The 248,573-nt window shown below is 45.3% G+C and overlaps 5 protein-coding genes across 25 annotated transcripts; 2 read left to right on the top strand and 3 right to left on the bottom strand.

The window, feature by feature from the left end:
• Nucleotides 1–1,127: 1,127 nt before the first annotated feature.
• Nucleotides 1,128–19,325, bottom strand: PATZ1 (POZ/BTB and AT hook containing zinc finger 1). Of its 4 annotated transcripts, none has more exons than XM_060028369.1 (5): nucleotides 18,045–19,325; nucleotides 16,600–16,663; nucleotides 10,047–10,218; nucleotides 4,046–4,183; nucleotides 1,128–2,617 (listed from the first exon to the last, which is right to left on the bottom strand). In XM_060028369.1, exons 1-5 carry the CDS (start codon nucleotides 19,313–19,315, stop codon nucleotides 2,199–2,201), a joined length of 2,064 nt encoding a protein of 687 aa, XP_059884352.1. In that variant the 5' UTR covers nucleotides 19,316–19,325; the 3' UTR covers nucleotides 1,128–2,198. The 4 variants fall into 4 exon arrangements, with proteins under 4 accessions (XP_059884352.1, XP_059884353.1, XP_059884354.1 ...); XM_060028371.1 differs by having other exon boundaries at nucleotides 2,444–2,617; nucleotides 4,046–4,118; XM_060028370.1 differs by lacking the exon at nucleotides 4,046–4,183.
• DRG1 (developmentally regulated GTP binding protein 1) lies at nucleotides 19,177–70,780 on the top strand. 3 transcript variants are annotated; one of them, XM_069541320.1, is made up of 9 exons: nucleotides 19,177–19,264; nucleotides 51,135–51,258; nucleotides 52,578–52,753; nucleotides 58,512–58,581; nucleotides 61,244–61,413; nucleotides 63,726–63,856; nucleotides 65,254–65,421; nucleotides 65,687–65,809; nucleotides 69,891–70,780. In XM_069541320.1, exons 1-9 carry the CDS (start codon nucleotides 19,250–19,252, stop codon nucleotides 69,988–69,990), a joined length of 1,077 nt encoding a protein of 358 aa, XP_069397421.1. In that variant the 5' UTR covers nucleotides 19,177–19,249; the 3' UTR covers nucleotides 69,991–70,780. The 3 variants fall into 3 exon arrangements, with proteins under 3 accessions (XP_069397421.1, XP_059884362.1, XP_059884361.1); XM_060028379.1 differs by lacking the exon at nucleotides 19,177–19,264 and adding an exon at nucleotides 49,652–50,168 and having other exon boundaries at nucleotides 69,891–70,778; XM_060028378.1 differs by lacking the exon at nucleotides 19,177–19,264 and adding an exon at nucleotides 50,236–50,359 and having other exon boundaries at nucleotides 69,891–70,778.
• Nucleotides 70,781–73,299: 2,519 nt separating this feature from the next.
• EIF4ENIF1 (eukaryotic translation initiation factor 4E nuclear import factor 1) lies at nucleotides 73,300–116,462 on the bottom strand. 3 transcript variants are annotated; one of them, XM_060028399.1, is made up of 19 exons: nucleotides 116,331–116,462; nucleotides 115,558–115,677; nucleotides 103,204–103,277; nucleotides 100,825–100,952; nucleotides 97,534–97,820; nucleotides 97,079–97,277; nucleotides 93,340–93,515; nucleotides 88,174–88,309; nucleotides 87,789–87,968; nucleotides 86,919–87,151; nucleotides 83,783–83,854; nucleotides 83,160–83,343; nucleotides 82,145–82,224; nucleotides 81,666–81,805; nucleotides 79,069–79,153; nucleotides 77,668–77,800; nucleotides 76,169–76,504; nucleotides 75,751–75,915; nucleotides 73,300–75,168 (listed from the first exon to the last, which is right to left on the bottom strand). In XM_060028399.1, exons 1-19 carry the CDS (start codon nucleotides 116,415–116,417, stop codon nucleotides 74,927–74,929), a joined length of 3,057 nt encoding a protein of 1,018 aa, XP_059884382.1. In that variant the 5' UTR covers nucleotides 116,418–116,462; the 3' UTR covers nucleotides 73,300–74,926. The 3 variants fall into 3 exon arrangements, with proteins under 3 accessions (XP_059884382.1, XP_059884383.1, XP_059884381.1); XM_060028400.1 differs by having other exon boundaries at nucleotides 73,300–75,153; nucleotides 81,666–81,808; XM_060028398.1 differs by having other exon boundaries at nucleotides 81,666–81,808.
• A 371-nt stretch (nucleotides 116,463–116,833) lies between these two features.
• Nucleotides 116,834–201,357, top strand: SFI1 (SFI1 centrin binding protein). 10 transcript variants are annotated; one of them, XM_060028389.2, is made up of 32 exons: nucleotides 116,834–116,920; nucleotides 129,506–129,635; nucleotides 137,689–137,862; nucleotides 139,339–139,410; nucleotides 147,308–147,418; nucleotides 152,082–152,176; nucleotides 155,650–155,767; nucleotides 156,791–156,893; nucleotides 165,634–165,790; nucleotides 167,516–167,677; nucleotides 169,437–169,507; nucleotides 170,572–170,664; nucleotides 172,329–172,426; nucleotides 173,867–173,933; nucleotides 177,187–177,317; nucleotides 188,948–189,029; nucleotides 189,347–189,525; nucleotides 190,214–190,289; nucleotides 190,793–190,888; nucleotides 191,301–191,377; nucleotides 192,209–192,311; nucleotides 193,531–193,627; nucleotides 196,089–196,249; nucleotides 196,680–196,754; nucleotides 197,310–197,384; nucleotides 197,476–197,652; nucleotides 197,726–197,988; nucleotides 198,610–198,714; nucleotides 198,816–199,029; nucleotides 200,172–200,509; nucleotides 200,982–201,093; nucleotides 201,167–201,357. In XM_060028389.2, the coding sequence occupies exons 2-32, from the start codon at nucleotides 129,538–129,540 to the stop codon at nucleotides 201,269–201,271; spliced, it is 3,885 nt and encodes a 1,294-aa protein (XP_059884372.1). In that variant the 5' UTR covers nucleotides 116,834–116,920; nucleotides 129,506–129,537; the 3' UTR covers nucleotides 201,272–201,357. The 10 variants fall into 10 exon arrangements, with proteins under 10 accessions (XP_059884372.1, XP_059884373.1, XP_059884371.1 ...); XM_060028390.2 differs by lacking the exon at nucleotides 116,834–116,920 and adding an exon at nucleotides 120,914–120,955; XM_060028388.2 differs by lacking the exon at nucleotides 116,834–116,920 and adding an exon at nucleotides 120,976–121,272.
• A 102-nt stretch (nucleotides 201,358–201,459) lies between these two features.
• On the bottom strand, nucleotides 201,460–238,418 carry PISD (phosphatidylserine decarboxylase). 5 transcript variants are annotated; one of them, XM_060028401.2, is made up of 8 exons: nucleotides 238,327–238,418; nucleotides 231,959–232,038; nucleotides 228,056–228,231; nucleotides 204,294–204,530; nucleotides 203,982–204,120; nucleotides 203,603–203,749; nucleotides 203,177–203,337; nucleotides 201,460–202,590 (listed from the first exon to the last, which is right to left on the bottom strand). In XM_060028401.2, exons 1-8 carry the CDS (start codon nucleotides 238,389–238,391, stop codon nucleotides 202,366–202,368), a joined length of 1,230 nt encoding a protein of 409 aa, XP_059884384.1. In that variant the 5' UTR covers nucleotides 238,392–238,418; the 3' UTR covers nucleotides 201,460–202,365. The 5 variants fall into 5 exon arrangements, with proteins under 5 accessions (XP_059884384.1, XP_059884388.1, XP_059884385.1 ...); XM_060028405.2 differs by lacking the exon at nucleotides 228,056–228,231 and adding an exon at nucleotides 205,998–206,163 and having other exon boundaries at nucleotides 238,327–238,377; XM_060028402.2 differs by lacking the exons at nucleotides 228,056–228,231; nucleotides 231,959–232,038; nucleotides 238,327–238,418 and adding exons at nucleotides 205,998–206,163; nucleotides 207,765–207,970; nucleotides 211,549–211,983.
• Between the last annotated feature and the right edge of the window lie 10,155 nt (nucleotides 238,419–248,573).

Here is a 248,573-nt window from a genome sequence, read left to right on the forward strand (position 1 = left end):
CTCAGCAGTTGTGGCTTGCGGGTTCTAGAGCGCAGGCTCAGTAGTTGTGGTGCATGGGCTTAGTTGCTCCGCGGCATATGGGATCTTCCTGGACCAGGGCTTGAACCCACATCCCCTGCATTGGCAGGCGGATTCTTAACCACTGTACCACCAGGGAAGCCCTGGTGATGGTTTCTTAATGTAGGCAAAGCTCAAATTATGCAGTACACCTGAAACTGACATAATGTATGTCAACTATATTTCAATTAAAAAAAAGACATCCAGCTCAGTCTTTGCCTTTAAGCCAGAACAATGTTATTACTAGTATTAATGTGGGTCTAAATCATTTTGTGCTTTGTTTGCTCCTCCCGGTCTGTTTATTTTTCTCCCCTTTGTCACTCTTTTCTTTTCTACCTGTTTGGAGCTTAAATGCTATCTGTTAGTTCGGGATTTCCCTCGACACCCAGGCTGCCAACAGTCTGCCTGTGCCCTCGTGCTCTGACTCTTGCTCCCATTAGTTCTCCATTGTGCTCACTTCTTGTCTGTTTGCTGTTCTCTTTCCCCTCCTCCTCATACATTCACACTAAGGGTACAGCAGCCTTTTACTTAACCTCTGGGTAGCACAGGGTTAGGGGGGACTCAAGTTGCTGAGCTTCTTAGAGCCGCCCTGAGAGTTTTCTCCCTGCCCACATCCCCCCTTAGGTCCTAGCTTCTTTGGTCCTCTCTGGCTCCAGGTCTCCCTCCAGAGTCCCACCCCCACCTCTCACCAGCCTGGACCACCTACCTGCTCTCCCGCCATCACTATCCCTCCCTTGCCCGTTTCTCTCCTTGGATGTCTCCCTATCTGAACTCTGTGGTTAAATCTGCTTACTGGTTCCCTCTCTCCCTTTAAGCTCCACAAGGGTGTCCCATGCACCACTGTACCCCAGGGTCTGGGGCACAGAGCAGTGAAGACCAGGAGAGAGCGGGTGGGTGGATGGTGGCAGCTGAGTCTGCAGGGGAAGCACCCACCTGTCAATCCCAGTGGGACTGGTACAGTGAAGAGGAAGAGAGGTCTCCTGGGATCCCACCCCACCCAGGTGCAGGGGCACAGACTGCCCACCCTCTGGGTCCCAGAGAAAAAACCAGACTCAGGGGAGCAAGCAGAGTAACGTACTAACATTTTTAATACAGTCTGATCAGATCAACTCACATCACAGGGTCAACCTTGGCTTGCTCACGTGTGATACAACTGAGGTGTATGATGTCCCCACCTGCCAGCTCTCCTGCCTTCCAACAGCACTGAAACCCCCTCCCTCCCTGACCAGACTGGCATTTTTAAAATTTTGCATAAAACTATTTCTTCCATAGACTCCAAACAATCAACTAGCCAAGTTAATTATGGTACATCTAAACAAAGTTTAATCCTAAACCCTAACGTGTGACTGCGGTTTACAAAGAGCTCTGTATCACCTGGGATAGCTTTCAGTAGCAATTCACTACAACTGGTCCTAAAAAATAATAACAATAATAATAATAATTAGAGAATTAAAACCCAACAGCAAGTTGAATGGTTAAAATCACCTAAGAACTGAAATTTGGGGTAGGAGTGTCCTCGATTGCTAAGCTTGTCCTAGTGGCAAAATGCTAGCCTTCAAGCAGGGCTCAGAAAGGTCTGGGGCCCTCCGGGTCAAAGGTCAAGCTCAGGGGGCTCTCAGAGGACACTCACCCCATGGTCCACGGGATGCTGTAGGCTTCCAGCTTCCTTAAAAACAGTTGGGCATCAGCATTGTGTAAGTGGGCGGAGACCCTACTGTGGTATCTTTTGAGGGAGATGAGAAGGGGGAATGAGGGATTAGAGAAGGGGCAGGGGACCAAAATCACCGAGGTCCCAGAATGCTGTCAGGTGCAGGTGTGGAATTGGGGTCACTAAGCCTGAGCACCAGGAGCTCCAGCTTCCGCCTGTTAGAGAAACCAGCCCTGGTGTTGCCTTGGAGGCCTGTGTAGTGTTTTCTGCCCTCATCCCATACCGGGTCTCACAGATATTTCTGCCGAGTATCAGATGAGAATCTATTTCTAAAGACCATTGGGGGTTAGGGGTGGGTGACAGGGCTGGAGGGGGAGTTAAAAACGAATAAAAATCTCTCAGCTACAGAACCCAAAGACACCACTTCCCTCCGCATTCACAGCATTTCTCAGCGGTCCCCGGTGGCCGTTTCTGCGGGGACGCAGCATCTGCCTCACTTGCCCTCAGGCCCCATGGGCTGCTGGTCGACCTCAGGATCTACCAGAGATGATGCAAACGCCGACTGAACAATCTGAAACCCAAAGGACTCAAGGAGAGACATGTTCTGCTGGGGAGAGAAAGGCGAGCCAAGGGCAGGGCCCAGGTCCCCCAGAGGGCCCCCGAGGGCCCGGACATGCACCTTCTGGATGTGTTTGTTCAAGTAGGACTTGGAGCGGAAGAAGCTCCCGCACTCGGGGCAGGGGTACTTCTTCTCCCCGTCAGACTCCATTTTGTTTTTGGGGACCGCCATGTCACAGGAGAAGGATCCATTGGTGCTCTGTTTCTCGGGCGTCTTCAGGTCGCTGGCATCCGAGAGGTCACCGTAAGAGTCGGAGCTCTCAATCGGATCCTGATGTGAGCATTTCTGGCCTTCTAGGAGGAAACAGAACACAGAGGAGCGGTGAGGCCAGGCTATGGGGATGCCCCCTCGGAGGGGTCGCCAGGGGCCAGCTCACAGGCTCGTGGAGGGCAGCCGATGGCCAGCCACCGCCCAGCAGAACCCACAGAGGTTCAGCTGGTCAGTCAGGGAGCCTGGTGTGCCTACAGGGGTGAGACAGCAGGGCCTGGGGCTGCCAGCCTCCCTCGCCGCGGACTCTTCATGCAGGCGCACGTGTACTGCTCACCACCATCTCGGCCTGCTTCAAGGAAGGGTATGGAGAGGGGACCGCCTCTGTCTCCACCCAGGACAACCCAAGACCCCCAGCTCCTAGGTGCTCTCTTGGGTGCCTCTGAGGGTAAAACAGCTGTTGTGATGATGCTGAGCAGGTACGCCAGTGGCCTCACCTCTGCACCAGACTGGCTGCACCCTAGCAAGCCAGAACCAGAGCCGCGGGCTCCTCAACCCAGGCAGACCCTATCGACGGCTGAGTCAGAGCCAGTCCTTTTCCCAACGCTGCAAACACAAGCCCTGCCCTCACTGCCTCTGCCTGCCAGAAGCCTTCCAGGCCAAGTTGCCAAAGCACACAGCTTAGAAGGAACTAAACAACTCAATCGGCCAGCTGTCCCTACGCAGGGCCCAGAACAAGGTGGTCCTCGAGACAGCCCTCACTGATCTGCCTTGCCCGGCCCACACGTGAAGCCTCCACAATGAGCTCCTTCCTGCCTGGGTTCAGAGCGCCATGCCGGGAAGGGAAGTCTGTGATGGGAGCGTGGAGCATGCCATCTTTGCCATCTGCCAAGCCCCTGGCGTCATCCCCAAGGCAACAACGACTTGAAAAACCACAGAACAACCCGAATCAACAAGTGGAGGTGGGGCCTAGGGAGCTCTACGCAAACCAACTCGGAGTCGGCACCATGCATCTCACAAACGCGGCCAGAGGCTCTCCGGAAAGGGCTGGTCACAGCAACCAACTGCCCCTACCGAGGGGGAAGCCAGACCTTGGCTCCCTCTGCCCACAGGGTCAAAGGAGAAGAAAGCATTCAGCCACAGCTCCACGCCATCCTTAAAGGGCCACAGGCAATGGACAGGCCCAGAGGCTCATCATGCAGGGCTCCTCTTCCTGCCCTGGGCCCGGGGCGTCCCTGCAGGGCTCTGGACGTGGGGGCTGGCCAGGAGCGAGGAGGGTGCTGGGGAAGAGGAGGCGGGGGCTGGATCTCGGCAGGGCCCTAAAGCCTCACTCACCGCCCTGGAGTGAGATTCCCCACTGTGACTTTTGTCCTGGAGGCCACTGCCACTCAGATCTCAAGCCTCCTTGAGGCGGCCAGCAAGCCGGCAGCCTTCACGCCTCCCCACGCCCGGCCCAGCGCCCCCACAACACAGCCTGCGCAGAGAAGCAAAGTGCAGAGCAAGGGGTCGCTTGCCTTTGTTGCCATAGGTCCTGGCGCAGTGGAACGCTGCTCCCCCATTCGGGATGGGCTCCTGGTGCCTGGAGACCTGGGGAAGGGGAACACCGTGGTGGGTTTTAACATGGACCTTTAAGTAGGAGGCAGAGGAGAAACCTAAACAAGACAAAAGGAGATGAGATCCCGCAGCCGGCACACAGACACCTCTCTGCTTCCCCCATGCCTCTCCTCTGGCCGCACTGGCTAGCACTCCTAGAAGGGGCCCCTCCTTGGCTCAAAGGCGCTGCAACCACAGGAGCCACCTGGCTCAGGAGGGAGGGTGGCACTGTCCTTGAGTCGGCTTCTCTGCAGAGCCCGCTCTGCAAGGCTGTGGAGGCTGCCTGGAGGGATGGCCTGAGATCCCACTCTGGCCAGGGCCAGAGGCCAACTACCTCGGCTCGCTTGGCACCTCAGTAACAAGTGGTCTGAACGGATGGTCCACAGTCCCAGACCAGCTACAGGGACCACGGCTAGAAATGCTGTCGGGAAAGTACATGGGGCTCCAGGGCAGCCACGGGACTCCAGCCGGCAGAACACGGCTGAACACGTGTGAAGGCAAACCAGCTGCGCAAGAAGCCAGACGGAGGCAAGATGAAATCCCAAAGAAATGCCTCCAGGAGTCCCCCTTCTTCTACCTGTTAAGACATGTTCTATTTTGCAAACTTTCTCACCTTCAGAATAACTGGGTTTAGTAACTGTTTAGACCTTTTGAAGAACAATGAAAATAGGAAGTTATGTTAAAGGGGGTGTGCAGTCATCTCTTATTCACAGTGGTCTTCTTGGTTCGGTTTTGGAGGATCCAACAGGTTCACTTAAGGAAGAAGAAATAGGCACAATCCTTGTCTTTATTTGGGGGGAGGGGCAATCCAACCTTCTGGGATCTGCTCCAGACCCACCCAGATGCTCCAGTCAGTTTGAGCCTCGAGATGCCTCGGGCTGGGAAGAGTGATCTCGGGCCAATTTCCACAGCAGCCACGAGTCTGAGGAGATGGAACCAGGTGGGCCAGTCAAAGGATTTCCACTTGGGTTTCCGCAGGAAGGAGCTGGGACATCAAATCCTCCCACAGTCAAGGATCCAAAAGTGCCTTCGGCAGGAACCAAAACTTTTCGGCAAAAGGCCCACTTGGGGCGCTATGCCTAGATGGTGTCCCTTTAGTCCACTCCAGATGCAGCTGACACATCCTCGGGTCCTTTCTTTTTTTTTTTTTTTTTTTTCTTTTTTTTTTCTCGGGTCCTTTCATTCCCTCGTTAAATTACAGTCACGGGGTAGCAGTGGGATCCACTACTAATGGGCCAGAGGCTGGAGAGTACTGTGTAATGTCTGCACAAGACTTCTTCGAAAAAAGTCTGAATTGGCCTGGGCTTTCAAATGCTACTGGAACTACAATAAAGGTCACCTTCAGGGAGTGACAGAGGTGTGCAGGCCCAGCGCACCGCATGCATCGCTCTGTGCTTTGCAGCCATATGTACAGCTGCTAAATGGCAGAGCCTGGACTCTAACCCCAGGACCACGTGCCACGACGTGGTCCTTCACCACTGGGCAGACTCTCTAATAGTCTCTGTGTCTTGGTCCCGGCCCTAGAAACATCCCTTCAACTTTTGCAGTAGGCTCCATTATCACCATTTACATTCCCGTATTTCTCTGCCATGTTGGTGGATTAGAATGAAAGCTGCGGGTAGACAGGCTGCCATGTGGGAATCTTATTCAACAAACATCCCCCCGATGGTAGCAGCTGGTGGTTCTGGAGGGAAATGGGGGGCTGGGTGAATCTTCCTTCCTTTCCTGACAAAGAAGACCCTCCTGGACCAGATGCTGCTGTCCTGCCCTGCCTAGTAGAGCACGATGTCCTGCGCTGTGACCAAGTGGTCTGCCTGGGGCCAAGCAGGGGACAGACTGACTTACGAGGGTCCCATATAAACACTCCTCGGAGGGAGGCTGTGGTCAGGAAGGAGCAGATGAGACTCACAGGACAGAGGATCTCAGCCCTGCCCCATGGATGGCGCTGCAGCCCTGGCAACCAACAGAAATATCAGGACTTTCCAACTGATGCGATGATACCACTTTAGAAGGGAATTTTTTTCTTTGTTTTTTAATCCCTTGCGGGGCCCTCTGAACTGGTTTGAAGCTCTCTCCACAGGGCAGGGCCACTGCAATCAAGAGGGACGGTAAAGGAGGGAAGGAGCACCAGGAACTATTATGTTTACTCCTTGTGGGAAGAGCTGTGCTGGGGAACACAGCAGATGCTCAATGAAAACTCACTGTTTTCTCCCGAAAAATGGTCTGGGGACCACGTGGCAGGGTCCCCTTGACGCTGCCCCAGCTGCAGACTACTTACTATCTATAGCAAAACCACATGGCGGGTGGTAGGCGTGGATCCACAGTTGCCACCTAAAGCCCAGAATTTAAACACAGAGCAGCTCAGCAGCCAAGTTTTGGGGTAAAACAGAAGCCGAGTTTCTGTGAACGTATCTCTGAAGCCAGACACATTTGGCCAGAATTCTAAACTCACCTGCCTGTTCACCACTGATTAACCAAGAACCAAAGAGGAAGCTTTCTACAAGCATCAGAGTGATGGGGACACTGAGCACACACGTGACTCCACCACCACCGACGGGCCACCCTCTCTCACGCTCCAGATACGGAGAATATGCTACCACGAGGCTACTGCTTCTCCACTGCATTTTCTTGCCTGGTGTGCTGTAATTCGCACTCTGGAAGCAAACCCTCCTTGGCAGCTTCCACATCTGTGCAGGGGTCAGGGACGGCCTTCTTCTTGTCCACACCTTGGTGGGGCTGTGCCCAACTGAGCCGTGCTGGAGGGGGGGCACCAAGTAGGCTTGGGTCAGCTCAGTCCAGGGGACGGCAGGCTGTCTGCGTCTACCACTGGCGCTTGCCTCTGGCTGGAGAGAAGGCTTTCTCTACCCTTTAAGCAGATATTTGAGTGCAAGTGTTGTCTCGGTCAAAGACCGATTTCCAATACGCTTCCCCGCTTCCTCCCTCACACCAGTACATACACATCTACATAAAGACCCTGCTACAGAAACTTAAAAAGAAGGGAAATCGTGGCAATCTACCAAGTCCTTCCCACTGTTCAACTCAACTGATTTCCTCAACTTGAACGTCGGAAACAGGCTTTTGTAACCATCATACTCCTCCCACTGCAAGTTATCTTCTCTGCAGATGGGATGGTCTACGTCCTGATATGTCTCCAGGACAAAGACAAGGTCATCTGTCTCCAGTGTGAGGCTGGACCACCGGCTGCATCTCCTCTCTCCCGTTCTTCACAGGCAAGAGTTGTTTGTGTGGCTGAAAGTAGGCAGATGGATGGGTGGTTAAGCTGATTGCTTAAGAACTGCTGGGACTGGAGGATCTCAGGGCACCTGGAAATTCATCTGATCCTGCCTCACCCGCTAACCGGCTGGCTGAACGTTAGCCTTTGCTTGAACCCTTGTAGAGAGAACATCCATTTATTCCTGCAGCTCCTCCTGTAGTCACAGCCTTGAAAGGACGGCCCAGAGCGTCCTGCATTCTGATTCCAGTGTCTCAGTGTCTTTGGCGATCTATCCTCTTCCTGGAAAAACTGCCTTCCCCTTCCTCTTCTTTTTTGGAGGGGAAGGGAGGCGTCTTTTCCCATTTCTGCAGAAGAAATGAGTCCAGAGGTAGAATCCTGCTCCCTCTCTTCTGATGAAGAGCGAAATTGTTTTCTCTTCCTTCTGAGGATCCAGGGTGGTTTAGACTAGAGCCCTCTTCTGTCTTCTTGGAGGAATGGGACTTTCTGCTCCGACTCTGGGACCCAAAGCTGGATTTTTCTGTTTTAGCTTTTGGGGTTTTCTTTTTTTTTTTTTTTTGGCCACGCGGCTTGTGGGATCCTATTTCCCTGAGCAGGGACTGAACCCAGGCCCTAGGCAGCGAGAGCGCAGAGTCCTAACCACTGGGCTGACAGGGAATTCCCCCAAAGCTGTTTTGCTTACGACCCAGATCTCGCGTTGGCTTTTCTGAGGAAAGGTGGGCTCTGGTTCTACTCTCCAGGCACCCCCACCCTGGCCACATGGCCTGTGGCTGCTGCCCAAGTCCTCTTCACCAGCCCAGGGAAAACAAATCCTGATGTACAATAGTTGTGGGCTTTGCCACATCAGCTGTCTCCTAACTGGGTCGACGTTCCCTGCTATTCCCGGCTGCTCGCAGCTTTTCTTTCCTCCTGAGTGGGGCCCACAGGGGCTGTGGCCCTGGGTCCCCCACTCAGCTCCCTGCCACTTTGTAATCCAGGCTTTATCTCTGTTTCCTCATTGGCGTCCTCCTCCGCCCTAACTGGTTTACCGCCTCTGGTCTCTGACCCCAACTCTCAGGCTGAGAACTTCAACCCTGAAACCCCGACAGTACGCCCGCTGACAGCACCGTCGCAGCAGGTCTCGAGTTAGTTGGGGACGCGGTCAGGAAGCCACGGGATGAAGCAAGACAAGGAACCATCTCTTCCTAGAGCTGGGCAGCCACAGCCTGATAGCTCTTTCCACACACAGCCCCACTGCCAGCTCCCCGGAGGAAGCTCCTGCCAGAAAGGGCTCTATTGACATATCAGAAAATAGGACAGATGCTTAAGCAGCTTTTCTGACCACCTCCCTGCTTCCACAGCAGGTTTCCTGGTGGTACAAACGTTGACATCGAATGGCCTTCAAGGCAAACCCCAGGTGTGCAGTCCCCGGGAGGAACCCAGCTCAGGGCACCAAGAGAACACCCAGCCACTCAGCAGGCTCCCTCCACCAGCAACCTCAGGGCATGTGGAGATAGCACAGGACGCAAAGTTTCCAGCCAAGGACTGCAGGAGGGCTGCACCTGGTCCAAAGCAGAGTGTCAGCGAGCTGTGTCTTTCCTGACAGTTACAAAGTGTAAGGAGGGCCTCCCAAGTGTGCTGCTGCTTGCAGGGTTCAGAGAACTTTCACCTACCTTGTCTCCTGGGATCCTCACAGCAGCCCTGTGAGGTGGGCAAGGGGGATGTTCTCAACCCCGTTTAGAGGTGAAGAGACTGAGCCTTCGAGAGGGGAAGGGAGAGTTCAAGGTCACACAGGAGGGTGAGGTGGGAGGGGCCAGCTAAACCCTGGGTCCCCTGCCTCCTGGCTTAGTGTTCAATCCACTAAGCCACACTCAAGACTTCCAGAAGTGTTGCGACAAGAGTGTCCCAGGAGACAGGACTCTCCAGCCACGTCCCCACCTGGCCAAAGCAAGCGCACCATGCAGAAGCATCCTCACGCTCACCAGACAGCTGCCCCAACTCCTTCAGCAGATAAGGCGCAGCCTCCTCCACTGACGCTGCTTGCAAAACACGAACCTCAGCCCTTCTAGCAGCCAACGAGCCCTGGCAGAAGCTCAGGGACAGGACAGACTTCATCCAACACAACACCAGGGCCACAGATGCCACCTAGGCCAACCTCAGCCGCAAGCATGCTGCCCTGCTCAGAGCACCTGCCACTTTCCGCTCTCGTCAAGGCCACAATCTACCTGGGCCTGGGCTCTTCCGACCATTTGTGCTAGAGAGTTTCGGCCCTTGTCCATCTCCAGACTCGACGTCCTTACCTGGCTGCTGACTTTCACGTGCCAGTGGATCAGCCAGCAAAGCTCTTGAGCAGGACCCCTCATTCTCCCACCTCTTGGGGCCTAATGACTCCCACCAACCTCAGTAGTTCAGCGCATCCATCCTGCCCCCTGGGCAGCAGATGTGTCATGGGCCCAAGCCTGGGAACAACACTCTCTGCTGTTCTCACTTGCTGAGCTCCTGGCAACTCCTGTTCCAAGCACCCCAGGTTTCTTGGAAAGGAAAGGGTGACAAACAGCTGGCTGGGGGATAAGGTGTTTATCGCTCAGTGGGAAGGGAGGGAGGGCTGGCCGTGCAGAGTGGAGCCTGAAGCAGGGTGGTCAGACACCCCCCGGCCTCCCACATGGGCTCAGGCCCATCCCCTGGACATGAGGGAGTAGCAGGGAGATTACCTCGGTTACAGATACTGCAGAAGTTGCTGGGCCCCTCGCTGTGCTTCTTCAGGTGGTCTGCCATGTACGCTGCCCTCAAGTACTTCCCGCATACCTGGCAGGGCACCTTGTCTTCGTGACAGGCCAGGTGGGAGCGCAGACGGTCTCGGGTGGCAAAAGAAGCATTGCAGGTCTGAGGGCAGAAAGGAAAACGGGGTGAGGTAAAAGCTGGCGTCCACACCCGACTCCCTACCGAGCACACTGTGGCACAAAGCCATTTCCGGCCAACACAGGGACTCGCTGTGTAAGAGAACTTCAGAATGCGGCCAGGCTTCCTCCCCAGATGCCAAGTAAGCCGCTCCTACTCCCCATGGTCTTCCCCACAGGACCCCTGAGCTAGGATGACTGGTTCCCACTGGCCCCCAACATGCACATTACATGGCAGGCTGAGTTCTGCAAAACAAAAGAGCTAGGGGCTTTTCATTCTTAAACATTTAAGAACTGATGTTTGTTGCATTGGCTGTAAGTGAATTTACAGAAGAGCTATTGGCATATAAACGGAACAGTCTTCACCTTCTCCACCCTGGGTTTCCCCTGGTTACTTTATACAAAGAATCCAATTTACTCACTTTATTCAAAAGCGACATTAATCGTGGCCACAGGGAAATGGAAAGGAAAGGCAGGACAGAACACAGAGATTACTCTTCATAATATCCGTGTGCGTTTGTATTGAGAAAGCAGCCCATAAAGTGACAGTGTCAATTTTGCGAATGTGAAAATTAGCAGAGAGTGAGGGCCGGAGGCTCCGGGGGCATCTGTGGAACCCCAGTGCTGGTGCCAACAAGGATGGCACCACCCTGCACTGACCAGTGCCCCCCACTGTGCCAGGCAGGCCCCAGACTTCACCTTCAGAGCCCTTCGTCGCATGCAGTGCATCCTCACGGTGGCCCTCGAGGCAGGCCATGCTCTCACCCCACCGGCCAGGAGCTGCAGTCAGTACCACACCCTGGGAAGGCAGCCCCGGGTCCCCTGACTCGGTCTCAGCCCTGGGTCTACCCCCAACATCTCTCCCCCAGCCCGGGCCTGCATGGCTGCCCAGCCTTGGAGGTCACGGAATGTCGGGAAAGCCCTCAGGAGAGTTGAATCTGGTGACCTTCACTATTTTGGATCCACGGACATGTCTCAGAAGTTCTAGTCAAGGTTGACTCATTTCTTTTCTCTGTACCTGTGTTTACCATTTTAGAGCCACAAGAGAAAGCAACATTCACCTTTAATTGCATCACAGACCAAACGTTAACCCACTGAAGACCCGCCACCCCGTTAACTGGCTAGAATGGGGGTGTTCCTGCGGCTCCACTGAACAGAAACAGATCCTGAGACCTTAAGGTAAGTGTCTGAACACTGTCACCATGTACAACGTCTATCTATTGCTTTACTGTACAATCAGAGCAAGAAACAAATGCATTCGATGCTGTGGAGGTAGAAGACACCGTGGTTGCTACCCCAACCCCAAATGTCTGCATCAGGACCAGCTGAGCTCTTCTTAGTCGTTATCTTTTGAATAAATGTTATGCATTCGAATAGAACAATTTATGCTAACAAAATACAGTTGACCCTTGAACAGTTTTCCAGGGTTTGAACTGAATGAGTCCACTTATATGCGAATCTTTTTCAACAGTAAATACTATGGTAGGTGGTACACCATCTGCAGTTTGCTGAACCCACAGATGTGGAACCGCGGACGTGGAAGAATCACATACACAGAGGGCCGACACTAAGTTGTATGTGTATTTTTGACTGCTCGGAGGGTCGACGCCCCTAACCTCCGTGTTGTTCAAGGGTCAAGTGTACTGCTTTCATGTTTTATATATTGAGTTTATTCATCTGACAAATGAGGGAGCTAAGTTTAGAGAGTAATTTGCACAAAGCACAGTGCTCAGCTACTAGAGAAAGCAACACCCTGCCACTGCCGGGCCAGTGCCCTCCCGATCCTCCTGGCCACCCTGGGGTATTCCCCTCCTCCCCGATTTACAGCCGGGCAGACAGAGGTCCTGAGAGGACTCGGGGCAGCTGGACTGAGAACCAGCCCCTGAGCATGTGTTCTTACCACCTCCAGCCTCAGCAGAGGTTAGCTTCTGGTAAAAGGTGTGGGTAGTTTTTATCAGTGTACTTGGTAGCCAGGGCTGTCCTGATAGAGGTGACAGGTTCTGTGCAGGGAAACTTGAGCACTTAGGTGACTCAGAAAGTACCATGGGTGCTTGGTCTCATGGCCACAGGTGGGCCCCCCGGCAGGGACCTTGTGACCCAATCATAGGCCACAGTGGGTGGAAAACTGAATCTTTCCCCAGCCCCACCAGACTGTAAACCAGAGTAAGGGGTGCCGTGAACACCTGCGGGAGATAGGGGTGCACCTGTCGATTTATCTGGGGACGGGAGCCGGCTTGGCCAGACAGCGACTTGAGGACCACCGCCACAATGGCGAGAGGCAGTGTGGTCTACACCGCAGAACTCAAAGGAGCCAACCATGGACCAGGTGTTACGAAAATGCAGCTGAAAGCACACATTCAGGATCCCACCTTCTGTGGCCCCTGGGAGAGGGTGCCACTAGAGGGATGTGAAAGAGATGCCTTGTTTCTCTTGCCAACTTTCTTTTGGGATGTGTCCCTTAAAGCACTGCCTGTCATACTTTGCTAACGAAAGATAATGGACAGCCAGACTTCAATTATCCACAAGTGGATTATCCATTTGGGGGATTAGCTAAGCAAAATTAAAGCTGCAGACCAGGCTGAGTTCTCCCACCCTGTCCTCCATTGATTATCTCTCAAGGAATGAAAGCAAACTTTAGCCTGAGCAAACATAATTAGGAATGTAAATCTGCTGCTGGGAAAACAAAACAAAACGAAACACAAACGCAACAAAAACTATCACTGTGTTACAAAGCCAAGCTGAAATGGTGGTTGGCTTCTCTGTGCCAGGATTGACCCTTTGTGGCTGGAGTACCCAAGGCTTTCTGAACTGTGAAAGTGCCCAAGTCCGAGTCTAGGCCTGCCAGAAGTTCAGACAACACCAAACATAAAAGGCCTGGTCACTTAACCCAGGAGAGAAAGGAGAGAAAGGCTGAGGAGAGAGATGGATCTCAAAGAAGGGGGTGCCCGGAACCTCCATGCTGGGGCCACTCAAGAGAAAAACACTTCCTGTCCTGGAGGCAGGGAGAAGGCAGAGGGACCCTGACAGGATCAGCACCCCAATCGATCGCCGGTGGTGCTGGGAACGGCCGCCTCGCCCCCAGCCCTGCGCACAGGCAGCCTGCTATTGCTGGAGGCGCACCTGCCGGGTCCTGGCCCAGCCCCCAGAGAGGTTCATCACCACTCAACACTGAGCCCCAGCCAGGCTCCCTTCCCTCCCTGCCAGTTTCTCCCCGTCCCAGACTTCCGAATGCTTTTCTTCCCAAGGGTTGAACAGCTCAGGAATGGGGCCTCAGTGGTACCAGGGGCACCGGTGCACACCTACTCTTGGTGGCCTTTGAGCCTGGCAGCCTCAGGGGGTATCTTAAGTAGTCTTTTCCATAGCCTTGGAAAAGTCTGAGGGCAATGCATGTGGGCTTAGCACCATGGGCCTTGCTGGCCCCCTTCTTCTCAAGGGTGTCAGCTCCCTTATTCCCATCTCAATTCCTAATGAGTTATCCCTCCAGCCCAAACCCCCCAACCAGCCCCCAAGAAGTGGGGCCACTGGGAGCAATGGGAGAGGTCTGAGCTGTTCTAGCCTCTCGGCTTCAGGCTGAACTCCATCTGGGGTCAATGTCCCAGCCCACAGCACTCACAGATCGAGCAGCATTGGGACATCTGGGCCATTTAAGCACACTGAGGCCAAACCCCGAGGAGACTTGCGTGTCACTGCCAAGCCTGAGCCCCCATGCGCCCACGTTCGGAGGGCCTTTCCCCTCAAGCTGTGGCACCCGTCTCTGTAACTGGCCCCTACTGTCTCCTCTGTGGCATCAGGAGGGACCGAGAGGTATGGCCCATGCCCAGCTCTGCCAGGGGCTAAAGGAATCAACTCCCAGAGAGCTGTCTCTTCACCTCTGATACTTTCAGCAGACACACCATGCAAAACAGATGGCCCGGCTGTTTAACAAAGCCCAGGCACACCTGGCCAGCCAGCTCAGAGCCTGAGAGGCAGCACGTCTTCACCTGCACCTGCCAGGTCACTGTTAGGGGAGTTCTGGCTGTGGGGCTGGAGGCAGGGCCAGCAGGCTTGTGAGAGTGTGTGTCGGAGGGGCAGGGCAGGAGCAGGCTCATACACCAAGGGACAGTGATGTCAGTGTTATGACACAGACCAAGGACAAAACACACAAAGCCTCAAACGTTAGAATGAAAACTTTTATCATCACTCCTATTATCCCCGCAGAGCCCGCGGGGACTGAAGGGCACACCACTGGGATCCGACGGAGGTCTACATCTGCTTTATCAGCACCCAAAGCCATATATTGGGATGACCCAATGTAAAGCTACTGGTTAATCTAGTTCCTGAGCAGACCTGCTAATAAACCTCAAAACCACAAAAGTCTAATTCACAAGCCAGAAATGAAAGCGGACCTGTGTGAGTGGGAAGGGACGAGGGCAGCACGGTTGGCCCAGTTGGAGTTGCGCCGGAGTCTCCTCTCCTCTGGAGGAGGATTCACTCCCAGGGTGGGGGGAGGGGTGGCCAGGCCCCATTCTAGAAACCCCTTAGGGGAGGTGATGCCAGGGGAGGGGAAGCATGTAAGCCAGTGGCTTAGTTCCTAGGAAAGCATCAACCTCCAGGCAAGGTCAGACACCCAGGGGTACCATCTGCTAAAGAGGGAAAACAAGGCAAGAGAGCCCAGAAAGAAACGTGGAGACCATGGGGAGGCCCCAGGAAGGAGCCCTTTGCTACCCCTATTTGGGGTCCTTGAGCTGGGAAAGAGTCCAAGTCACCCAGGGAGGAGCTGGGCATGGTGGGCAGGGACCACTCTGCTGGCCTCTCCCAAAAGCAGGGGGCTCAGACCACTGCCACTGCCGTTCCCCTCCACAGAAAACCCTCTCGGGAGGCCCCGGCTAGCCCACAGGCCACTGGGTAAAGGCCCGGCTGCCCTCTGGGGCAGTCCAACCCTGCCTCAGATAGCCCGGCGGGGCTGGGCAGAAGAGAGCGTTGCTGGAGGGTGCCGGGCCCAGGTTTTCGAGGGCTGGGAAGGATTTTTTTAGAGAAAGGGAAAAGGCGGTGTCAGGAACCGAATGGGACGACCTCCACAAAGCAGGCTGGGCAAAGTCCCATGATGGCAGGTCGCTAGGAAGAGATTCCAGGGGCGGCAGGCCGCTGCTGCTCCCAACCCACACCTGGAAAAAGGGCAGAGAGTGCAGGTTACCCCCCCAGGCCACCGGGCATGCCCCCACTGCCCTCTGGGCTCCTCCTACTCTGCTGGGCTGCTCAGCACACTACCTGGGAGAGTCAGAATGTGCTCCGTGATGAGAGACAGAGGGAGAGGAGGCAGCGAGGCACAGGCGCATCCCAGCAGGCCCACCCCCGGTCTCCTGGCCGTCTGGGAACACCACCGCACCTGGCCCCTGGGGGCTCTCTGCCCCACCTACAGCACGTCCGTCCATCCCTCCCTATTATCGGTCTCCCCAGACCCTCCTCCTTGCCACCAACAGGATAAAGAGAAGCAGGTCACCCCATCAGACGTTGCAGTAAACACCCCACAACTCTGTTTCCCACTCAGATGGTAGGAACTTGGCCCAGGAAAGGGGGTACGACCAAGGAGAAGATAGAAGTGTGTTTTCCACCCACACAGGAATGCTCAGTGGCCAGGAGAGGAAGCTCAATTTTCTGGGCATCACAGAGCCCCCAGATACTGTTCAAGCAGACAAACCAAGGGTGAGAATCTTGCCCAGCCTCCCCTACCTACTGCTACACAAAGAGCTCTCAAGGACAGGAAACCACCTCGCTTTCCAGTTCTCAGAAGCCCTTGGCTGTGTGCACACGTGGCTCAGGATGGGTTAAGCAGGTGCCAGTGATCGCACCACTCCCTGCCTCCTTCACCCCCACCCCTGCGGCCTGGTGCTCTGAGCTGAGGGGACCCAGAAGCAGCTCCAACTCAGGTCAGGCTGCTGGGCATACAAGGGGAAGAGTTGTTGGCTGGACCACCAGGAGCCCTTAAGAAGCCATTCCCACCCCACGGTGGCCCCTGCAAACTGCTGGGAACCAGAAGCCGGACCCAGTGGGGTGCCAGTGCCCCCAGGACGACACTTGTCCAATGTGGCCCACCATCCAAGGAGCTGGCAAACGCCAGGAGAGGAAAGCCAAGCAACAGAGCAAAGACAGAGACGGGTTGGGAACCAGGACCCAGCGACCAGGAAGGAGGGGACATCAGCGGTGGGAGGGAGGGGGCTGGGGGAGAACAAAGGAGAAGAGCAGACAGACGGTGGGGGGACAGAGGGGGAGGTGTGCACAGCGGTGGTCAGTCAGCCAGCCCAGCACGCACAGCAGCTGGCTCATGGCCGTAGCTGCGAGGACAGCAGCATTCTCTTTCAGCCCATCTCTGCCCCGGCCCAGCCCCTACCTGACACTTGTGAGGCCGCTCAGAAGTGTGCACCTGCTTGATATGTCCGTTCAAGTGATCAGGCCTAGAAAAGAGAACCAAAAGAGACTTTAAAACAAGACCTTAAGAAAGGGGGCTACAAGCTTGGCCAGACCCCTGCCCCGACAAGGCTGGAGAGGACTCCCTCACCCCACCCCAGCATGACAAAGAAAAGTCACCACCCAGCTCTGGCTCCTGAGGCCCAGGCCTCTCTGCCCTGGATTTCTCTAGAGGGGGAAGGGGAGTGAGCATTTGTCTCTGACCTTGCCTACCCGCCTCCCCCCACCAGAAACTCAATGATTTCTAGGACCCAAGGAGGGGACTTTAGAATGAGACTGGGCTGCCTTGCTGCAGCCTTTCCGGGAGGGGGTATGTGTGATTCATTGTCCAGACTAAAGCCCCGTAGAAACTCAGCATTCCCCTCCCCCAGCCTCTCCCACCACAGCAGCCAATGAATGCCACCCGGATGGAATTCAGTCCCCAGAGGCCAAGGGATGAAGCCTTAAGCCCCCAGCTGGGCTGGTAAACCAGATGCCCGACAGAGCAGGTGGGCAGGGGCTGCCTGACCGGTAAGACTGGTTCCTGCTTGGGGCCCCTCTGAGGGAGTTTTCCATCCCTACGTTCATACACACAAGGCCCTCAGTACCCAGGCAAGTTAAAACGAGCCTTTTATTCTGAATATTCTCTTAAGAGGAAAAACAACCCTCTGCTTGCAGATAAGTCTTCAGTTCCTTATCAGGCTCACTAAAAAGTCAATCTAAAACGACATCCTGCCCTCCTTCCTCTCTGTCCAGTGAACGTAAAGGGGATCTGTGGGTTCAGGTGGGCTCTGGAGCCACCAGGTCAGAGCAGATCAAAGGCTTTGCTGTTCAGAAGAGACTCTGGGTGCCCAGCTCTGTGCCCCGTGATCCCGGGGCTGTGAGAGGCAAGGTCGGAGTCTACTGACCCAGGATTGCCAGTGCTGTGCGGGGGGACATGGAGGCATGGGAGCGTAAGGAGTCCCAGATGCACTTGTTTCGGTCCCTCCCCCGGCGGCCATTCAAGCGGGGAAAGTCGCTGGAGGAGCCTGGCCTCCCGCCCCCAGAGGGGGCCCCTCGTCTGGTGCCGGAAACACAAAGGGAGCCCAGGGAGAAGAATGGTGAGGCCCGGTGGCTGCGGCCTGAGGAATCCGGCCCCTTCCCACAGGCCCCAAGGAAGAGAGATGGTAGGGCACGCCTAGTGCCAGAGAACTTCCCTGAGGGAAGAGAAAGCAGTTCTTGGCCACATCATCTCAAAATCAGTGCCGTTAAAACACTCTCCCCAAACCTGACATGGCCCTGCAAGGTCAAGTGAGCCCCCTGCAAGTCTCACACCCCCAGCTCTTGGAGAGGAGCTAGTCCATGAGTTACGAATAGGACAAGTCATGGGGGATGGGCACCATTCCTCACCTGGAGAAGCCTTTCCCACAGCTCTGGCAGATGTAGGGCTTGCCCACGGACCCATCGTGGGACCGCACGTGGTAGGACATGCGATCTTTCCTCTTGAACCGCAGCCCACACACGGGGCAGGAATAGGGCTTCTCCCCCGAGTGGGACAGCTTGTGCCGATTGAGATGGTACACATCACGAAAGATCTTGCCGCAGATCTCGCAGGCCACCTGCTTCCTGGTCCGGCTCCTCTTTCGGGGGCCGTCGGGGTCCTCAGAGATGGGTAGCCCATTCTCACCCAGCCTCGGAGGAGGAAGGTCGATGTAGCCCAGCTGGAGGCTGGTGACACCATGCTGGGCCTCGTGCTGCCGGAGCCGGTTGGCATCAGTGAACACCTTCCCACACAGGCCACATGGAAGGATGCCTGCCTCCCTCAGGCCCCCTGGGGACCCGAACATTGAGTCCAGCAGGTTGGCCTTCCTTGGGCGGCCCCGGCCTCGCTTGCCAGTCAGGGGAGGGGCACTGGATGCCACATTGGGGAATGGGGAAGTCAGCAGTTGGGGGGACAGGGGTCCGGCCACCATGGGCAAGCGGTCCACCCCAGGTAACACAGGCAGGGAGGCTTGGCTCGCAATGGCTGCACCAGCCGCCCGAGCTGCCTCCTCCTCAGGCTGCATGCTGCCTGCGATGCCATTGCTGTTGGCTGCCAAGGCTGCCCCATTGGTCATGTCCAAAGGGAAACCCAAGTCCGAGGTCCCAGGGGGACGAAACAGCATGATGTCAGCCCGGGCAGGGGGCACCAGGATCTGCACATTGGACTGTTTGATGACTTCCTGGCAGATCTCAATGACCGACCTCATCAGCAGAAACTTGGCGGCCGTCATAAGCTCGGGGAAGCTCTCCAGGCGAACCACAATGCGGGAAGTGTAGGCGAAGTCCAGGATGTCCCCGAACACCTTGGAGCTGATGGTGTGCATCTCCAGCTCCCGGCTGCCCCCGGCCCCGCCGCCCGGGGCCGCCGCTGCGCCCCCCACGTCAGCGGGACCCCCGTCCGCAGCTCCGCCGTCGCCCAACTGGGCACTGAACACCGACTCAAAGTACTCGCTGCAGGCAGCCAGGACCGCGCGGTGCGCTGGGAAGCTCTCGTCGCCCACCCGCAGGAGCACGTCGCAGAAGCGCCCGCCGTTTTTGCGCTGCTGGTTCAGGTTGTGCAGCATCTCCGTGCTATGTCTGCTCACCTGGTAGGTGTAGCAGCCCGACGGGCCGCAGGAAGCGTCGTTCACTCGCTCCATGGCCGCCGCCCCCTCCCCACAAACCGGGCCGCGTCACTTGCCAGCCCCACTCCCTTCCCCTAGGCAGCAAGAAGCGGGGTGCAACGAACGTGTCTACACTCCCCACACGTGCCGGCCCGGGGCTCTGTAGTCTCGCAGGTGCGCGGAGCGCACACACCCCCTGCCCGGATCGGACTGTCTAGACGGCAGGGCACACCACCTCCCACATAGCTGCCCCCACCCCTGCTGGATCGTGCACTCCTCTCTCCTCTCCGCCCGCCCGCCTCCCCTTCTCGGTCTACCTCTGGGGGGTACGCGAGCACAGAGGTGCGCCCCTCCCGCAAACGCGCCTGCCACCTCCCCTCCCGCCCGCCAGGCGGCGCCGGCGCGCAGCCAAGGGGGAGCGCGCGCGCGCGCGCGCAGGGAGGAGGAGGAGGGGTTTGTCGCGCAGGCGCGCGCGCCGCGGTTTTACCCGGGCCCGCTGGGGGCGCGCGCTGCGTCCCCTGCAAAGCGCGAGCCGGGGCGGGGGCGCCGGAGCGGAGGAAACAAAAGGCTAAGGCTAAGGCGGCGGCGGGGCGCGCACCGGGGCGGCAGCGCGGGCCGGGTCCCGGAGCTTGGCGGGCGGAGTCGGTAGCGAAGGCTGGAGCGGGCGGGCGGCGGCAGCGGTAGGGCGGGCCCTTTCCCGGGCCGAGCGAAGGCGGCGGCGGAGCGGCGGCGCTGCGGCCCTGGGCTCCGTGTGTTCGGAGCGGAGGAAAGATGGCAGCGGCTGCACTTCCTCTTGCACTTTCACCCCTGGGGGGAGGAGAAGGAGGGGGCGATACCAACAACACCCCCCCTCCGCTTGCAGAAAAAAAAAGAAACGGCGAGCTCGGCTTGGGGGGCCCCCGGCGCCCCCGGCCCTGCACGTGCGCACCCGAATCCCTGGCCCGGACCGCCCAGCGCTGCAAACTTTCCACTTTCTTTGTCCCGAGCCCCCCCCTCACCCAGCCGAGGATGCACGTCCCCCCTTCCCTATTTATACACCCCCCCCCGCAGCTCCGCTCCCCCCCGCTTCCTGCCCCCCCTCCCCAGTCCCCTGCTCCGCCAATGCTAGCGCAGACTGAGCCCCCGTCCGGCCCCCGCCTCGCCACCCCGCCCGCGGGGCCGGGGGCTGCAGTCTCAGCCCCCCCGGACCAATGCAAACGAAGCGCCTAGCCAGCAAACCAGCTCCCACTGCCCCTCCCTCCCCGCCAAGAGTGGCGGAGAGCGGACGGGGCGGGGGGTGGGGGGAGACCGAGGGGCGCAGATGTGGGCCCCCCAGCCAGCGATGTGCACCCGTAAGTCGAGCGGGCGTTGGTTACCCTTCGGAGCCCCCCTTCGATGCCCGAAATCCCCAGAAGTCGTCTGCAAGCGCCTCCCCGCTACCAACCCCAGAGAGGGCTCGGGGTCCTGGCTGGGGGCAGGCCGAACCTTCGGAGCTGCTTCTGGACCCCGCTCACTGACTGAACCGAAGGGGCTGCGCGCCCGGGAGAGCTGGGGATACGAGGCCATCGTCCACCCTCTCCCCCAAACCGCCACACGCCAAGCTTTGTGCCCCAGGGAGCGGAAAGTAACCAGCTCGGGGAGGCGACAACATAGAGGCAAGGGCGATGGGAAGGGGCAGGGGTCCCCGCGCACCCCAGGGAAATGGGGGTACTGGACCCTCCAGGGAGCACCCTTTGGCCTCCTGAGGTCGGGAGCATCCCCGGCGCCCGCAGCCCAGCGAGTCGCCGAGCGCTCGGGCCATGAGCCCCGCCGGCGGGCCTGGGCGCTTTGTCCCGGCCGTCCGGGAGATGCTGCCGCGCGCGGGTTGGACACAGAGGTTCATCTGCCTGGGAAGAGCTGGCGGCCGCTGCCAGGCAGCCCAACTTGGAGCCCTCGGCTGCAGGCACCGCGTGTGCGGGCGGGAAGTTCCCACAGTTGCAAAGAGGGAGCGAAGTATGTGTTCCAAACTTTCCACGGTTCCAAACTGAGCGCTTCCATTAAGAAAAGCGGTGTGCGGGGGAAAAGCATTCTGGGTATTAGCATGCAAATGAACGGGCCAGGCTTCCAGCTCCGCTCGGGATTCCCACCGCCGCGCTCCCTGCTTGCGCAGAGCCACGCGTGCCCACGGGTTCCGGGGGTGGCGCCGCGGGAGGACCAGAGTTCGAATTCGACACCTGTGCTCTCTGGTTGAGTGTTTTGGTGACGGTCACTTGGCTTCTCTGAGCCTTAGTTAAACACAGTTTCCTAATATGTAAACCGGGGACAGCAACACCTGTCTCTTGAAGTGGTGAGGTCTGCACAGCACATAATTCTGGGCTGGGTGTCTCTCCTTACACAACTCCGCCCTTCCTAGGTCGTAGTAGTTGCCAAATGCCTGTTGGAGAAAATAAATGATGAAGCTTAGAGGGCTGAGGGAAGTTCCCCGGACCCGGAGCCAGGTGATCTGTGTTCTAAGCCCAAACTAGCTGTGCCACCTCAGGCCAGTGCCCTAACCTCTCTGACCCACAGCTCAGATTGTTTGGTGGATTCGGGGAACCGACAATTTTTGTGTTTGAGAGCAGCCACAAAGAAAGAGGGATCTGGGGCTTCCCTGGTGGCGCAGTGGTTGAGAGTCCGCCTGCCGATGCAGGGGACACGGGTTCGTGCCCCGGTCCGGGAAGATCCCACATGCCGCGGAGCGGCTGGGCCCGTGAGCCATGGCCGCTGAGCCTGCGTGTCCAGAGCCTGTGCTCCGCAACGGGAGTGGCCACAGCAGTGAGAGGCCCGCGTGCCGCAAAAAAAAAGAAAGAAAGAAAGAGGGATCTGATTATTGAGAGCCTACAGTATACACACAGACTCTCTCCAAGGTAAATATATTCCCATTCTACCAATGAAGAAACAGGAAAATGAATGACTTGCCCAAGGCCACACAGATAGTGGTGGAGCCAGAAATCCAACCGGTTAACCCGGATGTGCCCCTTCCTTGCCAGTGGCTTCTGAACCCCCTCAGTGTCTCCACATGAACAAGGAATTGGTTCTCAGTCTGCCGTGCTTAGAAAACAGGGTGCTGAGATGTTCCTCCCAGAGGGGTCATGCTGTGAACGTGGGTTCACAGAGTGCTCTCAGATCACTGATCCACAGTGCTCTGAGGAAAACAGGGAAGATGCACCAGCCCCATTTTGCAGAGAGGAAGCCTGAGGCTCAGGGAGCTTGAGTGATTGGCCTAGGATCCCACCATGAGGAAGTGGCCAGACACAGATCCAGATCCCAGTCCTGACCGCAACTGGGAGCTTTTTCCTGCATGTCACCTTGGCGGTGTAATTGTGCAGGAGGCCTGTGATGATCTCCCAATTTCATCTATAACTGAACCTTCAGTCTTGCCTATATCTTAGGCTCTTTCTCTTTCTTTTTTTTGAATTGAGGTGAAATTCACATAGCATAAAATTAACCATTTTAAAGTGTGTAATTCAGCAGCACTTACTACATTCCCAATATTGTGCAAACAAGACCTCTGTCAAGTTCCAAGACATTTACGTTTCTAAAAGAAAATTCTGTCCCCAATCCCCACTTCCTCCAGCCCCTGGCAACCACCAATCTGCATTCTGTTTCTGTGGATTTACCTGTTCTAGATATTTAATATAAATGGAATCATACGATATTTGATCTTTTGAGTCTGGCTCTTTTCACTTAGCATAATGTTTTCGAGGTTCATCCACGTTGCAGCACTGTTATTCCTTGTTATGGCTGAATTCCACCATATGGATATACTACCTTTCCTTTATCTATTCATCTGTTGATGGTCTTATGGTTATTGTGAATAGTACCACTATGAACATTTGAGTGCAAGTATTTGTTTAAGTATCTGTTTTCAGTTCTCTTGGGTATATACCTACCAGTGGAATTGGTATCATATGATAATCTATGATAATTCTGTGTTTAACTGTTTTCCACAGTGGCTGCACCATTTTATATTACTACCACACACATCTTTTTATGAGCAATTGTAGAGCTGATCAAACCTATTTTATGAATAAACATGCTGAAGCCCAGAGAGATTAAGTAACTTGTCCAAGGTCACACAGCAAGATTCAGACTAGAACCAAACTTTCCAGAGTCCCTAGCCTTCCACCCACTAAGAGCCTCCCAACCTCCTTCAAAGACCTGAACTACTTACCTGAGCATTCACTGATTTGACAAACCTGTCCAGTGAACAACTAAGTTAACTGTATTATGAAGCTCCTTCTCTTCCTTCAACATCTGTTGAAAGAGCCCACCGCCATGTTCCCAATTTCCAGGTCGCACCTTGACAAGATGCAGAGCTCACAATCCCTGCGTCTGCCTCCTGCTGCTGGCCTGGCAGGCCCTCTTCTGTTGCCATGGAAACCACGCACCTCCGTTTTGGCAGTGCACCAGCTGGACAGCGAACTGAGAGCATCCTTGTCTCCCAAGCTAAGTGGAGCTTCAAGGTTACTTGCTCACTAGATCCGTATTTATTGAGCACCTACTAAGCACCAGTTCTTCGAATTTTTTTTAAATTTGTTTTAGATGCTAGGGATACAACAGTGAACAAATTAGACCATGGACCGTGCCCTCAAGGAGCCCACAGCCTAGGGGAGGAGACAGACAAAAAAAACAAGGACATGAAAAAGGCTTCTCCTGGCTCTCCTCCCCCATTCTTCAAATTCTCCCATCCTTCCAAGCCCTGCTCAAACCCCACTTCCTCTGGGGTATCCTCTCCACAAGCCCAGATCCAAGTGATAGCTCCTCTCATCTCTCACAATGCTTATTTTTTTTCCCCCGATTGCAAAAGTGATACGTGCATTGCAGGAAAATGTAGACAATGCATGAAAACACAAAGAAAAAAAAAGATTCCTTATAATTTCATCACCAAGAGTTAAGTGCTGCCAACATATCCTTCTGGTCTTTTTCCCCTTCTACATATGTATAATTTTTTTTTGTTTTAAATAATTGGGTCCTGTTTTATATACCGCTTTATAATGTTGCTTCATAACAATATATTTTCTTCCCAACATGTTTCGGTGTTCCTGTTTTGGAACAGGGGGTTAACAATAACAGCGAACATTTATTGAACACTAACTGTCAGGTGTGGTACTGAGAGCATTACTTGGTTTACCCTCTGTGCTTCTTGAAATTCCCCTGTGAGGTACCTACTCTGGGGTTCTCATCTTACTGATAAGGGCACTGGGGAACTGCCAGATGAGGAAGGGACAGGGATGGCCGAGTGTGCATAAGACAAAGTGGCACCTAGACCCCGGCCGCTCCTGGGGCCTTCCCCATGAACCCAGACTGCCAGGCTTTGGTTGAGTGATTGGCCATGAGCCAGGGACCCAACAGGAGGGGGTGATGGAGGGGCACCCTCGTTTCTGCCGGACAAGAAGAAAGCACCCTTCTCACCTTTATCAGGCTTGCTTAGAAGGCCTGTGACGCCAGTGCGCTTCCTTGGCTGACTCTTCAGTGCTGGGCTGTGTTTGGCTTCCTAATAACAGTAGGAAGGTCATTCATTGAGCCATCATGGCACCTCGTGCAGGAGCGGAGCTCAGGGTTTGGAGCCAGACAGACAGTGTAGCTTTGGGTGAACTGTGCCAGAAGTTTAGTGTCCCCAGCCCTCCTCTGAGGATAGGCTTACTGCCTTCTTTTTATAGGTAAGGTAACTGGGAAGTTAGGTGGTTTGTCCAAGCCTGCACTGGTGGAGGGTGGGGTCCAAGTCGAGTACAGCCCTCCCTGAGTCTAACAGCCAGTCTCTTAACACCGAACCCTGGGCCTCTTTTCTTTCTTGACTATTGGGTTTCCTTTGTGACTGGGAAGTGTGCAAATCATCTGCCTGTTCTGGAGGCCTAGCTTTTTGAGCTTCACTGAGGAGCCTGAAAAGAGGCCCAGGAATTCCTGCCTCCCCACCCCCACCCGGCTTATCTCGACCCCTCTGTGCTGTGGTCTCCAGGGCCTGACAGGGACCCTATGGGCCGTGGTTTATCATCAGGCATATTTCCTGCCTCTTTGTCACCAGCAGGACTTTCTTTCACTTAATCGGGAACAAAAAAAAGCAAAACTTTCTTTCTATGTAATTGTTTTATTTTTTCTATATGCAAATCTATGAGGATTTTCTGTTTTGTTCCTAATTAACTGAAGGAGAGTTATGGTGCCACTGGTGACATGGGGACAAGAAACATGGCAGATGATAAACTGTCACACGTGCACACGCGTGCACACACACGTACGTGAAAGACAAGTGGCCAACCAAAGAAAATTGGCTCCAGAAGCCAGAGAAGGAGTTAATATCCTTAACATGGAAAGAGTTCTTAAAGTGCAATTAAAAAGTAAACATCCCCCAAATTAGGGTATTTGTTTTACTGCTTTTTTTTTTTGGCTGCATTGGGTCTTCATTGCTGCGCACGGACTTTCTTTAGTTGTGGTGAGCGGGGCTACTCTTCGTTGCAACATGCGGGCTTTTCATTTTGGTGGCTTCTTTTGTCACGTAGCGGGCTCTAGGCACGCGGGCTTCAGTAGTTGTGGCGCGCAGGCTCAGTAGTTGTGGTGCACGGGTTTAGTTGCTCCGCGGCATGTGGGATCGTCCTGGACCAGGTATCAAACCCGTGTCCCCTGCACTGGCAGGCGGATTCTTAACCACAGCACCACCAGGGAAGTCCCTGTTTTATTGCTTTTTAAGCATTTTGTGAACTTGAAATTTTTCAAAATAAATTAAGTAAAAAAAGAACTCCACACTGCACAATATTGTGAATGTAGTAAATGCCACTGAATTACGTATGTTAAAATGGTGAGTTTGGGGAAGGGTGGGGGAAAGAGATAGGGAGTTTGGGGTCGACATGTACACACTGCTATATTTAAAATGGATAACCAACACGGACCTACTGTATAGCACAGGGAACTCTGCTCAATGTCATGTGGCAGCCTGGATGGGAGGGGAGTTTGAGGGAGAATGGATACATGGATATGTATGGCTGAGTCCCTTTGCTGTGCACCTGAAACTATCACAACATTGTTAATTGGCTATAGTCCAATATAAAATAAAAAGTTTTTTAAAATGGTGTGTTTTTTTTAAAGGAACCATTTAAAAAAAATAAGTTTATTTATTTTTGGCTGTGTTGGGTCTTCGTTGCTGCGTGCAGGCTTTCTCTAGTCACGGTGAGTGGGGGGCTACTCTTCGTTGCGGTGTGGGGGCTTCTCATTGCAGTGGCTTGTCTGTTGCAGAGCACAGGCTCTAGGCGCGCGGGCTTCAGTAGTTGTGGCACGTGGGCTTAGTTCCTCCATGGCATGTGGGATTTTCCCGGACCAGGGCTCGAACCCGTGTCCCATGCATTGGCGGGCAGATTCTTAACCACTGCACCACCAGGGAAGTCCAAAACTGTTGAATTTTATGTTATGTGAATCTTACTTTAATTTAAAAAAAATTTTTTAAAGAAAACCCTAAAGGAAAAAATGTGCAAAGGACGCAAGGAAGCAACGCACAAAAAGAGGAAATGCAAATGGCCTATAAAAACCAAATACTGTTTCCAGTGTACTGATTGGTCTCTGTTTAAATGTGGCTTCCCCAGACACCATAAGTAGTTAACTCCTCCTATGTTTCCAGTAGTGCCCAAAGCTGCTCCTTTCCCCTTTTCACAACACCTCTGACACCACTACTTCTCAAGGTAATAATTACTCCTTAAATTGTCTTCTTTCCCACTAGACAGAGGCTCCCATGGCAGAGACTCCTCCTATCTTGTCCCCACAGTATCTCCACTGACCAGCACAGTGCATGTGACTCATAAATACTTGAATGAATCTATGAAAAAAATCATTTTTGGCTATCAAATTATCAAATATTTTGCTAACTGCCATTATGGCTGCAAGGGCCCAAGAGGACCATTATACCCTGCTGCTGAGAGGGTACATTGGTACAACTTTCTGGAAAGCAGTCAAGGGCAATATGTTTTAAAAGCGTAGGAAATACACTTACTCTTTGATCCAGCAATTTCATTTGTTGGAATGAAATGATGAAATAAGCACAGCTGCGCTCTAAGATGTACGTTCAGGAATAGGCTTCCCTGGTGGCGCGGTGGTTAAGAATCCGCCTGCCAATGCAGGGGACACGGGTTTGATACCTGGTCCAGGAAGATCCCACATGCCACAGAGAAACTAAGCCCGTGCGCCACAGCTACTGAAGCCCGTGTTCCACAACAAGAGAAGCCCACACAATGCAAGGAAGAGTAGCCCCCGCTCACAGCAACTAGAGAAAGCCCACGCGCAGCAACAGAGACCCAATGCGGCCAAAAATAAATAATAAAATAAAATAAATAAATTTATTTAAAAAAAAGATGTAGGTTCAAGAATGTTCACTGGAGCACTGTTTCTAATCATGAAAACTGGAAATCATCAGTTGGTTGCATGAAAGGTGATGGTGCTTGGGTTGAGTTAAGCTTTTAGCTGGAGATTCCATGGTAACATGTGGCCCAACCACCAGCTCCTTTTGAGCACTCTGTGTCAGCACAACCAGACTATAAGGCAGGATGGTCCCTGGGTCACTCTCGTTCCCCAGCCCTTGGCACAGGACACAGATCCTGGCGCACCCTCGGTGCTCAAAACAAAACATGGTTGTTGAACTGAACTGACCTCAATGGAGAGACCACAGGGTGACTTCCCATGGATCTCCATGCTGGGTCTCTATCTCGGGCTCTTCCCACATCACTGACCTCCTCTGAGCCTCAGTTTCCTCACCAACAAGCTGGCTCAAAAAAGGTAACTCATTATTATGGCTCACCATGGTGGTGGTCAACCTGGCTTGGATGCAGCCAAATTCTACACAAACAGAATCTTGAACTAGTACTGATTCTTGGGTGAAGTAAGATGAAGAAAGAGAAAAGATGCAATCTATCATTTTTATTTTTATTGTTAATTTTTCCCAAAAAGGATTATTTGGAAAACGAAGAAAAGCAGAAAGAAAAACAAATTACCCACAGCCCCATCACCCAAACAAAAGTACTAAAATGTTGTTGTATTTTTGTCTAGGCTTTTTTCCCCCATTTTTTTCTTATCATGGTAAAATACACATAACATGAAATTCGCCATCCTAACCATTTTTAAGTGTACGGTTCAGTGGTTTTAAATACATTCATAATGTTGTGCAAGCATCACTGCCATCCATCTCTGTAGCTCTTTTCATCTTGTAAAGCTGAAACTCTGTACTCATTAAACAATAACTCCCCATTCCCTCCTCTTCCCAGCCCCTGGCGACCACCAATCTACTGTCTGTCTCTATGATTTTGACTCCTCTAAGTGCCTCATATAAGTGGAATCATACTGTATTTGTCTTTTTGTGAGTGGCTTCTTTCACTTAGCATAGTGTCCTTAGGGTTCATCCATGTTGTAGCGTATGTCAGAATTTCCTTCCTTTTTGAGGCTGACTCATATTCCATTGTATGGATAGACCATATTTTACTTATCTATTTATCCACTGATGGACACATGGGTTACTTCCACATTTAGCTATTGTGAATAATGCTGCTATGAACATGGGTGTATAAATACGCTTTTTTTCTATTCCAGTGCATAGGTTTTTAAAAAAGTGATACTAATGAATATATACAATTTTATTCTGATTCTTAAAGTACCAGTATATCATGAATGCACTGCATGTTACCACTGGGGCTGGAGGTAGGTATGTTTGTGGGGCAGCTTCACCTCTTACCTTAAATGTTTCGGGAGTGTTTTATTTTATTTTTATAGTGAAAAGGGATTACTTTTGTAATTTGAAAAGCAATGAGGAATCCATAATATCATGAGTACTTTTCAAGTCATTACATAAACATTAAAAAATAAAATAAGTACATATTTTCACTCCCTGCAGAGTTTCCTACTGCGTGGATGTATAGTACCTTGACTCTTTAATCAGTTTCCATGTTGGAAATTTAGGTTGTGTTCTTTTTCTTTGCTGTTAAGAGTCAGCACTCAGATGAACATCTATGCACATCAAACATAGCAGAAGTTTTTAAATGATCAACTGATTTTATACGTTAGGCTGGAAATAGAGGGAGACAGTTTGTCGGGCTAATGTGCTTTCAAAAGGTGTTTTTTATTGGGGGGGAGGGGTGGGATATAAATAGAATTTGGGCAGGGGGCTTACAACAACAGAAATTTATTCAGAAATCCAAAACTTAGATTTTAAAATATTTATTTATTTTGACTGCACCAGGACTTAGTTGCAGCACGTGGGATCTTAGTTGCGGCATGTGAACTCTTAGTTGAAGCATGCATGCAGGATCTAGTTCCCTGACCAGGGATCGAACCCAGGCCTCCTGCATTGGGAGCATGGAGTCCTACCCACTGGACCACGAGGGCAGTCCCCTAGAACTTAGATTTTAAAATAAGAATTATCATGTAAATTACCAGAGTTTAGCTAAATGAGCCTTACCTCCACTCTGGCTCAGAAATTTGGGGTGTCAATCCAAACTGCTTAGTGGTGACTCACCTCAGTCCTGAGCTGGGGTGAGGGGTTGGGGGCGGGGGGGGGCGGTGGACGGGACACACGCAGAAGCTTGCAGTCCGCCGTCCACATTTACAAAACCCCTGCCAAGCCCCTTGCGGTTCCCTCCTAGGGCGACTCCCAAGCTCCCCATCTGTGCAGCCTGACATTGTAAGATTCATGTGCAGAACCCGGAAAGTTGAGCTGGTGGGGTAAACCCACAACCTCAGGGCTTCAGGTCTCCCTTGATTCTGAAAACCCCTTTCTAGCAACTGAGGTACAGAAAATAGGAAGAGCATCAGCTTCTTGTCAGGCAAGGAGGCCTGAATCCCCTTCCAGCTGTGAGGTTTGGGGTCAATTTACTTTACTTCCCAGAGCCTAGGGGGTTCTTACAGAGATGAGTGAGAGTATTGTTATGCACATTGTAAATGTCTAATCAAATGGTATCTATTTTGTTGATGTCTTTGTTGTTGTTGTTGTTACCTGCAATTCAGTGTTAAATGCCCTGATGAGGGAAGCACAAGAATTAAAACTCATATCAGGCATGATGGTACTCAGCCTTGGGGTGCTAGGGCAGGCTTCCTACAGGGAGCCATGGCCAAATGCTGAGCGGTAAAGAAGGAAGGGCCCAGGGTATTTCTCTTCTGACAGCTGGACCTTTCTGAGTGAGAATATAGCAGGGATTCCCAAACCTGTTGGGATGGAGGTGGGGGTGGGGGGTTACTTGAGACTCTGGGGACAGCAGCCCGGCGGGAACTGCTACTTTGTTCTGCGAGAGGCACCTGGCATACAGTACGCCCTCAACCTTCACGACAGGCACAGGGATTGCTGGTTTTCTCGTTCCTGGCTTGCGCTCTAAAAGAAACACAGGATTGGAAGTCGGACCTTGGAAACTAGCTGGAGTCTCCAGTCTCTGTGACCTTAGTTAAATCTCTTCCCCTCTCAAGGATTCAGTTTCTTCACCTATAAAACCAGAGAGTTGACCTAGATCAAGGGTCTCAAACTCACGTGCCTCCAGGGGCCAGGCTGACTTGGTGAGGTGTGTGAGGCGAGTGGGGACTCCAGGGTGAGGCAGGCGCCACCACACAGGGGCAGCCAGGGTCCAGCGGGTCGTGGGAATAAGGGCCCAGTGTTGTCAGGTCTTTCCATTTTTCATGAGAATCTAGAAATCTGGAAATCTCCCATTTTTAAATGTGTGTCAAGTAGTCCAAAGTTTTTAGTGAACATGGTGCTGCTGAAACAGGCCAGAGGGCCCGAGTGGGCCCTCAGTCCCCAGTTTATCATCCCTGGAGTGGGTCCTTTCAGAGGAATACTGTTACTCACAGTTTGCCATTGGATGTGCCTGGAAATGGCTCTTGGAATTCCCTGGTGGGCATTTCTCCTCCAATGGGATGTAATATATGATCTTGGGCCAGGAGGTCAAGTACTTTGAGCCTGCAGGCTGTACTCCCATCTCAAACGCGTTCTGAGATGGGGCCTGGGCCTCGAAACAAGTCCCTGGTTGCCTCTGAGAAACTTAGAGCTTTCTTAGAAATTCCTAGAAACCCTGCAGAATCTCCTATCCTTGAAAGGCTCATCTGATCCACCAGATCCAGGATGGCCGGCAAACAAAATGTGGTCAGTTGGAACTTAGATTCACAGGATGTAAGCCTAGACTGAGCCTTAGGTATCATCTACTTCAATCCTCCTTTAACAGACCCCCAGTGGGAAGCAATCTGCCCCAAATCCGAAGGGACCCAGATCCCTGCAAAAGGGGCAGTGGTCACTCATGAGCACGTAGGAGCCAGACAGGCCCGGGTTTAAATCTTGACTTTGTCACTTGCCAACTCCTTTTCTTTTTTTTTTATTTTAAGTTTTTTTAAAGTAGGACTTTATTTGGATGACCAGTATACCTTAACATTTGGGACTGTTAGTCTAATGCAGATTCGAATTTAGAGATGCCAGCTCCTTTTTCTAGATAAAAAAGTCTGTTCCATAATCCACTTCTGTTTCTTGCCTCTACATCTTTGCTTTTGCTGTCCCTCTATTAGGAATTCCCCTTTCCCTACATTTTTCTCTTCTAGAAAAACATCCTGCTTGTTGTTCAACAGTCAACACAGATTTCAGCTCCGCTGTGAAGACTTTCATGCATCTATTCATTTGCATAGGTAATACATTCAAAGTTCATATGGAATGAAATCTTTTTTCCTTTCTTTTTTTTTTAAAAGATTTTCTTTTTTTTTTTTGATGTGGACCATTTTTAAGGTCTTTACTGAATTTGCTACAACATTGCTTCTGTTTTATATTTGGTGTTTTGGCTGCAAGGTATGTGGGATCTTAGCTCCCCAACCAGGGATCGAACCCGTACCCCTTGAATTGGAAGGCGAAGTCTTAACCACTGGACCGCCAGGGAAGTCCCCATCTGTCTTTCTTTTTTAATTGAAGTGTAGTTAATTTACAATGTTGTGTTAGTTTCAAGTGTACAGCAAAGTGATTTAGTATATGTTCGGTATGCATATATTCTTTTTTCAGAGTTTTTTCCATTATAGATTATTACAAGATATTGAGTGTAGTTCACTGTGCTGTACAGTAAGTCCTTGTTATCTATTTTATACATAGTAGTGTGTATATGTTAAGAATGAAGTCTTTCTTGATCTCTAGCCTTTATTCCAGTATCTTTTTTTTTTTTTTTTGTCCATGTTGGGTGTTTGTTGCTGCCTGCAGGCTTTCTCTAGTTGTGGAGAGCGGGGGCTACTCTTTGTTGCGGTGCGCAGGCTTCTCATTGCGGTGGCTTCTCTTGTTGCAGAGCACGGACGGGCTCTCGGCATGTGGCTCGCAGGGTCTAGAGCACAGGCTCAGTAGTTGTCGCGCAAGGATTTAGTTGCTCTGTGGCATGTGGGATCTTCGGGGACCAGGGCTCGAACCCATGTCCCCTGCCTTGGCAGGCAGATTCTTAACTACTGTGCCACCAGGGAAACCCTATTCTAGTATCTATGAATTCTACTATCATTAAACTACCACAGTTCCCAGTATGGGGTCTTGCAATGAAGGGGGAATGGTTGTGAAAATTAAGATTTCTCTCTGGGATGAAATACTATGCAGCATTTAAAATGAAGTGGAAGGGACTCTGGAAGTGGAAGCTCTTTTGGAAACAAACAGCAAAGACGTATTCAAACTAGCTTAAGTGACGAGAATATGAATTTACCAGAAGGGCACTGTCACATCTCACCGAATCCAAAAGTAATGGGTGCTTCAGGAGGCTTGGCACAAGGCATGGGAGTCCTGAGAATCAGTTAGAACTCTTTTGGTTGCAGGGAACAAAGTCAACTCAAGCTCCTTAAATAAAAAAGGACTTCACGGGGCTTCCCTCGTGGCTCATTGGTTAAAAATCCACCTGCCAGTGCAGGGGACGTGGGTTCAAGCCCTGGTCAGGGAAGATCCCACATGCCACGGAGCTACTAAGCCCGCGAGCCACAACTACTGAGCCCATGTGCCACAACTACTGAAACCCACGCACCACAACTACTGAAGCCCACAGGCCTAGAGCCCATGCTCCTCAACAAGAGAAGCCACCACAGTGAGAAGCCCGTGCAGTGCAACGAAGAGCAGCCTCCACTCGCTGCAACTAGAGAAAACCCATGTGCAGCAACGAAGACCCAATGCAGCCAAAAATAAAATAAATACATTTATAAAAAAAAAAAAAGGAATTCACTTGAAAGACCCCACTGTGTCTCCTGGAACCCACAAGCAGGAATGCCAGCGGGCCCAGAAGGAGGGAGAAGAGCACTCTGGGGACCAACGAAAGCCTTTCTCGCCATCATTTGTCACAGACATGCTTTTCCCAGGCTGCATGCAGACCAGATTCTCTGTTTCTTTGGTCTAGAACATGTCTGCTCCCTAGTTTCCAAATGCCACATGTGTAGTTCCAGCCATGGAGAAATTCCTGGGGGAAGGTCTCACTGGCCAGACTTGGATCTGCTGCCACGTGGGTCCAGTCAGCTGTGGTCAAAGGCAAGATCACATGGTGCAAACATGGCTGCCTGGAGCCAGCCCTCATCTCTTCTTTCTCCCAAGCAATCTTGCCCTCTACAGATTGGTTTTCTCTATCTATACAGGCACATGGCACAAGAGGGCTACAGTATGGATCCCAAATTTTGTTATTTTCCTCATCCCAGTCACACTAGAAACCAAGCAGAACTGCTGAACCCCAATGCTTAGTCCCTTGGAAAGAGAATTGGATGAGCCCAATTCAGGTGTCTTATTCACCCTGGTACCATGCCCTGTGGCCAGGAGAAAGGAAGGGGTCCTGTCCTAACAAATGGCTCCCCACTGTGGGGAGAGGGCAGTTCTCAGAAAATGTGGATTGTTATGAACTGGTCAGATACCTTACAAGATGAAGGGTCTTCCTGGTGCAATTACATCGTGTCATAGCTGCTAAGCTGCTAAGCTTGAAAGCATCTTCACAAATGAGGGACTAGCTTTGCTATGTTGCATTGAAACACCAGAAAAACTGGGGCATCTTTTCCTTTTAAGGACATAAGGATGAGAAACCTTTGTGCACACTGACTAATTCAGTCTGGCCAACATATTGAGTATTTACCTCGAGCTAGACACTCTACTGGGCCCTGACCATCCAAAGACGATCAGATATCATCTCCACTCAGTAGAGCCTGCCCTTGCCCCCAATACTGTGTTTATATTAGTCAAGTTCATTTAGAAATCTGTTATGTCCGACACAGCCTGCTTTGCAACTTCCATCTGACTGCATTAGGAGGCACTAAATTGCATGAATTCATCTGAGAGTTGAGATCACAGGAACTTATAATGTACTTGATCTTCTTACTTGGAATCATAATTTTTTAAAACAAAAATATTATGAAGGCCATTGACGGTGGTGAAATTAATATCCGGTTAGGATTTCCCAGGCAGCCGCGGAGGCCTGTCATTATAGAGCAGAATCTGGGCCAGACACACTCGTGATCCTCTCCAGTGTCTGCCTTGGCTCCTCGTGTTACTAATGGTTCTGCTGAAGGCATGAGGGGAACACACTCAATGCAGGACGCAGACCCATGTGGATACCAGTCCAGATCCTTCCATTTATGAGCTGGGCACTGTGGGTGGCTCATCTCCCCTCTCTGAGCCTCAGAGAAAAGGGCGCAGAACAAGGGACTCACTGCCACAAGTTCTGGGTGGAGCCAGGGATTTCAGTGAGCAGCAAAAGGAAATTTGCACATATTGCTTCGTTAGATAGTTTCTGAATTAACTACGGAGAGCTTATGTATATCTTATGATTTTTAAAACAAATTTTAAAGATTCCGAGTAGAATGGACAAAGACAAATTAAAAAAAAAAATTGATGGGACTTTCCTGGCAGTCCAGTGGTTGAGACTTCGCCTTCCAATGCAGGGGGTATGGGTTCGATCCCTGGTCGGGGAGCTAAGATCCCACATGGCTTGTGGCCAAAAAATCAAAACATAAAAAAACAAAACAAACAAACAAAAAAAACAGAAGCAATGTTGTAACAAATTCAATAAAGACTTTTTAAAAAATGGTCCACATCAAAAAAAAAAAAGTTGAGCATCAGCTTTTAACATATGTAGGTACATGTTGCTGCTAATATCATTTTGAATTAAAGCTAAATAAACTGTGCTGCTGTCTCAGCCAGGTTTTTTTCTCTTCTTTTATCTCATGTGCCTCACTCAGAAGCCGAGATCCCAGGGTTTTTCTCTAGGCTGCCCCCAGGGCCAGCTCTCTAATCTGCAGGAGCCCGTGCAAAATGAAAATTCAGGGCCCCTTGTACAAAAGACAGGAAGAAAAGTGCTGTTGAAAGTAATAGCATGTAAGGCTTTCTCCTTTCTTCTGTGGTCTCTCTATTATCTCAACTTGTCATGGTGTTTTTCATTTGCTACTTAATGTTGTTCTAAGGAAAGAAAAAATAAAATTGTAAATTATCAGCACGAATTTTACCATTTGTGTTCACATTGTGCAATGCCAGTTTTATTTTATTTTATTTTTTTATATAAATTTATTTATTTGTTTTTTTAGCTGCACTGGGTCTTCGTTGCTGCACGCGGGCTTTCTCTAGTTGCGGCGAGTGGGGGTTACTCTTCATTGCGGTGCATGGGCTTCTCATTGCGGTGGCTTCTCTTGTTGCAGAGTTTTAGGTGCACAGGCTTCAGCAGTTGTGGCATGCGGGCTCAGCAGTAGTGACTCACGGGCTCTAGAGCGCAGGCTCAGTAGTTGCGGTGCACAGGCTTAGTTGCTCCGCAGCATGTGGGATCTTCCAGGACCAGAGCTCGAACCCATGTCCCCTGCTTTAGCAGGCAGATTCTTAACCACTGTGCCACCAGGGAAGTCCCTCAATGCCAGTTTTAAATGCAAACATCTATGAGAGTTTAACTCACGTGTGGAATCACTGAATTACACAGTTTGCATTTTGTAACTTGTCCACGCGTTTGTATTTTGTGCTTGCCACAGTAGTGGAAGTGCTGCACAGAATATACTCAACTGTTTTTATTTCACTTCTTGAGACATGCACGTTCCAGCCACAGCTTACTGATGAGTCAGGGAAGACTGGAAGGAAAAGGAACTCTGGGTTGCTCTGTCTTTTCTTTTCCTTCTGCTGTCATCTTCAGCATAAATAGTTGGCTAACACAAAGGCACATGAGTAAGAGAGAATATGATAGGGTTCTTTGGTCATTCATCTTTCTTAGAACATTGGCGCCTTCTTTCTGCATTCAAGCAAGTCCCAACTCAAATGGAAGGCATGGCCTCTCAGGGCTCTGTCCCCACTTATTCTCAGAGTAACCCTTTTACCTTGTGCTTGCCTTGAGTCTCGCTGAATTCCCATGCAGCGTGGGTCCACTGGAATCTGTGCTCACCGGGCATCGAGAATGCTGGGACAATTCTCAACGTTATCAGTATACATCCTTATACATAAGCAAACCCATGCTGTACTTCTCTCCTCTGCTCACTGTCCATGGGCCTTCACTTACAAAACACCAGTTCAAAGATAAATTTTTAAGAATTTCAAGACAGTGACAGCAGAGCATTAAACTCCAAGGGCGAGGCCCTTATGGGGGAGGGCCCCTGGGGCTATATAGGTCGCACATCCGTGATGCCAGTGTGGCTGTTCCCCACCTCAGCACAGTGGAGCCCACACTAGCCACAGCAGTCAAGTGCAGAGAGCTTTGGATGGAGAGCTAGGAGTCGTGTTCTGGCTCCAGTGATGCTGCTAGTTTGCGCAGGACCTCACGAGTTTCCAGATACACCTATAAGATCATTTTCTGCCAGCACCAAAGCCCACCCCAGCTTCCTCTCGGTCTCAGGTCTCAGCTTAAACACCACCTCCTTACAGAGGCCTCCCCTGACCACCCCAACAAATCCCACCCTCAATATTGTTTCTATCACTATATCCTCTGTATTTCCGTCATAACACTTCTTCAAATTGTGATTATATATTGATTCGTGTGTTTGGGTTTTTTCCTGCCTCCGCCACCAGAGTGTCAGCTCTTCCAGGCCAGGCAATATGTTGGTTGTAGCACAGAGCAGGTGCTCGGAAAACACCTGTTTGAAGGAGAGGTGAGCTCCAGGAGTATTTCCCCACAGGGATTCTGATGAACCACGATTGTTAATGAAGAGAAAAGGTGCTCATGATATATATTGAGTTCAAAGAAACAGGGGAAACAAAACTGGATATAAAGAATGATTCCCGGGACTTCTCTGGTGGTGCAGTGGTTAAGAATCTGCCTGCCAATGCAGGGAACACGGGTTCAAGCCCTGGTCCGGGAAGATCCCACATGCCGCGGAGCAACTAAGCCCATGAGCCACAACTACTGAGCCTGCGCTCTAAAGCCCTCGAGCCACAACTACTGAGCCCACGTGCCACAACTACTGAGCCCACGTGCCACAACTACTGAAGCCTGCCCACCTAGAGCCTGTGCTCCGCAGCGAGAGAAGCCACCACAATGAGAAGCCCGCGCACCACAACGAAGAATAGCCCCTGGTCACAGCAACTAGAGAAAGCCCACGCGCAGCAAGACCCAACGCAAAATAAATAAAACAATTTATATATTTTTAAAAATCATTATTTAATTATTAAAAAAAAAAGAAACAGACTCACAGACATAGAAAACAAACTTATGGTTACCAGAGGGGAAAGGGCGGGGAGGGATAACTTAGGAATTTGGGGTTAACAGATACACACTACTATAAATAAAATAGGTAAACAACATAGCACAGGGAACTATATTCAATATCTTATAATAACCTATAATGGAAAAAGATCTGGAAAAGAATATGTATATATATGTATAACTGAAACACATTGTTGTACCGTGAAACATTGTAAATCAACTATACTCCAATTAAAAAAAAAGAATGAGGGCTTCCCTGGTGGCGCAGTGGTTGAGAGTCCGCCTGCCGATGCAGGGGACACGGGTTCTTGCCCCGGTTTGGGAAGATCCCACATGCCGCGGAGTGGCTGGGCCCGTGAGCCATGGCCGCTGAGCCTGCGCGTCATGAGCCTGTGCTCCGCAACGGGAGAGGCCACAACAGTGAGAGGCCCGTGTACCGCAAAAAAAAAAAAAAAAAAAAGGAATGAGTCCCAATTTTGTCTAGAGAAAAGTAAATGCAGAGAAAAATGTCTGCAGGATACATGGATAAATGCTAAGTGGTGGGATTATATGTGATTTTCATTTTCTTCTTTTTGTATATCCGTGTTTTCTGTTTTGAAGATTTGTTTCTGTATTGAATATTTATTATTTTTGTAATGAGAAAAAAATCAAACTACTCCATGTGTGCATTGAAAGAAGCCCTAGAAGGAAATTTAAAAATAATCAAAAAATAATGATAGTGGATACTGGAGCTGTAGGTGTTTGATATTGTTTTCCTTATACATTTTTGTATATTCCAAACTGTCTACAAGAAGACTTTTTTTTTTTTTGACCCTGCCGTACAGCTTGTGGGATCTTAGTTCCCTGACCAGGGATTGAACCCGGGGCCCGGCTGTGAAAGGGCCGAGTCCTAATCACTGGACAACCAGGGAATTCCCAAGAAGACATTTTTAAAAATCATAATTAAAAAAATTAAAATCAATCAATCAATTAATTAAAAAGCAAACAAAGAACTGAAGAATCCTACCTTTTCCAGGGATGCATTCCATTTCATTGGTCTAGGTTCAATGTAGTAGTGTGTTCCTATTGAGATAGATTTGGGAAAGAGAATGGTCAGGCGATGGTCATAGGATTTTACACTTTTGACACAGAAGGGCAACATGGGATCATCCATAGAGGCATAGAGTCAAAATCCCTCATTTCAACTGACTCCTTAAGATGTGTACAATTACACATCCATTGGTATTTCTGTTACTATTTTTAATATATAATTTTAAATTTCAGAAGCAATATTCTGTACATACTTGTTTTAACAGGTGAAACTATCTTTTTAAAAAAATATTTATTTATTTGGCTGTGCCAGGTCTTAGTTGCGGCACTCGGGATCTGCGGCATGCAGGATCTAGTTCCCCAACCAGGGATCGAATCTGGGCCCTCTGCATTGGGAGCAAGGAGCTTTAACCACTGGACCACCAGGGAAGTCCCCAGAGGTGAAATGATCTTAATCATCTCTTCCCACTGGCCTCTCTTTCCACCCCATGAATATAACCAGGTTTTGCAGCCCAGTGTGTGTCCTTCTACCTCTTTCTCCACATCCATACATATATCTGTGGATAAATATAACTACATGTATGTATAGGATTTTTGAAAAACAGACTTTAACTTTTAGGACCGTTTTAGATTTACAGAAAATCTCAGGAGAGAGTATGGAGAGTTCCCATATACCCCACACCCAGTTTCCCCTATTATGAATGTCTTATATTAGTAAGGTACATTTATTACAATGAATGAACGTTATTGATACATTATCCTTAACTAACGTCCATGGTTTAAGATTTCCTTCATTTTTACCTAATGTCCTAGATCCCATCCAGGACACCACATTATATTGAATTGTCATGTCTCCTTAGGCTCCTCTTGGCTGTGACAGCTTCCCAGACTTTCCTTGTTTTTGATGACCTTGACAGTTTTGAGGAGTATCTGCCAGGTATTTTGTAGAATGTCCCTCTACTGGGATTTGTCTGATGTTTTTCTCATAATTAGACTGAGGTTATGGCTTTGGAGGAGGAAGACCACCATTCATCACATCATATCCAGGGTACATACCATCTACATGACTTATCACTGTTGAGGTTGACCTTGATCACCTGGTTGAGACAGTGTTTTCAGGGTTTTCCAGGGTCAAGTTACCACCTCCCTCCATATATGCTATACTCTTTAGAAAGAAGTCACTATGTAGAGCCCACACCTAAGTAGTGGGGACTTCTCATGGACAGAGTACCTACATAAATCATTTGGAATTCTGCACAGATTTGTCACTTCTCCCCATGTATTTATTAACCAATAATTTATACCAGTATGGACTCATGGATATTTATTATTTATACTTTGGCTGTATGCTTCTTTTCTTTTTTTTAATAAATAAATAAATTTATTTATTTTTGGCTGAGTTGGGTCTTTGTTGCTGCACACAGGCTTTCTCTAGTTGTGGCAAGTGGGGGCTACTACTCATTGCAGTGCGTGGGTTTCTCATTGCAGTGGCTTCTCTTGCTGTGGAGCATAGGCTCTAGGCATGCAGACTTCAGTAGTTGTGGCTCGTGGGCTCTAGAACACAGGCTCAGTAGTTGTGGCGCACAGGCTTAGTTGCTCCGTGGCATGTGGTATCATCCTGGGCCAGGGCTCGAACCCGTGTCCCCTGCATTGGCAGGTGGATTCTTAACCACTGCACCATCAGGGAAGCCCTATGCTTCTTTATTTATCTTATTGCTCAAATTGTTCTAGCTTTGGCCATTGGGAGCTTGTATCTGCAGGACTTTATCTGAGGTTTTTTGTTTGTATTTTCATAAAAATTAGGTAAACTGTACCTATTACTCTATAAATTAATTTTCCACCTAAAAATAAAAGTATCATGTATATCCCACCTAGTTAAAAAAAATAAAGATCTTAAAAAAAATAAAGATTTTACTCATTCCTTTTTAGTATCTATGTATAATTCTATATTGTTCATATACAGAATGGATTCTACTGTTTTCTTACTGATGGACTTTGGATTGTTTCAGGTTTTTGTTGTTTTTTGAGGGGGGGAACTGCAAACAATACTGCCATAAACATTCTTGTACTTATTCAGGAATTATATGATAGATTCCCCAAAGTGGGAATACAGGATCAAAGGACATGTATGTTTTAAATTTTAGTAAATACTGTCATCTTATTTCCCAAAAGGATTATAACAATTCACCTTTCTGGTAGCAAGGAATGAGAATGCTCCTTTTTTCCACATTCTCACTAGCACTGGATGTCATTTCTCTATTTTTATCAATATACTGGGGACAAAATGTTATCTCATTGTTTCTTTAATTGGAATTCTCCTAGTCAGTAGACAGGGTAAGCAGTTTTTCCTATATTTACTATTTGGGTTTTCTCTTCTTGGAATTGCATGTTCATATCCTTTGCTCTCTCCTCTGTTGGATTGTTCATCTTTTTTTCACAACAATTTGTAGAGGCTTTTTTTGTATAGTAAGAATGATAAACCTTTGTCTTTCATATGTGTTGTAAATATTTTTTACCAGTTGGTTATTTATATTTGATGTTGTTTTGAGTGTATCCTGCAGTCCAGGAGACATGCAAAAAAATATGTTGTTTTGTAGTTAAATTTGCCAGTCATTTCCTTTAAGGCCCCTGGGTTTGTCTTATTTTAGGAGGCTTCGCTCACCTAAGGTTTTATAAATGTTTTCCTAAAGTTTCTTCGAATACTTTTGATTATAGTCCTTTTAAAAAGATTTAATATTGTACCATTTCGTGTAAAACGTGACACTCTTACAATAATATAATGCCATTTACACCCCCAATATTGTCCTTTATGCTGAGAGTCTTATATTTCATGAGCATATACAAAACTCACAATACAATATTACTGTTTTTGCTTTAAATAGTTGTCTTTTTAAGAAAATGCAAAAGACAAAATTTTCCAGTTTTACTAAGACATAATTAATATGTAATTTAAGACAATTTAAAAAATATTGATCTACATATTTGTTATTTCCAGTGCTCTTCATTCCTTTTTGCTCATCTGAGTCCCATCTGGAGAATTTCCTTGAGCATTTCTTGTGGCTGGCAGTGAACTCTCTTCAACCTTCGTTTATCTGAGCACTTCTTTATTTCACCCTCATTTTCTTAGAATTTTTTTTTTTTTTGGCCTCACCACTTGGCTTGCAAGATCTTAGTTCCCTGACCAGGGATTGAACCCAGGCTCTTGGTAGTGTAAGTGTGGAGTCCTAACCACTGGACAGCCAGGGAATTCACTCCTAGAATATTTTTACTGGATAGAATTCTATTGTGTATTCTAGAGAACACTTTCTCTATTTCAGCACTTTGAAGACCTTGCTCTGGTGTCTTCTTGCATCTGTTTCTGATGAGAAGTGAGTTGTCATTTGTATTGTTTTCCCCCATATGTCTTTTTTCCTCTGGCTGCTGCTTAGACTTTCTCTTTATCCATGGTTTTCAGCCCTTTGGATATTATATTCCTAGGTGTGTGTTTGTATTTATTCTACTTGAGGTTTGCTGAGCTTCTTGGATCTGTAGGATGATGTTTTCTGCCAAATTTGGGAAATTTTGGCCCTTATTTCTTTGCATGGTTTTTCTACCGTATTATCTCCCCTTCCCTTCTGGGCTCCTGATACAGGTATGTTACAGTTTGATATTGTCCCATGGGACACTAAGACTATGTTCATTTTTTTCCCCCAATTTTTTTCTCTTTGTTTTTCAATTTAGATAATTTCTATTGATTCTTCAAGTTTAAAGTTTTCTCTGCACTTTTTAATCTTCTGTTGACTTTATAAGGTGAAATTTTCATTTCAGATATTGTACTTATCTGTTTTATAAATCCCATTTTTAAAATATTTTCCATGTCTCTGCTAAGATGTTCCCTCATTATGTCCACTTCTTCCTTTAAATCCTCAAACATGTTTATAATAGTTGTGTTAAATCCTTTTCTGCTCATTCCAACATCTAGGTCCTCTTGGGGTCTTTTTCTATTGATTTTTTTCTCTAGACTATGTATCTCACTTTCCTTCAACTTTGCACAGGTAATAATTTTTTATTGTATGGAAGACATGAATGATACATTGTAGGCAGTCTGGATTTTCCTGCATTCTTTTCAAGGGTTTTGAGTTTTGGTCTGGCAGGTAGTTAAGTTAGTGATGGAGCCTCTTGTTCCTTTCACGTTTGGTTTTAAGTTGTGTTTGGGAGAGTCTCTTTTGGTTTTGTCTTTGGTCCTTGGGCATGGCCTTTACTCTAGGACTTAGTTCTTACTCCTAAATCATGGCCTTTTGGGAGTCTCAACTGAATGCCCCAAATGTTCAGCACGTCCACTATGCCCGGGCTTGAACTCCATGTTCCAGTATTGAGCAAACTTTGGTATCTCTGTTCAGCTCTCAGCCCTGAGCAGTTGCTCTCTGCTGAGCCTCACAGAGTCTCACTCTGTACACACAGAGCCCACAGCCCAGCCTTCTTTGGCCAAAGAATCAAGAGGAATTCCCATGTAGACTTTTGCCTCCTCCCACCCACTGTTGTGCTGCTCCTGTACCCTGACCTGCAAATTCCTGCTGCTTCAGCAGCCCCAAATACTGATTTCTGCCTTTTCGGCTCAGGGAGACCACTCTTTTGCTTGGGATCCACTGCAGTTGGGAAATTGTCACCAGGCAGAAAGCCAGGACAAACATGGGGCTCATCTTGTCTATTTCCCTTTTCTCAAGGATCACAGTCTGTGTTGCCTGTTTTACAAAGCCTGAAAGCAATCACCTCTGATTTTGTCCAGTCTTACAGTTGTTTAGAATTAAAGGATTAGTTCCTCATCATTGGAAGTGGAAGTCCTACTTTCTCTGTCTTTTCGGAAACATATTTTTGGAGGTATAATTGACATACAGTACATATGTAAAGTGTACAGCTGATGAGTTTTGATTTATGAACATCCCTATGGAACCATCACCATAATAAAGACATGAAGATAATGAACATATCTATAACCCCCAAGTTTCCTCTTGCTTTTTAAAATTGAAGACGTCTCAGCTGTAAAACCATCTGAACCTGGTGCCTTCTAAAATGATTGATTACTTTTCCAAACTCTTTTAGAGTTACATACTAGTCTATTTAGGTCTTCTTTCTCTGCTGGGGGAATTGTAGTATTTTATTTTTTTGCCAGGAATGACAATATTTCCTTAGATTTTCTAATCCTTTGGTATAGAGTTATACAGAATAGCCTTTTGTAATCATTTTAATTGCTATTATTAGTGGTTATATGTCCTTTCTGACTCATGGTTACTGTTTATTATTTTTTTTCTATCCTTTACCCATGTTTCAGGCTTGCCAGGATATTTTTCCTTCCTATTTTATTGGGCCTTTCAAATCCTTTCAACTGTTTTGACAAACTGTTATTTTATTAATTTTCTATTTTAATTTTTTTTAGAATTTTCTTTCTACTTTACATGGTTCTTGTACTAATTTAAAATTTTGAATATGTAACTCATTTATCTTTTTTTTTTTTTTTTTCTTTTTTTTTTGTGGTACGCGGGCCTCTCACTGCTGTGGCCTCTCCCGTTGCGGAGCACAGGCTCCGGACGCGCAGGCTCAGCAGCCATGGCTCATGGGCCCAGCCGCTCCGCGGCATGTGGGATCTTCCCGGACCGGGGCACGAACCCGTGTCCCCTGCATCGGCAGGCGGACCCTCAACCACTGCGCCACCAGGGAAGCCCTATCTTATTAAAAATAATTAAAACCTTTAAGACTACACAATTTCCTCTGAATACAACTTTAGCAGTATTCCTATGGTTTTGTATGAAACGTTTTATTCATAAGATTATAGATAATTTGAAATTTCACTTTTTATTATTTATTTATTTATTTATTTATGTATAGTTGAGTTACAATATTATATTAGTTTCAGGTATACAACATAGTGATTCAATTTTTTAATAGAGTATACTCCATTTATTTATTTGTTTTATTTTTATTTTTTAATTTTTTGGCCACGCTGTGTGGCTTGCAGAATCTTAGTTCCCCGACCAGGGACTGAACCCAGGCCCCCAGCAGTGGAAGCATGAAGTCCTAACCACTGTACCACCACGGAATTCCCAATACCTATTTAAATTTATTACAAAATAATGGCTCTATTTCCCTGTGCTGTACAATATATTTTTGTTGCTTACTTATTTTATACATAGTAGTTTGTATCTCTTAATACTATACCTCTATCTTGCCCCTGAAATTTCACTTTTTAAAATTTATTTAGGAGAGTGTTTTTTAATTTCCAAGTGGTTACATTTTCCTCATATTTTTGTTGCTGATATTTAGTTTAATTGGATTCTGTTCAGAGAAAACAGCCTATATAATCTCTACTATTTGGACTATTTAGAAAATTTAAAAAATACAATTCAATGGTTTTTAGTATATTCACAATGTTGTGCAGCTATCTCCACAATCAAGTTTATAACGTTTTCATCGCCTCTAAAAGAACCCCCTTCCCTTTAGCAGTCATCAACTCACCATTCCCACCCTACCCCCAAGTCCTAGGCAGTCACTAACCTACTTTCTGTCTCCATAGATTTTCCTGTCCTGGACATTTCATATAAAATAAATCTTACAATATATGGTCTTTTGAGACTGGCTTCTTTCACTCAATATAATGTTTTTAAGGTTTTGTGTATTGTAGCATGCATCAGTACTTCATTCCTTTTTATTACTGAATAATATTCCATTTTATTGATATACCACATTTTATTTATCCATCATCAGTTGATAGATATGTGGATTATTTCCACTTTTTACCTATTATGAATAATGCTCTTTTTCTTCTTGTTTGCATTTATCTGGCACATCTTTAACCATCTATGTATCAGTCTATTTTCATTCTTTTATTTTTAACCTTTCTTTGTCAATTGTTTAGGTGTTTTTTTCATATTTAAGAACCAGCTAGATTTTTTAAAAATCCAAATTTCTGTTTTTTTTAATTAAGTAATTAAGTAATTAAGTAATTTTTTGGCTGTGTTGGGTCTTCGTTTCTGTGCGAGGGCTTTCTCTAGTTGCAGCAAGTGGGGGCCAGTCTTCATCGCGGTGCGCGGGCCTCTCACTGTCGCGGCCTCTCTTGTGGAGCCACAGGCTCCAGACGCGCAGGCTCAGTAGTTGTGGCTCACGGGCCTAGTTGCTCTGCAGCATGTGGGATCTTCCCAGACCAGGGCTCGAACCTGTGTCCCCTGCATTGGCAGGCAGATTCTCAACCACTGCGCCACCAGGGAAGCCCCCAAATTTCTGTTTTTGAAAGGGGAATTCGGTCTCTTTATCATATGATAACAGATATATTGGATGTTATTCCTTTCATTCTATTTTATGCTTACTATTATTATTTTATTACTATTATTTATTACTATTACTATTTACTATTTACTATCTACCTTATTATTTTCTCTTTTCTTTTTCCTTACTTTTGCTGCCTTAATCATATTCCTTATCCCTCCCGTTATTTTAGAAGATCTCCTATACTTTTCAATTCTACCACTGTTACCTTCCCATCGCTTGCTAACATCAGAATTGAATGTCTATTTCTTTATTAACATACCACAATTAAATATGAGTAAGCCTTTGGAGGCACAGTTATTTCTCTATTCTACATCCATTTTGCTAAACTAGGTTGACATTTCTTAATAAGATTTCTCATTAGTTCATTTATTCGGTTCTGAGCATACTTAGAACAAACAATACACGTTTTGGGATATTTTTACAATTTTCTCAGAAGAAGGTTAAGGAAAGAAAGTGAATTATCTTTTAGCAAAGTACTGTTTGCTCTTTACCCAAAAAATGACTGCCCATGCTGACCGTATTCACAATCTCAGGTGAGCAGGCCGTCTGTTGATGTTTAGGAATGATTTCCTGTTTCGGGACACCCTTAGCACACATACTCGCTCCAGCCCAGTGGCACTTGTGAAGCACAGATGCTGTGCTTCCCTCTTCCCTGCCTTTGCTCATCTGCCTGGAATGTTCCCTTTTTTTCATCTCCATCTTCCCGGGCACATCTCGTGCGGAGCCATTTTCTGACCCAAACCAGATGTAAGCACTTCCTTCTTTGAACCCCACAAGGTACCTTGTTTATATCTCTTCTGACACTTGCCTCACTCACTGGGCTTTGTATTACTGAGTTTTGGGTATCTTCATACCTTTACTCCTCTCCTGGGGGTTAAAAGGCATCTTACCTTTGTATTCCCAGTGCCTAGCACAGTCCCTCGCACATAACATGTACTGAACTGAAATGACTAGACTATTATATGGGTCAAGGAATCACCCACTTGAATGGCAGAAGAGGCAGACTTTTACTTAGTGAAGACTTTTGTGTATTTTCATTTTTTTGCATCTAAGAGACAAAGTGTTTGTAGAGAATTGTCTTCATCGTGCCCTAGATGTGCACATTCTTGAGAATCCCCCATCTAAAAGCAAAACATACATCACTCACTACCGGTATTAATACCTATCCTTCACGGAGGGCTTCCCACCCTCTACTGTTAGGGTATCTGGGAATTTTGATCTGTTTAGAAGCTAAGCTTAAAAAAGTGGTAACATGGATTTTTCATGTATCATTATCCTGTTATTTCTCCTGCCACCAACCAGACACAGTTGTTTAGCTCTCAATTACTATGCCGTCTGTAATAAGGTATAAATGCTCATTTAGGAAAGAAAAAATCTTTCCTGCTTCTTAAAAATTCTTTTTTCCTGTCCCCTTGTTTTTGTTTCCATTTGTTTAATAAGTATGTTTCAAGGGCTTGCTGTAGCTGCCCCAATGCTGGTGTTGGAGATTTATGCTGCTCCTCCCTCGTGGGCTCAGGGGTTGGTGGGAAGTCAGAGGAGTAACCAAGCAGGGTGACTGTGCTCTGATGGGGTAAGAACCTGGGGCAGCCATCGGTGGGCCTCTACCCAAGCTTGAGTTCCAAGGAAAGCATCTGTGTGGATCAGAAAAGATGTGGGTGGTAGAAGGAAAGGGTGGGAGAAAAGCATACTGAGCAGAACACGCAAGTGCAGAGAACACCTGCCCATTTGAAGAACCAGTTATTTCAGAATGATTGGAGTGTCCTGGCAAGAGACAAAGCTTTTCTGTCTGTCCTTCCTCTGTTTCATTAATTTTTTTTTTTTTTTTAAGAAATACAATGCCAAGGCATTAGTGGTTTAGCCCTATGGCAAACAGGCCCTCTGTTGTGGTTAGTGCCCAGCAGACCTGGGCTGGCTCTGGCTCTTAGGAGCTGAGCTTAAAGGCCTGGCCTTGGCTTCCCAACCTAGATACTTCTTAAGTGCAGGGACAGTATCTGATTCACTCTCTGCTCTGTCCTCAGACCTGGTACGGTGCTAAACAGCAGAAGGAGCTCAGTTAATATATGTTGGATGAATAAGATGGCCACCCATGGGCCAGTGGTTGAGAGTCTGCTTGCCGATGCAGGGGACACGGGTTCGTGCCCCGGTCCGGGAAGATCCCACATGACGCGGAGCGGCTGGGCCCGTGAGCCATGGCCGCTGAGCCTGCGCGTCCGGAGCCTGTGCTCCGCAACAGGAGAGGCCACAACAGTGAGAAGCCCGCGTACCACAAAAAAAAAAAAAAAAAAAAAAAGATGGCCACCCAGTACCCTGGGGGAGGTCAATATTACCCTTTGGCACAATCCTGACAGTTTGGGCCCCTAAGGTGGGTCCTGGGGTGTCTTTGAGCAATGAAGTGGTTAACTTAGCTGCAGGCTTCCTGTGACAGATTTGCTAAGTAGAACCTACTCACAGAGCATCATACCCTTGATATTGTCAGCCAATTAATTCCTTAAGTACTCTAAGTTAGTAAAGTCCTGCTGATTTGATTTTATCTGTCTTTTAAGACTGATCTTTGATCATATCCCATTCCAGCTGGACTTCCTCTCCTCTCCTTCCCTCCTCCATTACTGACAGTGTGGGATCTAATTACCTCATCACCCCTTAATTTATTTATGAAAAGGCTGAGGTTAAAGAAGAGAAAGAAACTCCTGAGCCCTTCGGGACCTTCTGTAAAAGCTTGCCTTTTCCCATTCCCTCCTTTGTGCCGGATATAACCTCCTTTTGCGTCTCTGGCAAGTTGGAATTGGTCTTACTTACAATTTTAGATAAATAAACTTCCCTCCCAGGGCTGAGTGGAGGCCAGCCCTGCAGGTTAAGCCTGGCCTGCGGACTCCCGATGGATCAATCAATCTATCAACAAGAATTCATTGATCCCACAGGAAGCAGCTTTCAAAATCAGCACACAGCTCCTGGGCGTCCTGGCATCCTCTTCACAAGACACTTGGGGAAGAGGCGTCTTTTGAAATTTTAAATTCTATTATAATTATTACACAAATAATACATGGATATGTTAATCTTTTAAAAAAATTGAACGACACAGTAATATATGGAATAACAAGTGAAAGGCTTTCTCTGCCTTTCCTTGCATCCTATCCCACTGTTAACAGTTTGAGATTGTATCCTTTTATTCAGACCATTTAACAATGCGCTTTCCGACATGTACACCTATATAAATAAACATCTAATTTTAAACTAACATAAATGGGATCACAACCTAGTGAAGTTCTGCTACCATTTTTTTTTTTTAAACAATATGTCCTGGACATCCTTCCAGTTAGACCACACAGATCTATGTTTTAACGGCTGAAATAATATTTCACAGCACAGAGGTACCACTATTTATTTATCCTTCACATAGTTTCTAATTTTTCAGTATTTCAAGGACCGGTTCTCTGGGAATTATCCAGTCAATCATGCATTTATTGTGGGCTCACTATGTGCTGCGCACTCTACTCGGGGTTGGGGGTAAACAAAACAAACACCTAAAAATAGTTTTGAGTGATGGAAAGGGGGCATTTTCTTTTCCCAAGAAGACAGGCTGAAAATCGGTCTCTACATCGACCCTGGAGGCCGAGGAGTCCCCCGCCGTGTCTTCCCAGCAGTGAAAGGGGCCCCAGGACCCGTCGGTGCCGGCGAAGACGGGTGGACGCCGCGAGCACGCTTTTCAGGAAGAGGGTCTGAGAGCTGCGGGCCTGCAGCGAAGAGTCACTCATCACACACTACGTGCCTGGGGCTGGGCGCGGAGCAGGACGCGGGGCGCAAGTCCGACGGGGCGTGGCCGAGCGGCGCGCGACCCTCGGCGCGCTCGGGGAGGTAAGGACCGGGGTGGCCTCTCTGGCCCCCATTCCCGCGGGCTCTATGACACCGCGCTGGCTCGCGGGACGGGGCGCGGTTGGCTGAGGAGGAGGAGACCACTTCACGCTGTACCTCTCTCAGTAAGTCTCGCGCGGAACTCTCGCGAGAAATAGGAACTACCGCGCTTGCGCACTGCTGTAGCGCCTGGTGGCTGTGGAAGGTCCGCTGGCGGGTGTCCGAAGGGAGACTGTCCGTGTGGAGGCCACTGCGCCCCCCGCGACTCACCAACATGAGCAGCACTTTAGCTAAGATCGCGGAGATCGAAGCCGAGGTAATGGGCGCTCGAACACTTCGTCCGAGCGTTCCTCTTCGGCGGCGTCTCTCCTGCTTGAACTTCCCTCAGCCTCCTCAGGACCGGGCCCGCGTTCCCCGACTCCCCTCATCCCGGGCCCGCGGTCTACACCTGTGCAACTTAGTCAGTGCCCCCTTCCAGCGTTCTGCTCCTGTCTGAACATTTTTTCTCTCAGTCTTCTCTTCTTTTTATGTGAGCAACACTGAATCCTATCCCCCCACTTCTGCCCTGACCTCGCGTACTTAAGTATCTTTCTTTATCGCCCCTCGAACTGCCCTCCCCTTCCCCAGTCTCTACTTTGATGACCCCCTTTCCCAGAGTATTGCTCCCGGGAATATGATCTGGATGTAAATTGTCATCTGCGGTGGCTGTTGATTCCACCTGGATTGTTGTGTGATTGTATGGTCTGAAGTGCTCAGAGCTCTTTAAAATCGGTTGGGGCACACCAGGTACAAGCAGTTGAAAAGGAATCAGCAGCTGAGTTTTAGTCTAATCTGTGAATGCTGATTGTAATGACCTTGGTCATGTTTCTTCTGTTTGGGCCTCAGCTGTTTGCTCTGTAATGCGGGGAATAGTCTGCGTGATGGAGAGAATGGATTTTTACTCTTTTAAGTCTGAGTTAAAATGGGTGTATTGAAGTTAGTGGGACCTAGATAAAAAACATCATTCTCTCAGAGCTGGGGGCGCATTCATTCTGGATGTTTTAACTTGTAGGAACTGCTTCTGATTTATGGCTGTGATTCCTCCCTTATAGATGGCTCGGACGCAAAAGAACAAGGCCACAGCACATCATCTAGGGCTGCTTAAGGCTCGCCTTGCTAAGCTTCGCAGGGAACTCATTACTCCAAAAGGTGGTGGTGGTGGTGGACCAGGAGAAGGTTTGTGTTTTGCTTCGACTTTCTTTTTCTCGGTATAATTTTTATTAAAGTAATAAAGGCATATGGTTTAAAAATAATTTTAAATTTTATATCAAAGTCGATTTGTGTTTCCTAAGCCTAAATTCTTGAATTGTGTTTATTTTATTCTACTGATTTCTTTCTTTTTCTTTTTTTTTTTTGGCCATGCCATGCGACTTGTGGGATCTTAGTTTCCTGAGCAGGGATCGAACCTGGGCCCTGGCAGCGAAAGCACCGAGTCCTAACCACTGGACTGCCAGGGAATTCCCAATTTTACTGATTTCAAAGGCAAACGAATATTCTCTAAGTGAACTAGGGTTTTATTTATGTATGTCCTGTACTGATCCAAAATAGTTTTACATTGGCTCACTGAAATATGTAAATAAATAGTCAACAAGATAAAGGAAATTAATACAAAGGGAAATGAAGGTAGAAAGAATAAGTTGAAGCCGAGAGATAAAGTTAGGATGAAAAGTAATGTCATAAAGTCTGTACACTTCTTAGAGAAGGGCCACAAATTTGGCTTTGAATTTGTTTGCAATGCACTGTAAGAAAAGAAAACTCTGTCAGTGACACGGTCCCCAGAGTTTATAAGAAAAAAAAAAGAAACCGATTTTTTAGATCAGTGGTTATATAATATTTGGGCCCTAAATACTGTGGGTACTAGAAAGGTATATAACATGTAGAGGTGTAAAGTTTTTACATCAAACACTCCATTTAATTTAAGAAAAAAAAAAATGTCATGAAGAACCTAGGGGTAAAACAGGAATAAAGACACAGACTTACTAGAGAATGGACTTGAGGATATGGGGAGGGGAAGGGTAAGCTGTGACGAAGCGAGAGAGAGGCATGGACATATATACACTACCAAACGTAAGGTAGATAGCTACTGGGAAGCAGCCACATAGCACAGGGAGATCAGCTCAGTGCTTTGCGACTGCCTGGAGGGGTGGGATAGGGAGGGTGGGAGGGAGGGAGACGCAAGAGGGAAGAGATATGGGAATATGTGTGTATATATAACTGATTCATTTTGTTGTGAAGCAGAAACTAACACACCATTGTAAAGCAATTATACGCCAATAAAAAAATAAAATAAAATAAACAAAACCCATTCCATTAAATATTTTGAATTGCTATGGGGGAATTTTGTGTGCTTAAGCTCTACCCTAGAGATAAACTGTAAAAAGTTGGAGAAATAGGTTCTAGAGGGATAGGCAACCAGAATGTAAAAGGAATTACATTAGTCTCAACACTCCCAGGGATAACTTTCCTCCTCCTTTTTATATTTGTTGATGTTTTAGGATTTGACGTTGCCAAGACAGGTGATGCTCGAATTGGGTTTGTGGGTTTTCCATCTGTGGGGAAGTCAACACTGCTCAGTAACCTGGCAGGGGTATATTCCGAGGTGGCAGCCTATGAGTTCACTACTCTGACCACTGTACCTGGTGTCATCAGATACAAAGGTGCCAAGATCCAGGTGAGTCAGGCCTGCAGGCCAAGGAAGGGAAGCAATCAATTCTTTCATTTAAAAAACACTTACTTGGAGCTCTGTATATGCCAGGCCTGATCTTTGATCTACCAGGCCCTCAGTGTCTAGTAGAGGAGATAGCGCAGTACATAAAAACAATAATACAGTGGGATATCGTTTGTGAAAACACAGAGAAAGGAAGGACTACTTTTTCCACCTGAGGATGGAGGTGGGGGAAGGTCTGGTAAGACAGAAAAAGCTGCATGTAGAAAGTGACAATGGGGTGGGTTTTGAAGTTCAAATAGAATTTCACCAACTGGAGAATGTAAAGGACAGTTTTAAGGAGCCATAACAGTGAACAGCCTGCTGTGGTGTGAGCTTAGCTGTGGGACAGTGAGTGGTAGAAACTGAATCTGGAAAGGTAGGTTGGAGCTGAATTATGAAGGATTTTATGTGCCTGCTTAGGAAGTTGAATTTTATCTTGTACATAGCTAGGAGCCGTCAGAAACTTTAATAAATACCATGATCGGACCCTTTTTATTTATTTATTTATTTTTAATTAATTTATTTATTTTTGCGGTACGCGGGCCTCTCACTGTTGTGGCCTCTCCCGTTGCGGAGCACAGGCTCCAGACGCGCAGGCTCAGCGGCCATGGCTCACGGGCCCAGCCGCTCCGCGGCATGTGGGATCTTCCCAGACCGGGGCACGAACCCGTGTCCCCTGCATCGGCAGGTGGACTCTCAACCACTGCGCCACCAGGGAAGCCCGATCAGACCCTTTTTAGAAAATAATTCTTATCTGTGAGACTTAATGAAGTTGTCATCTTCAGAAGTTCTCAGATAGATGATAGATTTAGGGCTCCCAAATGAGGAGTCCACTTGGGTATGAAAGAAGGAATGTGTAAAATGTAATGGAACACATTCTTTTTTGCTCCACAGCTAAGAAGGTAAGGTTCTGAATTTCATGGCATTTGAATCTAGACTAGAGGTTCCCAAACTTTCTAGTTCACAGCATCCTTAGTGTCTCAGCAATTATTTCCTGATAGTTTTCTGGTCCCAGTAATTTTTTATGGTGCTCCAGGCTAAAAGAAATAACCTAATGGTTCTGTTTGTTAAATAGTTAGATCCAAACAATTATTTATGTCCTTACAGCTACAGTTATTTACTAATGGGATATGGGCACTGTTGAGTACCATATAACTTCTCAAATTTTGGAATCAGATTGGATACTGCCACATTTGTTTCCTTTTCGACACCGATTTTTGTGTGGTGCTTATTTTTTACCATAGTAATCGCTGAAAAATCCAACTTCCCAAAGATTCGGATCTGATGTGGTTGAAAGCAGTGTACTAGGATCTAATGGTGAAATTGTGAGCTTCTTGGATTTAGTAGTTCCCTCAGTGCCTGACAGATATTAAGAACTGCTGTTTCTTTTGAAAATTTAGAACGCCCTGAGTGCCTTGGCACATCGTTTGGAAACTCTTGGTGTAGGTATTTGTTTTCCCTCTTGCTGAGCTACACAGTGAGTTGTGAAGTACATTCATGCTTCTTTATTATAGAATCTGAAGTAGTGAGGGACCAGTGTCCTGGTAGTATTTTCAGTGGCTTTTTTTCTTTCTGGTTAGGTATCCATGCAGATACTGTTAGGACATGTACCTTTCTAGGACTCCATGTCCAAATGTATATAGTAACAAGAATGAGGACACTTGGGCATATCTGGACCATTGCTTAATTTCATCTGGTTTCAGAGTCTTTGGCAGCTCAGAGAGTAACCTCTTTCCTGATGAGATGTTATGGCACCTCTCTCAGGGCTTCTGGGTATATCAGAATAAATAGCCACTTAACCCCTCTCTTTCCTTGTCTTTTCCTCAAAACCTTCATTTATTTCAGTCTCTTGATCTTTTCAGGTTTTTTTCTTCCTTTTTTCCATGGTACTTTCTTTTCCGTCTGTGCCCTCTGCCTCTGTTTTTCCTTCTGACTTTCTCCAGAAACCAAGTTAAGTAAGCATACTAGTAGGTGTGTTTAACTGCATTAAAAGGCCCTCAAATGTTCTTTTAAAAGGCTGTTTTGTGGCAGAGGACTCATTATCTGTGACTTGGTGGGGAATGGTGTACAAAATTAGAACCACCTAATAAGAATTATAAAGAGGTAGAGTTCTGTTTTTTTTGTTGTTGTTAGGAAAGAAGATCTTTTTAACAAGAAAGGTGCCTAAAGATGGAATGGTACCTCTTGAGGTAATTAATTACTATGTCTGGAGGTGTTCAAGTAATGGCTGAACCACCACTTAACCAGGGATGTACATATGATACATATATATGTGTATACGTATATGTGTGTGTGTATATATATATATATATATATGTATATATATAGACTTGTACCTGCTTTAATCTCTGAAGGCATTTGAGTTTGAAGTAGGTTAACATTCCAATTCTTAAAATCCTACAGTTACATGATTTGAAGAAATATTTTTTATTTTCTCATCTCTTAGTTGGTTGTAATCTGAAATTCAGAATTGTAAAGCATAGACTGTTTTTATTGGATGAAATATAGTTGCCACATTCAAATAGTTCAATGTAATTTTAAATATTTAAATAGTTTAATGTAATTTTAAATATTTCCCTCTCAAGAAAAGCTAAAGTTAACTTGCTTTTACATTTGTAGGGGCTTCAATAAATTTCTCCGCCATGTTCAGCTGCCATGGCTCTTGCTCTCTTGTCTCAGTATAAAGCCTTTTGCTGATGGAATACCTTTTTTTTTTTTTTTTTTAAAGCAGGCAGGGATTTACAAAGTGGTGGAAGTAGATTACAGAATCTTTGGGAGGGCTGAAGAAATACACTTTAGACTTAACTTCTTAGGAACAACTGATGATAGACGTTTTGTTTTTTCAGACATCTTTATTGAAATGTAATTCACATACAGTTAACTGCACAGGAAGTATACAATTTGATAAGTTTTGACATATCTATAAACTGGTGAAAATATCACCACAATCAAGATTGTGAGCATATCATCCCCAAAGTTTCCTCATGCCCCTTTCATCCTGTAGTTTACATGTTAAGAGTTTTATATAAATAAGACCATGTGTAAATATAAATGAACTCTTTTTTTGGCTGGCTTCTTTCACTTAGCATAATTATTTTGAGGTTCTCTTATATCACCCTGCTTCCCCTAATATTAGCACCTTACATAAACATAGAATAATTATCAGTAATAGATTAACTCTGGTGCAGTACTAGTCACTAAACTATAGAACTTGTTCGAATTTTTACCAGTTTCCCGACCAGTGTTCTTTTTCAAGATTCTATTTGTGATCATCCCATGTTATGTTCGGTTCTTTCTCCTATTCTCCTGCCACCTGTTCCTCAGTCCTGTCCTTCATGATCCTGACACTCTTAAAAGAGTGCTGATTAGTTATTTTGTAGACTGTTCCTCAATTTGGATTTCTCTGATGTTTTCTTACGATTAAACTGAGGTATTATATTTTTTTGGCAAGCATACTACAGAAATGGTGGTATGTCCTTCTCAGTGCATCTTAGGGATTCATGATGTTAGTATATATTATTGGTAATATTGACCCCCATCAGTTGGTTAAAGTGGTGTCTGTGGGGTTTCTCTACTGTAAAGCTATTATCTTTCTTTTTGTAGTTAATAAATATCTTGGGGGAGATACTTTGAGAAGATACAAATCCTGTTTCACAAACTTGCCCACTCATTTTAGCATTCATCTGGATCTCATATGCAACAGTTATTGCTGTGCTTCTTGCTTAATGGTGATTCTCTATTTTTCTCTTTCCTACTACATTTGTTAATTGGAATTCTATTATATGGAGGAGCTATTCCTTCTCTCCCATTTATTTATTGAATTTGTGTCATTGTGGGCTCATGGATATTTATCTTATTTTATGGATTATAATCCAGTACTACCATTATTTTATTACTCACATTGTTCCAGGTGTGACTATTAGGAACTTCTTCAGGTTGGCTCCTTTGTTCTTTCCAGAAGCCCCCATCTTTTTGTGTGTAATGCCTTATTTTTTGGTACCACATGATGTTCCAGGCTAATCTTATATTTTCCCTGCCCCAGCCCTGGAATCTGCCACTTCTGAAGGAGTGCGTGTTCCTTTTATTGGAGACAGATGTTTAGAAATCAAGATCTGGTGTGCTCATTAGCCCCCATGTAGCCTTTTAAATCAGTGTAACTAAAGTTTCCAAGTCAAGGCAGGTGTATTGAATATAAATTACGTTTTTTGAAAGAGAAAGGGTAGCTCAATTTAACTGGTGCCTAGCTCAATTTAACTGGTGCGTTGTATCAGTTTTAGAGGAGGTAATGTTATTTATTATGTAGTGAGGAATAGGAAGGACATTTTGAGCAGGTTCTTGAATGGAAAAGTTGAACTCTCTAAGCACCTCCTGAGTTTGTTCTTTTTCCTTGTGGTTTAATTAATGTGAAGTTTATTTCTGTAATATCAGATATGCTTATAGCAAAGACTAGTTATTGTTGTTGTTGCTGTTTTTTGCCTTGCCGCGAGGCTTGTGGGATCTTAGTTCCCAGACCAGGGATCGAACCCGGGCCCTCGGCAGTGAAAGCGTGGAGTCTTAACCACTGCACCGCCAGGGAATTCCCCAGCAAAAGCTAGTTTTAAATGATGTTTTGATAAGCTGCAGCTATATACCTGTCTGTTCATATGGATAATTCAGTATTGGCCATACAGTAGTATGGCCCTTCATATTTTCAGATTTTACATGTGCTCTTAACAGACTCTCAAGGGCTTATAACTATAGTTTGTGAATTTGAATCATCGGTGCTATGGATTTGGTTTTGATGTTCTCATCATTAAGTACATACACTGTGACTTCTGTGAAGTTTTACTTTATTGCATTTCCTGGGCAATTGAGTGGTCATTTTCAACTGGGGACACCTATCAGAGTCACCCATGGAGCCTTCTGAAATACAGATCAATATCTGAATCCTACTTTGGCCCTTCCAAATCAGAATATACAGGGATGAAGCTCAGATATCTGCTTTTTTTTTTTTTTTTTTTTGGCGATATGCGGGCCTCTCACTGTTGTAGCCTCTCCTGTTGCGGAGCACAGGCTCCGGACGCGCAGGCTCAGCGGCCATGGCTCATGGGCCCAGCCGCTTCGCAGCATGTGGAATCCTCCCGGACCGGGGCATGAACCTGTGTCCCCTGCATCGGCAGGTGGACTCTCAACCACTGCACCACCAGAGAAGCCCCTGCATTTTTAATTGTTTTATGGGTGATTTTTATGTGCTTGCCTGATTAAGAATGGCTGCAGAAATTTTTGTGAACTGGAGGATTCACAAAGGTCTCAGGATTTATTGCTTGTGAATGTTATGATCCACTTATTATCTATAGTAAGGAATTTGTATGGAGGATCAGCCTTCTGAAAAGTGGGGGAATATTGAAAAATATTAGTGTAGAATAATGGATTAAGGCCCCCAAAATGTGGATTATAATCTTGTTTATTAAGACTGTGACTTTGGGCAAACTACTTAACCTCTATGAATCTCAACCAATATCCTTATTCACAGACTTACTAGGCATTTTGAACTAGATAAAGTATGTAAGAATCTTGCAGCTGACATTTAGTAGATGCTTAGTAAAAGTAAGATTTACACATTCACTTATAAGGAAGATTGGATTTGGATCTCCTAAATTTTGACTACTTGAGAAATAAATCATTCTATTTGATCTGTTCAGATTTATAATCAGTTTTTCCTTTTCTCTCCGTAATCTTCCAGCTTCTGGATCTCCCAGGTATCATTGAGGGTGCCAAGGATGGGAAAGGTAGAGGCCGTCAAGTCATTGCAGGTGAGTGTTCCAGGGCCACCATCCCAGGATATCATCCCTTTACTGGGTACTGTTCCTTTAGATGGGACTGTTGGGCTTGGAGTTGGTACCACAATGAAGGGCATAGTTTTAACTGACTTCTCACTGGAGTAGAATGTCGGAACTTAAAGGGACCTCAGAGAGTATCAGTCCAGATCCCCATTTGCAGAGAAACACTAAGGACAGGAGAAGTGAAGTGCGTTGGTGCAGTGTTGCACTGTTGTGGCAGATTCAGAGCTAGAACTCAGGTTTCCTGACTCCCACCCATGCCTTTTCTTCTTCTTTCCTTTTTATTTGAGGTAAAATACTATAAAAGGATAATCATAGGGGAATTCCCTGGCAGTCCAGTGGTTAGGACTCTGCACTCTCACTGCCGAGGGCCCGGGTTCAATCCCTGGTCGGGGAACTAAAATCCCACAGGCTGCAAGGCACGGCCAAAAATAAATAAATAAATAAATAAATAAAGGCTAATCATAAATGGCAATAATCTGCTACCCCAGATAGCAGATAATCTGACACCTTTAGTGTCATTCCCCATTGGCAGGTACTGACAAGTCTTCAACTGTTTCTTCTATTTCATATTTTAAAATGTTATGCTTATATTGCTATTTCATGACTAATTAATTTTAGATACCATCTGTTGGTTTCATGTTATGGTAGGAAATTAGCTCTCTCATACTCCATGTCTCTTTTCCTATTCTTTCAAAGAAGTTGTATCATAATTTTCAGTTAACTCACTAGTCATGGTATATATTATTATGTAATGACTGTCTGACTTTTGTTGTGCTGAGATAAGTAGTGTGTTATGACTTGGTTTCTTTTCTGTTGAGATCTGTTTTTGAAGTTTGTTTTTCATGGAGTTAATAATTGGTTCTTGTTTTATTTTGTTTACTTTTCTGTTTGTTAATATTTTTCAAATGTTCCAATAGATCAAATGCCTATTAATCAGTAGTTTTCTAGATACTTGAATACAGGTCCAAATACAGTCTTACTGATTTCATTATCTCCCCTCAACCCTGACACTACCTTCCTTTACCCTTTGTCTTTATGCCTCAATCTGGATTGATTGCTTTCTAGACCAACACTGTCCAGTAATGGAAATGTTCTACAGTAATGGAAATGTTTTGAATTTGTGCTGTCCAATATGGTAGTTGTAGGTGTCTGTGGCTGTTGATCACTTAAAGTGTGCCTGGTGCAATTGAGTAACTGAATTTTAAATTTTATTGAATTTTAATTAATTTAAATTTGAATAGCCCCAGGTAGCTAGTGGATGCTGTATTGGATAATGCAGCTCTAGGCTTTTTGCATGGCTGTCATCCTGAGATTTTCTTTTGTGTTCTTGTGTGGGATCCCCTATTTCTTAGAGTCAGCGTCTTACCTTTTTTGGGTTATTTTCATGTTTTGCTGAAGCACATTCTTTAGAAACTTACTGAAAAAGAGTGAATGATAGGTACATTGTTCTGGTTTTTCTTTTCATGTTTGAAAGTATTTTTATTTTACCCTTAATTATTAATTTAGCTATTTATGGAATTATAGGTTTGAAGTCATTCATGGATGACTATCAGAAATATGCTAAATTAAAAGAGCCAGGCACAAAAGACTAGATTTTGTATAATTCTATTTATATGCAATTCTAAAACATGCAACTTAATCTATGGTGACAGAAAAGCAGATCAGTGGACTTCCCTGGTGGCACAGTGGTTCAGAATCTGCCTGCCAATGCAGGGGACACAGGTTCGAGCCCTGCTCTGGGAAGATCCCACATGCTGCAGAGCAACTAAGCCCGTGTGCCACAACTACTGAGCCTGTGCTCTAGAGCCCATGAGCCACAACTACTGAGCCCACGTGTTGCAACTACTGAAGCCTGTGCGCCTAGAGCTCGTGCTCTGCAACAAGAGAAGCCACTGCAATGAGAAGCCTGCATACTGCAACAAGAGAAAGCCTGTGCTCAGCAGCAATGAAGACCCAACGCAGCCAAAAATAAATAAATAAAAAAAAAAAAGAAGAAAAGCAGATTAGTGGTTGACTGGGAATTGAGGGGAAGATTCATTGCAAAGGGGTATAAGGGAGCTTTTGGAGGTGATGGAAATCCTCTGAATCTCAGTTGCTGTGGTGGTTATATAGGTATATACATTTGTCATCAAACCATGTGCTTAACACTATTTTTTATAAATTATATCTCAAAAAAGTCGACAAAAAATATGCTAACTGGATAATCTTATTCTTTTAGAATTCTTACTGTTTTAAATCTTTCTGAACTTTTTCAGGAATTCAGGTTATTGCCTGGTTTGTATCTTCATCCCAAATTATTTTTCTACTAGTGTATCTAGAAGTTGACACATCCTCTAGATACACTAATAGAAAACAAAGAATACATTGCAGATTGACTTCTGGCATAAATTTTTGGAAAGCTTAAAAACTTCATGTGTGTCTGTGTATTTATAAAAAAAAAAAATCCTTTGTCTCTTAAGTGTAGGAACTCTAGACCACCCCCTCCCCCTTTTGGAGTATTTGAATTATGTTACCACCCCCTCCCCCTTTTGGAGTATTTGAATTATGTTCCACCCCCTCCCCCTTTTGGAGAATTTGAATTATGCTAAGTCTTTAATGAGCTTTGAAAAAAATTTTATTTTCAATTCTTCAGTGGCCAGAACGTGTAACTTGATCTTGATTGTTCTGGATGTCCTGAAACCCTTGGGACATAAGAAGATAATAGAAAATGAGCTGGAAGGCTTTGGCATTCGCTTGAACAGCAAACCCCCCAACATTGGCTTTAAGAAGAAGGATAAAGGAGGCATTAATCTCACGGCCACTGTAAGTGGAAAAGGTGATATGGGGCAGGTTGCTGAAGGGACTGGGGTGGAGAGTGGATTGTGGTACATAGACATTGACATTTGGAAATTGCCTGGCTTCTCCCAGCACTAATTGAGGTAACACAATGATGTCGTAATGACTGAGAGAGTAGGACAAGAGTTGGTCTCAGACTTACTTAACCTTTGTGACTTTATTTCTTCCTTTGGGTTATTTGGGGTGATATGGGACTAAAGACCAATCTTATGTTTGCATGAAGTAGATGGCTGCTGATATCATCTATTTTCATTCATTCAACACAGATTTATAGAGCACCTACCATGGGCCACACATTGTTTTCGGCTTTCAGGGGGAATGGAAGAGGGAGCAAAATAGACAAAAATTCCGGCCCTTAGATTCTAATGGGGAAAGTAGCAAACAAAATTAATGAGTGATTATAGTATATTAGATAATGATAAACTAAGGACAAAAGTAAACTAGGGAAAGAGGATGGAGAGTGTTGGTGGGAGGGTTGCAGTTTTTTTTTTTTACATCTTTATTGGAGTATAATTGCTTTACAATTGTGTGTTAGTTTCTGCTTTATAACAAAGTGAATCAGTTATACATATGTTCCCATACCTCTTCCTTCTTGCGTCTCCTGGGTTGCAGTTTTAAGTAGGTTGATCAGAGAAATCTTCACTGGGGTGACATGAAGGAGTGAACCAAGTGAATATCTTGAGGAAGAGCGTTTCATGTTGAGGGAACATCCCAAGTGCAAGGCCCTGAGGTAGAGGGTTCCTTTGCACGTTTGAGGAACAGAAGAGTGAGCAGGCAGGAGAGTGGTAAGAAACAAAGTCATAGTATAGGGCCAAACATGCTTTTACTTTGCAGGAGATGGGTAACTTTTGGTTGGGTTCCAGTCTGTGGAGTAAAATTGATTCAGGTTTTAATGGAATCAATCTGGTTGTTGAGAACAGACTGAAATGGGTTAAGTACAGACGCACAGAACCCATTTAAGAGGTTATTGCAATAATCTAGTCAAGAAGTGATGGCTTCTTAGACCAGAGTTGTAACAGTGGAGGAGATGTGGAGTGGTTGATTGTGGAAAGATTTTGGAAATAGTTGGTAGGAATTACAGCTGGACTGGATATGGGTTGTGAGAGAAGGAGGTGATGGTGAGTTTTTGTTCTGAGCTAGAAAAATGGACTCTCATGACTAAAATAGTAGGACTTTGTGTAGAATAGGTTTGGAGAGGAGGGGAAGATCAGATGTTCAGTTTGAGATGCCAGTGACACTCAAATTAGACCTCCAAGTGTTACTGTCAAATAGGCATGTGAGGAATGATCTGGGTTGGAGCTATACATTTAGTGGTTATCAATTTTAAAGCCATGAGCTTAGCTGAGGAAGCAAATATAAATAGAAAAGAGGTTCAAGGATTGAGCTTTGTGACACCACCCTCCGTCCCCCACAACGATTAGACGCTGGGAGATGGGAAGAATCAGCAAATAAGACATCTCAGACAAAGAAGAAGGAAAACTGGAAGAGTTTGGAATCCTGGAAGCCAATTAAAGAAAGTGTTGCAGATTGGTAGAACGATCAATTCTGTCAAATGCTGCTTCTAAGTCATATAATTGAGGAATGAGAATTTCCTACAACATTTAACATTCTGGAGGTCCAGATTATTTGACTGTCATAGGTTTAAGCTGTCCTGCCCAAAAGATCTTTTCTATTATCCTGTCATAATGTTTGAACATTCTTTCTGTATTTTTGCTAAGGCTGCCATAATAAAGTACTATATAGACTGGGTGGCTTGAACAACAGAAATTTAATTCTCTAAATTTTGGAGACTGGATATCTGACATCAAGGTGTGAGCAGGACTGGTTTCTTCTGAGGCCTCTCTCCTTGGCTTGTAGATGGCTGTCTTCTCCTCTGTCTTCATATGACCTTCCCCTCTGTGTCTGTGTCCTAATCTCCTTTTCTTGTAAGGATGTGAGTCACATTGGATTAGGGCCCACCCATATGACCTCATTTTAATTTAATTACCTCTTTAAAGACCCTAGCTCCAGTCACATTCCGAGATACTGGGATTAGTTCTTCAACATATGAATTTGGGTGGGGATGGGGACACAATTCATGCCATAGCACATTCCTTTGAGTTTGGAAAGATTTTTAGTTTTTGAGTATTTCCTACTAAAAGTCAGGTACTCTGATCCAGGATAATGGTCTTTAGAAATAAGTTTGCACCTTATCTAGGATTATCCAGGTACATCGGTAGATACTCTTAGGAGGTTTTTTTTTGCTCTCTGACCAGTCATTGTCTTCTATGCCCATTCAGTGCCCTCAGAGTGAACTGGATGCTGAAACTGTGAAGAGCATTCTGGCTGAATACAAAATCCATAATGCTGATGTGACTCTGCGTAGTGATGCCACAGCAGATGACCTCATTGACGTGGTGGAAGGAAACAGGTACTGACTAAATGTGCCTGAGTTTGAATTTGAAGCCTTGTAATGGCAACAACATTGGATTATGAATCTGGCAGACATTGATTCTAACTCCAGTTGTGCTGTTATCTTAAATAATAGTGGGCCTTGCTTTCTTTAGCTGTAAAATGAAGGGTTGGTCTTGATTGCTGACATCCTTCTTTGCTCTGCAATTTGATCATGATAATCTAATTGCTTGTTTCAGTTACTTGCTGTGAACTAGGCTATCCCCTAAGCTCTGTGTCATATGATGGTTGAAGAGGGTAGGTTCTCAATCTGCTCTCACAGAATTAATCCATCTGAGAAATCCTGTAGGCTGTTCTGAAGAACTGAGAGCAGACTGGCTGTGTCTATTTTCTCTAAGGGAACAGAGCTGAAACCCTATTCCATGAGACATTACTATTACTAGTATTTGAAATTAAATTATAATTGAAACTACTGTTAAAATTATTTCTGGCATTTTAAAATAAACTATTTATTTATTTATTTATTTATAGCTGCATTGGGTCTTCGTTGCTGCACGCAGGCTTTCTCTAGTTGCGGCAAGCGGGGGCTACTCTTTGTTGCGGTGCGTGGGCTTCTCATTGCGGTGGCTTCTCTTGTTGTGGAGCATGTACTCTAGGCGCACAGGCTCAGTAGCTGTGGCTTGCAAGCTCTAGAGCACAGGCTCAGTAGTTGTGGCACCTGGGCTTAGTTGCTCCACGGCATGTGGGATCTTCCTGGACCAGGGTTCGAACCCATGTCCCCTGCATTGGCAGACAGATTCTTAACCACTGCACCACCACGAAAGTCCATTTCTGGCATTTTGAAAACAAATAAAAGCTAGTGCTTTGAGTTACGTGTTTTGGAAGTGAGATAATTGAAGCCTGAGAAGTTGTGGCTTGCCTAATTATTAGTAACTTAGCTGCCCTATTGATTGAACATTAGGATTATGACTTTGCTAGATGTATTAAAAATTTTTTTTTATTCTTTAAAAGTTATATTATTAGAAATATATTTACATTCTTACAGTTCATAAAAGAACTCTGGGAACTGGACTCTGAGACTTGCCCAGGGATACATGTATAGAAAGCGACAGAGCTGGGAATAAATTCATTCTTTGTGACTCCAAAGCTTGTGTTCTTTTCCACTGCAGGATGCTTTCTCAGTAATTAGTTGCATGACTAGGGACTACGGCTTGAGTTTTGTTACTTCTCAACCCATAGTTCACTTTTTGGATGTTCTACCTGATTTTGGTAGGAAGCTTTTTCTTTTTTTTGGCTGACTTTCTTATGACCCCATTTAAGAGTCTCTGATTTGGGGTCCTGGGTGAGAGGGTGCTGATAATCAGACTGACAGTCTTGTCCACAGCTCCAGACTCACGTACTGTTTTTGTTCTACAGAGTCTATATCCCCTGTATCTATGTGTTAAATAAGATTGATCAGATCTCCATTGAGGAATTGGATATCATCTATAAGGTGCCTCACTGTGTACCCATCTCTGCGCATCACCGCTGGAATTTTGATGACCTGTTGGAAAAGATCTGGGACTATCTGAAACTAGTGAGGATGTAAGTCTTAGTGGATAGGGTAATATTACTGTAGGATTTAAACCAGACTGTCCTAAAATGATACCCTCTAGAGCTCATTAACATAATCTATTTTTGGAGATATAAATAAGTTAATTCCTCTCATCTGCGAGGCTATATTGAGGGCACTTTCTTCCTCAAGATAGAGGTTATCTGGGTCTGATCTCCGGGGTGATGGAGGGTTGATTTGCATTCACACATGAAACATTCCAAGAAGTAGGCAACCTCTATTCCCTCTGTGTTCTAGTTACACCAAACCCAAAGGCCAGTTGCCAGATTACACATCCCCAGTGGTGCTGCCTTACTCCAGGACCACGGTGGAGGATTTCTGCATGAAGATTCACAAAAATCTTATCAAAGAATTTAAATAGTAAGTATCGTGGGCCCATGGTGCCTTCTTTTCCCTGTGAGCTACTGGTTCTACTAATAATTCTTAGGATAGTATTATAGAAATTAGGCATCAGGAGATGCTTGCTTGGTTAGAACTTTGCAGTGTCTTCTTAAAACCATGCCAGCTTGGAGCAGGAAGAACCCTAAAAGCCTTTTCAGGTTGGGAGGGCTGACAGTACAAAGTGCTCTGACCTTCTCTTTTTAATTCGTCTTCCTCTTGGCAAACACAAAATGTTAATTCTTCCTGCCAGCATCACACTGGGCTTCACTGGGTACTGAGGGCCTCTCTAAACCTTTTGCATGAGTAAGTCCCCCTGATCTTTCTCATACTCCTCACTGCTGATACAGGTGGAATTTTTTTTTTTTTTTTTTTCCTCAATGTGTGGCACGTGGGATCTTAGTTCCCTGACCAGGGATTGAACCCATGCCCCCTGCATTGGAAGCGCGGAGTCTTAACCACTAGACCACCAGGGAAGTCCCGAAATATACTTCTTCTAACATCTTATTTTGAACTAATTTTAGACTTACAGAATAGTTGCAAAAATAGTAATAGAGTTTCCTTACATCCTTAACCCTACTTTCCCTAACATTATCAGCTCACATAAGCATAATACAATCATCAAGAACAGAGGTTAGTATTGGTACAATATTATTAACTAAACTATAGACCTGATTTGAATTTTAATACCTTTGCTACCAGCATCCTCTTTGTGTTTCAGGAATCTACATGGGATTTTAGCTGTTACTTCTCCCTAGTCTTCCAGTCTGCCAGTAATATTTCCTTAAGTCTTTCAGTGTCTTTGATCTTGGCCTTTTTGAAGAGTACTGATCAGTTATTTTGTAGAATGTCCCTCACTTTGGGTTTGTCTAATGTTCTCTCATGATTGAAGTGGGATTATGCATTTTTGGTAAGAATACCACAAAAATGATGATGTGTCCTCAGTTTGCATCATATCACCGGATTCGTGATGTTGATGTATCTTATTATTATTATTATTTATTTTATTTATTTTTTTTTGCGGTACGCGGGCCTCTCACTGTTGTGGCCTCTCCCGTCGCGGAGCACAGGCTCCGGACGCACAGGCTCAGCAGCCATGGCTCACGGGACCAGCCGCTCCGTGGCATGTGGGATCTTCCCGGACCGGGGCACGAACCCGTGGCCCCTGCATCAGCAGGCGGACTCTCAACCACTGCACCACCAGGGAAGCCCTGATTATTATTATTTTTAAATTTATTTTATTTATTTATTTTTGGCTGTGTTGGGTCTTAGTTGCTGCACGCAGCCTTTCTCTAGTTGCGGGGAGTGGGGGCTACTTTTCATTGCAGTGTGCGGGCTTCTCATTGTGGTGGCTTCTCGTTGTGGAGCACAGGCTCTAGGCATGCAGGCTTCCGTAGTTGTGGCTTGTGGACTCTAGAGCGCAGGCTCAGTAGTTGTGGTGCATGGGCTTAGTTGCTGCGCGGCATGTGGGATCTTTCTGGACCACGGCTCGAACCCATGTCGCCTGCATTGGCAGGCAGATTCTTAACCACTGCGCCACTAGGGAAGCCTGATGTTGATATATCTTATTGATGGTAATATTTACTTTGATAACTTGGTTATGTTGGTGTTGGCTGGGTTTCTCTACTGTAAAGATACTGTTCTCTCTTATTTGATAAATGTCTTGGGGAGGTACTTGGAGACTATGAAGATCTGTTTCTCTTCAGATGTTTACCTGCTGATTTTAACATCTATGGTGGAGCTTGTCTGCAACATTTATTGCTGTGTTGTTTGCTTAATGGTAATTCTTTATTTCCCTCTTTCATTTTACATTTATTTATTGGAATTCTATTGTGAGTTACAGCTAGCTCTTCTCCCCTGTTTATTAAGTTAATTCATAATTTATTTTTATTAGTATGAGCTCTTGGATATTTATTCAATGGTGTTATAATCCAATCCTGTCATTATTTTGTCACTCAAGTTGTTCCAGCTTTTGCCGTTAGGAGCTCCTTCAGGTTGGCTCCTATGTTCTTTTGATAGGCTGCCATCTTTTTTTTTTTTTTTTTTTTAAACATTTCCTTACCTTTTGGCACTACTAGATGTTCCTGATTCATAGTGATATTTCCTACACCAGCCCTGGAATCAGTCACTTATCCAAGAAGCCTGGGTTTACAAGATCTGTGTGCTAGGCATCCTCATTGTTAGTGGACTGTTGTTGCTTGTAAGGCCCTCTTAGCAGACAGAATTAGGAAATGTATATAAGGATACTAACCTGTACTTACAAGTCCATCTGTATTTCTTTATCTCTCTTGTCTTATGTATGTATCTATTTAATTTACCCATCCATCCTTATCTATCTATATTAAGAACCATCAGTTTATTTATTGTTACCTCTGATTCCAGTTCAACAACACAGGGTTCATTTTAGCCTTCTCCTTTTTATTTTAACTTCTCTCTCCAGCAGTGAGAAACGTGGCTGTCATTATCTATAATCTACTTATTTAATTCTAGTATATATAAAAAGTAGTTCAGACCTGCAACCTATAATTCTGTGAGAAATATTTTAACTAACTGAATTACAGTATTTATAAATAATTCTTTTTATCTTTACAGGCTGAAATTTTAAAAATTGTTTTAAAAACAAGAGAAAAAACAAAAATAACAAAAAAATATAAAAACAAGAGAAAATAGAAAGTAATTGTAGAAAATTAGGAAAGCATAGAAATAGTTTTTATTTTATTTAATTAATTAATTAATTTATTTTTGGCTGCGTGGCATGAGGGATCTTAGTTCCCTGACAGAGATCGAACCCATGCCCCCTGTAGTGGAAGCGTGGAGTCTTAGCCACTGGACTGCAGGGGAAGTCCAGAAATAGTTTTTAAAATATTCATACTTGTTTCTGACCCTAAGAATACTGAAAGAGTGAAGTCCTTTATTAAGCTTCACATTCCTTTTATCAAAAGTAACTATCCACACACAGGTGATAATTTCTACTGCCCTCAAATCATTATATTTTGACACATACTTGAATCAGTGAAGGAGAATCTTGGGAGAAGTTAGACATTTTCTTTTTTCAAAATTTATAGATTTCTGGATAGTTCCTGCCTTCCATGGTAACAGAACACTGTTCAAAGCCTCTGAATTGTAGCTTAACCAAGGAATTAAATGAAAGGGGAGAAAAATATTTTGGAGAAGAGACATATGAAGGCAAATAGAATTTTATTTGGTCACTATTTTCCTGTTTTTGATTTTAAATTATTGCACAAATAGCATTTTAACTGTCTTAATAATAAAAAAAAATTCAGCTTTAGGCCTACTAATTATGACGTGTCCCTGTTGCATTCCCTTTGTGTCCTTGACCACATGCACACATCCTTTGATAATTTACTATATAAATGTTTTCTCTGTGTTATAAGATTTATATATATAATTTTTATAACCATAGTTTTCCTATCTTTTGCTACTTTATGTAAGTTTCTAGTCTTAATGCACAGACCTTTCCCTTTTTATTTCTTTAATCCAAAAGTAGGATTAATGATTATATGGCTTATGATATGTTTATGGCTTCTTGATAGGGAAGGAGAGTTTTCCTAGTTTGACTGAGGAAGGAGGTCCTACATTTCTTATTAGTACCCACTGATGGTTTCAGTAGACCCCATAAAAACTGGTATTCTCTAACAGTCTGTAAATAACTGACATTGCATTTGTAGGAATCAATTTCCAATCAGTTATTTCAGGGTTTTTCTCTATTAAAAACCTATGCTTTCTCCTTTTAATTTTAAATTAGTCTTGTCATACTTCTCATTTGTATTTTTTCTCTTTGACTTTCATAAGTTGGCTTTGGAGCAAGAGGAACCACACAACTTCTGAAAATCTTTGCCACTTTTTATGTGAAGGTTTCAGTGTGCCACACTGCTTGGGAAGCTAAAGCCTTTGGGCTTTGACTGGGGACAGGGGACCTTGGATATTGCAGGCCTTTGGCTCTTAAGAGCTGGAATGCTAAATCTGAGCAGAAAGTGGCACCTAGGTAGATAGAAGCTAGGTGATTATTTACGCTAACTGTTCTTTTTTTCCTTCCATACAGCGCTCTGGTGTGGGGTCTCTCTGTGAAACACAATCCTCAAAAAGTGGGTAAAGACCATACGTTGGAGGACGAGGATGTCATTCAGATTGTGAAGAAGTGACACCATCCCCTTCACCATCTGCCAGGCCATGGCAGCTTTCTCCATGATCAAACACCTGACTCCAAGCCCCTCCTGGCTTTGGCAGCCACTGGACCAGGATACAGGGGAGGGAGATGGAGGCACCCAAATTGGAACTTCACTTGTCTTAACTTGGTGTCACCTTGTATGTTGAGCTGCATAAAGGACCTGGTAGGCCAGCGAACTATGTACAGTTCATGTGTCATTGTCAGAATTTGTTTTGAGGAGGACTGAATGAGGATGGGTATGTGTAGTGAGGCAGCTGCAGAAGGAGTACTTGGGAGCTTGGTCTTGTATGTGAAATGGGTAAAAATGTGACTGCAACATCTCACTTGATGGTTAGTTGTGAGAAACCCTTCCAACTCAGTGTGGGTTTTGGTCTTTTCAGGTGGTCTTTCCCAGATGATACTGGAGAAAGGAAGGACTTGATGTAAGTTAACTGATTATTCCCTGCAACGCTAGCCATTTTGGGAGATGGTGTAGTGTGGCGGTTGAGTAAAATACTCTGACCAGGCACATCAGGCTTTGAATGGCAGGCCCACCTCTAATTAACTGTGGAATCCTGCATAAATTACTCAATCTCTATAAGCTTCAGTTTTCTCATGTAACATGGAGATGGTAATAACACTTACCTTCTAGAGTGGAGATTCTTAGTATTAAGAGAGATGGTACTTGTAAAATGCTTACTAGCACAGTATCTGGCATATAAGTACTTGGTGAATGTTGGCTCTTGTTTTCACTGGTTCCTTTCCTTTAGTTAGAGCACAGCTGTGTATCAGTGTTGGGCTGAAAGTTGAGCTGAACCATGCTGCCAGCTGGGCGCCACTGAGTGTCTCCTTTCCCATAGCCCAGCCCTTCTCCTGAACTCCCATGGCAGCCCTGGCCCCAGCCACATAACCCGAGTGAAAGCATGGAGGCAGAACATTGCAAGTGAGGCAACCAGTGTGATCAGAGCAGGTTTGTGGGTACACATATGTATGGAGGTGGGAGGTTAGGTTATAAGGAGGGGTGGGGTCAAGACTACTTGAGAGGGTACTAAGGGCATAAGTAGAGGTTTTAGACTAGAAATAAGGGATTTCCTTGATAATGCAAAATTGGCAGAAATCTTTGTGTGCTGGACTGGACTAGTGAGAATATGGGGAGAGGGAGGGAGTGGACATATAGCTATAGAGGAGAAATCTAAACTCGGTAATTGACTGACTTGCTCTTTGGAAGAGAAGTCAAAGATTATTTCAGTATGGATTACAGGGATGATAGAGAAGGGGAGTCCCTGAGAAAATCGAGAAGGGAAACATTTACAGGAAGACAGAGTTTGATTTTAGGTGAAGTGAGCTAGAGCTTCTAGCAGGTTGTGAGGAATGAGGATATGGGATTTTCCACATACTCAGCCTTTTCCAGTACTTGTTACTCCTGTTACCTTAGTGACAGTTATTTCCCTCTCATAGTCTTCCTAGAGCCTGGGTTTAGCACTGTCCCCACAGCCAGGAGATAAGCCTCTCAGGCCTGGTATCCTAGTCACTTTGCAGGGTGTAGACCTTGATATCACTGGTACATTCATGATAGAGGCCATAATTTAGAACCTACCCCAGCTCTTCAGAGAGACATTGGCTTCCTGAGCTATGGGATTTCCAGCAAGGTTTACTTTCCAGCCAGGGCATATGGGTTTTGGGGGAATCCTCAGACTCACTTTCATTGGGCAATGAAATGCCAGGATGTTGGGGAGAGAAGGATGCTGAAACCCAAGTTCATCCAAGGCCTCAGGATGTACTTTGAACAGGCCTTGCTTCCATCATTCAACACCCTCCCCTTCCCCCATCGGTGGCCCCTGGTGTTTGAGGAGAGCATTACCCTACCCCTCCTTTCTCTCCCTTTTGGGCTCAGACTTGGGAGTTCTGGGAGAGAGGTACAGTCTTGTATTAGGAATGCTGCCTGGGGTAGGGCCACCAACGAGGGTTATTCCTATAGCGCAAAGCTTTCTCTTCATGAACTCCCAAGACTAGAGTTGTTTGGCTGTCATAGCATGGCTTGAATTTCCTGTGAATTTCCATTTTTCTTTCCTAATCTTTTATAGCACAGCTAAGCAGACTCACTGTCCTGTGCCATTAACTAGTTAGAATGCTTTTAGCTGTGTTTCATAGCAGACGCTAACTTAACCAGCTGAAATGGAAAAAAACTTGGTCTCTCACATAAGTTTTCTGGAGCTCAGATGGGCTTATGGTAGCTGGTATGTCATTGAGGATCCAGATTCTTTCCATCAAGCTACTCTTGTCCACTGCAGTTTGTTGGCTTTGCTGGGCAGTTGGCTCCCCTCACTGTCAAAGAATGTCTGCTCAGTCCCAGGCTTTGTATCAGTATCCAGAGGATACTAAAGAGCGCTGAGTCTTTATCTTTTGGGGAAGCCATTTCCTAGAAGCTGCCCAGCCAATTTGTCTCTGCATCTCATTCCCATTCTTGAACCAGTTGTTGATAAAGGGAATAGAACTATTGAATCAGTTTACTCCAATAAGTTATCTTCATTCCTGGAGTTTGTCTCTTTCATTCAGGCCAGTGTACCTGACCTCCCTTCCATCTTAAGAGCCTGGCTTATAAGATACTTAACAGCTGTCTCCTGGAAGAAGGCCTGGCTGTACTTTCCCATTTTTCCCCCTACTTTTGATTACTACTAACTTTCCAAGTACTGGCTGCTCAACTGCTTCCTTGGGGGTGGGGGCATTATTCTTTCCTACCTGACCCCCCTCCTTAACTTCCACGAGGTTCTCTGTGGCCCTCTGCCTTTTTACTTTGAGGAGGCCTTGCACATCCTTCCAGTCTTGATTGCTTCTAAACTCATTTCATGCCTGCTAGACTTTCCAAAGTTGCTCCACGTAAGATACCTTGTTAGCTGAGACATCATGTCATCAAGTCCTCCTGCCCTTACTCTATATCTGGCTTTTAACTCTTGAAGACTGCATTAACTTCCTCTTTTGCCTCTACTCTTCCATTGCCCTTACTCTATATCTGGCTTTCAGCTCCTGAAGACTGCATTAACTTCCTCTTTTGCCTCTACTCTTCCATTCACCAAAATAGTTTTTGTGCCGTTTAGCTTCTGCTGTGCTATTCTTAGCAACACTCCTTTATTTCCTTCTGGCTCCATCTCACCAGTTATTGGTTAATGGCTTTGCCCTCTGCTTGGTGCCTGCATTTGTTCATTTCTGTCATACCAGCTTCTAAGTCTGAAAAGGAGGCACTCACAGGCAGCTTCAAACCAATCCTCCCCACTCTACACCTATTAACTATTGGTTCAACATGAAAGGGAAGGTGAAAGGACACACAGGAAAGATGGAATTAGATTCAGGTGTCTATGTTCTGCCACTGTTACTTGAGATTGTTTTCCAGCTTTTGTTTATAGAAACAAAGCATTTGTGAGAATTCTAAACAGGGCTTATTTCTGAAGTTGAAGAATCACTCAGCAAATCCTACTGCAGGGAGGGAGGGCTAATGAAGTTGAAGTACTAGGAAGAGACAGACCTCATGCTCAGTCCACAAAGCCAGGTTTGGTTGAAAAGCAACCTGCTTTCTTGTGTTCCTGGAAGAATATAGGGCAGGGTGGGCAGCTCCAGGTTTATAGGCTGCACCCTTAACACTGAGGCTGTTTTTCACCCTTGTACTCAAAATCCACCCATCTTGCTCATTTCACCTGTGAATCAGAGAATGGCTTCATTTTTTGACCCTCTAGTATGAAGTCAAAGTAGCTTTGATCCCTAAATAGACAAGTATCGAGATACTGGGTGAGTTATCGAGATACTGGGTGACAAATCAAGAAGATCTGTCACCTCAGATTGGTGGGACTAAAAAACCTTAAGTGAGGAAAGGGGACTTGAGGCCATAGTTAGAGTATTATAGTAGAATCCTTTTCTCCAATGTTGTGCATGTAGTTAAGATGAATAATTAAAATAATTGTGAGTTGAGGAATGAGGTAGAGCACACAAGAAATCAGTTAACACAGGCACCAGAGTCTTGAGGGAAGTTTTATATGGAAAAAATTTATGGATTGAATCAGAACTCTAAGGCCCCATTTTTCCCTATAGGGGACTTTGACCTGGAGAACAGGAAGGCAACAAACCGCTGACTTTTACCCCAATAAACAAATAGTTTTCACTAGGTGGGTTTAATTTTAGAAATTGCACACCATCATCTGGTATTAGCCACAATCAATACTACCTGTAAGGTCAGCCCAGCCTGAACTGGCCCATTGGGGTCTTTAAGGCTCAAGAAAGAGGGCCATAGTTTCCTTCTCCCAAATCAGAGTTCAATTCCATGAGTTCTAAAGAAAAAACTTAAGATAATTTCCCTCAAAGAACCTAGTGAAGAGGAAGGGATTCAGGAAGAAATAAACACAACAGTGCCATTCACTTCATTCATACACTTAGCATATGCAACTTTAATCAACCAAAAGAAAAAGTCCCAAATGTACAAGTGAAAAAAAATCCAAACTGTTGACACAGGCTTAACTAATATCAGCTACTTTTATGTACAGCTGTATAAGTTCAAAAAAGCTATCCTATATGTATGTACAAAAGTTGTTTATACACAGGTCTGTACATAAGGGTCTATACATTTATTTCCTCAGAACCCTTAAGGTGCCACCTTTTGGTGAAGACACCAACACTTCATTCACATATCTTACAAAAAAAGACTGTTTCCTGTATTCAGGACTGACAACACTGCATCCTGTATTCAGACCATGTAGGCTCCACTCGATTGGTTAATAAGTTCCTTCCATCATAATGCAGACAACACCAGGTGCCTAGGTGCCCTTAAACAGCTTCGCACAGAGTGCTACAAAGTAAAAGCCCATAAACCAACATGAGATGAGGAAGCAGAGTCCTGACCAGGGTGCCACCAAAAGGTCCAGGCTTAGACAAGCCTGCTGCCCTGCTCATTGTCGGTACTCCAGTTCATCTACACTGATGACTTTGGCGGGCATGGAGGGCAGGGGCTGCTGTAGCACATCTGAGCCAAACCATTTGGCAAGGCCCACGGGGGAGCTGCTCCTCTGGCTGGGGCGGTGCTCTAGTTGGGAGTGCACATGAGGCAGGCCTGACCGGCTGGGCACATTCTGAGGCGTCGTCTGAACGCTGACAGCAGCTGCCTGGGAACCAGACCCTGGAGGATGAAGAACTGTGGCGATAAGAACGTTATCATTCAGAGCACAAGGAGGGGAGGTAGTTCTCTAGCAGGCCCTGCTTCACTCAAATCCTATCCATGAAACTTCAAACAGAATTCTTTACCACGTGATTGATTCTAGGCTTCTTTAGGAAATTCCTTTGCAAAATGCCAGAAGACAGTACCTTAGAAAGCTGAGCTATTCAGAAGCAATCGATATTGAGAGCCCATCCTAGATGACATGCCCACTACTTCCCAAGACAAGCAGAAGCAATGACATAAGCTGGCGAGAGAGCATCTACTCTTGGCAGTCCCTATGCTGAATCTGTCAGAAGGATTCTCAGCCTCCTCTCCTAAGAGGCAAAGGGACAAAAGAAAAAAAAAAAAGCCAGAGCACACCTGGCTCTCCCACTGTCTTCACAGGAATTCCAAATCCCACAGAGGTCGGTTTACTTCAACCTATTCTCTGATTACACCCTTATCCCAGTCTTGCTAGGGTGAATGGTCAGTGTCATTTTATCCCCTTCACTGGAAACTGGTTCAAAAACTTTAAGCCTGAGCCCATCCTCAGCTCACCTGGCCCATTTCTGAACTTACCTGAGCGCTGTAGCTGCTGTTGCATCATTGCCAGATGCAGAGGTGTCCCAGGACGAGGGTTTAGGAGAGGGTGACTAGTGGCAGGTAAAGGGTAAAAGGGTTGACCCAGGATTGGGCCAGATAGTCCCTGTAAATGAGTCAGGTCCATCCCAGGAGGAAGCACACCTATTGGGCAGAAAGAAGAAACTGGTGAGAAATAATCTACCTGGAAATTTTCAAGCCTGACTATACAGTTTTGCTAATCAGAAAGTTTATTAAGAATGAAGAATCCTCAATGCTAGGTTCCTAATCTTTTAATCGACTAAGGGATAGATCAGATTGGACCCACTGGTTAAAATGGAAAAAACCTAGTAACATCTTTTTAGGGATGAAAACCATCAGTTCTAGCAACTGTCATCATGCCAGGTCAGAAACTCACCAGCTTGGAGCAAACTTGGAAGATGCTGTGGATGTACTCCCTGGGCCAGCATCCTTTGGACCAACCCTGGGTGAAGCTGGTGAGCAGGCCGAACGATGGGGACAAGGGGGACTTGGTGCACAGGGCGGAGAAAAGGTGTTCCTGGAACTGGGGATGCCAAGGTGGGTGTTTTTCTCCCAGTTGCTTTAGGTCGGTAATCTTGTTCTTTGGTGTAACGACTGGTCTGTGATAGTGGGGTGGAACATGAAAACCGCTGTAGGGTTGATAGTTTGGGATTTGTAGTGGGAGAAGAGTCTCGATCAGCAGTGGGCACAGAGCTGGATGACAGGAGGTTCTCTGTAAGGATCCAGAAAGAGAATATTTTGGTATTGGCAAACTTTTCTCAAACACATTGTCCTCCCAATGATCCAGTAACTCATTTCTTAGAAAGCTCACAATCCTTATTTGATCCCCTCAACAGATTTAGAGGATTGCATCGTAGGGACCATCGTTTGGCCTTATGAACAGGCCTAGTCAAGGTCATGGGTAGTTAAGGACAGACCTGGGAGTAGACCCGAAGTTTTCCAGTCTTCCAACACCTTGCCGCAAGAGTTTATTTTTGCTACACTCTAAAAAACCAAAGACTATGAAGTTGTAAATGAGATAACTTTTAAGAAGCCCACATCTTTGTTCTTATAACCTTCCCAATCCAGGAATAGCTATGGGCAAGCAAGCCTGGCATATCAGGTCTGGTGGTCTAACTCAGTTGGGCACCCTGGTCTGCCCATATGCCTGTGGTCTGCATCTGTGTGGGAGCTAGTCCTATCCTAGTCAGCTGTTTGGGATTAACATGCTTTTTAGTCTAAGGGGAAAATCAAGTGAGTAAAATTATGCAAATCCATCACAACAGAAAGCTTAAAGAGTAATTATAGTCTGGTGAAGGAATCTGAACTGCCTTTTAGTAGGACCAACAGGATTTCTTTTTTCTTTTTTTCTCAGAAGCTTTCTCACAGGCAAAAAGCTCTCAGACCAATACTCTAGACCTATGTAAACCTCACTCATTAGAATGTTTCACTATGTCCTTAAAATCCCAACTGTGCAACCCCTAAAAACCTCTTACATTTTCTACATATTTATAAAAGGCTCTCACACACCTCCTATATGCTTCACCCACTGCAGATTTTATTAGATGATTAGTCTCCACAGACTGGAGAGAACCTTTCAGAAATAAACCTGGTTGAACTTTTATTAATTTGCCAAATAAATGTACTAATAATTCAAGCCAAAATAAGGATCCTAAACTAATGCTTGTTCTTCCTAATACCAGCACTCATGCCTGCCACGGTTAGATTGGTCAGAATTTCAAGTGGCTTAAGTAACTGTGAGCTGGTCCAACCCTTCTCACTGTTAAGACACAGAACTGTGGTCCAAAGCAACCAGGGGTCTTGCCCAGGGCTTTGCAGGCTGATGCTCTGTCACATACTTTATTGGGCAGTACATCCTCAACAGCTCTGCAGTACCTTCACTGGGCTTCTGAGTGTCCTCTTTACTGTCACCAAGAGCTGCTTTTCCAGATGCTGGCTCCTCCTTGCTTTTCTCTTTGCTCTCGTACATCTTACGAATCACTGAGGTAGGAGTGAAGGAAGGAGAAAGCTGCAGAGAAAAACAGTATTAACACATTCTTTAAATGCCTTTCCTAATCAACTGGCCAAACTACTGAAGCTGAAGAGTCCCCTTCTGGCTACATGTGGCAGAGGCCAACTCCAACGTTCTGGTCTCTAGCTGCTGGAAGAAAAGCAACAGGATGGGCCAAATAGGCGGTGGCCCAAGTGCACCATCCCATGCTCACAATTTCATCAAAACGTAGATTTAGCTCTAGCATAAAGGTAGTTGAAGCACAGAAGCTTCAATCTACCTGTCTGCGGTGATGGGGATCTGCCTATGGCAGCCTCTGCTTCAGGATTAGGCTGGGAAGGGGGAAAGAACATGGCCAGAAGTATACCCTGCAACAGCAGCCCTCCCAGCTAGGAAAGGACATTTCAGCGACAACCACAGAACCTAAATTTCTCTATACTCGTAGTGTTTCCCATCTTAACCTGGCTACCAGAAAATCCACAATTATGTTCTTAAAGGTCTCCTCAGCCACCAGTACTCACTATTTGGGGTCATTTGTTCCCACCTCTTTACTGCCTACTTTTACATTGATGATTTTATTATGCATGCAACTTTTCTCATTAAACAATCCCAAATCCTTGATGACAGGAGACAGGGCATGAATTATGAACAGAAAAGCTCTTAGATCCTGCCTTCAGGGTGCTTAGTGCAAAGACCCACTTGAGGTCCTGAAGTACAGAGCAATAGTCTTTTCCCCTTATCAGCTTTGACTAGGTGATAAAGGTCTGTGGGGGGATGAAACCTAAAAAAGGTAAATAATGCTGGTACACGAGTCGGCTGTAAAACTTGACTTGTCACCACAAGTAAGCAAACCTCTCTATCCCAGCCTTAACTTGTATTGAGACCTGAATCTGAATTCGTGAACTCCCACCATGTTTCTCTGGACTTCCCATGCTCCAAGCCCAGTCACCTCACCTCCTATCCTTACCCCTGTCCTCCCCTGCTCCCCACTCCAATTCTTCATTTGTTTGAACATATCACACCACGCTGTATGCTCTGGCCCTTACTGGTCTATCTGCTGGAACACACTTTCCCCAAGGTAGGGGCTTCACTAGAACTTACAATCCTGAGTTAGACTGTATCCTGAGAGGGGAGGGCCTAATAAATAGGCAGGCATAAAAGTCTATTAAATCACTGACTCCTGTGGAAGGCACTCAAGGACATTTTGGGGTACACAGTGATCCAACATAGGCACAACCGAACAGGGAGAAGCCTAGGAGTCATTCACAAAGGCAAAGGTCACTGACCATGCTTGTGATGGAGGCGGCTGGGGCAGGGGAAGAGGAATTCCCTCCGTGCACAGGTGCTGGTGACTTGGTCACTCGCGGTTGCCTGTGAACAAACCAATTATCAGTGTGAGCCCCAAGCTGCTCAAACTCCAAGTTCTAAAACCACATAAAACTCAAGGCCAGCCTAGGAAGCATCCCATTTCCTTTCTTCAATTCAATTTCCCAAGCATTTGATAAGTGTCTAACATATGCAAAACCATGTGCTAAGTTCTGAGGAAAGACAAAAGCTTAATGATACATGGTCCCGGGCCTTGCAAGAACTCTCATCTAGGGGAGATACTTACTAACCTAGGGCAAACAAGGAATGTCAATATTAGGGTACCAACAAAGTACAATGGGAAAATGAGGGGTAGAAGGAATGAGAGGATACCCCTACGATGCAGGGACTTTGCAAAAGCTTCTCTTGGAAGGAGCTGCATTGAGTGTGCCAATGATAAACTACAGACAGAGAACAATGATTCAGGTAGAAGGAACAGGTACAGGGACTCGGGAAGGCCTTGGGAATGTAGGGTTATCCAGCGCTAGTGTGTAGTTTACTTGCTGACTATTCCAGTGAGGTAGGCTAGGGAGGGCCTTTATTCTGTAGGGCAGGCTGTGCTCCAGAAGGTAGGGAGCAACACTGAGTAGTACAGTGCCTGGCATAGAACTGAGGCTCTGTGAGACACTGATTCAAGTCAAATAGAGCACCAAGACTTTGAGCTATTTTAGGACCCAGTTACATGAAGCATTCCCCGCTACTCCTGGTCTACACACAGGGTTGGTCCCAGGCTTCCCTTATCAAGTTTAAAAGAGCAGACTTCCCTTCTCTCCCCAGACATCCTACTTATTCTCTCTTAACTTGGAAGAAAACAGGAAACAGTTGATGACATAAACAGGCTGAGAGAAGAATGAACTATGTGAGCTCACTGGCTAATCAAAGCTTCACTGCATTTCAGCCATGTCAGACCTTGTTCTGCAAAGGCCAAAGCTCCAAGTACAGTCAATGATTCTGGAAGTTCTCTGACTCATAAGCAGATGGGAATCCTAAACTCATGGCTTCTTTCCAGTCTGTACCAGGTAAGCCCCAGTGCTGCCACCCTGAGACTCTATGAGTATGATGACAAGGGGAGAGAGAGACAGTAGTACTCTGGGTGACTAAGAGGTAACCTCCAATCTGGTGGTTCTGCACGACCTATCATTTATTCCTTCTGATAAACATATTTAAGCACCTACTATGTGCTAGACACTGTTCTAGGTGCTGGGGATACATCAGTAAACAAAAAAATCTCTGGCTTCATTACATTCTTGTGTTTGCAGGATAGAAGGGTTACTATGGGCAGGGAGACAGAAAAAAAAATATGCTAGAAGGTGACAGGTTCAATAAAAAAATAAAGCAAGGCAAGGAGAAACCATATCTGTTGGGGGACACAATTGTGTACACGGTATTCAGGGAAGGCCTGCCATTTGATCTAAAATTGAAGGCTCCACTGACAGTGACTTGGATCTACCTGCTAGCTTCAAGTAAGTCACATTTTAAAAACCTAAGTTTCTGTATCTGTAAAATGCAGTTCTTTACCCCATCTACCTCACAGAGTTGTTGCCAAGAGCAAATTAAATTGTGGATATCAAAAGTGCTTTGAAGGTCAACAAATCGTTACATTGTAGACAGAAGTCCAGTGAAGGGGCTTGGCAGACCAGTCCTGAGCTCTCTGTTTAGGCTGAGGGCTATAGATCAGACCCATTTATGCAACGGAATGGGGTACTTACTGGTCCCAATGTTTTCTGAAAGTTTCAACATACAAAACCAGCTAAAGGAAGACACTGAGACAGCAATTTTAATAATCACATCAAAACAAATACGGCTTAAGTACCAAATACTATATGGGGCAGGAGTACAGTGTTCAAGGATGCATATTTTGGTGATAAAACTAAAAATACGAAGGTGGTGATTACTTTTAAAGACTGGACAATGGTCACTTCTGGAGAAAAGGGGTATTATCGGGATAAGGCACAAGGAGGGCTTCTGGGTAGCTAACGAGAGTTTACCTTACAATAAGCCATACATTTGCTTCATGCAGTTTTCTGCTTATTTTATTTTACAATAAAAAAGAACAATATTGCTACCCTTTCCTCCCCAACTTATGGTTCATTTCATTTCACTACTTGTTGAAACTAGTGGAGAGAATGGGAGGAGAGTGAAGTCAGTAATCATTTGTTAACAGTTCTGACCAACAAACCTGAATCAAGGCACAGTTTGATACTCAACAAGGAATCTGAGGGGTAGGAAGCTAGGTGTAGTTTTACTTTTCATCATTTCATAAGCATAACTGCAAATAAGTAGCTATGCTAGCTACATGTGTAAAAACGAATCTGCTAAATGAAAAATATAAATAAAATTATATAGGATGAAAAGCCTATGCCCCTGCACTAGAATTCAATCATACGATTTCCTCTACTGAACATTCAGGAGATGGAACTGTCACCATATATTGTATAATATATCAGTGTGTAAAACAGAAGTTATACTATGGATAACTAATTTGCAAATCTCCACAAGGGTAGGATTAATAATTTACCTGTTTCTGAATCCATCTCTGGTTCTGTCCACCTGTGGTTTGCCAAAACCAGGCTGGTAGAAGTTTGCTGCCTGCACTGCAAGGTCGTGTGGCAGGGCCAGTCCCTCCAAAGCTGCCTGTTGCAATTCTAGCTGGCTCATCTGCTGAACAGAAGTGGCAGAGGGGGGTCAGCAGAAGAATGACAGTCAGTGCACTTTCTACAAAGGTCTCTCTTTGCTCTTTTGGGAAAGGTATGTTTAAGCAGCAGCTGAGGGAAATTAAATACTGCAAACCTGACTAAACTATGCTGCCATCCACTGAACAGAATTTCAGCTATTTAAGTATGACATAATTTCACCAATTTTCTAGCCTTCACTGAGCTTGAGTTATAATTCAAAACCACTTCCAAGCATTGCAGCAATTTAATTCTCTATCCCACAAGCAACAATAAGGGTAAAAAGCAAGCAACAGATTAAGTTTGAGAAAGAGCTCAGCCAGACCTGGGCTGTGACAGGGCTCATGGGCTTGCGCATGCCTTGGAATGGATCTCCGAGAAGCTGCTGTGGTCCTGGTGTGAAACCTGTTGGGAAGGTTAAAGATTCAGTGCATGTCAAGATAGCACCTGTCCCTCCAAGAGGCATTATCACCAATGCATGCTGCTCCTCGCTGAACACCATCTCTTTCAGGAAGTACTGATTTCCTGGGCTGATGATGTCTCTCTTCTTCTGTGGACCTCAATCAGAGCACTTAATGACTCAAACTGCTGGTATCTATCTTCCCAGCTAAGCTGTCAGTTTTGTTTCTTTCAGAGCCGAGACCTCTATCTGGGAGAGAATAGCTTTTCTAGCCAGTGATTTGGCCCATTGCAACCACACCAGCTGATACCAAAGCAGAGGCCAGTGCTCTGAGGTTCATACTCTTTCCATTATATCTCCCTAATTGTGGAAAGATTACAAAAACTTCCTCTCAAGGTATGACTGGCAGGGGCCAGAGCAGCCAGCAGCCTAAAGTGGTCGCAGGTGCAAGAACACTGAGATTGTGTACAACACTTTGCTAAGACAGCTTTCTGGAAGTGCTTCTTCCATTCATGTTCTGAATTAGCCACAAGACCTCCCAGTTGGTCGTGTACAACTTCACCAGGTTGGTAGAGAGCCACTACTCTGACTTCTCTATTAAGGAAAAACCTATGGAGCCAAATTAACTTTTCTAGATTGAATTCCCAAAATAAGGAAGATGACTAAAAAGCTGGATCCAATTTAGATCAACCTCAAGAGAAAAAGTACAAAACTTCACCATGAACCTATTTATCTAGAAGGGCAGCTGGATAATAAACTATCTTCCACATCTGTGTCCTTACCACCCCCTGAAAAAATCATAACAAATTAACACATTTCTTTTTAAACTCTTCAAGGATACCCATGAAAAAGACTTTGCCAGTTTTAAGGAAAAGGTATAACCTAGGGGAAGGGGAGGGGAAATGATAACAGATAGGCATCTACGCACAAAAGCATTTACCAATTGGTGATGGTATTCTGGGACGAAGGTAGTCTGCTGAGGCTGCTCTCGTCTGAAACACCTGTGACAAGGGAGGAGAGGGTGCTCTTTGGCCCAGTAAAGATGTCGTAGGCTCCAAGCTCCCCATAAGGCCACTCAGAAGATTGGAAGAAGCAGGTCTCTGAACAGGTGGACCCAGAAGTTCCTAAAGGCAGAAAAGTCAAATCCTTGTGAACAAACCTAGTTCTTCCTCCTAGTCAGAGGTTGCCAATGATGAATCTCCCTCCTGTTGCACTAAAGGACTTGGCACATGTACATTCAACAAATTGCTCTGAATGTTCAGCTACCAACATTTCCTTTAAGTTAGTGCTACAAATATAAGTTAGATACTTTAAGTTTCCATAGAAATTGCAAACCTGCAAACTGGAAACCAAGCGCTTACTTCATCATCTTTTTTAGCCACCTACCCACCCCACATTGAGATTAACAAGCGACACAGAACTATGTCAGGCAGCAACATCATATCCTTCGTTGCTGGGCAACATGGATCATTCTCTAAGGCCCAAAGGTGGACCACCACACAAAACCAGTTCGGAGGACTACTGTTCAGGACTCCAAGGCCTCGGTATAAGATTGTGAAGTACCTGCAAGATGTTCTTAGGGACAGGCTGGCTTGGAATCTCAGCAGGGGACATCAAATGGCTTTCAAGCGTTCGCTAAAAAAATCAAAGGAAAACTGGTTTTAACCTTCTTACTTACTAAACTTATTAATTGGGGACCACCACAAGAAAACATAAAAACTCCCCAGGGAGTTGGCACTTAACAGCAGAATGATGTCCATATCACAGAAAAGTCAGATCAACTTGTCCCACTCTCTCATCACACAGGTCCCAAAGATCTCGGAACAGAAAGAATTTTCACATGTACGTGCAAAGTCCACTCAGAGACCCTCAGACAAGGTCTTTTCTGTGGTAACCCTAAGTCCATTTTACTATTTCTAACACTGTGACCAAAAGAAGGGGAAAAGAAAATGGTGAAACAGGGGAACACTTATTTACTGAGAAGGCACAAGTAGGAAATTTTGATAATCTATAGATTTTAATTTGAGGCAACCTTTGCTACCCATTGTCTTTAACAAGATTTATAGACCATAGATGGTACGAAAAACCTAGTAACAACATGTGAGTTTGGCCAAAATTGTTATATTTCAGAGTTTCATATTTCAGGAAATTTAAACTTTATTATTTTTTAACAAGCTACTCCAAATGGGTCTCATATACAGGGCAAAATTCATATCCTCCACTTTTAGCTCTTTTAATGCAGCAGCAGTTATATTTTGCATCGAACTTGTATTACCTCTGGTGCTTCAGGACATCCTTGTGTCCATTTAGCTCTGCCTGAAGTGCTTTCTCTGTCAGTTTCCCTTCCACAAGCTGGAACTGCCAAGGTCCACAGCAATGTCCTCGGGAGTGACAAATAGCCCAAAGATATCCAAGTGTTTCATTGCTGGTTTTGGAATTGGAACTGACCGTAAATGATTTTAATAAGATCTCCTCAAGAGTCATTTAATTCCGTTTAACAAAAACAAATAGGCGGGCTTTCTTGGTGGCGCAGTGGTTAAGAATCCGCCTGCCAAGGCAGGGGACACAGGTTCGAGCCCTGCTCTGGGAAGATCCCACATGCCGTGGAGCAGGCCTGTGTGCCACAACTACTGAGCCTGCGTGCCACAACTACTGAAGCCTGTGCGCCTACAGCCTGTGCTCCACAACAAGAGAAGCCACCGCAATGAGAAGCCCGTGCACCGCAACGGAAAGTAGCCCCCGCTCGCCGCAACTAGAGAAAGCCCGCACCCAGCAACGAAGACCCAACACAGCCAAAAGTAAATAAATAAAATAAATAAATTTATTTAAAAAAACCCAAAAAAAACAAATAGGCAACTTTATACTACATGGCTTACTATATTTGGAGGATAGTGTCTACAATTTAATTTGAAATAGAGTTTAGACTGAACCAACGTGTCCTATTTTGGGGATAAACAATATGATTGAACCAAAACAGAGGCAATCAGAAATAGTATACATAACACAGTCACAGTAACTAAAAGCTTGGAAGAACTCCATGACTTAAACAACAATATGCAAATCAAGTAATATTTTGGGATAATGCCCGGTACACTTATTACATTATTTTCTTGTTGCTTTCTTTTCTAGGTTGAGTTTGTGTTACTCTTTGCCTAGCACCTTAAATTATATCATCCATTCCTTTATGCGTGTGTTTGAGGCTCATTCCCTCAGCTGAAGCCAGATATATTTCAGAGCACTGAAACCCCAACATCATACCAGTTATCCTCACAACTCCGGGTCAACTGTGTTAATATCAAACCCTAGAATCATATCTGAAAGAAGATGTTCAAAAGCATCAGGTAAACTGTTGAATTCCCCTGCTCCCATTTCTTTACTTACAATAAAAGTGGCTATTTACAAGATTTGATCCCTACCACTGTAGTCAGCACGTAATCACCATGACATAAAGGTACTGGGTTGACCAAGAAGTTTGTTTGGGTTTTTCCGTTAAATCACAGAAAACCCCAAATGGACTTTTTGGCCAACCCAATAACAAGAAAGCAGAACAGGATAGTTTGCAGTCCTGTAATCTGGTCCTCATTTGAAAGCATTTATATCTAGTAATTCTTTGCATGGAAATTATCTAAAGCAGCTTACAAGGAACATTCCCCTATTACTGGCATGGTGTGGTCAGATACACAGAAATAAGTCTATCTTATACCTATCTGAGATGCCTCCTTTCAGAGGCAGAGAGTCAGGTAGGTAGGCCAGGAACAATGGCATCTGTTAGGATCTAGCACTAACAGCTGGTCAGAAAAGAAACATCAAAAATCAGCTGCCCTCCACTGGTACAAGGCACAGTGAAACAGCTACTTCTCCCATGGTTAACCTATAGCTCTCAGACAAGAAGGTGTCAGGAAAAACAAGAGGCAAAACTCAGTTTGGTAAATTTGCTATAACATAGCAACTAGAGTAAGTCTATGTTTTTATTTATTATTCAGATTTACCATTTCCCTTTCACTTTGTATCATCAAGGGTTAGCAACAGTAACACATAGACCATGGCTGAGAGGCGCCCTCTAAATGTGTTATGACAAAGACCAGTATGTGCTACACACCTGCATTTACTGACATGCAGTCACCTTGTAACCCAACTTCATGTCTAAAGGTGTTTTATAAGTTTGGAGTCACAGCTTTTTTTTATTAGTAAATTAACAGAATGCAACTGTCTTGAAAAATTCATCTTAGATACTTTACAAATGATATGTATACCTGTCAACTGCCTAATCAAGAAAGCAAGTAATCTCAGGTATCTGGGAGTAATTAGAAGTTGTGAAAAGATTTTACTCTAAAAATATGGTAAGTTACTTTAACTTAAGTAGCTGAATAAACTGAAAACCTTCTCTGGAGCTCATTCCAAAAGGTATGTTTACACCTTTTTTTTTTCAGCAGTGAGTTAAGATAAGCAAGTTATGTCTGAATCTTTCAATCGCTGTACTGTCATGCACAGTAACTACAGATTAACCACAAGCCTGCTTTTTCAAGTAACAAACAGTATAGCAATAATTAAAAAACACACAAAAGTAGCAAGGACCAACTGACTACTAAAGAATTTCCAACTTACTCGGAATACCTTTTTTAAAAGCCATTTATTGGGTGGGAAGTGGAATAGAAAGAGGGAAAAGGAGAAAAGGTTGGGGTTTGTGCCAAATACTTACGCTGACTTTGGGCTGAGAAGGCAAAGTCCCACTTGCCTTCATGGTGCTCACTAGCTTGTTGAATGCAGTCATATCTCCATCTTTTCTGAGCTGTCGATTGCTGGTCACAGTACTCAGGGTCTCCTCTAAATGCTCTGCCATAAAGGGAGTTGAATTCTTCACCTGCTGGTCCACCTTCAAGCCCTTGAGCCCTGCTTCTACCTCTTCCACTGAAAGCACAACCCCTGAATGTGCTGAAAGGTTGAAAAAAGTCCAGGTTAAGCGAAGCAAAGGAATATGTGGTAGGAATTCTCTTTGTATACCATGATGGTTAAGGTGAAAATAATTTATTTCACAGTTGAATTGAGGTGGTCAGAAAAGGCTGACACCAAAAACAGACAAACTGAAGGCACTGAGATCCTGCAGGAGGACTTCTTATAATGAGTCTTTTGGAGACTTATTACCAGGGACAGGAATCCCAGATGGCCCAACATGAGAAAGAGTGCTACCTGCACTATGATTAATATATCACGAAGGTTGTATGTTGAGGGCTTAATAACCTAAGCAAGAACATGGCAGACTGGGGCAGAGGTGTGAGGAGCTGCCAAGTTATGCTCGGGAGGACTACAACATTCACGGGAGTGTTATACTCAGGCTCCAGGTAAGGAGGACTTAGAAGAAAAGTTCTTACCATGGAGCTTGTGACCCAGTGACTACCAGATTCTCAAAGAGGTGGTACTGTTTGATAAAAAGTTTTTTTGAAGAACATTAAACAAAACCCACCATTATCTGACTTTTGATGAGATAGCAGTCTGTTAGAACCAATTCTGCCATTAAGACAGAGCATCCAAATGTTTCAAATATCTAAAGCAGACTCTAATAAAAACTTACAGCTCTCTTTAAGCTTTTCTTTATTTGCAGAAAGGCTGGAAAGGAGAGGTTTTAAATCCACTTTGGCTTTCTGTAGCATTTCTAGAATATCCACTTTATTTTCAGCATGGTCTTCTAATGGTATAGGAGCAAAATAATTCCCCGAGTTCTGTCCAGGAGAGAGGATGGCTTGTTCCAGACCTAGTATTGCAAGTAAATATATTCATAATTAATTGGTCCCAATAAAGCACAGAAACATATCTTCAACAGTATTAAAAGGACACCAATTGAAGGGTTTTTTCAGTATCCAGAAACCCTTTAATGGACCCCTGACTAATGAAGACAAAATGAACCATATCAGGGAAAGCTCAGTCTACATTAAGACCAGAACCTGAAGCAATTTTACCTGCAAGTCTCTCCAGCTCTTCATGTGGTGTTGACCCAAGACTGCTGGATCGGCTTCCTGATCGGCTCGGGTTAGAGAACCACCTACTAAATCGACTGGCAGAGACTGACCCTTCTCCCAAAACATCTTCTATCATCTAAAGGGAAAGATAAAAGAAGCTAAGATAATAGTTTCTAGGTGAAAAGGACAAGAAGGTTCAAATTTTAAGAAAGGGTCACTTACTTTGAAACTTCCTTTGATGCTGCTGACCTGAAGGCAAACACCCTCAGAACTTAGGATTCTGATCATCTTTAACTTTTCTTCCCCTCCTGGATCATTTCTGAGTAACCCAAACTTGGGCATAACCAACCATGTATTCTCTAAGCATATAAAGCAAAACATCTGTGCTACAGAAAGTGTTCTGGTTTTCTATTTTTGCCTCATTAGAAAATCCATCAATGTTCTAAGAGGGTATAGTTTTGAAATCAAAATCAGCACCAGAGTAAAGCATTCCATTGCCAAGCTGATGAGTGACCTTCAACTAAGCATCAGGTATGGAGAGCTGATGAAAGAAAACCCTTGCTTCAGACTTCAGCAACCTCAAGGTTGTAATAAACATCATGAAATCCAATGCTGACAATTTCAGAACCCAAAAGCTAAAAAGTAGAGCTCATAAAGATCATATTTCCAAGTCATATTTCCTAATCAAAGTCCAAGTCAGAATGTGAAAGATGAACTTTTAATTGATCTCTAATATCTGTTTGAACTTAATGGAAAGTTTTCAGGTGTTCGTTTTCTTTTAGATCTGACCTCCATAGTTTTTGGTTTAATAATAAGAGCAATTAAATGATGCACTATGATCAGAAGTAATTTCTTCAACGCTGTTTCATAACAGCAATTTCTATTACCAATCCTTCTTAAAAACTAAATTTAAGCATTGAAAATGAAATTTTCAGTTGTACCCTATTATAAATCTAATTAAATATCCAAAATGACCTTTATGCAGTTCTCTTATCAATATTTAGAAAAAACAAGATAAAGCAAATATCAATCCCAAAATGAGGCACATCCTTGACAATAAGGCATAAACAGAAAACAGGTTTTTCTCAAGACTGGTACACAGATGACAGAGTTAGGGACTTTGTTTTATCTGAAGTCTAAAACCCCCAGTTTCTAGTCAAAGTTCAGCAGTGGAAGGTTAGATTTATTCTTTTATTCTTATCTGGAAGAATTTTCTCATAACACATACCCAATCTAAGCCACAAATAATTCTCTTGAACACAAGACCGAGACATTGATTACTTGGGGTACTTCTATTTTCTTAGGTATTATTCAACAGTTTCAATCACATTCCACTTGTAGACTCTCATACCTTAAATAATGCTGACTTTTTCTTTTTTCTTTTTTTTAGGGCAAAGACCAATTTTTTTTATTGGATTTGGCTTTGACAAGTACTGGCAAACCCTGCAGACATGAATACAAAATGATTGTAAACAAACAGGCTGTGCCAGCAAATGCTGACTTTCAAGTCCACTAATTTGCAATCATTAAATTATAGGAGAAGCATTATAGTGATGTTTCACTGTGAAAAATTGGGAATTGTACCCAAAACCCAACCACCTTGGTGATAAACAGGAATTTTTAAAAGTAAAAGCTACAGCTGTTTAAAATATTTTAATTTTGAAAAGAGTTTGAAATTTTAAAAATAGTAAAAATAGCTTTGCACTTTGTTTTTATTTCCTCTGATCATATTGTATAGGAAAAAAGCCAGAAGATACACAGGAGGAACATGAAAAAGTAAAGGAAGTGAATATAAGGTATCTGGACATTTTCTAAAGATTTGACAGTAAGTGTTAAGAAAGTCATTTCCATATTTTGATCAGTGACCAACTTTGTTTGTTAGAGAAGCTAAGTTTTATTATAGCTAAAACATAAGTAGAGACAGTCGCTTTTACACACCACTTACTATAAATGCCAATTTCAAGAAGCTAGAGCATTTTGAACCCAAAAAGAATCTTGAGTTTATCTAGTCAGTCATTTTTTACCAGAGCCAGCAGGGATACTCTAATACCAGTCCCTCCCTCCCTCCCCTTATGCACATTGGTACTCAGCTGACTGCCGCTACATCCCACAGCCTAAGCTAGTCAAGAGGAGGAGACTGTGAACTGCAGTCTGGTATGTTTCAGCTGCTCTTTCTAGACTACATTTTTAATAGCATTTTTAAGGTAACCTATATGACTGTTAGTTTGGTCCGTTAAGGGTCATTTAGACTAGTCATATCCTAGGATTCATATTATTCTGATACAGATATTGTGAAATATTTTTGCTCTTTGACAATTACTAAGTTTTACTAATCAATGCTTTTCTTTCATTACTTTCCACTTTTATGGAAATTTCCATATTTTTGTATTTGTTTCACTCTAGCTTGATTTTTCTTTGGATTTATAATGAATGCATTTAAGGCTACACACTTTCACCTTAGCACACTTTTGATTATTTCACCAAGGTTTTTCTATGTCATGCTCCTGTTCATCACTCTACATAGTTTAGGATTTGTTTTGATTTCGTTTTTCTTCATTCAAAATACTTCTATGGGGCTTCCCTGGTGGCGCAGTGGTTGGGGGTCCACCTGCCAATGCACGGGATGTGGGTTCGTGCCCCGGTTCGGGAGGATCCCACATGCCGCGGAGCGGCTGAGCCTGTGCTCCGCAACGGGAGCGGCCACAGCGGTGAGAGGCCCGCGTACCGCAAAAAAAACAAAAACAAAATACTTCTATGTACCTGTTATGTATCAGGTACTGTAGTAAGAGCTGCATATCTAAAATCAGCTTATTTTTAATTACATAACTGAAATTATTTGCACATGTGATCTAAATTTTCATTTTGTACAGATTTTCGTGGCTGTCAACTTCTGATGTATTGCAATGCCAGTAAATATAGCTTAAAAATATAGGTGTAATTCTGTTTATGCCAATTAATACCCAACATCTGTGGGTCCTGCTAAGTGCCAGGTACTATACCTCAAACAGTTTATATTATTTGTCAGTTGATATTCAAATCTTATATAGCCCTTCTTATTTTTCCCAATTGACTGGTCATTTTCTGAGCATTATAATAGAGTCCAGCTGGTTATACAGCACAACCAGAGCATCTCTTTTTACTGATCCCAGCTTTGCTTTTAAGTGAATCTATTATAGAATATACACCTTAATGAGTAGTACCCTCCATGAAAAGCATGGAGAGATTTCCTAGCCAGGTACCTTCTCAGAATTAACCAAGTTTTGATTGAGGGTGAGGGCCAAAGGATAAGATGGTGCTGAGTTCCTATTCCTCCCTTTTATGCTTTATAGGCAGTATAGTTGGGGGGAATTAGGAGTAAAGACTGTTAACTGAAACTACAAAAATTAGAATTCAGTTTCCACTACTAACTAGCTATGTGACTTTAGGCAAGTTATTTAAACCTCTCTGTGCCTGCCTTCCTCACCTGTAAAACAGAAACAGTAGTAATCTAACTTACAAGAGTTTTGTGGGGATTAAATGACTTATTGGATACAAAGCCTAAAACAATCAGCACTGTATGCATGTTACCTATTATTAAAAGTTTAGTTTTGAATTCTTCTTCTGCCTAGTTACACAGGTAAGTTTCACAGGTACTCACATTTGGAGCCAAGTACAGGCCTCTAAATTTTGACCTTTTGCTGTGAAAACTTTTTACAATAAGATTTCCATCTGTCTTCTAGGGGAATGCAAAAAAAAAATGTCACTAAACACAGCTGGTATAAAAATAAAAAATTACTGTCCCCTCAAAAGCTAAGAATTTGAGAGGATCACTCAGTTTTACATCAAGTAAATTAAACTCATATCTGGATGCAACCCTTCCGCTCATAGTGAGCCAAAGGACTACTGGCCAGCTCACTGTAAGTGACGTATCTGGCTAGAGGACTTACAGTTAAAACTGTGCTAGTACTTAAGGAGCAAAACCACGCAGCTGCCGGTTGATCTGCAGCCGCCCTCCGCATATTCCTGAACAGCGCTATAGAAAAGTGTGGTCTTGGGCCAAGCTGGTCCACAATGAGGTAAGCTGAGAGTCGGAGTAAATGCTTAGCAACTTTTATAGCAACTGGGCATTGCTGTGATATTTGTACTTTAATACTAAGGTACTGGTCCTCAATGGATTGGAAATAAAACCTGGCCTTCACCATAGAGAATTTGAGAAGTACTGCCCTAGAACTCACCTGTGGCCTTGTACCTATCAGTGCTATGCAGTGTCTGCTCACCTATTCCAGGTGGCCATCTTTTAGGCTTTTGGGGGCAGGCAAATGACAAAGGCATGCCTCTCTGTCATGCCCAGCTTTGTCCACTCATGCAATGATCAAACAAGAAGCAGTTACAGTTAAGGAGTAGAGTAAGTTAAGTTAGAACCACCAGTTCTAAAGGACTGGTCAAACTTACTTGCTGTATTTCATGTCCTGTAAAGAACATCTGGGACGTACAGATGCTTTCGGTCAAATGGTTTTTAAAATTCTATTTCATCAGTCCTATGCACTCCTTCAGCAACCACAGAAAAATCTCAATTCTGGGGGCACAGGCCACAGTTTTATCTTTTCTCCAAAAATTTGATGAGGCATTACTAATCCCTAAATGGCCAAAGGGGACAGGAGCAAGGGCAGGTACCAAGTGAAGATTTGGGATGTCTTACTGTTTCTACTTTAAAAGTCGAGAAAGATTAGACCTCAACAGTTTAACAGCAACAGTGATAGTATCCCACATTCCTTTTCATGAAAGGTTTTCGGAACCATCACATCACACAGGTACCACCTAACCAGCCTTACCCAAGGAATGCAGATCAGTATGATACTGATCATCAGTAATAAAAATCCACCTCCACAATAAGGCTCTATAACAAACACTTAACAACTTAAAAATAAAAGCAGACAATGTTCTTAAACATCTGAAGAATTCTTAATCCAATGCTAACAACCTGGAAAAAGTTAACTGGTATAGAATTCTCACTTAGCCTCTCAAAACGAAGCCAACAAAAATTCAAATAATATTTAAGAATAAAAGCCAAGAAACTCCCAATCACCTAGCAAAACAAAACTTTAAAAAGAGGTATCTTAAAGACTCAGGTCAAATTTAACCCTACAGTTGCTCCATCCATGTTGATAAGCATGCTGCTACACTCACCGAAGCCAAGCATGGCACCTTATCAAGGTTAAAGAACTCATTAAAGTCAAATTCTCCTGGGGACTGCTCGGGCAAGACGGCATCCCTTGGCACTTCCTGATCAGCAGCAGGCTCCTGTTCAAGGATGACCTCCACCTCATCCTCTTCGGCCACTCCTCCATTGCACTCGACCATGCCTGAAAGCAAAACCGGACAAAGACAGTCTGATCATGTAAACTGCTCCAGACATATTTTGTGGCCTCAGCATCATCACACATGCAGAAGAGCCACAGATGACTTTAAAAGCAGACTTCTTGTGCCAGTGCAGCACTTGCAATAGTAAAACAGTTCCCTTCCTATGGAAGCTAGAGGAGGAAAAAAGACTTAGTAACAAGTCAGAACACCAACATGATTTAGGAAGGATTATGATCCCTCCTCTGCCCATTCTTCAAGTTTTCTATAATGTAGTGGATTTTTTTTCTAATTTTTTTTTTAAAGGACAATTTTTGAGCCTCTCTTACTGCTTAAAAATGGAATGAAATTAATTTGGCTCTGCTTTCACCCATGCATCTGCATCACCACTTTAAGTCAGGGTTCAGCAACCTAAGGTATTTATGTGAAACCTAGTCCAAGGGCAAGTTTCATTTGCCTACTGATTGTAGTTCATCCAAGGCAAAGCTCAAATGGCACCTCCACTACAAAGTCTGCACTGCCTACCCATTTTTACCCTACCAAAAAATTAATCACCACCTTCTCTATAATGCTTGTGTTATCTCTCAGAGTACTTATCACACTATATTATAGGAACAGTCTGGTGAGACTGAGCTTTCTGAGGCAGGAAAGCTGCTCTCATCAGCTTTGTCTTACTCTGCAGTGCCCGGTTCATTTAAAACTGAGTTATGTCTGGTTGTTAGCATGGGAAGATAAGGTCTAAGAGAAGCTACCAAGTTTCCATTGACGGAAGCTAACATCTTAGTTTTAGCCAGAGGATGGGCAAAAGGCAAAATCCTTCAGATAAAAACAGACTTTTTCCTTTTAAAATAAGTGCACTGAGATACTGGAGAATCAACTTATTAATTTGAAGAACAGAACTCCTAAAGCCCCTCCCTGCAAAAGCACCAATGTAAAAGCTGCCTATAGTTTCAAGATCACAGCAGACATGAAGTCCTCCTAGGAAAAAAAAAGTGCCAAAGCCTGGACCCATCCCTTCTCAAAAGGCCCCAACAGGACTGTAGTCTCATTATTCATCCAGGATATTCTAGACCAAGAGAGGCTAAATGCTATCATCTGCTTTCATTCCAATAACACTTCAAAAAGCTAGACAACAAGGCAGGGGACAACAACTGAAAGGTTAAGTGGCTTGCTTACCCAAGGTCTCAATACTAGCAGGTGGCAGAAACTTCAACCCTAGGTGGGCCAGCAGTGCTCTTCCATGCTGTGCTGTGTGTGTAAGGCAGCACTGCCCCTCCACAGAGGTGCCTGCCGCCTCAGAACCCTGGGCCTTCTGAGGGCCTAAGGCAACTGGCGAGACGGACGTTTGTGAGCCATGGACAAGGCAACGGGCAGCCTCTCCAGTGGGCCAGCACACACTTACTGCCAACCAGCAGAGGTAAACGATGTTCCTTAAAGACTGACATTTAACTATAACGACTACTTTGGTGGAGGTATTTTCCTCATTTTACAGACAAAGAAACCAAGCCCTAGAAAAGGTAAACAACTTAACAGCCTAATCAATGCCAAGTTTGTGTCCTTTTCCACTAGAGCAGTGCTTCTCGCTTCTAGCTCATTTAACCCACCAGAACCTGTCTACCTACTTTAGGATGACAGCCAGAAGAGAGTCTGTACTTAGTTCATACTCTTACAAAAAAACTTTAGTATTTCTCCTATTCTTTTTTTTTTTTTCTCCTATTCTCTTTTATTTTGTGTTGAAATGAGAACATCTCTTAACAGAGATGCAAGCAGCAGAAGTGCCCCATGTGTAATTTTATGCCAGCTTGAGAGCAAACTGGACCTGACAACTGAGAGTGGGTAGGAACATGCATTAGCAGACAAACACAACTGGCCATTTATTATGATAGTCTCAAAAGCCAGGGACCCAGGAAAGATAACTAAGGGCAAGTGTTATTATCACATTTCAGAATGAACATATACTTTTCTTTTCTTTCTTTCTTTTTTTTTTTTGGCTGCACTGCACGGCATGCAGGATCTTAGCTCCCCGACTAGTGATCGAACCATGCCCCATGGAGTCTTAACCACTGGACTGCCAGGAAGTCCAGAATGAACATATACTTTTCCTTAGAGAGAATACAAATTAAAATTTTCTATCAGTGGAGGGTTTTAACCATTTCCTCCTTCTACATAATTGTTTTTTGTTTATAAGTGAAATACATATTCAAATTGTTTCATTCATCACCATCTGTACAATACCTAGCACTGGGCCCTGTAGAGTAGGTGCTCAACACACACCTGTATTAAAATCATGCAGGCAAGGAACACATTTGTCTTGTCCATGGCTATACTCCCAGCACTATTACATGCCTGCAGAGAACTCTACATACCAAGTTCAATGGAAAGCTGGAACACAGACATAAATGGACTCAAAGGTGCTCATCATCCCTCCCAGTCCTTTCGTTCTTGCAGCCAAGATGCAACTAGAATACCTGTTTATCTTAAACACAGTAGCTAGGGCAATTAACCAATGGGGTGAGAGAGCCCAGACCCCTGGATTCTATTGATACTTGAGGCACTGCCATTAAACCCACGGGACAGGGTCTTGGTTGTCACCTCTTTCCAGTCCTGTCTCTTTGCATCTGTAAGATGAGGAGGTGACACTACTGATATATTTTGCTACTTTTGGCTCCTCCCATGTTGATACAAGAATGGTTGAAATTCAGATTTCATCTAAGAAAAAGATGGGCTTTTTCTCATCAGAAGCCTGATCTTTACCATGAGGTGAAAAGACCACACTTGCTGGTGCTGCTTTAGTCTGAGTGTGAGACAAAGGCATCTCTCAAAGGCAATTTAACAGCAAAGTCTCCCAGGTTACCCACCTGCCTCTTCCCTGCTTCCTCCCAAGACCACCAGCCTGGTCACTGCTCTGAACACGACTAGTGGGCCCCCACCCTTCACCAGGTACCCCTCGCACATTAGCTCTGGCTTCTTCAGTTTAGCAAGGAAGATACCTGAGAAAAGTGAGTTTGGGAGAAGCCAAGTGACAACACTATGAAGGCCTAACACCATAGTGAAGGAGGTGGGCTCTGAAGCACAGCATCTTATTCAACTCCGAACTTCCCTACTCACTTCTTCAGTGTCCACAGACAAGTCACATAAGCTGCCTGCATCTCCATTTGCTCATCTATAAGATGGGCGCAATAATATCTGCTTCACAGGGTTGTCAGAAGTAGGATTATATTGACAAAACGCTTACCACGTGTCCAGTACATACATGCTCAATAAATGAGACCCCTCATTATTTCTATCACATCCTCTTACCTCTGGGGAACCCTTTGGTGTACATAGTTCTCTTACTGGGTAATGGGAGACTTTTCTGTTTAGCACTGCAGGCAGGACAAATTGAGGAGACAGTAGTACAATCTACACACACTGAACTCACACTCAGGAAGAAGTTTCAAAATCAGACTTCAACATTAAAAACTTGCCACTTTTAACACTGGTGCCTATTCCTAAGTGTACAATTAAGCCAATTATAAGCACATCTCATTTCAGAACAGTGAGCTTTCCTCTGAAAGTTTCTGCTGACCTTCCTTCACAGAGGCTGTCCGTCGCCTTGTTCTTTTTCTCCCCTTATGGTCTTCTTCCAGTATCTTATCATCAAAGCCAGTCAGCTCAATGGTTTCAGACTGACTTGTGGGTCCAGCTGAGAACCATTCTGGTTCTTCTTCTGTGTAGGAATCATTTCTTCTACGCTCAAAGACACGCTTACTATCCACAAACTCCCTCTGGAAAAGTACATAATGCAAAATAAAAAACAGGATTCTAGTTACGGCATTTCTACCTCAATCAAGGACTGATGAATTAAATAACGCTCAGTAGTACAATGAAGATGCTATGCTATAGACCTGAAGCCCCTCCCCAACCCCCAGCTCTCTGTTCCTCCCTCCAGCTTAACAACGGGCTATGTTCACCCAGCATTTCAGGGTAACCCGGTATAAACGAAGTGAACACACGAGGTGCCAGAGGATCTAGAAGACAAACCCTGAAACGCTTGTCCTTGTAGTCCCTCTCTCGGTCTCTGTCTCTCAAGTCTCGCAGGTCCTTATCGCTAAGACGGTGATCCTTCTCAAAGGTCCGAGCAGAGATTATCCTCCCACTGCCAATCCTTCGTCCACCAAGCAGGCGGAGCCCATCACTGTCTTTCTCCAATGGGCTTCCTGAGCGCCGGGAGCTAACAGCAGCTGTCACGTGGCAGCCCCCTCCAAAGCTTCGTCTCTGTGGGCTGAGAACAACATCTAAGTCATCTTCTTTCACACGCTCTCGAGGATCTGGAAAGATGCCGGAAAGAGAAAGTTAAGCAAATCAGCAAGGGCATTCTTCCTCTCTAGGTGGTCTGTCCATGACTGGTGGCCATGGGGGTACTGGAAAAGAGTCACCACTAAAACAGCTAGAGAGCTCACATATTTAACGAAGATGAGCAAACCTTCATCTCTTTGGAGGAATAAATATACTTTATAATCAATAATTTTCCATGATTAATCTCCATAATCCCTTTGTTTTGACTAACTGCCCCCCCCGCCTTTTTTTTTAAATTTGCTGCGCAGTGCAGCATGCAGGATCTTAGTTCCCTGACCAGGGATCGAACCCTCGCCCCCTCCAGTGGAAATACGAAGTGTTAATCACTGGACCGCCAGGGAAGTCCCTTGACTAAATTCTTATCTATGTAATTATTAGCAAATGTTTTGTCAATTAATAAACTACAGTAGGTGTCAGTATTTGAAACAGTAACCACTTAAAAAGAAAGTATTGAAAGTATTGAACAGCTGAATATCCACATGCAAAAAGAAAAGACTTAAATTCATACCTACCACCATATACAAAAATTAACTCAAAATGGATCATAGATCTAAATGTAACCCCTAAAGCTATAAAACTTCTAGAAGAAAATATGGAGAAAATCTGTGACACTGGGTTAGCACAGTTTTCTTAGGCATGACACCAGGAGCACAATCTATCTTAAAAAATGATAAACTGGGGCTTCCCTGGTGGCGCAATGGTTGAGAGTCCGCCTGCCTATGCAGGGGACATGGGTTCGTGCCCTGGTCCGGGAAGATCCCACATGCCGCGAAGCGGCTGGGCCCGTGAGCCATGGCTGCTGAGCCTGCACGTCCAGAGCCTGTGCTCCGCAACGGGAAAGGCCACAAGAGTGAGAGGCCCGTGTACCGCAAAAAAAAAAAAAAAAAAAAAAAAAGATAAACTGGACTTGATCAAAATCTAAAACTTTTGCATTTTGTAAGTTACTGTTCAGAGAATACAAAAACAAGCCACAGATTGGGAGAACATATTTCAAAGAATATATCTGAGGGAATTTCCGTGGTTAGGGCTCTGAGCTCTCACTGCCGAGGGTGCCGGTTTGAACCCTGGTTGGGGAACTAAGATCCTGCAAGCCACAAGGCGTGGCCAATAAAAGAAAAGAATATATCTCATAAAGGACCTGTATCCGATACATATAACAACTCTTAAAAACTAAAAAGGACAACTGGTTTGAAGAGCCACTTCACCAAAGATGATATATGGATGGCAAATAAGTATATGAAAAGATACTCAACATTAATCATTAGGGAAATGTAAATCAAACAGTAATGTGATACATGCCTATTAGACTGGCTAAAATCAAAAAGACTGACCGTTCCAAGTGCTGATGAGGATGTGAAGCAAGTAGAACTTTCACACACTGCTGGTGGAAATGTAAAATGGGATAACCACTTTGCAAAACAGCTTGGCAGTTTCTCAAAACATTAAAGATACATCTACTATAGAACCCAGCCATCCGACTCTTAGATATTCAGCCGAGAAAAGAAAGCATGTCTATAGAGAGACTTGTACGTGAATGTTCAGAGTAGTTTTGGTTAATAGTCAGAAACTTGAAACAACCCAAATGTCTATCAACAGATAAATTGATAAACTATGGCAAATTCACACAATGGAATACTACTAGGCAATAAAAAGGAACGAACTTTTATATACCCCAAAACATGAATGCATCTTAAAACAATTATTTTGAGTGGAAGAAGCTACCCAAAGAATACGTACTGTAAAATTCCATTTATGTTAAACTTTAGGAAATGTAAACTAATCTATAGTGACAGAAAGCCGACCAGTGCTTGCCTGTGGGGCGGGGGTGGAGTGTAAGAAGGGACACATGGGGTGCTATTAAGGGACCTTTTAGCTGTCATGGAAATGCTTATTACTTTGATTGTGGTAATGGTTTCACATTGTATTCACATGTCAAAACATCAAATGGTACACTTTATGTGCCATTTATGTACCAGTCTATCGAATGCCAATTTTACCTCAGTAAAGATGTAAGAAAAACATGTCACCACACACAAAAATTCTTCCTAGGAAAATCAGAAAACTAAAGATAAGTCCAAGTGAGGAAAACCTCCTTTAATCCTCTCACTAGAAACATTTCCTAAAATGTTTTGGTATGCACTTTTCCAGACTTTCCATGCACTGTCTGTTTTCGTCCAAAAATAAGACACAAAATAGACAGTTTTGCATAACTTGGTGAACATGTCTCCAACATGTTTTTACAGCTGAACACTCCTATATATGGATATACCAAAGTTTACTCAACTTCATTTCTACTGCTGGACATTTAGGTTGCTTCTAAGTTTTCATCTATGTAGAAGGGTCTTACAGCTCAAGCTACAGTCATCACCCCATCTTCTTTGTTCAGTTCCAAGTTGGTTTTATGATACGTGTTCCTCTCATCTCAAAAAGAGTTCCCTCTTGCAACTAGTTCCTTGAGTAGCTTTTATATTGCCCGCTATCCATTTTACTTTTCTAGTTTAATGGGGGAAAGGTATGGAAGATCAAACTTTACTCCAGTCGCAAACCACATCGAAACCCAGTATTCAGATCATACTCTATTGTGAATTAAGAACTGCCAGAACTAACTTATACCTGAGGAAAAGTCTCACCTGAGACTGGGCATAACCAGCTCTCCAGCGCAGCTTTAGGGTCCCCACATCTAACTCAGCTATCCACTTCAATGAAAGACCTGGTACTTTTAATTCAAAAGCACATAGCCTAATACAGTCTACTCACCACTGCTACATAGGAAGGCTATGATTTTACTCTGCTAATCAGAAATGAACTTTAAAAAAATAAAATAAAATTCAAAAAAAAGAAATAAACTGTTAAGTCAGTTTCCTGATAATGATACTTTCTCCCAATGCATAAAACTCTCACAGCTAAGAATGAAGCCAGCAGCAAAGAGCACTGTCTCCAAAACTGCTGCCCCCACTTCTCAGAGACTGTGCTCACCTACTATCCTGCGCACCAGGGAAGGCCGATCTGTATCTAACTCTTTCTTCAGACTTTCCATTGGTGAACTCCGTCCTGAAGCTGGGTAGAGGGAGGCATGCCACTTCTCAGGATCCCAGACACCATCACTGCAAGTCAAAGGGCACCAACAGTTAGAACTTGCACCATGAATAACACACGTAGTCTAATTTCTACTACTTCAGGTGACAGGTTATGGAAACCCCTTTCCAATATAAAACTTTATGGTTGCCATCAGAATGGTTCTCTCTTTTAAGATGAAAATAAAAACAACTAATAAATTCAGCAATACATTGTTGTTGTTCACATAATAGCAATAGTCACTTGAAAAGCAGTGGTTTGTGCATAAATGAAACATCCAGACCACAAACCTTGGGGTGCATATGGATTATAGTATCTATGCCTGTCCTATACAAAGAAATGCTCCGTAAATATTGATTACTCAGTTTACTGAAGATTAGTAAAGGGAGGAAAAAGCCCCTTAATCCTCTTATTGGAAGCAGCTCCTGGAAGGCTTAGTGTATATTTTCCAGAATTTCTATGTACAGTCTCAGTTTTTCCCACAAGTAGGACAGACAGCTATTTAAGAGCCTAAAGTGTGTAGTCTGGGTTTGACTTCGTTACTCCCACACTAATGATGGGGTGGCAGGTGGTACAGTGTGCAGAGGAGAAGCTTTGGAGCCCAACGATCTGGTACCTAACTCTAGCTCTGCTAGGATGAGAAACTCTTTCCTCCATCTCTCTTATTTTCATTATTATTATTAGGCACAATGTCTCCACTTCAGAATCAAAGGGAATATGTGCCCATGATAACTATTTTACGCCAAGAAGAAACAGCTGTAACAAGAAAATTCAATTTGAGGCATAAAAAACCTTTACAGCTTTAATGAAGAAAAAACTAAACAAAAACAAAGAAAACCCCCAGCTAATCTGAGACTTAGCAAAAACTCCTAACCAATTAAAATAGCCATTATTCAAGTATCATCCTCACCAGGGGAAAGTGGTGAGGAGTCCAGATTTAGCAACCTTCTGAACTGTCCATGTACAAAATTAAAAAAAGCATGTGCGGGCTTCCCTGGTGGCGCAGTGGCTGGGGGTCCACCTGCCGATGCAGGGGATGCGGGTTCCTGCCCTGGTCCGGGAGGATCCTACATGCCACGGAGCAGCTGGGCCCATGGGCCGTGGCCGCTGGGCCTGCGTGCCCGGAGTCTGTGCTCCACGGCGGGAGGGGCCACGGCAGTGAGAGGTCCGCGTACCACAAAAAAAGAAAAAAAAAAAGCGTGTGCTAGTCTATCAAAAAATTAAACACTATATATATTTTTAAAAATGTGGGCCAATATGAACCATCTACCTTGATATTTAAGAAGTGACCTTAGGGCTTCCCTGGTGGCGCAGTGGTTGAGAGTCCGCCTGCCGATGCAGGGGACACGGGTTCATGCCCTGGTCCGGGAAGATCCCACATGCCGCGGAACGGCTGGGCCTGTGAGCCATGGCCGCTGGGCCTGCACGTCCAGAGCCTGTGCTCCGCGACGGGAGAGGCCATGACAGTGAGAGGCCCGCGTACCGGGAAAAAAAAAAAAAAAAAGTGACCTTAACGTCTTAAGATAACCATAAGAAGTGCAATGTAGGGTTATTCTAAGAGACTTTCAGACCATTTTTAGCTATAGCCTTCTCAAACCAAAGCTTTCTACCTTATGAAGGAGCCCAAGATGCAAAAGGGCTAATGTGGGGACTTCCTTGGCAGTCCAGTGGTTAAGACTCTGTGCTTCCACTGCAGGGGGCTCAGGTTCCATCCATGGTCAGGGAACTAAGATGCCGCATGCCGTACAGTGCAGCGAAAACAAAACAAAACAAACCACCCCAAAAAATCTGAATGGCTCTCTTGTTTGGGGGTGAGGGGTGGGGGACTGATAGAAGGCCCAGAGTCCTCCTGATCGTCCTGCCCCAGGCAGGCCCTGGAAGGACCCTCAAAGCACAGTGCAAAAAACCACTGGTAGAGAGAAAAGACTCTGGTCAGGACTCCTGTGTTCAAGTCTTAATTCTGCTTTTTGACAAGGTGCCTTTGACCAATGTGTCATTTTCTAGTTTTAGTTTCATCACCAGTTAGTTGAAAGAGAATTGGTTTAGTTGTCCTTAGAGTTCCTTGCAGCTTAAATCTCTGAATTTCAGCTAATTAATAACAAAGCCGATGAAGACAGTGCAGTGAGATGCTATTTAGTCATGTTCATAGCTTACGTGCAATTTATTTGTGTGGAAGCCCAATGTCATTACCCCTGAAATCTCCCCACTCGTAATTCCAGCAAAACAATACAACTCCATTTATTAAGTTTGGTGTAACAAGAAGTTGACCCCCACAGATACCTGTCATATTTCTCAGAGAGGCACGAAGGCCTTTGTTTGGAATGAGGGCGTTCTTTAATATCCAAGAGCTCCTCCTAGAAAGAGAAATCATATGGTGATTTTGAACAATATTTCTTGGGCCACATATTTTCAACTTATTTTTGTTATCAGTAACTGACTGTCTACCTTAAGCAGTTCATACAGTTCTTATTTATTTACACCCTGACTTATTCCAGAAAGAACCAGAGTCAGCTCAAGGTTCTCAGCAGAAGCTCAAGCAGAATTGGCAAATAACGTAAGTGATCAGTTTATTGCTAAAACACACTCTCTCATAAACTTCTGTCCAATAATACACCCCACAACACTGAACGCTGATCAAGGCATGGTAGCTTTAGGCTTACATAAAACCTTCAGCTATTCTGACTGGTCTTAAATGCATTAGATGCCAACTTACAAAGGGACAGATTTTTTTTTTTTTTAATGTACATGGTCCTTTACCCCTAAATACTTCAGTGCCTGTTTCCTAAAAATGAGCATATTCTTTCACAGCCTTTTTTTGTGGCTCCATGAGAGAATTAAGCCCTATAGAAAATAATTTGAGTGACTATTTTTCCATTCTCCCAAGGATTATACTTGGCCAGTATCACTTTAGATGCACAGGAGAGAAGAGAATCTATTACATACAATGGATGCCTTAGGGCATAAGGGCTCACTTCTGCAGAACCTGGTTGAGAAGTGTTGTCAGTTTTATACAACCAGTTATCAATAACACTTTATCCCTCTGGATTCCAATTTTGTCAAATGACCCAATAATGCCCTTTATATTACCTTTTATTAGAATCTAACACAGGATCCAGTCTAGAACCAGATATTGGTTGTCATGTCTCTTTGGTCTCTAATCTGGAACATTTCTACAACTTCTTTTGTCTTTTATGACATCAGCATTTCTAAAGAATAAAGCCTACTTTTTTTTTTTTAAAAAAAAGAACATTATTCATTTTAGGTTTGTCTAATGTTTCTTCATGATTAGATTGAGGGTAAGCATCTCTGGAGCAGAATACTAACCTAAGAGATGTCCACCTCAGATGTCCACCTCAGGCACCTCTGGATGCCTATGTCACCCATGTGCCCCTCATCAGTGATGTTAACTTGATGTTAACCACCTGGTCAAGGTATTCTCCAGTTTTACTCTTTAGTTACTACATTCCCATTTGCAATCAGTATGCAATCTGTGGGGAGACACTTTAAAATCATCCAAATATTCTAGCCTTCATCAAAATTTCCCCATAAATTTAGCACCTACTGGTGATTCTGAGCCAAACCAATATTGATTTTTCAACTGTAGGCCTCCCTCCATAATTACCAGTCAGGCACTTGGCATTCCACTGTAAATACAAACCCTCCCTTCTCCCCCTTTTATTTACCTATTTATTATTGACATGGGCTCACAGATTCCCAGCTTTTCCAATGGTCTATAATTCATTAATGTCCTTAATTATTTTGGTGCTCAAATTGAGAGTCTCTTCAAGCAGGCTCCTGCATCCTTTTGACATGCCCCATCATTTTTTAAAAGCACTTTCTTACTTTCTATCTTGTGTTGTACTCATCCTGTCCTAACCCCAGAGTCAGCCATTTCTTGAGAAATCCAAGTTCCTTTAAGTGGGGAATAGTATAATAAATCAAGATTTGGGAACTGGGTATCCTCATTTGCTTCTAGGCCCTCTCAGCAGAACTAGGAAATATGTGCGGTTATATATGCACACGTGTGCACACACACACACCTGCTCATACACATGCGTATACACAAAACCACTGCGTCCTTTTTATATAAACATTTTCATAGTAAAGTTAAAAACAGCAATTCCCAGGGCTTCCCTGGTGGTGCAGTGGTTGAGAGTCCACCTGCCGATGCAGGGGACACGGGTTCGTGCCCCGGTCCGGGAAGATCCCACACGCCGCGAGCGGCTGGGCCTGTGAGCCATGGCCGCTGGGCCTGCGCGTCCGGAGCCTGTGCTCCACAACGGGAGAGGCCGCAGCGGTGAGAGGCCCGCGTACCGCAAAAAAAAACCCCCAGCAATTCCCAAACTCTCAGTACCAGTAAAATGCTACAACTGCCTTGCAAAAAAGCATATACCATTGTGCTGTGGCCTCTCCAACACCCCCGTCACAGGCCTCACAACAGAATGCTTGCTGCTTCTCTGATCACTGCTTCCCATATCTTGGGGTAAATACGGAGGGATAGAGTTACTCTCTCAGCCTACAGGAATCACAGCATATAAGCATGCCATGAAGTTACTCAGTATCTTCAGACACCTGAGGCACCTAAATGTTTTCTCCATTAGGTGAGAAATAGCAAAATGCCCTAGAACAAGATGACATTTTAGTTTTAAAACCAGAATATCAATTATTTACATTTATTTAGGATTCATTTATGAATTATGTCTTATTAATTGGGTAGATATACCTAGAAAAATTTGGAAGTCTGAGATAAACAGAATTCCAAATATAAGAAAATGTCTAAAGGCTACTCAAAATTCTGAAAAAACTGTCGAAGTACTGACATACCACCTGCAAATTGCCAGTAGAGACTAGAGTCCAGTGAAATCTGCATGGTGAACACAGCGTCAGAAGGGCAGGGGTGACACAAATTTGGTGGTGAGGGGTGGGGAAGATGGACCAATAGTAGTTATGATGATTGCAGATGCAACAATACAGAAATCCTAAGAACAGTAGGGCTTAAAACATTTTCCAGTAAAAACAGGAAGGACCTTGCAATATAGGAAATACTTATACACTACAGGAAAAAACACTGCAAAGCAATCTTCTGCTATTAGAAGCAACCCAAAGATTATTACATATCCCCTCGCTCCACCACCCTCAAATCCAAATATTAAACTAAGAATCCTAGTATACTATTAAACCAAGGGCAATATATTTCATACTTAAATATGTATATTCTCAATATACAAAAAGTTTCTAAACAATGAGGCTCTGTTTGAAACTGTTAACTCCAAATGATAATAGGGAGCCCAATTGATAGGTGTTCTCTATTATTACTGCAGCTGTTTGCTGAAATGCTAATGATTTTATTTATTTAGGAGTCAACTTGCAAAGATTAAAATTTTAACACAGCCGCAAAACACGTAGATGGACCAAAATGTTCTATTTGCGGGGATCAAAAAATATTTGAACAAAGGTAAAAAAAAGCCTTACAAAAAAGGGAAATGAGGAGGCTAAGGAGAGATGACAACTAAATGTAATATGGTCTCCTGGATGGAATCCTGGAACAGAAAAAGGACACTGGTTTAAAACTAAGGAAATGTGAATAAAGTATGGACTTTAGTTAATCACAATGTATCAACATTGTTAATTGTAATAACTGTACCATACCAATATAAGATATGTTTCCAGCTTTTCTGTAAATCTGACTGTTCAAAAAAATAAAGTTTACCCCTGTCTCATACTATATACAAAAAGAAACTCAAAATGTATCAAAGACTTAAACATATGAGCTATGACTATAAAACTCTTAGAAGAAGACATAGGTATAAATCTTCATGACCTTGGATTAAGCAATGTTATTTAGCTATGACAACAAAAGCCTAAGCAACCAAAGAAAAAAGATAAATTTGACTTCAAATTTAGAAATTTTTTTGCTTCCTATGACACTGTCAAGAAAGTGAAATGACAACCCATGGGACAGAAAAAAATATTTACAAATCACGTATCTGATAAGAGTCTAGAACATAGAGAGAACGCGTACAACTCAACAACAAAAAGACAATAACCCAATTTAAAAAACAGGTAAAAGATCAATAGATTTTTCTCCAAAGATACACAAATGGCCAACAAACACATGAAAGATGTTCAACATCATTAGTCATCAGGCAAATGCAAGTCAAAACCACAGCGAGATACCATGTAATGGCTACTAGGATGGCTATTTTTAAAAAAAGGGAAAATAAGTATTAACAAGGATGTAGAGAAACTAGAACCTTCTAACATTGCTGATGGGAATGGAAAATGGTGCGGCTGCTGTGGAAAATGGTGGCAGTTCTTCAAAAACTTAAACACAGTTACCACATGATCCAGCAATCCCACTCCTAGTTATAAACCAAAGAAAAATGAAAAATTATGTTCACACAAAAACCTTGTACACAAATGCTCACAGCATTATTCACAACAGCCAAAAAGTTTAAACAACCCATGTGTCCATCAAATGATAAATGGTTAAACAAAATGTGGTAAACCTATACAATTAATATTTAGCAACAAAACAGAATAAAGTACTCATACATGGTACAACATGAACCTTGAAAACACTATGTTAAGTGTAAGAATTCAGACACAAGAGGCCACATACCGTAGATTCTCTTTATATGCAACGTTCAAAATGGGTAAATCCATTGAGTCAGAAAGTAGGTTAATGGTTGCCAGGGCCTGGGGGAAGGGGATAAGGGGCAGGGGTGATTGTTAATGGGTAGTTTGTTTGCCAAGATGAAAATATTCTGGATTAGATAGTAGTGATGGTTGTACAACTCTGTGAATTTACTAAAAACCACTAAATGGTACACTTTAAAAGGGGTGAATTTTATGTATGTGAATTCTATCTCAAAAAAAATTTTTTTAAGTAAATTAAACTAAGAGGTTTAGTTACCAGAGGTTAATGTTTTGTTTAATTTCTCTTGTTACAGACTTACTGCTCTAATCACAGATTTATAAATGCCAACTACCCTTGGATACAAAAGAGTGGCTCAGGTTGGTAAAAATGTTTTAATTTTCCCTCCCATATTATTCCAGTTTTCTCTGTTGACTTTATACGCTTGGCGTATTCTAGGTGTGAATGCTCAATGTACAAACTTGACAGGCCTGTAAGAGCACAAAGTGGAACAGTGGGCGAGTTGCACACAGGCATCAACCACGCCAGCAGCACCGACTGTGCCACGGTATGCCTCTGACCAAATGCAATGTCCAAAACACAGCCCACCTGTCTACAGAGGATGAAGAGCAATTTTCTTTATTAACAGTCTGAGAACTGGGGAAACAAAACAATTCTTGGATTGAATAGCTCCTAGGAATAACTTTAAACATCTAGGTCAAACTACAGGTACTGTTCTTAAGAGCAGGGCTTCTTAAACCAGTTTCACAGCATCAAGGAAACCATACACAAAACGCATTTGTGCAATTTCTGCAGTGAGTGTTCATCTCCAATGGTTATCCAAAGACCTCCAATGGACCCCACAGAGGTTAAAAAGTAGTGCTTTAAACCAATCACGTTTCTCAAAATGTGGCCCAAGGTCCACCCCAACATTTAGGGAAAAATGAGATCCTCCTCATTGGGTTTAGAGAACTAAACCTGTTACCTTCAGCAATGTCTTAAGTTGCTTAAGATGGTATCCCAGCTTGAGAGGATCCCCCAGTTAAGTGCGGAGGAGAGAAACCATACGCTAAGTCAACACAGAGTTTGCTCTTTCGTAACTGTCCACAGAACACTTCCTGTGTGCCATGCTTAGTGGCTAGCACAGGCAGATGACTGTGGTCCCTGGCCCCACTGCTCTCCAATCTCTCAAAAGAAGTCTTCTTGAACTTGCCATCTCAAGAGTCCTTAACAGCAACTATTCCTGGAAAGGAATCCCTCTGGGATATTTTCAAAGAAAACCTTCAAGTTTGGCTAAAGGCAAAATACTTCGAAGTGCCCATTTTGAACTGGGAATGCTCCTTCCCTATGAGTATTTCAGGAGGGAATGTGAGATTACCCTTTTGTAGAGTCCTGACAATCCACAGAAACTTACATCGTGAACAAGTTCACTAAAATTATTATCTGGACAAGAGAAGAGTTATCAACAGAGACCTTAATTTTTGCATAGGTTACTAAAACCTGACCAGGCAAGAACAAGCTGCTAATTGGCTAAGAGTCCCACACCCAAGGAAGTATAAACACGTTTTCTTAGTTTTAGCAGCCTTCCTTAAAGAAAATGTGTCAAGTCTTCCCAAAGAGTCTATTTGGGAATTACTAATATGGACACCCACTTTCAGTGATCAGAATTAAAGTAGAAAGCAAATGATGTGAGTATAAGCCCAAAGCAACAGTGGTTAAAACCTTATACAGTTTCTTTCTGCAGAAATCCCCTGCAGAAGCAGTTATGCATTCTGATGACAATCTATTATAGAATTTCACACAAGTCACTTATAGAAGGAGATGAAAGGGGAAATGTTCTTTACCTCCGTGAGCTGAATTCAATTCACAAGAATAAAAAGCCCAACTTTTTATGATTACCGTGGATATTGTTATTTTACTGTTAGTGGTCTGAGCGCCGTAGAAGTGCCCCAGTATCTCACCTATGTGTGCCTGGCTCTTCCTAAAGAAGGCACATGTCCCTGGAGCAGCGCTTGGGTTGGGTCCCCCTTTGACCTCCTCTTCTAGTCCCCACCCTCCACACACCCACTAACATTGGGCTTGGCCCATCAGGCTCTCAGATGGTTGCTGACTGACCTGATATTTCAATCTATGAGTCACATGACTTTTCTGAAAGGCTTAGAAAGCTTTTAAAAATAGATCACAATGGGGTAATGGCATTCATAGATGACAGCCAGGGCAATGGTGAACGAATGACACAGGGGGTGCCTGAGATACCTTCCACCATCCCCCATTCATGAGGTTTGTTGCTAAAGGGGCACCGTTTAGAACAGTTCTTACAGGCAGGTCAGGATGCAAACTGGATCCTGCAGAGCTGATAAGCAGGACTCAGCACCTGGATTCACCCAAGCCTCTAATGGTGGCTGATTTGATGCAAAGACTTTCTTCTATTGAAAGGATTTATGTGAAGCTAAGAAAATGGGAATGGGAAAAAAAAAAAAAAGGAAACCCTGCTTTTTCTGTTGATCTGGCCAACACAATAAAAATAAACCTTGGCTTTTAAATGCGTTTATACAACCGATAAAAGCAATGTAAAACATGAAGTAAGCAGGTAAATAAGTACCAGAAGGAAACTTATGAAAATTATTTTTAGGGTGGTAGCATTACATCTTCATAGTGCTTTCTGGTTTCATATTAAAATGGAGATGGTTACTGTGACATTTAGAAAATAAGCACCTTGATCTAAAGGTGGTATCTAAAGAAGCTATCTTTCAGTATCTCCCCCTACCTTTATTACATCATAAGCAGTTTTTTTTTTTGCGGTACGCGGGCCTCTCACTGTTGTGGCCTCTCCCGTTGCGGAGCACAGGCTCTGGGACGCGCAGGCTCAGCGGCCATGGCTCACGGGCCCAGCCGCTCCGCGGCATGTGGGATCTTCCCGGACCGGGGCACGAACCCGTGTCCCCTGCATCGGCAGGCGGACTCTCAACCACTGCGCCACCAGGGAAGCCCCCATCATAAGCAGTTTTTAACACTTATTGTGTGCCAGCCACTTTTCTAAGCACTTAATATTCATTTTCTCATTTATTCCCCACAAAAATCCTATGGGTTAGATACTATTCTATCTGCATTTTACAGGGGAAAAAGATGAGAGTCAGAGAAGTTGAGAATATGACTGAAGGCAACACAGGTTAAGTAGGTGGAAGAGTGGGGGATCCCAAACCAGGCAGTGGGGCTCAGTGGCCCCTTATCCTCTCCTCTCCAGTGATTCTCTTGAGAGGACAGGGGAAGGTGCCCAACCCCTCTCAGCAGCTTTGTCACTCAGTGTTGGGTCTGTCCCAGTCCAGTGGGACTGCTGGGAACCCTGAACGAACTGCCAACTCCTCGGGCAGGCTCCCCCTAGGCCAGCTCCTCTTACAGCACCCCTTCCTGAACCAAAGATTTAGGAAGGGGTGCTAGAACCACAGATTTCTATGTCAGACGTTCCAATTGTGAAATTACTGGCTCATTATCTAGCTAGAAGTTCCCACCATGAGGAAGGAGGAGAGGATACCCAAGGGAGCAAGGGCCCTTAATCCCAACTTTTCAAGATGACTTAAAATCGGAACAGGTAGTAAAGAGCAGTCAGAAGACAGTATCTATGGTGTTGCCAGCCAGCCCCCTCTAAGAACTTCCAGTAAGGTTTCTGGACAGCTGCAACATTAACATGGTATCATGATTTTTGGTACCACAATTCTGCCTTCCCCCATATAAACAGGCACCCCTATTTTTATACTAGCTTAGAAGTTTATAGCTAAGTGCCTCACTGAAATGCCACCTGTTAGAGCCTACTATTCAACTCAGTTTATGAGATACCCATGAAGTTATCAAATGAGATCTTTGTATAGCAAAAACTGACCATCAGACTACTGATTTCAACCTAGAATTTAAATCAAAGAGTATTCTCAAAGGCTTGACTTCAAGTCTTGCAAATGATTCTCTCCAAGAAGGCTAGAAGGATTACTCAAATCAGTCCAATTCAGTTGCTTGTCTGTTTTCTTAATGATTTTAAAGCAAAGACAGGGAATTCTCTGGTGGTCCAGTGGCTAGGACTTGGTGCTTTCACTGCTGGGGCCCGGGTTCAATCCCTGGCCAGGGAACTAAGATCCTGCAAGCTGTGTGGCATGGCCAAAACAAACAAAACAAAACAAAGAAACAAAGCAAAGACACAAACATGGCTGTACCACTGTGACCAACTGCCCATCAGCCACAAATTAGGGTGGGCTCCTTTAAAGATCCCTACAATGACAAATAAAATGGTGCCAATTTATAACTGGTCAAGGCAATGAAGAGCACACAGGTATAGCTCAGATAATCCAACACCTATTTTTCAGCTGGTAGATTTAACATGCATGGTTAACAATGGTCAGTATCAAGCTGAATATTCTGAGTGTCCTCCGCTTTTATTCCGTGTCCAACTGGCAGGTGACTGCATTCAACAAGGAGTCAGTGGCAAGCTACAGGAGCAAAGAAGGAAGCACAAAGTACGTAATACTTTGTGATCTAAGAAGATCAGTCTGTTCGCTTGAAGAAAAAAACATGGATCTGAATAGTGGGACAGGCCAAAGCATTTCTATTTTGTACTTCAAGCAGAAGATGGTATCACTGATAGAAGAGCAGGTACTACATCTCAAGAACTGGTAAACAAGGACCACTGATGAAGGTAAGAAAAAGCTGAATGAGTCCCAAACTTTTTCCACTAATAAGCCTCACTACCTCCTGTTTTCTAAACTAATGGTTCTCAAACTTGAATCTGAGTCAGAATTCTCTGAATTACTTGTTATTCAGCCAGTGATGGCTGGCCCTAACCCTAGAGTTTGATTCAATACCTCTGAGATGGGGCCCGAGATTTTGTATTTCTAACAATTTACCAGATGATACTAAATGGTAGTTTTGAGGACCACACTTTGAGAACCACTGTCTAAACCATTTTTAATCCATGACTTTTGATGTGAGACCCCAGTCTATAACCTCCCAAAGTCCTTCAACATAATGCAATCACTTTAGAAAAATTGCACATTTGAATACTACCAAAACATAGCTTTTGATCTTAGGAATCTGGCCTGGCAAAATGGACCTGAGTGGGTTTATAAATTAAGGGCTCAAGACCCTCAGGATAGCAGGTGCATATAATAAAGCTACTCATAACCATCCAAATTAATAATCACTGAGGCTTAGTAGTAGGCCTGAAAATTCCCAATGTGACCCTAACCTGAGTTCCTGAGACATTCATAGAAACACAATGGACACCAACTGAACCCTGGGGAGTAACTATGCACCTGAGTTGCTTGACAACATCAACACCATATTTCAAGTTCTCCACAGAAGACTAAAGCCTTGCTACTCAAAGCATGGTCAGTGGACCAGCAGAATGGGCACCACCTGGGAGCTGGTTAAGAGGCCACATTTTCAAGTCCACCCCTGCCCTAACAATCAGAATTCACACTTTACCAAGGTTCACAGCTGATCCCCAGACACATTAAGGTTTGAGAAGCTAGCTGGACTAAAGGATGTCCTACCACACAGGAAACTCTGGTCTGTTACCTTGAAAAGCACTCGCCAAACATCTGAACTCCTCCACCTGCATAGGGAAAAAACCTCGAATTCTGAACAGACTATTCACGTTATCCCATAAAACAACTGAATACTACTAAGTGGAGAAGGGTCAAAGCTTAAGAAACCCTCTCATCTGGCCAGTGTTTTCTTGACCCTGTAGTTAATTACAAATCCCTCAATTACAAAAGTTTTCAGACAAGACATCACTTACAAAAATCACTGAGAACAGTTTCCTTCTACTGCTTCTAAACTTTCTAGCTTGTGAACCTGAAGTGGCAGAAACATTACTAAATGTTTTATTTATTCCAATAGTTTGATCCCAGTATGCATATAGGGAGTACGATGGCTCAAATACTATTCCAGTTGTGGAACCAAAAGACATTTATTATAGTGCTCAGAACATAGGACTGTTTCAAACTTCCTTCAAAAGGAAAAAGGCTTAGTTTGCCTCAAATCCTACATAAAATTACCAGAGTGTTGAGAAACATATATATGAAAGCACTACCCTAATACCCCAACACTGCCTAAACATGACCCTAAAATTGCCATTAACTAAGTACTCTTGAATGAAGTGGAAAGTAAAACTATTTCTAACTAAATTGGGGAGAGAAGACCATTGAATGTAAACTTAACTGTCAACCTAAAAATTTCTTTAAGGCACATTTATCTAAGCATGGCAGAATTCTGAGGTTGGATTGTCAAAAATGGGCAATATTGAGCTTCTCAGTCTTTACTGTAGACATATATAAGTTCCACACTAAGAAAGACTAATAATATCTTCCTAAAAATGACTTATGCATAAAGATGCATATACATTAAAGATGAAATATACATACTACCCTCTGATGAGTGTGTGACAGTGATTCAAAAGCCTCTATGCCTGGATTCTACACATAAAGTACCAGTCAGAACTTTTATTCAAAAACTGCTGGGAGACCTGAATTCACATGAGCTTATATCAATAAGAGCAGTTTAAATCACTTTCCCTTCATTTAATAAGCTTTTCTCCATTCAGATTTCACCTGTCAACATTTTAGGTATTGAATTTAAGTTGTGAAATACTATACAAGCACTCTCAGGTTTGAGGGAAACTATATTTGGGAAGACCAAATCTGAATGAAGAAGTAAAGTGCTTTCTATCAACTCACATTCTGTCATGCCAAAACAGATTGTATTAATACAGCAATTAACCAAAACTCTTTTACACCTGAAAACACTCTTTTCCTCAAGTTTTTTTTTTTTTTAATGCTAAAAATGAATATTACTCCAATAGCATCGGATAGTTTATCAAGTAGTTAAGAGTAGTAGCATCAGTACACAAACAAAGCCCGAGTTTAAAATACTAACCAATCAGTATTCTGGGAAGCCAGGGATGATAACCACATTAGAATCCTTGATGGGGTTCACACCAGGGAAATAACAGATATGGGCCCAACTAGGACACGACCCTTCCCGTCAACAGTCCCATGCACATTTTATGTACTCCAGCTCAACACAGTTCAGTGCACTAGGAGAATTCACTGCTCCAGTCAACCTCTTCAGAAATGTTCAATAGCCCACAGGACAGTGAAACAATAGCTTCAATAAATATACAACCTTCAGGTGATTCCTCCTCCCCCACCCCCCTGAAAGAGGAGATATCTGGAGGAGTTTTAAATCACCACAAGTTTTTAGCTTGAAGTCTTAACTTTTGTTGAGTCCATATGCATTTTACAACAGGAAGTAAAAAAAAAAAAAAAAGAATTAAAAAATCTGGTTACCCTAGGCAAGCACACCAGAGTATTCCTGTGGGGAGTTCGCCTCTCAAGGAAACATCAATACAGAGGACACTGATTTCTGTGAGGCATCCCAGAGCTGAAATCCTTACTCTATGGAATGTAAGTCAATAACACATCAATTACACAGCTGTTACAGAATTTGTCTGCCAACATATACTGATCCACAAATTCACACAGGGAATATCGAGCCAATATTCCCTTCACCTGAAGGCTACTTAGGGGCAAATTCTAGTTTAAACTCTGGGTATTCACACTGCAGAAAAACGTTCAAAGCAATGCTTTACTAAATCTAGTTAATATTTAGTTCACATAGTGAGTCAGAATGAGACTACCACTTTAAATAATACTAACGAAATTCCTACACAATGTTACTAATCTCCTCACCTATAAAACACTATTTCATTAATAACAAAGCATATTTTTTTTTTTTTTTTTTTTTTTTGCGGTACGCGGGCCTCTCACTGCTGTGGCCTCTCCCGCTGCGGAGCACAGGCTCCAGACGCGCAGGCCCAGCGGCCATGGCCCACGGGCCCAGCCACTCCGCGGCACGTGGGATCCTCCCGGACCAGGGCACGAACCCGCGCCCCCCGCATCGGCAGGCGGACTCCCAACCACTGCGCCACCAGGGAAGCCCACAAAGCCTACTTTTGTATAGCGATGCGGGGATTTGGAGGCCGGTTGCTTCTTCAGGTCAACGAAGGCATCTCCATTTTCTGTTTCACCCACACTTCTATCCATGGCTCCTTGGTCTACAGTTCTTTGCACCTGGAAGAAATCAGCACAAAACTGTCACTGAGAACAATAAATTTTCATAAGTCCTGACTGTTTAACAAACGGAAATTCATATCTCTTAGACTGACTACCTTTAAAAAACCCTCACCCAACAATTACGCTATAAACCAGAACCCACTTGGAAACAGAAACACTGGTACTTAGATACCTCTTCTATCAAAGAGCTAAGCATCACAGGATAAGGAAAGGAGAAGTGCAACATGCCCAAATCAGGGTCCACCCTTTAAGCAGTTTTAATACAAAAAGAAACCAACATTAGTCGCTGCCACCCGTGAGGGCCGTTCAGGCAGTAGTGGGGAAGTTTCTCGTAGTGGGGGCAGGTAGGAGACTGGCTGGAGCTGGGGATCCGGGAAGTCGGGCAGTGGTAAAGTGCCTGTCACTTGCCAATGGACGGCGCCAGCTGCCCCTTGTTACCGGAGGCCAGGGACTGGGGACGGGGCCAGAGCGCCCCTCACTAGGCCAGCCGCACCTGTGGACATGTCAGGGGAGCCCCTGGCAAGGAAGGGGCGAGCGCAGGCTTCAGCTCCAAAGCTCAGCTTCCCCTGGCCGAGACCCCAACCCCCGGCCTCTCGCGCAGGCCCCGACCCAGCGGCCTCCTTCGGAGAATGGGCGGGGACAGTACTCACGGAGGGGAGGTGGGCCGGAGGAAGCGGGGAGGCCGAATCCCCCGGCCTGGGCACTCCGAGCTGGAGCCGGTACAGGCCCGCCGCCATCCAGCCCGGCGGCTCGGGCCCCACCAGCCCGCCCGCTGCTAGCCGGCCGCCCCGCTGGCCTCGCGCCCCTGCCCGGCCCCCGCGCGCGCCCCGGCGCTCGCGCTCACGCCCGCGAACCTGGGCGCAGCGCACCCGCGCCCCTTCTCTTCCCGCGGGCCCAGGCGTGCGGCGCCCCGAATCCCGGCGCCCCACCGCCACCCAGCCCTTACTCGGTGCCTCGGCCGCCGCTCCCCTGCCCGCCGCCCGCGCCGGTCCGAGGGCTGCTCCGCGCGGCCTTCGCTCTCGCCCCCCCCAACCCGCTCGGATTGTCTCCAGTCAGCCGCCGTAACCGCAACCCAGCCCTCCGCCCCTCCTCCCCGGCCCCCTCCCCCTTAATATCTCCCTCCACGCACCCGGGCCCCAGCGCAGCCTTCGCCGACGCGCGCCCGGATGTGAGGTGTCCGCGGCGGTGCCGGCCGGAAAAAGGAAACATCGCGGCGCGCTCCCTGGGCGCCGGCCCCTGCGTACGCACGGTGGTGGGGAGGCGGAGGCCGGGAGGGGAGGACGGCAGGGGGAGGAGGCCTGGCCGGGGGCCGCGGAAACCCTCCCAGGTGTGCTCAGGCGGTCGTCGTGGGCAGCCCTGGGGAGGACGCCCAGTTCCCACGTGCGCTTCGGGGCGGGGCGGAGCTTGAAGCCCGCGACCCCCGCCCGGCTGCTCTCCAGGCAGGGTGACCGCGGTCGGGCAGTGGGTCGGCCGCTGCGTTTGCACGGTTCGCGTCGGCAGAGGACCCTGGGGCTTCGGCAGCGGGAATCTTGAGTTAGGCGAACTTGAGGGCTGTGCGCCTTCCGGTTGGGGTTCGAACCTTGGCTATTTTTTTACTGGTGGTGTAATCTTGGGCAAAGTTCTGACTTCTGAGTTTCGCTCTTATTAAAATGGCCTCTATGTGTATGAGGAATAAGCGAGATTACGCGTTGCTGCATTAATAAGCAAACTTGCCACGGTTGCTTTTGAATGAGCTACAGGCGACTGACAAATTCATTGAAATGTTCTTTCCCGCCCCATAGCCTGCACGGGAAGAAGTGCAAGTGCGTTTGGGTGAAAGATGAAACTGCGAATGTCAGGTGGTTAGTATGTAGTGCTGAGACCGGCTGACGGCCACACAGACGCACATATAATTTTCCTCCTCTGTGAACAAATGAGAGTAATTGCCATGCGGGGAGGAAAAGTTTGACGGAGATCACGTGTGAGCCGGTTTCTGCCCCGTGGGACAGTGGAATGATACATGGCTGTGGAGGGAAATGTAATTTTTCTCGCCAAAGTATAGTGAAGTCTACATTTCTTTGAAGGGGCCTACTTTCTTTGAGCTTCACTTGTGAAATCAGCCGATTGGGCAGTGATTGCGCACTAAGTTCCCGTCCTTGTATATTGGCAACGGACAAAACAATTATGAAAACTTTTTCTTTCCGTCTGTAATGATGAATAAAATGAGTTTCTCACAACTATCCTCTCTCTGCAAGCCACTGTGGAGAAGTGGAGAAGGCCTATTTTTTTTGAAGCTCTTAAATTCTGGCTCTGCCACTCAGTGTGAAACCGGAGCCAGTCACTTCACTTTTTTGAACCTGTTTACTCATCTATGAAAGAGAGATAGCAGGGCTTCCCTGGTGGCGCAGTGGTTGAGAGTCTGCCTGTCGATGCTAGGGGATACGGGTTCGTGCCCCGGTCCGGGAAGATCCGACATGCCGCGGAGCGGCTGGGCCCGTGAGTCATGGCCGCTGAGCCTGCGCGTCCGGAGCCTGTGCTCCGCAATGGGAGAGGCCACAACAGTGAGGAGCCCGCGTACCGCAAAAAGAGATAGTAGTACCTAATTTTCAGGCTTTAAAGAGATAACATTAAAACCACTGTTCTGGTTATCTTTTGCTGTGTAACAAACTATCCCCAAACTCAATGGCTTAACCCAACATTTATTTTGCACCAAATCTGTAATTTGGGGTGGTCCTAACTGGGACAGCTGGTCTCTGCTCCCTTCAACATCAGCTGGAAAGCTGTGTGCTAGGAACATCTAATGGCTCACTCACTCACATGTTTGGTGGTTGTTGGTGGCTGTCAGCTGGAACCAATGGAGCTACTGCTGGAACACTTACACCTGGTCTCTCTGTGGCGTGAGCTCCCTCATAACATGGTGGCTAGATTCCCAGGCAAGTGTCCAATTAGGAGAGGGCCAGACAGTTGTACAGCCTAGCCTCGAAGTCACTGTCTCTTATGCCACATGCTGTTCCTTAGATAGGCATCGCTAAGGCTGGCCTATATTCAAGGGAAGAGGACTTAGACTACACCTTTATACGGGAAGAGTGTCACAGAATTTGTGGGCATATTTTTAAATTACCACCAGCCATATATGAAATGTGCTCAAGGCATTGTAGGTATTATAAAGGCCTGGCCTGAAGCTCATTTCCTGGGTGTCTTCTAGTCTATCCTATGGAGGATGTACTCTTCCCCCAGGCTCTTCTTTAATGTCTTATAGAACCATGTTCTCAACTCACTTCTTACCTCTCAAAGCCTTAATCTATCCTTATTAAAGGAGAAGACAATTATTACCTAGGAATAAAGGTAATCATTTACTAAGGGAGGGCATCTGTGAACTTCTTTCACCTGTGTCATGTAAAAGCTAGATGCTTGCAAATCCTTGTTTCGTTGTTGCTTTTGAATGTTATTCTCTTTGGCAGGAATGATAATTTGTAATTCTAAATGCCCCCTTTTGCAATGATAATGAATTTTCAAATATCAGTATAGGAACCCCCTTTGAGAGAGTAAGAGAAAAAAGATTCTACTTCTTTACTAAATATTTGTAAGATCTTGGTTTAGGTTCAAATTCTTGTTTCAAAATTTGGCATAAGGGGACTCCCAACTTTCAGTCAGTTGGGGAAATTAACAGTCCAAGAACAGCAGAGAAGCAAATAGAAATCAGAAACCTAAAAATTTTGAGAGCAGCCTCAACTCAGACCTCCACTGCTCTCCATCTTTCTAAATGAGCTTTTTCCTACTCAGCTTTTCTTTCTCCAAGGGTAATCCGTACTTCCAAGAAAATAGGATTTGAACAGTTTCACAGTTGCGGCATCATGTATTCAACGACTACAAAGAAATTATTAAGAGACTTCTGTAAGACCATAGAGCAAATTATTTGCTGAGCCTAAACCCTTTCTGGCACTTTACATCTTTGATTTTATATATGCAAAGTAGTTAAAAGAGTCTGACATCACCAAGCGCTGCTGCACTAGCTATTGTTATTCTATATTGTTATCTAATCTTACCTAATGGGACTAATTATTTTCATTATAATTCAAATGCAAATGCCTTTAATTCCTTCCTAAATTAGTCAAAGCTGATGGTGGTAAATGTACATGACAAAGTATCAGCAAATCATTTAGAAAGCCTGCTTACTGATTTTTCATCCTGGATTGTCATAATTTGTATAAATGTAATTTAATAAAGTACTCATAAGAGTAACATTACAGTAAGTAAATATTAGTTACAGTGTTAATCAGGACTTTGAAAGTAACTAAATTATTTAAAAACTACTTTGTCACATAACTTCAGATTAAAGATTGGTTCCCGTGTCCCGCTAAAATGGAACTTCTTTTAAACACTTTTAATTACAAAAATTAATATAAGTAAAAAAAAGCAAAAATGCAAATTACCTGTGATTCTAATACCAAGGCACCCAACAAGTTTTTTTTCCTTCATGTTTTTAATGTAAAATCTTTCAGGCATTTAAATGCATAATGCTAGCCTTTGTTTTGCGCTCTCCACCAGAAATATCAAGTGCTTTCAAATGATGCTTTACGAAGCACAGGAGAAAAGGATATAAAAATGCCCTACCTTAATAACCTATAATGAAAAATAATTTGAAAAAGAATAGTGTATATATATACATAAAACTGAATCACTTTGCTGTATACCTGAAACAGCATTGTAAACCAACTATTCGTTAATTTAAAAAAATGCCCTACCTACCCATCCCCACTTTTTAAAATTTGGGCCCACTCTGATCATCTTTTAAATTAATGACTATTTACTAACAATGCTTGTTAATTACATTTTAAAAGTAATGGTTAAGAGACGCCATCAACCTGGGATAATCTTAATTCGCCGGCGGCGCAACCCTCACCCGCGCGGTCAAGATTGATGACCTCCCAGTCTACGAATGCGCGCGCCCCAGGCCCCGGGGACCGGCTTGCGTTCCCCGGAAACCATCGAGAACCGAGAGCCAGAGAGGCTCACGCGGGAGCCGGGAGGTGGGGGAAGGAGGGCCTCGGTCCGCGCCGGCCTCTACACGGGAGCCTCGTCCCTGGTGCTTGCCACGCGAAGCGTAACTCGGGAATCCGCTTCAAGACAGCTCCCACTCCTCGTGTCTAAGAGTAGCAGTGGGAGGCTGAGCTGTGAAAGAAGCGAGTGGGCCACGGGGGCAGAGAGCCCTCCGCGGGGCCGCCCTGACAGCGCGTCTATCCACGCACCTCAAGGCCAACTCGCATTGCTGGGGCTCCAAGGCGGCCACGGGGAGGTGAGTCGCCTGCTGCCCTGAGGCTCGGCTGTCTCTCGGGTCTCGGGCTGGGCGTCCCTCACGCACGCCGCGTCGCCGTGGAGATGGGGGCGGGGCCGGCGCGAGATCTGCGTCTTAAGGGGCGGGAAAGCGCGGAGGCTGGCGTAGGCCGCGCGGGCTTGAGGAGGCTGCACCGCGTCTACCGGGATTTCTCTGAAGCGTGAGGCGGGAGTGCTCGGCCTCTCCGGCCGGAGCCCAGCGACGAGCGCACGTCCCTCCGAGCCTGGCCGGTGACTGCCCTGTGGGAGCGTCCGTTTCCTCCTCCTCTAGAAGTGCAGGTGAGGCTACCTCCCCATGGGGCTGAGGTCCGAGAATGGAGGAGAGGTGGAAAGGGCGCGCAGGATGGCTCCCGGGGCCCACGTTCCTCGCCCGACGTCCTCCTGCGCGTCTGGGGCGCCGCAGGCGGGTGCTGATGCCGCGTCAGTGCAAGGCTCGTTAGCGTGCGCGTATCCGAATTCGGGGTTTCTGGATCCCTGCTGCGTGGCCGAGCGACGGGCGAGGGTTTTCAGACCGTAGGGGCCACACCTGAGCCCCGAGGGCTAATTGGGCAAACACCCGCAGCGGGAGATTAGTGCTCCGTTTTTATTTGATGGGAGGCTGTTCAGATTTATTGTTAATCTCTGGATTATAGTGAAGATTTGTTATTCGTTGACTGAATCGTGTTAGGGCCCTGAGTACCAGCCCCAGCTGTCCTACTTAGCTGGTGACCTGGGGCACTTCTTCTTTAAAATAAAGATGGTTACCACCTGTTGGGGTGGTTGTATTAAAGCAGGTAATTAATGAAAACTGTTTAGTACTGTGCCTGGCACAGAGTACCAGCTCCATGAATGCTATTTTGAATCTAATCTATACACTCTAGGTGGCATGGTACCCGCCTAAGTGCCATGGAAATATGAGACTTGGAGGTGTCATGGAAGGCTTCCTGGAAGAAGTAGTTGAAGCTTATTCTGCGACCTAGTATATAAATTTGGGTATTTTCTTGCTTTTCTTTAGTAAGATCATTCATTTCTCAGTTATTGTTAGGAGCTGCAGAATACTGTAGAAACTTCTTTAAGATACTTTTACATTTTTCGAATTCACATGTGTATTTAAAAATTAATACTAAAACCTTAAATTAGAAAATAGTCTCCAGGCTCTAATTCCAATTTCCATTCTGTTCCTCCTGATGTTATTTGTAAATTGGAAGTAAATAACCTTATAGGTGATATTTCTTGATTTGTTAGGTTTACACGTTAAGTGTTGACCATTCATGGGAAATGCACAGGTTTTCTTCCCTCATCTCACCAACGTGGTTATGTGGTAATTTGTTGTTAATAGTCAGTGTTTACATTATATAACAGATATTCACTGCTGAACCAAGTAGACTAACTGCAATTCTTCCTTTCTCTTACATCCCGTCATTTTTTCTGAGAATTAATAATTGTCTTATTTTCTTATTTTCCTAGTGTTCCATGCACAGATCACTAATGTTTTTTTCTGAATGCTTCAGTATTTCTCATAGACCTGGCAGTAATTTTTTGCATACTCTCAAAACCATCAGTTCCATTTCTTTCCTGGAGACTTTCCTCCTCTGCTCTAATCTGTTCTGGTGGCTCTGTGCCTGCTGTTCCCAGTTCTAATCCAGAGACTTACTTTCACATCTGTCCTGGAATTTGTTTCTTTTTACTATTCTTTTGTTTTAGATTCACTGTTCCCAGATCCCTGTTTTTTTTTTTTTTTCTTGATTTATTTCCTTGGTTTTTGGAGCACATTTTCCTGTACTACTACTACTTCTAGTACTTCCTCCTCTTCTTTTTTTAATAGCTTTATTGTGATATAATTCACATACCATACAGTTCACACATTTAAAGTGTTCAGTTGTTTTTAGTATATTCCCAGTTATCCAACCATCACCTTAATCAATTTTAGAACATTTTAATTACCCAAAAAAGAAACCCTTACCTATTAGTAAGTCACTTCACTGTTTCCCTTCAATCCTCCCAGCTGTAGGCAACCACCATTTTACTTACAGACTCTATAGATTTTCCTGTTCTGAGCATTTCATATAAATGGGATCATACAATACGTGGTCCTTTGTTATTGGCGTCTTTCACTTAGCATAATGTTTTCCAGGCTCATCCATGTTTTAGCATGTAACAGTACTGCATTTCTTTCTATGGCTGAGTAATATTCCATTGTATGGATATATCATATTTTGTTTATCCATCCTTTAGTTAATGGGCATTTGGGCTTCTACTTTTTGGCTATTACGAATAATGCTGCTACGAATATTCATATACAAGTTTTTGTATAGACATACGGTTTCAGTTCTCTTAGATATATACCAAGAGTGGGATTGCTGGATCAAATGGTAACTCTGTATTTGTCTTTTTAGTAACTGCCAGGTTGTTTTCCAAAGTGGCTGCACCATTTTACATTACTACCAGCAGTGTAGGAGGGTTTCAGTTTCTCTACATCTTCACCAATACTTATTATTATCCTTCTGTCTTTTTGATTATGCCCATTCTGATGGGTACCTCATTGTGATTTGATTTTTATTTCCCTGATGGCTAATGGTGTTGAGCATCTCAGTGTTCTTATTGGCTGATTATATATCTTCTTTGAAGAAATATCTAGTCACATCCTTTATCCATTTTTAAATTTGGTTAATTGTCTTTATTATTGAGTTATAGGAATTTAAAAAATATAATCTAGATACAAGTTCCTTAGCAAGTATGCAAATATTTTTCCCATTCATTGAGTTACCTTTTCACTCTCTTTTTTTTTTCTTTTCACTTTCCTGATGATGTCCTTTGAAGCACGAATGTTCAATAAAAACATTTATTTATTTAATTTTGGCTGCTCTGGGTCTTAGTTGCGGCACACGGATCTTTAGTTGTGGCACGTGGACTTCTTAGTTGTGGCATGCATGCGGGATCTAGTTCCCTGGCCAGGGATCGAAACCCGGGCCTCCTGCATTGGGAGTGCAGTCTTAACCACTGGACCACCAAGGAAGTCCCACCAATGTTTAATTTTGATAATGTCCAGTTTTCCTGTATCTTCTCAATAAATGCATATCTTAAGCCTTTTCTCCTTGCATGTTGGAAAAAGTGTTTGATCTACCGTGACATTTGGCCTTGGTTCAGGACCTCTCATCTGAGGATTTACATCTTTCAGTTTTGAGACAATTCTTATTTCTTTGATAATTTCTTCCTCTTTCGTTCTCTCATATCTCTCTGGAATTCCTGCTAGTTATATATCTGATCCCTTGGATTGAGCCTTTGATTTTCTAACTATTTCCTTTCGTCATTTTCCCCCCTCTTCCTATTTCTGGGATATTTCTTCAACTTTATTAGCCACCTTCTAATGTTTTGATTCTCCTATATCTTTCTTGCTCTCTTTTTGTTTTAAATAATATCCTTATTTTATTCTATGTGTATATAATATGTTCTCTTATCTCACTGAGGATATTAATCATAGGGTTTTCTTTTTTGTTGTTGGTGGTTTTTTCTTTTCTTTCCCATATTGTCTTTGTTTACTCCAGAATTTTAAAAAATTTTATTATGAAGAATTTCAACCGTGTATAGTATGTACCCAACACCCATTTTCAAAAATTAACTCATGACCTATCTTCTTTCATTTATATCTCTGCCCCTGTAGTATTTTTGCTTTGTTTTTTATTTTGAAATAATCTCAGTCTTCAGAGAAGTTGCAAAAATAATACAGAGAACCCCCATATACCTTTATTCACATTTATCACTTTTTAGCTTTTTTTTTTTTTAAATCATTTTCTCCATGATTGTCATAAGATGGGGGTTATCCAACTCTACAACTCCCTCCACATTTGTCTCTGGGCATTTTGTGTATGGATAAGCCCTCCTTTCTACCTCATTTATCTAACTATCTGTTCATCCCTTTATTGTCAGATTGGACTCATGGATTCCCATTTTGTTTAATGTGTTATAATTTATTACTGTCCTTAATTATTTTGGTGCTTAAATTTATCATATTTTATCTGTAAATTGTTCTCCATATTCGGTAAAAGACACAGTATCCTTTTAAAAGAACCAACACCACTATCACAGCAAAAAAAATGATAATTCTTTAATAACTCATTAAAACATTAAGTTCAAAAAAGTTAAAGTTTAAATTTCCCTCATTGTTTCATATTTTTTTGTTTGACAGTTGTAGTTTGTTAAAATCAAGATCCAGAATCAAAGTCCATGCATTACATTTGGTTGATAAGCATCCTTTTTTTTTTTTTTTGCGGTATGCGGGCCTCTCACTGTTGCGGAGCACAGTAGGCTCCGGACGTGCAGGCTCAGCGGCCATGGCTCACGGGCCCAGCCGCTCCGTGGCATGTGGGATCTTCCCGGACCGGGGCACGAACCCGCATCCCCTGCATTGGCAGGCGGACTCTCAACCACTGTGCCACCAGGGAAGCCCGATAAGCATCCTTTTAAAAATAATTTTTTAATTATGATTTTCTTAATTTTTATTTTTTATTTATTTATTTATTTTTTTCGGTATGCGGGCCTCTCTCTGTTGTGGCCTCTCCCGTTGCGGAGCGCAGGCTCAGCGGCCATGGCTCACGGGCCCAGCCGCTCCGCGGCATGTGGGATCTTCCCGGACCGGGGCACGAACTCGTGTCCCCTGCATCGGCAGGCGGACTCTCAACCACTGCGCCACCAGGGAAGCCCGATAAGCATCCTTTTAAAAATAATTTTTTAATTATGATTTTCTTAATTTTTATTTTTTTTAATTATTATTTTTTTGGCTGCATTGGGTCTTCGTTGCTGCACGTGGGCTTTTCTGTTGTTGCAGCAAGAGGTGGCTTCTCTTGTTGTGGAGCATGGTCTTTAGGCACGCGGGCTCAGTAGTTGTGGCTCACGGGCTCTAGAGCGCAGGCTCAGTAGTTGTGGCTCGCAGGCTTAGTTGCTCCGCAGCATGTGGGATCTTCTTGGACCAGGGATTGAACCCGTGTCCCCTGCATTGGCAGGCAGATTCTTAACCACTGCGCCACCAGGGAAGTCCCAATAAGCATCTTAAGTCTCTTTTAATGTATAAGTTTTCCTATCTTTCCTTAGCAGTTTATTGAAAGAACTGAGTCGTTTGTCCTGTAAAGTTTCCTACATCATTGATTTTGCTGATTTTAAAGTCATTTTTATTTGTCCCTTGTATTTTTTGTAGGATGGTACTTAGTTCTAGATGACGCTTGATGATATTTAGTTTCAAGTTTTTGGCAGGAATACATCACAAGTAGTGGCGCTTCCTCAGGATTCCTTTGTTTTGGTTTCATTCTTTCTTTTTTTAAAAAAATTTTTGGCTGCACTGCGTGGCATGCGGGATCTTAGTTCCCCAACCAGGGATCAAACCCATTCCCCCTGCATTTGAAGCGGAGCGTCTTAACCAGTGAACCACCAGGGAAATCCCATATTTTGGTTTCATTCTTTTTTGTTGGATGTCATTTCCAAATGTCTTGTGATTCTTGACTGTCCGTTCATACTTGAGTATCAGCAACTGAGAAATTAATCGGAAGCTTCCAGTGTCTGAGCCCGCTTGTCAGTTTGTGCGCTTTTCTCTAGGGGCAAGCCTGCCTTTTCATTGATGGAGGTGGGGCACAGATGTCTTTATTTCAAAGTCTGTTAAGTCTTATCTACTTTTTTTTTTTTTTTTTTTTTTGCGGTTCGCGGGCCTCTCACTATCGTGGCCTTTCCCGTTGCGGAGCACAGGCTCCAGTCGCGCAGGCTCAGCGGCCATGGCTCATGGGCCCAGCCGCTCTGCGGCATGTGGGATCCGGGGCATGAACCCGTGTCCCCTGCATCGGCAGGCGGACTCTCAACCACTGCGCCACCAGGGAAGCCCAAGTCTTATCTACTTTTGAGAAGACTCTTCCAGTCTTCTGATTGGGAGCCAAGAAGTGTAGCTGCCAGAATTCTGAATGGAAGCTGGGGGGAGGGAGCTGGATACCCTACCTAGCAGGGTTGGGGAAGAGACTAGGGGCCCCAAATGCTCACCAAATAGACTTACATTCAGTCCCCTCATTTGTGGCCTGTGGCTTCAGTTCTGAACGCCTTTCCTTGTTCCTTCTAGCTCTGAGCGCTTCGGGAATTCTGTTGGCCTGCTTCTCTTTGGTATCCCACTCTGTAGGTTTTCGCTTCTTCAAATCTGTTAGGCCAGTTAATTTTCTTCCTAGTTGTTGCAAAAATTTGTGGAAATCTTTCATTTCCTGTGATCTCTTCTCCCATCTCTTGGACCTTATGGTTTATACCCTTTTATCCTTTACTGTCATCTTAGGAGGTCAGTCTGTAGGTTTACCTTGGAGTCCACACCTAATGATTTTTGTTTTTCTTGGGCTGTCTTTTATATTTGGTTATCATTATGTATATTCCAACTCAGACATAAGTTCATATTCATACAAATCCTTACTGAGATCAAACTTATGTCCTGATCTTTCCAGTATTTATGTATCTCACCTGTTAGTTTTCCAGACAGTGTTTTAGGTCCTGAAAATACAGTAATGAGGAGATCAGATACGGCTCCTGTTTTCATGGAATTTATATTCTTTATTAAAAATTTAAAAAAAAATTTTTTTTGCGTTGGGTCTTCGTTGCTGCGCGTGGGGTTTCTCTAGTTGCAGCGAGCAGGGACTATGTTGTGGTGCACGGGCTTCTCATTGCAGTGGCTTGTCGTGGGGCATGGCCTCTAGGCACATGGGCTTCAGTAGTTGTGGCATGTGGGCTCAGTAGTTGTGGCTCGTGGGCTCTAGGGCACAGGCTCGGTAGTTGTGGCACATGGGCTTAGTTGCTCTGCAGCATGTGGTATCTTCCCGGACCAGGGCTCGAACCCGTGTCCCCTACATTGGCAGGCGGATTCTTAACCACTGTGCCAACAGGGAAGTCCCTGGAATTTATATCCTAATAGGGAAGGCAGATATGTAAAGTAATTAGAATGTTGGCACAGAGTGTCAAAGGAGTCTTTGACTGCAGAAAACATTCCATAGCATCATTATTAAACCTAAGGCAGTGACCCATTTATTATAGCAATATTTCACACCAAAAAAATCTCTATTTGAATCATCTTTCAGTTTAATTTATTTACAGAAATAGTCACTAATTGTGACTTTTGTTACTTGGAATGTAGTACCGGAAAGACTAGGACATAGGTTTGAGCTCAATAAGGACTATTCATTTTGTATGGATAAACTCTCTTTTCTGGCTGATTCCTTATCTGATTGTCATTGAAATATGTGACCTTGATTATAAAGGGTAATTTCATTCTTTTAGAATTAATGTCTCATTAATGCATCACAGTTACTCAACACGGGACATGTCCACCCTGTTTGTTAGCTTTCCTCCACCACATACTTAAAATTTTCCTCCTTTGTTTTACTACTTAATGTTAGTTTCCAAAGGCTGCTGTAACAAAACCCACAACCTGGGAGGCTTAAAACAACAAACTTATTGTCTGATAGTTCTGGAGGCTGGAAATCTGGAATCAAGATGTAGGCAGGGCCATCCTCTTTCTGAATGCTCTGGGGAAGGATCTGTTCTGTGCCTTTCTCTAGCTTCTGGTGTTGCCAACAGTCCTTGGTGTTCCTTGGCTTGTAGACCCATTACTCCAGTTTCAGCTTTCATCATAATATGCTGTTCTCCTTGTGTGTCTGTGTCTTCACATGGCATTCTCCTCTCTGTGTGTATCTGTCCCTCTGTCTCTTCTCCTCTTTTTATAAAAACGCCAATCATTATTGGATTAAGGGTCCACCCTATTCCAGTAAGACCTCATCCTAACTTATATATAATTACATCTGCAAAGGCTGTTTCCAAACAAGGTCACATTCATAGGTACTAGGGGTTAGGACTTCAATATATCTTTCTGGGGGGCACAATTCAACCTACAACATTGCTATTCTTTGTACTAAGAAATAAATAAAAACTGTGTTATTTATTAAGTTCATAATGAATATTATTGGTAGACTTTATCACTAAATGAAAATGAAAACTGTACACTGATCAAAAACTGCCTGAAGATTCTTATAGATAACATTGACAACCATAAATATTAATCTTGGAGTGGGGGGGAATAGGAAATCTTGGCCTCTCCTGGTGTTCTTATGAAGGGAAGTTGAAGGTCTTGGAGCATCACCTGAACAGGATGGGTGAGTCAGTCATAACCTTTTTAGTATGGCTCACTCTCCTCTCAGTTTTGTTTCTTAGAAAATAACTTTTAAAAATGCAATGAAAAATTTTGTTTTTAAATCAGCCACTTCCCAGGAATTCCTTGGAGGTCCAGTGGATAGGACTCCCACGCTTCCACTGCTGAGGGCAAGGGTTCCATCTCTGGTCGGGGAACCAAGATCCTGCAAGCCACTCAGTGAGGCCCAGAAAAAAAAAAAATCAGTGACTTCCCATGTTCATCTATTGTTGAATTAAGAAGGAGGTGCAGGAGACTAGAAGCTGATGTGTAGCTGTTGAGGAATGTGGCTCCTTAGAGGCTTCAGGTAAATTACTCTCATTCTACTTTTTCTTATAGTTAGAAGAGGAAGATAAAAGACTTTTTGATTCATGAAGAATCTGCTCACTGAGAAGTGTGTATCAAGCCACTGGTTGAATTTTCATCAAAAAGGGATTAAGCGGAGAATGGAGAGGAAGGTTGATTCCAGGTGAGTGATGGGACTTGACAAAAAAGATAACTGAAACTATGGCCCATATAAAAGCCTGTAAATATTTTGTGTGTGAAAATAATAAATTTTTTAAAAGTAGTTTTTTCGTAAATCATGGGTAGTGAGATAGGAATTTTGGGTAACAGTTTTTTGTTGGTATTTTGGGTTTCTTATCTAGAGTATAGCGTATAATGCACATTTCATACTTTATGTTACAGTCAAAATCCATTTTGAGTGTGTGGAGATATCTGTCATTGAAATTTTGACTTTGAGCTGAAATAAGGATGATTTTCCCGAGAAGTTATAACATCGAGGCTAGCTAGTGTATCTTTCTCCTACTTTTGATTATGATTGCTTTCAGCCTGCTTTGAGGTTCTTTTGATTCCAAATAGGAGACTCCCAACTATGGCTCGCCTAGGAAAAAGGAGGGAGTTTACAAGAAGGAGACTGCAGTTTACTAACAAACCTCAGACTCACAGTGGCGGGCCTGTGACTTGCAGCTGGCCCTTCATGAGTATCCCGCCCCCTAAGAGGGATTGGTTCAGGGATGTGCATGTGACTGCATGGGGCCAATCAGAAGTTCTCTTCTAAGGCCGAGACAGGCATTAGAGAGAGAGAGAGAGAGACCTACCTAATGGGTTGCTGTAGCAGCTGTTTCAGTCTCCACCCTGCATAGGCAATAGGGGACCCTATACTGTAGGAGTTACGCAGGTCAGCACACTGAGAGAAGCAGGAAGAGCTAACAATTTGAGACACCGGTTCTAGTCCTTGAGTCTCTGGTTCAGAATTCTTCTGAAGTACGTGAGCTAGGGAATTACCTCTTTGTGCTGGCTGTCTTCAATATAACCATCCAGATCTAATCTCCACTCGTGTATCCAGTGCTTCCCATTGGATTTGGCCAAAGAGGTGCTCTGTCAGGAGATAGTGAGGAGGGAGAGAGGAGAGTGAGGCCAGACTATTTATCCCCTTGGCTCCCTCCTTGCAAGATGCCTTGGGTTGGCTGTGTCCCTCTGCTGAAGCCCACAGTACCTCATAAGGTAGCAGACTTTGTATGACTCTCCTGGATTCTAGTGATTATTCTCTCTTTTATCCCTTTGGGCCTAGAGGTGGTACTGCCTTCGCTTTCACCAGCTTGAGGTTCCTGCACTTTCCCTAGTGGTTCGTCTACACCCATACCTTTGTTAATATGCCATCCTCAAATTATCCTGTGTTTAGTATGTCATCTGTTTTCTTTTGGGACCCTTGAGAGTTTTTATCATGACTGGTGTTGGGTTTTGTCAAATATTTATTTGGCATCTACTGAAATGATCATATGGTTTTTGTCCTTTTTTCTACTAGTAAGGTGTATTACAGTAATCGATTTTCAGATGTTAAACTAGCTTTGTATTCCTAAGATAAATCCAACTTGGTCATAGTATTTGTTATATGGTTTTTGTATGTTGGATTTGGTTTGCTAATATTTTTTGATCATTTCTGTGTTTATAGCCACAAGGGATATTGGTCTATATTTTGTGTGTGTGTCATATTTTTGTCTGCTTTTGGCATCCGGGTGTGATACTGGCCTAAAAGAATGATTCTAGAAGTGTTCTGACCACTTTTGTTTCTGGAAGAGTTTATAGAGTACTGGTATCATTTATTTGATTAATTAATTTTTTTAAACATCTTTTTGGGGTATAATTGCTTTACAATGGTGTGTTAGTTTCTGCTTTATAACAAAGTGAATCAGTTAGTTATACATATACATATGTTCCCATATCTCTTCCCTCTTGCGTCTCCCTCCCTCCCACAGATTCTTAACCACTGCGCCACCAGGGAAGTCCCCATCATTTATTTTTTAAATGTCTGATAGAACTCATCAATTAAGCTATCAAGATCTGGACTTTTGTTTTTAGGAAAATTTATAGTTACTAATTCAATTCTTGTTATAGATCTATTCAGAGTTTCTATTTATTCTCTGGTCAGTTTTTGTGATTTGTGTTTTTCTGGGAATGTGTTCATTTTCTCTAAGTTGTCTAATTTGTTGGCATAAAGTTCATAGTATTCCTTTATAATTCTTTTAATTTATGAAGGGTCAATGATAATGTCCTTTCTTTCATTCCTACTTTTGGTGATCTGTGTCTTTTCTCTCTTTTTTCTTGGTTTTAGCTAAAAGGTTATCAATTTTGCTGAAGGGCTCCTGTTGTTATACTAGCAGCAGCTAATTTGAGTTGGGTTCCTATTGCTTGAAACCTAGGATACTAACTAACATACAGAAGTTTTTTATAGAATCGACTAGGTCTTGGACAAGGTGGAAGCCAGGTAGCTGGAGAGACCTATTCAGCAGTGTTTGGACCCTTCCTCCTGAGCAGTGCAATCTTTGTGCTTCACCCCCCACCTCCTGTTCAGACTGTGTCTCAGCTCAAAATTCAGTCCTGGGAGAATTAATCTGGTTCATCCAGCGTGAGTCAAATTTCTTCTGCTGCTCTAATCAAGTGGGACATGGAGCTCCCAGCACAGCTGCTGAGGTCCTACCCCTGCTGATCCCACAGAAGAGGGATCCATCCTTGAAAGCTGAATCAACACCCTGACAGTGTTTACCAACGATCCACAGAGTACTCGTCAGGCCTGCCTTACTTCATCTTCTGAAGCAAATTAACCATGGCCTTAAAATGAAGCTCTGTTTCCTCAGATACTCTGCGGCTTTAGGTTGGGGAGCCTTGAGAAGGGAATGAATTCCCTAAGTATTCTGCTGTAAAGCAATCTGAGATCCCCTGTTGTGAGTCCTATAGGACTCCTTGGAGTTCCTTGACTCTCTGTGAACTTTCCTTCTACACTGCATGTGCCGAGTATTCCCATCCAACTCTTTCCAGTTCCCTACTCCCAGCTAATTTCTACTCATATTTCCAAACTCAACTCTAATATGATCTCCAGGAAGCCTCTTCTGACTGCCCTATTCCCACCCAGTGTGTACGTTCCCGTAACACCCTAAATTTACCTTTTTCTTAGCATTTAACGATTGGTATTCTCATTGTCATCTCAATACACCATAAGCTCTTGAGAAACTGTCTTTTATAGATATTGGGTGTGTGTCAGTGTCCTATGCTTGCTGTAAGCTATCAATGTCTTATTTTCTCATTGTAAGACATGAGAAACACATTGAATACATATTTGTCTTCGTAGCCCCTGGCCTTGCTATGTTGCTGGGCGTATAGTAGGTCCTTGATATTGATTGAATAAACAAACATTACAGGATACACCTGCCAAGTAAACAGTTAAATGAATTGGTCAGTGCATGCCTTCCCCTTGGCACTTCTTTGTTTTTCTAATTTTTCTTAATTTTTCAAAAATTGAAGTATAGTTGATTTACAATGTTGTGTTAGTTTCAGGTGTACAGCAAAGTGATTCAGTCATACATATATATATCTATTTCAGATTCTTTTCCATTGTAGGATATTACAAGACATTAAATGTAGTTCCCTGTGCTATACAGCAGGTCCTTGTTGTTTATTTTATATATAGTAGTGTGTATCTGTTAATCTCAAACTCCTAATTTATCCCTCCCCCCCTTTCACTTGGTAACTGTAAGTTTTCTATATCTGTGAGTCTGTCTCTGTTTTGTAAGTTCATTTGTATCATTTTTTAGGTTCCATATATGTGTATTACATGAAATTTGTCTTTGTCTGACTTACTTCACTTCATGTGATAATCTCTAGGTCCATCCATGTTGCTGCAGATGGCATTATTTCATTCTTTTTTATGGCTGAGTAATACTCCATTGTGTATATGGAATATACACATCTTGTCTATCCATTCGTCTGTCGATGCACATTTAGGTAGCTTCCATGTCTTCACTATTGTAAATAGTGCTGCTGTGAACATTGGGGTACATGTATCTTTTCGAATTAGTTTTTTTAATTTATTTATTTTGGCTGTGCTGGGACACGGCACGTGGGATCTTAGTTGCGGCATGCGAACTCTTAGTTGAAGTGTGCATGCAGGATCTAGTTTTCTGACCAGGGATCGAACCTGGGCCCCCTGCATCGGGAGCGTGGAGTCTTACCCACTGGACCACCAAGGGAAGTCCCTCAAATTAGAGTTATCGTCTTTCCCCCTTGTCACTTTTGGATGAACATTTTCAAATTCTGTCTTTCTCCTCACTTCCATTTTTCTGTATTTCTTGGCTAATCAGTCCTCCCATTGACATTAAAAAAAAAAATTGAATTCCTATGTTTTTATTCTCCTCCCCCATTCTTCATGATTTTTGGATTCTGATATTGTTTTTGAAGTGCCTTCTGTTTCATATTTCTTTCCATCATTCTGCCTTTCCTCTGTTCCATAATTTAACAATTTTTTAAATATTTATATATTTTTATTTTATTTTATTTTTGGCTGCATTGGGTCCTCATTGCTGCACACGGACTTTCTCTAGTTGCGGCGAGTGGGGGCTACTCTTTGTTGAGGTGTGCGGGCTTCTCGTTGTGGTGGCTTCTCTTGTTGTGGAGCACGGGCTCTAGGCATGCAGGCTTCAGTAGTTGTGGCACGCGGGCTTAGTAGTTATGGCTCACGGGCTCTAGAGCACAGGCTCAGTAGTTGTGGTGCACGGGCTTAGTTGCCCCACGGCGTGTGGGATCTTCCCGAACCAGCGCTCTAACCTGTGTCCCCTGCATTGGCAGGCGGATTCTTAACCACTGTGCCACCAGGGAAGACCAATTTAACAAATTTTATATGCCTACCTACTATGAGTGCCTGGCAATATATTAGGGGCTCAGTATATATTAGCAGATAAAAATGGTCCCTATCATCATGAGGTTTTGCGATGGGGAACAGGCACATATGTACATAGACAAATCTGTGGTTTCAGTTTGTGATCTCTTCCTTTAGGTGTTAAAATAACTTAGATTTCTGGAGCCACCTGACTTACACCAATGTTGGTATCTTTATGGTCTTTAAATTTCCAGAGCTGTAAAGAGTTCATCTGCTGCCTGATTCAGTAGCTGGTGAGAAGGAGCTCAGAGTCTGATGAAAGGAGAGAGCAGTGGGCAGGGACTTTTAGGCATGGGCTTCCCAGTCTGACTACCTATTTGATTATGTAACAGGGCTTCAAGAGGGCACTGTCCCCGCACACCTTCCCTCAATTTGCTGTTTCATAGGCTCTTAACTTTTTAGAGCCTCTTTCATTTTTATTTTAAAATGAGTGGGATGAAAGTCTTATTTTTTAAATTTTTGTTAGTTTTATTTTGAAATAATTTCAAATTTAGAGAAAAGTTGCAAGAATAGAACAAAGAACCTTTCTTCTCCCAGATTCTCTTGTTGTTAACATTTTACCACATTCGTCTGTCTGCCTGTTTGTTTCTCTCTCTCTCTCTCTGTCTGTCTCAGCATTTTCATTTCATTTGTGGACATGTGCAGAGGGGCAAAACATTTTACTCACTGATGCACATGCTCCCAGCTGAGGTCAAACAAGGCAGTGTTCTGCCTTTTTGTTTCAGCTCATACTTTAAGCAAGGGTCCTTTTCCCAGTCTGTGTAGTCCCACGTTTTCACAGTTTTGTGCTTTTTGTTGACAGTTTTGCTGTTTAAAGTGGCCCCCAAACGTAGTGCTGAAGTTCTGTCTAGTGTTCTTAAGTGCAGGAACGCTGTGATGCACCTTAAGAAGAAAGTGTATGTTAGGTGAGCTTTGTTCAGGCATGAGTTATAGGGCTGTTGGCTGTGAGTTCAATTTAATGATTCACTATATGTATTAAATAAGGTGTCTTTAAACAGAAGTACACATAAAACAAGGTTTTGTTTGTTTGTTTGTTTTCCCAGTACGCGGGCCCCTCACTGTTGTGGCCTCTCCCATTGAGGAGCACAGGCTCCGGATGCGCAGGCTCAGTGGCCAAGGCTCACGGGCCCAGCCTCTCCGCGGCATGTGGGACCTTCCCGGACCAGGGCATGAACCCGTGTCCCCTGCATCGGCAGGCGGACTCTCAACCACTGCGCCACCAAGGAAGCCCACAAGGTTCTGTATTGATTAGTTGATGAGAATGTTTTTGAAGGCTGGCAGGAACCTAACCATGTATTTTCCCTTAGGGACAATGGTTCAGTATATTCACTAACTCAGTGTTTATGGACTTTATAGAACTTATCGCAAATAACGAGAATCAAATATCTATATTTCCCCCCTCCCCTGGACCACTTGAGAGTAAGTTGAAGCCAGTTGTTCCAAAAATGTTATTTATAGCAAAAAGAAAACAAAATGTAAGAAAAACTTCCCTTTTTGTTCATTTTGTACTTTTAGTCCCCTTTAATTTGGAAATATTTCTCAGTATTTCCTTATCTTCCATGACCTAAGCATTTTGAAGAGTTCAGATCACTTACCTTTTATGCATATTTCTCAGTTTGGGTTTGTTCAGTGTTTCTTCATGATTGAACTCGGGTTGTGCATTTTTGGCAGGAATTTCGCAGAAGTGATGCTGTGTTCTCAGTGCATCAATACCAGGATATTTGGTCCTATTACCATTGATGTTAACTTTTTTTTTTTTTAATTTATTTTTGGCTGCGTTGGGTCTTCGTCGCTGTGCGTGGGCTTTCTCTAGTTGTGGCGAGCAGGGGCTGCTCTTTTTTTTTTATTATTTATTTTTGGCTGTGTTGGGTCTTCGTTGCTGTGTGCGGGCTTTCTCTAATTGCGGCGAGCGGGGCCTACCCTTTGTTGTGGTATGCCGGCTTCTCATTGCAGTGGCTTCTCTTGTTGCAGAGCATGTGCTTTAGGCACACGGGCTTCAGTAGTTGTGGCTCGCAGGCTCAGTAGTTGTGGCGCACAGGCTTAGTGGCTCAGCAGCATGTGGTATCTTCCCGGACCAGAGCTCGAACCCATGTCCCCTGCACTGGCAGGCGGATTCTTAACCACTGCGCCACCAGGGAAGCCTGATGTTCACTTTTATCACTTGGTTAAGATGATGTCTGCCAGGTTTCTCCACTATAAAGAAATGGATAAGTATCTTGTGGCAAGATATTTTGAAATTACATTAATAGCCTGTTTCTCATCAAACTAGCACCCACTTGTTTTTACATCCGTTGATGATTCTTGTCTGAATCAGTTGCTACTGTGATGGTTCCTAAAAGTTTATTAATTGCATTCTACTGCAAAGTAGAGCTTTCCATTCTCCCTAATGTATTTATTTACTTATATCAGTATTTTGTGGATTCGTATTTTATTTCGTATTTTATTTGGTGGGTTTTAATCTATTACTGCTGAAATTGTCCCAGATTTGGCCAGTGGGAGCCCTTTCAAGCTGGCTCCTGTGTCCTTTTCACACGCCCTTGTCATTCTTTGATCATTTCTTTACTTTTTGACCCATTAAGATATTCCAGGCTCATCTTGTATTTTCCTTGTCTCAGACCTAAAAGTCAGCTATATTTCCAAGGACTGCTGCTTCCTCTTAGTTGGCAATGGTATTTTATTTTATTTGGTTTTGTTTTATTTTATTTTTTTTAGAGACGGCTTTCCTAGGGCCCATTACTTGGAATACTAGTTGGCAATGGTATTTTAGAAACAATATTTGAGCTATCGGTTTGCTTATTGCTGATGGAATGTTGTTGCCTCTAGGTATTTCCTGCAGGCAGATCTCTGACATACATTTTTTAAAAATCTTGTGTTCATACCAATAAGATCTCTTAATGTTTCTGGAATGGAATTAAAAGTCATAAGTTTAGTGTTTAGTAAAAGTGTGTAGTTGTGTATTGTTACAGTTGTCACAATCTGAAAATCATTCCTAGTTTTTTATGTAAAGGAATCTGTTTCCAATTTGTAAATGATTCCCGTTAAATGACACATTAAAAAAGAGTGTGTTAGGACTCCAAGGTACCCTCCAGCTCTATAGCTCCTGCTTAGAGCTGAGCCAGCAGTACCCGCCTCCAGATAGGGTGGGTATTTCTGTCAGAGATTGGGCTGCTTATTGTCCTTGAAGGGGAGTTATTATCATTCCGTCTCAATGAGCTTATCTGTTTAATTTCACTTGTATGTTAAAAAGTATTTGCGTCACATGCAGAGATAATTTGATTCTCTCCTTTCTCCCTTACTCCTCAAATTTAAGGTCTTCAAGGGATGGTGCAGTTAAGAAACCTTATTCTCCAAAGATAATGTCCAAAAAGAAGTCTTCTGCCTCTTCTGGGATCTGGAGTGAGATACCTAGGGCCAGGCACCCTGTACAGTATCATCCCTCATATGCCTGGACCCGAAGGGGCCGGCTAAGAGAACTGCGCATCAGGTGAGCTTGCGAGGGTTCCCCTCCCCTGTCTCAGTGACTTTTCCATTGTCCTCCCTTGTTGGTTAAAATGAGGGGATGATTCTTATTCTCTTATCTCAGTTAATTGGAGACCTTGCTGACTGTTCTTCATGGCAGAATGTTCAAAATATTTAGGAATCTGCTGATGTAAGATCTGTCATTGAGTGTTTTCATTCATGGTCTCCAGTTGTGCCCCACAATGTATAAGCTATAAAGAGTCTTCCAGAAGAAGTCTAAGCATAGTCCAAGAAAATGATCATTTTCTGCTACTCTTGATTAGGTCTTTGAAAGGTATCCTTTTACTCATTCAACAAAAATTTATCAGGTGCCTCCCCAGCCAGGTGTTATGCTAGATGCTGAGCGTACAAGGTGAATAAGACATTCCTGGTCCAAGACCTCATGAAAGCGTAAAATCAGGTAGGCTTGGCAGACTGTTAAACAAGCCACAACAGCGAAGTGTGGTAAGTGCTGTGAGAAGGGAGGATGTGGTGCCATAGGCCACCTGGCAAGAAGAGCCATGCCAGCGTAGCCAGCAGTGACTTCCTGGAGGAGGTGGAGTTTAGCCAAGTCCTGAAGGATAATGTAAGAAAGCCAGGTAAAGGGCAGGAGGAAGAGCATTCCAAGCTGAACCTGGAGATCAACTGGCCAAGACAAGCCAACTTTTTCTGTGTGTTCCAGGCACTGTGCTAGCTGGGGATACTGTGAGCCATGGTCCCTGCTCTCAGGGGCTCACAGTGCAGAGGGAACAACAGGCACCCTGCGAGCCGCTTCCTGGGATTTGGTGTCATAATGTTACACTAGGGGTTGGAGCCGGGGTCTGAGAGTACCAAGCTACTTGCTCTGTTTGGTTGGGGAAGGTCCAGGAAGGCTTCATGTAGGAGTGAGCATTGAAGATGAGCCTTGGTGGGTAAGTGGGCATTTGCCAGGTGTTTTAGGCAGGAAGAATAATATGAGCAAAAGCACTAGCATGTACTTCCTTTCCCTCATCTCTGAAATCTTCATCAACAAAATACTTTATATTGAAAGTTTTGTTTTTTTTTTTTTCTTTTTTTGCCGTACGCGGGCCTCTCACTGTTGTGGCCTCTCCCGTTGCGGAGCACAGGCTCTGGACGCGCAGGCCCAGCAGCCATGGCTCACGGAAGAGGCCGCTCCGCGGCATGTGGGATCTTCCCGGACCGGGGCACGAACCTGTGTCCCCTGCATCGGCAGGCAGACTCTCAACCACTGCGCCACCAGGGAAGCCCTGAAAGTATTTTTTAAAAATAATCTGCTTGATGTTAACTTTACAAATCTGTCCCATCCTGTGCTCTGTTTGATGCAATATTATCTATATATGATTCACCTTTTGACTCATACTAGTATCCCACTTCCTGGGACCTTAAAGTTTCCGTCTCCTTTCCAGAAAATTGATGATATAAACTAAATGCAGTTTTAAAATGTGTATGTCATTTCTTTCAGATGCATGGCCAGAAAGTTCTTGTATTTGTGGATTCGAATGACTTTTGGAAGAGTATTTCCCTCTAAAGCCAGGTAGTATTAGTTCAGAACACTGGACTTCTGTTGAGTTCATTCTAGGATTTTGTTTTGTATTAAGCCCGATATAACCTTTACTATGGCATGTGTTGCATTCCTTCCCTGCTCCTCCCCAGCCTCCAGGAGGTATATCATATAATGGTAACTTAACACATACTAGTTTGAATGAATGTTTGCCCAGGAGAAGTAAATGAGCTCTTTCAGGTCCCTGGCGAGACTGGCAGATTGACTTGGTCTAGGGCAGAACCTGGGGAAAAAGTTGGCATTGGCAAGAGGAGTGAAACTGAGTCAAGTGTAAGTCCCTCTGCCTGGTAGCTTCACTTTTTCTAGGCTACCACCTGCTGCTGTGGGTTTTGGTTAACATTGCTTTAGCTGCAGCGCCCTAAGTTGATCGCAAGGGGTCAGGGACACTGTGCAGGAAGCCAGAGGGATGGAGAGAAAGAAGGGGCAGTGTAGGGAATGTTTCAGAGAACTGACAGCCATTGAAAATGTAAGTGTTTTTTAAAAACTGAAATGTTATGGGTTCTCACCCTTCACTTCTCCACTTACTATACCCTTTCCTGTTTCATTTTTCTGACAGTATGGCTTTCCTGATCTGGAACATCAAGGTCTCTTGATTCAAGGTTTCTCAAGCAAATTTGGCCTGTGTGTGTTCTCTGAAATTTTTTCTTGGTATACCTTGTGGAGGGCCTTGCTCTTCCCATCTTTTTCGTGTGTCTTTATCAGTGAGGCTCCCAATGTGGCCACAGCCCATCGCAGCTGCAGGGGTGAGGCATAGTCTCCCTCTGCTTTTCCTTCTTTCCCTGGACCTTGGCCCTGCCCTTCTTTACTGCCTTGGTAGCTCTTCGTGCCTTCAATAATTTTTTTTTTTGTCTTTTCTTGTTCTCAGTGGGAGAACTGATCGGAGTAACATAGTTTGCCATTATCGGAAGACTCTTGTTTTTCTTTTTTTTACTCAGTTGAGTATTTTATTTATCTTCCTCCCTGTTAGCTTAGAAATTATATACTCTTCTATCCTTCTTTTACTGACTGCCGTAACAAATATAATGTGTTTGTTTAACTTACTGGGGTCTAATGTTAATTGTTTCTTTTTGCCCTCTTCCCAAACAAGGCAGGGTTCTTCGAACACTTTAACTCTCCTGTCGCTCTCCCCACTTATATGCCCTTATTGTAAGGTATTTTAATTGTTTATTTTTTTTAATTAAATTAAAAATTTTTTTTTTTGGCTGGGCCATGCAGCTTACAGGATCTTAGTTCCCCAACCGGGGATCGAATCCAGGCCACAGCAGTGAAAGCGCCGAATCTTAACCACTGGACTGCCAGGGAATTCCCTTTATTCAGTTTATATTTTAAAATCTGCAGAACATTATTACTCTCATTTTACACAGCCAGTATTCATTTATATTTATTCATGTGTTTACACTTTTTGTTCTTTGTTTCTTCCTGTATCTCCAGGTTTCCATCTGTGATGATTTTCTTTCTATCATTTAAATGTTCCTGAACATTTCCTTTACAGTAGGTCTGCTTGTGATGAATCCTCTCAGATATTGTCTAAAATTGTTTTTATTTCGCTTTCAGTTTTGAAAGATATTTCACTGGGTATATTAGGCTACATTGCCAGTTTTTTCCCCCAGCATTTTGAAGATATTCCATTGTTCTATGACTTCCATTTGTAAGATGTTGATCTAATTGTTGCTCTTTTGAAGACTTATTATTCAAAGATTTAATATGGTATGCCTGGGTGTGGGTTTATTTTCTTAACGTCTTAGCTCATTTTGAGATAGGTTACAGGGTTTTCTTGGGTTTTGTTTTTGTTTTTATTTTCCTGTTTTGTGGGCACATCTTTCTGGCATAATTTTTTTGTCCATAGGCCTGTTATTCTGCTCCTTTTCTTTCTTTTTTTTTTTTTTTTTTTTGTGGTACGCGGGCCTCTCACTGTTGTGGCCTCTCCCGCTGCGGAGCATAGGCTCCGGACGCGCAGGCTCAGCGGCCATGGCTCACAGGCCCAGCCGCTCCGCGGCATGTGGGATCCGGGGCATGAACCCGCGTCCCCTGCATCAGCAGGCAGACTCTCAACCACTGCGCCACCAGGGAAGCCCTACAGTAACTTTGTATAGGATTTTACTTCATTTACTTTTCTGTTGCTCACTTTTATATGATATTAATTTTTCTGAACTTTTAGAGTGAAGTGAGGTTTAGTTAAGCTTTCCTAATTTCACAGAGCTCCCTCTTCTGTCTCTGTCGTGGTGTTCACAGATGCGGCGGCTTGCTCTATGGGGTATCCTGGCTTGTTCCCCTACCACGCTTGGTCTGATCCTCCTTGTCCTTCTTGTCCTTGTCCTCCTTGTCCTCCTGTCTCCTTGTCCTTCTCCTGCTCAGTTTCTATTCTGCTCCCAGCAGTTCCTCCTCAGTATGAAGCCCTGTCTGTTTTTGAGGTCAGGTCGGTTTTGAGACTGTTGGGGCCAGACTGCTCCAGCAGCTTCAGCTCTTACATGAGCCCTGGTTTTGGAGAGAACAAAACTCTCAGTTTCAGCTTCTGGTCTCAAGTTGGGCCTCTGCACTTTCCAGTGACTACTTATTGACTGATTCAGGTTCTCCTGTTCTCAGGTTCCTCAGATACCACCTTCATCGCTCCTTCTTTCTTCTGTACAAATGTTAATACCATGGTGGTCTTTTGACTCTGGGTGATTTGTCCTCACCTGCTTGCATTTTGGGGTTGTAGGGATACCTAGTCACCTAGTTTTGTTGTAATAGATACATGAGTTTTTGGTTTTGCTACATGGTTTCTCTGTGTGTTTTGTAGGGATTCAGAGACTGAAAAACTATGTTGCCACCTTCACTCTCTTCCCCAAATCCTTTTCCTGCTTGATTTTGTTAAACTCATATTTGACTCATATTTAACTGGAAACCTCTTTTCAAATAATATCTATTTATATTCCAAGTACTTGGGAAACGCTGATTATGTTAGAAATGCATTTGACTCAAAGTAAGAGAAATTCTGACGATGGCTTAAACAAATCGGGATTTGCTTTTTCTCACAGTTTGGAGGTTGGTATTGGTTCAGCTGTTTAGTGATGTCATCAGAGACTCAGGCTTTTAGATCCTTTCCAGTTTACCATCCTTAGTATACTGGCCCTTTGTCGTTAGAGATGACACTGTATAGTTGCAAGATGACTGTTCTAGCTTTACACAGGAAGGGGGAGGAAGGGTGGTGTCAGCTGGACCTGTCTCTATCAGGAAGGCAAAACTTTCCTAGAAACCCTCAGCTGCTTCTGCCTCATTGGCCAGAGCTATGTCACTGGCCATCTTTAGCTTCTGAAGAGGCTGGGAGAGAAACCTTTCCAGCCTTCCTAGTGGATGCTGGTGAGGAAGCAGAGGCTTGGCGGTGGGTGTCGGGTATCTACGACTGATGTCTGCCTCACTGTTAGAGCATTCACATTGTACTCTTTTTCCTTTCTTTGCTCTTGAATGGTGGCAGGAAAGAATACTGGACTGGATTTTAGGAGACCTGAATTTTGGTTCTTACCTAGACCCTAGATAATGGTTTGATCTGGGGTTAAGTTACGGCTCTAGGCCTCAGTTTCTCACATTGTAAAATGAGAGAGTGAGAATATTTTTTCTCTAAGTATCTACCAGAATTGTAATTCTGATACTATGTTTTCATTGACTTTGAAATTTGTGATGGGGTGGTCAGTTTCAACTTGTAATCCCTTTTTAAATCAAGTGGGTTATTTGTTACTTTGGGTAAAGTTGGGCATATTAATCTTTGCTTTTTTTTTTTTCTTTTTGGTCTTTTTCCATATTGAATTATTTATTTCTCACTTTTAGGAATGTTAGAGGGGAATGATATCATACCAGAAACTTCAGAATAATACCTTTATGTGCTTGGAGAATGTTTTAACTTCTATAAACTGGAGTTGTTTTATCATTAATAAATGGAACCAAAATGACCACTGAATTAATAGGGCAAAAATAATACATACAGTATGTGTCCATATGTAAGGCAGTCTTAAATAGGAAGTATCACCTCTTTTTCTGAAGAGAAGATCTGAACAAAATTACTTGGCTAATTTGGGAAGTAGATAAAACAGTCACGTCCATTTATAGTATTTAATTTATCAGTATTTTTCGTCATTCTTGGTTAAGGCTTTGGTTCCTATTTTCTTGAGAAAATAGAAGTAACAGAAGAGACCATCACTCAGTCTACTGACCGCCAGCATCTATTGCCATATGACCTGCTTTCCTAACTGTGGCATCTGTGGCAAAATCCTTTTGCGTTGCATTCCCCTTGTGCCTACTCCAGGCCATCACACTAGCAGTTTTTTTTCTGTCTCTTCTGTATCAATTTTTCCCTCTTTACTGGATCATTTGTACCAGCATACAATGCTATTATTTTCCTATCCTGAAAGAAAAAAAGTCTCTTTGATGCTACTTCTTTCTGCAGCTAGCTCTCCATCTCTTTGCTTCCCTCTACATTTCCTGGCCATCCCCAACCTCTCCAGCACCTCTTTTTGTAGTCTCAAGTCCATCCTACGAGGCTTTTGATTCCATCATGCCACCAAAATTGTTTTTGCTTTTGTAAGGTCACTACATTTGCTAAAATCAGTGGTGAATTCTTAAATTTCCTCTCACTTGACTTACCAAGAAGCATTAGACAGCCCATCATTCCCTTCTTCAAGGAGCCCTTTCTTCTCCCAGCGTCAAGGTTACCATTCTCTCTGTTTCCCTTCCACCTCTTTGTCCCCTCTAACTCTCTTTGGTTGGTTCGTCCTCATCTAAATATCCCACCCCCAGTCCTTGCACTGCCTCTCTGTCTACCTCCCAACCATGTCAGCCTCATCCCATGATTCCCAAAGGTACACACCCAGCCCAGACCTCTTCCTGGACTGCTACACACGTGACATTCCACTCTGCGCCCAATAGACGTCACAACTCAGTATGTTCATAACCAAAGTCTAGACCTTCCCCACAGACCTCCCTGCTGAGTGTTACTCTCTCCAGTAAAGGAAGCTCCCATCCTTCCAGGGACTCGGGTCAGAAACCTAGGAGTCATCCTTGGTATCTTATTCCCTCACTCCCCGATTGCAATGCCAAATGCCAAAATTACGTTGATTCAACCTTCAAAATAGATTCAGACTCCAAGCTCTTCTCAGTACCTCCAGTTGCTACCACCCTGGTCCGGGCCATCATGTCTCCCCTGAATGACTCCAGGAGCCTCCTCACTGGTCTCCTGCTCCGAGCCTTGTCCTTAGTCAGTCTCTTCACACAGGCGGTCTGAGTAATCCAGTCACGTCACTCTTCGGCTCAGACCTTGGGCAGCTTCCCATCCTGCTTACAGTAAAAGCCAGAGTCCTTACTGTGGCCTATAGACTAGTCACCTTTTTGTTTTACCTATCTATGGATCTTTTCTTTTTCATTTCTGCCATCATAGTTTTAATTTCCAAGAGCTCTTTTTTGTTCTCTGAATAGTCCTTTTTTAAAAAAAATAACATCCTGGAGGCTCATAATTTTTTTGAGGTTAATGTAATGATTTATTTCTAAGGTTTTTGACTGCTCTGTTTCTTCCAAGCTCCTTTTTCCTGTGTGCTTTTGTTCACTGTCTCATGTTGTAGTCTTTCCTCAAATGTCAAGAGATCCTTTTATTGTCTGCTCATATTTAAGAGTTAATATTAGAAGCTTATATACCCATTCAATGTATGTATAGGGACTTGTAAGCTGAGGGTTTCCCTTTAGGCTTTTGAGGCAGAGACCAGATAGTTTCATTGGGGGAACTCCATCTGTCAGTATCTGAAGTCCTTTTCCCTTAGATTGATCAGTTTTCCCCAGAGGAGAGGAGTCCTTCAAACTCCTTCTGGGGTAGAGTGGGGTGGAGGCGGGGGGCAGTGGTTATAAGCTTGGCGGCAAGCAGAGGAGAGGGAATGTGGGTCTCACTGTTCAGTATGTAGACTCTCAGTTTAGGACTGTCTCCCGAGCTGTGCCTGGTGTTGGAGAGTCCAGTGCCCCTCAGGTTCAGCCTCTCCAGAGATAAGCCTGAGTCTGCCCAGGTGAATAATGGGATCCAAGGGCCTAACTGTTTCTTACTCACAGGCTTCCAAACAATCCTGTGTTTTCATTTCCACCCAGGGCTCCCTGCTTCCTGATACCTCTTGTTCCCATGCCTTTCTGGGGTTCATGCCACCAGCCCCTTGCCTCTCGACTCTCCTCCCACCAACACTTAGTTCTCCGCCTTCTTTCACCTGTTGATTCAGTTGCCACTCGCCTGCCTGCTTTCTGTCATCAAAAATTTGTTGGCATCTCTTGTTTGTTTGTTTTTTTGTTTTCTGCAGTACGCGGGCCTCTCACTGTTGTGGCCTCTCCCGTTGCGGAGCACAGGCTCCGGACGCGCAGGCTCAGCGACCATGGCTCACGGGCCCAGCCGCTCCGCGGCATGTGGGATCTTCCCGGACCGGGGCACGAACCCATGTCCCCTGCATCGGCAGGTGGACTCTCAACCACTGCGCCACCAGGAAAGCCCGGCAGGCGGATTCTTAACCACTGCGCCACCAGGGAAGCCCTGGTTATCTATTTTAAATACAGCAGTCAATCCCAAATTCCCAGTTTGTTCTTCTCCCCCAGCCTTCCCCCCGGTAACCATAAGTTCATTCTCTAAGTCTGTTAGAGACTGTGAGTCTGTTTCTGTTTGTAGATAAGTTCATTTGTATCTTTTTTTTTTTTTTTTTTTTTTTTTAGATTCTGCATATGAGGAATATGCTATTTGTCTTTCTCTGTCTGACTTACTTCACTTAGTATGGTAATCTCCAGGTCCATCCATGTTGCTACAAATGGCATTATTTCATTCTTTTTTATGGCTGAGTTATATTCCATTGTATATTTATGTACCACACCTTCTTAATCCATTCATCTGTCATTGGACATTTAGGTTACTTCCATGTCTTGGCTATTGTTTTTTTTGTTTTTAAAAATATTTATTGAGGCTGCAAAGGGTCTTAGTTGCGGCATGCTGGATCTTTGTTGCGGCATGCAGGCTTTTAGTTGCAGCATGTGGAATCTAATTCCCCAACCAGGGATCAAACCCAGGCCCCCTGCATTGGGAGCATAGAGCCCTACCCACTGGACCACCAGGAAGTCCCATGTCTTGGCTGTTGTAAATAGTGCTGCAATAAACATTGGGAGGTGAATTTCTCTATGTATATTTTTGCCAGCCAGTTTTTTAAAACCTGTGAGTGGGTGAGGATGAAGGACATGTTAGTAACCTACAGAACCATGAAAAGAAATTTGGAGTGACTGACAGGCCAGAGATCCTGAGTTACCAGTCTTCTTGACCATGCCTGTTAGCATCAGCACAGTCTCACTGCCCTGCTACTTTCTTTCTTAATAGCTTTTTCCCTTCTTATTCTCTCTTCTCTTTTGCTCTTGTTATAACTCCGCTAGTCAGATTTCAGTTAAACTAATATATTCTGTTAAGTCCTAGGAATATCATTAGGCATTTGCTTATTTTATAACTTTTAATCTCCTGGGTATGTAAATGAGAAGTGTAGCTACTATCTTTTACTAATCAAATATATTTTTTAGTCTGGTGAATGAAAAAAATTGAGAATGTTAATTCTCAACTCACTTATGGTATTTGAAAAGTCAGATTTTTTTACTTTCACCTCTTTAATTGGTGAGATCTAGAGTATAAAAGTTCTTAGCCTCATTTCTAGTTTAAGTAGTTCTAACGTTTTGATCTGAAAAAGTTGAATATGTCTATTTTTAATCTATTTTGGTGTTATCAAATAATGAACCACACTTTTCTATGAGAAAGCAATGGCCATATGAAATGGTGATTTGGGAATAGATATCAGCTCCAACATTGTCAGTTATGTCTCTCTGGTTTTTTTTTTCATTGCCCTAGGTTTTACTATGAGCAAAGAATTCTGCAGAAGGTCTTTGAAGAATGGAAAGAAGAGTGGTGGGTTTCCCATCGAGAGTGGAAACTCCGTGTTCGAGCTGACTGTCACTATAGGTAGGATTTCATGTTACATTACTTTAATTTTACTGATACACGTTATCAAATAATTACTTGTTGGCATGTTTCTGGTCAGAAGGATAGAAATTTTTTTTCTGGTTTTATTGAGATATAATTGACATATATGAATTACTGTATGAGTTTCAGGTGTACAGAATAAAGGTTTGACTTACGTATTATGAAATGATTACCACAATAAGTTTAGCTAATGTTTATCATCTCATATAGATACAATAAAAAGAAAAGGGGAGGGCTTCCCTGGTGGCGCAGTGGTTGGGAGTCCACCTGCCGATGCAGGGGACACGGGTTCATGCCCCGGTCCGGGAGGATCCCACATGCCGCGGAGCGGCTGGGCCCATGAGCCATGGCCGCTGAGCCTGCGCGTCCGGAGCCTGTGCTCCGCAGCGGGAGAGGCCGCAACGGTGAGGGGCCCGCATACCGCAAAAAAAAAAAGAAGGGGAAAAAAAAGAAAAAAATTTTCTCCTTGTAATGAGAACTTCTAGGATTTACTGTCTTAACAACTTTCATATATATCATACAGCAGTGGTAACTGTAGTCATCATGTTGTACATTACATCCCTAGAACCTCTTTGTCTCATAACTGGAAGTTTGTACCTTTTGACTGCCTCCCCCAACCCACCCCGGCCTCTGGTAACCACAAATCTGATCTTTTCCTGAGTTTTTTTTTTTTTTTTTTTTTTTAAGATTCCACATATAAGTGAGATCATATAGTATTTGTCTTTCTCTGTCTGATATATTTCACTTAGCCTAATGCCCTCAAGGCCCATCCATGTCGTCGCAAATGGCAGGGTTTCCTCTTCTTTTTTTTTTTTTTTTTTTTTTTTTTTTTTTTTTTTTGCGGTACGCGGGCCTCTCACTGTTGTGGCCTCTCCCGTTCCGGAGCACAGGCTTCGGACGCGCAGGCTCAGCGGCCATGGCTCACGGGCCCAGCCGCTCCGCGGCATGTGGGATCCTCCCGAACCTGGGCACGAACCTGTGTCCCCTGCATCGGCAGGTGGACTCTCAACCACTGCGCCACCAGGGAAGCCCCTTCTTTTTTTTTAATGTGTATGTTTTTATGGGGTTTCCTCATTTTTTAATGGCTGAGTATATTCCATTGTATACAGATACCACAACTTTACCCATTCATCCACCTTTGGACACTTAGGTTGTTTCCCTGTCATGGCTATTGTAAATAATGCTGATGTGAACATGGTGGTGCAGATATCTTTTCAAGTTAGTGTTTTTGTTTCCTTTGGATATATTTCCAGAAGTGGGATTGCTGGATTGTCTGGTAGTTCTATTTTTAATTTTTTAAAGATCCTGCATACTGTTTTCCTTGGTGGCTATACCAATTTACAATCCTACCAACAGTCCACAAGGTTCCCTTTTCTCCATATCGTCACCAGAGTTTGTTCTCTCTTGTCTTTTTTTTCTTTTTTATGTCTTATTTTTTGGAGACCTAATTTCCTACTTTTCCTTTTTTTAATTGAGGTAAAATTGGTTTATAACATTATATAAATTTAGGTGCACATTATAATTCTATTTTGTCTTTTTGACGACGGCCATTTTAACAGGTGTGTGGTGATTTTGATCTCATTGTGATTTTGATTTATATTTGATTTATATTGATTTATATTTTCCTAATGACTAGTGTTGAGCATCTTTTCATGTACCTGTTGGCCATTTGTATATCTCCTTTGGGAAAATGTCTGTTTAGGTCCTTTGCCCACTTTTAAATTGGATTATTTGTTTTTTTTCCTATTGGGTTATATGAGTTCTTCATATATTTTGGATATTCCTTATCAGCTATATGGGTTGCAAATATTTTTTTCCCATTTTGTAGGTTGTTGTTGTCACTTTGTTGGCTGTGTCTTTTGCTGTGCATAAGCCTTTTGGTTTGCTGTAGTCCCACTTGTTTATTTTTTATTTTGTTGCTTGTGCTTTAGGTGTCATATCCAAAAAATCATTGCTAAGACTTATGTGAAAGAGCTTTTTTCCTATATTTTCTTCTAGGAATTTCATGGTTTCAGGTCTTGCATTTAAGTCTTTAATCCATTTCTAGTTAATGAGTGGTGTTAGATATGAATCTAGTTTCATTGTTATACATGTGAATATCCAGTTTTCCCAGCACCATTTATTGAAGAGACTGTCTTTTTTCCATTGAATATTCTTGGCTCCCTTGTCAAATATTAGGTGACGGTATATACTTGGGTTAATTTTGGGGCTCTCAACTCTATTCCATTAGTCTCTTTGTCTGTTTTTATTCCAGTGCCATAATATACTATAGCTTGAAAACAGGAAGTGTGATGCCTTCTGCTTTGTTCTTTCTCTGGATTGCTTTGACTGTTTGGGGTCTTTTATGGTTCCACATAAATTTTAGGATTGTTTTTTCTACTTTTGTAAACATGCCATTGGAATCTTGATAGGGATTGCATTGAGTCTATAGATGGCTTTTGGTAGTACTAACATTTTAACAATATTTTTCCAGTTCATGAACATGGAATACCTTTCCATTTATTTGTCTTCTTTGATTTCTTTCATTAATGTCTTGTAGTTCTCAGAGTAGAGACCTTTCACCACCTTGGTTAAATTTATTCCTAAGCATTTTGTTATTTTTGATGCTATTGTAAATGAAATTGATTTATTTCTTTTTCAGATAATTTGTTGTTACTGTATAGAATTGCTACTTAGTTTCTTATGTTAATTTTATATCCTATGATTTTACTGAGTTCATTGATTAGATCTAACAATTTTTTGGTTGAGTCTCTAGGAGTTTCTGTATGTAAAATCATGGCATCTGCAAATAGAGACAGTTTTACTTCTTCCATTCCAATTCCGATGCCTTTTTTTTTTTTTTTTTTTTTTTTGCCCAGTTGCTCTGGCTAGGACTCCCAGTACTATGTTAAGTAGGAGTGGTGAGAGTGGGCACCTTTGTCCTGTTCCTGATCTTAGAGGAAAAGCTTTCAGCCTTTCTCCATTGAGCATGATGTTACCTGTGGGCTTATCATATGTGGCCTTTTATTATATTGAGATACTGATGATCATATGATTCTTTTCTTTCATTCTATTATGTGAGGTATCACATTGATTGAGTTTGTGAAGGTTGGACCATCCTTGCAACGAGAAGAGTTTTGGATTATTTTCTGTATTTCTTCAAATTCTTTTTAGAGCAAGCAAGATCAAAGTCCTAAATTAAGCCCAAGCACACAATACTGTGTGCATTGTGAGCACATATACACAGAGATACCCCTCTAATTCAAGTAATCATTATGTAATGATCATGCTAATGATTTGAATATGTTTTTCTCACTGACTCTCACTTCTGTATAATTTCTGATTCTGTGTTTTAAAATAATAAAGTTTTAATTTGTATTGATTGGGAGAAAATATATGCCCAATATAGAACATTAAGAAAATAGAAAAAACTTTAAAAATTTATTTTTTTAGCAGTAGAGAGAAGAAACTCTTAATCTTTGACATTTGTATTCCCAAAGATAAGTGGAAGAAAAAGTAAAAATTGGGAATTACATCACATACGTATTTTTATACATCTTATTTTGCGGTACACGGGCCTCTCACTGTTGTGGCCTCTCCCGTTGCGGAGCACAGGCGCCGGACGCGCAGACTCAGCGGCCATGACTCACGGGCCTAGCCGCTCCGCGGCATGTGGGATCTTCCTGGACTGGGGCATGAAACCGTGTCCCCTGCATCGGCAGGCGGACTCTCAACCACTGTGCCACCGGGGAAGCCCTATACCTTTTTTAAAGTAAAAACTTAGTATGTCTTATACATTGTGTCTTTTTCAAATGGTATTCACTCATTATAATCATGTCTTTAAGCTCTTCGGGGCAGGGTTTCTGATTTATGGATATTTCAGATATCCATAAATACAGACATCGCTGAATTGTTCTAAGAAGCTGACAGAGTATGAAATCAAGTTTTAGGAAATGGGATAGTGAAGATATGGAGGGACTGACAGTCTTTTTTTTTTTTTTTTTTTTGGGTGCTTTTTGGTTTTTTGCTGTGCGCGGCTTTCTCTAGTTGCAACGAGGAGGGGCTACTCTTCCTTGCGGTGCAGGCTTCTCATTGCAGTGGATTCTCTTGTTGCAGAGCGTGGGCTTCAGTAGTTGTGGCTTGCGGGCTCTGGAGCACAGGCTCAGTAATTGTGGCATACAGGCTTAGTTGCTCTGCGGCATGTGGGATCTTCCCAGACCAGGGCTCGAACCTGTGTCCCCTGTATTGGCAGGTGGATTCTTAACCACTGCGCCACCAGGGAAGCCCTGGGACTGACCGACTTAATGTGTATAATGTATGTATTGAGACAGAAAAGACGAAGGAGAACATTGACTGTCTTTTAGTGCAAAGGAGAGGTTATGTTTTACATGGTGTGGATGATTGAGATATGACTGTCATTCCAAATGCCACAGCTTTGTGGGTGCTGAAGGTGAAGTTATTCTAGGATAATTCACACCTTTCTTCCTTGGTAATAATATAAGGTGTGGAGAACGACACTCCAATTTTAGCTTAGGATATAGATTGGCTTTTTTGTGTCAGAAGTGTTCCAGTTAATTTCTCCTAAGTACAGAACGGACTGGGTATGTTGGATTAGGAGTTGTTTTGTTTTAAAGAAACGCTATTTGCTTTTTTGGCTCCTCAGATATTACTTGTATAACCTGATGTTCCAAACCTGGAAGACCTATGTGCATCAGCAGCGGGAGATGAGGAACAGGTACCTGAGAGCCGAGGATCATGGTGAGAAAAGGAAGTACACGTCTAAAGAAAATGTCTCCATTTGTCTTTTTTTTTCCTTTATTAAGATTTTATTTTTAAGAGCAGTTTTAGTCTCACAGCAAAGTTGAGGGGAAGGTAGTAATTGCCCATACACCCACTCCCCAACACATACATAGCCTCTCCCATTATCAGCATCCCCCATCAGTGTGGTACATTTGTTAACAGCTGGTGAACTTATACTGACACATCATAATCACTCAAAGTCCATAGTTTACATTAGGGTGTATTTTCTTTGGTGAGGTGTCGATTAAGTTCTTTTGCCCATTTTTAATTGGATCGTTTGTTTTCTTGTTGAGTTTTAAGAGTTCTTTGTATATTTTGGATAATAATCCTTTGTCAGATATGTCTTTTGCAAATATTTTCTTCCACTCTGTGGCTTGTCTTCTCATTCTCTTGACATTGTCTTCTGCAGAGCAGAAGTTTTTAATTTTAATGAAGTCCAGCTTATCAATCTTTTCTTTCATGGATGGTGCCTTTGGTGTTGTATCTAAAAAGTCATCACCATACCCAGGGTCATCTAGGTTTTCTCTTACATTATCATCTAGAAGTTTTATAGTTTTGTGTTTTACATTTAGGTCTGTGATCCATTTTGAGTTAATTTTTATGAAGGGTGTAAGGTCTGTGTCTTTTTTGCATGTGGATGTCCAGTTGTTCCTATACCATTTGTTAAAAAGACTATCTTTGCTCCATTGTATTCCTTTGCTCCTTTGTCAAAGATAAGTTGACTATAAGAGCCTGTTGCCAGGCTCTCTGCTGTGTTACACTGATCTGTCACTTCTTTTGTCAATATCACACTGTTTTGGTTACTGTAGCTTTATAGTAATTCTTCAACTCAGGTCGTGTCAGTCCTGCAGCCTCCTTCTTTAATATTGTGTTGGGTATTCCAGGTCTTTTGCCTCCATATAAATGTTATAATCATTTTGTGATATCCACAGGATAACTTGCTGGGATTTTGGTTGGGGTTGCATTGACTATGAATCAGGTTGGGAAGAACTGACATCTTGACAATATTGAGTCTTCCTATCCTGAACATGGACTCTCTCCCCGTTTATTTAGTTCTTCTTTTATGTCTTTCATCACAGTTTTGTAGTTTCCTCACACAGATTTCATATATGTTTTGTTAGATTTATACCTAAATATTTCATTTTTTTGAGTGCTACTGTGAATGGTGGTGTATTTTTAATTTCAAATTCCACTTGTTCATTGCTGTTATATAGGAAATCAGTTGACTTTTGTATGTTAACCTTGCATCCTGCAGCCTTGCTATGAATTGCTTATTAGTTCCAGGAGTTTTTTTGTCAATTCTTTTTGGCTTCTGTACATAGACAGTCATGTCATTTGCAAACAAAGACAGTTTTATTTCTTCCTTCCCAATCTGTATACCTTTTATTGCTTTTGTCTAGTTGCACTAGCTAGAACTTCTAATATGATGTTGAAAGGGAGTGAGAGGGGTCATCCTTGCCTTATACTTGATTAGTGGAAAAGCTTTTGAGTTTCTCACCATTAAGTATGCTATAGGCTTTCTGTAGATATTCTTTATCAAGTTGAGGAAAATCCCCACTTTTCCTAGTTTACTGAGAGCCCAGATTTACTTTTGCCTTCACAAAAGCTCAGAAGCTTTTGTGAAGGATGAGTACATTGTCTCTGAGCGAGAATAACTCCAAGTCAAAGGGAAGACTTGTTCGATTCCCTTTCCTGTTTTCCAGGATGTGTGATCTCTGAGCAGGAACTCCTGTGTGATCATATCCCTATGGTTTTCTCTATATGGCATGGTTTTGGCACCTACCACTCACTTAAGCATGATTTGTGTGAACTGGCTGTTCCTGCCCTGCTGGTGCAGTGTTCTGGCTGTGTTTCTCTCGTAGCACTTGGGACTGTTGTCTGTCTTGCTGCCATGTGTCACATTGCAGTGCTTACTTCTGATCTTCTTTGTCCAGGTTGTCCCTTAGTGATCTTGTGGACAGTTTAGCTCTGGTCAGTGTCTGATTCCTCGAGTTGAACCCAGAAACCCATGTGGGGAGCCTAAGGGGAAAAAGGCACTAACTTTCAAAATGATGATGCAGCCTGCTGTTTCTCATAGCCATTTCACATGAATGCCCTATAGGCACCTCAAACTCAGCAAGTCCCCAGTACAGCTTGTCCACTGCTCCCCGTTTAGACCTGCTCTTCCTACTTTTCCTAGCTAAGCAAGAAACCTTACTTACGAACGGCTTCGTCGTAACAGCATTTAGTTATCTTCTCTTAAAACATGCCTCCCTGAGGTGTCCCTTGCACTCATCTTTTCTTTGCCAATGCCTGAGATTAAGCCTCATCTCTTTCCCCAGAATATTATAAGTACCTCTTCTTTTATCTCCTTGGATTTATTTTCTTCTTTTTATAGATAATCTCGTTTACTCTTTGCAAACATACCTTGAAGGGAAGCACCATTTTGCAGATGAGGAACTGGTGTGAGGTTACTTAGCTCAGTGACAAGGTCAGTACTCAGGCCCAGCTTATCTTACTCAGGAGCTTAAACTCTAAGCTACAGCACCATACTAGTCCTTGTTGCCTGAGATGTGCTGATTCATGAGGTCTGAGGTGGGCCCAAAGAAGCTGCATGTTAAATTCTTTTTCATATTTTGACTTGACTTGTCAACAACTATGAAATATAAAGTATAGCTCTAGTCATCCTGACCACATTTTGGAGAATGTCCTCAAAATGTTTTACATAATTTTATTTTCTCCTTTGTGTTCTAAAAAGAAAAGAAACTTATGTCATCAGTGATGACTTTCATAATGAAAATGGAATTTACCACAAAGGGAGACTTATGGACTTTTGTGCCTCCCATATTTAGTAAATTCTCTTTCCTCCAGGATCATTACTGGTCCTTCTTATTCTGTTTCTCAAACAGATACATATAGTATCCTTTCCTTTTGTCTTGCTTATTCTACTTTACAATTATTGTTTCAAACAGCAAATTTTATAACATGACTTCTTTAACTTTATATTATGGAAATTTAAAAATATCTACAAAATGGAAAGGTAGAATAATGAACTTCCATGTACCCATCATCCAGCTTCCAATAATTATCGACTCACATATATCCATATCCACATTCACTTCTCTGCTTCCTCTGTTATTTCATGTGTAAATATTGCAGAATATAACTCTAAAAAAAATAAGGACTTTTATAATAAAAGATTTCTGAACAGTGCAGTACACTGATTTTCCTTTAAAAGTTTTGTAAATGTTATCACTTATATAACCATTCTTCACATCCTGCATCCTTATTAATTTTGTAGAGCTTCACAAGTTTTCCAGCAGAGGGCACTAGAAGACTGGAGGAATTTAGATATTCAAAGGAGGGATGTCAGAGCTTTTGAACTTTTGTCTTAACCCAGAGTGATCCATCTCCCCCAGCCCCATTTTGAAAATCTCTTTGGTGCCATCTAGATGCAAAACAAAAGATGCGACAGGCCTGGAAGTCCTGGTTGATCTACGTGGTTTTTCGTAGGACCAAACTTCGGATGCAGACCACTGCCCTGGAGTTTAGACAGCGGAGTACTTTGTGGTGAGTGTGCTCCATTGCCCTACAGATCAGCAGCGTTCACTTTACCTCAGCTTTGCTTTATGCTACTGGAAAACCAGCATAAAAACCCACCTTAAAACAATGTTTTGGGGATTTCCCCGGTAGTCCAGTGGTTAAGAATCTGCCTTCCAATGCAGGGGACGTGGGTTTGATCCCTGGTTGGGGAACTAAGATCCCACATTCCACGGGGCAACTAAAACCACACGCTCTGGAGCCCGCGCGCCACAACTAGACAGAAGTTTGCGCGCCACAACTAAGACCCAATCAGCCAAATAAATATTTTTAAAAAAACCCCAAAACAATGTTTTGAACATAATTGATACCTAATAAATATTTATTGATAACTTGTTCAACATTGAGATCAGGTTTTCACTAAATCGTAAGTAACACTAATTGAGTACTTACTAGAAAACCCTGTGTTAAGTTTCTGTGTGTGTTAATTTTTTAATGTAAAGTGTCTCATTTAATCCTTACCATAAACTATGAAATACTGTTATTGCACAGATTAAGATATATGAGCTCAGGCAAGTTACTCAACCTTTCTGAGACTTACTGTATAAGTTGTAATTAGCAGAACTAGGGCTCACCCACCCATCTCTCTGATGCCAAAGCTCATGCTCTTAACTGCTGCCTTGCACTGCATCTCAGCAGCATTGTCCACACATTGGAGGGTGAGTTAGTCCACTCTGAAAGCCAGGTGTGTGTAGCAATGAGCTGCTATATAATGGGACTGATTCCACTGTGCATTGTTCCCAGTGGTCCTCTGGTGTCCCAAATGGCAGTGTCTTAAAAGCTCAGTTCCAGAGCATGTCTGTAGTGTCTAAGGCTGGATCTGACCTTAGGAACCATCCGTTTCCAACCCTTAACTGGCAGCTCTAGAACTGTTTCTTGGCTGTTTAGGGAGAGGGACTTGAGCTCAGGGTCTGAGGCCCAGCCCTCACTGCCCTTCTCTTTTCTGGCTGGCCTTGCTCTGACTGGTCCCATCTTTGATTTGCTCTCTGACAGGGTGTGGTGGAGCACGTGGAGATGGCAACTGGGACAGGTTCACCTGGGCCGTGCCCTCCATGCCTCGGCTGTGAAGCACAGGGCCCGGAGCCTCCAGCTGCAGGTGAGTCCAGCAGACTCGGGCTTTGGTGTCCTCTGTCCACGTCGTCAGGCACCATACCCACAGTGGGAGCTTGGGCAGGTGGGGTCGGACTCCCAAGCAGAAAGCTGACCGTCATGCTGCTGCCTCTCTGCTGGGCCCTCCCTGCAGCTCAAGGGATGGAAGTGGGGTGCGAGGCAACTTGGAAGGCTGGACTCTTCAACAGACAGAGGCCGCTGGAAGGAATATGCTAGATGTGATTTCCAGTAATCTTTAGAGAGCTCCTGTTAATTGTGGAGCCGGAACGGGATTTATGAATTAATTATAAATATGTTTAAAGAAACAGCAGTATATTCTTTATTTCCTCATTACTCTTTTCCTACAGCAAATTAGAAAACAAGGGCAGAAAAGAAACTAAGACTGAAAAGAAAACCTGGCTTTTTCATATAATTTTGCTTATTTCTTAGAGTTCCTTTTGGGAAAGCCACTAGCTTTTGGTCAGTTATAAAGGCTTAACATCTGTACCAAACGTATGCTCTGGTGAAGCTTTTTTATGGCCTTTGATAAGCTTTCTGAACTTCAGTCACTTTTTAGTGTCTCCTGGGTACTTATAGGGCTGCCAAGTCAGTCATAGAGAATAGAACAGGGAGGAGGAGAAAAAGAAGTGCGTGTTACTATATTGTAGGAGTAATAACTTCTTTTTTCCATTTATTTATTGATTTATTTTTGGCTGCGTTGGGTCTTTGTTTTTGTGCATAGGCTTCCTCCAGTTGCAGCGAGCAGGGGCTACTCTTCGTTGCAGTGAGCGGGCTTCTCATTGTGGTGGCTTCTCTTGTTGCAGAGCACAGGCTCTAGGCACGCAGGCTTCAGTAGTTGTGGCACATGGGCTCAGTAGTTGTGGCTCGTGGGCTCTAGAGCTCAGGCTCGGTAGCCGTGGCACATGTGCTTAGTTGCTCCGGGGCATGTGGGATCTTCCCGGACCAGGGCTCGAACCTGTGTCCCCTACACTGGCAGGCGGATTCTTAACCACTGCACCACCAGGGAAGTCCCTGTAGGAGTAATAGCTTTTTAATCTGACAACATGTTGTATCATCCATGGAAGAATATGCAGTATATAGAGATCATATGCAGACAGCATAGATTGGGGTCAGCAAACTTGCCCATGGATCAGATTTGGCCAGCTGATTGTTGTTGTAAATAAAGTTTTATTGGGACGCAGTTACACCTGTTCATTTATGTATTGTCTAAGCTGCTTTCAGGCTACAACGGTAGAGTAGTTGCAACAGAGACCATGTGGCCTGCAAAGCCTAAAAAAAGTATTATCTGACCCTTTAAGAAAAAAATTTGCTGACCTCTGAACTCATAAGTTCTTCTGAAGCAGTAGCAAGGAAATAGACATAGTTCTTGCCAGTGATAATAACGGTAACAAGAACAGCAGGAGCAGTAATAGTATTTATTGTGGTCTTACTGTCCTAGGTGCTGGACTAAGTGCTTTATATGTGTTATCTCAATTTTCAAAATTACTTTTTAAATCCTGTATTATTATAGGTTAAATAACTCAAATGAGGGTCATGCACCTAGCAAAGGTCAGAGCCAGTATTTGAACTGAGGCAGCCTGAAAAGTGCAAAGCTGTTCTTTTAACTATCATGCTGCCTTGTCCTCAGTAGACTTGTGCTCTCAGGAGGGAGAGGGAGCTATGAATGTGAAAATGCCAGAAGCATAGGAACATAATGAGGCTGGTTTTCTGTCACTGATGGACTTCAGCTATCGTCCCTTTCAGATAGTCACTTTGAGAACCTATAAACTCGTTCTCCTGGTGCTGCTATTGCTCAGAACACTTTTAGAATTCCTTTTTTACTGTTGCCTTCAAAGCTTGCAACAACAGATTTGAATGAATATTTTTAGTGATAGCAGGTTTTCATTGTTTGAGGTTAGATTTAACTTAGAAGACAGCCGAGAGTCATTCAGAATCAAATCCAATGAAAAACGTGAGCAATCAAGATAACACTGATACGGACCACACTATATGAGACTCTAAGGCAAATTTTATAGTGCAGATTGTAAATAAAATCCTTGTGCCTGATAAGTACCATATGATTTACCAAGAACTTAAATTTAAGTCATTCTCTTAATCCTCACAGCATCTCTGAACTAAGCAGGGCAGACGTCATGAGATATGTGAAATTTTAAAAAATTAAATTATGTACTTCAAAAATAAAAACATTAAATATAAAACATTTGTTAAAAATATTAAAAGATATCCAAGTACCCAACATACAGGTTTAAAAGGTGTTAGCATTTTCCATACTTGCCCCAGAATTTAATGTAATTAAATTCACAGTTTAAGCCCCCCACTTCCTTCCTTCCACCACCTTTCCTCCTTAGCGATAACCTGTACCCTGATACTGAAGTCCCCATTTTCTTGTGTTCTTTTGCACTTGTAAAAATGTGTGCATACATATACGTAAAGAATAAGTGTTCTGGACTTCCCTGGTGGCGCAGTGGTTGGGAGTCTGCCTGCCAATGCAGGGGACACAGGTTCGAGCCCTGGTCTGGGAGGATCCCACATGCCGCGGAGCAGCTAGGCCCGTGAGCCACAACTGCTGAGCCTGCGTGTCTGGAGCCTGTGCTCCGCAGCAGGAGAGGCCGCGATGGTGAGAGGCCCACACACCGCGATGAAGAGTGGCCCCCGCTTGCCACAACTGGAGAAAGCCCTTGCACAGAAACGAAGACCCAACACAGCCATAAATAAATAAATAATTTAAAAAAAAAAAGAATAAGTGTTCTGACTTCGTGTTGTTAGGAAACTTATGAATGGTGTCATACTGTACATTTACTTTGCAGCTTGCTTTTTTTTAATGCAACAGTGTATTTTTGAGGTTTATCCATGTTGATACATAGAGATCTGTTAACTACCTATAATATGCCTTTGTACTGAATAAGGCTCAATTTACCTGCTCAGTGCTGCTGACCTGTTGATTCCTTCTGATTATGTTTTTTACAATTACAAACAATGTGGCAGACAGCACTCTTAAACACAGATCCCTGTGCAAGAGTCTGAGTTTCTCTTGTTCCTGGAAGTGAAACTTCTTTGGGTATCATCTCGTCATCCTTATCAAGCATCACCTATTTGCTCCAGTGCTGTGCCAGTTTATGTGCTAACATTTCAGTTCCCATTTCTTTTGGCCTCGTCAGCGCTTTGCATTGTCAGACTTGGTCATTTTCACCAGTTTGATAGGTCTGAAGTGGTAATTCCTTGTTGCTTTAATTTACATTTCGCTGATTCCTAATGAAGCCCAGCATCTTTTCAGACGCTTGTTTGCCATTTGAGTTTCTGTTTTTCAGCTTGTTACTATCCCTCACTCCTTTTTTTCTGTTGGGTTATTTGCCTTTTTCTGCTCTGTGGACATTGTCATACATTCTGCTTACTAATCTTTTGACTATTAGGTACATTGCAAGTATTTTCTTCTAGTCCATAGCTTGTTTTTTTGCTTTGTTTATGGTGGGTTTTTTTTCATACAAGTGTTATTATTTTCAGTGTACCTAATTCTTGTATCTTATGGTTTGGTCTTTAATCCATCTTGGGTTTAATTTTATAAATTGTGTGTAACAGGGTCTTAGTTTGTCATTTTCCTTATGGATAATTTCTGCAGCACTGTTTACTGGTTAGTTCATCCTTTATCTTTTTTATACTGACTATTAGTCCACCTCCATTATAGAGCAACGTCCCATTTGTTCATGGGTCTATTCTGGGCTCTGTATTCCATTGGTCTATTTGTCTATCTCTGAGCCAGTACACACTGTTTTGATTATGATTTAATGAAGCAGGTAGGAAAGAACAGAAGTTCTCTAGTCAGACTGCCCAGGTGGAAATTCTGCTGCCATTACCTATTAGCTTTGTGCCTTTTTTAATGAGTTACCTAATCTCCCTGTACCTTGACTTCTTTTTTTTTTTAATATTGCATTTTGGTTTTTATTGCATTTTATTTTTTAATTTCATTTTTTTTATACAGCAGGTTATACATATTAGTATATATATGTCAATCCCAGTCTCCCAATTCATCCCACCACCACCCCACCTTATATTTCTTATCTGTAAGTAAATAATAATGGTACCTACCTCATAGGATTGTTGAGGATTAAGTGTAGTGATACATGTAATATGCTTAGAGCAATGCTTTGAATATGGAAATCCTCAGTAAATGCTAACTCTTCATTACTACTCCTGATCTTACTGTATAGCTCTTAAGTTTTCATATGTGGAAAGAGATCTTCTTTATTCTTGTTCTTTTTAAAAATTGTCTTGGCAGTTGTTCTTTACTCTTATTAATTTTAGGATCAACTCGTCAAGTTCCACAACAAAGGCTACTAGGATTTTTTATTATAGTACACTGACTTTTTACATTAGATTGGAGAAAATTGTCATGTTTGTGATATTGAGTCACCCCACCCGTGAGCTTGATGTAGCTTGTGATCTATTGATGGGCGTGAGAGGGAGAGTAGGAAAGATTAGGCCATGAGGTGACAAGGAGGCAGATGTAATAGTAAGGCTCTGCAGGCTGTGCCCATAAAGGCTTTGGCTCTTTTTCCAGGGGAGGGGGAAGCTACTGGCTTTGAGAGGAGGAGTGATGTGACCACACCCCACCTCTTAACAGGCTCCCTCTGGTTCATCGTGTTGTGCCTTTTGAGGAAGGAAGGGAGAGAGAGAGAGAGATGAGAGAAAGGGAGCGTGTGTGTGTGTGTGTGTGTGTGTGTGTGTGTGTGTGTGTTCTGTTTTCAAGAAGAAACAATGGAAAAATAAACCAAAAACTAAGGAAAAGTGGTTACCTATGGGGGAAGGGAGGGAACAAAGTACTTCTGTGAATTTACTTTGTTACATAGGTTTAACTTTGGAACCATGTAAATATTTGATATAATTAAAAACAAAAAATCAAAAAGGAAAAGAACCAATCCCTAGGATTTTAGAACACGCTGAAACAAACATACCAAGTTTGTAGCAATGACTACAAAGAGAAAAGAATTACTTTAAAATACAATATTTTGGCTGTTCATCCCGAGTGGGATGTGTTCTAAGGACACAAAGAACTACTAAGAGATCTAAAATTGCATTCAGTGGTCTTATTGTAAGTAGCAGGTTTGGATTGTTGGGTTGAATCTGTTACAGTAAGATAAAGCAAATAACTATGGCTGTGTCATTAGGAAGCATGATTTTCAGTGTAAAAGGAAAGATTACAGGTACAAAATCAGAAATTAAACAAAAGCCCTGTTATCTGAAATTGGAAATGTCAGTATCAGTATGGACTCATGGTTTTTTTCCTCTAAAATAGTGAATTTCTAACTCTATTTACTGAAAAGACTTAAATGCTTTGTTACTGGCACTGCTTCTAGCATCCCCAGTGCCCAAGTTGTGGTCTCTTCTGTTTCCCACTAAAGGGAACTGAGGCTTTTTGGAGAAATGGCTGATTCCAGGTATAGAGCAGGAAATAGAAGTCATAAGCCTAGGAGATAGTGTGCAGGAGTATGAGGAAATTAACAGAGGTTAATGGGGTTGTGTCAGAAGGACTCCCATAGGCTTAAGATAGAACAATTTGAGCATCAAAAAGAATAATGACTGCCGTGGATTGAAAACATATCAAATATGTAAAAATTCATGCATTCATAATGAGAAAAAAAAGCTCATTGGTCACAATTTTGGGTTGTTAGAGCATTAATTCAACTCTTTGGAAATTAATGAAGGCCAAAGTCAAGCATTTATCCTGCCTTTCCTATACAAACTAATCTTTGAAAAACGAGAGGGTTAATGAGAGAGTAAGGCTTCTTTATAGAATTTCAGTTAATAAACGCAGGAGTATTAGAATTATAAAATTGCCACCCCAGTGAGAAAATGGATCTAGGCAGCAATCACCCAGAGGAAAGACAACAGGGAAATATAAGGGAGGAATCAGATTAATGCCATCTGAAGCCACTGGAACAGTCTTGGCATTGCTAAAACTATGGCAGCCAACCACAATGTGATGTAACAGGAAGTACCCAGCAGCACTTGAGACATGTTCTTGCCTAAAATTTGAACATGACTCCCACCAAGCCAAACATGAATCTGACTATCAGTTCATGGGAAATACAGGGATCAGAGGGACAAGTTAGAGACATCTGGAGGAGACAATCGGACAAATCTAAAACGTGGGACAGTTTATAGCGTACATGACCTGGTTTCTCTAACAAATTGGTAGCGTGAAGAGAAAAAAGGCAGGGAGGGAAATTGTCATATAAGATGGAGAGATTTAAGTGACATAACCACAACAAATGAGAAAGTACAATTCTGGCTGTTGTGTTAAGAACAGACCTCAGAAAATCAAGGATAAAAGCAGGGAGGACAGTTAGGAAGCGATTACAAAGTTCCACGAGAGATTCTGGACAAGGATGATAGGAAGATGGTTTTGGATTCTGGGTATGTTTTGAAGGTATTGCTGACAGGATTTGCTAGTGGATAGTTAAGATGTGAAGTGTTCGAGAAAAAGTCTAAGAGGACTCCCAGGTTTTTGGCCTAAGTAATTGGAACAATGGAGTTGCTATTTACTGAAATGGGGGTGTTGGAGGGAGAAGCAGATTTGTAGGGAAAGATTAGGAGGAGCTCCATTCTGAGCTCCGTATCTTCAGCCTGATGGGCCTTCCAAATGTCCACGAGGGGGTGTCAGGGAGGCAGCTGGATATATGTGTGGAGTCTTGAGGATGAGTCCAAACCTGAGATGTAAAGTTGGGAGTCCTCAGCATGCAGATGACATTTAGAGCCATGAGACTAGGTGAAAGCACAAAGGGAATGGGTGTAGCCAGTGGAACTGAGCCTGTCTGGTGAAGTGATGGGAATCAGCGGCAGGAACAGAGGAGAGGCCAAGGTATACTGGAAGCCGGGTGGAGGCGGGTGTGATGAGCTGTGTCACGTGCTTCTGGCAGGCCAGGGCAGATGAGGACTGAGATTTGGCCTTCGGATTGAGCCACGTGGAGGTCATTGATGCCCTTGATAAGAGCAGTTTCAGTGAACCCAATGGGGAGAGGATTCAAGAAAACCAGCTTAGACGAGAAATGAGAAAGGTAGAGAGCCCTTTTGAAGAGTTTGGAAAGGAAAGCACTTGGGTGTTAGCTGGGTGGCATAGTGGTCTAGAGAGGGGTGTTCGGTGGTTGGTTTGAGGATCACTGATTTATTCCCTTCAGGAAGTATTTGTGTGACAATAATCTTTCATCCCCAACTTTTTAATTTTGACAAATAACAAATCACAGAAAAGGTGGATTCTGGGTTCTCTTCACTAGTTTAACCCATCCTTAACATCTTTCCACATTTGCTTTCTCTCAAGTGTATCAGTATATTTTTTACATTTTCTGAGTTGCTTTAAAGTTGCAGACATAAAGTTTACCCTAAATACTTAAGCTCATATCTCCTAAAAATAAGGATGTTCTTCTATATAACCACAATATCAGTCATATCTAAGAAATGTAATGTTGATATAGTAATATCTAGAATACAGTTCGTATTGCAGCTGTATATTGTTGCTCTTTTAGTGTCAGGTGCAGGGTACAATCAAAGGTCACCCATTGCTTTTGGTTGTCACATCCCCTAAGGGAGAAATAACAACACACTCGAATGCTGATTTTAAAAATCTAGTAGAGAGTGGAAACTGATGATGCAGAAGGGAGTGGGGGGAATTGCCAGAGTGATAAACTTGAGAAGATGGGCTGTATGCATGGCAGGGGTAACTGTGATGGGAGAGTGGACAATTTATCCAGAGCAACAGGAGAGAAGGCAGAGCCTGTTGGCAGGTGGGGGACGTGTGGGAGCTTGAGAAAATTGTCTTTTGATTGCTTTTATTTTCTTGGTGAAATAGGAAAAATGGTATTCAGCTGAGAGGAAGGAAAGGGGAAGAGGTGTTATAGGTTTAAAAAGGTATAAGCGGGTCGGGGGGGCTTCCCTGGTGGTGCAGTGGTTGAGAGTCTGCCTGCCGATGCAGGGGACACGGGTTCATGCCCCAGTCTGGGAAGATCCCACATGCCACGGAGCGGCTGGGCCCGTGAGCCATGGCTGCTGAGCCTGCGCGTCCGGAGCCTGTGCTCCGCAACGGGAGAGGCCACAACAGTGAGAGGCCCGTGTACCGCAAAAAAAAAAAAAAAAAAAAAAAAGACAACACAAAACCAAAAAAAAAGGTATAAGGTATAAGAGAAGGTATCAAGTCATCTATGACAGTCACCTTCAAAGTAGGGCATGCGTTTTGTTGAGTGTGCACGAAGACTTTCCCAAGGGTGTGCATTTATGGATAATCTTAACGGAATCCTTCTGTAGACCCTCAGTTTCTGTAGGTCCACGTCTTGGAGACTACTGTCCCTGAGAAAGGGCCTCTTGACCGTAGGCTTCCTCCCACTTTGAAAGAAAAGGCAGACCCTCCTCTCCTATCCCCAATCTGAATTAATTATATCACCCCTTGGATTGTCCCTGCTTCTTGTATATGCATTGATTTTATTAGTCCTTTTTTTTCCCCCTTCTTAATCCAAAAAAAAATTACTTTTTGGAAGCAGAGAATGCCCTTCTTAAAGATCTTTTCACCCCAGACTCCCATCACTTACGATTCTCCTTGGGAATTTCCCCTCCTTTTTAGCCTTTCCTGTGTGGGTATCTAATTTTAGCCTTTCCAGTGTGTGTGTTTCTCTTTTCCCTCACCAGTACTTCACCTCTGTTTTCCTGCCTCCATTGACTGTTGTCTTTTCTCTGGTTTTCAGGCTTGGTCACGGTGGCAGGAACAGCTTCTGCATGTCTGGAGGGAGAGGCAGAAGATGGTCTCTGCAGTGAAACACCATCAGCACGGGCAACAGTGGAGAGCCCTGAGGGCCTGGCTGGAATACCTGCAGGTGCGCAGAGAGAAGAGGCAGCGGAAAGGTGAGCAGGAAGTCCTGGGCTCCAGGGACAGAGGGTTGGTCAGAGTGCCCACTCTCCTGTTGCCTGTTACTGCCAATAGGGTGGTAACTTATTAAGGGGAGATATAACCGTGTTACACCACAGATTTTCAAAAAGGAGATTGAGGAGGAAGATAAATCATCCTCAATTCACAGTTAAGATATTTCCTTCTGTTTTTTAATCAATATTTAATTCAATAGGATTTTAATTATGCTATAAATACTGTGATTATTATGATTAGTATGATACACACAATTTTGTATCTTTTTTTTAACTTTTTATTTTATATTGGAGTATATCCGATTAATAATGTTGTGATAGTTTCAGGTGCACAGCAAAGAGACTCAGCCATACATATACATGTATGTATCCATTCTCCCCTAGACTCCTCTCCCATCTAGGCTGTATCTTGCTTTTTTTTTCACACAACTAATCAATACTTTCCTGTGTCTTTAAGTGTTCTTAATAAATGTTAGTTTTTAAATGATTGTATTTTACAGGAGAGGGGCTTACCTTATTATTTTTTTTTTTGGCCTCGCTGTGCATCTTGCAGGATCTTAGTTCCCCGACCAGGGATCGAACCCATGCCCCATGCAGTGGAAGCGCAGAATCCTAACCACTGGATCGCCAGGGAAGTCCCTAGCCATTCTTGTATTAATAGATATTTGGGTTGTTTGTCCTCAGTTATGCAGATGCATGTGATTTATGATGTTGAGCTTTTGAACACTATTCTGATGGTTTTATTTCCCCGAGAGAGGTCAGAAGTAATGATAAATAGGTCATGATCGTAGGTACTTTTTGTACTTCAGTTTCTTGAGCCCACAGAGCAGTGAGTTGAACACTGTGCTGGCCGCAGGGTTAGGCTCTCCTGCTTACCCTAGGCCTCCCTGTGGGACCTCCTAGGCTGCCTACACTGTCTCTTGGGAGAGGGAATGTGTCTGTGTGAAAATAGTGACGGGGGACCACCTGTCTGGTTGCCCAAGCCTGGAAGTTGAAGGCATGAAGCTATTTAATGATGAGCTGCCGACTAACATGCCTCCAGTTATGGCATTCTCATTCCAGGACCAGTTCCCTTCCACTTGCTGGACTTAAGCTCATCAGGCCAGTTGCTAATTAGTCTTAAAAGGAGATGGAGCTGGCAGCCTGTAGCAGCCTGGCTGAAAGCTCACAAAAGCCTTTGACAGCATGTTGACCAAGTTGTGTGTCATTGACTCAGACCCTGAAATCCCATCCGGGGAACACTGATAAAGAGGCAAAAGTGAAATGGAGTCTTCTTTGAAAGCAGCAGTCGCCATTACTGCTCCTCAGTAGCTAACTAGGAGCCTCAGCCCTTTGATAGAACCCTTTTCTCTTTGCTGGGAGAGAAGAGATACACTGACAGCTAAGGGATTCCTCCCGTGTTTAAAAACCTTTTATTCTGGGACTTCCCTGGCAGTCCAGTGGTTAAGACTCACGCTTCCAGTGCAGGGGGCATGGGTTTGATCCCTGGTGGGGGAACTAAGATCCCACATGCTGCATGGCACGGCCGAAAAAAAAAAAAAAAAAAAAAAAAAAAACCCCAAGAAAACACCTTTTATTCTAACGTTCTTCAAGCAGCCTTGAAGCCCTGATGCCTGCCAGTAGTGGGTTTCATCCTGTCTTAAAGGTGCTTCCAGCTCATCGCCCAACCTTGAGGGGGCAGCACTTAAGCTATTTTCTCTGTTGCAGAGATGGCTGAGGGATTCCACTGCGTCATTGTGCTCCAGACACACTTCTGTGATTGGCAGTGGGCCTGGAAGCGGAGGGAGAGCTTGTACATCCACCACGAGCGGGTAGAGGGGCTGGCCAGGAGGATGGTGCTGCGGAGGGCCTTTATTCACTGGAAACACTGTATCCTTTGCACCACCCAGCCCTGTCTGTACAGCAAGAACAGCAAGAGCTCACCAGCCTATAAGACAAGAGTCAGGAGATACATAGGAAGTAATTACCCAGCAGTTTAAGACAATTCGGATCTCTGTTGACTTCTTTTTAAAATATTTTGTTTCATTTTGGGAATATTCATACAAAAGAGTGCATATAACAAACATTTATAGTCTAAAGAATAATGGTAAAATGAGCACAACTCAAAAAATTAGAACATTGCTCACACCCCAGTCTGCTCCTCCCTGACTACATTCCCTTTCCTCCCCCTCAGAGGCATTGCCACTGCCCTGATTTTGTTATCATTTCATTGCTTTTTTCTACCCATTAGATGGTAGAAATAGCCACAGCCATTTCTGCTTCATTTCATTTCTGTTTCAGATTTGTTTCATTTCATTGCTTTTTCAGAAAGCCATCTGTCCTTGATGGCCCTGTCATTATGATCCTAGCTTCCATTCACTGAGCTGTTTACTGTGTGCAGACATTTTGCATTATCTCATTAATCCTCATAGCAACCCTGTGGAGTAGGTCTCACCGTCTCCATTTTACAGATGAGGGAACAGGTTGGGGGGTGCTAAGTGATTTTCAAACTCATTGGCAGAGCCAGGCTTTTGACTCCAGTGCACCTTCTTAATCACTGCCCCTGCTGCAATACGTGCCCAGGTGTGGGATTTGGACCGCCTTGGGTGTTCACCCACACTTTTATTTGTTCACTGAACTCTTGCTTTGTTTTAAACTCCTGCCTAAATTCTGGAATACAGGGAAACTTAGAGACTAACAGTAGCTCATTGTCTAGTGGGGAAAGTAGACATGAAAACCAGTCTTTGTAATGTGGCGTGATAAGTGCTATCATAAAAGTTTGTATCAAGTCCTGCTAGGGCTACTGTGGAGATCTAGCCGAGGAGGTGATGTTTGAGCTGAATTTAAGCCTTGGGGGATGACACGTTCTCCCAACAGGGAGGTTGGGAAGGGTGGTTCAGGTGTAAGGAGTGGCATTTACGCAGGTGTAGGTGAGGAAGAGCAGCCAGGGGTGATGACCGGGGTCTGCAGTGAGTTGTGGGGTATGGAGGGCAGGTAGATGCAGGCTGGGGACCGGCTTGTAGGGCCCTTGTGTGCAGTGGTCAGGAATTTGGGCTTAATCCCAGTGGCGCTGGGGATCCTCTGCAGGTTTTTGAGAAGAGAAGTGATGCAGCAGATCTGTACTTTAGAAAGGCTAAAGCTCGATGGTAGCAGCAAAGCTGGCACAGGGGGACCAAGTCAAGTGTACTGCACGGTGCTGGGGGTGGGGACAGAACCGGGGAGACCTAGCGGGGCAGCAGATGGACTTGGCAGTTGAGAAGATGGAAGGGGTGGGAGGAGAAAAGGTTTGAAAATAACTCCAAGGTTTTTAGCACAAACTTCTGACTGGATTGTGATGCCAAAACAGAATGCAGGAGAACTTGGAGCAGGTTCTGCTTAGATTTTGAAATGTTTACTCAAACTGGTGGCAGTTTATCTCAACTATTTTTGCCTCTCATGAAATGGGCATGAGAGGGGAGAAAGGCAGATAAGTAACTCACATGGTTCCCCTTAGTTCTTTCTTCCCTGGGTTGTCGGGGAGACAGAGGCGGACACCAGCCCACCTGGCATGCCCATCATCTCCTGCAGCCGAGACCCTTCAGATGGGTCACTAGGATCACTCTGGGCTGGGGTGGGACCTTGTTGAGACAAGAAGCCTTAACTCTGGTAGATGTGCTGCTGTGCGCAGAGACAGCTGTGCGGCGGAAGGTGGCAGAAGAGCACCACAGGCGAGGCTTGCTGGTAAGGGCGCTACAGCCTCGCTCAGGCAGCCATTCCTGGGGGACCTGGCCCACGTCATGCTCCTTAAGTGCATCTGGTTGTGTGCATGGCTTCCATCATGAAGCCTCCCTTCATTGTCATGTCCCTATTTTCATTTTGGATCAGAGATGGTGATGGTGTGGGATCAGAGGGTTTGGGGGCTGCAAAGGAGCCTTAGAAGTGATCTAGTCCTGGAGTGTTCTACATGGCAGACCCCCTTTTTAAGTGGTGGAAACCTAGTCTTCGAAATCAATCAAAGTAGAGATGCTGTGGACAAAGCTAGGTCTGGGGAGTAGTGTCTGTTCTACCGGCTGCTCTTCTCCACCCTCACCACATGAGGTGGCATCCCAACACTTTCAGGAGCCTCTGGGGGTCCACAGAGCACGATATGAAAAGCCCTAGTTGCTTCACTTCTGTCTCAGAAAACTGAAGCTAGGCTGTGGGGGAATGTGCTTTGCTTAGTCACACATGAGGCTTTTTTTTTTTTTTTTTTTTTTTTTTTACATGAGGCATTTTTGACAGAGCTGGAGCCAGGCCAGCATGTCCTGCCTCTACCCCACCCCCACCCCCACCGCCAGTCACCTTCTCTCAAAATTCCTTCTCTCCCTTCTATTTTACTCTTACAAAACTGCATTTATAATTGTGTAAGCATACACATTGACCCCACATGGCAAAAAAAAAAAAAAAAAAAAACCCACCATAGGCTGGAAGTCTGTCTCTTTTCTGAGAGGCAGAGTTGATGTTTTGACCTTTGTCTGGTGTTTCCATCTGGGTCACAGGGACCTCTCCTGGTCAGAGGTGCGGGTGTGTTTGTTCCTGTGCAGTATCTGTGGACCGCAGGGAGTGGTCCCACAGCTATTTATTAAGTGTCTACTGTGCAGGCTGGCTTGTATCAGGCTCTCAGTTGAATCTCAAAACAGAGAAACACTCTCTGGGACATGGGAGCAGCTGTGAACAGCTACTACTGAGCTTCTTGCCACCATCTTGGACATTGCTCTTATTGTTACAGACACACCACTGATTTGTGTCCATTCTTCTTTTCACAGCATTTTTGCTTTAGAGCCCTAAAAGACAATGTGGCCCGTGCCCATCTCCAACGAATAAGAAAGAATCTTGCTCACCAGCAACATGATGTCACGGTGAGAGTCCTCTTCTGTATCAAGGCACCTCTTCTGATGGCCATTCTCTTTTTCTTTTAACCTTTGTGCTTAGAGGTTTGTTCAGACCTTTAGATGCCAAATCCTTAGTGTCCATTTTCTTTAGTAATCTATGCCAGAGGCTAGAGAAACTCTTATTCTTCTCTTGTTTAATCCCATTTTTTTATCTGTTTGCTAAAAAAATTGATAGTTGAATCAGAGGTCAGGGACTGTGGATTCCAACCTTGACCTAGGGAATACACTTTAAGTTTTGCATTCCAGGAGGCTTTGGTTATGTTTGCACTGTGAGTCTGTTGTCTTTAGTGGTTAAACTTACCTGAGGGCAACAAACATTCTATCTCCCCCTGTAGATTGTGTTTCTGAGTGTAGGAGAAAGGGGCATTCTAATTGTGAAAATGTTCAAGCATACAGAAAAATATAAAGAATAGTGTAATAAACCTCTATTTTACCATCTAAATTCAACAATTGTTAATATTTGCTCTTTTTTCCCAAATCATTTCAAAGTAAATTACAGACATTATGACACTTTTACACCTAAACATTTCAGTATGCATTGCCCAAAAGTAAGAACATTTTCCTGCATAACCACAGTATCATTATCATCCCTAACAAAATGAACAGTAATGCTCTAATATTAACCAATACCCAACCCATATTCAAATTTCCCCAGTTGCCCCCAAAATGTCTTTATAGCTGTTTTATTAAAACCAGGATTCAGTTAAGGATTGATGGCTCACTCTACATTTGGTTATGTCTCTTAAGACTCTTAGTCAATAACAGTCCCCCCACCCCCACTTCTTTTGTTTAACATGTTTATTTTTTAATTGTAAAATACACAGAATTTATCATCTTAACCGTTTTTAAGTGTACAGTTCAGTGGCATTAAGTACATTCACATTATTGTGCAACCGTCACCATTACCCACGTCCAGAACCTTTTTCATCTTGCAAAACTGAAACTCTGTGAATTAAACAATAACTCCCATTCTCCTTCTCCTCCCCCAGCCCCTGGCAACCACCGTTCTCCTTTCTGTCTCTTTGAATTTGACTGTTCTAGGTACCTCATATTTACAGTATTTGCCCTTTTGTGATTGGCTTATTTCACTTAGCATAACGTACACTATCTTTCTTAATAACATTAACCTTTTGAAAAGGAATGCCAATTATTTTGTACAGACTTCCATATTCTCCAATTTTCTGTTTCATTCTGACGTCATTTGATTTTCCTTTTTCCTGTGTAGCTCTTATAAACTAGAAGTTAGATCTAAGGGCTTGATTGGATTGAAGTTAAACACTTTTTGGCAAGACTACTTTATAGGCAGTAGTAGGTGATAAGATCAGTTTTAACTTCTAAAATGGCTTTGTCTTCCATGAGGCCCAGATTAGGAATACCTTCTTCATTCTGATTTACATAGATTTGGTAGATCCAGCTTTTTGCCTTTTATGTTGGCCCAGAATAATTCCATATTGCTTGGCCATAATTATTTTGCAAATCTTTTATATGTTGGGTGCTCCAAATTGAGGTAATTACTGCTTTGGGGGAGCTTACAGTCTTCTGGAGTTACAGATTTGCTAACTAATGGGTCAAGAGAGATCATTTTACCTTTTGCCTTAATCAACTTCTGTTTCCTTCCTGTTTTGCTGCAGCTACTGCACAGGTTCTGGAACCTCTGGCAGTCTCAGATTGAACAGAGGGAGGAAAGTGAGCAGCTCCCCTTCCTGTGTGCTGCCTGGGACCACTACAGGTAGGGACTGTGGCCTTCAGGCTCCCCAGGGGCCCGTTGTGACTGACTGGCTGGTCTCCAGGAGTCATCATCACCCTCAGTGTTACTGTGGCAGATTGAGAAAGGCCCTGCTGTAAACCAGTGTTCCTGAGCTTGCCTTTTCCTTTTGGTTGATGGGATGGGAGGTAGAATGAGGATGTTTGTGCTGGTGCTCGGCTACCACTGCCTCAGTTTTCAGATGTTAGTGATGTTCCATCGTGGAAGGTAGGCATTGATAGTGTTACAGAGACGGCCCAGGCAAGTGGGTGTTTGTGGCTTGGTCTTGGAGGGTGTAGAGTGTGTCCTCAATTTTTTAGAGTTAATCATTCAGTTAAATAAAAGCACCACATGTCCACAAGAAAAACTCAGAATGTATAGGAAAGAAGTAGAAAGTTAAAAATAAAGTATGCCTGGACCCCTTCCTTCGACTCCTTAGTCTTTCTATTCAGAGGGAACCACTGTTCACTTTCTTGCTGCAAGAAATGTTCGATAGTGCTTCCCTGGTGGCGCAGTGGTTGGGAATCTGCCTGCCAATGCAGGGGTCACGGGTTCAGGCCCTGGTCCGGGAAGATCCCACATGCCTCAGAGCATGGGTCCGTGAGCCACAACTGCTGAGCCTGCGGTCTAGAGCCCGCGAGCCACAGCTACTGATCCCGTGGGCCACAGCTACTGAAGCCCATGCGCCTAGAGCCTGAGCTCCGCAACAAGAGAAGCCACCGCAATGAGAAGCCAGAGCACCACAATGAAGAGAGGCCCCTGCTCGCAGCAACTAGAGAAAGCCCGCACATAGCAATGTGGACACAATGCAGCCAAAAATAAAATTAAAAAAAAAAAAAAAAAGAAAGAAAAGAAATGTTCGATAAACCCTCTCCCAAGAGTATAATTAACTTATTTTGCATAGTTGTAGGTATAATTTTGGGGCACTTTTTAATGAGTCAGTGAGAATCACAATATTTAACTGAGTCAATTTGGAGTTGTCAGGATGTATCATTATTCTAAATCCTGGTTTATAAAGCTGAATGTGGTTCTCACTCTCAGTATCACTGTGTGAAAGCATGTCACAGACCCAGGTGGTCCTAAACAGGCCCCAGAGTTTGGCTGTAAAATCAGAAAATTCAGGATATTTGGGGGATTTCATACATATTACCTGAGTTCCAGAGACACTGTGCTTGGTGGTCTAATTACCTTTACAAGAAAGTTGTCAAATTTTGGGGGCAAGCCACAGTCCAAAGTCGGGGTGGGGGTTTGGCAGATTTCATGACAGAAAACAGGTTCTTATTTCCCTTAGAATGAAACCCCTGGGGTGCCTTTACCACTCAAGATGTACCTATGCCCAGATTTACCTTCCTTAAAATCAAAACAAAATTCTGAAAACCTGAAAGTGGGAGGGCAGTTACCTTGGTGTTATGTGTTTCATTTCAGAATAACATTGCTACGCAAGTGTTTCAAATTGTGGTTACAGTATACTCAGAAGAGGCGATCCCAGCAGGTATGGAGTTCCTCAGAGCAGGGAGCTCTGTTGGCTTACATTCTTGGATGCGTTTGCTTTGGAAAGATTCTCGGGAAAGGCCTGTACCAAGAGGTCTGGTGTTCTGATTTGGAAGAGAGGGTACTGTGAAAAGCTCAAAGGTATCTGCCCCAGACCCCCCCAGGGATGTCAGAAAGTCTGCATAACTCCTGTCCCTTCATCTGCTTTGAAAATGCAGCTGCTCTCTGAAGGTGTGAGCGTATCAGCCATTCCATTCACATCTTGACCCAAATTGTTGATTATATTACTCAGCCAGCCCCTCCTGAGACCTTCAGGAGATGTTGGGGAAGGTGCAGAGCCTGAGTGCCATATCCCAGAGCTAAATGATGTGAGACACAGGTGCCCACAGTGGTGGGAGGAGGTGGGGGTCAGGCTGAGTGATTAATGAAGGCAGGTAGAAAAAGATGGATTCAGTTCCATTTAAGAAAGACTTACTGAGCGGCTGCTATGCCTTAGATGCCAGGCCAAGAACTGAGGATACAGCTGTGATGCAAAGCAGGCAAAGTTCCTGCTCTCGGGGGGCTTGTAGTTTAGCCCCAGGTGGCTCTAATGATGGTAGGTAGCCATCTGGAGCGCTGAACCGAGAAGGATTTTCCAGGCCACGTTCAGGCTCAGGGGAGTGTGTGTTCCAACTGATGATGTCTGCACAGGCCTTGCAGTGGGAGGTAGACTACGCAGGCCTCTGTTTGGCCATCCCTGCGGTGAAACGGGGAGGACACAAACAAAGCTCCTCCTGGTTATTTTTGTGCTGTCCTCTCCACCCCCTCCTCTATCTGCTGCTCGAGTCTAACAGTGAATCTAAAGAGTTTGGCTGGCTCCTCAGTTTGGGGAGGCATACAGACTCCTTTGGGAGCTGGTTCTATCTACTTCTCTCCCTATTCCTGTTACCGCTCTGCCCCTTCACAGCTGCACTCAGTCAAGCTGCCAGTCCTTCCCTGAATATTCTCTGCTAGCTCCTGCTTCCCAATCTGCCTGCTGCCCTTTCAGCTCAGGTGTCACCTCTTCCCCCTGCTCCACCCCTCGTGCAGCTTTCTCATAGCATGTTGTTGGCTGGCCTCCCTCCCTGCCAGGCTGGGGGCTCCTTGAGGGTACAGCCTGTCCTGCCTCATTCTTCTCCTGAACTGTTGACAAAGGGTAGCTGCTGACTAGTATTTGGATGAGTGAATGAACACACGAGTGAACAAACAGATGAGCTGCCGGTGATTGCTTCAGAGTTTTCCCCAAGGATCACCTCAGTTCTTGGTGTTTGGATGGGGCTAACCCAGGGTATGGCTTGTTTTTGTGTCACCTTTGCCTTCCACACCTAGAAAATGTTTAGAATTGGTACATTCTTTCACGTCCCTTTGGATTATGTGGCTGTTTCGGAAAGGACATTGCCACTGGGTCTCTTAAGCTCATTGAATGCAAGCACAACAGAATGTGAAGAAAGAGCCCTTTTAGAAAAAGAACATGAGCCCCAGAGTTGAAAGGTTATGTTTATTCAAGGTGGAAAAGAAGCAAAGGGTCTCACTTAGTTTCTCCCTGAAAAAAGGGATCTCCTCGACCCTGGCGCCCAGCACTGGTAGAAGGTCGAGGGTCAGAGTCCTTATCTCTTACAGGGCTCCAGCACGGCCTGCACAGTGAAGGTCTGAAAAATAGTAAGAGCCCTGCTCAGCTGTTGTTTTGGTTTTTGTCAGCTGTTGTTTTTTAAAAAATCTTTAGCTAACAATCTGAATGTTATCTCTTGGTTTAGATATCCAAGGAGCTCATCAGTTCCTTCTATTTTAGGAAAAGATAAAAATATTATTTATTATGGGTTTCTTTCTATTTAAAAAGTAATATATAAAGAATGGCAAGAATGTTAATTGTTGAAGCTGGGCAATAAGTTTGAGGGGATTCATTATACTATTGCTTCTACTCTTGTTTACATTTGAAAATGCCCATATGCAATATGTAGACATCACAGAAAATTTGGGAAGTATAAGAAGACATAAAGAAGAAAAAATTAAAACACCCATAATCCTGCCTCTTAAGATGACATTTGATGAGTAAACCTGGTATTTTTTTCCCTCTGTGTGGGTAGGAATGTGTGTACCCATGTATTCACAAACACACACATAGGAATGCTGTTTAGTTTTCTGTTGCTCTGTAAAAACTCACCCCAAGCTCAGTGGCTTAAAACAACTACCATTTTATTATGCTTAAGGATTTTGTGGGTCAAAAATTGTGACAGGACATAGCAAGGATGGCTGGTCTCTGCTCTGTGATTACTGGGACCTCCACTGGGAAGACCTAGCGGTAGGGGGTTAGAGTCGTCTAGAAGTTTCTTCACTTACAAGTCTGGTTCCTGGGCTGGAATTACTTGAAGATGGGGCTCTACTGGGACTATTAACCAGAGTGCCTGCATATGACTTCTCCAAGAGGCTTGGGCTTCCTTACAGCATGGTGGCCCCTGGGTAGCCAGACTTCCTGTGTCGCAGCTCAGGGCAACAAAAGTGAGTGTTCCAGTGAACAAGACAAAAGCTGTGTGGCCCTTTAAGACCTAGCCTAGGAAGTCACTTAGTGTCACTTTCGCTATACTCTACTGGTCAAAGTAGTCACTGTCCACCCAGATTCAAGGGAAGGAGGATGAAAGAATTTGCAGTCCTGTTTTAAAAGCCACCACACGTGTATATGCTTTTCCTCCCAAATTTTGGATCATGGAGGCATATATAGTCTTATGTCAGTTGTCTGTCTTCTTACTAATGTATCAGTGAAATTTATAATTACATACAAATTAAAAGAATCTGTACGACAAATAAACATTATAAACAAAATCAAAAGATATTTTACAGGGTAGGAACAAAATTGATAACACATGAGACAAAGGACTAATAAATTTAAGGTTGAAAAAGCCCATATATATCAGAGTTAAAATGCTGACAATCAGTAAAATGGGCAATGAGGATGAACACTTAGGCCATAGGAAAAAAGTTTAGATAAATATATATCTATACACACACATACATAGACAAATGTATAAAGAGATGCTTAACTCACTTTTAATTAAAGGGAAGCATTTTCACCTATCATATTTCATTTTTCACCTGTCATGTTGGCAAAGATTAGAAATAATGATTTTCATTTTTAAAAATGTTTGTGTAGGAAGCATCCCTTCCTCGAGAGTGTGACCCTGAAAGGTCTTTTTCTTTTTAATGTAAAGTACAAATAAAGGTCATTCATTGTTCTACTTTAGCTGTTGCAGGCCAGAGCAGACAGTCACTTTCAGCGGCGAGCCCTCCCTGGGGCCTTCCAGGCATGGAGAAGGCTCTGGCAGTGGCACCAGCAGGAGAGAGTCCTCTATGCCAGAGCAGCACGCTTTCACAGGTACACCATGTGGCTCCTGTCTGCCCTGGGCCAGGTGTCTCAGGTTCAGTTCTGCCACCCACATAGCCATTTGCTTTGTTTCTTAGCCTGCCAGTCCCCTACACCCTGGTTCTTCCTTGATTTTCAATAATGTGGGCTCTTCGAGCTCATCTAGCAGAAAAAGACAGTATTTCTCCTGGGAAAACTTGTGTCTATCTGTGTAGCAAGTGCTTTCAGAACAGCCCTGGTTTTATGCCCGTTCCCTCGTTACAAGCCGCAGTGAGCCGCATTAAAGCTGCCCATTAGCTTTCTGGATCAGAGTGTGGTTGGACCTCGCATCACCTTGGCAGGCTTTCTTGAGCGTGATTTCCCTGAAACGCTTGGTTCCTGTTCGGCTAGACCTGGCTTTTTGAAGTCTTGAAATTATCGTTGTCAACAAAATTAGAACAGGCAAGGAGCAGAGCTCCATCCTTTTAGCTCTCACAGGGGCAAACTTGCCCAGAGCCAGGTCCGTGCTACCTATTGGTGGAATCTCATGAAGAGATTATTAATGACTAACTGTTGGCCACTGTGGTGGGTGCGGTGTGATGGGAAAAAGGAAAATATAGAAGCTCATTTGCCTGTGACATCATCATCTTCACTAATAATTTCCTTGTCACAGCAGTCCTGAGAGAACAGGTTCAAAGTGATAAATGACTCACCCTTGTAACAACCATTAAGTGGCAGAGCTAGGGTTTACATTCAGTCTCCCTGATTCCAAAGTCCAAGTACTTGCTACTGGATCAAGAGGAATATCTTTTTGATGACTGGGTAGGAACTTTAAATCTTGGTGAGGAGGAGAGACTGATATACAAGGGACAATTGAAGAACAATTCAAGAGAATAGACCCATGTGTCCTCAATGGTGTCAGCACAAGTTCTTCCAGAGCTCAGAGCTGGTGCTGAGGGAAGTGCCCTGGGGGGGCTCTCTGTGAGCTGGGGGTGAGGATGGCTGGCGGGATGAGGAGGGCCAGACTGAGGGGCTGCCTGCTCCTACAGGTAGGTGATGGACAGGTGTTTGAGCAGGTGCATGGAACTAGTACATTGACAGTTTGGGAGTTTGCCCTGAGGACAGTGTGCATCAACTTAGGACAGTGAAACAAGGGGGAGGGACATTCATTGGGAGAAGTTGCAGTGAACTTGACTTTGGAGGACTCTGAATGCTGGTTTGAGAGGATCAGCCAGAACCCCGGGCTCCTTACACGAAGTTCAAGATGTTTCTAGGGGGTAGCCACAAGGAAAAGTGGCTGACGTGGGCTAGCACTTACCTCTGCCCCCTGCCCTGCAGAGAGCAGCTGCGCCTTTCCTTAGTTCCTGTGTTGAGGTCTAGTGTAAGATTCATTCAAAAAATGGCTTCACTACGAAAACACACACATAGACACCCCTTCGTTTTCTTTACAAATGAGTCATGTTTGGTTCTATTGCTTTTTTGTATTTTGGCATGTTGTGGGGACCAGAAATTGAGGGTACCTTCAAAGCAGCCAAGAGGAGCTCCTAAAACGGCTTTTGCTGGGGGGCAGGCATGGGTGAGTTTAGAACCATCACTTGAGACAAGAGAGTGGAAGGTGAATCAGAGGCAGGAAGTAGCACAGAGGCTTGAAGGATGGCGAAGAGGATCTAGGCGTTATTTTTTTCGGGTTTAGTGAGATCTTTTTAGAAAAGTTAGTTTTTCAGGTTCCCACCGTCCTGGTTCACAAGAAGGCAGAGTAACTGAGAACCTGGCCTAGAAGCCGACAGGCCTGCCCGAATTCCGACCCTTGCTCCATGCTTGCCAGCTCTGTGACCCTGAACAAGTCACTCAGTCTCTCTGGGCCCCAGTTTCCTCAAGTTTAAAATGGAGATGATTTGATAATAGTCCTTATCTCACAGGGTTGTCATGAAAACTAAGTGGGATAATCCATGTAAAATACAAGCAGAGTGCCCAGCATAAAATATTAACTGTCCCCTGACCCCTAGAATTGATTTGTGACTCTTAGGGTAAGTTAATATCCATAGGTTTGGTTTGGAGTTTAGCAAATCAAAGTTCTAAATAAATGTGTATGTTCTATCTTTCCATAATTCTTAGGGTAGTTAAAAAAATATTTTAGGAATACGGATGGAATTTATGGTGGAATCTCGAATTATGAATAAAAATGGTAGTTTATTAACCTGCCAGTGAAATATTATACTGAGAATGAGACAAGACTGGTTTGCCTTTTTTTTTTTTAGTTGAGCTAAAATTTACATACAGTGAAAGGTACAGATGTTAAGTAAAGAGATTGATGAGTTTTTACAAATTACATCTCTGGATAATCAGCACCCCAGTCAAGATACGGAACATTTCCATCACCCCAGGAAGCTCCTTCAAGCCCTTTTCCAGCCAGTTCCTATCCTGCATAAATAACCACTGTTCTGATTTCTGGCATTCTAGGTTAATGTTGCATGTTTTTGAACTTTGTACAGTGGGATCATGCAGTACGTACTCTATTGTGCCTGCAAGTCTTTAAAGTTCAGCGTAATGTTTTTGAGATTGTGCCAGGTTGTAGCATGTATCTGTAGCTGTTTTTTATTTGCCGAGTAGTATTCTATTGTATCAATCTAAGACAGTATTTTGATCCATTTTAACAGAGGAGTTGTTTCCAGTTTGAGGCCATTATGCGTAAGGCTGCCGTGAACATTTGTTTTAGTGGAATATGTTTTCATTTCTCTTGGGTAGATACCAAGAAGTAGACTTCTGGATCAGGGGTGGGTTTATGCTTAATCTTACAGGTGGTTGCATCATTTTATGCTCCCACCAGCAAATCTGAGAATTCTGGTTGCTCCACATCCTCACCAACTTTGTTTTTGACAGTCTTTTTAACTTAGCCGTTACGGTGGGTGTGGAGTGCTGTCTCATTTTCCTGATGACTAATGATTGTCCAGCATTTCTTTAAAGCCTAATGAGCCAGGAACAGAAGCCTCTGTAATTTGACCAAGTCACATTGATTGCCAGGAAGGAGGGAATTCCAGAGGAACTCTGGATTGCTGCTGTACCTGAGGGAAGGGAATTTGTAATATTTGGGCTCCCACTGAAGGAACTGAGGAGACTCTAAGAGAAACAGGGATCTGTTTTGGATTGATTGCTGTTTCTGAGGCAAGTTGAGGAGGGACTCACTAGGGAGAGCTGTCATGAGTATCCTCAGGAGTGAATGGACATAGCAAAGCTTGTCTGGGGCATCACTGGTGAGGAAGCAATAACAACCCAAAGAGGGAGTCCTTGTGGCATCTTGCATGATGTTGAGAGAAACAGTGTTTCTTTGCAGTTGGCTTTCTGTGTGACTGATGAATGGTAGACTTGTTCTTTCTTTTCAATCTGAACTGATTTTCATTCTTTGAATACCAGACAGGTTTTGACTCTTTCAGCCTTTATCATGTGCTCATTGACCATTTTATATCTTTTGTGAAGTGTCTGTTCAAGTCTTTTTCCTCGCTTTTTAAAAAATTGGGTCATATGTCTTTTTAAAATTCTTATTGATTTGTAGAAGTTTTTAAAAAATATATTCTGGTTCGTATTATTTCTTTTATTGGACTAGGTATTAAAAATATTTTCTTCCAGTGTGTGGCTTGCTTTTCCATTTTTTAACAGTATTTTTTTTAATTGAGAGCAAAGTAGGTGGTTATATATGTACTGAAATGAATTAATATATATATATATTTTTTTTTCTTGATGAGTTGAAGTGTTTAATTTCGATACAGTCCAGGGGAACTTTCCTGGTGGTCCAGTGGTTAAGACTCTGTGCTTCCAGTGCAGGGGGCCCGGGTTCAATCCCTGGTCAGGGAACTAAGATCCCACATGCTGCACAGTGCAGCCAAAAAAAAGAAATTAAAAATAATAATAAAAATTAAAAGTAGAAAAATTATATTATGGTGGTTTAAAAAATTTTTTAATACAGTCCATTTCCTCAGTTTTTTTCTTTTATAATTAGCGATTTGGGGGTTCTCTCTAAAATAATTTGCCTACTCCAAGATCTCAAAAGATATCTTCCTACATTTTCTCCAGAAGCTTTCTAGTTTTAGCATTTACATTTAGGTCTGTGGTCATCTTGAATTTTTTTCTGTATATGGTATGAGGTAGGAGTCAAGGATTTTTTTTTTCTGTTCTTCAGTTTTTTCCAGCACCATTTCTTTTTTTTTAAAATATTTATTTATTTATTCATTCATGCATGCATGCTGTGCCAGGTCTTAGTTGTGGCACACAGGATCTTTGTTGTGGCATGCGTACTTCTTAGTTGCAGCATGTGGACTTCTTAGTTGCAGCATGCGGACTTCTTAGTTGCGGCATGAGGACTTCTTAGTTGCGGCTTGCGGACTCTTAGTTGCAACATGCAGTCCAGCACCATTTCTTGAGATTTGCATTCCCCCATTGAATTGCCTTGGCACCATTGTTGAAAATCAATTGGCCATTTTTTTTTTTTTTTTTTTTTGCGGTATGTGGGCCTCTCACTGTTGTGGCCTCTCCCGTTGCAGAGCACAGGCTCCGGACACGCAGGCTCAACGGCCATGGCTCACGGGCCCAGCCGCTCCACGGCACGTGGGATCTTCCCGGACCGGGGCACGAACCCGTGTTCTCTGCATCGGCAGGCGGACTCTCAAGCACTGCGCCGCCGGGGAAACCCGGCCATATATGTTTGTATCTATTTCTGGACTTTCTTTTCTGTTTCATTTATCTATGTGTTTAATGTGTTTATTCTTATGCCATTAAGATACTATCTTGATTACTGTATCTTTATAGCAGGTTTTGAAATCAGTTTATTCTTCCTGGGATTTTGTTTGGAATAACACTGAATCTGTATAGATCAATTTAGGGGAGATTCGATATCTTAACCATATTGAGACTTCCCATAAAAAGAACTTGGTACATCCTCCATTTATATAGGTTTTCTTTAATTTTTCTCAGCAGTGTTTTGTAACTTTGTATTGAAGTTATGTATATATTTTGTTAAATTTATTCCGAAATATCTAATTTTTTTGATGCTGTTGTAAATGGAATTACTTTTAAAATTCATTTTCTAATTGTTTGTCCTAATATATAGAAGTACAGTCGATACCTTGAGTTCCATGACCATTCTAAATTTCTAAATTCACTTACTAGTTTTAGTTCATCCTTCCTTCCTTTTAAAATTGCATAGGGTTTCTGCATAAATAACCATGTCATGTGTAAACAAAGGTAACTTAATTATACTTCTCAGTCTGTATGCTTTTTTTCCCCTCTTATTGCACTGGCTAAGATCTCCAATAAGGTATTGAATAGAAGTGATAAGAGGGTACATACTTGTCTTTTTCCCAATCTTAGGGGGAAAACAAAAGTAGTTAGTATTTCACTGTTGAGGCATTAGCTTTTTATAGATGCCCTTTATTAGACTGAGAATGTTCCCTTCTATTCTTAGTTTTCTGACTGTTTTTATTATGAATGGTGGATAAATTTTGCCAAATGCTCTTTCCACATTTACTGAGATGATCATATAGTTTTCCTGGTTTTCAAATGTTAAATCAACCTTGTATTCCTGAGACAAACCCAACTTGGTCGTGATGTATTATCCGTTTTACATATTGATTTTGGTCTGTTAATGTTTTGTTAAAATTTTTTACATATACTTTCACAAGGGATATTGGTCTATAGTTCTCTTGTAATGTTTTGCCTCTATTTTCTGAAAGGCTTTTTAAGGTTGGTATTATTTCTTTAAATTTTTGATGGAATTTCCTAGTGAAATTATCTGGGCCTAGAGTTTCTGTTTTTTCTTTTTTTTCTTTTTTTAATTTAAAAAGGTGCCTTTTATTGTCTGTAGAATCTGGAATGATACCACCACTTTCATTCCTGATTTTGGTAATTTGTGTGTTTTCTCTTTTTTTCTTGATCAGTCTTGCTAAGAATTTGTTTTTTTAAAAAGCCAACTTTTGCTAATTTTCTTGTTTATCTTTCTTTAATTGATATAAGCTCTTTATTTTGTTCTTTCTACCTAGATTTTTAGTTTGACGTAATCCATTTGTTTATTTTTGCTTTTGTTTCTTTTGCCTGAATGAGGTGTATCCAGAAAGATATTGCTAAGACCAATGTCAGAGGTTGTACTGCCTGTATTTTCTTCTAGGATTTTTATGGTTTCAGGTCATACATTCAAGTGTATAATACATTTTGAGTTAATTTTTGTGTGTGCTGTAAAATAGTGGTCTAGTTCTATTCTTTTACATGTGGTTGTCCAGTTTTCTCAACACTATTTTGTTTTTGGTTTTTTTTTGCGTATGTGGGCCTTTCATTGTTGTGGCTTCTCCCGTTGAGGAGCACAGGCTCAGCGGCTATGGTTCACGGGCCCAGCCACTCCGCAGCATGTGGGATCTTCCCGGACCCGGGCATGAACCCGTGTCCCCTGCATCGGCAGGCGGACTCTTAACCAGTGCGCCACCAGGGAAGCCCTCAACACTATTTTTTGAAGAGACTATCCTTTCTGCATTGTATGTTCTTTGCTTCTTTATCATAAATCAGTTGTCCGTATATGTGTGGATTTATTTCTGAGCTCTCAATTCTGTTCCATTAATCTGTGTGTCTTTTTTTTTTTTTTCCTGCTAGTGCCATGTTGTTTTGATTAATATAGCTTTGTAATATAATTTGAAGTCAGGGAGTATGATACCTCTAGCTTTGTTCTTTTTTTCTCAGGATTGCTTTGGCTTTTCGGGGTCTACCTTTTGTATTTTTTAAAGTAGTTCTAGGAATTACAGTATGCATCATTAACTTATTACAGCTCTATTTAGAATACTTTTTTTTTTTGGCTGTGTTGGGTCTTCGTTGCTGCACATGGGCTTTCTCTAGTTGTGGCAAGCGGGGGCTACTCTTCGTTGCAGTATGCAGGCTTCTCATTGGGGTGGCTTCTCCTAGGTGTGCGGGCTTCAGTAGTTGTGCCACGTGGGCTCCGTAATTGTGGCTCACAGGCTCTAGAGCACAGGCTCAGTAGTTGTGGCACACGGGCTTAGTTGCTCCGCGGCATATGGGATCTTCCTGGACCAGGGCTCGAACATGTGTCCCCTGCATTGGCAGGCGGATTCTTAACCACTGTGCCACCAGGGAAGCCCTATTTAGAACACTACTGTACTACTTCATGTTAAATGTAAGAACATAAAAATAGTAAAATTCCTTTCCTCTTTATCTTGATGGTATTTGTTGTCATATATTTTGTGTCTACAATACTTTTTACCCAATACAATGTTACTATTTTTGCTTTAAACAATCAGAATTATTTTTTTAAAATAAGGAGAAGAAAAAATATAGTCTTTTATATTTACCCACATATTTTACATATCTGGTGTACTTTGTTTCTTTTTGTAGATTTGTGGGTTTTATTTGTATCATTTCCTTTCATCCTGAAGAAGATCCTTTGGCTTTTTTTTTTTTTTTTTTTGCGGTACATGGGCCTCTCACTGTTGTGGCCTCTCCTGTTGCGGAGCACAGGCTCCAGACGCACAGGCTCAGCGGCCATGGCTCACGGGCCCAGCCGCTCTGCAGCATGTGGAATCTTCCCGGACCGGGGCATGAACCCGTGTCCCCTGCATTGGCAGGCAGACTCTGAATGACTGCGCCACCAGGGAAGCCCTCCTTTGGCATTTTTATAGAGTACAGGTTAGCTGGAGATGAACCATCTCAGCTTTTGTTTTATGCTCATTTCACTGTCTCATATTTAAAGGACTTTTCCCTGGCTACGGAACAATGAGTTGTTTTCTCCATCCCCTCACTTCCAAGTGTTTTTTTGTTTTGTTTTTTTTTAACATCTTTATTGGAGTATAATTGCTTTACAATGGTGTGTTAGTTTCTGCTTTATAACAAAGTGAATCAGTCCAAGTGTTTTTAAGACAGTGTTCTGTTGTCTTCTCACCTCCATTATTTCTGATGAAAAGTCACGTGTCATTTGTATTGTATCCCTGAATGTAATCTGTCTCTCTTCCTTTCCTTTTAAGATGTTCTTACCAATCTTTGGTTTTCAGCATTTAGGGTGTGATGTATTTAGGTGTAGTTTTCTTATGTTTGTCCTGCTTGGGGTTCACTGAGCTGCTTGGATCAGAGGTGTCACCCCACCCCCACTCCAACCAAATTTGGGAAGTCTTTTATTTCTTCATGTAATTTATCTACCCTATATCTGCTCTTCTCTCCTTCTGAGACTCAAATTATACTATGTTAGACCACTTAATATTGTCCCACAGGTCACCGAGGCTCTGTTCAATATTTTTCTTCCCTTTTTCTCTCTGGTGTTTGGATTGGATACTTTTCTCTTGATCTGTCTTCAAGTTCAGTGGTCTTTCTTATGCAGTTTCTAATTTGTAGCCCATCCAGTGACTTTTCTACTTCAGATACGGTACTTATCAGTTCTGGGATTTTCATTTGCTTCCTTTTATTTTTAAAATTGTGGTAAAACATGTAACATAAAACTTACCATTTTATATTTTAAAAGGTGAAGTTTGCTCAGTATTTTATGTATTTATTACAATCACAAAAGAAACAACCAAAGAGGAATTGTAATTATTAATTTTTTAAAAATATAAAATTAGTTTCATTTTGGTGTGAAGAACATGATTTTAAATATTTCAGTATAAAGTGGCAAGATTTCTGTAAAGGTAATTAATTGTCTTGTCAATTGGTGTTTTTGTCTACTGTATCGTTTGATAGTTGGAAGTATTTCAGTCAAAAATGAGTTGTGGGGGGCTTCCTTGGTGGCGCAGTGGTTAAGAATCTGCCTGCCAATGCAGGGGACACGGGTTTGAGCCCTGGTCTGGGAAGATCCCACATGCCGCGGAGCAACTAAGCCCGTGTGCCACAACTACTGAGCCTGCGCTCTAGAGCCCGCAAGCCACAACTACTGAAGCCCGTGCACCGCAACAAAGAGTAGCCCCCGTTCGCCGCAACTAGAGAAAGCCTGTGTGCACAACAGAGACCCAATGCAGCCAAAAATAAATAAATTCTTTTTTAAAAAATGAGTTATCCACATAGCATCACAGCAGACAGTAAAATAAAAGCTGAGAAAATGGAAGGAAAATGTGGAGAAGAGAGGAATGGGAAAGAATTTATCTTTTAATCTTAATCCGTGAATGTCTCTTGGACCTAAAATAAATAAGTTATATGTCTTAGTAGCTATTATTATACTGAAAGGAAAGACTTGCCAAAAGGATATAATATTTCTTAGTTCAAAGAGAAGTTACATTTTCAAGATGCTTAGTTGATTAGTCTCCTCAAATCTTTCCTCTTCAATTTGTTTGGCTTTATTTTCCATTTACTTTTAAATTAAAACATGTATATATACATATGCATCTATTTTCAGTTCTAATAGTCCACTGAAATAAACTCTGAATCATTAAGATAATTTTTTTTAAAACTTACCATTTTAACCATTTTCAAGTACACAATTCAGTGGCATTAAGTACATTCACAATATTATACAGTCATCACCACTATCCACTTTTAGAACTTTTTCATCATCCTAAACAGAAACTCTGTACCCATTAAATAGTAACTTTTCACTCTCATCTACTCCCAGCCCAGGTAACCTCTAACCTACTTTCTGTCTCTGCAATGCCTATTCTATGTACCTCACGTAAGTGGAACCATAAAATATTTGTCATTTTGTGCCTGACTTAGTCCACTTAGCATGACATTTTCAAGGTTTATCTGTACTGTAGCACATGTAAGAATTTCATTCCTTTTTATGGCTTAATAATATTCCATTGTATGGACATACCACAATTTGTTTTTCCATCCATGTGTTGATAGATAGGTCAGGTTGATAGATAGGTTGTTTCCACCTTTTGGCTATTGTGAATAATGCTGCTGTGAGCACCTGTTTGAGTCCCTGCTTTTAATCCTTTGGCTATATACCTAGGAGTGGAATTACTGGATCAATATGGTAATTCTGTGTTTAACTTTTTGAGGAACCATCAAACCATTTAGTTCTTTTTTTGTAGTTTGTTTCTCTTATGAGAGTCCCTGTCTGGTAACTAAGTTTGTTCATCTTTTCATTAAAATACAAAACTTACATATAATAGCTCTTTTTAAGTGTTTGCCAATTCCAACATTTGGGTCATTATTTTCAGCTTCTTTTCAATGTGTTGCATTTTGTTCTGGCAGGTGATGGTTCATGTTTATTCTGGTGGTTCCTGTTGATCCTGTCCAGTGTGGTTTTATTCTTTCTTTGTGTGGGTCTTTTTTGATTTTGTATTCAGGGTTAGGGCATGACTTTTATTCTTAGGGCCTAGGCTTTCTGAGTGAGGTTCCCAGGGAGGTCTCTTCACTCTGACTAGGCCAGAACTCCCTCTCCCAGCCCTGTCCAACCTCTGGTATCTCCATTCATCTCTTAGCTCTGCAGCAGCTGCTCTGCTAGGGCTCATGGAGTCTGCTTGTGCAGCCTCATCTGTGGAGGGCACAAGGTGTCCATGAGCGTGCCTGGGGGTGGGGTAGGGTCACTACCGCCCAGGCCTGGGAAGGCCACACATGTCCACCCAGTTCCTCCTCTCTGGTCTCGAACTCCAGTCTCTGCCTCAGCTCAGTGAGACTGTCGTGCTCTCCTTGGACTCCCTCCCCTGCCCCCAGTGCCCAGAAACTGCCCCCAGTAGAGGGCCTGGGCAGCCAAGGGGCTAACCTTGCATGTTTCCCATCTCTTAAGTATCACGTGTGCATTGCCTATTGCCCAGTGCCTGGAAGCAGGTGCTTCATATAGCTTGTCCCATTTTGTAATACACATGGCTGGAGGGCAGGCCTAGGACCAGTTGCTGTGTCGTGGTTGGAAGTGTTTTGAGTGGTGTGTCTGATGGGTTAAATGCCAGGGGAGCCGTCTTCTTCTGTCCCACAGTGTCAGTCCTGATGGCTTTGCCGAGACACATCCCCTGCAGGCTGTTGACCAGTCATCCCAGTGCTGCTTTTGCAGGTTTTGATGTCATTATGGTGTGCAAGTAGGCAAAGGTGACAAACCTGTCTCTCTCTTCACCTCACCTGGAATACTTGTTTAAAATTCCATTTCCTAGGGCCCAGCTCAGCTTTGGGGGTCTGGCATCTGTTTTTTTTGTTTTGTTTTGTTTGCGGTACGCGGGCCCCTCACCGTTGTGGCCTCTCCTGTTGCGAAGCACAGGCTCCGGACGCGCAGGCCCAGTGGCCATGGCTCATGGGCCCAGCCGCTCCACGGCATGTGGGATCCTCCCGGACCGGGGCACGAACCCGTGTCCCCTGCATCGGCAGGCGGACTCTCAACCACTGCGCCACCAGGAAAGCCCTGGCATCTGTTTTTTTAACTACTTCCCCCAAGAATTTGTATAGCAGCAGCCTGGCTGCTCAGCATGGACTGGAAAGACTTTCACTGTGAGCGTTGAGCACCATTGGTGATTCAGCGTGGGGTGGATGAAGAAATAGGGTCTCAAAGTCTGAGTCTTTTTTGTACCATCTGGGTGAGGCCAGAAATAATGTGGAATGTGTTGGATCATTTGTGGGGTTTTTGTCTATTGTATGCTTTCCTTCCTCCCCACCTAGGCTTATTTCGCTCTTAATGGAAGCGTATAAAAGAAAAAATCCAATTATTTGGAACTTCTCATTCTTTTGGAGTTGTTTACTCTTATTCATTTGGGTTCTTTTAGGGTGATGTTAGAGAAGCGGTTGTTTGCACTTTGGTGTCAGAAGGTATCTCAGCATCGAGAACACCGCTTGGCAGAGAGAATGGTAAGTGGTTCTCCCCTAGGAGGTACTGGGACCGGGAGGACGTGCTTCAAGCCTTTGCACTCACTGCCTCCCCTCCTAGGACGCTATCCAGACCCAGACCCACCCTGAAGGGCGACCTGCCTGTGACCAGGACTCATGAGGCAGGAGCAGGGTCTGGGCATCTGTTTCCTTTGTCAGTGGAGTTTACAGATGGCTTCTGGGCCAGAGCAGCTCCTGCACATCCAGTTCTTCTGCCTTGGTCATCCTTTGTGGCCTGCAGACTCCCTGGCTTCTGTGTCGCCTCCTACTTGACCCATTCTGATCTCTCCCTGCCGCAGGCCATACTCCACGCAGAGCGGCAGTTTCTGCGGAGGTCCTGGTCCATGTGGTGCCAGCAAGCAGTAGCACATCGCCTGGAGCGGCAGCGACAAGCAGTGGCCTGTGCCCACCACCGCCTCAGGTGGCTCAGGAAGGCTTTCTGTGTCTGGAGAGAGAGTGCCCGAGGGCTCAGAACAGAGTGAGTGGCTGCTTCTGCCTTTGAAGCCCTTCCCAGGTCAGGGCAGCTTTGACTGTAGTAGCAGCACTGAGCATCAGTCTGAGGGGTCGTGTTAGCGTAGACTCTGGTCTTAAGTTCTGGAAATTCAACTTGAAACAGTCTAAGCAAGACCAGGGCTGTAGGGAGAGGCTCCTGGGGCACCACATGGATCTCTGGACTCAGGAACTCGGCTGGTCAGATGTGCCTGTGGATCTTAGGTCCTGTCCATCAGCTACATCCTGCTCACTGATTGGGGCCCATTCGAAGCAACCGTGCCCAGGGGCAGGTCGTGGCAGTTTTTACCTCGCCATGTGGTTAGGGGCCAGGGCAGGTGCCCCTGTGTTCCCTGCAGGCGTCATCCTGCCTTGGTTCCTCTCTAGATCTACTTCATGCTCTGAGGGTCTCTCACCTCTCAAACTCTGGCCACATTTAACCTCTTCAGTTACCTATTACCACACGAATACAGAGCCCTGTGAAGTTGTCCACAAAAATTTGATTTTATGTGTGCTTTTCTGGGTGGAGAACCTAAATCCTTTGGCAGCTCTTCTGAAAGGGTCTTGGTTCCCGTCCATGTTGAAGAACCACTGAGCAGGGGCCAGGGGCTGCGAAGGAGTACCCCTCGAGAGGGCCTTTGGAGGACCTGGGTTGAGCACTGACTGTCTCCCCACAGGAGGACGGGCAGGGCACGGGCTGCACGGTTCCACGCGGCACAGCTCCTGTGTTGGGCCTGGAGCAGGTGGAGGGAGGTGAGGCTTTGGCACAGGTGCGGCCCGCGTGGGGTTATGGGCAGGTGGAGCCATGTGTCAGGCTCAGGGCGAACATACGGTCTCCTCCACGGTCCCTCGGAAACCACCTGCTTCTGAGTGTGGGGAGGAGGCCAGGGTGCAGGTGCAGTGCTAACCTGGTTTCATGAGATGATTGGCTCACAGTTCCATGTTCTGTTAGCTGCCAGGCTGTTCTTCCGTAACGCTCTGAATTTAAAGTTCCTGATCTAACTGGTCACAGGCATCCTCTTCAGGATGAAAAATGTTAAAGCTGAAATTGGTCAGCGTTTACCCGCAGCCAGGCACTTGCTCCCTGTGAGCCTCACAAACCCCTAAGAGGAGCACGTTTATAGAGGCAGATGCTGGGGCTCGGAGGTTAATAAGCACCTTACCCAAGCTCCCCCAAACGAAGTGTGAAACGGAGGCACGTCCGAGCCCTCCTTGGCCCTGGGCCCACAGCAGCCAGCTGTCTCCTGTGTCCGCAGCGCCTGGCCCTGCACAGTGCCGAGCAGCAGAAGCTGATGCGAGCCGACCTGCATCGCCAGCACACCTTGCTGTACAGGGCGCTGCAGACCTGGGGGGTAGGAGATGCTGCTTTCCTCCAAATCTCCTTGCCTGGTAGGGAGGGGGATTCTGGAGGCTTTGTTTCCCTTCCTTGTTCTTCCTGCCCCTCCCAAAACAGAGTAATAATTCCACAAGACTCAGGGCAAGTGCCCTGGCCAGTGGGTCTTAAACTGCAGAGCTAAGTTCTCCCATCCTTGCCCAGGGTACCAGCCTTACCACCAGGGGGACTCCTTGTCAGGGGTCCAGTGGTTGGACTCACCAGGTGAGAGCTTAGCAAGTCATCTCCCTGTTGTTGGGTGGGCTCCTGCCCGCTCCCCGCCCTCTGTGGTAAGCGCTCTGGGCATCACAGCCCCTGTACCTCTGCGGCTGCCTGAGAGTGGGGAGTGGTGTGGGCCTGGGGTAGCCTCCAGTCCTCCTGGTCGTCTGCAGGTTTACCAGAGCCGGGTGCGGAGCGTCCTTCAGGAGGTGGCAGCCAGGGAGAGCCGGCACGAGAGGCGGCTGCTGCGGTGAGTCAACATGGCCCCAGCCCAACCTGAGGAACAGGGAACAGACTGCAGACCCGGGTGGGTTGGGGGCCCTGACGAGGGCCAGGCGATGGGGCCTGGCTGCCTCGTGCTGCTCAGAGCGTGGCTTTGGCTTTTCCACAGCAAGCACTGTTTCCTGGGCCCCTCATGTCTTGCACCCACACTGTGTGCAGAGCAGGGCCTCTGGGAAGCAGCTGAGCCATCTCCTGCGTGTCTTGCTCGTCTGAGCGCCTCTCCCTGCCCAGTTCAGACCTGCAGGATTCGCCTTTTCACCTCCTCTCAGCTCCCAGTCAGTCCCCCCACCCCCGGCTCTCCAGGCCTTTGTCCCAGCCTCTGGGACCATCTGTGTCTCTCACACCCGTGGACTCACTTATACCCCTCGGCTCCACGGCCTCCGAAGCCTGTCCCGCAGCTCCTGCTGAGCCAATCTCTAAACTACTCCCTCCCTCATTTCCGCTCTTTCTTTTCCTGCCTCTGTGTTTGTTCAGCACATGCTGTTCCAGGCTGCCCGTGCCCTTCCTCCATTTTCCCCGTCTCCACCTCTCTTATCATGGATGCATCACCTGTGTCATCGTCACCTGGAAACGGCTTAGCGTTCCCCGTGGTGCGTGAATGCACGAGACTGCAGTGCCTGTGGTGCTCCCATGGCACCTGCACAGAGCAGCTCAGCCGTGTGCAGGGTGTGGAGTCAACGTAAACGTGGCTGTCAGCGCGACAGATACACTTGGGCACAGGGAGACCTCAATTCAGGACCAGGCTGAAGAGCCTCGCACTGTTCACATCCATATCACCCTGTCCCCCCATGTACCACAGGGGTGCATTACGTCGCTGGAGAGAGAATGCCGTGGCCCAAGCGGACGAAGCAAAGAAAGCCTCTCGAGCAGCAGCTCACTACAGAAGGACCCTGTGCTCCAAGGTGAGCCCTGGCAAGCCAGCTGGTCGCCAGGGGGTGGGGGCCGTGTTCCTGTGAGGGGTGGCGTGGGGGGTGGCTGTGGAGGTTTGAGCTGAATGAGGAGCCTAGAAAACGAGATGGCTCCCTTCTCCACCACACACAGCTGTGCCCGCAGGTGGGTTTCTTCATTCGTTTATTGTACTGAAGTATGGACCAATATCCGTTAAAACAAAAGCATGGCATGTAGTGAGTATGAACCAGCTCTTACCAGAACCAGTATTTCCCACACACATGGAATTTTCCGCTGGGACAAATCGTGTAAGTCACCACACCTCTGTCCCTTTGTGTGGGCATAGGATGCTTGGGTGCCCCCTTTCCCCCATCCTGCTCATCGGCCTTGCGGGATTCGTGACTGTGCGGGCTTTCTGTAGAGCATCCAGGAATGTGAGATCATTGGTCATTGTTGCTGGGAAGTGGCCCCCAAAATGCCACTTGGTGTGGCCTGGGCCCACGTGCTGGGGGAGGGACATGGCTATGAGAAGAAGACGTGTCACTAGACAGGAGACTCAAATGACATGACAGAGGTGGTCCCTGGACTCTGGGGTGTTTTAGAAGAAAGCACTTCGCTGGGAGCCCCGCACTGGCAGGCCGGGACTGGTGCTGACAGCTTTGGAGCCTCCACAGATGAGTGTTAATTACACATGGTCAGGGTGCAGTCTGCTCTCAGGAATGCTCCGAGGCCAGCATGTGTTTCCCCTCCCCCTGGAAGGAGGGTCAGGACTCTGCTTGGCTTCAGGGCTCAGAAGGGAGGAGGCCTTTGTGGGGGGATTCAGTTCGTGACTGTTTGGGGAGCAGGCGTGTGATTTGTGTTCTGCTACTGTGTTCTGGTTCTGCTACTGTGTTCTGCTACTGTGATTTCGTATGTACCTCATATGTGAAAGTGCCTGAAACGTAAGGCTTCCATTTAACAAATAGTAGAATGAAAGCCCACGTGAGGACTTGACTTCTTCGTGACATGGTATGAAGTTTAGCTCCTCTGGTCCCGTCGCCTGAGATACAGGGCTTCCAGCGAGGGTGCTGGGCATGGTTGCCCGCCATCTGCGCGGACGGCGGGCGCTTTCTGGAACGTGTGTGAGTGCCGTACACCTGGCCTCATTCCACGAGGAGCTGCCTGCAGAGCTGGGGTGACCCCGGGGAGTCGGGACATGCCGTGATCACCCCTCTATTCTTCTTCTGCCCATAGGTCCTGATCGCGTGGCGGGAGGCAGTGTCAGTGCAGATATACTACCGACAGCAGGAGGGCCAGGCTGTCAGGGACGCCCAGGTGGCGCTGAATAGGGGTAAGTGGGCCCGGAAGCTGAGGAGAGGCCTGTGAAGGACACAGCTTTCTTTATTCTCCCAAGGTGCTTCCCCTCAGTCTCTTGTCTCTTTCTCATGTGTATTAGCTTCCTGTTGCTGAGGTAACCAAGGACCACAGACTTTAAAACAACAGAAAATTGTTCTCTGAGTCCAAACTCGGGTGTCGGCAGGGCTGTGCTCCCTCCGAAGGCTCTAGGGGAGGCCCCTTTTCCTGCCTTGTCCAACTTCTGGTGGCTCCCGGCAATCCTTGCTGTTCCTCAGGTTGTAGACAGGTCACTCCAGCCTCGGCCCTGTTGTCACATGGCTGTCTTCCCTGTGTATCTGTGTCTCTCCTTAGAAGGACACCAGTCGTACGGGATTAAGGGCCCAGCCCCAGCCCACTTTAGCTGTCAGTTACTGCACTGCACCGACCCTCTGCCCAAATAACATCAGCTCTGAGGTTCCAGGATGGACGTGAACTTGGTAGGGAGTAACTATTCAGTCCAGTACATCTTCACTTTCTCTTCCCAACTGATTGCCAACCAGTTTATATTAAAATGAAAGGCCAAGGCTTGAGACCTACAGAGAAATGCAGACACGGAGCTGGAACGGGGGACTTAGGGGTTGCCGGGGTGGGGCGCTTTGATGGGAAGGCGGCGGCTGCTTGTCAAGTGAGCCCCGTCGTGTCAGAGTCCGCTTCCTTGCCCGTTTAGGGAGCAGGGACTTGCCTGGTTGGCACCAGGTAGTCCCGTGACCTGCCATACAAACAGCCTGGGAAACGGTCCAGATGGAGCCTCTGTTCAAGAGACGCGTGGAAACAGAGGCCCTTGGCTCTGCTGCGGAGAGTCTGATGCTCTAAAGAGGCAGCTCCTATTAGAATAAATGAGAAAACAAATGGAAATGGTTTAAATCAGACCAGAGAGAAAACGGACCACGTTGTTAAATTGGCTTAATAGCATTTGTTCCAGGACAATCCACTTAGGTTTGGTTCTGACTATTTTCTTGTGTTGATGAACACAGATCCTGCTTCCCCCTGAATGGAATCCTGGGGTCCAGAATCCCGCACCTGGTCCGCCCTCAGCATGCTTCTCTGTGTCCTCAGGCTGCCCCTTGCCCCGGAAACCAGGGCTGTGTTTCTAGTCATTCCCAGGAAAGATGCCGAGGGGCTCAGCCCGTCCCTGGCCTCTGCTTGGACCAGAGTTTTGGCACCGGCGCTGCATGGGCCTTCCAGTTTGGGTCAGGCGGCCACGGTGGGGAGGTGATAGGCACAGGACACAGCTAAAGCTTCTTCCCTCTGCTGGCCTGCAGGCGGCAGCTTTCCTTAGACGGGGTGGCAGCACGTGGCTGGCCCTGGGCTCGCTGTGTCCATTAGGGCTGGTACAGAGGACCGGGGAGACCATGTGAGAAGACACTGTGTTGTCAGCACACAGCAGATGTGCAGTCAGTACCTGTGGGACCATGTCTTGGCTTAATTAAGGCCTCTGAGTCTCAGGCACACCTTAGCGGTCCGGGGCTGGGCTAGGTGGTGCAGGAGGACAGAGTCGTGGACACTCACGCTGATCGGTGCTTGAGAGGTGCAGGCAGGGCCGCCTGCTGGCTATACGACCTCGGGCACGGCCTCCTCTCAGCCTTGGTGTCTCCGTCTGTGGATGGGGATGATAGTACCTGCCTCTGGAGTTGATCACGAGGGTCCAGTGAGGCTAAGATATCCCTGCATAAAGCAGGACCTGGGAAATTTCAGCACTTAGTGCTAACGCCTCCAAGCTTGTGAACGTGGCTTTCCCTGCCCACCTCCGGCAGGTCCTGGAGGACAACCCCATCTTGGCCTCTGTGCCTTGGGGTCAGCTCTCTTCTGTTTTCTCTAAAAGAAACTTCTCTTGGGGCTGAAGAAGAGGAAAAAAATCAGAAGAGAGTGCTCGCTCCCTCAAGAGAGAATCTGGTGACACAGATGCAGTGCAGGGTGTGGCCCCTGCCTGCCTGTGGAGCCCGGGCAGGACACGGCCAGCAGACACCTTGCTTCTCCCCAGCCTGTCTCAGGCTGCCTGGGCCTCTGAGCCTCGTTTTCCTCTCTGGAAAATGGGGCCACTGCCTCCCACTCCCTCAGACCCAGGGTCTTCTCGTTCATGTGCCCAGCAGCATCTTGTGGGCAGTTCCGCTGGGGCCCTGGCACACCTGTGGTCGCTGTGCACAGGATTATGGCTGGGGGCGGGGGGTCCTTGGAGGGCCCAGTGGTAAGCAGCATATCTGGTTCCAGTCAGGGAGTGCATAGTCACTGAAGGTGGGTGGCCGGAGCTCTCCTCCCAGGGTGGCTACCGACCACACGTGGTGTCTCACCGAGTGTGGGCTGACACCCTAGTTCTGTCCCCACACAGCCTTCTCCACCCTCTAAACTTTCACCATTGCATAGTCGTCCATATATTGATACTTCCTCCAAAAGAGCAAACTGACTCCGACCCGCCTTAGGCTGTCTCAGGATATGGTTTCGGCGCTGGAGGGACCGCAGCTGGAGCGCAGCCCAGCAGAGGGTCCAGATGGAGAGGGTCGCGCAGCATTACCGCCGGCAGCTGCTGCTGCAGGCCGTGGCCCGGTGGAAGGTGCACCATCTGAGCTGCATCAGGAAGAGGGTGAGGCAGACGGCAACCCCCCGAGTTCCCCTGTGCGGCGGGGCTGTCTGGGCCAGGAGACCGCATCGCGAGGAGGAAAGGTCTTTCCAGAAGCACTTACTGCTTCTGTTGTGGATGCTTGGAGTCCTGCGGGCACAAGGCTGCCCTTCTGGGTGTTCAGTGAAGGCTGGGGAAGCCGGCCTTCCGGGTGGAAGATGGCTCAGCAAAGAACTTGGTTCAGTGTGAACCATGCCTGTCAGAGCTGGGTGACCTACTGAGGCATCTGGGCACCCCTGTCTGGGGCAGGAGGCCCTTGGCTTCAACCAGGATGACTCCTGGTGGTGGGAGGATGGTTCACTTGGGCCTGGAGCCTGCACCGCCCACAGGGGCTCCAGGTGTGGGCACCTGGCTGCACTGGGCACACAGCCCCCTGTGCGCACGCTCTCCCCAGCTTCTGCAGAGACAGGCTGCCCGACTCCTGGCCCAGACACTCAGTCGGACCTGCTTCCACCAGTGGAGACAGCAGGTGGGAGCCGTGGAGAAGCCCCTTCTCGCTCCCCCTCCTCCCGCTGCCTCCTGAGCCTGCCTCTAGCTCATCATTTCTCATACCACCCACTTCCCAGGGTTCCCTCACCCCCAGCCACCTCCTGGCACCACCAGCTTCCTTCACTTGGAATCTGTTTAAAGCCAAGTCACTTCAGGGCCATGTTTCTAGTGTCATGTTGAAAACTTGTCAGGGTAATATCCAGAAATGAATAGGAAATGCATTTTAGGTCTTTGCCAAGGCCTTGATAAAACACCCAGTGGGGCTGCGTCCTGCTTATTGGCCTTTCGTGGGCCAGGTCCCTCACCCTCGGGCCCGCAGTGCAAGCAGTCCTAGCTTTTCTCACTGGAGCCTGGCGCACTGCCTCACTGCTCCCGACCCCAGAGCTCCTGGCCTTTGTTCTTCCCAAAAGAGCTTCCTTGACCACCCCCCCCCCCCCCACCTCAGGGCAGGCCTGACTAGAGAGGGTCGGAGAGTGACCAGGGCCATGGGGTCAGGGTGGCCTCCCTAAGGAGACATTTCCTTTCTGGCCCGTAGCTGGCGGACAGGAGGCGGGAGCAGCAGGACACAGCGCGGGCCCTGTGGTTCTGGGCCTTCTCACTACAGGCGAAGGTAATGGGCTCCCTGTCCCAGGAGCGGACCGTGCCCCGGTGGAGGGAGCCTGAACAGGAGGGCTGGGCCTCACCTCCTCCTCTCCCTGTAGGTGTGGGCTGCGTGGCTGGGCTTCGTGCTGGAGATGAGGAGAAAGAAGGCGCGGCAGGAGCGGGCAGTGCAGGCCTACCACCAGCAGCTCCTCCGGGAGGGCGTCACGCGCCTCCTGTGCTTTGCAGCGGGCATGAAGGCATTCCGGCAGCAGCTGCATGCCCAGCAGCAGGTGCAGGTGGGCCGGGGTCCCCCACCCTTCTGTGGGGAGTGGGTAGGCACAGCACGACCTGACCAGAGGCTGGTTGCAGGCGGCCCACAGTCTCCACTGCGTGGTCCGTCGCTGTGCCACGCTCTGGAAGAAGAAGGCGCTGGGCCTGGGCAGGGAGCCTCAGCCCCCTACGTCCACTGTGTGCAGCAGGAGAGTGACGTTTGAGGGTCCCCTTCCCAGCCACCTTGCTGCTGGGGCTGGCGATGCCTCCCTGGAGACCAAGAGGACAACAGCTCCTCGTGGGCTTCGGGGAGCTCTGGACAGCCTACCATCCGCCGCTGGGGACACCCAACTCCTGGAGCTGTGAGTAGCCCTTCCCTCACCTCTTCCTCCTCGCTTCCACCTGCGGCAAAGCTTGGATGGTACAGGAATGACACTGGGCCCTGAGGGTCATGGCCGAGCCACTCGGAACCCTCTGTACAGGATCCTGTGCCCCCATTCTTCGGCCCTAACCAAAGGGACCACAGCCTCTGTTCCTCCCGAGCGTGGGAGAGAATGTACGGTTCCTTAGCAAAGGAATGGGCCGTTGGGCAGCCCCCCTCCCCCGCAAGACCTGGTAGTCTCCCCACGTCTCCCGTGACAGCCAGGAAACAGGTACCCTCTTGGAAACCCCACTTTTTTGTGACCTGGCCCCACCCCATCCCCACATGCTGTGCTGCTGTAGCTGACAAGGGCCCCATCTCTGAGCCTGCTCCAGCCTGGTTGCCTGGGTCAAGTGAGACAGCATGGGTGGAGCACCCGTCGCCAGCAGGCTCACTGGAATTACTAGAAGTTCAGTAGGATGCCTGGGGCGGAGCCTTTCCTTCTCTCTTCAGTCTCCCTGTAAGATGGAAGGGGTCGGACTGGATTACCCCGCCCCACAGAGGTCTCAGGCTCCAAGCAGCCCCTGGGCAGCCTGGAGGAACAGCCTGTGTTTCTTCCCAGGAATGCTGCCCGCTGGGCAAGAAAGCAACCGCGACGCCCAAGCTTCCTGCTGGAGCCCATTGAGAGCCAGACGCCCCTGGGGTGTGGCACCCTCGGGGCGCAGGGGTAGGTGGTGTGATTCTGGGGACTTTAGGGCCAGTGGCCCCCCTTCTGTCGTCCTCGGGAGGGTACCGCGCCTGACCAGCTCCTGTCTTCCCTCTGCTCAGGCCTGAGGCACTGTGGGAGCATGGCCTAGGCGAGGTCCAGCCAATAGGCCTTGCGCTGACAACACCCTTCCTGGCAAAGGCCCAGACAGCACTGGACCCAAGCAGCCCCCTGCCAAGCGCCCCTGGCCTGAAGCCGCCGCCCACAGCGAGTACAGGCCTGGAGCTGTTGCCCCCTTCTTCCTTCATGCTGCGTGGGGCGGAAGCACACACCTGGGTAAGTCCCCCTGGTTACCTGGGGTCCTGTTCTTTGGTCTGGTCTTCGTGCCAGTGCTCTCCTTTGTGCGCTTGGTGCTGTAGCCACAGCAGTACTCATTGCTTCAGGAAGATGCAGGGAGGCCTGTGCAGGGGCCAGCATCCTAGGGGCACAGCAGGGAACAGCCCCCGAGGCCCATCCCTGCTCGTGACACTTACATGGTGGTGGAGACAAAAGAAACCCCAGCATGCAGACGAATGAAGAGACTGTGGATCATGAAGGGTCATACAGGCCCTGGTGATAAGTCTGGACTTTAAGAACAGGAAGTTGTGGAGGATGGTTGGCGGCTGTGCTCAGGTCCAGCAAAGGGTGCTGGTGGCTGGGACTGGGGGGCGGTGGCTGTGGATGTCGTGGGAGGCAGACTATGTAGGGCTTGCTCTGATGAGTCTGATAAGAGGGAAAGAAGGAATTGCGGATGGCTCCTGGGTTTCCGGCCTGAAAAGCTCAGGGAGTGATGCATTCTTTACTGTGAGAGGGAAGACGGAGGGTGGGAACCCAGCAGCTGAAGCATCACAAGTGTGTCTTGAACCTGTCAGATTTGAGATAACGCAACAGATTCAGCCTGGCCTTCAGGAACAATCAGGGCTGGAGATCAAAGTTAACAATTCGCAGCACAGGTTGAAGGTAAAGAACTGATGGGGTCATGGGGAGGAGTGGGGCCGAGACTCTGGGGCCTGTGACGTAGGAGTCAAGGAGTTCGGGCAAGGAGGTGAGGAAGCACGAGTGTGCATTGGGCTTGGGCCCCCCAAGGCGCTGGTGCCTGAAGAGCTGCGACCTAAGTAGGGGTGGGGAGAGGGTGGGGGATGGGAGAGTGTCCATTCCCACCAGAGGACATTGTCACCAGGAGGGAAGGGAGGAGGGTTGTAGCTGTGGTTGGAAAAGAACAGTTGCCACTGAAATGCACGGTCATTGCAGGAGTGGGTGTGAAAGGTCAGTAAGGCTGGAAACAGCTGCTTGGGTGGTCGTGGGACTATCTATTGGTGTCAGGTGCTGAATGAAGGGGCAGGACCAGGTGAGCTGGCCGCAGCAGGTGCAGGTGTGGGGAGCCCCAGCTCCCCACCTTTCTCCCACTTCCCTGCTCAGTGTTCATCCTTCTTTTACAGGCATCAGCCCAGCCGACGATACCTGGGCTTAAGTCCCAGGCCCCTTCATCCCTGGCCAGTGTCCCCAACCCCCGTCTGCTCCTTCCTGGGGACTTCACAGGCACTAGGCCTGGGCCTGGCTCTGACACTGCAGGTGTGTACCTGGGGCCTGTCAGTGCCTCAAGTGCTCAGGTCACTCCCGGCACCTGGAATCCCTGGGTTCAGCCCGGGCCCAGACAGGAGGATGGTCAAGATCAAGCTTATTCTCCTATTGCCACTGGCCACATGGACCTGGAGGCCGAGCTTGAGGGCATCCAGCAGCAACTGCAGGACTACCAGACCACGAAGCAGAATCTCAGGTGAGATCCAGAAACCCGCGTGGCACCCATCCATGGGGAACAGGGGGAGTTGTCTGCCCAGTGATGGCCCCTGCATGCAGGCGGCACCTCTCCCCTTCCGTCCTGCTCAGGAAGGCCCAGGTTGGCCTTACCTTCAGGAAAAGCTGAGCAAAACTTTACACCTGTGTCTTGTGGAAGCCGGTGGTGTACCGGGCGAGTGTGACTGACACGGGATGATGCAGTGAGCCGCCCTGCTTTGTCTGGGTCCACAGCCCACGTACCCCACGGCCAGGCCTGGGACCCTCAGTGTGAGCAGCAACCTTAATCAGAGGGAAGCGGGCAGGTCCCACACGGCCAGCTCTGCACAGGGAAGAGGACAGAGGGCGTTTCTGCGTGATGGTGGAACAGGAGCCCTTCTCCCTCCACCCACACCAGAAGTGTGCTGGGCCTCTGCCTGGGGCCAAGCCAGGCAGCAGGTGCGTTACTCCCTCAGGTCCTGCCAACGGCAAGCGAGCAGCCTGCGGCAGTGGCTGGAGCTGAGCCAGGAGGAGCCCAGGCCCGAGGACCAGGAAGCAGAGCAGCAGGTTCAGGAAGAACTGCAGGAGGTGAGACCTTGGGCAGCCCCCGGAAGGCTCCCAGGCGGGGCTTCCTCTTAGCCTGCCCCCTCAACCTCCCCAGGTGGAAGCGCAGATCCAGCAGCTGGCCTCCAAGTTGCAGGCCCAGCGCCAGCCCATCCGCACCTGTATCGCCCGCATCCATGCCCTGCGGCAGGCTCTGTGCTAGTCACCACCCCACGTCCAGGAACAGAATGCAAAACTGCAGCGAGTTTTTTTATTTCAAAATGTTGCAATTAAATGAATTACTGTTCAGAAGTCTCCCACTTTTCATACAAAAATACTGTGCTACTGATACAGTTGAAAAAGTTCAAATGGCTTCTCCTGCAGGAGAAATTCACAGCATCCCCAGGAAACATGGAATCTGGCCCTGTCCCCACAATCAGTGGCTCCCCAAGGACTGCGTACCTGTTGCCTGGGGACGGGTTTTCTAGGCACTGACATTCTCCCCTCCCCCACACATCAAATACACCACCAAGGTTCCTTTGCCTCCAACATAAGCCCCTGATCAATAGCAGCAACTTTTCTGTAGGTCTGGATTACAGGGAGGAGACCCAAGCTCTCCCCTGGCCCCAGCTGGGCCACCACCAGCTAGCTGCCTGCCCCTTTTGCTTTGGACACCACTGAGGGGGTTTGGTGATGGGTCCTGCCTACTGGAAAGAGGACCTGCCAGCTCCAGAAGGTCACTCAGCAGGGCCTGCAACGCCCTGAACCATTAGTGAGCACCCTCGGAAGTTGATGGCAGAGTCGGAGGTGATGCATTCAGCCATAAGTGCAAAGAGAGAAGACAGCTTTTCCCAACAAGCAGGTTGGGAGCAGTTGCATTAAAGGCCCTGGTCTGGGACCCACAGTCAGTGCCAGGAGGCACCTCGCCCCATGCAAGGGAGGCCAAAAAGCAGTGATAGGAGGAGCAGCAAGAAGGTACTTTAACTACCACTTATCTTAAAACGGAAATCAGAACAACTGAATGCTCAGCCAGGACATGTAGAATCTCCAGTTTATACAACACGTTAGAAAATCTCCAAGAGGGGATCAATCGTCCTGGCCTGCACTTTCTCTTCAGGTGGGTAGGGGGAAGATGTAGGTCTAGGACATGAGAGGGGCTCTGACAACCTTGTCTGCACCCTGGAACAGAAGTCACCCAGGTCCTGCCTGGTCAGACCCGATGGTCCCCTCCCTAGATAGCCTCAGAGGTTCCCCTTGAAAAGACCCTCACATTTCTGTGGAAAAGACCCCTCAGCAGCTGTGGCCATGAAAGAGGCTCTAGAGAGAGCCCAGAGCCTCCCCGAATCGGATTTTCTGTCCCGCTTTCAGCTTGAAGTTGAAGTCCTTGGGGGCCTCGAAGATGAGCACAATGGTGGAGCCCAGGTTGAACTCGCCCAGGTGCTCGCCCTTGCGCATGGGGATGCCCTCCTTGTTCATGTGCGTCACGAAGCTGAAGTCATTGTAGGAGCCCTTGCTGTACCGTGGGCTGTTTGTGTGCAGGTCCTGTGGGAGGCGGAGGCAGAGCACGTGGACCTTGAACACACCTCTGCTGCCGTCCCGAACCTGTCCCCCACCCTGCTCAGAAAGGGAGGTCCGGACAGCAGCTCAGGCCATGGACTAGGCCTAACCTGATAGCCCCTGACCAGCTCTGAACTGGAGGGAAATGGAGGATTCAGACCCCCAACTGTTCACTAGTACGAACGGTGCCACAACACCAGCACCCGGGGGGCTGAGGGGCAAACTGACACCAAGAGGGGAAGCCCCGCGGGCATGGGTACTGGCACCCCTCACACACTTGGCCTCCATCAGCATGCCCCACCCAAGTTCCCCTTGGGTTTCTGCAGAAGCAAAGTGCCAGGAAGGGAAGTTAATTCCCTCCCTCACCAGCCACCTCGAGACAGGGGTGGGTGGGGGATAAGCAGAGCAGGAGCTCAGGGCCCAGCCCCTCCTCAGGGCAGCTGCTCTGCACAGCCAGGCCTGGTGGGGGATGTGCCCTCCTAGAACTTACAGTCCAGATGAATCTGGCTGCACAGGAGACGGTGCAAGTGGCCTAGCCCTTGGGCTTCGGCAGGGTCTGGGCTCTGCTTACCCGGTCAAAGTAGATGCGGATGGAGCCCACGTTGGTGGCCCCAACAGCCGTCAGTGAGAAGAAGCCGTGTTTCCAGTCCCCAGTCAGGACTACCCGCTCATTGTGGCAGAAGAGCTCTTTGATCCAGCGGGCCATGCCGGGGTTCACGGACATCAGGGAGCCTGTGGGGACAGACACTGCCACTCCCTGTCCATCGGGAGGACAAGCCTCCCAGAGCCCAGTGTGTCTACTCTGGGAGGGCCCAAGACCCACTGTACCCCCATGTCATTCCAAATGCAGAGCAGGCTGGCTCCCAGCCTGCCCCTGCCACCCATGCCCAGCAGTCACCTCACAGCTTTGGAGCCTGCGTCTCCTGATACCAAGAAGCTGAGGACCTCTCTGAGTCCCCCAGGGGCAGGTCCCACCCATGTGCTGGCCCAGGCCTACCTGGGAAGTGGCGCCGGTGGGAGACAGTCCAGTCAGTGGGGGAATGGAAGCAGTGGTAGTCCCCGGGGGCCAGGTAGATGACACAGTGGTAGAGCTCGTTCCCTTCTCGGGTGACCAGCTGGCTCCTGAAGGAGCCACAGGAGGTGGCTGTGGGGCAGACACGAACCAGGCGCTCAGACAAGCACTTGATGCTACCCAACACGGAGCCTGCGTGCAGCCTGGACACTGGCTCCAGGAAGGCCTGAAGCTGCAGGCAGAGTAACTACTGGTCCACAGGCCTCCCTCCCGGACCCACTCCCATCCCCACCCTCTACCCTCTGACATCCAGCGCAGCCACGCCACAGCACAGCTGCCTGGCCGCCACCAGGCCAGGACCCACCTGGTGGGAAGGGCAGGTCCTCAGCGGGGATGCGAGGGCCCAGGAACGACTCCAGTGAGTAGGTGACCCCCTTCACCTGCTCCACCTCGCAGTTCTTCACCTGCCCGAAGTTGAGGATCTTCCCATCCGATGGACTGATCTGGAAGGGCCAGGAGAGGCTCGCTGTGGGGGAGGGCAGGGGGCAGAGGGCAGGGCCACCTCCTTCTTGGGGTTTGGCCTGGGAGGAGTGCCCACCAGGCCACCTCTTCCTAAAGGCACAGCCAAGAGCTGCCTGTACGGAGGCAGGAGTAGAAGGTGGGGTTGGGGCCTCACCACGCTGTGGAGGTCGCACACTGGCCGGGCCTGTGGCTTCAGCTTGCGCCGGAAGAACTCGCTGAGGTTGCGGTAGTGGTGCAGGTCCTCCACGGCGGCCTCCTTCATGTTAACCCCGAAAGTCCAGATGTACAGGCTGTAGACGGGCCTGCGCAACCAGTGCGGCAGCTCCACTTGGTTGAGGCGGCCCCAAGCCCGCGATAGCAAGCGCGTCGGCACCGACTTGTACAGGGCCACCTGCAGGCCGCGGGCAGGCAGGTGAGTCAGCCACACCGGGTGAGTCAGCCACACCGGGTGAGTCAGCCACACGGTGTGCTCACCCCCCAACCCCCCTCCTCCCCATCAGCCGGTACCCTCTCCCCTCCCCATGGGGGCCACCTCCCGAGGCCTGAGCAGCTTGTCCCCACGAGGGCTTTGTGACATGGTCGTCTCTCACCAGGAACCAGACTGAGCTTCCAAATCTCTCATCTCTCACACACAGTACTGGCCAGGCCTGTGACACAGTGACTTACAGCTCAGCTGTCAGCCATTTCCTGCAGACTTCCCACAGCAGCTACCCCACTCCCTCCCCAGTCCCCGGGGAGACTGGCCAACACAGCCTCACTTCTTGAGGTGGGGAGGGGCAAACAGATCTGACACAGTCACACAGGCCGTGGCGCGGGCACTACTGCCCGAGTCCCAGACCAGCACAGAAAGGAGAGGCCTCTGGTGTGTGGGCAAGTCCACAGCCCAAAGCGCATGTGCTCCTCGCCCCCCACCCTGAGGTTGGGGACTCATGCAGACGGGTTGACCCCTGACACCTGTGCTCCGAGGACCTGGACACGCCCGCCGAGCCCACCTGTCCACACAGCTGTCCCCACCTGGTGCTCCTCCAGGAGCACCAGGACCCTCCAGCCAAACTCAGGGCCAGACGACCCAGAAGGGGCAGCCTCTTAAACCTCAAGTGCCTCTGCCATAGTGGGACGTGCTTCTAATTGGTGGCTGCTGCTTGCTGAACACAACCAAGACACCAAGTCCCCAAAGCATAAAAGCAATTCCACTCCAACTTTAAACACCTTTAAAGAGGCAATAAGTTAGCGGCTCCCAGCACTCCCAGCTGACGCCCATCCGCGGGGGCAGCCCAGGGCTGCCCTATGACCCCAGGCCTAATGCCCAGAGGTGCCCCTGAGCTTTCAAGCCCTGGCAACGCCCACCTGGGCTGTCCAAGGGCCTGGGAGCAGGGTTTCTTCCTTGGGGCCAGCTTGCCTGAGAGCCGGGCGCAGCCAGGCCATTCCCTCACGCAGCCTTGCCTGGGGCTCCTGGGTCCTCAAAGGCATCCTCACTCAAAGGGGCCCACACAGGTTCCAGCCTCCCTGAACCACCCTCTGGCGTCCAGAAATTAATTTGGATTCTTCTCAAAATCACCCCTAAGCTCTTTTCAGGCACCATTTTCTGAATGCCCAATGTGGGTTCTTTCCAGAAGCAGAGTCCCCACATGGCAGAAATGCAGGCAGAGACAGCAGGCAGTGGACGGTGGGCCGTTACAGTCACCTGTCTGCAGCCCACCCTCTCCACAGGCTCGCCTTCCAATGTGACCCTGCTGGAGCGCTCAGGCCCCACAGCACCACCTCTGATCTGACAAATGTCTTCTCCTCCTCGGTCTCCTGGGCCCCAACCTCAGGCCTGCCTGGGGGGAGGCCAGGCCAGCAGCCCCTGCACACTTACCCTGCTCACGGGTCTCCATCCCACCCGGCTGAGTGGCCTGAGGGCGCCAAGGGGCAGGAGGTAGTAGAGGACCGTCAGGGGCCAGGAGCGCAGTTTCAGGGCGGGTTTGGACATGCAGCTCAGCTGTCCCAGCCTTCGCCTCAGGGCCAGCTGGGGGAAGTACAACCTGCAGGGCACATGTCCGCACACAGCCAGGGTCAGTGGAGGACTGGGGTCCCCACCTCACCCTCAGCAGGCTCGCCTCTCGATGGAGTCGGGCAGCACTGGCCAAACTCCTTCATCCCAACCCCACTCTGAGGTGGGGGCTTGGCTGCCTCTGGTCAGCAGACTCACTTCCCAGTCTCCCCACCTGCCTGTCAGCTGAGACACACAGGGTGAGGCACCTCTCAGATGGAGTAGCTTCTGAACCTGGCAGGGACCCCGGAGAGGACCTTGGGGCTGAGTGCACCAGGAAGATGGTGCAGAACCTGCCTTGCGGCTCCCTACCGGCCTGGGGCCAGCTCTGCCCACACAGGCTCCAAGGAGAGCTAGTCTGATCCCCCTTAGCCCCTGGCAGCGCAGGATCTGGGAAAATCTCTTCATGGCTCCAAGCATCTTATTTCCTCATTTGAGGGGCCTGACAAGATCACAAAGGAACACACAAACATGCACAAGCACTAGTGCGCGTGTACACACACACACACACACACACACACACACACACACACACACACACACGCACGCACGCTACTGCTCCATCCATCCCCGTGCTCTTTCTGCATCAGGTCAGGTTCTCCAAAACGATCCAGAGGTTGGTGGGGATAAGCTCCCCGCCAACCCTCAGGCCACCTTCCAGGTCTGCTGGGGCCACATACACCTGACCCAGGCCCCTCCTTCCAATAAAGGTAGGTGGGCCTTCCCCAGACCCCACCAGCTCAAATTCAGCGCATTAAGCCAGGCTCAGCCTCGAGGGAGCCAGACTCTGGGATGAGCCTTTCCACCGGAACCCTGGCCCTCCTGAGGCATGACACTGAGGCCCAAGTTACCTTGCCACATGCCTAGGACCTAGAAAGTGCTCCTGAGGCCCCAGTGTGGCCATCACAAGATCACACTGCTACCCACTCTGAGAATGTCCCGGGGCTTCGGTTTCCTCATCTACAGAAACACTGCGTTCAACTGGAGAATAAGGCTCCATCTGTGCCTGTGTGCTCTCAGAGAAGCTCTGTCCTCTGCCCCCAATTGCTCAACAAACCAAGGAACAAAGAGGCACCTCAGCTGATATGAAAAGCAGAAAAAAATGGAGAACTGAGCCGAAGGCCAGGCCCTGCAGCTCAATGGTGGCCCTGGGAGGCGCTGCTTCTCCACTGCTCACCAGACCCCCTGTGTCCACTGTCTCTCCCATCCCACCCCCTCCAGCTTTAAAAAGGTCTGGCAAGTGGGTAGGGGCCAAGCAAAGCCTGACACATCACTGCTCTCCCCTGGGCTCCCCCCATCCACCTCGCTCTCTGCAGAAGTACAGGGACCAATCTCGGAGGAGCTGCGCTGCAGCGGGGTGGGGGCGCAGCGCAGACACTGGCCCACCAGCCTGCTGGCCCCCCAGTACCTGAAATGGGCTCTCTGACTCAGGTCCCCCGGGCCGGGCCCCTCCAGCCGCAGGGGCTGGTACCCTGGCCCCCTGCTGCCGCCACCACCTCCACCACGGGGCCGCTGGACGTGAACTCTGACCTTTCGGAGGTCAAGGCGGGGCGAGGCCAGGTTAGGACGCAGGCGTGGCCCGCAGCATCTCACCATTTTGCCGCGCGGAGCTCCGGTCCTCGCCGCGCCTCTGACTGACACATGGTGGGCGGCGCAGGGAGGCAGTGCCAGGCTCGCTCCCTTTGTCTCTCCTCCTTCCTCCCTTCCCCCCCGGAGCTCCTGCGCTGTCACCGCTCCTCGCCCCGGCGGCTGCGGCTGGGGGACCGCTCCCTGGCTAGGTCCAGTCCAACGGATCAGGGCTGTTGCAGAGACAGGCACCCATCACACACCTGCTCGGCCTGTGCACCGGCCCCGCCCTCGGCCCGTTCTGTCCCTGGCCTGGCTGCCTGCCTGCTTCCAGCAGGGAGGGGACCCGGCGCCTCTGAACCCAGGAGCACAAGCGGGAATCTGAGCCCCGCGCTCCAGGCGGGCGCCCAGCGTCGGCCTGTCTGCGGCCCCGGCGGCCCCTCCCTCTCTGGGACCTGACCCATTTTCCTTTCAGATGACAAAGTAGCATCTGAGGGATGAGGGCGCAGGAAGGCGGGAGAGGCACGGCAGTGAGACCCCAGCATCTGGCCTGCTCCGGCTCTCTCCTCGTCGTCGTCCCCAGCCCCCGCCTCAGGGTCCCCCATACCTGCCTCCTCTGAAGAGGGGCACCAGGGCGACCTCAGGGAAAACGGCCACCCCGCCTTCCCATCTCTCTCGGGAGGAACAGCACTTTGGTCCGCGGCCGCCCAGCTCCCTGAGAGGACGCCCAGCCTCTGCAGATCACAGGCAGGGGGAGAGCAAACATTCTGCAGCCTGGGAGTCACAGCCCCGCCCAGCGCAGCCCCCAACCCACGTGCCCCACGTCGTCTTTAGATGAAGACATGCGGGGTCCCAGGGCTGCTCCGAAGGCAGAGAACTGACCCGGCCCAGGCCCCCACGCCAAGACCGAACAGGAGGCCCCAACTCGGACATAGCTCGACCCTCACAGGCTAAACTTCTGAGGTCCTGGGCAAACCCACCTCAGCCAAGGAGGTGAAAACCGCCAGCCTGACACCTGCCAGATCTCTAGGTGTGAGTGGCCATGGGGCTGGATGAGGCTGACTAAGGTTTGGACGTTAGCATGGATTTCCACCCCTGCCAAGGCCCACCCCACCTCAGACCAGGACCCCTCGGCAAGCTCATCTCCCCAGGCTACCCGCCTCGCTGAATGGCCGTTGAATGGCAGGAGGGTGCCCGCACAGGCCTCCTCCTGCCCAAGGCCCCATGGACACTCTGGCTTTTGCCTGGCCAGGCTCGAGCTGAGGTCCCGCTAAGTCCCTTCCTACAGCCCACCTGCCGAGCACAGCCCCACCCACCTGCGGAGCACAGCCCTGCCCCGCCCTCCCAGCCTCGGGGCCCCAAACTCGCCTCCCGGTGGCTCCCCAGGAAACAGGCCCAGCGGGGTGATGGGCAGTCAGGTTTGCGCCTGAAGCTAGGCTCCAGGACAAGGCTCTCTCCCCGACTCTAGAAACTCTAGAAAGCTTGGGCTGCTCGCACACCCGGGATTCACAGTGGGGGCTGGCGACGCCTTGTGGGCGGGGATGGGAGCCAGGCCTCCTCCTCCCAGTTTTCCACAGTGGGACCTTGACCGCTGCAGGATGTTGTCAGAAAGGCACATTCAGGAAGCCACAGACAAACCCAGCTTGGCCCAAGACCTCAGGACCTCAAAGCAGATCCCCCGTGTGTGCCTTTGCATTGCATTCTCCCCCAAGGCCTCCAGTCCAGGGGCCTGACCGGGCCACACAGCCCACCAGGGCAGTGGAGGGGACTCTGGGGGACCAGCCCAAGGAGCTGCTATCCTGGAGAGACTCCAGGAACTGCCCTGAGAAGCTGGGCAGGAGGTCTTCACGCCTCAGTCCTGTCTCTGTCACTACTCTACTTCCTCTTCTAAAATGAGACACTGAGACCAGGGTCAGGTTTCTTTTAAATCACCAGTGTTCCCCAAAAGGCCCCCAGCAAGCTGACATGAATTCAGCTGTCCACCAGGAAACGGGCCAACTCCCTCTGACTAGCTCAGAGCCGCAGGACGGAGGGAAGGGGGTCCCTAGAGGTCACCCCTTTTCACTTCCCAGGAGCAGAGCCACTTCCTCAACCAACAGTGCTCCCAGCATCCCCATCTCAGAGTCCCACTTGCCCTCTGCGCCTACAGTGGCCTTTGGAGGCCAAGCTAGAGCTTTCTCCCTTTCTGGTTCCCTGAGTGCAACTTGGGGAGTTCAGGCCTGAAGGAGGAGCCTGCAAGGAGAGCGCCCTGAAGCAGAGAAGTACAGACCCCTTCCCTCTCTCCTGAGAGTCTCAAGGACACTCTGTGGAGGTGAGTTTGGGGCTATGACCAGTAGGACTTTAAAGTCATTACATGGCCATATGGAACATGAGAACACAGAGGCTTTGGTGGGGGGCAAGGACAATCTGGTTACTGTGATCCTGGACGCCCTCCCCCCACCCTCGCCCTGAGAGCTAGGAAAGGCCTTGCAAGTCACACGTGCTCTCTGAGTCTCAGTTTCCTCATCTGGAAATGCGAAGGGTCCTTCCTCCTGCTCACCCGCCCTGAGTCTCACATCAAAGCTGTGACCAAGGCCAAGAACAACTCTGCTTAGAAACCCCATGCCTCTCTTCTATCCAAGAGCTTAGTGCAGCCTCACCCCCCAGACCTGGCTCCCAGTGCCTCCCCTCCCTTTCCAAACCCACGCTCTGGGAGGACAGAAGTTTGCTACCGCTGGGAAGATGGAAGGAACAGGGCAGAGGAGGCAGTTCTGACAGAGGAGCCCAAACCACAGGGGCAGCGATGATGTGAGTAGGAAGGGATGGCTCAACAGGACCATGCTGGGGGGAGCTCACCTTTGTCAGGACATGCTGTTCTGGGGGTTCACACCCCAGAGGTGCTGCAACATCCCCACCCACCCCTCACCGCCCTAGAATGAAGGTCTTGCAACCCTGCACGTGTCCAGCCCGAGAGCCCAAGGATGTGCTCCTGCTCCCTGAGTGGAAAGCTCACCGGGTGCCAGTTACCTGGCCTGAAGCCTCAGCAGAAACCCCCAGTGCCCCCCAAAACATGTGTCCCCAGCCTGACTTGCTGTGCACACTCCCGGCTCTGGAGGGCAGGGCTGCTGGGTAGCTGTGTCCAGGTGGGGCCACCAACCATTCCTCCCCTGAGTTCCAAGGCTAGAAGCTGACAAAATGTCAGAAGTAGGGAACCAGGAAAATGGATTCTCCCAGGTGAAACGGGTGAGCCATCTTGGGGAAGCCTTGGGCGAGAGAAGAGGAAGCAAAGAGAAGGATCCAGAGGCACCTTTTTCAAGGGCGGTAGAGATGGGGACAGGACTCGGCAAGACTCTTTCTTAAATCCCCTGAAGGAAAGCAACCTTCTCTGGGGCAATCCTTGGCACTAGCGGGGAACGGGGTCCTGGGAAGGGCAGAGTGTCACCCCCTCCTGCCCCTTGTCTGGTACATGGTGACAACTGCAGCATGTCCGGGTCCCACCGAGGAACACTGCTGCTTCCCTCCCCCTCTGGCGCCCGTCCCAGACCCTTCGGGCAGAACTGAGGAAATGGGCGCAGGAGGACATCGAGCCGCCCGCAACGCCCACATTTCCCTTTTCCGGGCCGGGAGGCAAGGAGATGCTACACGACGCGAAGGAAGTGAGCTCATCCTGCCCGGCCCCGTGACCCACCGTGTGGGGCCAGGGAAGCCACACTCGATCGGGGTTGGGGGGTGGGCTCCTCAGGCCCCAAGCGGTGAGGGGCGACCGGCCTCCCGGCTACGCGAGCAGGCCTTCCGCTTGCGCGGGACGGCTCGGCCGCGGCCACTCACTCACCAGCAGGTGGTCCGCTCCGCTGGCTTCCGCGGCGCCGCGCACCGGCTGAACTCGCAGGGAGGCGCCGCTCCTCGCTCCTCGGAAGCCTGACTGCGTGCGGGGGCTCGGCTCCACCCAGTCAGGGGCAGCGGCAGGAGACCGGACACCAGGCTCGCTAGTCAGCCGCGCCCCGCCCCCCAGCCTGGGGTTCCTTTAAGGGAAGGGGCGGGGCCAGGGGAGCGGCGGGAACAGGCGACCGGCAGGCGGCCACAGGACTTCGCGGGTGCCTCCTGAGGGCGGGGCTGGGCTCCCTGGGCCGTGAGCGCCTCCCACACACCCCTCCGGGCCGCCAGGGCCTCCACGTGCTGCGGACCTCACCCGAGGGCCGGCTTCTCTAGACTGAACACAAAGCCACCTCCAGACACCTTTTCTAGCCCTCAAAGCCCTCGCTCCTTCATACACCCGACCCTGAAGACAAAGGCTGCTCCTCACCCCACCCCCTCTCCTCCAGGCAGACACACCCTGACACACAAAAGCCCCTGGTGCAGACCAGCAAACAAGACCCAGTGGGCAAGGTCCACCCCCGCCCAGCACGTAGGCTTCCTAGCGGGGATCAAGACCTGTGGGGTGATTCTCACCTTATCTTTCTACCCCACTAGATGGTACCCCACTGCAGGGTCAGCACCCTACCCCCATGCCCACTGAAAGCAGGCAACGTGGGATGGAATGAACCAGCTTAACACTTTTTAGGGGAGGGGGAGGGTCCAGCGGGGAACACCACCACTACTCAACCACAAAAAGCATGTGGAATTCAGGAGCCTGATTAGCTGAACAACCCCAGCTTCTTTTGACCACTGGGAATTTAGTTTCTAAAGCAACATTTAGACCAGGAAGAGAGCTGACAGGGCTTGTGAAGAGATGGGCAGCTCAGCCAAAGCAGCCTGGAAGAGGACACAGCAACATGCAGACACAGCCCCACACACCTGCCCCCTCATCTGGATCCAGCCCAACCAAGTGCTCCATAACAAGCTGGAGGGATCCTTGGGATGCCAGTAGGAACTGGGAGGCAGGGAGGCACACAGCCCACTCAGCCTCCTAGCCTGGGCTCACAGCATTCTCGGAGCCCCAGCGAGACTTTAGACCCCTGCTCACCTCAGAGCTCCAACCAACCACCACTCGAGATGGAATAAAAAGGAGTTAAAAGCACAGGAAGATGCTGACACACAATCTTAGCAACACTAAATTCCAGAACCAGAAATCCAGGAAGACCGTCCTGACTTCCCCAAAGCCTGCAGTGCATCCAGCAGGACCGAAGTTAGACCTAAGGGGGAAAAACAAGTCTGAATCAAAAGCCCAGATTCTTATTCGCTGAGCGGCCTGTGGAGCGCTGATGCTCTCCACTGTAAAATGACCAACTAGGCCGCTCCACGTGGACCAGAACTCCTCTGTAATCATTCAAAGCCTCTCAGGCTGACTGGTGTCTAGGAAACTCATAAACCAGCCCACAGGTCTGCCCTGAGATTAGCCCGCCCAGCCTTCTAACCTGCCCTCCACCACGTACATCTCAGGAGGGAGATGCCTTCTGGACAATATTCCAGACAATACTCAACATAATTTCTGGGAGTAAGAAAAACCCCCTTGGAAAGTTTACTCTCCCAGCCCAAATGAGGTCCCTTCCGGCCACCCACACTTGGTCCTTAATTTCTAGTCCTCCCACCTTCTTTGGACTCCCCTGGGCGGGAGTGCCACCTAGTGCCACTGCGAGGCTCTGCAGGCCCCAGGCCACTTGGCCGCAGCACCCGTGGACAGGCCAACCTCCTCAGGCAACCCACTGCCACTCCCCCGCTCCTTGCAGACTGAACTCTGTGCCCTGCTGTGCCAGAGGACAGAAGGGAGTGGCGGGGCAGGGGTGGCAGGTGCTCTCTGTTAATTCTCATTCCCTGGGGGCCGATGGAGGCCCCTCGAAGAAGAGAGGTGATGGTCGGTGTCCCAAGGCTGGCATGAGGAGCCAGGGGCAGGTTATCAGCCTCACAGAAGCCTGGGCAGGAGCCCAGACAAGCACGGACTACCCTCAGGTGATTCCTTCATCTGAAGGCTTCTCACAGCCCTGCCAAATTCTCCCTTCGTGTTCTCGAATGTTTCCTAGCAATCCCACCAGCCCAGATGACTTCTCTGCCACCCAGGCAGCGAGGAGGGTGCAGCAGGGTAAGGAAGCCCAGCAGAAAGCTCCCTCCAGGCAGGAGCCCAGCCTTGTCCATTCCCTTTCCCCTTAGTGGTGCAGGCACAGAGCACCCCCTTGGGCTGGAGGAGGCAAGGGAGAGGAAAGGCTGGAGTGGCTGCCACAGCTCCTGGCACATACCACGAAGGAGGTCCCTGAGGCCTTGAGATGTCCTCCTGCCCTGGAATGAGGCCAGGATTCTCTGAGGTCAGAGCTGGGCAGGCAGCAGGGGCTACTTCCCACCAACTTGACTGTCTGCCCATTTTAACATCCAGAACTGTCTTCTCAACACCTATTAGGTAAGAGGTAAAATAGTACTTACTGAATCTCCACCCCCTGCCAGCATAGGACCAGGTATTTATTTACACCTATGTCATTCTCATTTAACAGCAGCCTGTTCACAGAGGGGAACAATAAAGCTATAAAAATTACAGAAGTTTAAAAACATGCAAAACATGTTCTACACTGTCCAAGGTCATGGACTCGTGGAGCGAAGGAAATGCCAAGTGCAGATCGACAGGGTAGCGGTGAGCGATGTGGGAGACCTGACAGGCTGATCTGGCTTTATTCCTTTTCAGAACTGTAAAGTCACACCTCACATTTAAAAAATACTAAACTGAGGACAGAAACAAGGAAGCAGTGCTAACGCACCCCATGGCCAGACGAGATGACAACAAACCAGATGTGCTCAGATGTGGACTGAAGTGTTTAGGGGTGAAGTTTCATAATGTCTGCTATGTACTTTCAGTGGCTCAGAGGAGAGTCTGTACATATGCACAGAGACAAAGCAGATACGAGGAAACATTAATAACTGGTCACTCAAGCAGTGTGTGTGGGTAACAATTCTCTCAACTTTTCTACTCTGTTCAAAAGTGTTCACAATAAAATACTGGAAGACTTTGCTTTAAGCCACAGAAAAACCTCTAAATTCTACTAGGGAGAAAAACTCAAGACCACACTCAGCACACAGCGCCTCTCTGGCCCTGAGGCAGCATCATGCCCACCACTCCTGCTTCATGAGGCGGGTGGGGCAGTTCCGAGCCGAACCCCTCCCTCCTGTCCAGGCAGCAGCCCTCCGATGACCACAGCCCACTCTGCAGCCTAGGGCCCCATCTCTGCAGAGTCAGCTCCTTGGTTTGCAGGAGGAGGGACACATGGACGGCTTCTTCCCCAAAGGGCCCCCCTTTCTACCAGGCCAGCTTCCCCACCGCCTGCACCTCTGTCCTCAAGACCCGTGAAGGCAAAAAGGACTCCTCAGAAGCACCAGAGACCAAGGGAAATCTGCCACCAGATGCCACCCTTCATGGAACAGGAAACCCCGGCAGGAGGGGGGCGGCACACCTGGGCACTCCCCCCATACACACCTGCCATCCAGGTCACCTGGTGACCTGGGCTTACAGACGCTACACACCTTCCACCCCTCTTGGTAAGAAGCACTTATGAAGGTCTGTTCCCCCCTTTGACTTATAGGGACAAAAAGGACAGCATATCTGAAATCATAGCTGCCACACAAACGCAGACTGCGATGCTCGGGCACAGGCGGTGGCCTTCCAGCTCCGGTCAGTGTTGCTCCCTTGAAGCCAGTTCTCCAGAGAGGCCTGGTGGCGACCACCCTCCCCACTGAGGCCAAACGCCAGGCCCAGGTAGCCCAAATAAGGTAGCCGGGCTCTTTGACCCCAAACCCTGACCTTTTTCAGGAAGGACACCATGAGTTCCTGAAAAGAAACTCATGGAAGCGTCCCCTCCTTCATGCGCGGCACTCGGCCTGCTCGAGGCTCCAGTTCTAAGGGCAGGGCGTACTCCTGGTCTGACCAGAGCCAGAGGAATGTGGTGGATTCCTTGTTCCGTGCTATTCAGACTAAACGTTAAACTTACAAATACTCTGAGCCAGTATAGACAGAGAATAAACACATGAAAATGTTGAAGTGGACTCACATTTAAAGAAAAGCCAATTACAAACTGTATTAAGGTATGATTCTTGATATTTCCTCCACTGCTCTCAGTAAAGAGCTACTCCACCCCTCGCATCCATTCAAGTCAAAACTCACGAGTCATTTTCAATTTCTCTCTCCCCTCATATGCAATCCATCAGTGCATCCTGTCCACTCTCCCCTCAAAACATACCCAGAATCGAATGTGGAATCTAAAAAATACAGCAAACTAGTGAATATAACAAAAAAGAAGCAAACTCACAGATATAGAGAACTAGTGGTTACCAGTGGCAAGGGGGTGTGGGTGGGGAGGAATATTGGGATAGGAGAGTAAGAGCTACAAACTATTAGGTATAAAATAAGTTACAAGGACTTCCCTGGTGACGCAATGGTTATGAATCTGCCTGCCCAATGCAGGAGACACGGGTTCGAGCCCCGGTCCGGGAAGATCCCACATGCCACGGAGCAACTAAGCCTGTGTGCCACAACTACTGAACCTGCACTCTAGAGCCCGAGAGCCACAACTACTGAGCCCGCGTGCCACAACTACTGAGCCCGCGTGCCACAACTACTGAAGCCCACATGCCTAGAGACCACGCTCCGCCACAAGAGAAGCCACCGCAATGAGAAGAATGAGAAGCCCGCGCAGTGCAATGAAGAGTAGTCCCCGCTAGCCACAACTAGAGAAAGCCCGCACACGGCAACGAAGACCGAACACAGCCAAAAATAAATAAGTTAATGAATTAAATAAGTTGCAAGAATATACTGTACAACATAGGGAATATAGCCAATAGCTTATAATAACCTTAAAAGGAGTTTAACCTTTAAAAATTATGAATCACTATATTGCACACCTGTAACTTATACTGTACATCAACTATACTTCAATAAAAAAAATACCAGAATCGAGTGCCTCCCCCCTACCCCAACTCCACTGCTCCCCACTCTGATCCAGGCCACCACCTTCTCTTGCTGGGATCCTGTCAGAGCCTCCCAACAGGTCCCCTAATCTGTCTCCATAGCAGCCAGGACAACTGGATCAGAACCCAGATCACTCAGCACTCACTCAGAGGACAGGCTGAGCTGGCGCCACGGGTCCTCCTGCCCTCCTACCTTCCTGCCTTCTGTGCCTCCAGCCACAGGGGCTCTTTGTTCTCCCTAAACAGAGACAAGTGTTCTCTATCCATCTCAAGCCTCTACTTGGACCACTCTCCCGGCCCCTCAGATGCCCTCTCAGCCCACACGGCACTAAGCGGGGCCTTCCTTCCTTCCCTGACTGCCTTGGTCCCAGCCCAGCTCTGCCCCAGCCTGAGACACTGTGCCCTTTACCTATGTTCTCTCCACGGCCTTTCAACCACTAGACATGTCCATGTGTCCATCTGTTTCTCAGCTATCTCAGCCCCTAATAAGGGAAGCTCTCTGAGGATGGGAGCTCTAGCTCTACCAGTGGATCCCCAGCATCTCAACACGGCCTGGCATATGGAAGGAGCTCAAAGATCTGTTGAATGAAGCAGCAAATGCAAGAAGAGAGGAATGGTGTTCATCTATGACAACTGTTTCAGTAACACCCAGTGTGGTTCATATACCCAACAATGCTTATTACAAACAGGTACAATAGTTTTAGATGGCAAACATGTAGCAAAAATTGTGCAGGTGCCCAGACCCCTTCAGACAGCAATTCTACACTGAGGCATTCAGCCTGAGGAAAAGGCCTACGTGCAAAGATGTGCTCTACAACGTTAATCATGATGGTAAAAACCACCAGGGCACCAGAATCCACTATGGTAGCAGAGCCACTTAACGTATGTAGTTACATGAAGTCTTGCAAAATCATCATATGTAGCAATATGTATAAGGTAAAAAAGGCAAGATACAAAACAGGAGTAGCTGACCCCTGAACAACACAGGTTTGAATGCGTAGGTCCACTTATAAGCAGACTTTTTTCAATAAATACGTACTACAGTACTACGTAATTGGAGGATGTGAAGCCACGCATACCGAGAGCGGCCTGTAAAGTTACACGCATATTTTCAGTCGCTGGGGGAAGGAGAGTCAGTGCCGCTAACACCCGCATTGTTCAAGGGTCAACTGTATATCCATTTAAAAAAACAGACAGACATCAAGTGAAAAATAAAGCCCGTGATTATGCAACAAGTCGTCAGGTGAGAAGGGATGGGAATCATGACTGTCCTCCCAGTTCTCCAACATTCTGTCAGAGCGTTACATCACCTCTGTCATTTACAAGAGAATGAGACTGACTTCCAGAAGGGGGCCAAGACCATTCAATGGGAATGTGCTGGGAAAATTGCACATCCCCATGAATGAAGTCAGATACTTAACCTTACACGATATAAAAAAACAACTCAAAATGGATCAAAGACCTAAACATAAGACTTAAAACTATAAAATTCTTAGAGGAAAACAGGAGAAAATCATGACACTGGATTCAGAAATGATTTCTTAGATATGACACCAGAAACACAGGAAATAAAAGTATAAATAGATAAATTGGACTTCATCAAAAGATATGATCAAGAGAGTAAAAAGATAAGCCATAGAATAGGAGAAAAATATTTGCAAATACATATACCAGATAAGGGTCTAGTATCCAGAAAAATAAAGAACTCCTGCAACTCAGCAACGAAAAACCACACAATTCAAAAATGGACAAAGGGGGACTTCCCTGGTGGTGCAGTGGTTAAGAATCGACCTGCCAGGACTTCCCTGGTGGTACAGTGGTTAGGACTCCATGCTCCCAATGCAGGGGGCCTGGGTTCGATCCCTGGCCGGGGAACTGGATCCCACATGCGTGCCGCAACTAAAACCCGGTGCAACCAAATAAATAAAAAAAAAAGAAAAAAAAGAATCCACCCGCCAATACAGGGGACATGGGTTCAAGCCCTGGTCTGGGAAGATCTCACGCACCACAGAGCAAAAAAGCCCATGCACCACAACTACTGAACCTGTGCTCTTGAGCCCGTGCTCTGCAGCAAGAGAAGCCACCGTAATGAGAAGCTCGCGCACCACAACAAAGAGTAGCCCCCGCTCGCCACAACTAGAGAAAGCCCGCGTGCAGCAACGAAGACCCAACGCAGCCATAAATAAATAAATATTTTTAAAAATGGACTAAGGGCTTGAATAGACGTTTCTCCAAAGATATATAAATAGCCAATAAGCATGTGAAAGGATGCTCAACATTACTAGTCATTAGGAAATGAAAATCCAAACCTCAATGAGATACAATTTCACACCCATTAGGATGGCTATTATAAAAAAATTAAAAGGTGGATTAGAGACCTAAATGTAAGACCAGACACTATAAAACTCCTAGAGGAAAACATAGGAAGAACACTCTTTGACATAAATCACAGCAAGATCTTTTTTGATCCACCTCCTAGAGTAATGGAAATAAAAACAAAAATAAACAAATGGGACCTAATGAAACTTAAAAGCTTTTGCACAGCAAAGGAAACTATAAACAAGACGAAAAGACAACCCTCAGAATGGGAGAAAATATTTGCAAATGAATCAACAGACAAAGGATTAATCTCCAAAATATATAAACAGCTCATGCAGCTCAATATTAAAAAAAAAACAACCCAATCCAAAAATGGGCAGAAGACCTAAATAGACATTTCTCCAAAGAAGACATACAGATGGCCAAGAAGCACATGAAAACCTGCTCAACATCACTAATTATCAGAGAAATGAAAATCAAAAATTACAATGAGGGGCTTCCCTGGTGGCGTAGTGGTTGGGAGTCCACCTGCCAGTGCAGGGGACACGGGTTCGTGCCCTGGTCCAGGAGGATCCCACATGCCGCGGAGCGGCTGGTCCCGTGAGCCATGGCCACTGAGCCTGTGCGTCCGGAGCCTGTGCTTCGCAACGAGAGAGGCCACAACAGTGAGAGGCCCGCATACCGCAAAAAAAAAAAAAAAATTACAATGAGGTATCACTTCACACAAGTTAGAATGGGCATCATCAGAAAATCTACAAACAACAAATGCTGGAGAGGGTGTGGAGAAAAGGGAACCCTCTTGCACTGTTGGTGGGAATGTAAATTGATACAGCCACTATGGAGAACAGTATGGAGGTTCCTTAAAAAACTAAAAATAGAATTACCATATGATCCAGCAATCCCATTCTTGGGCATATACCCAGAGAAAACCATAATTCAAAAAGACACATGCACCCCAATGTTCACTGCAGCACTATTTACAACAGCTAGGTCATGAAAGCAACCTAAATGCCCATTGACAGACGAATGGATAAAGAAGATGTGGTACATACATACAATGGAATATTATTCAGCCATAAAAAGGAATGAAATTGGGTCATTTGTTGAGACGTGGATGGATCTAGAGACTGTCGTACAGAGTGAAGTAAGTCAGAAAGAGAAAAACAAATATCGTATATTAATGCATGTATGTGGAACCTAGAAAAATGGTACAGATGAACCGGTTTGCAGAGCAAAAGTTGAGACACAGACGTAGAGAACAAACATATGGACACCAAGGGGGGAAAGCGGCGGGCAGGGTGGGGATGGTGGTGTGATGAATTGGGCGATTGGGACTGACATGTATACACTGATGTGTATAAAATTCATGACTAATAAGAACCTGCTGTATAAAAAAATAAATAAAATTCAAAAATTTTTTTAAAAAAAGGTGTTGGTGAGGATGTGGAGAAAGTGGAATCCTCATACAATGCGAATTGGAATATAAAATGGTACAGCCACTGTGGAAAAGTTTGGCAGTTCCTCAAAAGTTAAACATAGATTGATCGTATGATCCAGAAACTCCACTCCTAGTTATACACCCAAAAGAACTGAAAGCAAAGACTCAAGCAGATACTTGTACACCAACGCTCACTGAAGCACTATTCCAACAGCCAAAGTGGAAACAACCCACTATCTATCAATAGATGATAAACAAAACATGGTCCATCCATAAAATGGAATACTATTCAGCCTTAAAAAGGAAAGAAACTCTGAAACATGCTTTAAACATGGATGAATCTTGAAAATCTGGTAAGTGAAATAATAAGCCAGACACCAAAAGACAAATGTATGATTCCACTAATATGAAGAACCTAGAACAGTCTTCACAGAGACAGAGTAGAACAGTGCTTAAGGGGGTTGGGTGGGAGGTAGACTAGGGAATATTTTTAAAAGGTACAAAGCTTCTGTTTGAGATGATGAAAAAGTTCTAGGAACGGATAGTGGTAATGGTTGCAAAACAATATGATGGGGCTTCACTGGTGGCGTAGTGGTTAAGAATCTGCCTGCCAATGCAGGCGACACGGGTTCGAGCCCTGGTCCGGGAAGATCCCACATGCCGCAGAGCAACTAAGACCGTATGCCACAACTACTGAGCCTGTGTTCTAGAGCTCATGAGCCACAACTACTGAAGCCCGTGCACCTAGAGCCCATGCTCTGCAACAAGAGAAGCCACCTCAACAAGAAGCCTGCGCACCACAACAAAAGAGTACCCCTGCTGCCGCAACTAGAGAAAGCCCGCGTGCAGCAATAAAGACAAAAATACAATGCAGGGAACATGGGTTCCATCGCTGGTCCAGGAAGATCCCACATGCCGTGGAGCAACTAAGCCCGTATGCCACAACTACTGAGCCTGAGCTCTAGAGCACACAAGCCACAACTACTGAGCCCGTGCACCACAACTACTGAGCCCGTGCACCACAACTACTGAAGCCTGAACACCTAGAGCCTGTGCTCCGCAACAAAAGAGGCCACCGCAATGAGAAGCCCACGCACTGCAACGAAGAGTAGCCCCCACTCACCGCAACTAGAGAAAGCCCGCGCACAGCAACAAACACCCAATGCAGCCAAAAATAAATAAATAAATATATTTTTTGAAAAAAAGAAAAAGAAATAGACCCCAAAATGACAGAAGATGATGAAAAGGAGAAAAGGACTTTGAGACAGCTAAATAAACAAGCACAATACGCTCAAAGATTTACGGGAAAATATGATCATAATGAGAGAAATGGAAGACATAAAAAAGAACAACTTGAAACTTCCAAAATGAAAACCAGAATGTCTTCAATGAAAATTTCTACAAAAAGCTACTAGAATAAGTGAATCTAATAAGATTACAGAAATTTTCATATATTGCTAATGGGAATACAAAATGGTAAAACAACTATTAATACTTTCAAAACAGTTTGGTGGTTTCTTATAAATACACAGTTACCTATGAATAGTAATTGTACTTTTAGGTATTTACACAAAAGAAATGAAAACAAATGTCTACACAAAGACTTAAACATTCATATAGACTTTATACATAATAGTCAAAAGATGCAAACAACCCAAATGTCCACCAACAGATGAAGGGTTAAAAATAATATGTGGGGCTTCCTTGGTGGCACAGTGGTTAAAAATCCTCCTGCCAATGCAGGGGACACGAGTTCGAGCCCTGGTCCGGGAAGATCCCACATGCTGCAGAACAACTTAAGCCCGTGCACCACAACTACTGAGCCTGCACTCTAGAGCCCGAGAGCCACAACTACTGAGCCCTCGTGCCATAACTACTGAAGCCCACGTGCCTAGAGCCCGTGCTCCACAAGAAGAGAAAACACTGCAACGAGAAGCCCGCGCACCACAATGAAGAGAAGCCCCCGCTCACGCAACTAGAGAAAGCCCGTGCACAGCAACGAAGACCCAACACAACCAAAAATAAGTAAAATTAAAAAAAAAAACTGTGGCATATCCACCCAATGAAATACTATTCAGCAATAAAGAGGAATGAATTTCAACATTATGGTCAGCGAAATAAACCACACAGAACAGAGTACATTCCATTTAAATAAAATTTCTTAAAAGAAAAATCTCATCTATAGTGATAGGAAGCAGATCAGTGATTGCCTGGAACCATGGGTGGATACTGACTGCAAAGGGATACATATTTTATATCTCCAGTGTGGTTGTGATTACACAAGTCTATATATTTATTAAAACCAATGAATTATATGCTTAAAAAGGGTTTTATTGCATGTAAACAATACCTCAGTAAAGTCGACTTAGAAATTGAATCAGGGCTTCCCTGGTGGCACAACGGTTAAGAATCCACCTGCCAATGCAGGGGACATGGGTTTGAGCCCTGGTCAGGGAAGATCCCACATGCCGCAGAGCAACTAATCCTGTGCGCCACAGCTACTGAGTCTGTGCTCTAGACCCCGCGAGCCACAAGTACTGAAGCCCGTGCCTAAAGCTTGTGTTCTGCAACAAGAGAAGTCACCACAATGAGAAGCCAGCACACCAGAACGAAGAGTAGTCCCTGCTCTCTGCAACTAGAGAAAGCCCACGCTCAGCAACGAAGACTCAATGCAGCAAAGAATAAATAAATTTTTTTTAAAAAAAGAAATTAAATCACCACAGTAGCATTATTTACAGTAGCCAAGATGTGGAAACAACTTAAGTGTCCATCAAGTGATGAATGAATAAAGAAGTTATGGTGTATATATTTACAATGGAGTATTAATCAGCCATAAAAAATAAGGAAATTCTACCATTTGCGACAACATGGATGGACCTTAAAGGCATTATGCTAAGTGGAATGACTCAGACAGAAAAAGACAAATACCATATGATCTCACTTATATGTGGAATCTTACAAAAAACAAAACAAAAAATCCCACCAAACTCAGAAAAACAGATCAGACTGAGGAGGAGGGGGAGCGGGGAATTAGAGGAAGGTGGCCAAAAGGTACAAACTTCCAGATATAAGAGAAATAAGTACTAGGGATGTAATGTACAATATGATGACTATAGTTACCACTGCTGTATTAACATACAGGAAAATTAAGAGAGTTAATCCTAAGAGTTCTCATCACAAGGAGAAACTTTTTTTTTTCCTTTTTTTCTTTTCTTTATTTTCTTTTTATTGTATCTATATGAGATGATGGATATTAGCTGAACCTACTGTGGTAATCATTTCACAATGTATCAAGCTATCATGCTGTACACCTTAAACATATACAGTGATATATATCAATTGTTTCTCAATGAAATTGGAAAAAAATTAAATCAACTTTCAATAAATATGTAAGTATGGAGGGACTTTCTGGAAGATACACAAGAAATGTTAAAAATTCTTGCTTGGGGCTTCCCTGGTGGCGCAGTGGTTAAGAATCCGCCTGCCAATGCAAGGGACACACGTTCGAGCCCTGGTTTGGGAAGATCCCACATGCTGCGGAGCAACTAAGCCCATGCGCCACAACTACTGAGCCTGCGCTCTAGAGCCCGTGAACCACAACTACCGAGCCTGCGTGCTGCAACTACTGAAGCCCACATGCCTAGAGCCCATGCTCCGCAACAAGAGAAGCCACCGCAATGAGAAGTCTGCACACCACAACGAAGAGTAGCCCCCGCTTGCTGCAACTAGAGAAAGACCGCCCACAGCAATGAAAACACAACACAGCCAAAAATAAAATAAACAAATAAATTTTAAAAAAAACATGAAAAACTCTTGCTTGCTTCTGGAGAGCAGGAATGGGATTAGCAGACGGGGTGGAGAGTGGAAGGCTCATTTTTATGTAATCCCTTCTTTACTATTTGAATTTTCACATGATCATATTTTATTTAAAATTTTTAAACTATCTTACTAAAAATAAAAATTAATTTAACAATACATACTCCTAAACAGAGCCAAAAGCTTAGAAGGGTGATGTTCACCAAAATGTTAACTGGTTTCCTGTGGGTTGTAGGATTACAGGTCATCAACTCTTTTCATCTTCATATTTTGCAACACTTCCTTATTTTTTGTAGATGAACACATCTTTATAAGTAGATAAAGGACAAAGCTATTTCCACATTGGGGAAAGTGATGCCATATATAGAGAGAGAGAAAGAGTGGAGCTACTGGAACCTGGATGCTCCTGAAAGCTTCCAGAGACTCCACTCTCCTTAACAGGTTACTTTGTTGCTAGTTACAGAATTCCCTTTAATCCCACAGCAGCAAACACATAGGTTTCATTTCTACTCAGCAGATTGCATGAACTTTTTTTTTTAATTTTATAAATTTATTGATTGATTGATTGCTGCATTGGGTCTTCTTTGCTGCGCGCAGGCTTTCTCTAGTTGTGGCGAGCAGGGGCTACTCTTCGTCGCAGTGCGCAGGCTTCTCATTGCAGTGGCTTCTCTTGCTGCGAACACAGGCTTTTCATTGCAGTGGCTTCTCTTGTTGTAGAGCACAGGCTCTAGGCGCACAGGCTTCAGTAGTTGTGGCACGCGGGCTCAGTAGTTGTGGCTTGCAGGCTCTAGAGCGCAGGCTCAGTAGCTGTGGCGCACGGGCTTAGTTGCTCCGCGGCATGTGGGATTTTCCCGGACCAGGGCTCAAACCCATGTCCCCTGCATTGGCAGGCGGATTCTTAACCACTTTGCCACCAGGGAAGTCCCTGCATGAACTTTTTTTTTTCTTCTTTTCTACCATAAAAACAACATGAATCTTAGATCAGGCAAAAATCTTAGAAACATTTTCTTAAATGTGTAAAAACAGAAGCCCCAAGGTGACACAACTCACCCAAGGCCTCGCAGTTGCTGGTGCCCAGATCTCAAGTCTCCTGACACCCTGTCCCTCCCTCCTTACTGCTCCTACGTGAGAGTTCCCCCCCCCCCCCCAGCCCAGAGGACAGCCTGCAGGGAGTGAGGCAGCATAGATTTTGGAGTTATGGTTTCCTCTAAACTGTTACCAAAAAGAGGAAATTCAAAAAAAAAAAGAGGAAATTCTATTTACATGAAGGAAAGATGTGAGCATGAATTCTTCAGGAGTGCTGTGCTGGGGGCTGGGCGGGGGGGCGGTGGATAATGTGAATGCTCGTCACATTATCGCAGACAACAACTGTTCAAGTCAGGCCACTCAAATTCACCTCCCATTTTAAACAGTCAGCCCCAGAGAATGGAGGTACCTCAAATACACAGCAAGCCCTCCCTCCATCTCTCACTGCCACCGTCGAGCTCCTATACTAAGAGCACCTTCTATGAGCAACATGGTATTTATTGTTCCAAGAGTACGGCATTTGGCATCGATAGACCTCTGTTCTGGAACCTATTCTGCCACCAACTAGTCTTTCCATTTGTAAAATAGCTCTAACACCTGCCCTTCCTACCTCAGTGAACTGTTGTAACTAAAAGGGTTCAGAAAAACTGCGAGGTGCTGTTCAACATAAGGTACTACAACCATGCTCTTGAGAGTTTTGATACAGAGGGAAGACCAGAGGGTTCTCTGCAACAAGAGAAATTCACAAGCTAGGGAAGGACAAAGGCTTCCTGCTGGCACTCTGACCAAGAGGGGCTAATAGGAAGGCTTCATGTGTGGGGATGGCTATACAGCCCACGTCTGTCTCCTGGAAACCCAGAAAACACTATTTGGTAAGAAAAAATCACCCAGTCACCTCAACTGTGCCACTGACCCCAGAGGCCATCTCAGCAGTAACTTCCAACCTGTCTTCTTTCTTAGCTCTGGAGATGCCAGACTTGACTTCAGGGATAGGAAGGGATTATATTCCAGCAAAATCGCCACCAGAAATTTTCACCTGCCACATACTAATGGAGCCCTGAAGGGACCCTTACAGCTCATCTGCCCATGATTCCTAAATCTGACTTATGAGAATCACCCGCAGGGCCTTGTAAGAACAAAGATCTTGAGCCTTGCCCAAAGTTTCTAAATCTCTAGAGTGAGCTGAGACCAAAGAGTCCGTATCATTAAAGCTCCCCAAACAATTCTGAGGATCAGCCAGACTGGGGTACTCTCTCATGTTTCATATGAGGTGTCAGTGATTAGGTAGAGCCGGGGGTGGGACTAAGATCCAGCCCCCATCTGCCCATTCAAGAACTGCCCCCCAAACCTGCCCCTCCCCCCCAAACCTGCTGCCTCTCCTGAAATCTTACAGCATCTACTCTGAGCCCAGACCATTTCCCCTTCATAAATGAAATGTTGCCCAACTTGCAAACCCAGGAGGCATCTTATTCCACCGAAAGAACAGGACCTAACTTAAGCCCAGTTCTTTACCAACAGGGGCTTCAGACTTCTCACTGTACTAGGCCACTCTGCTCCTGTGTCCTGTCACTGTCCAGAGCCTAGAACTTAGAAGCTAATCAACCCTGTCCTCTTTACAAATAATCGTTTTTCAGGTATTGACTCATATATGGCAGTAATCCCAATTATACAAACAGTGGATGCTATGAAAAACTACTGACATTAGTCTTTTATGAATGAGGAAGTAGCAAATTTCTTCCAAATGTAGATTCTCTTGGGATACCTTTGAAATGAGTGGGAATTTCCTGAAAGCAGGTGGGCATGTCACCAGGTGGGTCAGCCTGACAGGTGCCTGGGGTCAGAGCGAAGCCAGCTTGGGTTTAACACTGGAGTGGGGTCATGAATCACAGTCTTAACAAGTACTTTACTAGTTTGAAGGAGAAGGATATGTTTACAGAGGAAACAACCAATGTTATGGGAAAGTGTTCAGCATACTTAAAAAGTATGACTCACATACTATACAATTCTGTAAAAAAGGACTCTGTAATATACAACCAAAAAACAGAAAACTTGGCAAGTGACGTGTCCAAGTCCACACAGCTACTAGGAGCATGGTTAGAACCTGCCTTCAGGACTGGGACCCTGGCTGCTGGGTGCAGCTGAGCTGGATTACTGATATGGCGCAGCTCATGGGGAAATCCAAATGCATCATCCCAAATACCATCGTCTCTGCTTTCACCCCATCTGTTGCCCAAGCTATCAGGGTCTATTGATATTTCACTTGTTAAATTATGTGTAAAAAGAAAGCAATTTTTAAACTTACACCTTTATATTCAATTTCAGTATTTACTGAATGTCTGCTCTGAGTCAGATATCCTGGGCCTCAGGAAGCACAGATGAGTAAGACAGTTCATTACGTATCACACAAGGTACAACGACACCGAAGGCCGCCCCAACTGCACGGCCCAATTGCGGGGAGAGCATTTTGAGCAGTAACGATAAAGGAATTTGACGATTTCAGTCTGGTCTCTGGTGAGAACTTATCCACATCACAAAAGTCCAACCCTTCCAGCTCATCCTCAGACTTGAGAAGGCATGAACTGTCAGGACGCCAGCCTGAGTATAAGACACGAGCTCTGAATATTTCAACAGCAGGAAATTTCCACTCGGAGGCCTCGGGGAGACCAGGGGTGGATCTGGAGACAGAGGGAAGCCGGACATGATGCCCAAGGTATAACTTCTGTAATAGCCCCAAAACCACTGGAGATGTGAGCTCCAAGAAAGCACATTTCACTTTTTCAAACAGTTTAACTTTGGAGCAATTTACAAAGTGACAGGCAGTTGTGCTCCATGAGAACCCAAGGTGGTTCCATCCTGTTACCTCCCAGTGACCAGCAAGTTTGGGCGGGATCTCCAAGCCCAGCTTCTCCCATTCTCGCTCCTGGTACTTCTCATACTGCCGGTAACCTGCGTACCCGCCACCCGTCGCGACCAAAAAGAGCAGGGGGCGCAGCAGGGACAAGGTTCGGGCAGGGGCAGTGTGGACTTTTCTGGCATCTGTAACAAAAAGCAGGAAAATTTTGAGCCTGAGAAAAGGGACGGGTATGAGTCACGCAAACACAGCACCAACAGGAGGGCTGGGAAAAGCCCTCAGCAAAGCTGACTGGACCCGGAAGGGATCTGACAGGGAGGTGCAGCCCTGAGTCACTGCAAAGACCCTGCTGCCTCCAAATTCTATCTAGTAAGGTACAAGCTTCTTTCCTGTGACACTACAGTGCATCCCAAATGCCACCATAATTACAGAATTTAAGATGAAAACATTGAATTGCAAAGAGGTCAAGAAACGAATCCAGGTTGCCCCGCTGGATACCAACAGGGCCAGGACTGGGACAGGTACCATTTCTCACGCAGGCTCTCTGATTTTACTTTTACGATCCAGGCCCAGTTCTGACTGGACAGTAGTATTCTCCCAAATGCAAAATCTCGTAAGCTCTAACAATTCAACGATAAAAGATAAATAGTCCAATTTTAAAACGTACTAAGAATTTGAATAGATATTTCTCCAAAGAAGATATATGAGTGGCCAGTAAGCACATGTAAAGATGCTCAACATCTGTTATGGTTGAATTATGTCCCCCTAAAATTCATATGCTTAAGTCCTAACCCTTAGCACCTCAGAATGTGACCTTACTTGGATAAAAGGTCTCTACAGAGGTAATCAAGTTAAAATAAGGTCAGCACAGTGGGCCCTAATCCAATATGACTAGTGTGCTTATAAAAAGAGAAAATTTGGGGGCTTCCCTGGTAGTCCAGTGGATAAGAATCTGTCTTACAATACAGGGGACACCAGTTCGATCCCTGGTTGGGGAACTAAAATCCCACATGCCACAGGGCAACTAAGCCCACGCACCACAACTACTGAGCCCACGCGCCACAACTAGAGAGGAGCCTGTGCACGCACAGCAACAAAGCGAAGAGCCCATGCGCCACAATGAAGGATCCTGCATGCTGCAACTAAGATCCGACGCAGCCAGAAAACAAATAAGTAAATAAATTTTTAAAAAATAAATTAAAAAATAAAAAGAGAAAATTTGGAGACAGACACGCACACAGGGAGAATGCTATCTGAAGACGAAGGCAGGGATCGGGGTGATGCTTCTATAATACAAGCCAAAAAAGCCAAATATTGCCAGCAATCCATCAGAAGCTAGACAAGAGGCTCTCCCTCACACCCCTCAGAAGGAAGCAGCCCTATGACACCTTGACCTTGGACCTCTCGTCTCCAGAACTATGGGAGAATAAATTTCTACCGTTTAAGCCACTCAGTTTGTGGTACTCTGTTCCAGTAGCCCTAGCAAACCAATACATCATTAGTAATCAGGGAAATGCAAATCAAAACCATGATGAGATACAACTTCACACCCACTAGGATGGTTTTATCAAAAAGACAGATAATTGTTGGTAAGGATGTGGAGAAACTGGAACACGCATACACTGCTGATGGGATTGTAAAATGGGGCTTCAGTTCTTCAAAATGTTAAACATAAAATTACCACATGACCTAGCAATTCAGCTCTTAGGGAAGTGAAACATACATCTACACAAAAATTTGTCATGCATGCTCCACAGCAGCATTATTCATAATAGCCAAAAAGTGAAAATAACCCAAATGTCCATCAACTGACAAATGAATAAAAAAGTAGTATACCAATACAATGGAATATTGATAATAAAAAAGGAAAAAAGGAATGAAGTAATGACACATGCTACACATGAACCTTGAATACATTATGTAAAAGAAGTCAGCCACAAAAGGCTGCATATTGTATGATTCCACTTATATGAAGTGTCTGGTATAGGAAACATACTAGAGAGACATAAAGTAGGTTAGTGGGTGCCAGGGACTAGGGGTAGGGAGAAATGGGGAGTGACAGTTTAATGGATCAAGTGCTACTATTGTGGGGGGGGCGAGGAGGGAATGAAAATATTCTAAAATTAGGTAGTGCTAATGGTTGTACAACTCTGTAAGTATAAAAAAAAACACTGAATTGCGTACTTAAAAGGGTGAACTTTATGGTATGAAAATTGTATCTCAAAGTTATTGTTAAAACAAAATCTCAAGAGCTGACTTCTCAGTAGCCTGCACAAAACCTTCATCCTGTCCTTGGCTTCCAATGGAAGGAAATCATCCTGCCCATTTGTCCCTGTCCCTCCACCACCTTTTGGTTGTTGCTGTTTCTTTTTCTTTCTTTCTTTCTTTTTTTTGGCCGTGCCGAGAGGCTTGTGGGATTTTAGTTCCCCAACCAGGGATTGAACCTGGGTCCTCAGCAGTGAGAGCGTGGAGTCCTGACCACTGGACCGTCAGGGAATTTCCTGCTGTTTCTTTTTTTATTTTTATTTTTTTATTTTTTATTTATTTATTTATTTTTGCGGTACATAGGCCTCTCACTGTTGTGGCCTCTCCCATTGCGGAGCACAGGCTCCGGACGCACAGGCTCAGCAGCCATGGCTCACGGGCCCAGCCGCTCCGCGGCATGTGGGATCTTCCCAGACCAGGGCACGAACCCGTGTCCCCTGCATCGGCAGGCGGACTCTCAACCACTGCGCCACCAGGGAAGCCCTGTTTCTTTTTTAAATGAACAAGTATAGATGTCATTAATCTCCTCCATTTTCTGATTACTCCTAATGAACCCTTACTACTTAACAACTAAATATTCTACCTCTGACCAGGAAATCTTGTCAAAAAGCAAGAAACATTTTTTTTCCCTCTTTCTGAAATATTTGATGATGAGAGAACTGTTGTACTCCCTACCTGCACTGAACCAGCACCCTAGGCTGACTGGTCACACTCTCCTGCATGCTTCTGCTACACTGGACCTTTCTTCAACTATAGGTCTTTCTCTTACCTTCCACAGGCTTACTTTACTCCTCCAACAGGAAGTAGTAAGCAGAGGGTGCCCTCCACTCCTGACCGCCTCTCTGCTGCATTTGTCACTTTAAAAAAGCACAGCTTTTCTGCAGATCCAAGATTCTGGCTTGATTTCTGAGGCTCCCCCTGAACCCTTCAAGTGATTCCTGTGTTCCAGCCTGCAAGTCCTAATTAAATAAGTAACACCCAGATGTGCCCCTATTAACTACCTTAATAAGCCTTTTGTTTTTATTCTCATTAACCATCTCATTTTATTCCCAAGGTATGATTACTGGACAGTCAAAAATAGCCTCCAGTATGATAGAATAAAAAGGATTTTTAGTTAATAAAGACAATATACATTTTTGTACAGGTTCAAATAGCTGCTTACAAGATCCAAAAAGTTCATAATCCAGTGCTGATGAGGGTGTGGGGAACTGATGTACTCATGAGCACATCCTGCTCAGAGGAGTGTAAACTGGGACAACCTCCTCTGAAGAGTAATTTGGCTTAAATACCAAATTATATAATACATAAACCTTTTGATCCAGTAATTCTAAGTCTACAAATTTATCCTGAGGATGCACAAAAATATGTTAGTACAGAACTGTCTGTAATAGGAAAAGACTAGGAGCAACTTAAATGTCCAACACCAAACAGTACAGTCATGCGACGGAATACTACACAGCCAGTAAGAACAATCAGATAACAGCAGATAATGCTTCAGTGGTACCTACACGCCAGGTACTCTAAGCACTTTGCAAGCACAATTCCATCTGATTCTAACAACAACCCTATGAAATATGTGCTGTGTTTATCCCAATTTACTGACAAACTGAAGCAGAGAGGCCAGCATTGCCTCTAATTGCTACTTACTTGTGGAAAAGGTTCTGAGAGGCAGCTTCCTTAAGGACTGAAGGAAATGGCTCAGGGCAATGTCTTCACAGTGACGGCGCCTACAATCAAGCAAAAATGAAGCATTAAATATTTTTTTAATTAAAAAGAAATTAGTGGATCAACTTCTAAAATTTGAATATAGTCTATAGATTCAATAATAGTATTGTGTCTGTGTTAATTTCCTGGCTTTGACCATTGTACTGTGGTTTTCATAAGAAAATGTCCTTATACAAAAAGGGCTCAAATATTTAAAGGTAAAGGGGCATCAAGTGTTTCAGAAAAAAATATATACAAACACACACTCACAAAGAGAAAAAAAGGGAGAGAGAATGATAAAGCAAATATAGTTGATATTTGGGGAATCAGAGGACAGGGTATTTGGGAATACTCTGTACTATTTTTATAACTTCTCTGTAAGTCTAAAATTTTTTCACACACAAAGCTGCTCTTTTCTTAATTAAGTATAAGAGCATAATAAGAAGTAAACCCGGCACTTACACAAAGCCATACGTTTCCTCACCACAAACAAAGAGCTATACACAGCCTTGTAGCCTCTAACCCCTACTCATTAAAGAACCTAATAAAGTGGTTGAAATTTTAAACTTTTTTTTTTTTTTTTTTTTGGCTGCGCCGCAGCTTGCAGGATCGAACCCTGCAGCAGGAAGTGTGGAGTCCTACTAATCACTGGACCACCAGTGAATTCCCTAAAATTTTAAACTTTAAATGTTTGCCCTGGAAAAGAAATGACACAAACCAGGCTGAACTATTCTAATCTACTTTGAGTTTGGAAGGCTCAACTGGTTTGGAATTTTTAAATTAATATTTGTGGCTACTTTGCCACAAAAGCTACTTTCAAAGAGTGAAGAGGGTTTTCAGGCATTCTGAGAAAAAAATGACTACTTTCATGGCTTCAAGCTCTAAGAAAATATTATTTCCGATTCTTTGTTTCTCTTCTTTGTTTCCTCTTCACCCAGGGAAACTGGACATATACCCAGTGGCAATAAGTGACTTGGCCAGCAAGGAAAGCATGAATGAATTTTTAGTGAACTGGCTCTCTCCTTAATCAAAAAGCGAACACCCCACCTTCAATTCAGATAGCACTTAAGTTCCCCCAAATATTGGCCTGAAATCTAAAGTAAAGAAACTATGTCCTTGTCAGTGTTTTTTTTCCCTTGAAGCCCTTTATGAGAGAAGCAGAAATTTACTCTATAAATGTCTAAACTGCTATTTCTGTGGAGAACAGAACTGCATTTATGACTTTCATACAATGATATTGACATTCATGGATAGTCAGTAGTTATGTCTCACACAGACATCCTGTAGATTTTATCAGATTTAAACACCTTCGTTTTTTCACATGAAATTTCCTTGACTTAACAACACTCTCACAGCATGGTGGTAACATGACGACTCTGATTCTCCTACAGGCAAGCAAGGTCTGTATGGAGAACAAGCCTGGGACCATGACAATCACCACCCCCTCAGAGGCCAGGTGGATGGACAGTTATTAACACAAAGGAGGGTGTGTTGCAGTATCTGAATGTTCTTTCAGCAGTGAACAATGCTCATCTCTTAGACTGGGCACTCCCACTGCAAAAGCTAAGCGCCTAAAACCCTGCTTTCCAAATGGAATAAGAACAAGAAGTGTAAAATCTGACTAAAGGCTGTATTGTTGTGTTGTGCACACTGCTACATTGTGTGTTCCAGAATTGCTGCTGAACCCCCTAACTGAAAGAACGTTTGCAGACTGTTGAAAAAGGCTTTTTTTGTGGGGAAGGGGGTGTGGGCTGGGGGAGGTACAAGTGGGAGATAATCATTTATCCACTGTAACCCAATGCACGGCACTCAGGTGGCTGGTTTGCATACGGATCTTCCTGAGAGCAGAGTCTTGGTCTCTTGTCCACTGCTGTAGCCCCAGCTCCTGGAACAAGTGCCTGGCAAACGCCCCAGTTGCATCAGCTTGTCTTTCATTCCTGGATCATTCCTATCCTCATATAAATGTTGTACTTTCTCCAATCTTACAGAAACACTGTCCACCCCACTGCAGGCTCTTTAAAAGAGCAATGTTCCCTGTCATCACTTCCTCCCCTCCCCCCCTCTCTTCATCCCACTCAACCAGGCTTTTGTTCCCACCACCTCATCTCTTGTCAAGGTCACCAACTTCCACATTGTCAACTCCAACACATATTTCTTGGACCTCGTGTTATGTGACTTCTCAGCAGCATCTGCCACTGGTGAGCCCTTCCTTTTTTTTCCCCACTGAGGTATAATTGACATGTAACATTATATTAGTTTCAGATGTACAACATTATTCCCTATTTGCATATATTGTGAAAGGATCACCACAATAAGTCTAGTTAACATCCCTCACCATACATATTTACAAAAAATTTTTTCTTGTGATGAAAAAGATCTACTCTCTTAGCAACTTTTAAATATACAATACAGTATTGTTAACTGTAGTCACCATGCTGCACATTACATCCGCAGGACTTAGGTATTTTATAAGTTGTATCTTTTGACTTCATTCACTTTCTCCTTCTTGAAACACATTTAGCCTTTGGGACCCTGATCTTCCTACCTCTCCAGCCTCTCCCTAACTTCAAACAGCTGCCGTGCCCAGGGTTCAGACCTCTTCTCTGTCTGTGCTCTCCCAGACATGTTCACCCAGTCCTGCAGCTTTAAATAGCCAGATACTGAGGACTCCCTCGCTGCTCCTTCAAAGACCTCTGGACCATATTTCCACCTGGCTACCCAACATCCCCACTCTGAATCACCTCAAACTGAGTTTGTCCAGAACAGAATTCCTGACACTCCCTCACTCCCGTTCAACCTGCTCCACCCCCAGAGTTGTCCATCTGTGGCAGAGACTAGCCAGATGGTTATTAAATCCACTTCCTCTACCCAACAGACTACATTTCCCAGCCTCCCTTGCAATAGGGTGTGGCCACATAACTGAGTTCTAACCACTGTAAGAACCATTCAGGCTTCCCAGGCTGTCCCGTTTCAGCCTGTTTGATGCAAACATGCAGACCTTTGGAAGCCATGTGTTAAAGATGTCAGGAGATGGGTCCTCAAATCACTGCTGTCCTGCAGATCAGGAGCACCCACTGGGACTTTACATGATTGAGACCAACACTTTTACTGTGTTAAATCACTGAGATGCTGGAGTTTACCTGTTACCACAGCAACACTGCTATAATTAATATACGATCTCAGAAAAAAGGCACCACCATTCACCCAACTGCACAAGTCGAAACCCTAGGGACTCCTTTTGTAAGTCCTTTCTTTCTCACTATCCACATTCAATCCAGTGACAAGGCATGAAGTCTCTACCTTCAAAATATACCTGTATCTGCCTACTTCTCTGCCACCACTCTCACTCTGGCCTGAGCCACCAGATCTATCACTGCACTGAAGGACTGCACTAGCCTGTTCTCCCTGCTTGGCTTCTGTGTCGCATTCACCACAGAACAGCCAGAGTGACCTTTTCAAAACAGAAAATAAGACGAGACCCTATGTAAGTGGTCCTCGCTGAACCCTCAGACCTCCTGCTGCTTCCCTTCTCACTCACCTGCCCCCATTCCTTGCACACTCATGCCTCTGCATTTGCTGTTTGCTCTGCTGGGCATACCCCTCCAGCTGGCTCAGTCCCTCCTCATTCAGTTCTCTGCTCAAATGCTTCCTCCTGGTTGGTTTCTCCTCACCACAAGCCCAAAAGTTGTCCCTCTGGAGCGTTCTCTAACCCCTTAATTACCTGCCTTTATTTTTCTTCGTAACACTTCTCACTACCCGAAATGAACAGATTTTATATATATTCACTCATTTGTTTACTGTCTGTACCCCTCAAATGCAGGGGTTTGTCTGTCTTCCCCCTGGACCTCAATCTCAGCAGTGAGATTAAGCTTCAGAGAAATGAACGGCTGGCTAGGTTCAATCACATGTACCGTCTACATGGTGAACTCACGTGGGCCTCCTGCAAGAGGGCAATTAAAGCCCAGGATTAAGCACTCAAGTCTGATTGTGGGGCTCAAATCTCCATCCTGCCACTTATTAATTAGCTGTGTGACCTTAAGGCATTTCTTAACTAATCTTAAGCCTCAGTTTCTCCACCTGTAAAAACAGGACCTACCTCATTAGGAATAAATGAGACAATCACATAAAACCTTAAGCCCAGGCCCTGGCACCTAGTTACATATTACTATTATTAAAAGTAACAGAGTTGATATTCAGCTGGCACACACTGGGATGGCCATATTAACTGTCTGTGACCACTCTGAATGGTTTGTGTCCACACTGTCATAGTTTTAAATTATTTTTAACATCACCCCTGGTGGTAACACTAACTATAGTCCTTGTGTCTCTCCTGCTTTTTAGAACTGTGAAAGTTCTGAAAATGAACGGGCAGGCCTCTTGAAGGCCTCATTCCACGTTCTATCTCATATTATTTAGTAATGTTTCCTTGCTCTGCTACTAAACTGTAAAGTTCTTTAAACATGAGGCCTATATCTTTTAATTCCTCTCTCTTCCCCTGCTCTCCCTCCCCCTCCCGATCCCTGGCACTGCAGTTGGCAGTGGTAGGAATGTCATAAGTATTCCTGAAGGAAAGTCTTGCACAAGCAACCACTCCTTGGGCACTATGTCCATACTTGCCTGAACCTAAGAATCATCCAGGACACGTGTAAAGAACACAGCTGCCGGGGCCCCAACCTACATCTACTGAACCTGAATTTGGCAGTATTGGGGGATATACCTGGGACTCTCTTTTTCTGATAAACACCCACCCCATTTTTTCATCAAACAAATTTGGGAAACATGGCCCTAAATTATCACCCATAATTGCCTTCTTTTGGTTCTCTCACCTGTCACCTATCACCCAGGTACTGAAAAACTTCCCTGCAATATGAGGTTTTCAAACATATGTCTCACAGACACTGTTTTACTTAAAAATCATGGAAATGTTCTCTTTTGGGGTTTTTTTGCATCTAAATATAGTTCCCACCTGGATATGTAATACCTTTGAAAACTGAGTTCTTATTGTACCCAAATCCTCACCCTCCTTAAATTGCACCTAAATCCAGTCTTATCTACCTACACTGGTACTAAAGTTATGACTCTTTTTCCCTTTCCCTTTTTAAATGATAATGAGTGAAGTACATCCTCCTCACCACCGTTAAACAAAAACAAAAAAAAGAAAAAATTTTAGGAGGGTCATTTTTTAGTCTTTCCAACTTATGACACAACTTATGACACATTTTAGATGATTTCACTACTGACTCATAAACAGCACACCTGGTAACAATATTAAAACCACAGAGACTCTCCTGTCCAAGTCCTAACAGTTACCATCACATTGCAGAGCCCCCTCCTGAGAAAGTTACACCATTTCTGAGTAGTTAATAATAGAGTGAAGCTTCCTGTTCAGGGCAATGACAGTTTCTGTTCCCTTTCAGTCCGAAACCAGTGTCCTTACTTCCCAAAATTACAGCGCAAGCTTTGGTCAACGCTGACAAAATGAAGGTTGCCTGAAACACAAAAGTACTGTGTGTCTCTCAAACCTTAGCTCTTTGAAATGACACGGAACAGCAAACTCTGAGTCATAGCTACCAACATTTTAATCCATTTTCTGAGAGTCCAAATGTTCCCAAGCTGGTTCTTACATAAGCTATTTCGAATAATGAATGTCCTCACGGTGGGCAGCCTGAGGGAAAGGTCCTTGCCTGAGAGAGACAGGTATCCGGGTAGGGGTCCCGGCTCTGCTACTAACTGGCCGGGTGAAACTGAGCAAGTCCCTTCCTCTCTCATGGCCTCAATTTTGCTAACTCCAAAAGGAGGTTGATTTAGATGACCCCTCTAACAACCTAAGAGTTGGGAGTCACCAGGGTAACTAAGACCCCATTTCCATCATGGACGATTTTGAGATAACCGAGTCCAACCCTCTCGCTTCAAAGACCAAGAATCCGAAGTGAAAGCCGCCCGACTCCCAGTCCAGTGCTCTTCCCACATCACGCCGCCCCTCCCAGCAACACGAATCCCTGAGAAAGAGGCGTCCAGCCCTGCCTCGGCTATAAGTGGCAGGCACACAGCCTATTTCACTGGTTGGGTCTTTTTGTTTATATCTTTGTTTTTTGTCCCTTGTGAAAAGGGCAAGGAGGGAGCGCTTAGGATAGACGCGGAACGCCCTACCCGGCGGCAGTCGCACCTGCTCGAGAGCTCCAGGTTAAGGTGAGTGCCTACGTCTCCACTCGAGCTCTGCTCAGGGCGAGCCCGCGACAGAGAAACGATTCCTCTCTCCACACCCCAGTTTGGCTCGGGCCACCCCCCGGCAGGTCCCCAAGCAGCTGTACCTGCTCCGCCACGGCGCGACCCCGCGCAGCAACCTCAAACAACCCTGCCCCACGGACGCCGCCATCTTGTCCCCAGCTTCTCGGCGGGACACGCCCCCTTTTACACGCTGGTCGCACGCGCGTGACGTCACGAGCTCGAACTCACAGCGCCAATGAAGAACGCGGAGCGTGTGTGGGCGGAGCTGTCTAAGCTCCTCCCCCGGCTGCTCCGGGTACCCTCTGCCTGACACTTCCGGCAGCTAATGGGCTAGGTCGGATAGGTGCAGCCGGTGGCGGTGCTTACAGTGCTAAACCTGGACCTGGGCACAGCGTTGCCAGTTCTCCTATTTCCTTCTGACGTGCGTTTCCGCATCTGCCTGGAAAATCTGATTTACTCAAGGTCCGAGAATGGATCAACTGAGCTAAATCGTTCATTTTACGGATGGAGAAACTGAGAGCGTCCACAACTCAGCTACCATTGACTTAGCGCTTCCTAAGTGCCAGGCTCTGTGCTGATGACTTAGCATGCATGGTGTCTCATTCTTACCTCCCATCGCTGTACTATCTGGGAGTCCAGAGACCAGAGGTCTTGGATCACCTAGAAGTGCAATTAGTCGTCGAACAAGGTGCCGGGTGTGATAGCGCGTGCTCCTGCAGAGATTCCTGATCTTCAGATTTAAGGAAAAATAGACTTTTCAGTAGTATAAGCTTTTTTTTTTTTTTTAATTTTAGTGGGCAGAGACTAGAGACCGCCAGCCAGCCCTGAGAATTATTCTCATTTTAAAGATAGAGAAAACAGAGCTCAGGAAAGTTAACCATTAGAACGCTCAAGGGCACACAGCTATAAAGGAGAAAAGCTAGAATTTGAACATACATCTCTGATTCCAAAACCCATGATCTAACATCCTTCCTTTTAAGCCCTTTGCCTACAATCTGGCTGAGTATGGGTCCCCAAACTGAAGGAATACAGCTCCTCTTTTTTCTCCCCTAAGCTGCTAATAGCACTTGTCTTCACCAAGCGTTTGACACAGGAGGAGGGGTATGTTGCCTGGTAACTGCAATTATTTCTACATGGTTATTTAAGCTCAACTAGGGCATAACGGGGCCCTACAGGGAGCCTAACAGGGAGCAGATTTCCTATTGGAGAGGAGACACTTCCCTCTATGGTTTTCAAAAGTCTGAAGAGGAGGAAAAAAAAAAGTATAGAATTGGTTTTACTATTCAATTGAGAGTAGTAACTCAAAACCAGGGGGAAGAAAAAAATGGGAGGGGGAGATTATTTCAAAATGAAACGCATTTGGGGAAACTGGATATTCACATGCAAAAGAATGAAGTGGACCCTTACTTTACACCATATACAAATATTAACTCAAAATGGATCAAAGACCTAAAGCTAAGAACTACAACTATAAAACTCTTAAAATATAAGGGAAATTTTCATGACATTGAATTCAGCAATGATTTCTTGGATATTACGCCGAAAGCACAGGCAACAACAAAATAAGATAAATTGTATTTCATCAAAGTTAAAAAGTTTTGTGCATCAAAGGACACTGTCAACAAAGTGAAAAGACAACCCTGAGAATGGGAGAAAATAGTCACAATATATCTGATAAGGGTCTGGTATCCAGAATATATAAATAATTCCTAATATTCAACAAAAAAAAAAATAACCGAATTCAAAAATAGGCAAAGGACTTGAACAGACATTTCTCAAAAAATAATATACAAATGACCATAAAAGATGCTTAACATCACTAATCATTAGGGAAATGCACATCAAAAGCACAATGAGATATCAACTTCACACCCATTAGGATGGCTATTATCGAAAAAGGAAAATAACAAGTGACAAGTGTTGGCAAAGATGTGGGAAAATTGGAACACTTTTGCATTGCTGTAACAATGTAAAATGGCTGTGCAAAACAATTTGGTCATTCCTCAAAAAGTTAAACAGAATTATCATATGATCCAGCACCTAGGTATAATCTAAAAGAATGAAAGCGGGGACTCAAATAGAGACTTATACACCAATGTTCATAGCAACATTATTCACAATAGCCAGAAAGTGGTTCAATAGATGAATAAATAAAATGTGATATATCCATATAATAGAATATTATTCAGCTATAAAAGCATGTATGAAGTACTGTTACATGCTACAACAGGAATAAACTTTGAAAACATTATGGTAAGTAAAATTAGCCAGACACAAAAGGACACATATTGTTTAATTCCACTTATATGAAGTGCTTAGAATAGGCATATTGATAAACACAAAAATTAGAATAAAGGTTACCAGAGGCTGAGAGGACAGGGAAGAGGGATGGGTTCAGAGTCTCTGTTTGAGATGATGATTAAGTTCTGGAAATGGATAGTGTGATGGTTGTTTAACATGTGAATGTACTGAATGACACTGAATTATACATTAAGTTAAAAATGAATTAAAAGGTTAAAATGGTAAATTTTATTATATTTCAACACACACACACACACAAAGCAGTTAATAACAAGTGTTGATGAGGATGTGGAGAAATCAGAATGATCTTTCTGTCCCTATTCTGCATTTTCATATGAATGGAATCATATAATATGTGGACTTTTGTAACTGGCTTCTTTCATTTAGCGTAATATTTTCAGGGTCTGTCCATGTTGTAACATGTATCAGTACTTCATTCCTTTTCATGATTGAATAGTATTCCATTATATGGATAGACCACATTCCTTTATCCAGTCATAGCTATGGACATTTGAGTCATTTCCGCCTTTTAGCAATTATGAAAAATGCTGCTATAAACATTCATATACAGTTTATTGTATAGACATATAATTTCATTTCTCTTCTGTGTATACCTAGGAGTGGAATTGCTGGGTTGTATAGCTTAATTATTTGAGGAACTGACAGATGGTCTTCCAAAGTGGCTGCCCCATTTTACATTCCCACCAGTAGTGTATGAAGGTTCCAATTTCTCCACAACCTCACCAACACTTGTTATTTTCTCTTTTCAAAATGACTATTATTATATCCAATCTAATGGGTATGAAGTGGTGTTTCATTGTGGTTTTGATTTGTATTTCTCTGATAACTAATGCTGTTGAGAAATTTTTCATGTGCTTATTGGTCATTTGCATATCTTCCTTGTAGAAATATCTATTCAGATTCATTGCCTATTATTAAATTGGGTTATTTATCTTTTTATTATTGAGTTGTGTTCTTTATATATGCTAGATACAATTCCCTTATCATATATATGATTTGCAAGTATTTTCTCCCATCCTTTAGGTTGTCTTTTCATTTCTTGATGGTGTCCTTTGAAGCAAAAAGTTTTTAATTTTGATGAAATCTCATTTATTTTTTCCTTTGTTAATTGTGCTTTTGGTGTCATATCTAAGAATCCTTTGCCAAATCCAAGGTCATGAAGATTATACCACGTTTTCATCTAAGAGTTTTAAAGTTTAAAAAAGTTTTGTATATGGTGTGAGGTAAAGATCCAACTTCATCCTTTGCCTGTGGCTATCCAGTTGTCCATTGATTGATTTTCGTTTGTTAAATCAACCTGACATTGCTGGTTATTGTGTATTATCCTTTTTATCTATCACTGGATTCAATTTGCTAATATTCTGTTTAGGATTTTTGTATCTACTTTATGAGAGAGAATTGGACTATTACTTTCATCTCAACTGATTCAGGTGTATGAAGTTAGGTTCATTTCACCATACACTTATCCAGTTATTCCACTACTATTGCTGAAAAGACTTTCCTTTCCCCATTGAATTGCATGGTGTCTTTGTCAAAATCAACTGAACATCCATGCATGGGTCTATTTCTGGGTTCCAAAGATTTCCATTTGTTCCATTGATCTATCTTAATTATGGCTGCTTTACTTATAAGTCTTGAAATCAGGTAGCATGGATTCTTCAACTTTGTTCTTCACTTTCAAGATTATTTTGGCTTTTATAAGTCCTTTGCATTTCCATAAAAAATTTAGAATCAGTTGGTCAATTTTAGCAAAATGCCTGGTGGGATTTTGATTGGGACTGTGTTGAAACGAGAGATCAATTTGAGGAGAACTGACATTTTAACAATATTGAGCCTCCCAATCCATGGACCTGATAAATCTCTCCATCTTTGACTGTTTACAACCAAAAATATGGTATGTAAATTAGTACTGGCATACTCATTTTATTGCACTTTGCTTTATTGTGCTTCACAGATATTGTGGTTTTTCACAAATTGAAGGTTTGTGGCAACCCTCTGTCTAGCAAATCTACTGGCACCATCTTCCCAAAAGCATTTGCTCACTTTGTGCCTCTGTGTCATATTTTGGTAATTCTCACACTGTTTCTAACTTTTTCATTATTATTATATTTGTTATGGTGATCTGTGATCAGTGTCCTGTGACGTTACTATTGCAAAAAGATTATGACTCGCTGAGGACTCAGATGATGGTTAGCACTTTTTAAAAATAAAATTTTAATTAAGGTGTGTATATTTTTAGATGTAATGATATTGCACACTTAATAGACTAACGTATAGCATAAACATAACTTTATATGCACTGGGAAACAAAAAAACATGTGCAACTCACTTTATTGCAATATTAGCTTTATTGCGGTGGTCTGGAACCCAATGCCCAATATCTCTGAGGTTTGCCTATACTTTTATTCATTCCTGGCCAATGCAAGCACCTTAGAACATTTAAATTCTATTTATTCTCTTCCAGCCTTTTGTGATGACATTGTTATACTTCATTCTATTAGATTTTGTTTTCATGAGGATGTACATAGCAGCTGTATTCGTAAGATGCCCAAACTGGAAACAACACAAGTGTCCATCAGCGGGCGAGACTATGGATGAACAAATCATGGTGTGTTCATACAATGGAATGTGACTGTGCAACAAAATGAACAAACTCACATCCTCCTTGCAACAAACAAACTCACATCCTCCTTGCAACAAGGAGGATGAATCTCAAAAACATTACATTGAGCAAAATAAGTCAGACATCCATAGAGTAACATTGTCTGGTTGCAGTGCTATGAAATTTAAGAGCGGGCAAAACTATAATATTAGAGGGATAGAATTATGAATAGTTGCCTTCCTCAAGGCAGGAGTGATTAACTGGAAGGTGCCTGAGGGAACTTTCTGGGGCAATGGAAATATCTGGGTGGTGGTTACGTGGGTATACATTTGTCAGACCTCATCAAATAATAAATGTTAGTTCTGTGCATTCTCCAGTGGGTAAATTATACATCAAGAAAAAGAAAATATCTGGGAAAACCAAAACCAAAAACTACTGATTTACTTTTTTTTTTTTTCTTTTTTTTATTAGTTTGTTCCATGAAAACTTTTCCATTTTCTCTCTGACTTGTACTGCAGCCAAGCACGTTTTGAAAAAACAGTTTTCTACTTTTGTTTTCCAGAGACCATTTCTGGAATGATCCTTTTAAAGCCCAGGCTCGATGTACAGTGAGGGACATGACCCTTTTCTTTCCAGCCCACCTACTGTCACACCAGGTCCTAGTTGTATTAAAAGGAGGAGGAAACAGTGCAGCTGCTTGAGATAGATTCCAGGGAATTTGCCATGGTCAGATGGAACCCTCTGCTCCAGACTCCCCTGGCTACCTCCCAGCAGCCCTTTGACATGCACTGGACTAGAGGCTTCCAGCTACTTCTGTGTTGACAATGGTCTTCTTTGGTCAGGGTAAGTATATGGATTTCATGTGCTGACAGATTTTGTTTCATCTCATTTTTCCTTTAAGTCATCTCATTTAGAAACACATTAGATTGGTGAGTCCCCTGGTAAAATCCTAGGGGGAGGAGTTTCCTGAGTACAAGTAGAGATGCTTATCCTCCAGAGTGAAGGTTGGCAAACTAGGTGTCACTGCCTGTTTTGTAAATAAAGTTTTATTGGAACACTGCCACACTCATTTGTTCATATATCACCTACAACTGATTTCCTGCTACAACCACAGAGATGAGTAGCTGCAAGAAAGATCATATGGCTTGCAAAGCCTGAAATATTTACTATCTGACCCTTCATAGAGAAAGCTGGCTCAACTGTGGTCTAGAGCACCCTCCCTGGGGGGCCTCTGTCCTGGCATCAGAGATAGGGGCCGGCCACAGCCTCACAAAAAAACATAAAGGACAGGGTTTGGATATAGTTTACCAAAAGGGAAAAGTATCTCCATAGGATGATTTATGTTCTTTGACCTTCAGTTACTACCAAGAATTCAGATTTGAATCAGAGGAACCTGGATCAGGTTAACTGTCCTGGTGGAGAAAGACACAGAGGGCTTTGGAGAACTGGAAATCTTTGTGGAAAAGGCCAGGGAAGGCTTGCTGACGAGTTCAGAGGTGGTAAAGGGACAAGCAAGTACCCAGCCAGTCCAGAGGAGTGGTGGTCATGGCTTTCAGCACCTCATCTCATATCTGAGGCTCCACATAGGTTGTGGGCACAGAAACTTCCTATAGAAATCCCTAGCACAATTGTGCAGGGGAAGGTCATCAACACTTTTCAACAGTGAACAACAACAAAACAAATTAAAAGACATCAAGATACAACCCCTTACATTTTAAGTATATATATAAGCGTGGACGTGTGTATATATATATGCATATATATGTATACACATGGACGTGTTCCAACCCTCTTAAATTTTAAGAATATATACATATATGTGTCTGTGTGTATGTAAATTATTTATATATCAAAGCTTTAAGGCCTCTTTCCAGCTATAAAGTTCTACGATTTTAAGGCAATATGTGCCTGATTTGGGATTCTGTTCTATAAATTTTTAAAACAATAAATCAGTTCTTGATTGTGTCTAATGAGGAGAAGGGAGAGGTATTGGACAAAGAGAGGGGGAGGGAGAGAAGTTGGGAGAAAAGGAAGAAGCAGCGATGGAAACAAACACACCCATAAGGAGCTGCAGATAGAAAAAGGAGACTGTAAGGAAGGCGGCGGGTTCACGGGGGGGGGGTGGGGGGCCTCACCTCCAGCGCCCGGCCTCTTAGAGAACATTGTGAAAGTTGTTCCAAAGCTGTGTTGCAGACCTAACTGTGGTGCGTGACCTGTACGCAGATAAATGTAGCCGGTGGGGCTTCTCCGGAAGCTCACAGGGTGGTGTGGGGTGCAGAAGTTACAGCAGGCAGTTCAGAGGGTGGGGGGGTGTGGGCTGAGGGAGCAGCTAAGAAGCCTGCCTGACAGGGAGGGGAGCGGGAGAAGGAACAGGTGGGGGAAACCTCCAGAGATCTGAAGACATGGAGGCAGTCAAGTGAAGGGGTGGGAGAAAGAATATTTGCAGCTGATGGTACAGCTTTTGTGCAAAAGCTTCGAGGCAAGAGACAGCATGGAGGATTTGAGGAACTAGAGGAAATTCAGAGTGTGGAGCGCCTGTGGGAAGCCGAGCTGGAGAGGCAGGTGTCGGGGGAGGTGTCTGGTTTGCTAGAGCAGATCCTGGGGGCAGGAATAGACCTGGGCTCTAACACTTATCACACAGGCGCCGCCTAATGTCTTTAAGCCTCAGTTTCCTCATCTACAAAGTGGGGATTAAAAAGATCTACCTCATCAAGTTGTTGTGAGGATTCAAGAAGGTAATAAACACAGAATGCTTGGCACTTGGTCAGAGCTCAACAAACGCCGAGTTACTATCCTTATGTGGGGGCGAGGGGAACCCGCAGAAGGATTTTAGGGCAGTGGTTCTGACAAGTGCGAAGTTGTATTTTACAAAGATCACTTAGGCTGGCAGCAGTAGGGGAAAAACTCATCGGCTGCTGCAGCACCTGGGTTATTTGCCGCCGCGTTTGTATTCTTCCAGACCATTTTACCCTCTCCCAAAATCTGAAATGAAAATGCAAAAGGGAGAAAGATTCTCAAGCCGATTCTTATCCACATGAGCCTCCACCCTCAGCATCCCAGCATGCCCGTGCCCAGAGGCAGGGATGCAGGCTCCGGGTTGGGCCGCGTGAACCTACCTTCCAGGTAGATCTCACAGGAGGTGGTAACTCCTCGACTGGCCCCGCCCAGCCTGTGAGCTACAGCCAATCAGACGGCGCGAGGTCAGCAGTGGGTGTGGCTGCACCAGAAAAGCTCCCGGTTCACCTGCGACTGGTCCTTTGAAGAGTAATTGAAGGGAGGGGAATTACGAGGTCTTCAAATACTCAGAATCGGCAGAAGGAAGAGGACCTCGGCCGTTCTGTCAAGCAACAGGGTCTGTTAATGAAGGCGGCCATTCATTCACCCATCAAGTGTTTACTGAGCCCCTATGATTTATACCAGGCACTGTTTTAGGTGCCTGAGGGGTCACAGGAGGGACCAGAGAGGAGCCTCAAAAATAAAGCGTCGGGGAGTTCCCTGATGGTCCATTGGTTAAGACTCCATGCTCCCAATGCAGGGCGCACGGGTTTGACCCCTGGTCGGGGAACTAAGATCCCGCAGGCTGCAGGGGCGGCCTGAAAAAAAAGGAAAAAGAAAAAGAAAGCATCAGAAGGAGGATGTGGGGTGGGGGGAGACACACTTTTAGGAAGAGTGATCTGGGAAGGCAGAGATCTGAACAGTGCCTGCGGGAACCATGTGGCCGTGTGGGAGAAGAGCCCTCCGGGCACAGAGAGCGCTGGGTGAACATATCAGGGAGGACCATGCCGGCGCTGGCCAAGGAACTGCAAAAAGGGTCCGCATGGAAGTCCTATACAAACGGCTTCCACCTCAGGAAAACGCGGAAGCAGAAGCACCAGCTGACGGCAAGGAGGGAGAAGACGCTGTAAGTTTGAGAAGGATGTTAGAAAGACTCACCGGTGACCCTGAAAGTTGCTTGAAGTATTGGGAGTTTTCTAGAACACTTCTCAAGAGAAGTCACAGAAGGAACTGAAGAAATGAGGTCTCCACCATGTGAAGAGGGCAGGACACGGTGGAGGATTCTCCCATCGGTTTGGACCTCTTACTCTCAGGAGGCCCTACCAAGGCTAAGATTCTGTGATGGGGGTGCTAAAGGAATGACAGGGCCGTAGGTGATCACTGGCCTCTTCCTTCTAAAGCAAGAAAAATTGCAGAGAGGATTCTTCTCCAGGTAATTGTGAAACCTAAGCAGCAGAAACACAACTGCCAGGCAGGAGGACAGAGAGAGGTCTTGACTGTAGAAATCCAAGAATTGGAAGAAGGCCAGGAAGGCACATTGGGCACTGCTTTCCCTCTGGACAGAGGAAGAACACCCTCAGGAATCTCGCTTCTTTCTGGAACACGTAGGCGTGGTGTTAAACAGCCTTATTTTCAGTCATTCTTTCACCAGTTTCCACTGGTTAAACAAAGAGTTGAGAATCAGAGGACTCGCAACCTAACCTCATGTACAGCTGGGAAGGATATGAGCTAAAAGGCAAGACCTTTTTATTTTTTTTAAGACCTTTTAAAAAGTAAATGAATGTGGCTTCCCTGGTGGCGCAGTGGTTGAGAGTCCACCTGCCGATGCAGGGGACACGTGTTCGTGCCCTGGTCCGGGAAGATCCCACATGCCGCGGAGTGGCTGGGCCCGTGAGCCATGGCCGCTGAGCCTGTGCGTCCGGAGCCTGTGCTCCGCAACGGAAGAGGCCACAACAGTAAGAGGCCCGCGTACCGGCAAAAAAAAAAAAAAAAAGTAAATGAATGTGCTCCACCATATTTATACTCTCCCAAGTAGCCTCCTTAGCAAGCTAAGCTCTTATTCCAGATATGTTGCTAATATTTGACATTTTGACCTGAATTTTTCTTATTTATTTTTGGCTGCATTGGGTCTGTTGCTGAACACAGGCTTTCTCTAGTTGCGGTGAGCAGGGGCTACTCTGTTTCAGTGCGTGGGCTTCTCACTGCGGTGGCTTCTCTTGTTGTGGAGCACAGCCTCTAGGAATGCGGGCTTCAGTAGCTGTGGCTCACGGGCTCTAGAGCGCAGGTTCAGTAGTGTGGCACACGGGCCCAGTTGCTCCACGGCATGTGTGATCTTCCCGGACCAGGGCTCGAACCCGTGTCCCCTGCATTGGCAGGCGGATTCTTAACCACTGCGCCAGCAGGGAAGCCCCATTGACCTGAATTTATTATTGCTTTTTCATTTCTCAGCCATGCGAGAAAATAAACACTATTCAAAAATCACACCTAGAATACTGGCTCGGCATCCCTACCTAACTTAATTGGGTGTGACTCATTTGAGTGAGTCTTGGCATTTTCAAATACTAAAGTCCCTCACAAGAGATGATCTGCCACCTGAGTAAATTTTAAAAGCTCCACGACAGTCTTGGAAGG

This window comes from Delphinus delphis, chromosome 13 (assembly GCF_949987515.2).
Source record: "Delphinus delphis chromosome 13, mDelDel1.2, whole genome shotgun sequence".
NCBI lineage: Eukaryota > Metazoa > Chordata > Mammalia > Artiodactyla > Delphinidae > Delphinus > Delphinus delphis.

Excerpts from the sequence above, each read along its gene's own strand:
- PATZ1 (XM_060028369.1), bottom strand. The coding sequence starts at position 19,315 with ATGGAGCGAGTGAACGACGCTTCCTGCGGCCCGTCGGGCTGCTACACC. Across the intron at positions 10,219-16,599 it reads AGCGGCCTCACAAGTGTCAG|ACCTGCAATGCTTCTTTTGC; the intron begins GTAGGGGCTGGG and ends TTCTGCCCTCAG. Across the intron at positions 4,184-10,046 it reads CTGCAGTATCTGTAACCGAG|GTTTCTCCTCTGCCTCCTAC; the intron begins GTAATCTCCCTG and ends TGTCTTGTTTAG.
- DRG1 (XM_060028378.1), top strand. The coding sequence starts at position 50,318 with ATGAGCAGCACTTTAGCTAAGATCGCGGAGATCGAAGCCGAG. Across the intron at positions 50,360-51,134 it reads TCGCGGAGATCGAAGCCGAG|ATGGCTCGGACGCAAAAGAA; the intron begins GTAATGGGCGCT and ends CCTCCCTTATAG. Across the intron at positions 51,259-52,577 it reads TGGTGGTGGACCAGGAGAAG|GATTTGACGTTGCCAAGACA; the intron begins GTTTGTGTTTTG and ends TTGATGTTTTAG.
- EIF4ENIF1 (XM_060028398.1), bottom strand. The coding sequence starts at position 116,417 with ATGGCGGCGGGCCTGTACCGGCTCCAGCTCGGAGTGCCCAGGCCGGGG. Across the intron at positions 97,821-100,824 it reads CCTGGTGCGCAGGATAGTAG|ATCCTCGAGAGCGTGTGAAA; the intron begins GTGAGCACAGTC and ends GCATCTTTCCAG. Across the intron at positions 79,154-81,665 it reads AGAGATGGATTCAGAAACAG|GCAACCGCGAGTGACCAAGT; the intron begins GTAAATTATTAA and ends GTTTGTTCACAG.
- SFI1 (XM_060028387.2), top strand. The coding sequence starts at position 135,475 with ATGCGCAGGCTCAGTGGCCAAGGCTCACGGGCCCAGCCTCTCCGCGGC. Across the intron at positions 165,791-167,515 it reads AGAGAAGAGGCAGCGGAAAG|AGATGGCTGAGGGATTCCAC; the intron begins GTGAGCAGGAAG and ends TCTCTGTTGCAG. Across the intron at positions 169,508-170,571 it reads ACCACAGGCGAGGCTTGCTG|CATTTTTGCTTTAGAGCCCT; the intron begins GTAAGGGCGCTA and ends TTCTTTTCACAG.
- PISD (XM_060028401.2), bottom strand. The coding sequence starts at position 238,391 with ATGGCGGCGTCCGTGGGGCAGGGTTGTTTGAGGTTGCTGCGCGGGGTC. Across the intron at positions 228,232-231,958 it reads TCTCAGAACCTTTTCCACAA|ATGCCAGAAAAGTCCACACT; the intron begins GTAAGTAGCAAT and ends TTTTTGTTACAG. Across the intron at positions 202,591-203,176 it reads TCCGCATCTACTTTGACCGG|GACCTGCACACAAACAGCCC; the intron begins GTAAGCAGAGCC and ends CGCCTCCCACAG.